This window comes from Salvelinus namaycush, chromosome 3, assembly GCF_016432855.1.
Source record: "Salvelinus namaycush isolate Seneca chromosome 3, SaNama_1.0, whole genome shotgun sequence".
Classification (NCBI taxonomy): Eukaryota; Metazoa; Chordata; class Actinopteri; order Salmoniformes; family Salmonidae; genus Salvelinus; species Salvelinus namaycush.
Genome location: NC_052309.1, coordinates 19,407,961 through 19,696,318, shown reverse-complemented (window position 1 = coordinate 19,696,318; position 288,358 = coordinate 19,407,961). Strand labels below are relative to the sequence as shown.

Genomic DNA, 288,358 nt, shown 5'->3' with positions numbered 1-288,358 from the left:
GGGTTCAATCTTGGAATGATTCTGCAATTTGCAACCCACGACAACAATGACCATGGGATGTCCTGGTTGTGGATCGTCATGACAGTTCCACTCTGGTGTTTCAATCTAGTAGGATTTCTGCAAACTGCAGACCACCACAAGAATGGCCATGGGATGTCCAGGTTGTGGATCGTCATTCCAGACCCGTTGTCCAGGCTGGTGGATCTAAGCAGTAACTTAGGCAGACAATAATGCACAACACTCCCGCAATACATCATTATATTTCCCCAAATGAGCGGCATTGTGGCTCTAATTGGTGGATGTATGGGGAACTTTGTCAAATATTTTTTTTTTACATTTTTAAAAAATTAAAACACACTAAAAAATGTACACTAAACATAGTTCCCACACAATCATCTAATTGGACTCTATTATAAATACTTCCACGGTCTTGGCTAAATTACTCTATCATGGCATTTTGTCTAATGTCATATCTAAGGCAATCCTACTTAGTGGTGTGTTGCTTAGGGTACTATTCTAAGTTGATAACTTAGTCCACTCTGAACATTGATGCTTTGTTTCCTGAGACGGCCGCGGTGCTTGCGGAAGTGTCTGAAGGAGATGAGAAGTTCATCTTAGCTACAGTATCGCATGACTCCAAAGAGGAATGAAGTTGCTCACTCACAGAGACTGCTGGCTAGAAATCATGAAACCAATGGTCTACCAGGTTTGAAGATTTTTCCGACCAGGTGACCAGAGTGGCATCCTCAACCATTGTGCCACTGAGCCAAATACTGCCTATCATTGGAGGGTGGTATGTATTGGCTGGAGACTCAGCCAACCCGCACCTGAAAACCTTATTTTCGTTCAACTTTTGAGTTGAACTTGCCACACTCTCATTCCCCACCAATGGCGGACGCGTGACCAAGTTCACCAGTGGTTTGTCTGTTGCTTTTGCCGTTTTGTCATCGTTGCATAATGTATTGCAGATAGCCTTTGATGAAGGGAGTGGTGTCAGTGGAGATGGCATGGTTACTTGTGACCATACTTGGTTGTTTTTCCAATCCATTAGCGGTACCAAACGGTCTATTAAATCTATCCCAAACAGCATCTGCTCATTGTCTATGCTAGTAATATACACAGGGTGGATAAGTGACATGCTCTGGTAGTTCAGATTTAGTAGGAGATGCCTGGTGAGAGGTGAGGTAGCCTGAGTGAAACCTCGTAGTTTAGTGTAGCATCGTTTCATTTTTAACTAAAGTTTTGCTGTGTCCACCGCCCTTTTGAGTTAGTCCAGCATAGTTTAACTTCTTGTCAATACAGGGGCGCTGTTTTCACTTTGGAAAAAAATCGTGCCCAAATGAAACGGCCTCGTACTCTGTTCTAGATCATACAATATGCATATTATTATTACTATTGGAGAGAAAACACTCAAGTTTCTAAAACTGTTTGAATTATATCTGTGAGTAAAACAGAACTCATTTGGCAGCAAACTTCCATACAGGAAGTGAAAAATCTGAAAACGATGCTCTGTTTCAGGGCCTGCCTATTCAACTGGCTTTTATTTATCGATATGCATGCACTTCATACGCCTTCCACTAGATGTCAACAGGCAGTGGAAGGTGGAATGGGGTGTCTAGCTTGATCTGAGGCCGAACAAGAGCTTTTGGAGTGACAGGTCCGGTATTTTCTTTGTCTTCGACGGCGCGCTGGGGAGCTCGACATTGTCTTCTGAAAAGCGTTCGGTATACACGGCGAATATCTCCGGCTCAGATTTTAATTGATACATGTGATAATAACATCATAAAGTAGGTTTTTTCAACCAAGTTTTATCAGTTTATTCAACGTTTATTGGGACTTTTGCGTTCTTTGCGCCAAGATAGGATGGGAATGTTAGCAACCTTGGCTAGCATTGTGGCGTGAATTCGACAGAAGAAATGGACATTCTAAAACCAAACAACGGTTTATTCTGGAAATAGGACTCCTTGTACAACATTCTGATGGAAGCTCAGCAAAAGTAAGAAAACATTTATGATGTTATTTCGTATTTCTGTGTAAAATGTTGACACCTATTCTCCGCCGTTTTGGTGAGCGCTGTCTCACACTAACGCTCATGTTATGGTAAAGTTATTTTTAAAAATCTAACACAGCGGTTGCATTAAGAACCAGTGTATCTTTCATTTGCCATACAACAAGTATTTTTATGTAAAGTTTATGATGAGTTCTTTGGTCAGATTAGCTGAGTGTCCAAAATATCTCCGGAGATTCTGGTGAATCGATGCTACGTATTCACAATGTATAACCAGGATTTGTAGCTATAAATTTGCACATTTTCGAACAAAACATAATTGTATTGTATAACATGATGTTATAAAACTGTCATCTGATGAATTTGTTCAAGGTTAGTGATTAATTTTATCTCTTGTCGGTTTTGTGCAAGCTATTTTTGCGGGGAGTAAATTGCGTTGTGTGTTTGGCTACTGTAGTGAGCTGATAGAAATATGTATTGTGTTTTCGCTGTAAAACACTTAAAATCGGAAATATTGGCTGGATTCACAAGATGTTTATCTTTCATTTGCTGTACACCATGTATTTTTCATAAATGTTTTATGATGAGTATTTATGTATTTCACATTGCTCTTGGTAATTATTCTGGCTGCTTTGGTGCTATTTGTGATTGGTTGCAATGTAAAACTATGACTTATACCTCAAATATGCACATTTTCGAACAAAACATAAATGTATTGTATAACATGTTATAAGACTGTCATCTGATGAAGTTGTTTCTTGGTTAGTGACTAATTTTATCTCTATTTTGTCGGTTTTGTGAAAGCTACCTATGCGGTGGAAACATGGTGAAAATATGCGGTTGTGTGTTTGGCTATTGTGGTTAGCTAATATAAATACATATTGTGTTTTCGCTGTAAAACATTTTAAAAATTGGAAATGATGGCTGGATTCACAAGATGTTTATCTTTCATTTGCTGTATTGGACTTGTGATTTCATGAAAATTATATTATATGATATCCCTGTCCCGTTAGGCTAGGCTATGCTAGTCAGCTTTTTTGATGAGGAGGATCCTGGATCCGGGAGGGTGATGAAGTAGAGGTTTTAAGATATGAGGGAAATAGTCAAGCCTGAATCGATCAGAGCATCACAGGTTAAGTTGTCCTCAAAGACTGTTTTGAGGTATGGCCTCTGAGTTGATTTTCCTTGTCATATCACCAACAAAGTGGTGTGTTATCTGTGTCAATTGTCAAGATAGACTGACGTACTTCGTGATCAAGTGGGTCATTATCAGAGTTTGAGTGGAATCTGCTATTGCGATGTTGCTTACCTTGTGTGTCGCAACATTTGTATCTGAGTCTATAATCAAACCCTGTGGGCTTGTTTCTTGATCGAGCGGGCACTGAACTAGGTTTCGAGTGAGAGCGGGGGTCATTTTATTGTATAAGTCCTTGCTTATGGAGTTCATTTTGGCGGTCCCTTTCTCCAGTAATTCCACGCCTAGTCATATTGACTTATTTTTTTCCTCTTTCTCATATTTTTGGCACTTCTGTACTTCTCTTAGCAGAACTTTTAGAGAGTATCGGCCTACGATTTGATAGTCATTGAACCATTTGTTGCCCTTGACACTTCGTTTGGGTTGCGTGCAGGAACGTAGAAATCAGGTTGAATGTAGCATTACTAGTTCGGTTGGCAACGTTCTCGTTATTTTTACCGCAGTGGTTATTGGTGTTGTGGTTTTGAGGTAGATAGCGTTTTTGTGCGTCATCGCTCACCGCTCCTATCCCTGATGACGCACCCTATAACTGGAGTGAGTGGTCCTGTTCAGTATTGAAAACCGAGACATCAGGGCTCTTAGGGCGACTCACTTTTGATGCCTCAAAAGCTGTGCTTGCAAGCTGTCTGAGTTCTGAGATTGGCAAACATACGTGGGCTGTAAGGACCAAGCAGTTAATGAAGCTGGGATACATGTTCGACAGAAACATTTCTTTGAATGGTAATAGCTCTTCCATTCCTGTTTCAGTGAGTTGGCCAAAGTAAGCTGAAAGAAGCCTCTGATAGTATACTTGTGGGTGTTCATTCTGATCTTGTTGGACAGTGTTAGCCAGCGAGCTGTCATGTTTGCGATTTGCAGAACCACTGAATTCTATTTTCAAAGCCGTGACAAGTTTTGCGTAGTCGTGTTGCTGTTGTGGACGGATAAACCTTGTCACGTGTCTATTTGACGTTCGCTTCAACAGGTAAAGACTGTCAGTATCTGTAGCATTCGGGTAGCCATCCAAGGCATCCTCTATGTCTGCTAAGAACGTCTCAGTGTCGTTTGGCTTCCATCAAAGCGTTACCCTCTCCCAAATTAAACTCTATAGATGTTATAGGTATTATGGGTATTAATCATAATCTTGTATCATATCACCATTCTAAACAGTCGTAAACTCCTTGCATCTGCAAAAACCCGAACTTTACTTGTGATTCAGTACTACACAAATTGGTTTAATTATTTATTTACTAGCTAATTAAATGGGAACACAGGATAAACACACACACACACTCTGCATCGGTTATTGACTGAAGACTTAATAGGCTGAAAACAGGTCCCTCGTGGAATAACATCAACATGGATGCTTGTTTCTACCGACCCCCCCTCCCAGATCCGGGATCATCCTCATCAGAAACGCTGACTAGCATAGCCTAGCCTAGCGCCACAGGGATATCATATAATATAATTTCATGAAATCACAAGTCCAATACAGCAAATGAAAGATAAACATCTTGCCAGCCAACATGTCCGATTTTTAAAATGTTTTACAGCGAAAACACAACATATATTTATGTTAGCTCACCACAATAGCCCAACACACAACGCCATTTTTTCACCGCAAAGATAGCTTTCACAAAACCCACAAATAGAGATAAAATTAATCACTAACCTTTGAACAACTTCATCAGATGACAGTCTTATGACATCATGTTATACAATACATTTATGTTTTGTTCGAAAATGTGCATATTTATAGCTATAAATCGTGGTTTTACATTGTAGCCATGGTCACAAATGGCACCAAAACAGCCAGAATAATTAGAGAGCAACGTGAAATACAGAAATACTCATCATAAAACTTTTATGAAAAATACATGTTGTACAGCAAATGAAAGATACACATCTTGTGAATCCAGCCAACATGTCCGATTTTTAAAATGTTTTACAGCGAAAACACAACATATATTTATGTTAGCTCACCACAATAGCCCAACACACAACGCCATTTTTTCACCGCAAAGATAGCTTTCACAAAACCCACAAATAGAGATAAAATTAATCACTAACCTTTGAACAACTTCATCAGATGACAGTCTTATGACATCATGTTATACAATACATTTATGTTTTGTTCGAAAATGTGCATATTTATAGCTATAAATCGTGGTTTTACATTGTAGCCATGGTCACAAATGGCACCAAAACAGCCAGAATAATTACAGAGAGCAACGTGAAATACAGAAATACTCATCATAAAACTTTTATGAAAAATACATGTTGTACAGCAAATGAAAGATAAACATCTTGTGAATCCAGCCAACATGTCCGATTTTTAAAATGTTTTACAGCGAAAACACAACATATATTTATGTTAGCTCACCACAATAGCCCAAAACACAACGCCATTTTTTCACCGCAAAGATAGCTTTCACAAAACCCACAAAGAGATAAACTTAATCACTAACCTTTGAACAACTTCATCAGATGACAGTCTTATGACATCATGTTAAACAATACATTTATGTTTTGTTCGAAAATGTGCATATTTATAGCTATAAATCGTGGTTCTACATTGCAGCCATGGTCACAAATGCCACCAAAATGTCCGGAGAAATTTTAGACAGCCACGTAATCTAACAGACAAACTCATCATAAACTTTGCTGAAAAATATATGTTGCATATATAATTAAAGATACACTGGTTCTTAACTTCTACTTGGTACTCATCCCGGATCCGGGAGCACCCTCATCAGTAAAAAAGCTTACTAGCATAGCCTAGCATAGCGCCACAAGTAAATACTAGCATCTAAATATCATGAAATCATAAGTCCAAGACACCAGATGAAAGATACACATCTTGTGAATCCAGCCATCATTTCCGATTTTTAAAATGTTTTACAGGGATAACACAATATGTATTTCTATTAGCTAACCACGATGGCAAAAGACCCAACTGCATATTTTCACAATTTTTTTACTGCATAGGTAGCTATCACAAATTCGACTAAATAAAGATATAAATAGTCACTAACCAAGAAACAACTTCATCAGATGACAGTCTGATAACATAGTTATTGTATAGCATATGTTTTTTTTCGAAAATGTGCATATTTCAGGTATAAATCATAGTTTTGCATTGCAGCCACCATCACAAGTCTCACCAAAGCAGCTAGAATAACTACAGAAACCAACGTGAAATACTTAAATACTCATCATAAAACATTTATGAAAAATACACGGTGTACAGCAAATGAAAGACAAACATCTTGTGAATCCAGCCAATATTTCAGATTTTTTAAGTGTTTTACAGCGAAAACACAATATAGCATTATATTAGCTTACTACTATAGCCTACCACACAACCGCATTCATTCAAGGCACGTTTGCGATAGCGAATAAACCAGCAAAAGATATTAAATTTTTCACTAACCTTCTCAAACTTCATCAGATGACAGTCCTATAACATCATATTACACAATACATATATGGATATATAATGTGCATATTTAGCGGTACAATTCGTGGTTGAACAATGTGAATACTAGCCAAAATGCACAAAATAATCCGGATATATTTCTGACACTCACATCATCTAATCAAATTACTAATCATATACTTTACTAAAAAATACAGGTTGGACAGCAATTGAAAGATACACTAGTTCTTAATGCAACCGCTGTGTTAGATTTTTTAAAATAACCTTAGTACGACATACAGCTTACGTTATAGCGAGACAGCGCCCGAAATCTGGGCGGAATATAGTCTAAACATTTTCAACAGAAATACGAAATAATATCATAAATGGTTCCTACTATTTGATGAGCTTCCATCAGAATCTTGTACAAGGTGTCCTTTTTCCAGAATAATCGTTGTTCGGTTGTAGAATGTCGTCTTCATCTGTCGATTTAGCTAACAAAGCTGGCCATGCGGCATGGAAGTGCCCAACTCACCAGAACGCATAACAAACAAAATACCGAAAATCGCAATCAACTGATATAAAATGATATAACTCGGTTTAATATAACTAGTTTATGATGTTAATAACTTCTTAAGGACAGGGGGTGCTGTTTTCACTTTTGGGGAAAATCGTATCCAATTTAAACGGCCTCGTACTCAATTCTTGCTCGTACAATATGCATATTATTATTAATATTGGATAGAAAACACTCTCTAGTTTCTAAAACCGTTCTAATTATTTCTCTAAGTGAAACAGAACTCTTTTTACAGCCCATTTCCTATCCGGAAGTGAGATTTCCAAAAGCGAGGTCTCTCTTCAAGAGCTTGTCTATAAAAGGGCATGTCACTTATGACTGTAGAAACACGTCATACACCTTCCCCTGGGTGTCATGCGGAAGTGAGAGCAGAAATGACTTGATTATCTCGTTCTGGGATTGAATACAACCTCTTGGAGTGAGAGGTCCGCCATTATTTTTTTTTGGAAGGCGCGAAGTTGGACCTGGAATCGCCTCCTGGAAAACCGTCGTTATAGGTGAATATGATCTCCGGCTTCGATTTTATTTGATACATGTCACAATATCATCCTAAAGTATGTTTTTTCAATATAGTTTAATTATATTATTGAAATTTATTCGGGACTTTAGACGTGATGCGTTGGAGGAATTTGTTCAAGAAGGAGAGGTTAGCGCCGCACGGCCAGTGTGCTTGCTAATTCAAGAGGGAAATAGTTCGTTCTGGATCCAAACAAAGACGGTTCTGAACAAAGGACCCCTTGTACAACATTCTGATGGAAGATCAACAAAGATAAGGACCCAATTTGGGATGCTATTTCATATATCTGTCGAACTGTGCTATCGCTACCGTTTGCCTTGAATCAATGCTGTTGTGTGATAGCTATTGTAGTAAGCTAATATAACGATATATTGTGTTTTCGCTGTAAAACACTTCAAAAATCGGAAATATTGGCTGTATTCACAAGATCTTTGTCTTTCATTTGCTATCCACCATATATTTCTCTGAAATGTTTTATGATGAGTAATTAGGTAGTTGACGTTGGTGTCTGTATTTACTCTGGCTACTCCCGTGCTATTTCTGACTGTAGCTATGATGGTAGCAGTAATGTAAAACTGATTTATAGCTCAAATATGCACATTTTTTGAACAAAACATAGATTTATTGTGTAACATGTTATAGGACTGTCATCTGAGGGAGTTGTTTCTAGGTTAGTTAGGTTGGTTCTAGGTTAGTTAGGTTGGCTTTGTGCATGCTACCTGCATGCTACCGGTGCTGTGAAAAATGTCTGTCTGTCTTTTGTATTTGGTGGTGAGCTAACATAAATATACGTGGTGTTTTCGCTGTAAAACATTTTAAAAATCGGAAATATTGGCTATATTCACAAGATCTTTGTCTTTCATTTGCTATCCACCATATATTTTTCTGAAATGTTTTATGATGTGTAATTAGGTAGTTGACGTTGGTGTCTGTATTTACTCTGGCTACTCCCGTGCTATTTCTGACTGTAGCTATGATGGTAGCAGTAATGTAAAACTGATTTATAGCTCAAATATGCACATTTTTCGAACAAAACATAGATTTATTGTATAACATGTTATAAGACTGTCATCTGATTAAGTTGTTTCTTGGTTTCTTTGGTTTGTTCTAGGTTAGTTTGGTTGATTTTGATTTTGCTACCTGTGCTGTGAAAAATGTCTGTGCTTTTTTCTATTTGTTGGTGAGCTAACACAAATATATATTGTGTTTTCCCTGTAAAACATTTAAAAAAAATCGGACATGTTGGCTGGATTCACAAGATGTGTATCTTTCATTAGCTGTATTGGACTTGTTAATGTGTGAAAGTTAAATATTTCTAAAAAAATATTTTTTGAATTTCGCGCTCTGCCTTTTCAGTGGAATGTGGGAGGAGTTCTGCTAGCGGAACAGGGGGGCGAGACAGGTTAACACATATATCAAATAAAATCAGAGCCGGAGATATCTAACGTCGATAACGACAGCTTTTCAGAACGCAATCCAGGTGACCCTTTCGCGCCATGGTGAAGAAAGGAAAGAGTGGTCGCGTCATTTCAACAGGTCATATTCGGCCTCAGATAGAGCTATACACCCCATTCCAATTCTCACTACCTACTGACATCTAGGGGAAGGCGTATGCAGTGCATGGAGACCCATAGATTCCATGCAAATTAATAAACTGACCCTGGAACAGAGCCCTCGATTTCAGATTTCTCACTTCCTGACAGGAAGTTTGCTGCAAAATGAGTTCTGTTTTACTCACAGATATAATTCAAACGGTTTTAGAAACTAGAGAGTGTTTTCTATCCAATAGTAATAATAATATGCATATTGAACGAGCAAGAATTGAGTACGAGGCAGTTTAATTTGGGAACGATTTTTTACAAAGTGGAAATAGCGCCCCCCCCTATTGTTAATGCAACCGCTGTGTTAGATTTAAAAAAATAACTTTAGTACAAAGCACAGCATGCAATAATCTGAGACAGCGCTCAGCCATTCTCCGCCATGTTGGAGTCCAAAGAGTCCACAAAAATACGAAATAACATCATAAATATTCCCTTACCTTTGATGATCTTTCATCAGAATGCAGTGCCAGGAATCCTAGTTCCACAATAAATCGTTGTTTTGTTTTAGAATGTCCATTTCTTCTGTCAAATTAGCAAGTTTGGCTAGCATGGTGTTGCTCACGTGTCCATGAAGATTTTACGCATGAACGAAAAATTCAAAAAGTCATAATAATAGTCGAATAAACTGGTCAAACTCAGTTGATAATCCATCTTTAGGATGTTTTTCACAAATATATCCAATAACGTCCCAGATGGAGCATTTCTTCATGTCTACCTAACGCATTGCAGAAAACGATATGACAAACCCAAGTGCGTAGCCAGGTACTACCAATATGGCTGACCTCTCACTCCAACGAGTCCCATCTGGTCCCAGAAAAGGCTAGAGACTTCATTCCACGTTCTACTGCCTGTTGACATCTAGTGGAAGGCATATGAAGTGCATACAGATCCATAAATAAAAGACAATTGAATAGGCAATACCTTTCACAGAGACCCATTTCAGAATTTTCACTTCCTGTTTGGAAGTTTGCCTGCCAAATGAGTTCTGTTTTACTCACAGATATAAGTCAAACAGTTTTAGAAACGTCAGAGTGTTTTCTATCCAATATTAATAATAATATGCATATCATATGATCTAGGACAGAGTACGAGGCCGTTTAAATTGGGCACGATTTTATCCAGAAGTGAAAATGGCGCCCCCTATTTCCAAGAGGTTAAAGAAAGGAGAGAGAAGGACAGAGACACTTCACTTTAAGGCTAGGGGGCAGTCTTCGGAAGTTTGGATGACTGAGATGCCCAAAGTAAACTGCCTGTTAGTCAAGCCCAGAAGCAAGGATATGTATATGCATGGTAGTATTGGATAGAGAACACTCTAAAGTTTCTAAAACTGTTAAAATTATGTCTTTGAGTATAACAGAACTGATTTAGCAGGCGAAACCCTGAGGACAATCCATCCAGGATACATTTTTTTTGGAGGTCATTGGACTTTTCAATGCTTTTCTATGGGAAAGTCTAATAATTAGGACCCAGATTGCAGTTCCTATGGCTTCCACTAGAGTTAACAGGCTTTAGAAATTGTGTCATGCTTGTTTTTTGAAAAATAAAGAAGTATTCGTATTCTTTCGAAGTATCCCTCAGAAGGACTCAAGTCTTTTGGCGCGCGTGAATGAGTGTGCGCTCCTCGTTCTTTTTCTCTGGTATTGGTCACAGTATATTCCTTCTTAAATTGTATCGATTATTTACATATTAGGGTACCTGAGGTTGGATTAGAAACGTTGTTTGAAATGTTTGGACGAAGTTTACAGGTAAGGTTTAGATTCCTTTGTAGGCATGTTGGGCGAGTTGGAACAGGTGGATTTCTGAATCAAATGCTCCAAATAAACGGACATTTTTGGGATATAAAGAAGGACTTTATAGAACAGAATGAACATTCATTGTGTAACTGGGACCCTTTGGATTGCAAAAAGATGAAGATATTCAAAGGTAAGTTATTTATTTTATCGCTATTTTTGACTTTTGTGACACCTGTGCAGGTTATGAATTCATGTTAATGCAGGAAGTGGGTGAGGCGCTTTCCTCAGACGCTATGCTTTCGCCGTAAAGCCTATTTTGAATTGAACAGAGCGGTTCGATTACCAAGATTCTAAGCTAAAGAATGCTGTATAAAACTTGTATTTTTATGAATGTTTAATATTACTACTTTTGTGTTTTGAATCTCGCGCTCTGCAATTTCACCAGGTGTTGTCGAGGTGGGACGCTAGCGTCCAAATGATCCGAAAGAAGTTAACATTGCCACATTCAGAAACTACTCTCACAACAACCATATACTTTGCATATGAACCGCTGCCCACTTTGAGCAATAAAACATTAATGTATTGACGTAAAATACGTGGTTTTGCCTGGGATCTCTCGGCAGCCTTGGGAAGGGGGTTGGGTTGGGCCTTGTCACGACACGCTGGTAAAGCCCTGATTGTCCGAAATGGTTCAAACAACTCTTCTCCTGTTGTCCTTGGTAGTGGTCCGGTATCTGGTGATTTGTCGTGTGGTCCTGAATAGAACTACAGAGTTGATTTTCCTTCCATTCGCTCTTGAAGATGCTTCTTTGAAGATAGGCTAGCCATCCGTATCGATGGTTCCCCAGTGGGGTGATGAGAGTAGCGCAATACGATGGTTTGAGCAGAGCAACAGGATGATCCTACTTAAATTAACTTCCGAACCGGTTATTGTCCGGGAGGTGAGTTTATTGTCTCCACCTCGTGTTGAGATTCAAAGTTCAAACCATTTTTAGTGCGCAGTTTCAGCTTCACGCTTTTCTGGTCTAATGTGTAAATTCGTAAGCCATCATTTATACCTTTCCTCGAAAGGTGTGGTTCTGGCAGGCTGGCACGCTCCCTGACCTCACTTCTGGGTGGTGATTACTCACTGTGCAAGTTATGGTAAACAATTATCTCTTATAGCTTAACTTCTTGAGAATACAGGGGGTGCTATTTTCCCATTAGCATAATTTGCTCAACAGATTAAACTGCCTCTTATTCAATTATTGCTCTTACTACATGCATATAAATAATACCATTGGAAAGAAAACAATCTCTAGTTTCTAAAACCGTTTCAATTTTGTCTCTGAGTGATACAGAAGTCATTTCACAGCACTTTCCATGACCAAGAACATAAAATCAAGATGTGTTATGCTGGCTTCAAAGCTCTGCCTATATATGGTCGTGCCCCCTATGACCCGAAACACACCTCATTCGCCTTCCTCTGGGTGTCAAGAGGACGTCAGAGGAGAAATTCTTTGTTTATCTGGTACTGACGTGAAATAAGACCTATTTCTTTGGCGTGACCGACAACTTCCGGTTTGCTGATTCGCACGAGTTGGAGCTGCGATTGTGTACTGTTTTGCTGGCGTTATGGATGAAAACTATCTCCGTGTCGAATTTTGTTTGATACATGTGACCATATCATCGTAATGTATGTTTTTTCAATATAGTTTAATCAGATTATTTGAATTTTTTTGGGAGTTTTGCGGTGTTCCGTTGTCACAATTTATTTACATTTGAGAGATCTGTGCCACTCGACCGGTACCTGTGCTAAATGGAGTGGGAAAGGAAGATTTCTGAACGGAACCAACGACTCATCTTGACAAAGGACACTTTGATCAACATTCTGATGAAAGATCAGCCATAGTAAGACCCAATTTACGATGTTATATCATATCTGTTGTGCATGTGAACTGACCGTGGGCGCCTAGCCGAATCTGCCTTGTATAGCTATGCTAATTTAGCGCTACATTTTGTTTTCGTTATAAAACATTTAATAAATCTGAAATATTGTTTGGATTCACCAGATGTTGGGCTTTCAATATCTGTACGCTGTGTATTTTTCTGAAATGTTTTAAGATGAGTAATTCGTTATATGACGTTGGTCTCTGTAATTGTTCTGGCTGGGTCAGCACTATTTCAGATTGCAGCTGCAATGTAGAACTGTGATTTATACCTGAAAAATGCACATTTTTCCCAAAAAAAACTATGCTATACCATAAATATGTTATCAGACTGTCATATTATGAAGTTGTTTCTTGGTTAGTGGCTATATATATTTTTATCTAGTCGAATTAGTGATAGCTACTGACGCAGGAAAAAGCTGTTGGGAGTAAAAAAATCGTGTCCTTTGCTAACGTGGTTAGCTAATAGATTTACATATTGTGTCTTCCCTGTAAAACATTTTAAAAATCTGAAATGGTGGCTTTATTCACAAGATCTGTATCTTTCATTAGGTGGCTTGGACTTGTGATTTAATGATATTTAGATGCTACTATTTAATTGTGACGCTATGCTAGCGATGCTAATCAGTGTGGGGGGGGTGGGGGGTGATCCCGGATCCGGGGTTGAGGCTCGTTAGAGGTTAACAAAAAACACTTTAATAATTTTTCAAATTACATGCACAACCCATGCAAGGAAACTTCAGCTATGTAGTGTGTGTACTTTCCAAGTTACAAGACATCACAAAATAACAAACAATGTCTCAGCCTCCAGTATTTATGCTAAAATAGTTTGTGTCAGGGGGCTAGGGTCAGTCTGTTATATCTGGAGTATTTCTCCTGTCTTATCCGGTGTCCTGTGTGACTTTAAGTATTCTTTCTTTCTTTCTTTCTTTCTTTCTTTCTTTCTTTCTTTCTTTCTCTCGGAGGACCTGAGCCCTAGGACCATGGCTCAGGACTACCTGGCCTGATGACTCCTTGCTGTCCCCAGTCCACCTGGCCGTGCTGCTGCTCCAGTTTCAACTGTTCTGCCTGCGGCTATGGAACCCTGACCTGTTCACTGGACGTGCTACCTGTCCCAGACCTGCTGTTTTCAACTCTCTAGAGACAGCAGGAGCGGTAGAGATACTCTGAATGATCGGCTATGAAAAGCCAACTGACATTTACTCCTGAGGTGCTGACCTGTTGCACCTATTATTATTTCACCCTGCTGGTCATCTTTGAACAACTTGGCCATGTTCTGTTATAATCTCCACCTGGCACTGCCAGAAGAGGAATGGCCACCCCTTATAGCCTGGTTCCTCTCTAGGTTTCCTCCTAGGTTCCGGCCTTTCTAGGGAGTGTTTCCTAGCCACCGTGCTTCTACACCTGCATTGCTTGCTGTTGGGGTTTTAGGCTGAGTTTCTATACAGCACTTTGAGATATCAGCTGATGTAAGAAGGGCTTTATAAATACAGTTGATTTGATTTGACATCGGCTGATGTTAACTTCTTCTGGCTGCAAGCCCGAAGCCGGGCACAATATGACAACAGCCAGCTCAAGTGCAGGGCGCGAAATTCAAAATATCTTTTTTAGAAATATTTAACTTTCACACATTAACAAGTCCAATACAGCATTTGAAAGATAAACATCTTGTGAATCCAGCCAACATGTCCGATTTTTTAAATGTTTTACAGCGAAAACACCACGTATATTTATGTTAGCTCACCACCAAATACAAAAAAGGACAGACATTTTTCACAGCACAGGTAGCATGCACAAAGCCAACCTAACTAACCAAGAACCAACCAAACTAACCAAGAAACAACTTCATCAGATGACAGTCTTATAACATGTTATTCAATAAATCTATGTTTTGTTCTAAAAATGTGCATATTTGAGGTATAAATCAGTTTTACATTGCAGCTACCATCACAGCTACCGTCAGAAATGGCACCGAAGCAGCCAGAGTAATTACAGACACCAACGTCAAATACCTAAATACTCATCATAAAACATTTCTGAAAAATACATGGTGTACAGCAAATGAAAGACAGGCATCTTGTGATTCCAGCCAATATTTCCGATTTCTTAAGTGTTTTACAGCGAAAACACAATATAGCATTATATTAGCTTAACACAATAGCCAGAAACACAAGCCATTCCCCAGCAGCAAAAGTTAGCGATCGTAACAAACCAGCAAAAGATATATAATTTTTGACTAACCTTGATAAGCTTCATCAGATGACAGTCCTATAACATCAGGTTATACATACACTTATGTTTTGTTCGAAAATGTGCATATTTAGAGCTGAAATCAGTGGTTATACATTGTGCTAACGTAGCATCTTTTTCCCACAACGTCCGGATATTTTTCTGACACCCACATAATCTGACCAAATAACTATTCATAAACATAACTAAAAAATACATGTTGTATAGGAAATGATAGAAACACTAGTTCTTAATGCAATCGCCGTGTTAGAATTCTAAAAATAACTTCATTACGATATGCAGTTTACGTTATGGCGAGAGCGTGCCCAAAACCTGGCCGCAAACTACTAGTTCATATGTACGACAGATATATGAAATAACATCATAAAATGGGTCCTACTTTTGCTGATCTTCCATCAGAATGTTGTACAAGGGGTCCTTTGTCCAGAACAATCGTTGTTTGGATTTAGAATGTCCTCTTCTCCAGTCAATTAGCACGGAAAGCTAGCAAAGTGGCGCAAAGCTCTCCTTCCTGAACATATGCAGACAACGCAACACGCCTAACGTCCCGAAAAAATTTCAATAATCTAATAAAACTATATTGAAAAAACATACTTTACGATGATATTGTCACATGTATCAAATAAAATCAAAGCCGGAGATATTAGTCGTCTATAACGACAGCTGTACAGAAGGCAAAACCAGGTCCCTTCACGCGCTCTCCAGAAAACAGGAAACTGGTGACACGTCATACAAAGAGCTTTTATTCGACCCCAGATCAAGTTATACACTCCATTTCTTCTCTCACTGCCTGTCGACATCTAGTGGAAGACGTATGAAGTGCATGTATACTGATATATATCAAGGACATTTATAGGCAGGCCCTAGAACAGAGCATCGATTTCAGATTTTCCACTTCCTGTCAGGAAGTTTGCTGCAAAATGAGTTCTGTTTTACTCACAGATATAATTCAAACGGTTTTAGAAACTAGAGAGTGTTTTCTATCCAATAGTAATAATAATATGCATATTGTACGAGCAAGAATTGAGTACGAGGCCGTTTGAAATGGGCACCTTTTATCCGGCTACTCAATACTGCCCCTGCAGCCCAAACAGGTTAAAAGGGCTTTATAAATACATTTGAATGATTAGTGTTCTATAGATTGCCTCTGACCATTCCCCATGTTCTACGTTCCAAATATTGATCCAGTATTCACTTTTGTAAGTTTAGTTAGTTTCAGCGGCCAAGGTCTATTTAGACAAAGCACATTCCTTTTGTGAATTTAGAGAGCACGGGGCTGGATTTTCTCCATTGATTTCCAACAGGGAGTGTCAATCCCCACTAGTTATTTCCTCCTCCTCTACGGGTGAAAGGGGGTCTGATTGAAGTTTTTCATTCCAAACCTGATCAGACCTATTTGGATTCTCGTGGTCAGTCATGACCGTCCCCCTCTGATGGGTTCAATCTTCGAAATATTTGCAACGTAGACGCTGGGAGTCAAGAAGCAGGTGGTAAGTTTAATATAACAAATAACATGGAACGATACAACTTGGAGTAGTGTCCGCGCAAAACTGAAAGTGCGAACCACTGCTTTTAATAATGGCAAGGCGACCGGAAACATGACCGAATACAAACAGTGTAGCTATTCCCTCAACAAGGCAATCAAACAAGCTAAGCGTCAGTATAGAGACAAAGTAGAGTCGCAATTCAACGGCTCAGATACAAGACGTATGTGGCATGGTCTACAGTCAATCACGAACTACAAAAAGAAAACCAGCCACGTCGCGGACACCGATGTCTTCCTCCCAGACAAACTAAACAACTTCTTTGCTCGCTTTGAGGACATACAGTGCCACTGACACGGTTCGCTACCGAAACCTCTCCTTCACCGCAGCCAACGTGAGTAAAACATTGAAACGTGCTAACCCTCGCAAGGCTGCCGGCCCAGACGGCATCCCTAGCCACGTCCTCAGAGCATGTGCAGACCAGCTGGCTGGTGTGTTTACGGACATATTCATTCAATCCCTATACCAGTCTGCTGTTCCCACATGCTTCAAGAGGGCCACCATTGTTCCTGTTCCCAAGAAAGCTAACTGAGCTAAACAACTATCGTCCCGTAACACTCACTTCCGTCATCATGAAGTGCTTTGAGAGACTAGTCAAGAACCATATCACCTCCACCCTACCTGACACCCTAGACCGACTCCAATTTGCTTACCGCCCCAATAGGTCCACAGACGACGCAATCACAACCACACTGCACACTGCCCTAACCCATCTGAACATGTGGAATACCTATGTAAGAATGCTGTTCATCGATTACAACTCAGCATTTAACACCATAGTACCCTCCAAACTTGTCATTAAGCTCGAGACCCTGGGTCTCGACCCCGCCCTGTGCAACTGGGTCCTGGACTTTCTGAGGGGCCGCTCCCAGGTGGTGAGGGTAGGAAAGTACATCTCCACCCCGCTGATCCTCAACACTGGGGCCCCACAAGGGTGTGTTCTCAGCCCTCTCCTGTACTCCCTGTTCACCCATGACTGCATGGCATGCACGCCTCCAACTCAATCATCAAGTTTGCAGACGACACTACAGTGGTAGGCTTGATTACCAACAACGACGAGACAGCCTACAGGGAGGAGGTGAGGGCCCTCGGAGTGTGGTGTCAGGAAAATAACCTCACACTCAACGTCAACAAAACAAAGGAGATGATCGTGGACTTCAGGAAACAGCAAAGTGAGCACCCCCCTATCCACATCGACAGGACAGTAGTGGAGAAGGTGGAAAGTTTTAAGTTCCTCGGCGTACACATCACGGACAAACCAAATTGGTCCACCCACACAGACAGCGTGGTGAAGAAGGCGCAACAGCGCCTCATAACCTCAGGAGGCTGAAGATATTTGTCTTGTTACCAAAAACACACAAATTTTACAGATGCACAATTGAGAGCATCCTGTCGGGCTGTATGGCAACTGCTCTGCCCACAACTGTAAGGCTCTCCAGAGGGTAGTGAGGTCTGCACAATGCATCACTTGGGGCAAACTACCTGCCCTCCAGGACATCTACACCACCTGATGCCCAAAACACCATCAAGGACAGCAACCAACTGAGCCACTGCCTGTTCACCCCACTATCATCCAGAAGGCGAGGTCAGTACAGGTGCATCAAAGCTGGGACCGAGAGACTGAAAAACAGCTTCTATCTCAAGGCCATCATACTGTTAAACAGCCATCACTAACATTGAGTGGCTGCTGCCAACATACAGACTCAATCTCTAGCCACTTCAATAATGAATAATTGGATGTAATAAATGTATCACTAGTCTCATATGTATATACTGTACTCTATACCATCTACTGCATCTTGCCTATGCCGTTCGGCCATTGCTCATCCATATATTTATATGTACATATTCTTAATCATTCCTTTACACTTGTGTGTATAAGGTAGTTGTTGTGAAATTGTTAGATTACTTGTTAGATATTACTGCACAGTCAGAACTAGAAGCACAAGCAATTCGCTACACTCGCATTAACATCTGCTAACCATGTGTATGTGACCAAGAAAATTTGATTTGATTTGGGCCGTACCCATCCCAGTCCACCAGGTTCTGGAGCCAACCCCCCTGACGGCATAGGCGGGAGCTCCCTCGACTTCCAGGTGGGGTGAAAGGGTGTCGTGGAGGACAGCATCAGCAAGCATGGAACATGGAAGTCTCACTGCGGTGGCGGTCTGCCTGCTCCTTCTGACTGTGGACGGCACGCTGGAGTTTCACGTGAACCTCACTCCACACTTCTTTTGCTCGCCTGAACCACTCATCAACAGCAGAAGCTTCAGTCTGGCCCGGGATCTACGGAGCTGAAAACACAGAACACACTGGAAGGGAGTCAGCCCAGTGGAGTACTTAACGAATTCTGGATGTACTCCGCCCATGGAAGGAATCAGGCCCACTTTCCCTGCCGGCCCTGACTGCTCAGGAACCTCCCCAGCTTGTGGTTCATCCTCTCCACCTGCCTGTTGGACTGAGGCCTATGCCTTGAAGTGAGGCTGACTGTGATCCTGAGCTTCTTCATGCCTGTGATGTAAATTGGGGCCCACGATCGGAGACAATGTCCTCTGGAAGGCCATAATGCTTGAAGACCTACTCGAATAGTCCCTCAGCGACCTGGAAAGCAGTAGGGAGACCAGAGAGAGAAATGAAATGACAGGATTTAGAAAATATATCCAGACCTACCAAAATGGTGGTGAAACCGTCAGAGGGAAGATCAGTGACAAGTCAATGGATAGATGAGAACGGGGATTATGAGACACGGGAAGGGGAATGAGTTTCCCTGCTGGAACATGCCGGGGGTACTTGGTTTGAGCACCTACGGAACAGGAGTTGACGTAGCGACTAACGTCATGAGCCATGGTAGGCCACCAATACTTCTTGGAAATAGATTGGGTAGGTTGAGAAATACCTGGATGTCCAACGATGACAGCTTTGTTCGCCCAGGTCAGCAGCCGATCCCTTATCTCTGTGGGAACGTAGATGCGCTCAGGGGGACAGGTAGTGGGTGCGGCTCCCTCTCCAGAGCCTGGCAGATGTCCACATCTAGGTCCCAGACTAAAAGGGCTATAACTCGAGAGGAAGGGATTATGGGTGCATTCTGGACAGGGCCCTCTCCCAAATTGTAGAGACGGGACAGGGCATCGGCTTTGGTGTTCTTTGAACCTGTGCGATAGGTCAGCGTGAAGTCAAGTCTTGTAAAGAAAAGTGCCCACCTTGCTTGGCGCGGATTCAGCCTCCTCGCTGTCCGTATGTTCTCTAGGTCCCGATGGCCGGTGAGGATAACGAACGGGTCCTTGGCGCCCTCCAGCCAGTGTCTCCACTCCTCTAATGCCAACTCACTGCCAGGAGCTCTCGTTCACTGATGTTGTAATTCCTATATGCAGGGGACAGTTTCTTAGAGTAATACGCACACAGTAATTCTGTGGATTACCTTGTTGTTGAGACAGAACTGCCCCCACTCCCACCTCTGAGGCATCCACCTCCACCACAAAGTATATTGTGGGATCTGGGTGTTTGAGCAATGGGGGGGAGGTGAAACGTCCCTTCAGTAGGCTGAAGGCCTCGTCAGCTGTTGGACTCCACACCAACCTACGGGGACCACTCTTGAGGAGAGAGGTGAGAGGAGTGACGATGGAGCTGAATTTCCTGATGAAATGGCGGTAGAAGTTGGATAACCCTTTTTTGGTGGTTGGGACTGGCCATGGCCTGACCGCATCTACCTTCTTGACGTCCATCTTAACTCCTTGCGGGCTGATTTGGTAGCGGAGGAAGGAGACAGCCTTCTCATGAAACTGGTACTTCTCAGCCTTGACAAACAGTTGGTTAGAGAGGAGGCGTTCCAGGACTACTCAAATGTGAGCGATGTGATCCTGTTAGCCGAGTAGATCAGGATGTCATTGATATACACGACCACCTGGTGTCCGAGCATGTCTCGGAACAACTCGTTAACGAATGCCTGAAACACTGACGGAACATTGGTTAAGCCAAATGGCATCACCAAGTACTTGTAGTGACCAGACATCGTGCTAAAAGCTGTCTTCCATCAGATGCGGATGAGATTGTATGCATTCTGCAGGTCCAACCTGGTAAAAAACTGGGCCACGTGGAGCTGTTTGATGGCTGCCGGCACCAACGGAAGAGGTTAGCGGTACTTGGTGGTGATTTCATTGAGTCTTTTGTACATAATACATGGGTGTAACCCTCCATCCTTCTTGGCCATGAAGAAGAACCCTGCCGACATAGGAAAAGTGGATGTGCGGATGAAACCTTGTTGGAGCACCTCATGGATGTATTCCTCCATGGCCTGGGTTTCAGCCACCGACAGAGGGTAGATGCGTCTGCGTGGGGGCACAGAACCTGCAAGTCGGTCAATGGCACAGTCCCAGGGGCGATGAGTAGGGAGACAGGTGACACAGGTTTTGGAAAATACCTCCCGCAGGTCCTGGTACACATCCAGGATGTGGGGCTGAAATGCAACCACAGGACCCTCAACCAACTGGAACCACAGGCGACAGGGAAGCAGATCCTCCGGCATTCGGGTGCCCAGTCTTGATTTTGATCCTCGACCATGAGATGGTGGGGTTGTGGCATTGAAACCAAGGGAGGGGGAGGATGATCTTGTGAGCTGGTGCACTGTTAATGAAGAAGGGGATGTTCTCCTGACTCCAAGGTGAGGGTGAGTGGTTTGGTGATGTGTGTGATGGTCCCGGAACCTAATGGCCAATTATCGAGGGCTTGAACCGGACAAGGAGAGGAGAGCAGATATGAGGTGATGTTGAGAGAGGAGGCAAGGGTCTGGTCAATAAAGTTCCCAGCGGCACCTTGATCCACTTAAGCTGTTGAAACAGTACATGATGGACAGTCAACTAGTTCAATCGACACCAAAAAGGGTTTGGCAGAAAGTGATGAATAGGGGATACCCACACCTGCCCCAGGAGGTGGAAGATCACGTGACCGTCCCTCTGCTCTCGTGGATCCCGAGTTGGAACGTACCAGACACCGCTGGAGCTGGTGCCCTCCTTGACCACAATAGAGACAGAGCCTCAGCTGTCTCCATCTGCATCGCTCCGGCGCAGGGAGGTGGGTGACCCCTACCTCCATGGTTTCAGGCTCCGATCCAAAGTGTTCACTGAGGGAGGGAGAGAAGCGATGAGAGTGCCTATGCTCCAGAAGAAGATTATCCAGACAGATGGCCATCACGATGAGTGTGACCAAGGAGAGGTTGTCGCCTCGACAGGCCAGTTCTGTCTGAACCTCCTCGCGCAGTCGTCTTCTGAATAACGTACCAAGCGCCAGCTCATTCCATCCTCTGGATGCTGCTACTGTCCGGAAGGTGAGTGCGTACTCGGGAGCCGTCTGGTCCTCCAGCCGTAGTTAGAGTTGGCGCTCATCCCCCTCTCTGCCCTCCAGTGGATGATTGAAGATACCTCTGAACTGAGCTATAAACCCCTCATACGAATACAGCTCATCCTCTCCTCTCTCCCAGACAGCCATGGGCAATTCCATTGCCTGCCGCGTCTAGACATGACCAACAGAAACAATACTGCCGGTGGAAGGAACCTAAGGAAATGCCAGATAAAGGGGAGGTAATGACTGAGGTAATGGAGTCCAGGTGTGCTTAATGATGAAGTGCAGGTGCGCGTAATGATGAAAGCCATGTGTGTATAATGATGGACAGGACCTGTGGGTAGTAAAACGTAGACATAGAATTCTGGAAAGGAGGAGCGGGAGTAGACGTAAAAAGATTTTGCAAGTTGTAACCCACCACAAGAATGATCACCGGATGTCCTGGTTGTGGATCATCGTCACAAAAGTGTTCATGTTAGAAAAAGACTGCAACCAAAAAAGTGTTTAACAAATCAAAATATATTTTATATTTGATATGCTTCAAAGTAGACACCCTATCCCTTGATGACAGCTTTACACACTCTTGGCATTCTCTCAACCAGCATCATGAGGAATGCTTTTCCAATAGTCTTGAAGGAGTTCCCACATATACTGCACACTTGTTGGCTGCTATTCCATCACTCTGCGGTCCAACTAATCCCAAATCATTATTTGGGCTGCAATTTCTGAGGCTGGAAATTCTAATGAATTTACCCTCTACAGCAGAGTTAACTCTGGGTCTTCCTTTCCTGTGCCGGTCCTCATGAGAGCCAGTTTCATCATAGCACTTGATGATTGTTGCGACTGCACTTCCCTTTGCTTTTTTGAGTTGTTCTTGCCATAATATGGACTTGGTGTTTTACCAAGTAGGGCTATCTTCTGTATACCACCCCTACCTTGTCACAACACAACTGATTGGCTCAAACACATTACGAAGGAAAGAAATTCCACAAATGTACTTTTAACAAGGTACAACTGTTAATGGAAATGCATTCCAGGTGACTACCTTATTAAGCTGTTTGAGAGAATGCCAAGAGTGTGCAAAGCTGTCATCAAGGCTACTTTGAAGAATCTCAAGTATAAAATATATTTTGATTTGTTAAATTGCTGCAAACCCGTTAACGGGATGATATGACAACAGCCAGTGAAAGTGCAGGGCGCCAAATTCAAAAACAGAAATCTCATAATTAAAATTCCTCAAACATACATGTATCTTATACCATTTTAAAGGTAATCTTATTGTTAATCCCACCAAAGTGTCCGATTTCAAATAAGCTTTACAGCGAAAGCACACCAAACGATTATGTTAGGTCACCGCAAAATCACAGAAAAACACAGCAATTTTTCAGCCAAAGACAGGAGTCACAAAAAGCAGAAATAGAGATAAAATGAATCACTAACCTTTGATGATCTTCATCAGATGACACTCATAGGACTTCATGTTACACAATACATATATGTTTTGTTCGATAAAGTTAATATTTATATCCAAAAACCTGTTTACATTGGCGCCATGTTCAGAAATGCCTCCAAAATATCCGGAGAAATTGCAGAGAGCCACGTCAAATAACATAAATACTCATCATAAACTTTGATGAAAGATACATGTTTTACATATAATTAAAGATACAATTGTTCTTAATGCAACCCCTGTGTCAGATTTCAAAAAAACTTTACGGAAAAAGCAAACCATGCAATAATCTGAGACGGCGATCAGAAAATAAAATAAAATGATCCGCCATGTTGGAGTCAACAGAAATCAGAAATAGCATTATAAATATTCCCTTACCTTTGATGATCTTCATCAGAATGCACTCCCAGGAATCCTAGTTCCACAATAACTGTTTGTTTTGTTCGATAATGTCCATTATTTATGTCCAAGTAGCTACTTTTGTTTACGCGTTTAGTACAAAAATCCAAACGCTCGTGCAGGGCAAGACGAACGTCAGACGAAAACTTCAAAAAGTTATATTACAGGTCGAAGAAACTTGTCAAACTAAGTATAGAATCAATCTTTAGGATGTTGTTATCATAAATATTCAATAACGTTCCAACCGGAGAATTCCTTTGTCTGTAGAGAAACAATGGAACGCAGGTCGCTATCATGTGAAATGCGCATGACCAGGACCTGGCTCTCTGCCAGACCACTGACTCAAACAGCTCCCATCCGGCTCCACATCACAGTAGAAGCCTCATTCAAGGTTCTACAGATTGTTGACATATAGTGGAAGCCGTAGGAAGTATCCATATCCCACTGTGTACTCAATAGGGACTGGGTTGAAAATCGACCAACCTCAGATTTCCCACTTTCTGTTTGGATTTCTTGTCAGGTTTTTTGCCTGCCATATGAGTTCTGTTATACTCACAGACACGATTCAAACAGTTTTAGAAACTTCAGTGGTTTCTATCCAATACTAATAATAATATGCATATATTAGCAACTGGGACTGAGGAGCAGGCCGTTTACTCTGGGCACCTCTGGGCACCTTTCGTCCAAGCTACTCAATACTGCCCCTGCAGCCATAAGAAGTTAAACACTTTTTTGGTTACAGCTTTATTCTAAAATGTTAAATTTGTTACCCCAACTCAATCTACACACAATGCCCCATAATGACACAGCAACTACAAGTTTTGAGAAATTATAAGAAATCAAAAACAGAAATATCTTATTTACATAAGTATTCAGACCCTTTGCTATGAGAATCAAAATTGATTGGATATGATTTGGAAAGGCACACACCTGTCTATATAAGGTCCTACAGTTGACAGTGCATTTCAGAGCAAAAACCAAACAATGAGATCGAAGGAATTGTCCATATAGCTCTGAGACAGGATTGTGTCAAGGCACAGATCTGGGCAAGTGTACCAAAATATGTTGGCACCATTGAAGGTCTCGAAGAACACATTGGCCTCCATCATTCTTAAATGGAAGAAGTTTGGAATCACCAAGACTCTTCCTAGAGCTGGTCGCCTGGCCAAACTGAGCAATCGGGGGAGAAGGGCCTTGGTCAGGGAGGTGACCAAGAACCAGATGGAGCTCCAGAGTTTCTCTGCGGAGATGAGAGAACCTTCCAGAAGGACAACCATCTCTGCAGCACTCGACCAATCAGATCTTTATGGTGGAGTGGCCAGACAGAAGACACTCCTCAGTAAAAGGCACATGACAGCCCGCTTGGAGTTTGCCAAAAGGCTCCAAAAGATTCTCTGGTCTGATGAAACCAAGACTAAACTCTTTGGTCTGAATGCCAAGCGTCACATCTAGATGAAACCTGGCACCATCCCTACGATGAAGTATGCTGTGGGGATGTTTTTCAGCGGCAGGGACTGAGAGACTAGTCAGGATCGAGGGAAAGAGGAATCAGAACAATGTATAGGGAGTTCCTGGATGAACACCAGCTCCAGAGCACTCGGAACCTCAGACTGGGGTGAAGGTTCACCTTCCAACAGGACAACAACCCTAAGCACAAAGCCAAGACAATGCAGGAGTGGCTTTGGGATAAGTCTCTGAGTGTCCTTGAGTTGCTCAGCCAGAGCCTGGACTTGAACCCAATCTAACATTGCTGGAGAGACCTGAAAATAGCTGTGCAGCATCGCTCCCCATCCAACCTGACAGAAGTTGAGAGTATCTGCTCAGACAATGGGAGAAACTCCCCAAATACAAGCGTGCCAAGCGTCATACCCAAGAAGACTCGAGACTGTAATCGCTGCTAAAGGTGCTTCAACAAAGTACTTAGTAAAGGGTGTGAATACCTATGTAAATGTGATATTTCAGTTGTTTTATTTTTAATACATTTGTAAAAATGTCTAAACTTGTTTTGATTTGTCATTATGGGTATTATGTGGGGATTGATGAGGAACATGTTTCATTTAATACATTTTAAAATAAGGCTGTACACTAACAACGTGGAAAAAGTCAAGGGGTCTGAGGACTTTCCGAATGTTCTGTATATTAGGATAATTTAGGATTTAGGTTGTACACCTTCATAAGCAGGACACAGTCTACACATTGCTTTGGGGAAAAACTATTTAATATGTAGCACATGATTGCAATTCGCCAGAGAAGCCTGTTCCACCTCTGGAAAGCCAAATGTTTTAACTACAAATAACATACAATTGTTACAGTGCCTTCAGAAATTATTCACACACATTTTTCCACATTTTGTTTTGTTACAGCCTGAATTGATTGTTGAAATCTTTACAAATTAATTACATATTAAAAGCTGAAATGTGTTGAGTCAATAAGTAGTCAACCCCTTCGTTACAGTATGGCAAGCCTAAATATGTTCCGGAGAAGAAATGTGCATAGTAAGTTGCATGGACTCACCCTGTGTGCTATAATAGTGCTTAACATTATTTTTGAATGACTACCTCATCTCTGTACCACCCTCATACAATTAACTGTAAGGTCCCTCTGTCGAGCATTAAATTCCAACCAAATAGACCAGGGAGGTTTTCCAATGACTCGCAAAGAAGGGCACCTATTGGTAGATGGGTAAAAAGCAGATTTAATACCTATTTGAGCATGGTGAATATATTAATTACACTTTGGATGGTGTATCAATACACCCAGGCATCCTGCCTAACTCAGTTGCCAGAGAAGAAGTAGTCCGCTCAGGGATTTCACCTGTTTGCAACTAGGCACTAAAGTAATATTGCAAAAAATGTGGCAAAGCAATTAACTCTTTGTCCTGATTATAAAGTGTTATGTCTGGGGCAAATCCAATACAACACATTACTGAGTACCACTCCATATTTTCAAGCATAGTGGTGGCTACATCATGTTATCGGCATGCTTGAAACTGTTAAGGATTGGGGAGTTTTTCCGGATGAAAAAAACATGTACAGAATGGAGCTAAGCACAGGCAAAATCCTATAGGAAAACATGGCACTGGGAGATGAATTCACCTTTCAGCAGGACAATAACCTAAAACACTACAATCACCAACTTCCGGCGCCGACCGAGATGGCCGCCTCGCTTCGCGTTCCTAGGGAACTATGCAGTATTTTGTTTTTGTCCTGGTCAGGCTTCGGAGACGGGTACATCGCGCTCCACTCCCTAGCATACTACTCGCCAATGTCCAGTCTCTTGACAATAAGGTTGATGAAATCCGAGCAAGGGTAACATTCCAGAGAGACATCAGGGATTGTAACGTTCTTTGCTTCATGGAAACATGGCTCACTCAAGAGACGCTAACGGAGTCGGTGCAGCCAGCTGGTTTCTTCATGCATCGCGCCGACAGAAACAAACATCTTTCTGGTAAGAAGAGGGGCGGGGGTGTATGCCTTATGATCAACGAGACGTGGTGTGATCATAACAACATACAGGAACTCAATTCATTCTGTTCACCAGATTTAGAATTCCTCACAATCAAATGTCGACCGCATTATCTACCAAGGGAATTCTCTTCGATTATAATCACAGCCGTATATATCCCCCCCCCCCCCCCCCCCCCCAAGCGAACTTTATCTGACTCTTTGTAAACTGGAAACCACACACCCTGAGGCTGCATTCATCGTAGCTGGGGATTTTAACAAGGCTAATCTGAAAACAAAACACCCTAAATTCTATCAGCATATCGATTGTGCTACCAGGGCTGGTAAAACCTTGGATCATTGTTATACTAACTTCCGCGACGCATATAAGGCCCTCCGCCGCCCTCCTTTCGGAAAAGCTGACCACGACTCCATTTTGTTGCTTCCAACCTACAAACAGAAACTAAAACAGCAAGCTCCCGCGATCAGATCTGTTCAACGCTGGTCCGACCAATCTGATTCCACGCTTCAAGACTGCTTCGATCACGTGGATTGGGATATGTTCCGCATTGCGTCCAACAACAACATTGACGAATACGCTGATTCGGTGAGCGAGTTCATTAGAAAGTGCATTGACGATGTCGTACCCACAGCAACGATTAAAACATTCCCAAACCAGAAACCGTGGATTGATGGCAGCATTCGCGTGAAACTGAAAGCGCGAACCACTGCTTTTAACCAGGGCAAGGTGACCGGAAACATGACCGAATACAAACAGTGTAGCTCTTCCCTCCGCAAGGCAATCAAACAAGCTAAGACCCAGTATAGAGACAAAGTAGAGTCGCAATTCAACAGCTCAGACACAAGAGGTATGTGGCAGGGTCTACAGTCAATCACGGATTACAAAAAGAAAACCAGCCCCGTCGCGGACCAGGATGTCTTGCTCCCAGACAGACTAAATAACTTTTTTGCTCGCTTTGAGGACAATACAGCGCCACTGACACGGCCCGCTAACAAAACCTGCGGGCTCTCCTTCACTGCAGCCGAGGTGAGTAAAACATTTAAACGTGTTAACCCTCGCAAGGCTGCAGGCCCAGACGGCATTCCCAGCCGCGTCCTCAGAGCATGCGCAGACCAGCTGGTTGGTGTGTTTAAGGACATATTCAATCAATCCTTATCCCAGTCTGCTGTTCCCACATGCTTCAAGAGGGCCACCATTGTTCCTGTTCCCAAGAAAGCTAAGGTAACTGAGCTAAACGACTACCGCCCCGTAGCACTCACTTCCGTCATCATGAAGTGCTTTGAGAGACTAGTCAAGGACCATATCACCTCCACCCTACCTGACACCCTAGACCCACTCCAATTTGCTTACCGACTCAATAGGTTCACAGACGACGCAATCGCAACCACACTGCACACTGCCCTAACCCATCTGGACAAGAGGAATACCTATGTGAGAATGCTGTTCATCGACTACAGCTCAACATTTAACACCATAGTACCCTCCAAACTCTTCATCAAGCTCGAGACCCTGGGTCTCGACCCCGCCCTGTGCAACTGGGTCCTGGACTTCCTGACGGGCTGCCCCCAGGTGGTGAGGGTAGGTAACAACATCTCCACCCCGCTGATCCTCAACACTGGGGCCCCACAAGGGTGCGTTCTGAGCCCTCTCCTGTACTCCCTGTTCACCCACGACTGCGTGGCCATGCACGCCTCCAACTCAATCATCAAGTTTGCGGACGACACTACAGTGGTAGGCTTGATTACCAACAACGACGAGACGGCCTACAGGGAGGAGGTGAGGGCCCTCGGAGTGTGGTGTCAGGAAAATAATCTCACACTCAACGTCAACAAAACAAAGGAGATGATTGTGGACTTCAGGAAACAGCAGAGGGAGCACCCCCCTATCCACATCGACGGGACAGTAGTGGAGAAGGTGGAAAGTTTTAAGTTCCTCGGTGTACACATCACGGACAAACTGAATTGATCCATCCACACAGACAGCGTTGTGAAGAAGGCGCAGCAGCGCCTCTTCAACCTCAGGAGGCTGAAGAAATTCGGCTTGTCACCAAAAGCACTCACAAACTTCTACAGATGCACAATCGAGAGCATCCTGTCGGGCTGTATCACCGCCTGGTACGGCAACTGCTCAGCCCACAACCGTAAGGCTCTCCAGAGGGTAGTGAGGTCTGCACAACGCATCACCGGGGGCAAACTACCTGCCCTCCAGGACACCTACACCACCCGATGTCACAGGAAGGCCATAAAGATCATCAAGGACAACAACCACCCGAGCCACTGCCTGTTCACCCCGCTATCATCCAGAAGGCGAGGTCAGTACAGGTGCATCAAAGCAGGGACCGAGCGACTGAAAAACAGCTTCTATCTCAAGGCCATCAGACTGTTAACCTTTACTGCTCCAGCGTTCCGCCAGCGGAACTCCTCCAACATTCCACTGAAAAGGCAGAGCGTGAAATTCAAAATATATTTTTTAGAAATATTTAACTTTCACACATTAACAAGTCCAATACAGCAAATGAAAGGTACACATCTTGTGAATCCAGCCAACATGTCTGATTTTTAAAATGTTTTACAGCGAAAACAGCACGTATATTTATGTTAGCTCACCACCAAATACAAAAAAAGGACAGACATTTTTCACAGCACAGGTAGCATGCACAAAGCCAACCTAACTAACCAAGAACCAACCAAACTAACCAAGAAACAACTTCATCAGATGACAGTCTTATAACATGTTACACAATAAATCTATGTTTTGTTCGAAAAATGTGCATATGAGGTATAAATCAGTTTTCATCACTCATCATAAAACATTTCTGAAAAATACATGATGTACAGCAAATGAAAGACAAGCATCTTGTGAATCCAGCCAATATTTCAGATTTTTTAAGTGTTTTACAGCGAAAACACAATATAGCATTATATTAGCTTACTACAATAGCCTACCACACTAACGCATTCATTCATCAAGGCACGTTAGCGATAGCAATAGGCACGTTAGCGTTAGCGAATAAACCAGCAAAAGATATTAATTTTCACTAACCTTCATAAACCTTCCTCAGATGACAGTCCTATAACATCAGGTTATACATACACTTATGTTTTGTTCGAAAATGTGCATATTTAGAGCTGAAATCAGTGGTTATCCATTATGCTAACGTAGCTTATTTTTCCCAGAATGTGTGGATATTTCTATTAGACTCTCACCTATTCTGACCAAATAGCTATTCATAAACATTACAAAAAAATACATGTTGTATAGGAAATGATAGATACACTAGTTCTTAATGCAATCGCAGTGTTAGAATTCTAAAAATATCTTCATTACGACATAAGGCTTATGTTATAGTGAGAGAGTGGCCAAAACCTGGGCGCAAAACTACTAGTACACAGTTCGACAGATATATGAAATAGCATCACAAAATGGGTCCTACTTTTGGTGATCTTCCATCAGAATGTTGGACAAGGGGTCCTTTGTCCAGAACAGTCGTTGTTTGGATTTAGAACATCGTTTTTCCCTCTTGAATTAGCAAGCACACTGGCCAAGTGGCGCGAAGCTCTCCTTTCTTAACAAAGGCACACAACGCAACACGCCTAACGTCCCGAATAAATTTCAAAAATCTAATAAAACTATATTGAAAAAACATACTTTACGATGATATTGTCACATGTATCAAATAAAATCAAAGCCGGAGATAGTAGTCGATAGTATAACGACAGCTATTCAGAAGGCAAATCCAGGTCCAACTTCGCTCCTTCCTGAAAACATGAAATGGGTGACACGTCATTCCAAGAGGACGTATTCCATCTCAGACCAAGATAATCACTCCATTTCTTCTCTCACTGCATCTTGACATCCAGGGGAAGGTGTATGACGTGCATGTATACTAATAGGTATCATGCCCATTTATAGGCAGGACCCAGAAGAGAGCATCGATTTCAGATTTTCCACTTCCTGGTCAGGAAGTTTGTGCCAAATGAGTTCTGTTTCACTCACAGATATAATTCAAACGGTTTTAGAAACTAGAGAGTGTTTTCTATCCAATAGTAATAATAATATGCATATTGTACGAGCAAGAATTGAGTACGAGGCCGTTGAAATTGGGCACGTTTTTCCCCCAAAGTGACAACAGCGCCCTCTGTCCTTAAACAGCCACCACTAACATTTAGTGGCCGCTGCCAACATACTGACTCAACTCCAGCCACTTTAATAATTGGAATTGATGGAAATTATGTAAAAATGTATCACTGGCCACTTTAAACAATGCCACTTAATATAATGTTTACATACCCTACATTACTCATCTCATATGTATAGACTGTACACTATACCATCTACTGCATCTTGCCTATGCCGTTCCGTACCATCACTCATTCATATATCTTTATGTACATATTCTTTATTCCTTTACACTTGTGTGTATAAGGTAGTAGTTGTGGAATTGTTAGGTTAGATTACTTGTTGGTTATTACTGCATTGTCGGAACTAGAAGCACAAGCATTTCGCTACACTCGCATTAACTTCTTTGGGCTGCAAGCCCGAGGTCGGTACACTTATGACAACAGCCAGCTCAAGTGCAGGGCGCGAAATTAAAAATATATATTTTTGAAATATTTAACTTTCACACATTAACAAGTCCAATACAGCAAATGAAAGATAAACATCTTGTGAATCCAGCCAACATGTCCGATTTTTAAAATGTTTTACAGCGAAAACACCACGTATATTTATGTTAGCTCACCACCAAATACAAAAAAGGACAGACATTTTTCACAGCACAGGTAGCATGCACAAAACCAACCTAACTAACCAAGAACCAACCAAACTAACCAAGAAACAACTTCATCAGATGACAGTCTTATAACATGTTATACAATAAATCTATGTTTTGTTCGAAAAATGTGCATATTTGAGGTATAAATCAGTTTTACATTGCAGCTACCATCACAGCTACCGTCAGAAATAGCACCGAAGCAGCCAGAGTAATTACAGACACCAACGTGAAATACCTAAATACTCATCATAAAACATTTCTGAAAAATACATGATGTACAGCAAATGAAAGACAAGCATCTTGTGAATCCAGCCAATATTTCCGATTTCTTAAGTGTTTTACAGCGAAAACACAATATAGCATTATATTAGCTTACCACAATAGCCAGAAACACAAGCAATTTACCAGCAGCAAAGGTTAGCGATCGTAACAAACCAGCAAAAGATATATAATTTTTGACTAACCTTGATAAGCTTCATCAGATGACAGTCCTATAACATCAGGTTATACATACACTTATGTTTTGTTCGAAAATGTGCATATTTAGAGCTGAAATCAGTGGTTATACATTGTGCTAACGTAGCAGCTTTTTCCCACAACGTCCGGATATTTTTATGACACTCACATATTCTGACCAAATAACTATTCATAAACATTACTAAAAAATACATGTTGTATAGGAAATGATAGATACACTAGTTCTTAATGCAATCGCCGTGTTAGAATTCTAAAAATAACTTCATTACGACATGCAGTTTACATTATGGCGAGAGCGTGCCCAAAATCTGGGCGCAAACTACTAGTTCACATGTTCGACAGATATATGAAATAGCATCATAAAATGGGTCCTACTTTTGATGATCTTCCATCAGAATGTTGTACAAGGGGTCCTTTGTCGGGAACAATCGTTGTTTGGTTTCAGAATGTCCTCTTCTCCAGTCAATTAGCACGGAAAGGTAGCAAAGTGGCGCGAAGCTCTCCTTCCTGAACAAACGCAGACAAAGCAACACGCCTAACGTCCCGAAAAAATTTCAATAATCTAATAAAACTATATTGAAAAAACATACTTTACGATGATATTGTCACATGTATCAAATAAAATCAAAGCCGGAGATATTAGTCGTCTATAACGACAGCTTTACAGAAGGCAATACCAGGTCCCTTCTTGCGCTCTCCAGAAAACAGGAAATTGGGGTCACGTCATGCCAAGAGCTTTTATTCGACCTCAGATCATGTTATACACTCCATTTCTTCTCTCTCTGCCTGTTGACATCTAGTGGAAGGCATATGAAGTGCATGTATACTAATAAATATCAAGCACATTTATAGGCAGGCCCTAGAACAGAGCATCGATTTCAGATTTTCCACTTCCTATCAGGAAGTTTGCTGCAAAATGAGTTCTGTTTTACTCACAGATATAATTCAAACAGTTTTAGAAACTAGAGAGTGTTTTCTATCCAATAGTAATAATAATATGCATATTGTACGAGCAAGAATTGAGTACGAGGCCGTTTGAAATGGGCACCTTTTATCCAGGCTACTCAATACTGCCCCTGCAGCCCAAAGAGGTTAACATCTGCTAACCATGTGTATGTGACAAATAAAATTTGATTTGATTTGAGTTGCATAGCAAGAAGACATTTTTGTCTTAAATTTACTTGAAATTATATGGCAGACCTGATATGGCAGACCATTGGTTATCTAGCAATGATCAACCACTAATTTGACAGTTTCAATTATTTTTTAAAGAATAATTGGAAAATATAGCACAATCGAGGTGTGGAAAACTCTTAAAGACTTACTCAGAAAGACTCAAAGCTGTAATCGCTGCCAAAGATGATTTTAACATGATGATTTTATTCTAGAAAGAAGGTTTGGTTGTTTAGCTATCAGGAAGAGGCGTCCGGAGAATTTGCGATGTAGCCACTCTGTATTTTGAATGCCTTTGAGTTAAAGGGATTGACTGACAGATGCTTCATAAACAATCAATCAACCACAGGCTGTCACCATCCACACCATTCATTTTCATTGGCCTTTGATTTTTTGGGGACACCCATACAAATGTTGAAATAAATTATGTCTTTTGCCATTGCCTTTTGTTATTTTTGTAGTTGATTTGACTACTTAGCTTGTTGAAAGGATAAATAAATTATTATATTATATTGCCATGCTCAAAATGTGTTAATATTGTAGAAAGCTTTAACTGTACCAAATGGTTGAGGGTAATTGTGGGTTTATTGTGTTCATGTGGCACTAGTTTATTGTTCTTATGTTTTAGCACAGATGATTAAAACATAACTATCTGCACGTTGTTTTGGTGTGAAGGTTGTTAAATGTTCTTTATTTGGTTCCTCTGTTCTCTGTGGATGGTCCACCAACCAGTTGTAATTAGAATAGAGTTTACTCCCATCTGCTCTAAATGTAGTTGACATGAAAGTCATACTGTATTGTCTGATATGTAGTGACAGAAAAAAATCTGCTATTACTCTGTTTTTAGCCCAAGGTTTTGACATGAGTACTATACATTATGCAAATTGATAACAGATTAACATTTTGTGAAATATTCATACAAAGGATGTTTACTTTAGTAAACCTTTTATTCCAAACGTACACATTCAAACCTATTTACAGTAATTGACATGCCAATGATTCATTCATCCTGTTCTGAGTGTCACATAATAAAGGGGACATTTGTGTTGAGCAAAATCAAAGTTTGTACTACTTACCATGCAAATATGGCGTGTTTAGCCCATCAAAGGCAAACAATTTCCTTTTTTTCATTGCTCAAATATGTTTAGAATAGGAATACTTATAACTGTTAGCAAAATAAACAGAATAGCGATTGGAAAAATCATTTATCATTACCATACATATACAATGTTTTGAATATGAAATTACTTTACCCACTTAATGCATACTAAGTTAAAAAAAGTTTCTTATTAAAAATATTCCGTAAACTGCAGAAACAATTTTGATTATTAGATAGCTACTGTTGTCAGGTTGTCAATCATTTCAATGTATGGGTTCATTCTATGTCTGGTTATTTTAAAATGAAGGTCCTACAAAAATTAGATTTAGAATCTCTCAAAGATGTGCTTCTAAAACTCCAGAATGTAAAAAGTATTAACAAATATTCTCCTACTACCACTAAACCATTGAAAAAAAGCCTTTGAAAAAACTGTGAGAAACGGAAATTCTTAATAGAAAAAAACGTCTGACAGGGCATAAAAAAGGATGTTTCAAAAGGGTAAATGAAGTTATGCTTACCCACAAAGCAAATTGCTCTTGAGTTCATTGAAAGCCATTATGTGAAGAAAGCCTTGTTTTTGTGGTCTGACAGTTTTCTGAGTTATCAGGGAAGGCAGAAGCTCATCCATCTGAGTTTGTATGCAAGGATTAATCCACAATCACATCCCTTTACAGAGGTCTGCTCCCAGTGCATCTCTGCCATCAATTACCCTATATCTCTAGCACAAACACACACACATACACGGCACGCACTCACACACACACACACACACACACACACACACACACACACACACACAAGCACGTACGCACACACAAATTAACGCAAACACACACACACTTACACAGTTATGAGCAGTCCTTGATTTTAATGGGAGGAGTGTTCTCTTCCTTATAGTAAGGAAGCACAGTGGTTTGCTTGTCTTGTCTCTCATTTTCGCTTGTCATTTTGAATGTGGTCAGACACACTGACATCTGATTGAGTGCCTTTTTGCAGTGGCAACAGCATGTTTACAAATACACACATCTATGTACCTTAAATAGTAAACAAAGCTCCCAAAGACTTCCATTTGGCCTCAGGGAAGTAAAATGTACCTGCTGATAGTGTGGATGTGAAAAATAAAGAAGATGAGATAACAACATGTCAATACCACTGAGAAAAGGAAAGGACAAGATGTCTTCTCTGAGCCGTACAGAGAGTAAACACAAATTGGACATGTTTCAATGGCCACCCTCATCAGCAATAATTTGCCTCTAGTTTTTATAAGACAAAATATTGCACACAGCATGCTGTTCCTTTTTTATCTCGTTTGCACTTGATAATTTCTATAACAACATGAGCATATCATATTATAGCATAATTTACAGTAAATGAACACACCTACTCATTCAAGGGTTTTTCTTTATTTTTACTATGTTCTATTTTGTAGAATAATAGTGAAGACATCAAAACTATGAAATAACACATATGTAATCAAAAAAAAGTGTTATACCAATCAAAATATATTTTATATTTGAGATTCTTCAAATAGCCACTCTTTGCATTGATGACAGCTTTGCAAACTCTTGGCATTCTCTCAACCAGCTTCATGAGGTAGTCACATGGAATGCATTTCAATTAACAGGTGCGCCATGTTAAAACTTCTACAGGATCAGTGTCCCAACCTCGGGACGGTTGAGCTAACGTAGGCTAATGTGATTAGCATGAGGTTATAAGAAACAACAAAAAATCCCAGGACATAAACACATCTGATATGGGCAGAAAGCTTACATTATTGTAAATCTAAATGCACTGTCCAATTTACAGTGAAAGAATACCATGCTATTGTTTGAGGAGGGTGCGCAATTATGAACTTGAATGAATAAACCAATTAAGCACATTTGGGCAGTCTTGATACAATATTTTGAATATATATGCAATAGTTCATTGGATCGGTCTAAAACGTTGCACATATACTGCTGCCATCTTGTGGCCAAAGTCTAAATTGCCTGGGCCAGAATTATTCATTATGGCCTTTCTCTTGCATTTCAAAAAAGTTTTTTTCTTTGTATTACCTTTTACCAGATCTAACGTGTTATATTCTCCTACATAAATTTCAGTCACAAAAACCATCAAGCGCTATGATAACACTGTATCTCAAGAAGACGGCCACAGGAAAGAAATACCCAAAGTTACCTCTGCTGCAGAGGATAAGTTCATTAGAGTTAACAGCCTCAGAAATTGCAGCCCAAATAAAAGTTCCACAGAGTTCAAGTAACAGACACATCTCAACATCAACTATCCAGAGGAAACTGCCTGAATCAGGCCTTCATGGTTGAATTGCTGCAAAGAAACCACTACTAAAGGACACCAATAATAAGAAAATACTTGCTTGGGCCAAGAAACATGAGCAATGGACATTAGCCTAGTGGAAATCTACCCTTTGGTCTGATGAGTTCAAATGAGAGATTTTTGGTTCCAACCGCCGAGTCTTTGTGAGACGCCGAGTAGATGAACGGATGATCTGCGCATGTGTGGTTCCCCCCATGAAGCATGGAGGAGGAGGTGTGATGTGTGGGGCTGCTTTGCTGGTGACACTGTCAGTGATTTATGTAGAATTCAAGGCACACTTAACCAGCATGGCTACCACAGCATTCTGCAGCAATACACCATCTTTTTGCGCTTAGTGGGACTATCATTTATTTTTCAACAGTACAATGACCTGAAACACAACTCCAGGCTGTGTAAGGGCTATTTGACCAAGAAGGAGAGTGATGGAGTGCTGAGTCCTCCACAATCACCCGACCTCAACCCAATTGAGATGGTTTGGGATGAGTTGGACTGCAGAGTGAAGGAAAAGCAGCCAACAAGTGCTCAGCATATGTGGGAACTTCTTATTTACAATGACGGCCTAGGAACAGTGGGTTAACTGCCTTGCTCAGGGGCAGATCTACCGATTTTTACCTTGTCAGCTCAGGGATTCGATCTAGCAACCTTTCAGTTACTGGCCCATCATCCTAAAGGATACCTGCCACCCAATGGTTCCATATATGTTATTTAATAGTTTTGATGTCTTCACTATTATTCTACAGTATAGAAAATAGTAGAAATAAAGCAAAACCCTTGAATGAGTAGGTGTGTCCAAACTTTTGACTGGAATTGTATATATATGGTACTGTATACCATAATTTAAATATAAATATATATATAATGTATATATATATACAAATTATGTTCTATATATTGATTCATGACATATACTGTAAGATCAAGAAGATATGGTCTCCTGAGGCATTGTGACTTCAGGTCTCTTTCCTAAGCAAAATGATATTCTGAAACAAAGCAATACCCTCACACCAATAACCAATATTGTGTTTTAATGACATTTCACTGCATTACAGATATTCACCCACACATTTTCAGTTGTATCGACATTTTGGAATGTTTATCATGATGACCAATGGACACAGATCCAAAAACAGCAACAATGGTATACCATCAACTCTTCAATATTATCCACTTTACTTGGTTGTACGTGATTTGTAGGAAGAGGTTGTTGTACAGTATGAAAGTTGTGAAGTGGTGATGTGGAGCTAGTTTTAGTTATTTATGCAGGATTAGCTCAGAGGAGTATTATGAGTGGTTGAGTGATCCTCTTCAGGTTATAGTAGTGTAATTATAGTGTACCTCTAATGGATTACTGCTCCTATTAGAGGCCTGAAAACTATGGTTACAAACTAATCGGCCATGCTGATGTCACAGCTCTGGCTTAGAAACTTCTACAACCCACACCAGGAAAATATGAGCTGGCATCCTTGTGATACTGTATGTACTGCACTCTAGTTGAGTATTGATGAGCTGCATGAATAGCCAAAGTAGTCATTTTATTTTGCTGTAGTCCGAAACTTTAAATATATTTAGCAGAGTCTTTGCATTATATGATTTGAACGAATTTCATATTTGCTGTGTGTTTTTTCCATGAAAGTACAGAGTGAATTTACATTGCGACAGTGACTGTGGAGTTTTGCAAACTACAATTTTTATACTACCGTAATTTTGCAGTGTAACTGCAGTTATTCTGCAATTACTGAGTCCAAAATACCACAGTTTCAAAACTACAATCTTTTTTGTAAGTGTTCACTGGAGTTCACTAAACTTTGCAAAAATGATAAACAGATTAAATATTTGTGGAATAAAACAGAAAAAAATAGAAACATAAAAAGTACATTCTTTGAAAATATTAATATGTGGTTTTCCAGCGTTGAAGCCAGATGAATATTTTAAGCAGAAATGCTTTGGTTGCGCTGCGCTACAGAGAGCACTTTTTAAACATGTTGTGTTTCTGTCCAGCGGGGCCGTGGGCTCAGTGCTCAGAGCACTTTGGCTGCAGCTTGGCGGTGGGAGAATGGCTCCCGTCCAGCTGAGATAATGGAATTGGTGTGTTCTCCCTGGGATGCGCTCCTGACTGGAGTTAGTTCTGTTAATAGCAGGAGCTTCAACTCGCAGACCCCTACTCTGGCTTGGGCGGCACATGGGGAGGAAAGAGGAGAGCAGTACATGAGGCAGTGTGAGTAGCACAGGCAGGGCAATGGATGTATAATGAAGGAACCAGGGGCTGGAACAAACAGACAGAGATCTGTATGTAATGGCGAGATGCTCATGCTTCCACCCTAACAATGGAAGCCGTTGTCCCAAAGGCAGAAAGGCAGGCTACATACTTAGGTCCAAAATAAGCCCATAGAAACGCATTGGGCTGATTTTGGACAGATTTTGGAGAGAGTGAAACCTCTTGCTTCGCCTCTTCCTCTCTGCTATAGCTCATAATTCTTCTTGGAGCTGCTAATATGTAATCATAAAAGAGCCAGGCCGACCAAACTTCACTCCAAATTACTCACAATACAAAGACATCAGAAAAGCCAAGAGCACATTCTGTATTAAATACCTTTGGTGGAAATATCCTACTGTCCAGACCCTTTTGAAGCACAATCGCAACTGCTCTGCATAGCTTTTCACCCCTTGTACTAAACCAATCAAACCGTTCTGCAGTAGTAAGTGGTTGTAAGGCCGGGAAATTTGCTATGGGAAGGTACAGGAATATATAGCAGTTGTGTTGTGGCATCTGTTTTCACACACAGATCTATGTAACGCCTGTCGTCGGAAGGAGTGGACCAAAGCGCAGCGTGAAAAGTGTTCATGATTTTATTTATTATCAAAAAGCACTCTAACAAAGTAACAAAACGAAAGTGAACAGTTCTGTTAGGTAACAGAGACTAAACAGAAAATAACTACCCACCAACACAGGTGGGAAAAAGGCTGCCTAGGTATGATTCCCAATCAGAGACAACGATAGACAGCTGCTTCTGATTGGGAACCACACTCGGCTAAAAATTTAAGAAATAGACCACATAGAATGCCCACCCTAATCACACCCTGGCCTAACCAAAATAGAGAATAAAAACCTCTCTATGGCCAGGGCGTGACAATCTATCTTTGGGTAAGTGTGAATCAGAATGATCACTTACAGCACAGAAGTGTGAATGTGAAGAGAGGCGGTAAGATGCTTTAATACCTGATGATGAAATAAATAAGAAGTTATGGATTATCACAGTATCATCATGGATATTACCTTTCTGTTTTGAGAATAATCTATTGCAATGTGAGCATGGTTGGGATCCAGTACCTTAACAACCTGTAACAGTGCCTTGCACCCCCAGAAAGGAGAGACTGTCTGGTCCCTCCCATCAACATGTTGCTAGTATTCAGATTGGAAATCTCTTCGCTCCATCTCATGCCTCCAGATATAATTGTCAAGCCGATGGTGGCTGTGTGGTAAATATTGATGGCAAATGCCAGCTGGATAGATTAGTGTGCGTTTTTGATTGTGGTCAATCCTATTCCGCATCAGCGTGGGCAGATGATATAAATGAGGCGCATTGTATTCCAGCTCAGCTCAGTGTATGAATTCAGCATGATGTATTGCACACACTCTGGAGGAGGAATCAGGCTTATTCTTCACCTCCAGTTAATTACTGGAGACAAACAGAATGGATCGCCAGAGACTCTTTCTGCTGGCTGCCTCAAACCAGAAGAGATTTCCCCCCACCAGCTGATTTGGTTTAAACTCACAGTAATCTTTGCTGCAAAACAATCTGTTTGCCCTATTATCAAATGCATCCCTCTTTTTCACATGAGCTGATCAGATAGAGAAGGCTGTGTCTGTTCTCACTAATTACAGCGATTATTACTCAGTGATGATATAATAGGCACTCAAACAATTACTCTCTCCCCCTCACACACACACACACACTTTCACACTCACCACACACTTTGCTGCTACTGTCTATTATCTATCTTGTTCCCTAGTCACTTTACCCATATGATATGTACTACATATCTACCTCAATTACCTCTTACCCCTAAACAACAACTCGGTACTGGTACTGCCTATATACAGTGCATTCGGAAAGTATTCAGACCCCTTGACTTTTTCCACATTTTGTTACTTTACAGCCGTATTCTAAAATGTATTAAATAAAATAACAAATAAAACAGAAATACCTGAATACTTATTTACATAAGCTCTCCCTCACTCTGCAGTTATTTTTCATTTTTCACACTCAAGTGTACGCTCGTCTATGACTGTTAACACACAGGCGAGACACATACAGTTCACACCTTGTACTGAACGCCAACTCCCTGAAACTCCAACATGTGCAGCTTCACCGGGAGCCAAGTCCTTCCCCACTGAGCATAACATGTTAGGATGATGACACTCTTTATAGGCCAAATTACAAGACTGATGATTAAACACATGGCTGTTCACTCACACAAAAACAAGAGTCCTGCTGCCTGCAGTCCACATAACTATTGTATGCCAGAGATTCATTGGACTATATCCCATGACATACATTACACAATACAAGCAAAATGTTTTCTTCATTTGTTTTTTGGTGTCAGAATATGTGCAACAAATCATTTCTATATGCATACATGTACAGTATAGTATATTCTCCTTTTAGACTTTGTAATAGAGAGTGAGATAATATTTAATCACCAAATCCCGAGGTCTAGGATAAATTAGAATGGAATATACTGGAAGGTTCTATCTTGATTGTCATTGGCTCTTCTCTAGGAGAGATTTGGAAGCTGATCTGAGGATGTTCTCTGATGTCTCAAGCTAGGAATCTCCGGGTGCCATATGGCAACATTGAGAGGCACGGCTGTGTATGGAATAGAGAGTGTGTGGTGAACGGGCCACATTAAACCGAGCTATGTGTGACACTTCACAGCCAGAGTCATCCTCCTCTTTGTAGTCATTATTGTATGAAAGTGCTGACCAAAGCGATTGCACCGCAGCCTGTGATCTCAAACACTAGGACACTTTTACCTGTCTTTTGTGGATGAAAACGGTGACATCTGCAAAAACAAAACCATAAGTAAAAAGTAGGCTGTATACGCAAGAAGGGGAACAGAGATTATTAGTAGTTATGTTCGTGTTATGTTATGTAGTTATATGCTCAGTCATACATTTTTCATTTAAATAATACACATCCCAGGAATATATTATTGCACATGAAGAACAATACATCATTATTTGAATGTTTATTTTGCATGTGACCTTCTGTGAATAATGGATAATGTTTATGGAGCAAAATAATCCAACATTGTTTCCACATTATAATGACAATAACTTTCAGAAAATACTCATATATACTTTCATGGACAGTGCATCTCAGTTCACAAAGTGTACATTGCTGCTGGCTCTGTACTGAAACTGAAGTGTACCACTTGAGAGTACTAATCGCCTCCTAAGCATGTCTGGTGAGTGTTTCTCTGTGCATCAATGTGCCTGTTGATGGTCTGTCTAATGTGAGTGCTGTGGCTATGCCTGTGAGTCCCTCCTCAGTACGCTCATCTGGTCGCTTCATTGCACCCTAGGAAATATTTCATGATCTCTAAGTGACTAAAACACACTGTGAGCATTTTTGATCAGATCTTTACATTTTAATCTTCATAAGATGTTTAAAAAGTTTGAAGTTCTGTGCCCCATGATTCATTATGCACACTCTGGCATTCCATTTTGAGAAGTCGTATAATTTCTGCAGGCCACCATTATTATTTTAGTATTATTAAACTCAGCAGAGACCTTGTCTTGTCATCCTCTCCAGTGTCACTCCGTAATGGTCCTGCACAAAAAGTCTCCTGACTTTACAGTTCAGTAAATGTTTTGAGACAACAATTTTATTGGCAAGACCTTAAGAGGGACCCTGTGCACATTGTCAGTGTGACAGCCCATAAACGCCAATGGCTGTCCTATGATGGACCACTCGGATTTGATCTTGTGATCAATCTTCAATCAGCCCAGCTGTCACAAATTTCACCAGAGACTTCTGGTGAATGGGACTCATTGATTTCTGACCCAGATGGATATGCCTTTTGCTGATTCCACTGGCACTTCCACCATAAAAAACACACACAAAAACATAGATTTTGGGGTCTGAGACGGGACACTGCGGTGGAAGGATACAGTGAATCAGGAGACTAAGGGTGTGCAAACAATGAAACATGATGTTTTGACAATAAATAATGCATTCTGAGTATATCTTACAGCCAATGATGGTAGTGACTCACTCTCTCCAATCAGATGACTCCCTAACTAACAGCACTAGTCATCATAATGTCAGTATATCAAAGGTCAGTATATCAAAGGCTGTGTGAATCTCTACTAGCAGCAATACAATCCAGAGAACCTACATCCTTAACAATCAAAAGGTTGAAAATTGGCATACAAATTGTTGTGTGTCCATCCAGTGGCCTGTTATCCCCTGATGTCTCAAGTTGCAAGTGAGGCTTACATGAGAAGAAACTTGTGAGATGAGAAGGAACTGGCTGACAGGACTGGCCATGATGAGATGATTGGACTCAACAGGGTAGAGCAGCAGAGACGTTGGACTTTCATCAGTGGTGCTTGCTCACACGTTGCCTGGCGTGTAAGTAGAAAGGGATAGTAGCAATAGGATTAGTGGCGGACTGCCGGCAGATGCATTTCCCCCCTCTGACGATCACACAGCCACTGATCCTGCAGGGAAAAGCGATGGTCGCCGGGATTTCCATGTTCACCAATTAGCATGCTCTCCTGCCTGTCCGTCATGAATCATAAGGGATCTTGATCTCCTAATGGGGATATTGAGAGACTGTCATATTTAACGTGGGCTATATCCTGTTAATGTAACTTACTCAGTGATGTAAGAAATAGACTGAGCTGATCGGCACTGAGTGATCTCATCATATGATCTGTGGAGGGAAATGGAACATTCCTGCATTATGTTATGATAGAAGTTGATTAGCTGAGCAAGAGGGATGATTGAGGAAATGTGGTTGTGAATTTTATCTGAACAAAAGCTGTACTGCATTTCCATAGTGACACATAACATGGGTCATGGGTCATGGGTCATGGGTCTGCAACTTGTTAAACAATCATGTCAGAATCTGTGATCTGTTTTACATTGTACAGTAGGTCAAGTTAAAAGATAGAAACATCACTGTTGCCTATGAATATGATATAGTTCCTTCAGAAAGTATTCATAACACTTGACTCCTGAATTCAAATTGTATTAAATGTGTTTATTTTCTCACCAATCTACACACAATACCCTATAATGACAAAGTGAAAACATAAATTTTTCTAATGTTTGCAAATGTATTGAAAATGAAATGCAGAAACATCTAATTTACATAAATATTCAAACCACTGAGTCAATACATGTTAGAATCACCTTTGGCAGCGATTACAGCTATTCTTCTTAAAATGCTTCGTGCTATGTCAAATTGGTTGTTGATCATTGCTAGACAACCATTTTCAAGTTTTGCCATAGGTTTTCAAGCAGATTTAAGTCGAAACTGTAACTCGGCCACTAAGGAACGTTCACTTTCCTTTTGTTAAGCAACGCCAGTGTAGATTTGGCCTTGTGTTTAAGGTTATTGTCCAGCTGAAAGGTGAATTTATCTCAGTGTGTCATGGAAAGCAGAATGAACCAGTTTATCCTCTAAGATTTTGCATGTGCTTAGCCTCCCCAGTCCTAAATGATTTCAAGCACACCCAGAACATGATACAGCCACCACCATGCTTGAAAACATGGAGAGTGGTACTCAGTAATGTGTTGTATTGGATTTGCCCCAAACATAACACTTTGTATTCAGGACAAGTGAATTGCTTTGCCATATTTTTTAGGTTCTTGTTACAAACAGGATGCATGTTTAGGAATATTTTTTATTCTGTAAGAGCTTCCTTCTTTTCACTCCGTTAATTAGGTTAGTATTGTGGAGTAACTACAATGTTGTTGATCCATCCTCAGTTTTCCTTAAAGGGATATTCAATGTCTGCTTTTAAAATGTTTACCCATCTACCAATAGGTGCCCTTCTTTGCGAGGCATTGGAAAACCTCCATGGTCTTTGTGGTTGAATATCTTCTTGAAATTCAGTGCTCGACTAAGGAACCTTACACATAATTGTATGTGTGGGATACAGAGATTAGGTAGTCATTCAAAAATCATATTAATAAACACTATTATTGCACACAGAGTGAGTCCATGCAACTTATTGTTGAGCAAATTTTTACTCCTGAACTTATTTAGCCTGGTCGTTCTTTAAAAGTAATTTCCTCACCATCTTAAATAAGCATACCCCTTTCAAAAAATGTAGAACTAAGAACAGATATAGCCCTTGTTTCACTCCAGACCTGACTGCCCTCGACCAGGACAAAAACATCCTGTGGAGAACTGCAATAGCATCGAATAGTCCTCGCGATATGCAACTGTTCAGCGAAGTCAGGAAAACAATACACGCAGTCAGTCAGGAAAGCAAAAGCTAGCTTTTTCAAACAGAAATTTGCATCTTGTAGCTCTTTCTTCAAAACGTTTTGGGACACTGTAAAGTCCATGGAGAACAAGAGCACCTCCTCCCAGCTGCCCACTGCACTGAGACTAGGTAACACGGTCACCACCGATAAATCCATGATAATCGAAAATTTCAATAAGCATTTCTCTACGGCTGGCCATGCTTTCCTCCTGGCTACCCCAACCCAGGCCAACAGCTCCGCATCCCCCTCAGCTACTTGCCCAAGCCTCCCCAGCTTCTCCTTCACCCAAATCCAGATAGCAGATGTTCTGAAAGAGCTGAAAAACCTGGACCCGTACATATCAGCTGGGCTAGACAATCTGGACCCTCTCTTTCTAAAATTATCCACCGCTGTTGTTGCATCCCCTATTACCAGTCTGTTCAATCTCTCTTTCGTATCGTCCGACATTCCTAAAGATTGGAAAGCTGCCGCGGTCATCCCCCTCTTCAAAGGGGGTGACACTCTAGACCCAAACTGTAAAATACCTATATCCATCCTGTCCTGCCCATCCTGCCCACTATTTTCACCTCCGGATGAAAAGCATGCCCAAAGTAAACTGCTTGTTACTCAGGCCCAGAAGCTAGGATATGCATAGAACTGGTAGATTTGGATAGAAAACACTCTAACGTTTCTAAAACTGTTAAAATAATGTCTGTGAGTATAGCAGAACTGATTTGGCAGGCAAAAACCTTGGAAGAATCCATCCAGGAAGTGGTATTTTTTTATGTTTGTAGTTTTCCATTGACTGCCTTTACAGTATCCAATGACTTAGGACTCAGATTGCACTTCCTATGGCTTCCACTAGATGTCAACAGTTTTAAGAAATTGTTTCAGGCTTGTATTCTGAAAAATTAGAGAGTAAGACCACTTTGAATGAGTGGACCCTACAGTGTCCCAGAGCTGTTTACTATGCGCGACCGAGAACGCGCCTTTCTTGTTTTTCTTTTTGTATTGACGAAGCTATTGTCCGGTTGAAATATTATTGATTATTATGACTAAAAACAACCTGAGGATTGATTATAAACATCGTTTGACATGTTTCTACGAACTTTACTGATACTTTTGGGATTTTTTGTCTGCCTGTTGTGACCACCTTGGAGCCATTGGATTACTGAACAAAATGTGCCAACAAAACTGAGGTTTTTTGGATATAAAGAGAGACTTTATTGAACAAAACTAACATTTATTGGGTAACTGGGAGTCTTGTGAGTGCAACCATATGAAGATCATCAAAGGTAAGTGATTCATGTTATCGCTATTTTTGACTTTTGTTACTCCTCAACTTGGCTGGTAACTGTTTTGTAATGTTTTGTGTGCTGGGCGCTGTCATCAGATAATCGCATAGTATGCTTTCGCCGTAAAGTCTTTTTGAAATCTGACAGAACGGTTGGATTAATAAGAACTTAATCTTTAAGCCACACTTGTATGTTTTTTGAATTTTTATTTTTAGTATTTCTGTTTCTGAATTTGGCGCTCTGCAATTTCACCGGATGTTGGCCAGGTAGGACGCTAGCGTCCCAAACCCCCTAGAGAAGTTAACTTCTCCTTAATAGGGGGGCGCTGTTTTCACTTTGGAAAAAATCGTGCCCAAATTAAACGGCCTCGTACTCTGTTCTAGATCATACAATATGCATATTATTATTACTATTGGATAGAAAACACTCTGAAGTTTATAAAACTGTTTGAATTATGTCTGTGAGTAAAACAGAACTCATTTGGCAGCAAACTTCCTAAGAGGAAGTGAAAATTCTGAAAATGAGGCTCTGTGTCAGAGCCTGCCTATTCAACTGGCTTTTATTTATGGATCTGTATGCACTTCATACGCCTTCCACTGGATGTCAACAGGCAGTAGAAGGTTGAATGGGGTGTCTAGCTTGATGTGAGGCCGAATAAGAGCTTTTGGAGTGACAGGTCTGCTCTTTTGTCAGTTTTCATCTTTGCGCAGGGGAACCTCACATTGTCTTCTGAAAAGCGTTCGGTATACACTACGAATTGCTCCGGCTCTGATTTTATTGTATACATATGAGAAGAACATCATAGAGTAGGACTTTCAACCGAGTTTGACCAGTTTATTCAACGTTTATTGGGAATTTTGGAATTTTTCGTTCCATGCGCCAAGATTTCTTGAACACGTGAGCTCCGCATGGCTAGCCAAAGTTGCTAATTCGACAGAAGAAATGGACATTCTAAAACCAAACAACGATTTATTCTGGACCTAGGACTCCTTGCACAACATTCTGATGGAAGATCAGCAAAAGTAAGAGAATATTTATGATGTTATTTCGTATTTTTGTGTAATATGTTGGCTCCAACACGGCGGAGAATAGGTGAGAGCTGTCTCACAATAATGCATGCTGTATGTTGTAGTAAAGTTATTTTAAAAAATCTAACACAGCGGTTGCATTAAGAACCAGTGTATCTTTCATTTGCCATACAACAAGTATTTTTATGTAAAGTTTATGATGAGTTCTTTGGTTAGATTAGGTGACTGTCCAAAATATCTCCGGACATTTTGGTGAATTGTTGCTATGTATTCACAATGTATAACCACGATTTGCAGCTCTAAATATGCACATTTTCGAACAAAACATAAATGTATTGTATAACATGATGTTATAAGACTGTCATCTGATGAAGTTGTCCAAAGGTTAGTGATTCATTTTATCTCTTTTGCTGGTTTTTGTGAAAGCTATGTTGGCGGTGAATAAATGGCTTTGTGTGTTTGGCTATTGTAGTAAGCTAATATAATTCTATATTGTGTTTTCGCTGTAAAACACTTAAAAAATCTGAAATATTGGCTGGATTCACAAGATGTGTATCTTTCATCTGGTGTCTTGGACTTGTGATTTAATGATATTTAGATGCTAGTATTTACTTGTGACGCTATGCTAGGCTATGCTAGTCAGCTTTTTTACTGACGGGGGTGCTCCCGGATCCGGGTTTGGGAGGAACTAGAAGTTAACTAACCTCCAAACAAACTTCAATGCCATACAACACTCCTTCCGTGGCCTCCAACTGCTCTTAAACGTTAGTAAAACCAAATGCATGCTTTTCAACCATTCGCTGCCCTCACCCGCCCACCCGACTAGCATCACTACTCTGGACGGTTCTGACTTAGAATATGTGGAGAGCTACAAATAATTAGGTGTCTGGCTAGACTGTAAACTCTCCTTCCAGACTCAAATTAAACATCTCCAATCCAAAATCAAATCTAGAATCGGCTTTCTATTTCGCATTAACTTGACGCTAGGGGTCAGATTTTATTTTATTTTTTAAATAACGTTCCCAAGGTAAATGGACTATTTCTCAGGTCCAGATTGTAGAATATGTATAGAATTTACAGCTTAGGATAGAAAATACTCCAAAGTTACCAGAACTGTCAAAATTTTATCTGTGAGTATAACAAAACTGATTTTGCAGGCTAAAACCTGAGGAAATCTAACCCGGAAGGGATTTTTTTTTTTTTTTTTTTATCTGTGTTTCATTTCCCGTATTTCTTCCAATTAAAGGGGTATCAACCAGATTCCCTTTCCAATGGCTTCCTCAGGGTGTGACCAGGCTTTAGACATAGTTTCAGGCTTTAATTTGGAAAAATGAGCGAGATTTTTCAAAACTAGTCAGGTGTCCTTTGATTAGTTCCTGCGCACGAGATGGGTAGCCCACCATTTTCTTTCTCTTCTGTTATTGGATATGTTACGGCCCGGTTGAAATATTATCGATTATGTATGTTAAAAACAACCTGAGGATTGATTATAAAAAACATTTGACATGTTTCTACTAACATTACGGATACTTTTTGGAATTTTCGTCGAACGGAACGAGGCTGTAGTTTTCTGAACATAACGCGCAACCCAAGTGGCGTTTTTTTTTCATAAAAGTAATATTTATCGATCAAAGAGAACATTTGTTGTGTAACTGGGAGTCTCGTGAGTGCAAACATCCGAAGATTATCAAAGGTAAGCGATTAATTTTATTGCTTTTCTGACTTTCGTGACCATGCTAATTTGAGGCTAGCTGTTCTAGCATTGATTGATACACTCACAAAAGCTTGGATTGCTTTCGCTGTAAAGCATATTTTCAAAATCTGACACGATAGGTGGATTAACCTCTAACGAGTCACAAACCGGGATCCGGGATCCCCCCCATCAAAAAAGCTGACTAGCATAGCCTAGCCTAAAGCCACAGGGATATCATATAATAAAATGTTCATGAAATCACAAGTCCAAGACACCAAATGAAAGATACAGATCTTGTGAATAAAGCCATCATTTCTGATTTTTAAAATGTTTTACAGGGAAGACACAATATGTAAATCTATTAGCTAACCACGTTAGCAAAAGACAACTTTTTTTTACTCCACCATTTTCTTACTGCATCAGTAGCTATCACAAATTCGGCCAAATAAAGATATAAATAGCCACTAACCAAGAAACAACCTCATCAGATGACAGTCTGATAACATATTTATTGTATAGCATATGTTTTGTTAGAAAAATGTGCATATTTCAGGTATAAATCCTAGTTTACCATTGCAGCCACCATCACAAATCTCCCCAAAGCGACTAGAATTACTACAGAGAGCAACGTGAATTACCTAAATACTCATCATAAAACATTTATGAAAAATACACAGCGTACAGCAAATGAAAGACAAAGTTCTTGTGAATCCAGCCAATATTTCAGATTCTTTAAGTGTTTTACAGCGAAAACACAATTTAGCATTATATTAGCTTACTACAATAGCCAACCACACAGCAGCATTGATTCATTCACGTTAGCGATAGCGAATAAACCAGCAAAAGATATTACATTTTTCACTAACCTTCTCAAAACTTAATCAGATGACAGTCCTATAACATCATATTACACAATACATATATTGTTTGTTCGAAAATGTGCATATTTAGTGGCACAAATCGTGGTTATACAATGAGAATAGTAGTCAAGCTGCAAAGAAAATGTCAGGAGAAATCTTGGGAGAGGCACCTAATCTAATCAATAACTAATCATAAACTTGACAAAAAAATACAGGTTGGACAGCAAATGAAAGATACATTAGTTCTTAATGCAACCGCTGTGTTAGATTTTTAAAATTAACGTTACTACGACATACAGCGTGCGTTAACTTTTTATGGCTGCAGGGGCAGTATTGAGTAGCTCTGATAAAAGGTGCCCATTTCAAACGGCCTCGTACTCAATTCTTGCTCGTACAATATGCATATTATTATTACTATTGGATAGAAAACACTCTCTAGTTTCTAAAACCGTTTGAATTATATCTGTGAGTCAAACAGAACTCATTTGGCACAAACTTCCTGACCAGGAAGTGGAAAGTCTGAAATCGAGACTCTGTTCTACTTCCTGCCTATACATGGGCATGATACGTATTAGTATACGTGCACTTCATACACCTTCCCCTGGATGTCAAGAGGCGGTGAGAGAAGAAATTTAGTGTTTATCTTGGTCTGAAGTGGAATACAAGCTCTTTGTATGACGTGTCCGCCCATTTCCTGTTTTCTGGAGAGCGCAAAGGGGTACTTGGATTTGCCTTCTGTTTAGCTGCCGTTATAGGCGACTAATATCTCCGGCTTTGATTTTATTTGATACATGTGACCATATCATCGTAAAGTATGTTTTTTCAATATAGTTTCATCAGATTATTGAACATTTTTCGGGAGTTTTGCCATGTTCCGTTCTCTTCCGTTTGTTGACATGGAGAGCTTCGAGCCACTTGGCTAGTGCGCTTGCTAAATCGAGAGGGAAAATGAACGTTCTAAATCCAAACAACGATTGTTCTTGACAAAGGACACCTTGTCCAACATTCTGATGGAAGATCACCAAAAGTAAGAAACATTTTATGATGCTATTTCATATATCTGTCGTGCATGTGAACTAGTCGCCGGCGCCCAACTTTGGGGTACTCAGCTATACCGAAGCTGGATGTCGTAATGAAGTTATTTTTTAGAATTCTAACACTGCGATTTCATTAAGAACTAATGGATCTATCATTTCCTATACAACATGTATTTTTTAGTTATGTTTATGAATAGCTATTTGGTCAGAATATGTGTGTCAGAAAAAGTGTCAGAAAAATATCGTTGCTGTTTAGACGTTGTGGAAAAAGTAGCTAAGATAGCAACATGTATAACCACTGATTTCAGCTCTAAATATGCACATTTTCGAACAAAACATAAGTGTATGTATAACCTGATGTTATAGGACTGTCATCTGATAAAGAATATCAAGGTTAGTCAAAAATTATATATCTTTTACTGGTTTGTTACGATCGCTAACTTTTACTGCTGGGAAATGGCTTGTCTTTCTGGCTATTGTGGTAAGCTAATATAACGCTATATTGTGTTTTCGCTGTAAAACACTTAATAAATCGGAAATATTGGCTGGAATCACAAGATGCCTGTCTTTCATTTGCTGTACACTATGTATTTTTCAGAAATGTTTTATGATGAGTAATTAGGTATTTGACATTGGTGTCTGTAATTATTCTGTCTGCTTTCGGTGCAATTTCTGATTGTAGCTGCAATGTAAACTATGATTTATACCTGAAATATGCAAATTTTTCGAACAAAACATAGATTTATTGTATAACATGTTATAAGACTGTCATCTGATGAAGTTGTTTGTTGGTTAGTTTGGTTGGTTCTTGGTTAGTTAGGTTGGCTTTGTGCATGCTACCTGTGCTGTGAAAAATGTCTGTCCTTTTTTTGTATTTGGTGGTGAGCTAACATAAATATACGTGCTGTTTTCGCTGTAAAACATTTTAAAAATCGGACATTTTGGCTGGATTCACAAGATGTGTACCTTTCATTTGCTGTATTGGACTTGTTAATGTGTGAAAGTTAAATATTTAAAAAATATATATTTTGAATTTCGCGCCCTGCACTTGAGCTGGCTGTTGTCATAAGTGTACCGACGTCGGGCTTGCAGCCATAAGAAGTTAAAGCGAGACCGCACCGAAATTAATGGCGGAATAGTAGTTTTACATTTTTCAACAGAACAACGAATTAACATCATAAATAGTTCTTACTTTTTGATGAGCTTCCATCAGAATCTTGGGCAAGTTGTACTTTGTCCAGAATAATCGTTGCTCCGGCTGTAGAATGTAGTCTTCCGCTTAGGAATTAGCAGCAAACATTAGCTATGTGGCCCAGACGTGTCCAACTCTTCATTACGCAGCACAAAGAAAATTCCGAAAATCGCAATATACTGATATAAAATGATATAACTCGGTTTAAAATAACTACATTATGACGTTTTTAACACCTATATCGAATAAAATCAGAGCCGGATATATCTAAGGCCTATAACGAGAGCTTTCCAGAATGCCATCTTGAGGTCTGTCTCGCGTCATGGCGAACGTTGAAAAGAGTGCACCCCACGTTCCAAGACCCTTTATATGGCCTCAGATCTGCCTAGCAACTCCATTCCAATTCTCACTGCTTGCTGACATCTAGGGGAAGGCGTATGCAGTGCATGTCGACCAATAGAATACATGCAAATTAATAAACTGACCCTGGAACAGAGTGCCTGATTTCAGATTTCTCACTTCCTGACAGGAAGTTTGCTCCAACTTGAGTTCTGTTTTACTCACAGATATAGTTCAAACGGTTTTAGAAACTAGAGAGTGTTTTCTATCCAATAGTAATAATAATATGCATATTGTACGAGCAAGAATTGAGTATGAGGCAGTTTAATTTGGGAACGAATTTTTACAAAGTGAAAACAGCGCCCCCATTTTGACAAGAAGTTAACAACAAGCTAAGCTGTGTTTTGGTATATTTCACTTGTGATTGCATGATTATAAATATTTTTAGTAATATTTTGCGCCCTGCAATTCAGCGGTTGTTTCGGAAAATGATCCCGCTAAAGGGATCCGTAGCGCAGAGAGGTTAAAGCCTCCTTCACTCACGTCGCCAAACTTACCCTAGTAAAACTGACTATCCTACCGATCCTCGACTTCGGCGATGTCATCTACAAAATAGCTTCCAATACTCTACTTAGCAAACTGAATGCAGTCTATCACAGTGCCATCCGTTTTGTTACCAAAGCAGCTTATATCACCCTTATATTTCCCTCACTAACTTTAAACATCAGCTATCTGAGCAGCTAACCGATCGCTGTAGCTGTACATAGTCCATCTCTAAATAGCCCACCCAATCTACCTACCTCATCCCCATATTGTTTAAATTTACTTTTCTGCTCTTTTGCACACCAATATCTCTACTTGCACATCATCATCTGCTCATTTATCACTCCAGTGTTAATCTTCTAAATTGTAATTACTTCGCTACTATCGCCTATTTATCGCCTACCTCCTCACGCCATTTGCACACACTGCATATAGACTTTCTTTTTTTGTATTGTGTTATTGACTGTACACTTGTTTATTCCATGTGTAACTCTGTGTTGTTGTATGTGTCGAATTGCTATGCTTTATCTTGGCCAGGTCGCAGTTGTAAATGAGAACTTGTTCTCAACTAGCTTACCTGGTTAAATGAAGGTGAAATAAAAAAATAAAAAAATAAAATACTTCCCATAACAAAGGGTGGAATACTTATTGACTTAGACATTTTAGCTTTTCAATTTAATTATTTGTAAACAAATGTAAAAACATCATTCCACTTTGACATTATGGGGTTCTGTGTGTAGGCCAGTAACAAAAAATGTCCATTTAATATTTTTTTTATTCAGACTGCAATGCAACACAATGTCAAAAAAGTCAAGGGGTGTTTCTGAAGGCACTATATATACACAAACGTTCAACAGTTTGGGGTCACTTAGAAATGTCCTTGTTTTGAAAGAAAAGCACATTTTTAAGTCCATTAAAATATCATCACATTGATCAGAACTACAGTGTAGACATTGTTCATGTTGTAAATGACTATTGTAACTGGAAATGGCAGATTTTTTAAATGGAATATCTACATATATCTACAGGCGTACAGAGACCCATTATCAGCAACCATCACTCCTGTGATCCAATGGCATGTTGTACTAGCTAATCCAAGTGTATCATTTTAAAAGGCTAATTGATCATTAGAAAACCCTTTTGCAATGATGTTAGCACAGCTGAAAACTGTTGTCCTGATTAAAGAAGCAATAAAACTGGCCTTTAGAATAGTTGAGTATCTGGAGCATCAGAATTTGTGGGTTCGATTACAGGCTCAAAATGGCCAGACACAAATACCTTTCTTCTGAAACTCATCAGTCTATTCTTCTTCTGAGAAATAAAGGCTATCCCATGTGAGAATTTGCCAAGAAACGTTAGATCTCGTACAACGCTGTGTACTACTCCCTTCACAGAACAGCGCAAACTGGCTCTAACCAGAATAGAAAGAGGAATGGGAGGCCCCGGTGCACAACTGAGCAAGTTGTGTCCAAATTTGAGTCCAATTTGAGATTTTTGGTTCCAACCGCCGTGTCTTTGTGAGACACAGAGTATTTGAACGGATGATCTCTGCATGTGTGGTTCCCACCATGAAGCATGGAGGAGGAGGTGTGATGGTGTGGGGGTGCTTTGATGGTGATGCTGTCATTGAATTATTTAGAATTCAAGGCACACTTAAACAGCATGGCTACCACAGCATTCTGCAGCGATATGCCATCCCGTCTGGTTTGCACTTTGTGGAACTTTTATTTGTTTTTCAATAAGACAATGACCCAACACACCTCCAGGCTGTGTAAGGGTTCTTTGACCAAGAAAGAGATTGATGGAGTGCTGCATCAGATGACCTGGCCTCCACAATCACCCGAAGGAAAAGCAGCAAACAAGTTCTCAGCATATGTGTGAACTCCTTCAAGACTGTTGGAAAAGCATTCCAGGTGAAGCTCGTTGAGACAATGCCAAGAGTGTGCAAAGCTGTCATCAAAGCAAAGGGTGGCTACTTCGAAGAATCTAAAATATATTTTGATTTGTTTAACACTTTTTTGGTTACTACATGATTCCATACATTATGTGTTATTTCATAGTTTTGATGTCTACACCATTATTCTACAACGTAGAAAATAGTTGAAATAAAGAAAACCCTTGAATGAGTAGGTTGGTCCAAACTTTTGACTGATACTGTGTTTATATATATATTTATATCAGCACAGTACTGTTCATGTGACCTTTCATAATGTATGGAGCAAACAGGTAAACACAACTGATGGGACCTATCCAGCATACTACATCTCTGCACATCTTTCTTCTCCATGCATTGAATATTTGTATTCTTAATGTTAACTTTCTATATCATGTGCTTTGTTCTTCAAAATAGTTTTAATATATTTCCCCCAAAATGTATTATGTTTGAGATATAAGATTGCATCAATCACGGCAGGCATTTTGTCATGAAGTGGTTGTGTTCCTCAACTCCGGATGTGACTGAACGTACTAGGTGGCATGCAGACATGCTGCAGTACACACAGATCAGGGGGAGTGATTGTGTTGTGTTTGTGTTGTGCCTGGAGTGTTCCCCAGCCCTGTGCATTGTGTGGGGAGCAGATCAGCCTGGAGCTGCCTTGACAAGCACATCCATCAGTGCGGCATGCTCAAGTCCCCGTCAGAGTGGCTGTGCTGCCTCGTACAACGGGGGAGGAGAGGTGTCACTCTTAAACAGGATATATGGCCTCGCACTGAGACACAAATGACAGAGTAAATACATTACAGTGGTGCAAGTCTCCTCCATGGCTACATCTCTGTACTCCTGCCTCTGTGGTGGAATCAACGCAGCATACCAAGTTACTTTAGGAGAGCCTGCCAACAACATCTCATACACAATCACATTAGATTAGCCTGCACCCCATTCACGATCACATTACAATAGAGCTATAAAAATGCTCAAATACATTAGAATAGGTGTTCCGTTACAATAGCCTATGACTCTAATGCAGTCACATACGTTCAGCCAACACCTTACACACAATTACATCCACATATACAATAATGTTATGTACATGTCACATTTGAAAATGCATCGACATCCTGATCCTAGTAACACCCTGACAAATCCATTCAAATTCAAATACATGTCATTTGATACATACCTGTTTCACACCATGATCAGGCTATGCTCAATTAAACAAATACTTTAAATAGGGTCCACCCCCATTCACCCAAATACTGTATATGTCACCAACTTGAAAAAAAGTGTTTTTAACAGTCCAGGCGTCTCCCACGTCTTAACAGCCGCCAAAGAGCTTCCTTCCTCCAAAAATAAGCACAAGCAACATCCATACAGGAATGACATTGACCACACCCTTACTGCATTCACAGAACTTACACCCCTCCAACAAAGATGCCATCAGTGGACGCTCCTCAGAGGAGAATGGGGAGGACCATCCTCCTCACTGAAATTTCCTAAAAATAAAAATATTGAAACAAATTTTGTTCATTATTTTCATACAAATCAACACTAAATATATTCATATGTCACCAAATAATTTATTAAAACACCCTGTTTTGCAATGAAGGTATATGGTATCTTCAACAGCACACAACCGTTTTCCTCTTGCTTGTAGGCCTCACCCCCTTCTATAAGTCTACATGGTAATTATGACCACTTCCGGAGGACAACCTCCAACCAATCAAAGCTTTTGCAGTATGAACTGACATGTTGTCCATCCAATTGTAGGATTAGGATCAGATAATTATTGGGGTATTGGGGTTGTGCTGCAAAGCATTATGGGGGGGGTTCTATGTGTTGAGCTTGGTGAGTTGTGACCTTATTGGATAGAAATTAAGAGTGAAAAGTGATAGTTGAGCATTTTTAGGATACTATTCAATTCAAAGTATTCAATTCAAATTAGTTTCTTCAAATTACAGGAGACAGAGATGATAGATTTTATACTTGTGTCCAGTTAGTGCAAATGTATTTCAATTTGCCTTCCAAATGTAAGTAGCAGTAGCTAGCTAGCTACCAGCGTAAGTGCGCCGTTTACGCAGACAGAATGGCCAACACTGCCAAAAATGTTGTGGAGTTTTTGTTGAAGAACCCCTTTCATTCTCTGGGGTAAGTGTAAAAGGTGCAAATTAAAACAGAGGGATGACCTCTGCCCAGTTTCATGAGCTCTGCCTCAGTTTCATGAAGGAAGATGAAAGGTTGTTCATATTGATTGGTATCGAAAGTTAGCTGCTTAATTAATAGGGAGCCATTCATCAAGCCGCCTGTATTGCTGGCCTTGCCTGCTTTTTGGAAAGTCTGAGCCTTGGGCGAAAGGGGGTACAGTGACCTGAAGAACATCAATTGTTCAGCTAAATGGCATAACAAAGCAGGGAGCATATAAATGCCCACATCAGATTCAAGCTTCTGGGGAAAAGCCACATCGATCATGTGGACCGGAGGTCTGCGTATTCAAACTGCAACACCACGAGAAAGTAAGAAGAAGCAGGGATGTTGTCATGCGGTTTTTCGACACCAATGCATTTTTGGGCATGAAAGAATTGGCTTTTAGAGGACATGACAAGAGGGAAAGTTCCGCTAGCAAGGGCAACTACAAGGAACGTGCAGAGGTAATTGCATGTTACTATGCTTTACTTGCTGAACATGGAACTTTTGGCTGTATTTTCTGGGATGTCGAAATCAATAAAGAATGATTTGATAGCATCCATCGCATCATCCATTGAAAGTGAGATTAAATAGAAAGGTTGACACAGCACATTTTTTCGTGCGCGCTCAAGTAGACTTTCCACCTTCTGTATTTATTTAGCAAAGGTGATAACACATAATCACTCCAGACAGACACAAGCAAAAACAAATTACATAAATGCTGCAGCAGCCTAGGCTACCCCTAAACAGAGATCTTAGTGATGACATTATAGTGATGAAAGATGTGAGTTAATGTTTTATTAACTTCTTGACGCTAGGGTTCAGATTATTAATTATTTTTTTAAATAACGTTCCCAAGGTAAACGGACTATTTCTCAGGTCCAGATCGTAGAATATGCATATAATTTACAGATTAGGATAGAAAACACGCCAAAGTTTCCAAAACTGTCAAAATATTGTCTGTGAGCATAACAAAACTGATTCTGCAGGCGAAAACCTGAGAAAATCTAACCCGGGAGTGACCTTACATTTTTTTTATCTGTTTCCTGGCCAGTCTTTCTTCCATTTAAAGGGGTATCAACCAGATTCCTTTTCAAATGGCTTCCGCAGGCTGTGACCAGGCTTTAGACATAGTTTCAGGCTTTTATTTTGAAAAATGAACGAGATTTTTCAAAAGTAGTCAGGTGTCCTCTGAATAGTTCCTGCACGTGAGAGGGGAGCTCTCCATTTTCCTTTTCTCTCTTATTGAATAGGTTACGGTCTGGTCGAAATATTATCGATTATGTTTGTTAAAAACAACCTGAGGATTGATTATAAAAAAGATTTGACATGTTTCTACGACCATTACGGATACTTTTTGGAATGTTCATCGAACGAAATGAGGCTGTAGTTTTCTGAACATAACGCGCAACCCAAATGGCGTTTTTTTGTTATAAAAGTAATATTTATCGAACAAAAATAACATTTGTTGTGTAACTGGGAGTCTCGTGAGTGCAAACATCCGAAGATTATCAAAGGTAAGTGATTAATTTTATTGCTTTTCTGACTTTCGTGACCAAGCTAACCAAGCTAATATAAGGCTAACTGTTCTAGCATTGATTGATGCACTCACAAAAGCTTGGATTTCTTTCTCTGTAAAGCATATTTTCAAAATCTGACACGATAGGTGGATTAACAACAAGCTAAGCTGTGTTTTGGTATATTTCACTTGTGATTGCATGATTATAAATATTTTTAGTAATATTTTTGAATTTGGCGCCCTGCAATTCAGTGGTTGTTTAGGGAAATAATCCCGCTAAAGGGATCTGTGCGCAGAGAGGTTAAGCTGAGAGTTGCTTAGGCCTGCATGAAGCAAGCTCAGCCCTGTGAGTTTTGTTGTTGTCTCCTTGTCTGGTTAGAGGAAATTCCCCTCTTAATCTAGTCTAAATATAATTCATATGAACAAGTATAAGGTTGCTGCAGTTTGACAGGGTTTTCATCCCCCCGGGGCCAGGAGGTTTTTTCAGGAGTATTTTAAAACCATGTGATCTGATTAGGAAAAACTGGTCATATCAGAGCCCATATAAAACCTTTTTACAACTGATTAACCTGTTGAGGACAGAGGGCGCTGTTTTTACTTTGGGGGAAAATCGTGCCCAATTTAAACGGCCTCGTACTCAATTCTTGCTCGTACAATATGCATATTATTATTACTATTGGATAGAAAACACTCTCTAGTTTCTAAAACCGTTTTAATTATATCTGTGAGTAAAACAGAACTCATTTTGCAGCAAACTTCCTGACAGGAAGTGGAAAATCTGAAATCGATGCTCTGTTCTAGGGCCTGCCTATAAATGTCCTTGATATTTATTAGTATAGATGCACTTCATACGTCTTCCACTAGATGTCGACAGGCAGTGAGAGAAGAAATGGAGTGTATAACTTGATCTGGGGTCGAATAAAAGCTCTTTGTATGACGTGTCACCAGTTTCCTGTTTTCTGGAGCGTGCGCGAAGGGACCTGGTATTGCCTTCTGAAAGGCTGTCGTTATGGACGACTAATATCTCCGGCTTTGATTTTATTTGATAAATGTGACAATATCATCGTAAAGTATGTTTTTTCAATATAGTTTTATTAGATTATTGAAATTTATTCGGGACGTTAGGCGTGTTGCGTTGTGTGCCTTTGTTCAGGAAGGAGAGCTTCGCGCTACTTTGCTAGCTTTCCGTGCTAATTGACTGGAGAAGAGGACATTCTAAAACCAAACAACGATTGTTCCCGACAAAGGACCCCTTGTACAACATTCTGATGGAAGATCATCAAAAGTAGGACCCATTTTATGATGCTATTTCATATATCTGTCGAACATGTTGTACTAGTAGTTTGCGCCCAGATTTTGGGCACGCTCTCGCTATAACTAAGCTGGATGTCGTAATTAAGTTATTTTTAGAATTCTAACACGGCGATTGCATTAAGAACTAGTGTATCTATCATTTCCTATACAACATGTATTTTCTAGTAACGTTTATGAATAGTTATTTGGTCAGAATAGTTGAGTGTCATAAAAATATCTGCACATTCTGGGAAAAAGATGCTACGTTAGCACAATGTATAACCACTGATTTCAGCTCTAAATATGCACATTTTCGAACAAAACATAAGTGTATGTATAACCTGATGTTATAGGACTGTCATCTGATGAAGGTTTATGAAGGTTAGTGAAAATTAATATCTTTTGCTGGTTTATTCCCTATCGCTAACGTGCCTATTGCTATCGCTAACGTGCCTTGATGAATGAATGCGGTAGTGTGGTAGGCTATTGTAGTAAGCTAATATAATGCTATATTGTGTTTTCGCTGTAAAACACTTAAAAAAATCGGAAATATTGGCTGGATTCACAAGATGTTTGTCTTTAATTTGCTGTACACCATCGATTTTTCAGAAATGTTTTATGATGAGTATTTAGGTATTTGACGTTGGTGTCTGTACATACTCTGGCTGCTTCAGTGCTATTTCTGACGGTAGCTGTGATGGTAGCTGCAATGTAATACTGATTTATACCTCAAATATGCACATTTTTCAAACAAAACATAGATTTATTGTATAACATGTTATAAGACTGTCATCTGATGAAGTTGTTTCTTGGTTAGTTTGGTTGGTTCTTGGTTAGTTAGGTTGGCTTTGTGCATGCTACCTGTGCTGTGAAAAATGTCCTTTTTTTGTATTTGGTGGTGAGCTAACATAAATATATGTGGTGTTTTCGCTGTAAAACATTTTAAAAATCGGACATGTTGACTGGATTCACAAGATGTGTATCTTTCATTTGCTGTATTGGACTTGTTAATGTGTGAAAGTCAAATATTTCTAAAAAATATCTTTTGAATTTCGCGCTCTGCCTTTTCAGTGGAATGTGGGAGGAGTTCGGCTAGCGGAACCCCGGTGCCAGACAGGTTAACTTCTCTAGGATAGGGGGCATTTTCACTTTTGGATAAATAGCGTGCCCATTTTCAAATTCCTTCTACTCATCCCCAGAATATAAGATATGCATATTATTAGTAGATTTGGATAGAAAACACTCTGAAGTGTCTGAAACTGTTTGAATCATGCCTGTGAGTATAACAGAACGTATGTAGCAGGCAAAACCCTGAGGACTAACCATTTAGATTTTTTTTATTTTTAGGTCACTGTCTGTTCAATGAGATTTCATTGGGATACTAGATTTCTAATCAACGTGTTTTTGCAGTTCCTACCGCTTCCACTGGATGTCACCAGTCTTTGGAAATTGGTTGAGGTTATTCCTTTGTGCAATGAAGAAGTACGGCCATCTGGAATCAGTGTAACGTTATGTGTACTGTTTGAGAGTTGCGCAAGACTAGAAAAGTAGCGTTAGTTTGTTGTCCTCCTGTATTGAAAACAGATAGACCCGTCTTCAATTTGATCGATTATTAACGTTTAAAAATACCTAAAGTTGTATTACAAAAGTAGTTTGAAATGTTTTGGCAAGTTTAGAGGTAATTTTTGAGATATTTTGTAGTGACGTTGCGCAAATTGGAAGCTGTTTTTTCTGGATCAAACGCGCCAAATAAATGGATAATTTGGATATATATGGACGGAATTAATCGAACAAAAGGACCATTTGTGATGTTTATGGGACATATTGGAGTGCCAACAAAAGAAGCTCGTCAAAGGTAAGGCATGATTTATATTTTATTTCTGCGTTTTGTGTTGCGCCTGCAGGGTTGAAATATGCTACACTCTCTTTGTTTACTGTTGTGCTATCATCAGATAATAGCATCTTATGCTTTCGCCGAAAAGCCTTTTTGAAATCTGACATGTTGGCTGCATTCACAACGAGTGTAGCTTTAATTTGGTATCTGACATGTGTGATTTAATGAAAGTTTGATTTTGTATAATTTTTTTAAATTTGGCGCTCTACATTTTCCCTGGCTATTGGCCAAGTGGGACGCAAGCGTAGTGTTTGTCACACTACGAGCAGCCTCTCTCCTGAACAACGGAGAATCGAACACTTTTCATACATCCGGCACAAACTCCTCCAGACTGAGGCAAACGGTGGGCTGGGTGAGAAAAGGGAGCACTGGGAGAGAAAAGCCCAACAGGTTCCCGAATCTCCAGCGTAGCGCTCCGGAGGAGGTAAGCGAGGTTCTCGGGCTACCGTGGTAGGCTGGAAAGAAGCGTCGCTGGCGGCGGGGTTGCTGAGAGTCTTGGGGATTACTGTAGTGGCTTGGTACCTAGTAGGGAATCTGCGGAATTGCTTCAACAATGTATTGAAAGTATGGTCATAGCGTTCTGCAAGGGTATGGATTCCCTCCATAAGGATTTGCAGTAGCACCTCATGTCTTCCAATGGTGTCTCCTTGGGAGGAGACAGCGTTGCGGAGCTGGTCCAAGTCTGCTGTTTCAGTCATGGCCAGTTCGTACTATTAGGGCTCATGCTAAGACCCAGATGAAGACACAGGAGGCGGATAGTATGAGTCTCAGAGTTTATTATAGAACAAGGGGCAGGCAAAAGGTAAATCAAGGCAGGCAAAGAGTCATTATCCAAATCAGAGTCAGGCAGGTACAGGACAGGCAGTCAGGATCAGGGACAGGATAGGCAGAAAAGTAAAAACTGGGAAGATTAGGAAAAACTAAAACTAGAGCACAGGAAACACGGGAACATGCTGGTAGGACTTGATGGGACAAGATGAAGTGGCAACAGACAAACAGAAAAAGCAGGTATAAATACACTGGGGATAATGGGGGTAGATGGAAGACACCTGGTGGGGGGTGGAAATAAGCACAAAGACAGGTGAAACAGATCAGTGTGTGACACACATCTAACAAAGGTAATTTACAATCACATTTGCACTACACTCTCCGCAGGTGACATTGCACACGTATCATCCTCAAAAATCAGTACACAATTTCCCCATCCATAAAATATAATGATTTAACTTTGGAGCACTTTGACATGATTAATGGAGCGTTTGTTTGAAGCACAGCTGTAATTTTCATAACTACTCCCACAGATAATAAAGCGGCATGAGAGACTGTCTGTCAGTGTGCTGGAGGACACAGACATATGACATCTAGCCTTGCTCTACTTCCTTCCTCATTCCCCCACTCAGCATGCCTCCTGGCTCATCCAAACATTATCAGATACGAATAAACCACCCAAATATAGTTGTCGCTCTCCTCATTCACATTGCAATTAGAAATAGTGTCAAAAGCCATCTGGTGGTGTATTTCATAAACATGGTGGTCTTATAATGTTGTCATGTACAATAATGCTAGCAGATACAGTGCATTCGGAAAGTATTCGGATCCCTTGACTTTTTCCACATCCTGTTAATGTTAAAGTCTTACTCTAAAATGGATGAAATAAAAAACGTTCCTCATCAATCTACACACAATACCCCATGATGAAAACGTGTAAACAGGTTCATTGATTTTTTGCAAATGTATTAAAAGAAAAAACAAAATATTACATTTACATAAGTATTCAGACCCTTTTCTCAGAAAGCATATAGCCATTTTCCAAACAAACAGAGGAGTCACAAAAAGCAGAAATAGAGATAAAATGAATCACTAACCTTTGATGATCTTCATCAGATGACACTCCCGGGACAACATGTTACACAATACATGTATGTTTTGTTTGATCAAGTTCATATTTATATCCAAAAACCTCAGTTTACATTTGGCTTTGCCTCCAAAACATCCCGTGAATTTGCACAGAGCCACATCAATTTACAGAAATACTCATAATAAACTTTGATAAAAGATACAAGTATTATGCACAGAATTCTAGATATACTTCTCCTTAACTTCTCTAGGGTAGGGGGCAGTATTTTCACGTCCGGATGAAAAGCGTGCCCAGAGTAAACTGCCTGCTACTCAGGCCAAGATGCTAGGATATGCATATTATTAGTAGATTTTGATAGAAAACACTCCCTGAAGTTTCTTAAACTGTTGATGTCTGTGAGTATAGCAGAACTCATATGGCAGGCAAAAACCTGAGAAAAAATCCAACCAGGAAGTGGGAAATCTGAGGTTTGTAGTTTTTCAACTCTTTGCCCATCGAATATACAGTGTCTATGGGGTCATATTGCACTTCCTAAGGCTTCCACTAGATGTCAACATTTAAATATGGTCACACCGACACATCTTAATCAAATTTATTTATAAAGCCCTTCTTACATCAGCTGATGTCACAAAGTGCTGTACAGAAACCGAGCCTAAAACCCCAAACAACAAGCAATGCAGGTGTAGAAGCACGGTGGCTAGAAAAAAACTCCCTTGAAAGGCCAGAACCTAGGAAGAAACCTAGAGAGGAACCAGGCTATGAGGGGTGGCCAGTCCTCCTCTGGCTGTGCCAGGTGGAGATTTTAACAGAACATGGCAAAGATGTTAAAATGTTCATAGGTGACCAGCAGGGTCAAATAATAATAATCACAGTGGTTGTAGAGGGTGCAACAGGTCAGCACCTCAGGAGTAAATGTCAGTTGGCTTTTCATAGCCGACCATTCAGAGTATCTCTACCACTCCTGCTGTCTCTAGAGAGTTGAAAACAGCAGGTCTGGGACAGGTAGCACATCCAGTGAACAGGTCAGGGTTCCATAGCCGCAGGCAGAACAGTTGAAACTGGAGCAACACCACGACCAGGTGGACTGGGGACAGCAAGGAGTCATCAGGCCAGGTAGTCCTGAGGCATGGTCCGGACAGGAAGATCACGTCAGTGACTCAACCCACTCAAGTGACGCACCCCTGCTAGGGACGGCATGGAAGAGCACCAGTAAGCCAGTGACTCAGGCCCTATAATAGGGTTTTAGGCAGAGAATCCCAGTGGAGAGAGGGGAACTGGTCAGGCAGAGACAGCATGGGCGGTTCGTTGGTCCAGTGCCTTTCCGTTCACCTTCACACTCTTGGGCCAGACTACACTCAATCATAGGACCTACTGAAGAGATGAGTCTTCAATAAAGACTTAAAGGTTGAGACCAAGTCTGCATCTCTCACATGGATAGGCAGACCATTCCATAAAAATGGAGCTCTGTATGAGAAGCCCTGCCTCCAGCTGTTTGCTTAGAAATTCCAGGGACAATAAGGAGGCCTGCGTTTTGTGACCGTAGCGTACGTGTAGTTATGTATGGCAGGACCAAATCGGAAAGATATGTAATGCTTTGTAGCTTAGCAGTAAAACCTTGAAATCAGCCCTTGCCTTAACAGGAAGCCAGTGTAGAGAGGCTAGCACTTGAGTAATATGATCAAATGTTTGGATTCTAGTCAAGATTCTAGCAGCCGTGTTTAGCACTAACTGAAGTTTATTTATTGCTTTATCTGGATAGCTGGAAAGTAGATCATTGCTGTAGTCAAACCTAGAAGTGACAAAAGCATGGATACATTTTTCTGCATCATTTTTGGACAGAAAGTTTCTGATTTTTGCAATGTTACGTAGATGGAAAAAAGCTGTACTTGAAACAGTCTTGATATGTTTGTCAAAAGAGAGATCAGGGTCCAGAGTAACGCCAAGGTCCTTCACAGTTTTATTTGAGACGACTTTACAACCATCAAGATTAATTGTCAGATTCAACAGAAGATCACTTTGTTTCTTGGGATCTAGAACTAGCATCTCTGTTTTGTCCGAGTTTAAAAGTAGAACATTTGCCGCCATCCACTTCCTTATGTCTAAAACACAGGCTTTCAGGTAGGGCAATTTTGGGGCTTCACCATGTTTCATCGAAATGTGTCGTCCGCATAGCAGTGAAAGTTAACATTATGTTTCCGAACGACATCACAAAGAGGTAAAATATATAGTGAAAACAATAGTGGTCCTAAAACGGAGCCTTGAGGAACACCGAAATTTACAGTTCATTTGTCATAGGACAAACTGATATCTTTCCGTCACATAAGATCTAAACCAGGCCAGAACTTGACCGTGTAGACCAATTTGGGTTTCCAATCTCTACAAAAGAATGTGGCGATGGTTGGTATCAAAAGCAGCACTAAGGTCTAGGTGCATGAGGACAGATGCCTCGGTCTGATGCCATTAAAAGGTAATTTACCACCTTCACAAGTGCAGTCTCAGTGCTATGATGGGGTCTAAAACCAGACCGAAGCGTTTCGTATACATTGTTTGTCTTCTGGAAGGCAGTGAATTGCTGCTCAACAGCTTTTTTTTTTTTTTATTGAGAGGAATGGGAGATTTGATATAGGGCGATAGTTTTTAATATTTTTTGGGTCAAGGTTTGGCTTTTTCAAGAGAGGCTTTATTACTGCCACTTTTAGTGAGTTTGGTACACATCCGGTGGATAAAGAGCCGTTTATTATGTTCAACACAGAAGGTTCAAGCACAGGAAGCAGCTCTTTCAGGAGTTAAGTTAGAATAGGGTCCAGTATGCAGCTTGAAGGTTTAGAGGCCATGATTATTTTCATCAATGTGTCAACAGATATAGTATTAAAAACTTGAGTGTCTCCCTTGATCCTAGGTCCTGGCAGAGTTGTGCAGACTCAGGACAACTGAGCTTTGGAGGAATATGCAGACTTGAAGAGGAGTCTGTCATTTGCTTTCTATTGATCATGATCTTTTCCTCAAAGAAGTTCATGAATTTATCACTGCTGAAGTGAACGCCATCCTCTCTTGGGGAATGCTGCTTTTAGCTAGCTTTGCGACAGTACCAAAAATACATTTTGAATTGTTTTTATTTTCCTCAATTAAGTTGGAAAAATAGGATGATCGAGGAGCAGTGAGGTCTCTTCGATACTGCACGGTACTGTCTTTCCAAGCTAGTCGGATGACTTCCAGTTTGGTGTAACGCCATTTCCGTTCCAATTTTCTGGAAGTTTGCTTCAGAGCTCGTTTCTTATGAGAAATGTTTTTGTTTTTAGAGGTGCGACTGCATCTAGGCTATTGCGCAAGGTTAAATTCAGTTCCTCAGTTAGGTGGTTAACTGATTTTTGTACTCTGACGTCCTTGGGTAGGTGGAGGGAGTCTGGAAGGGCATCTAGGAATATTTGGGTTGTTCGAGAATTTATAGCACGGCTTTTGATGATCCTTGGTTGGGGTCTGAGCAGATTATTTGTTGCGATTGCAAACATAATAAAATGGTGGACCGATATTCCAGGATTATGAGGAAAAACATTAAGATCCACAACATTTATTCCATAGGACAAAACTAGATCCAGAGTATGACTGTGGCAGGGAGTAGGTCCAGAGACATGTTGGACAAACCCACTGAGTCGATGATGGCTCTGAAAGCCTTTTGGAGTGGGTCTGTGGACTTTTCCATGTGAATATTAAAGTCACCAAAAATGTGAATATTATCTGCCGTGACTACAAGGTCCCATCAGAATTCAGGGAACTCAGTGAGGAACACTGTATATGGCCCATGAGGCCTGTAAACAGTAGCTATAAAAGTGATTGAGTGGGCTGCATAGATTTCATGACTAGAAGCTCAAAAGACGAAAACGTTTTTTTTTTTTTTTTGTTTTTTTGTAGATTGAAATTTGCTATCGTAAATGTTAGCGACACCTCTGCCTTTGCAGGATGTGCGGGGGATCTATAGTGTTACTTTTTTCCCTCTAAAAATGACCTCCCTCAACTGGTTTTGAGTGGATGTTTTGATGCTGTGCAGATTTTCTCCTTCTTTCAGGAAAACGTGTAAGCTCATGATATGAATCTCACTTTGGCAGGACTGAAACACTGCTTTGCATGAGCGGCTGTAATGCTCTGCTCTCCTATCGCCCCAAGGCATGCAGTTGATTTGTCACCAGCATCAAGTGACTCATCGAAATACTGCAAAGACCCTCTGAGTTAACGTGCCCTATCTGCATGCTTCGTCACCATGGGAACAGGCTAAGGCACAACAGGGCATTAAAGTTACCTCACCATGACTGGAGATTAAAGCACACACATTTTTTGGAAGACAACTATTCAAATGGAAACGGACTGGCCATTGCATCACCACTGTCTGATAACAACACACACTGTCACCACATCCGCTTAAATTCCTCCTGAAAGGAGAAGCAAAGTAAACAGGCAACATTTAAGTAATTGGCTTTAGAAGCTGTAGCTTTATTCATTTCATTTCCAGGCTGAATCAAAGGAACTTGACCTCGCCTGTCAGATCGTCTTCACTCTCGCTGTGATGAGAGATGGAGAGAGCTAAAATGATCTCACAAGAGCTGGGAGAAAATACAAGTTTAGTCAAGTGTGAAGGAACAACTCATTATAAAAATGAAACATCAGTTCAGCTGATTTTTTTTACATTTAAAAATGAATTTTGGCTTCACATATTCTCCAATAAAAGAGCACTTTGTGGATAAATGATTAGTGTTACAGAAAAAAGGATCTCTTCCTCGCACTTCTCAATTCTTTATGCAGACAACTTACTGTATATTCCCATGAGGGTACTTTTCCTTTCCTACAGGAAACTGTGAAGAGGAAGTCAGAAGGTTATCAAGTGCTTTTCTCTTTCACTTCCATAACATTTAGCAATTCTTCTCCCGTGGATAAACCCAGAAAAAATAAAGCCCTGAACAAAATGTAATACATCCACACTGTGAAGCTAAAGCAGTTGAGAGCCGGTTGTAAACCACCTCCCCAATTCCCAGGCCTACTAAAAACACATTTCCATCAAACGTGTAATATAATGGTACTGAGAGAAACATGCCTAATACCCTATTGGATTTGGATTGTACTGCACTGCTTTATGGAACCTACAACAGAGAGATGATGGTGTGGGTAGGTAAGTAACTATGATGTTTGAATCTCCCTTGTCGAACAGACTGTTTGTGTCTCCCTAGATTAACAGAATGCTAGGCAAGTCCCAAACCGAAACCACAAAGAGAAGCCTCCCAAAGGGGATCCAAAACTACCAGCAGTGGTGCAGCAAACAGATGAGATACACGGAGAGTGAGAGAGAAACCGAGCAAGTATCTATGAAAAGAAAAAGTCAAATTCCAAAAGGCTTTGTGGAGTTCGAGGATAACGCCAAAAGCAAACAAGCTGGGTTTAGATTGTGAGGAGGCGTATTGTTAGACCATTGAGACTTCTCACAGCCCAAGGAGGGAGACAATGATCTTCAATTACCAACATCTCTGTCTAATTTAGTGAAGACATGGAGAGGAGAGAAAGAGAGGGTTTTATTCTGTTAAGAGCTGCAGGGAGATGGAAAGAGTGGTTGGACCTTTACTTAGAGGGAGAAGGAGATGGACACAGGGAGAGAGGAAGAATGAGAGACTTTTAATTAGTCAAGATCGACAGGGAGAAAATGTGTGAGGTCTAATTAGATCTGATAGACAGCAAGAAAGTGGGTTTCATTTTGAGTGAAATAGCTCACCAGAGAGAGAGTTATGTCACTGTAAAAGGAAGTTATAGTTTTTATATCGTTGACAGCTGACATTTGCGGGGTAAACCTGTCATAATATGAGAACGTGATCATGCTTCGTTTTGTGTGTCAGCTTTATAAATGTAGGCATGTGTTGGGATTGGAATTACCATAAAAGACAAAGAGTCATGTTCCAGAAAGATCCTTTCTCTGAAAGAAATAATTTCTCCCTGAAAGATCATGGCACTGTTTCTCACATGAATTGAGAAATGTCACCTTATGATTCATAACAGAGAAATACAGTAGACTGAAATGCATTAATTAATAAATCAATAATAGGAATGCCTGCATCATATACTTTAAATGAAGTCAAAGAGTCTAACTTTGAACAACTTTCACAACTTCAATCAAATCAAGTATGGGTGTGCACCTGCCATTTCAGAATGAATACATATAGACCAGTGGCGATCGGTAAAGTTCAAGATTAGGGTTAGTAGGTAGTCTGTAGAGCATCTACAGATGGTCTATCCAAATAAAGTTTCACTGACAATTTTTTGAATGAGCTTGATTTTTATTACTGTCATTCATATTCCATTCACCCAGCTCAATGTATTTGTATTTATTATGGATCAGTAGCTGCCAAAGCAGCAGCAGTCCCTTCACAGTCCCCGCTGATCCAAAAGGTGTTTTTTAAACTGTTTTTTAAATCTAATTTTACTGCTGGCATGAGTTACTTGATGTGGAATAGAGTTCCATGTAGTCATGGCTCTATGTAGTACTGTGTGCCTCCCATAGTCTGTTATGGACGTGAAGAGACCTCTTGTGGCATGTCTTGTGGGGTATGCATGGGTGTCCGAGCTGTGTGCCAGTAGTTTAGACAGACAGCTCGGTGCATTCAACATGTCAATACCTCTCATAAATTAAAGTAGTGATGAAGTCAATCTCTCCTCCACTTTCAGCCAGGAGAGATTGACATGCATATTATTAGTATTAGCTCTCTGTGTACATCCAAGGGCCAGCCGTGCTGCCCTGTTCTGAGACAATTGCAATTTTAACAAGTCCTTTTTTGTGGCACCTGACCACACGACTGAACAGTAGCTAAGGTGCAACAAATCTAGGGCCTGTAGGACTTGCCTTGTTGATAGTGTTGTTAAGAAGGCAGAGCATAACTTTATTATAGACAGACTTCTCCCCATCTTAGCTATTACTGCATCAATATGTTTTGACCATGACAGTTTACCATCTAGGGTTACTCCAAGCAGTTTAGTCATCTCAACTTGCTCAATTTCCACATTATTTATTACACGATTTAGTTGAGGTTTAGTGAGTGTTTTGTTCCAAATACAATGCTTTTAGTTTTAGAAATATTTAGGGCTAACTTATTCCTTGCCACCCACTCTGAAACTAACTGCAGCTCTATGTTGAGTGTTACAGTTACTTCAGTCGCTGTAGTAGCTGACGTGTATTGTGTTGAGTCATCTGCATACATAGACACTCTGGCTTTACTCAAAGTTAATGGCATGTCGTTACTGAAAATTGAAAAAAGCAAGGAGCCTAAACAGCTACCATGAATTCCTGATTCTAACTGGATTATATTAGAGAGTCTTCCATTAAAGAACACCCTCTGGGTTCTGTTAGACAAGTACTCTTTATCCACATTCTTGCAGGGGGTGTAAAGCCATAACACATAAGTTTTTCCAGCAGCAGACCGTGATCGATAATGTCAAAATCCGCACTGAAGTCTAACAAGACAAAATGTAGAACTAAGAACAGATATAGCCCTTGGTTCACTCCAGAACTTACTGCCCTCGACCAGCACAAAAACATCCTGTGGCGGAAGGCACTAGCATCGAATAGTCACCGCGATATGCAACTTTTCAGGGAAGTCAGGAACCAACACACGCAGTCAGTCAGGAAAGCAAAGGCTAGCTTTTTCAAACAGAAATTTGCATCCAGTAGCTCTAAGTCCAAAAAGTTTTGGGACACTGTAAAATCCATGGAGAATAAGAGCACCTCCTCCCAGCTGCCCACTGCACTGAGGCTAGGTAACACTCTCACAACCGATAAATCCATGATAATCGAGAATTTCAACAAGCATTTCTCTACGGCTGGCCATGATTTCCTCCTGGCTACCCCAACCCCGGCCAACAGCTCCGCATCCCCCGCAGCTACATGCCCAAGCCTCCCCAGCTTCTCCTTCATCCAAATCCAGATAGCAGATGTTCTGAAAGAGCTGTAAAACCTGGACCCGTACAAATCTGCTGGGCTAGACAATCTGGACCCTCTCTTTCTAAAATTATCCGCCGCCATTGTTGCAACCCCTATTACCAGTCTGTTCAACCTCTCTTTCGTATCGTCCGAGATCCCTAAAGATTGGAATTCTGCCGCGGTCATCCCCCTCTTCAAAGGGGGTGACACTCTAGACCCAAACTGTTATAGACCTATATCCATCCTGCCTGCCTATCTAAAGTCTTCAAAAGCCAATTTAACAAACAGATCACTGACCATTTCAAATCCCACCGTGCCTTCTACGCTGTGCAATCCGGTTTTCGAGCTGGTCACGGGTGCACCTCAGCCACGCTCAAGGTCCTAAACGATATCATAACCGCCATCAATAAAAGACAGTACTGCGCAGCCATCTTTATCGACCTGGCCAAGGCTTTAGACTCAGTCAATCACCGTAGTCTTATCGGCAGACTCAACAGCCTTGGTTTCTCTAATGACTGCCTCGCCTGGTTCACCAACTACTTCTCAGACAGAGTTCAGTGTGTCAAATCGGTGGGCCTGTTGTCCGGACCTCTGGCAGTCTCTATGGGGGTGCCACAGGGTTCAATTCTCGGGCCGACTCTCTTCTCTGTATATATCAATGATGTTGCTCTTGCTGCGGGTGATTACCTGATCCACATCTACGCAGACGACACCATTCTGGATACATCTGGCCCTTCTTTGGACACTGTGTTAACTAACCTCCAAACGAGCTTCAATGCCATACAACACTCCTTCTGTGGCCTCCAACTGCTCTTAAACATTAGTAAAACCAAATGCATGCTTTTCAACCGTTTGCTGCCCGCACCCGCCCACCCGACTAGCATCACTACTCTGGACGGTTCTGACTTAGATTATGTGGACAACTATAAATACCTATGTGTCTGGCTAGACTGTAAACTCTCCTTCCAGACTCATATTAAACATCTCCAATCCAAAATTAAATCTAGAATCGGCTTCCTATTTCGCAAAAAAGCCTCCTTCACTCACGTCGCCAAACATACCCTCGTAAAACTGACTATCCTACCGATCCTCGACTTTGGCGATGTCAGCTTCCAATACTCTACTCAGCAAACTGGATGCAGTCTATCACAGTGCCATCCGTTTTGTCACCAAAGCTCCTTATACCACCCACCACTGCGACCTGCATGCTCTAGTCGGCTGTCCCTTGCTACATACTCATTGCCAGAACCACTGGCTCCAGGTCATCTATAAGTCTATGCTAGTGTAAAGGATGTGAAATGGCTATCTAGTTAGCGGTGGTGCGCGCTAATAGCCTTTCAGTCGGTGACGTCACTTGCTCTGAGACCTTGAAGTGCTCTGCAAGGGCCGCAGCTTTTGTGGAGCGATGGGTAACGATGCTTCGTGGGTGACTGTGGTCGATGTGTGCAGAGGGTCCCTTGTTCGCGCCCGGGTCGGGGCGAGGGGACGGACTAAAGTTATACTGTTACATTGATGCTGTTGACCCGGATCACTGGTTGCTGCGGAAAAGGAGGAGGTCGAAAGGGGGGTGAGTGTAACGGATGTGAAATGGCTATCTAGTTAACGGTGGTGCGCGCTAATATCCTTTCAATCGGTGACGTCACTTGCTCTGAGACCTTGAAGTAGTGGTTCCCCTTGCTCTGCAAGGGTTTGCGGTTTTTGTGGAGCGATGGGTAACGATGCTTCGTGGGTGACTGTTGTTGATGTGTGCAGAGGGTCCCTGGTTCGAGCCCGGGTATGGGCGAGGGGACGGACGAACGTTAAACTGTTACACTAGGTAAAGCTTCGCCTTATCTCAGCTCACTGGTCACGATAACAACACCCACCCATAGCACGCGCTCCAGCAGGTATATCTCACAGGTCATCCCCAAAGCCAACACCTCCTTTGGCAGCCTTTCCTTCCAGTTCTCTGCTGCCAATGACTGTAACGAATTGCAAAAATCGCTGAAGCTGGAGACTTATATTTTCCTCACTAACTTTAAACATCAGCTATCTGAGCAGCTAACCGATCGCTGCAGCTGTACATAGCCCATCTGTCAATTGCCCACTCAATCTACCTACCTCATCCCCATATTGTTTTAATTTGCTCTTTTGCACACCAGTATTTCTACTTGCACATCACCATCTGCTCATCTATCACCAGTGTTAATTTGCTAAATTGTAATTACTTCGCTACTCTTGCCTATTTATTGCCTTACCTCCTCACACCATTTGCACACACTGTATATAGACTTCTTTTTTTTATATTGTGTTATTGACTGTACGCTTGTTTATTCCATGTGTAAATCTGTGTTGTTGTCTGTGTCGCACTGCTTTGCTTTATCTTGGCCAGGTCGCAGTTGTAAATGAGAACTTGTTCTCAACTGGCCTACCTGGTTAAATAAAGTTGAAATAAATAAAATAGGATGCCTTCTTTGACTTTGTCGGCGAGTTGCTAAGAGTAGTTACTTCTCTCCTGTCATCCTCCGCAAGCAGTTGCTACATTGAAAGTCAGCGCGGTCCACATTGTCCTGGGACAAAGCAAAGTAAACACAACTCCAGCAACTCTGAAAACATTCAATAGCGGCCTCCATTTGAGACCGCCGAGCCAGCTAGTCTAGCTGGGCTTTCACGTCTCTCCCTCTATAAGGAATCTGTCAGGATCCAGGGACAGATAGCAGTGCTCACAGCAATTTAGCTCAACAAAATAAAATAAAAGTATATAAAAACACTGTCATAGAAAAACACTGTCAGCTTTTAAACGAGGTCTTTATTTCAGGTTTCGGCGTTCAACAGCCTTCAACAACAACAAACATACGTCGTGCTCTGATGACGTACCTGTCTTTAACTGCCATTTCCTGAACGTATGAAACTTCCCACATGCCAACTGATTTTTGTATCATCGATAGTTTTAGACTACTAAATTGTACTCAAATTTGCCGTATATATACTATGCATTCGGAAAGTATTCAGACCGCTTGACTTATTCCACACTTTTTGATATGTTACATGTTCCTCAAAAATACCCCATAATGACAAAGCAAAAAATGTTTTAGAGAAAGTTTTGAAAATGTCTTCAAATAAAAACTGAAATATCACATTTACAAATGTATTCAGACCCTTTACTCAGTACTTTGTTGAAGCACCTGTATTTAAGGAGTTTCTTCCATTCTTCTCTGCAGATCCTCTCTGCTCTGTCTGGTTTGATGGGGAGTGTCACTGCACAGCTACTTTCAGTTCTCTCCAGAAATGTTTGATCGGGTTCATGTCCGGGCTCTGGCTGGGCAACTCAAGGACATTCAGAGACTTGTCCTGAAGCCACTCCTGCATTGTTTTGGCTGTGTGCTTAGGGTCGTTGTCGTGTTGGAATGTGAAACTTTGTCCCACTCTGAGGTCCTGAGCAGGTTTTCATCAAGGATCTCTCTGCTCCATTCATCTTTCCCTTGATCCTGACTAGTCTCAAATCAAATCAAAGTGTATTATGCGCCGATTTCAACAGGTGTAGAACTTACAGTGAAATGCTTACTTACAAGCTATAACCAATAGTGCAAAAAAGGTATTAGGTGAACAATAGGTAAGTAAAGAAATAAAAACAACTGTAAAAAACAGTGAAAAATAACAGCAGCGAGGCTATATACAGTAGCAAGGCTACATACAGACACCGGTTAGTCGGGTTGATTGAGGTAGTATGTACATGTAGATATGGTTAATGTGACTATGCATATATGAACAGAGAGTAGCAGTAGCGTAAAAGAGGGGTTGGTGGGTGGTGGGTGGTGGGTGGTGGGTGGCGGGACACAAAGCAGATAGCCCGGTTAGCCAATGTGCGGGAGCACTGGTTGGTCGGGCCAATTGAGGTAGTATGTACATGAATGTATAGTTAAAGTGACTATGCATAGTATATGATAAACAGAGCGTAGCAGCAGCATAAAAGAGGGGTTGGGGGGGGGGGCACACAATGCAGATTAGTCTGGGTAGCCAGTTGATTACCTGTTCAGGAGTCTTATGGCTTGGGGGTAAAAACTGTTGAGAAGCATTTTTGTCCTAGACTTGGCACTCCGGTACCGCTTGCCATGCAGAAGTAGAGAGAACAGTCTATGACTGGGGTGGCTGGGGTCTTTGACAATTTTCAGGGCCTTCCTCTGACACCGCCTGGTGTAGAGGTCCTGGATGGCAGGCAGCTTAGCCCCAGTGATGTACTGGGCCGTACGCACTACCCTCTGTAGTGCCTTGCGGTCAGAGGCCGAGCAATTGCCATACCAGGCAATGATGCAACCAGTCAGGATGCTCTCGATGTTGCAGCTGTAGAACCTTTTGAGAATCTCAGGACCCACGCCAAATCTTTTTAGTTTCATGAGGGGGAATAGGCTTGTCGTGCCCTCTTCACAGCTGTCTTGGTGTGTTTGGACCATTCTAGTTTGTTGGTGATGTGGACACCTAGGAACTTGAAGCTCTCAACCTGCTCCACGACAGCCCCGTCGATGAGAATGGGTCCTCCTTTTCCTGTAGTCCACAATCATCTCCATCGTCTTGGTTACGTTCAGGGATAGGTTGTTATTCTGGTACCACACTGCCAGGTTTCTGACCTCCTCCCTATAGGCTGTCTCGTCATTGTCGGTGATCAGGCCTATCACTGTTGTGTAGTCTGCAAACTTAATGATGGTGTTGGAGTTGTGCCTGGCCATGCAGTCGTGGGTACTATGGTGTTCAACGCTGAGCTGTAGTCAATGAATAGCATTCTCACATAAGTGTTCCTTTTGTCCAGGTGGGAAAGGGCAGTGTGGAGTGCAATAGAGATTGCATCATCTGTGGATCTGCTTGGGCGGTATGCAAATTGGAGTGGGTCTAGGGTTTCTGGGATAATGGTGTTGATGTGAGCCATTACCAGCCTTTCAAAGCACTTCATGGCTACGGACGTGTGTGCTACGGGTCTGTAGTCAATTAGGTAGTCCCTGCCACTGAAAAACAGACGTGACACTTGGCATTCAGGCCAAAGAGTTCAATCTTGGTTTCATCAGACCAGAGAATCTTGTTTCTCATGGTCTTAGAGTCTTTAGGTGCCTTTTGGCAAACTACAAGTGGGCTGTCATGTGTCTTTTACTGAGGAGTGGCTTCCGTAAAGGCCTGATTGGTGCTGCAGAGTGCTGCAGAGATGGTTGTCCTTCTGGAAGGTTCTCTCATGGGTTCTTGGTCACCTTCCTGACCAAGGCCCTTCTCCCCCGATTGCTCAGTTTGGCTGGGCGGACAGCTCTAGGAAGAGTCTTGGTGATTTCAAACCTCTTCCATTTAAGAAGGATGGAGGCCACTTTGTTCTTTGGGACCTTCAATGGAACCTTCTTGTGCCTCAACACAATCCTGTCTCGGAGCTCTACAGACAATTCCTTTGATCTCATGTCTTGGTTTTTTCTCTGACATGCACTGTCAGCTGTGGAACCTTATATAGACAGGTGTGTGCCTTTCCAAATCATGTCCAATCATTTGAATTTACCACAGGTGGACTCGATTCAAGTTGTAGAAACATCTCAAGGATGATCAGAGGATGATCAAACAGACGCACCTGAGCACAATTTCAAGTCTCATAGCAAAGGGCATGAATGTTTTTTTTTTTTTGCAAACATTTCTAAAAGCCAGTTTTTGCTTTGTTATTATGGGGTGTTGTGTGTAGATTGATGAGTATTTAAATAAAAACAATAGATTTAAAATAAGGCTGTAACATAACAAAATGTGGAAAAAGTGAAGCGATCTGAATACTTTCACAAATGCACTGTATCTGAACTTGAGACAACCTAGCCTACACAAAGGAATTATAATCATAACATTCAGTAGGTGCACAGGTCGAGTGAATGTTTCTATTGGACAAATTATGTAGGTTCCTCCCCGTTTCATTACATTTAGGAAATGTTTTGCAATTTAATCGACAGAATGAATACACCCCTGATCAACCACACACACAGTCCACTTTCATAGAAGCCAAAGCATCATCACTATGCTTGTGGTGTAATTCCTTCTCGCTTCTCCTCCTCTCACCCTTTCTCTTCTCTTGTGGACTTCAGTGCACAACACAACAGCTGTCTGTGAGCAGGCGCAAAAACATTTCCAAGCCAAACCTTCTTACCATAACCGTTACACAGCCTACATCGTTGTCACCATATTGTCACCATATTGTTATAGTCAACAAACTACAACCAACGCATTAGTAAACCCACAATCCAATGTCTACAATCACGCAGTACAATGTACAGCAAGTAGATTAGCAGTTGCACTGGCAGGCCCCGGTGGCAATAAATTAACAAAACCGAAAGCTTACTTTGACTTGGAAGAGTTGCAGTATTGGATAGCCTTAGTCAGCTACCGAACATAAATAGCATTCCTCTCTGTTTTAGTAAGGTTGTTTAGTAGGTTAAATTAGCTTGCATTAGCTAAGTAAGTGAAAGGTAAATTAATACAGGTAAAAAAAAAAATACAATGAAACATAGCTTGTTCTCCCTCTCTTTCTCTGCTGCTTGTCGTTAATTTTTAAAGTAATTAATTTGTTCAAAATTGTTCGACTATTGTCTTTCTCTTTGAGTCAACTACTCACCACACTTTATGCACTACAGTACTAGCTAGTTAGCTGTAGTTTATGCTTACAGTACTAGATTCATTATCTCATCCTTTGATTGGATGGACTGAACATATCAGTTCATACTGCAAGAGCTCTGATAGGTTGGAGAACGTCCTCCGGAAGTCGACAAAATTACTGTGTAGGTCTATGGAAGGGATGAGAACCAGTGGTGTTAAATATGTTAACAGGACAGGAAAATGGTCCAATTCACACACTTAACAGGAGAACATCCCTGGTCAACCCTACTGCCTCTGACCTGGCGGACTCACTAAACGCACATGCTTCATTTGTAAATTATGTCTGAGTGTTGGAGTGTGCCCCTGGCTATCCGGAAATTTAAAAAACAAGAAAATTATGCCATCTGGTTTTCTTTTTATAGGGAATTAGAAATTATTATACGTTTACTTTTCATCATGAAGTATATTTTAGCAATTACATGTACTTTTGATATTTAATTAAGTATATTTAAAACCAAATACTTTTAGACTTTTCTCAAGTAGTATTTTACTGGGTGACATTCACTTTTACTTTTTATGAAGGTATCTTTACTTTTACTCAAGTATGACTATTGGGTACTTGTTCCACCACTGATGAGAACCATTAGCCTCCTAGTATTTCTGTTGAAGTCAATGTACCCAGAGAAGGACAGAAACTAGCTGTACTCCTGCTAAACCATGGTGCTACCCGAGAGGGTGCTGATGAGGCTACTGTAGATCTTCATTCAAAACAGTGTGTTTTAAACAGTTATTTGGTGATGTGAATATATTTAGTTTAGTTTTATCTAAAAATGATAAGTAGGATGGTCCTCCACTTCCTCCTCTGATGAGCTTCTATGATACAGACACACCTGTATAAATAGTTTAATCTAACGCTGCTTAACAGCCCAGGTATGTAGTTAATCAGAAGCGCCTCTCCTTTTGATTTCCGTTTGGACAGAAGGACCAGGTCCTCTGGGAAACTCCCTGTCAGCATTCATCTTTTAAATGAGAATCCCTTCTCCCCTCCATCATGTAGGTTGTCTGTCCTTTTTGCAGGAGCTGTCAATTCTGCTTTCTCTGGCAGTTACAGCATCCCCAACCTAACGCAGTACTCTCCATCTGTATCCCCCACAAACATCTTTACAAACCCATCAGCCAGACATCAACCAATCACAGCTTTGCTGCTTGAACTCCCCACCTGTCTCCAGAAACACAAAGCTAAGAGCTAACACGTTGCTCTTCCTCTTGTCTGAACAAACACTTCAACAGACAAGGCTGCTGCTGTCCAATTGTTCATGTATCCACTTCCAGAGACCTAAGCTTATATACACCACTTAGCGGACACACTCCTACACTATCTATCCGTACATATCCATCAACAATTTTTTTTACATTTATTTTATTTTTTCACCTTTATTTAACCAGGTACGCCAGTTGAGAACAAGTTCTCATTTACAACTGCGACCTGGCCAAGATAAAGTAAAGCAGTGTGACAAAAACAATAACACAGAGTTACACATGGGATAAACAAACGCACAGTCAATAACACAATAGAAAAATCTCTATACAGTGTGTGCAAATGAAGTCAGGAGGTAAGTCAATAAATAGGCCAATAGTGGCGAAGTAATTACAATTTAGCAACTTACACTGGAGTGATAGATGTGCAGATGAGGATGTGCAAGTAGAAATACTGGTGTGAAAAAGAGCAGAAAAACAAAAACAAATATGGGGATGAGGTAGGTAGTTGGTTGGATGGGCTATTAACAGATGGGCTGTGTACAGCTGCAGCGATCGGTAAGCTGCTCTGACAGCTGACGCTTAAAGTTAGTGAGTGAGATTTAAGTCTCCAACTTCAGTGATTTTTGCAATTCGTTCCAGTCATTGGCAGCAGAGAACTGGAAGGAAAGGCGGCCAAAGAGGTGGTGGCTTTGAAGATGACCAGTGAAAAATATCTGCTGGAGCCCGTTCTACGGGTGGGTGTTGCTATGGTGACCAGTGAGCTGAGATAAGACAGGGCTTTACCAAGCAAAGACTTATAGATGACCTGGAGCCAGTGGGCTTGGCAACGAATATGTAGCGAGGGCCAGCCAACGAGAGCATACAGGTCGCAGTGGTGGGTAGTATATGGGGCTTTGGTGACAAAACAGATGGCACTATGATAGACTGCATCCAATTTGCTGAGTAGAGTGTTGGAGGCTAATTTGTAAATGACATCACCGAAGTCAAGGATCGGTAGGATAGTCAGATTTACGAGGGTATGTTTGGCAGCATGAGTGAAGGAGGCTTTGTTTTGCAAAATAGGAACCCAATTCTAGATTTAACTTTGGATTGGAGATGCATAATGTGAGTCTGGATGGAGAGTTTACACTCTAGCCAGACACCTAGGTTTTTATAGTTGTTCACATATTCTAAGTCAGAATCGTCCAGAGTAGTGATGCTAGTCGGGCAGCGATCGGTTGAATAGCATGCATTTAGTTTTACTAGCATTTAAGAGCAGTTGGCGGCCACCCACAGAAGGAGTGTTGTATGGCGTTGAAGCTCGTTTGGAGGTTTGTTAACTTCTTGTCAATAGGGGGTGCTATTTGCACTTTGTAATAATTTCGTTCCCAAATTAAACTGCCTCGTACTCAATTCTTGCTCGTACAATATGCATATTATTATTACTATTGGATAGAAAACACTCTCTAGTTTCTAAAACCGTTTTAATTATATCTGTGAGTGAAACAGAACTCGAGTTAGAGCATTTTTCCTATGAGGATGTGAGAATGCAGAAATCTGCTTGCTGTTCTGAGATCTGTTTATAGTGAGAGTTGAAATGGGGTTGCTAGGCAGAAATGGGGTTGCTAGGCAGAAATGAGAGGTTATAAAAGACCTCGGAACAAAGTGTCCGGCCTTTTTTCACTTCGCTCTGACGCAGGGAGGACATCTGGCTGTGGCTCTAGAACGCTCCGGTTATAGGCCTTAGATATATCCGGTCATGTTTTTATTCGTTATAGGTGTTAAAGACATCATAAGGTAGTTAATTTAAACCGACTTATATCAGTTTATATCAGTTTATTGCGATTTTCTGGAATTTCTTTGTCACGCGCTATCACGAGTTGGACACCTCTCCTGCACATAGCTAGCGTTAGCTGCTATTTCTACAGGAGAAGAGGACATCTTTCAACCAAAAGACGATTGTTCTGGAGAAAGGACACCTTGCCCAAGATTCTGATGGAAGCTCGTCAAATAGTAAGAAGTCTTTATGCTGTTAATTCGTATTTATGTTGACAAATGTTAAACAATAATTCCGCCATGAATTTCGGTGCGGTCTCGCTTTAGCGCACGCTGTATGCGCAGTAACGTTAATTTTAAAAATCTAACACAGCGGTTGCATTAAGAACTAATGTATCTTTCATTTGCTGTCCAACCTGTATTTTTTAGTCAAGTTTATGAATAGTTAATCGATTAGATTAGGTGCCTCTCCAAGATGGCGCCGGACAGATTGCTTGAAGTTTGGCCACTACTCACATTGTATAACCACGATTTGTGCCGCTACATATGCACATTTTCGAACAAACCCTATATGCATTGTGTAATATGATGTTACAGGACTGTCATCTGAAGAAGTTTATGAAGGTTAGTCAAAAATTATATATCTTTTGCTTGCTTGTTACGATCGCTAACCTTTGCTGCTGGTAAATGGTGTTGTGTTTCTGGCTATTGTGGTAAGCTAATATAATGCTATATTGTGTTTTCACTGTAAAACACTTAAAAAAATCTGAAATATTGGCTGGATTCACAAGATGTTTGTCTTTCATTTGCTGTTCGCTGTGTATTTTTCAGAAATGTTTTATGATGAGTATTTAGGTAATTCACGTTGCTCTCTGTAGTTATTCTAGTCGCTTTGGTGAGAGTTGTGATGGTGGCTGCAATGGTAAACTATGATTTATACCTGAAATATGCACATTTTTCTAACAAAACATATGCTATACAATAAATATGTTATCAGACTGTCATCTGATGAAGTTGTTTCTTGGTTAGTGGCTATTTATATCTTTATTTGGTCGAATTTGTGATAGCTACTGATGCAGTAAAAAAATGGTGGAGTAAAAAAAGTGGTGTCTTTTGCTAACGTGGTTAGCTAATAGATTTACATATTGTGTCTTCCCTGTAAAACATTTTAAAAATCAGAAATGATGGCTGGATTCACAAGATGTGTATCTTTCATCTGGTGTCTTGGACTTGTGATTTAATGATATTTAGATGCTAGTATTTACTTGTGACGCTATGCTAGGCTATGCTAGTCAGCTTTTTTACTGATGGGGGTGCTCCCAGATCCGGGTTTGGGAGGAATTAGAGGTTAACACATTGTCCAAAGAAAGGCCAGATGTATACAGAATGGTGTCGTCTGCGTAGAGTTGGATCAAGGAATCACCCGCAGCAAGAGCGACGTCATTGATATATACAGAGGAAAGAGTCGGCCCGAGAATTGAACCCTGTGGCACCCCCATAGAGACTGCCAGAGGTCCGGATAACAGGCCCTCCGATTTGACACACTGAACTCTATCTGAGAAGTAGTTGGTGAACCAGGCGATGCAGTCATTGGAAAACCCAAGGCTGTTGAGTCTGCCGATAAGAATGCAGTGATTGACTGAGCCGAAAGCCTTGGCCAGGTCGATGAAGACGGCTGCACAGTACTGTCTTTTATCGATGGCGGTTATGATATCGTTTAGGACCTTGAGCGTGGCTGAGGTGCACCCGTGACCAGCTCGGAAACCAGATTGCACAGCGGAGAAGGTACGGTGGGATTCGAAATGGTCGGTTATCTGTTCGTTCACTTGGCTTTCGAAAATTTTAGAAAGGCAGGGAAGGATGGATATACAGTTGAAGTCGGATATTTACATACACGTAGGTTGGAGTCATTAAAACTCGATTTTCAACCACTCCACACATTTCTTGTCGGTTAGGACATCTACTTAGTGCATGACACAAGTAATTTTTCCTAAAATTGTTTACAGACAGATTATTTCACTTATAATTCATTGTATCACAATTCCAGTGGGTCAGAAGTTTACATACACTAAGTTGACTGTGGCTTTAAACAGCTTTGAAAATTCCAGAAAATGATGTCATAGCTTTTGAATCTTCTGATAGAGTAATTGACATCATGTGAGTCAATTGGAGGTGTACCTGTGGATGTATTTTAAGGCCGACCTTCAAACTCAGTGCCTCGTTGCTGACATCATGGGAAAATCAACAGAAATCAACCAAGACCTCAGAAAAATGAATTGTAGACCTCCACAAGTCTGGTATATCCCTGGGAGCAATTTCCAAATGCCTGAAGGTACCACGTTCATCTGTACAAACGATAGTACGCAAGTATAAACACCATGGGACCACGCAGCCACCATGCCGCTCAGGAAGTAGACGCATTCTGTCTCCTAGAGATGAATGTACTTTGGTGCGAAAAGTGCAAATCAATCCCAGAACAACAGCAAAGGACCTTGTGAAGATGCTGGAGGACACAGGTACAAAAGTATCTATATCCACAGTAAAACGAGTCCTATATCGACATAACCTGAGATACCGCTCAGCAAGAAAGAAGCCACTGCTCCAAAACCAACATATAAAAGCCAGACTATGGTTTGCAACTGCACATGGGGACAAATATCGTACTTTTTGGAGAAATGTCCTCTGGTCTGAAAAAAATAGACCTGTTTGGCCATAATGACCATTTTTATGTTTGGAAGAAAAGGGGGGAGGCTTGCAAGCCGAAGAACACCATCCCAACCGTGAAGCACGGGTTCTGGGGTGCTTTGCTGCAGGAGGGATAGGTGCACTTCACAAAATAGATGGCATCATGAGGGATGAAAATAATGTGGATATATTGAATCAACATCTCAAGACATCAGTCAGGAAGTTAAAACTTGGTCGCAAATGGGTCTTCCGAATGAACAATGACCCCAAGCATACTTCCAAAGTTGTGGCAAAATGGCTTAATTAAGGACAACAAAGTCAAGGTATTGGAGTGTCCATCACAAAGCCCTGACCTCAATCCTATTGAAAATTTGTGGGCAGAACTGAAAAAGTGTGTGCAAGCAAGGAGGCATACAAACCTGACTCAGTTACACCAGCTCTGTCAGGAGGAATAGGCCAACATTCACCCAACTTATTGTGGGAAGCTTGTGGAAGGCTACCCGAAACATTTGACCCAAGTTAAACAATTTAAAGGCTAATGCTACCAATAACTAATTGAGTGTATGTAAACTTCTGACCCACTGGGAATGTGATGAAATAAATAAAAGCTGGAATAAATCACTCTCTACTATTATACTGGCATTTCCATTCTTAAAATAAAGTGGTGATCCTAACTGACCTAAGACAGGGAATTTTTACTAGGATTAAATGTCAGGAATTGTGAAATACTGAGTTTAAATGTATTTGGCTAAGGTGTATGTAAACTTCCGACTTCAACTGTAGGTCTGTAACAGTTTGGGTCTAGAGTTTCTCCACCTTCGAAGATGGGGATGACCGTGGCCGCTTTCCAAACTTTAGGAATCTCAGACGATACGAAAGAGAGGTTGAACAGTATAGTAATAGGGGTTGCAACAATGGCGGTGGACAGTTTTAGGAAGAGAGGGTCCAGATTGTCTAGCCCAGCTGATTTGTAGGGATCCAGATTTTGCAGCTCTTTCAGAATATCAGCTGTCTGGATTTGGGTGAAGGAGTAGCGGGGGGGGGGGCGCGGGTTGGGCAAGTTGCTGTGGGGGGGGTGCAGAGCTGTTGGCCGGGGTTGGGGTAGCTAAGTGGAAAACATGGCCAGCCATAGAGAAATGTTTATTTAAATTCTCGATTATCGTGGATTTATCAGTGGTGACAGTGTTTCCTAGTCTCAGTGCAGTGGGCAGCTGGGAGGAGGTATTCATATTCTCCATGGACTTTACAGTGTCCCAAAACATTTTGGAATTAGTGCTGCAGGATGCACATTTCTGATTGAAAAAGCTAGCCTTTCCTTTCCTCACTGACTGTGTGCATTGGTTCCTGACTTCCCTGAAAAGTTGCATATCGCGGGGACTATTCGATGCTCGTGCATTATGCCACAACGTGTTTTTGTGCTGCTCAAGGTCAGTCAAGTCTGGAGTGAACCAAGGACTATATCTGTTCTTAGTTTTTTTTTATTGAAAGGGGCATGCTTATTTAAGATGGTTAGGAAAGCACTTTTGAAGAACAACCAGGCGTCCTCTACTGACGGGATGAGGTTAATATCCTTTCAGGATACCCCGGCCAGTTCGATTAGAAAGGCCTGCTCGCATAAGTATTTTAGGGAGCATTTGACAGTGATGAGGGGTGGTTGTTTGACCGCGGACCCATTACAGACGCAGGCAATGAGGCAGTGATCGCTGAGATCCTGTTTGAAAACAGCAGAGGTGTATTTAGAGGGCAAGTTGGTCAGGATGAGATCTATGAGGGTGCCCGTGTTTACGGATTTGGGGTTGTACTTTATAGGTTCCTTGATAATTTGTGTGAGATTGAGGGCATCTAGCTTAGATTGTAGGTCGGCCGGGGTGTTAATAACCTCTACTTCCACACAATCCCGGATCCGGGAGCACCCCCATCAGTAAAAAAGCTGACTAGCATAGCCTAGCATAGCGTCACAAGTAAATACTAGCATCTAAATATCATTAAATCACAAGTCCAAGACACCAGATGAAAGATACACATCTTGTGAATCCAGCCATAATTTCTGATTTTTAAAATGTTTTACAGGGAAGACACAATATGTAAATCTATTAGCTAACCACGATAGCAAAAGACACAACTTTTTTTGTCCACCATTTTTTTCCTGCATAGGTAGCTATCACAATTTCGACCAAATAAAGATATAAATAGCCACTAACCAAGAAACAACTTCATCAGATGACAGTCTGATAACATATTTATTGTATAGCATATGTTTTGTTAGAAAAATGTGCATATTTCAGGTATAAATCATAGTTTACCATTGCAGCCACCATCACAACTCTCACCAAAGCGACTAGAATAACTACAGAGACCATCGTGTATTACCTAAATACTCATCATAAAACATTTCTGAAAAATACACAGCGTACAGCAAATGAAAGACAAAGATCTTGTGAATCCAGCCAATATTTCAGATTTTTTAAGTGTTTTACAGCAAAAACACAATATAGCATTATATTAGCTTACTACAATAGCCAACCACACAGCAGGATTGATTCATGCACGTTAGCGATAGCGAATAAACCAGCAAAAGATATTACATTTTTGACTAACCTTCTCAAAACTTAATCAGATGACAGTCCTATAACATCATATTACACAATACATATAGAGTTTGTTCGAAAATGTGCATATTTAGCGGCACAAATCGTGGTTATACAATGAGAAAAGTAGCCAGGCTGCCAACAATATGTCGGGAGAAATCTTGGGAGAGGCACCTAATCTAATCGATAACTAATCATAAACTTGACAAAAAAATACAGGTTGGACAGCAAATGAAAGATACGTTAGTTCTTAATGCAATCGCTGTGTTAGATTTTTAAAATTAACGTTACTACAACATACAGCGTGCGTTAAAGCGAGACCGCACCTAGATTATTGGCAGAATATCTGTTCTACATTTTTCATCAGAATCTTGGGCAAGGTGTCCTTTGTCCAAAAGAATCGTTGCTTGGTTGTAGATTGTCCTCTTCAACGTTCGAATTAGCAGTAAACATTAGCCATGTGGCAAAGACGTGTCCGACTCACTAAAACGCAGGACAAATAAATATCCGAAAATCGCAATATACCGATATAAACTGATATAACTCGGTTTAATATAACAACATTATGAGGTCTTTAACACCTATAACGAATAAAAACAGAGCCGGATATATCTAAGGCCTATAACCGGAGCGTTCTAGAGCCACAGCCAGAGGTCCTTCCTGCGTCAGAGCGAAGTGAACAAAGACCGGACCCTACGTTCCCAGGCCATTTATAACCTCTCAGTTCTGCCTAGCAACTCCATTTCAATTCTCACTATTCGCTGACACCCAGGGGAAGACGTATGCAGTGCATCTCAACCAATAGAAGACAGGCAGATTTATTAACAGATCTCAGAACAGCAAGCAGATTTCAGCATTCTCACATCCTCATAGGAAAATTGCTCTAAGTCCAGTTCTGTTTTACTCACAGATATAATTCAAACGGTTTTAGAAACTAGAGAGTGTTTTCTATCCAATAGTAATAATAATATGCATATTGTACGAGCAAGAATTGAGTACGAGGCAGTTTAATTTGGGAACGAAATTATTACAAAGTGCAAACAGCACCCCCTATTGAGAAGAAGTTTTAAGCATATCCCAATTTAGGTCACCTAGCAGCACAAACTCTGAGGATAGAAATCAATTCACCTATGGTGTCCAGGGCACAGCTGGGAGCTGAGGAGGGTCTATAACAAGCGCTCAACAGTGAGGGACTTGTTTCTGGAGAGATGGATCTTTAAAAGTAGAAGTTCGAACTGTTTGGGCATAGACCTGGATAGTATGACAGAACTCTGCAGGCTATCTCTACAGTAGATTGCAATTCCGCCCCCTTTAGCAGTTCAGTCTGAAAGGAAAATGTTGTAATTGAGGATGTAAATTTCAGACTTTTTGGTGGCCTTCCTAAGCCAGGATTCAGACATGGCTAGGACATCAGGGTTGGCAGAGTGTGCTAAAGCAGTGAATAAAGCAAACCTTAGGGAGGAGGCTTCTGATGTTATTAACATGCATAAACCCAAGGCTTGTACAGTTGCAGAAGTCAACAAATGAGACTACCTGGGGACACACAGGGCCTGGGTTAACCTCTACATCACCAGAGGAACAGAGGAGGAGTAGGATGAGGGTACGGCTAAAGGCTATAAGAACTGGTTGTCCAGTGCTTTGGGAACAGAGAATAAAAGGAGCAGATTTCTGGCCGTGTTAGGATAGATTCAGGGCATAGTGTACAGACAAGGGTATGGTAGGGTGCGAGTACAGTGGGGGTAAACCTAGGCATTGCGTGACGATGAGAGAGGTTGCATCTCTGGAGGCACCAGTTAACCAGTGCAGTTTCCGCATGTGTGGGGGGTGGGACAAGGGGGCTATCTGAGGCATGTTGAGCAGGACTAGGGGCTCCACAGTAAAATAAAACAATGAGAGCTGCCTAAACAACAGTATACAAGGAATATTGACGTTAGAGAGATGCATAAAGCAATCACTTCTCACAGAAACACCACTGGATTAAAAAAATTCCCTTCACGATTAATAAAAGCTAGCAGGAAAATGGTTTCCATAGATACATAGAACACCACAATGTATTGCAGCACAAGGTTTCATCATGGTCCACAAAACCAAAAATATGTAACTGACAACAATACTGGAAATAAATAGAGTAAACGACTGACCACAGTACCGGAAATAAATGGCTGACCATGAGACTAGAAGTAAATGATTGGCCACAGAGCTGGAACTAAACCGTTGACCACAGGAGGAGAAATAGATGACTGACCATCAAGTGAGGCGCGGGCTTAGCTCAGAGGGCTTGACAGCCGTGGGCAGCTCTTGAACTCAGTGGCTTTACTGTGAGTACATGCTCAGTCTCATCTCCTAGTCCAAGCTGGCTGTCCCTGAAGATATGGGTCAGCCACTCCTAAAGGTTAGAGTCTGCCACTCCAGAGGAGCCAGGTCAGCTGTTGGAAGAGATTAATATCAATCGGCTGCTGATATTAAGAGTCTGTGGAGTGCCACTGACAGAGCCTGTAGCTGATACAAGAGGGTAGAGTAGGTAGCTCTTCAGATGTCACTGTGGTGACTGTGAATTTATAAGATGGAACTGTGAATACATTATATGAGGCTTGGGACAGCATGATGAGGTGAGTCCAAATGGCCATGAGAGGATGCAAGACTATGGAGGTAGAACATAATGAACTGTGATGGTAGATTATGAACCTCTATGAACCTATGGGTATGCATTATGAAGATGTGTAATATAGAATTCCCCATCAACTGGTGAGTCATCATTGATAGTTTGCTGGAAATTATCCAACCATTATGTAGGTTTGTGGGGTCTCCATTATGTAGATGTGTAAAAAATGATGTTGAATAATAATAAACTATTCATCAATCTGACTCAATTATTATGTGAATGCTATAGGCCCATAATCGTATCCAGTGGGTATAGCCAAGGTTGCGAGCCTTGTGTCAACATTTGGAATACACATGTCTAGGTTTACCGTTATGCAATTAGAGGCTGAGGAACAAGTAGCTAATATCTTGCAATCATTATCCTAGCCTTAAATGATTGAGGTAACCTTAGCTCAGAGCTGCTCAGTTAGAGACTAAGCATACATGCTAAATTGTGAATAACATTTACCATTAGACATTTCACCAAATAATAATTCAAGGAATATTATTCAGAAATGTGAGGACTTTCCATTTAAAAGTAATCCGATTTTTTACAGTTACACAATAAGACTACAATTAACAAATGGTACATACCAGAAATCTTCACGATAAAAGGAATACAAAATATCCTGTCTTAATGGCTTAGATAATTCACCACTATGACATGCATCAGGAGATCGGTTTACCAATGACTCCGTGATCTAAGTTTAAACCCATATTTTATTCTTCCAAGTGTGCCAAATCCCAGTATCTCCCATCTTCTAATTAACATCCCTTTGCATGGCCCAAAACATTCAAACAAAGGCATGAAAACAACACACACATTCTTGGATCTAATCATCATACCTGAACACTGTATGTCGCTCCTCTTTGAACTATCTGCCATCCAACGAACAGAATAACACAGTTTCTCTGTAATAATAAATCCATAGCACTTGAAGCATATCAAAATGCATAACTCTTTATGAACTCTTGAAACAATCCAAACATGACTATGTAATTCACACAGTAACATTCATTTAGTCAATTCAAGGTTTCGTCAGTCATCGCACCTCTCCTGGCGTTAGTGACCCCAGGACCTCCGTGGGAACGTCTCTTCATTGAAATTGACACATATATGGTGTTTTTGACCTCTGTGATAGCACACAGACCTTTTCTCATTCTTCCACTACATGAGAATATTATGCCCTGAAAAGTATGTTAGTAAAGACCAGATGATGAGAGTCAGAACCGTATATCCTGAGCCTGTCTGTGTTATTGCATACATTGTGACTGCAAAGTACGACATCTTTGCAAAAGGCAAACAGCACTAATTCCATTTGGATTTATAGTTGTGGCTAATTAGATTACTGCCTAAGTGTCATGTTTCTCAGGTTTAGAGATGTAAATGGGGAGCAGTTTAAGTGTATCCTGCGAGGCAGGCCACAGGCAGGGAAGTGGTAAGCGAGCTCTCCCAGCTGACACAGAGATCCTGTAGGGTTCAACATGCCTTTATACAGGCTATAGTACTGCACGTTGATCCCTAACGTATGGCTGATAACCCTGTATGACTTACAGCATATAATGCTAAACCTTGTGCAGAGGGCGATAAAAAAACATGATTTAAACATCTTACATAGACCCCATAATGAGATTTAAATTATCCCATTGGTCTGTCTGAATCACAGGACATTGAATGGTATTCATTAAAGGTGGTCTGTAGTGATGTTAGAGCTGTACTGTTTCACTTTGTTCTTTACAAACAGTACAATGGAGGAGAACTGCCTGCAAAACACACTTTTTTGTTACTTTACTGTACAATCAGCTGATGTTGCCTTTTGCTGCCTGTTGAAAACTGTTGGCCCTGATATGTTTTAAGTGTTAATGTCACATGCACAAGTACAGTGAAATGCCTTTCTTGCAAACTCAAAACTCAGCAATGCAGTAATCAATAATATTGTACTACTAGAAAAAAGCACACGAGAAATAAGAAATATGAAATTCACAATAAAGTAATTAATTAAGCATACTATGCTAATCAAATCCAGGACAGAATAACTTTTTTTGTGCTTTAATGTGTTTTTTTGTGTGACAATATCCTATTGGAGGCACAGGAGGCTGGCCAGGGGAGCACGGCTATTAATATTGGCTGGAATGGAGTGAATGGAATGAAAACCATGTGTTTGATGTGCTTGATACCATTCCATTGATTCCATTCCAGCCATCACTATGATTTACTATTACTATCATTACTATGATTACTATTACTATCATTACTAGGATTACTATTACTATCATTACTATGATTACTATTACTATCATTACTATGATTTACTATTACTATCATTACTATGATTACTATTAATATCATTACTATGATTTACTATTACTATCATTACTATGATTTACTATTACTATCATTACTATGATTTAAGGTGCCACCAGCCGCCAGTGATTGGAGGCTACAGGAGTGGAAATTGAGGCTAACAGTCACTTTGTAATACTTAATCAACTTTAATGTGATGTCAAATTTGAATGGATGTTTTCTGAATCGGTAAGTACTGTGAAAACAAATTATTTCAGTAATGGTTTTTGTTGCAACAAAAATGTATTGTGTTTTTTTGTGTAAGGTGATTTCGTCGTCTTTTGATTACTGCAGCAAGACACAGAATTACAATGGCCTAACATTAGCTGTTTGCAAGTAAATTGGGGATTGCATCCATACCTCCTTCATGCACCATGTATTCAGATCCTACAACAATTAAGCAATACAGACAGGGCTAACCTGTGGGGGAACGGAGTGGAACGGATAGGAGACAGCACACAGTGGGAATAGTCAGTAGCAGTGAGTGGGTAAAATCACCGGGGAAGCTAAGCCAGAAGAAAAAGCCATATTACAATCCATGTGTTGTGAAAATTGCATTGTTTGCTCTATAACATGTTAGTTCAAATGCCTTGACACTGTGATATACAGTCCCAGTCAAAGGTTTGCACACACCTAATCATTCAAGGGGTTTTCTGTATTGTTGTACTATTTTCCACAATGTAGAATAATAGTGGAGACATCAAAATGATGAAATAACACATGGATTCATGTAGTAACCAAACAAGTGTTACTTATATTTTATATTTGAGATTCTTCAAAGTAGCCACCCTTTGCCTTGATGACAGCTTTGCATACTCTTGGCATTCTCTCAACCAGCTTCATGAGATAGTCACCTGGAATGCATTTCAATTAACAGGTGTGCCTTTGTGGAATTTCTTTCCTTCTAATGTGTTTGAGCCAATCAGTTGTGACAAGGTAGAGGTGGTATACAGAAGATAGCCCTATTTGGTAAAAGACCAAGTCCATATTATGGCAAGAACAGCTCAAATACCAAAGAGAAATGACAGTCCATCATTACTTCAAGACATGAAGGTCAGTCAATACGGAACATTTCCAGAACTTTTTTCTCTCGTTGTCGCGAAAACCATGGAGAACTATGACTAAACTGGCTCTCATGAGGACCACCACAGGAAAGGAAGACTCAGAGTTACCTCTGCTTTAGCGGAAAGTTATTTTGAGTTACCAGCCTCCTAAATTGCAGCCCAAATAAATGTTCACAGAGTTCAAGTAACAGACACTTCACAACATCAACTATTCAGAAGAGACTTCGTGAATCAGACCTTCATGGTCGAATATCTCTAAAGACCTATACTAAAGGACACCAATAAGAAAAAGAGAGTTGATTGGGCCAAGAAACACGAGCAATGAACATTAGACTGGTGGAAATCTGTCCTTTGGTCTGATGAGTCCAAATTTGAGATTTTTGGTTCCAACCACCGTGTCTCTGTGAGACGCTGAGTAGGTGAATGGATGATCTGCGCATGTGTGGTGGTGGAGTTCTGCATCAGATGACCTGGCCTCTATAATCACTCGACCTCAACCCAGTTGAGATGGTTTGAGATGAGTTGGACTGCAGAGTGAAGGAAAAGCAGCCCACAAGTGCTCAGCATATGTGGGAACTCCTTCAAGACTGTTGGAAAAACATTCCAGGTGAAGCTGGTTGAGAGAATGGCAAGAGTGTGCAAAGCTGTCATCAAGAAAAAAGGTGGCTACTTTGAAGAATCATTTCATAGTTGATGTCTGCAATGTAGAAAATAGTCAAAATAAAGAAAAACCCTTGAATGAGTAGGTGTGTCCAAACATTTGACTGGTACTGTATAGCTCTAAGGCAGAGACAATAAGAAGACACAGTGGCAGAATAAATTCAACCACACCTTTGTTTCATCACGGCACGTGGTTAGAGCGTTGGGCCAGTAACCGAAAGGTTGCTAACAAGGTAAAAATCTGTCGTTCTGCCCCTGAACAAGGCAGTTAACCCATTGTTCCTAGGTCTTCATTGTAAATAAGAATTTGTTCTTTAACTGACTTGCCTAGTTAAATACAGGTTAAATATATATATATATACAGTATATTAATTTTTTAAATCACAAAACCAGAGTGCAAATTCTGCCCTGTGAAGTCTACAAAACATATTGCATGTAACAAACAGTTAAATGACCTACAGCATAGTCAAGCAAGTTAATGTCTGACATTTTCGGACTAATAAACAACTATTGATTTGGAACCACAGAGTCGCAAGGAAAACAGGTGCTGTCTCCACTGTTCCAGCACCATTTCAACATAATCTAATCACATGTGCTTAGTCTAATACAATGACAACTAAAAGATACCAAAAAAACTATTTAGTCCATTCAACATAAGCTAGATATGATGTGGCTGTCCATGGAACTGATTTCTGTCAGTGTGCGTTTGTGTGCGTTTGTGTGCGTTTGTGTGTGTGTGTGTGTGTGTATGTGTGTGTGTGTGTGTGTGTGCGTGCATGCATACAAGTAGAAAAACATGTTGACTCACCCTACTTGTAGAGAAATGCCAATGCCATCTCCTCGTTCATGTTGCCAAAACGGTCTATGAGTCTGTCATACACAATTTTAGTTTTCCTAGGCTACCTGGCTAAAATGCTTGCTCGCTAGCCTAACTGTGATTCATGGGTAACGTTGCGCAAGGCCAGCTAGTTAACAAGCCAAATCCAAACTCGCTTCCCTTGATACTTTTTTTTGGTGTGCCAGTACCATTCACAGCTGAGCTCACTCAGTTTAGCTCAACGCTAGTTGGGTATTATTTTATACTTGTTTTATCAAGGAGGCAAAATGCTTGCTGGCTTCCCTTGCATTCATTGTGACGGGCAGCAACAATGTCATACTCTTTTTAACCATAAGGCATAGATGGGCTATAGAGCTTTTTCAGGTGAGATAAATTCCGCCTCCTGCAAATTGAAGAACATTTCTGGAACACAGAGAAACAAAAGATACATATTTAGTATGTTTTTTTTTCTCATAACTTTTTTTTACATTTTTGGGGGTGAAGTTCGGCTTACATGATGTAATGAAAAAAAAACATACGCCACTGGGAATAGGATATAATACAGTTTAAAATCATCATGGAAAAGCAATAGGCCTACATGTTGTGGACTGCTAACACAATTCCAATGCAGTTCCTTAGTGCAGATTCAGCTGTGAACCATCAATCTAACAATCCAATGTCATAAGAGATTTATCGCTTTGTGCATTTTCACTGGTGAATATTTCAGTTGTACAATTTAACAACTTTGAGTGTGTGGGCCTGGCTGAGGGCCTCGGAGACTGAACCTGAGTCTGGGTGATCCCATTGGATCCCATCTGTACACACAATGTTGAAAGTGGTCAATTGGATATGTGATTGATTCCTGATGTTCTTGGGTCTAGTGGTGATGGTTGTATATAAGTCAGGGAACAGTGTTGGGTGTGAGCTGGGACTTCTCTCCAAGTGGTCTGTGGCTGTAATATGGGAGCTGTGTCACAGCCAATAGAAGGCTCACAGGTATTTCAGGAATCACAGATAATTGGGAGATTGTAGATCAGGTGGGCGCGAATAGACTTACACGAGTAGGAGAGAGCGTTCATAGACACAACAAAGTAGAGGTTGAACTTCATGCGTTTTAGAAAAGGCCTGATAAATGTGTTTTTTTCCTCACAGAACCAATTTCCTACTCGGCAAAAACGGATTAAATCAACGTTGTTTCCAATTTCAACCAAAACAATCATTGTGATGATGTTGAATCATCGTGGAAAACTGATTGCATTTGCAAAAAGTAATTCACTTCAGGACATTTAGGCTTTTTTCACCCAACGTTTAACCTAAATCCAATGACATGGTGAAATGTTTGTTGATTTCACGTTGAATTCACGTTAGTTGAAAACTCAACCAAATGTATATCAGGCTGTGCTCAGTGGGTTTTGTGTGTGCTGTTGTGTTTCTCTATGTGTGTGCACATGTGTGTGTATATGTGTTTTAAATAATGAAGTTGGTTTATGCAGGACATGCTGTGCGGAATGTTCTCAAGTGTAGTTATCGACTTTACACAAAAACTCCTGTAATGATGGTCCACTTTAAATGGCTCCATTGATTTTAATGCAGCAATTACATCTTTAGTGTATGGAAGTCAATACATAAGACAGTAATACAAATGGCTGGCTACGACTATACACCAGGGTTTACGAACCACAAACCTTTACTGAAATATATGCTCTGTTAGTATAAAGGACAGTCATGCATGATTAAATATATGTAATTGAAGGTACATCTGAATGAATGTTTATCTGCATGTGGTATGTACTGTAACTACTGTATAAATCCCCAAGGGGGAAAAAAGTTAAACAAAATGTTTACATGTGCATTACCAGGACACACATCTGGATCAATCAACCAGAAGTTGTTTTTTCCCAAAATAAATGTAGATGTTGTTACATGGTGTTAGAATGTCACTGCCTAAAAGAGCATGGTTCGCCCTTCTGATAACATGGCATTTGGAACAATAACATGCTAAACTTGGAACTTGATCCATTTCATAAACGCGGCCATCGAGAGCATCCTGACTGGTTGCATCACTGCCTGGTATGGCAACTGCTTGGCCTCCAACCGCAAGGCACTACAGAGGATAATGCGAACGGCCCAGTACATCACTGGGGCCAAGCTTCCTGCCATCCAGGACCTCTATACCAGGCGGTGTCAGAGGAAGGCACTAAAAATTGTCAAAGACTCCAGCCACCCCAGTCATAGACTGTTCTCTCTGCTACCACACGGCAAGTGGTACCAGAGCGCCAAGTCTAGGTCCAAGAGGCATCTTACTAGCTTCTACCCCCACGTCATAAGACTCCTGAACATCTAGTCAAATGGCTACCCAGACTATTTACAGTGCCCACCCCTCACCCCCCCACCCCCTCTCTACTCCTGCTTCTCTCTGTTGTCATCTATGCATAGTCACTTTAATAACTCTACCTACATGTACATACTACCTCAAATAACCTGTACCCTGCACATTGACTTTGTATCGGTACCCCCTGTATATAGTCTCGCTATTGTTATTTCACTGCTGCTCTTTAATTACTTGTTACTTTTATATCTTATTCTTATCTATATTAATTTTGAAACTGAATTGTTGGTTAGGGGCTTGTAAGTAAGCATTTCACTGTAAGGTCTACACCTGTTGTATTCGGAGCCTGTAACTAATAAAATGTGATTTGATTTGATTTGTTTTAGTATATTTGTAAGAAAGATGTCTTTTGGACACATTCATCTTCAAAAGCAAGCAGCACACAGTTCAGGCTTTAGAAACATGGCTGTGGGGCACATTATATATAGAGAGGATGTAGCTCTGAGAAACATTTCTATTCGACAGTGTTTAATTGGAGAGTATGTTTCAAAGCAGCCAGCCCTGCCGCTGGTGTTATTTCTAATTGCCAGCAGCAAAGCACTTAACGAAGCGAGGGGAGAAGAGCGTGGGTGAAAGAGAGATATAGCGGCCAGGTTTCCATAGCAACGGCAGATCAACAGCGGCAGTAGCCAAGGGGTAGTTTAATCTTGAGGAAAAGGCTACAGGATCACAGTGTTTTCCCTGCTAGAACTCCTGCAACACAATATGTAACACAACATTGTATCACCAACAGTAGTCATCTAATAGCATTCATGAACTCTATCTTCACGTTGAGAAACCTAATGAATAGGGATGTGAAGAGAAATAAATGCAATATATAACTGTCTGGGAGTCCCAAGTTTGGATGACTGTATCTTTCCTCCATATCCTCTCTGATTGTCTCATTATTTGTGTCCTAAAGCTCACATTGCAGTTTCTTTAGCATCCAGAAGGGGTCAGTTTGGTCTGCCTCAACTTCCATGGTCCGCTTTGAGGTCGCACTGTGCTTTTCTGACCAATGTTTAAAAAAATCTCTGACCAGTTTGAGTTTATTCTCTCCTACCTATGACTATGAGTTGGTGTAAATAGCTCTAGTAGTATACATCATAAGACTGGGTAGTCATTGTTTACATACTAAAAAGTATCGGAAACCACTGCATGTAGTATGGATGAAGATATACATTTTTTACAGTGCAATCTTCATAGTCTTATCTTTATTGTATGGTCGATTATTGTGAGGTCTTAGGTCTTTCTCTCTATGGTTATCTAACAAAACACATAGTGACTTCTCTGAATAACAATGTGGACACTTTCATGAGTCCTAAAATCTGATAATATCCTTAACACTGAGCCAGCACATCCCTCAACTGAGAGAGTCTCCTTCATATCTGCAGAGCGCACATGAATAATTGATTGATAGACAGTCAGCACTACAGTGTCATTCTGAAATCCAATGGCTTGTCCTTATACAGGAGCCATTTGCAGCCCCAGATAGGTCCTGGAGTTGTCAGGTAAGTCGTCGTTCAACACAATGCTGAAATGTAATACCTACCTAGTCCAAAAAGCTATAGATAATAGCAGAGAGAGAGAACATGCTTTTCAGACAACATTTTAAAGACAATTAAAAATTGCAAACTGCAGGAGTGGAGGGTATGAGTCATGACCTATCGATGCTATATGAATACAAAACACTACCAAGCTACATATGATGGGATTTCTAGTTAATTTACACAATTAACGTAGTTGACAAATGTACCAGTGGAAAGAATTACTCCTGTATTCTATCAATAACCATACTCAACGCATTGTTTTTCCTGGACTCATTTTATTAAAAAGTTCTTGAGGACTTACTACAAGGGAATTTTCTCAACATGCCAAAAACAGAACGAAATGGAACACATTGGAATTGAACAAATAGGTAGGATCCGACAATCCACTGTTCACGATCAACATAAAGTCTGATAAAATCCTCGGGAGCAGGGAGCCAGTGAAGTACTACGGTGCAGGCATAGAACGGCCACATTCACACCGACTCAGCAAAGATCAATCCAACCAAGGCAAAATGTGCACATCTCAAGAAACACATTACAATTTTTATATGCCATCGGCTTTTGTAATACGTTTTAAAAAGCTTCACTTGCATGTACATAAAACTGTACCAAAACATGGCATCACAAGCATTTTGTTCTATATAAATATAACCAACAATTAGGATAACAACTTGGTACTCTCTTGCAACGACACACTTTCAAGGCAGCTTGTCTTTATTTTACTGTGAAGAACTGTCTCTGATGGTGATGAAATGTGCAGTGAATGTCAGCTCCTTGGGGAGAGGGTTCTTGAACCAAAACCAGCACTAAAATCTCATCAAAAACACTACTAATTATCTTTGGAATTCATGCTAAACTCATAGCCTGCTTGACAGCACACATGGGGATGTGTAGATCTATGTACAGTACACTTTCAAGAGAGATTTGTCATAGCTCACTTTGATTTTCTATGTAAGGAGGCTTAAGGCTCTATTCAATCCATAGCGCTGAAGACCCACTTTATAGCACGATTGACAATTAAAGGCAATGTTCCAGAGACTGCATTCACGGTAAACGCTGCATATGTCGGCATTACCTTTACATTTTAACGGGGATCTTCCGCGATACTTCGGCGATATGGATTGAATCCTGCCGTTAGTCTTAGAGAAAACTCCTTTGCCTATTCTCCAGTATCTCATCATGTCCATCAGTCCACAGCCACAATCACCTTACAAGATCACTACAGAGAGGCAGAGGATACTCAGGTGAACATGACATTATATAAAACATAAAAAATACAAACTACACGTGATTGGACATACTGTGGAGTGTATCAAGGGTTTTCATGCTATTAATCCTTTGATCCAGGACGGGACAACCATCCTGCTTTCTAGAGAGCAGTCAACACAAATAATAAATTAAGCATGAGTTCAAAAGACAGGTAAAACCATGTGACTCAGGATATTCAAACATACTAATTGATATAGGCTGGAGAGAAAAAGGTATAACAGTTATTCTGGCTGAAAAAAGAAAGTGTATGCAAAGACTGGTGTTGGTAAGCACTCAAACCCAGTGGTTTGATTTGAATAAGGGCTTCAGTCAAAATCAGTGATTCAGACATGCCAGAGAGAAGCAACACCAAGTTATTCAGCCAGACCAAGTGATTAGTAAAGAGATAAACCTGTTGATTTATGCCAGATTCAGGCTGGAGTCAGACGAATCAGCGAATCTGAAAGGAGTCAGACAGAGCATAGGAGACAAAGCCAGTGTTGAGGCTGTATGACGTTGGCTTTATCACTCATCGCAATCTTTCACACATATTAATAATTCCAGGTCAGTGAACTCACCCGCTGCTCTAGCTCAGTGAAGCTGCTTTGAGAGGGGGTTGGGTGGGGGGGCTGCGACGGGGACCAAAAGGCTTCATCATCGTGTATTATGACTCTTGCTGGATTTTATTTCAGTGGCTAAATGGCTTTGAAAACAGCATAATGTGCTTTTTTCCCCTCAAGGCTAGGATAATCACCTGCCTTATTTATTCATGGCCATGTCCAGTAATTTCCATATGTTTTGAGTTGAATTATTCTACATGTGCTGCCAACGGCGGTGCGATGAGGTAAGTCCAGATAAAAATACCGCTTTTTAAATTATTGTAGTTTTGCAGATGGATTTGGAATATGTGGTTGTTGTGTTGTCTTCAGGCTGTGTGCTCACATATGCCCTGGCTATGGACTCATTACACAAAGTAATTATGGGAGCCCAGCATCCATTCCCTTCCAGGCCCTTCCACCCCTTGCTCAGACCAGACCCACTGTCTCTCTCTCCATAGAAATACACTGTGGTCAAAACAGGGGCTAAGATACAAATCGAATCGAATCAGTGTACAAATCAAAAGCTATGAGTAATGCTACTGTGCTGTGAGGCGGGCTGGTGGCGTTATCATCATCCAATTACATACTACTGTTCCTGTGTCCTCCAGATGTCTGCTTTTAAATGACTTTGAAAATAAGTATTTGTCAAAGACAGCTGCTGTAGCCTACAGGAATGTCCTCTATCTAATTGTCAATTGAAAAATGAGGAACAACAGCTAACAGCTTAACAACGTAACATAACCTGGACTCTATGAATGTCAACTGGACTGAAAATATATGACTCCTGCAACCAATATTTAACTTTATTTGAAATGGCAACATTTCATCATTGTTTATAACATGCACCAATGGATGCAACAGGTAAATTATTTTTAAACAAAATGGTGACCTGAGTGACCACTTTTCTTCTTCGCCAAAACAAAAGGTCTCCCGAGTGGCGCAGCGGTCTAAGGCACTGCATGTCAGTGCAAGAGGCATCACGACAGTCCCTGGTTCAAATCCAGGCTGTATCATATCTGGCCATGATTGGGAGTCCCATAGGGCGGTGCACAATTGGCCCAGCGTCACCTGAGTAGGACGTCACCGTAAATAAGAATTTGTTCTTAACTGACTTGCCTAGTTAAATAAAGGTAAAATAAATTTGTCCCAGATGATTACTGTAGCCTTCCTTTAAAGACGTGAGACCAACAGAAGGAAACCTCTCAGGTGTCAGCCTGTGAATGTAAAAAGCTTAGTTTCTGTGAGACAGGGGAATTCAGTCACAGCACTCTCAGTCACCTTAGTGGCTCTCAGGACTGAAAAGTGCTGCCCTGAAACTCGTGTGAATAACTCCTTATGCATTCATCAGAACTATTGAAATTCACGCGGATCGTGAGGAGAAAACCTAACGAGGCTAGAGACACAGGGTTGAATGTAATGGTGACCTCTATGTGGAGAGCAACTGATTAGCTCAGTGTTATTCAGGCATAGGGAGGCAATGAAGAGAGCTTTTCACACAGAACAGAGAGTATATATATTCTCATCTACAGTGTAGGTGGGGAACCAGAGGCTCTACTCTGAGAGGGGCAAACACTATCAGAATGTGTGCTAGAGGTTTGGGAAAGATCAGTGTGACCAGGAGTGATGACCTCTAAGTGTACTGTTTCCAGGAAAAGAGACGGGGCACAGTGCTGAGGCTCAGAGAAACACACATTCACATTAAATGCTGCCACACAGCTCTTCTCACTGGCTTAATAGCTATCCAGGGATCATGAGGTAAAATGCTATGGTTCTATCATGATTGGGCGTCACAGATGTGTGTGTGTGCGTGTGTGAGAGATTGTGAGTAGTTGATTAATTCATTCAAGTGCCTTTCCACACTCTCCGTCCAAGTTTTTGGAAAACATTTCAATCAAGTGTTAAACAGCAGCAGCAAAGAAAAGCTCAAATGCAAAAATTCTGAGGCTATTGTTATCAGCTTGAGCCAGACAGAAATATATACAAGATACAGTGTACACCATTCACATGTATTTACAGCACTGTACATTAAGAAAGACCATTCCATTTGATTGTTAATCAAAATGTTAAGTCTACCCTTAGGGCTTCATTGCCTGTCAGATGAATGTTATCTGGTTATGGCACTAATCTCACATTGGATGTTCCAGAGAACATATCACAACAGGTTAGGGCTTAGCTAAGAAAATCACTAGTGTTTTAGGGATTGATTGCATGTTGATTTAGTGTGATATTACCACAAGTGTTTTCAAAGAAACTGCATCGATAAATAAATCCATTAACTAATTAATACATTAATAAACCAATAAATATGTAAATAAATAAAATGAAAAACTCCTATTGCACATACCAATGATTCCACAAATCACATCCCATATTTCCTACAGAATGGGTATTTATTTCAAGAAATGGACATTTCAGATCCTAAGAGCATGTTTCTTTTTCTAAAGTGGGTGTGTCTCTGTGGCTCCTCCTCTATCTGTGCACCAATCAGATGTGGGAGGTGAGGCTTTCTCACAGGTAGATCTCTTGTTTGGGGGTGTGGCTAGGAGGGGAGGTGGGCAGGAACTCAGAGGCCACGCTCAGGGGCACCTCCTCCTTGGGGCAGTCCTGCCTAGGGGCATGGCCGCTGTTGGAATAGGCACTACGGGAGGGCGGAAGGCTGGCTCGGTGCTCCTCGCCACCCAGCCTGGCGCTCCCGTTGGCCAGGCGACCCAGGCTTCCTCTCTCCTGGTAAGGCACGAAGGTGGAGAGTTTGGGGGGATTCCTGGTCTTGCGCACTGGGGAGGGCTGCCCAGGCATCCAGCAGGCGTCTGAGTGACCCAGCTCACTGCACTCCTGAGTACAGTTACCAGTCATGGCCACATCAGGAATGGAACGCATATCTACAGGGAGAGGAGAGATAAACACCCATGTTCAGAGAGGTTCAAATGTTAACAGAAAAAGACAACAGAGGGAGTTTAACTGCAGATATAGCCCCTCACTGTTGACTGAGAATAAACAACAAGGTTACAGTGACTTCTAATCAGGAGTAGAAAACATGAGTAGAAAACAGAAAGTTATTCTCATAACCCCGTGTTTGCTAATTAACTTGCAGTTGTTACTATGCACAGTATAACTGTTGCTATGTAGCTGTTGCTATGTACTGTGACATGGATGCCACAGCATGTGCAGTCCGGTGGTTGATATTAGAGGAGCAGAGATGTAGTTAGTGTGTTCTATGAAGTCCTTCACTGCATTGAGCAATCATTGCTATAAGTATTGAGCAATGATTACAACTGTGTGTCTAGTGGTGATTGATACAGATGTAGAATCTTCAATTGATCACTATTTTGTTGCTGAGAATTTTCCTGCACCGCATAAAACACACAATAGCCTACTTTTGGCCAGCTAATAGCCTAACCACCGATCAAGCAACATTATGGACTAAACGTTAACATCCTGTTGCTGCAGGATTCTTTTGCCGTTACAAAACAGGTCAAATTAAGATCCTATTTTTGTATGTCTTGTGTGCCTGTTTCCATGTTCTGTGCTGCCCCGTGGCTGTATTGTGCTGTATGTAGGTTGCCATCTAGTATGTACTGGGTAAAAATGGTGCCCCCAATGTGTTTCCAAGGATAAAATAGAAGTTTAACACACAATCACGAGTAATGATCAGACAACACACAATACTACATGTGGCTCCAGAGAGATCCCTGCAGGGCCCCAGGGTAAACCCATTGTGGTATGGCTGTTATTGACTGGCAGGTCTGAAATGAGTCCATGTCCCTGATTCTGATCCATTTTTCATTCTACCGTTCCTAATTAATTAAATAGGTCCACGACATACTGACCTCCTTCCAAACAGCATTGATTTAAATCAATAGCTGGATATAGCTGTACTGTATACCTACACCATTTTTGGGCAGTCACAGAAAATACAAGGTATGGTGACTGGGTCAAAGGGAACAACCCCTCAGTCAATTTGTACTGTAACTTGAAAGTACCTAGCTATGAACCCCCAAAACAGAAATAACATTATTTTGTCAGTTCAGATTCATGTGCAATTCACATAGAAACAAGCAGAGCTAGCATAGCAACACTTAGATGTGTTTGCCTTGAATCTGCAGATGGAAGTGTGTATGCCTGCAGAAAAGCCCCAGGGGGACCAGTTCACCACCAGTCTCTCTATGTCTATACCCACAGCTAGCCCTAATGCAGGCATTAGGCAGGACTTCTGGGCTGTTCCACCTGTACAACACAGGGAACAGGAGCGTCCCAGTTCCCTTTAACACAAAGCCACAGTATTAACCCTTTTACCTACCGTGCACATCAACTCAGCCCAGCTCACTCTGCTGAAATAAACAGACCCCAAACACACAGTGGACATGGAAGATACATCAAAGGAGTTGCACAGTAGATTAAAGGAGCAGCCAAAGACAGGCAAGGGAAAAAGGGGATTTTTGGAAGCTTGTTTTCTCCTGGAGTGGAGCCTGAAGTAAATCGAGGTCTATGTCTGGAACAAACCCTTTAGAGTTTACAGTCTGGATAGTGCAGCTCCAATAGGCCGGGAGTAGGAGGAGAGTGGGCAGCCCAGAGAGAGCGGATGGGCGAGCCACAGCACTGGCAGGGCACTGGGTTTAACAGGGAGGTGATTGGATTTAGAGAGCAGGTGATTTGGTTTTGAAGAGAGGTGACTCAATGCTATTTTTCTCCCTGCACATCAAATCCTGGACTCTCCGGATGTGGAGACAGCACAGTATCAGCCAATGCAGCTCTCACTCTCGCTCATTCACTTAGTCTCTTTAATTTTTAAATTTCATATATTCCTTTTATTACATCAGACACACTTAGCCTTGAACAACAGGAAACCCTGCTGAGCCACATTCACTATCACATCCACCTCTCGTTCTTTGATTCCCAGTGAACTTCATCATTGATTCCAAATGCACTTCCTTCACACTGGTGTAACATGCACTCTACCATGCAGGACCATGGAGGAGAGAAGAGGGAGGGGGCTGCGTGCAGAGCTTAACCCCCTCAGCTGATAGACACATGGGAGGGGTGGGTTTGCATGCTGCTTCCATCAGGGTGCCAGTGGGAGGTGTTGGGTGTCTGAGGCAGGCTTTCTCTCGTCGACTGATCCCCTGCCCACGGGCATGGGGGGAAGCTGCTCTTCCAGAGATTTCACACTGCTCCTCACTGTCTGATTGCAAATGCTCCCTCTCCCCACCGGCTGCTTTGCAGTGTGTGCCACAGCGCTTGTGATCGATAGGGAATAGTCATTAGAGACCCACAATTCAGAGAGAGATGGAAGAAAACAAAATAAAGACATTATGGCTTGGGAATGACTGTGTGGTCTTCCAATTGCATACAGTGGGGCAAAAAAGTATTTAGTCAGCCACCAATTGTGCAAGTTCTCCCACTTAAAAAGATGAGAGAGGCCTGTAATTTTTATCATAGGTACACTTCAACTATGACAGACAAAACGAGAAAAAAAAATCCAGAAAATCACATTGTAGGATTTTTAATGAATTTATTTGCAAATTATGGTGGAAAATAAGTATTTGGTCAATAACAAAAGTTTCTCAATACTTTGTTATATATTCTTTGTTGGCAATGACAGAGGTTAAACGTTTTCTGTAAGTCTTCACAAGGTTTTCACACACTGTTGCTGGCATTTTGGCCCATTCCTCCATGCAGATCTCCTCTAGAGCAGTGATATTTTGGGGCTGTTGCTGGGCAACACGGACTTTCAACTCCCTCCAAAGATTTTCTATGGGGTTGAGATCTGGAGACTGGCTAGGCCACTCCAGGACCTTGAAATGCTTCTTACGAAGCCACTCCTCCATTGCCCGGGCGGTGTGTTTGGGATCATTGTCATGCTGAAAGACCCAGCCACGTTTCATCTTCAATGCCCTTGCTGATGGAAGGAGGTTTTCACTCAAAATCTCACGATACATGGCCCCATTCATTCTTTCCTTTACACGGATCAGTCGTCCTGGTCCCTTTGCAGAAAAACAGCCCCAAAGCATGATGTTTCCACCCCCATGCTTCACAGTAGGTAGGGTGTTCTTTGGATGCAACTCAGCATTCTTTGTCCTCCAAACACGACGAGTTGAGTTTTTACCAAAAAGTTATATTTTGGTTTCATCTGACCATATGACATTCTCCCAATCTTCTTCTGGATCATCCAAATGCTCTCTAGCAAACTTCAGACGGGCCTGGACATGTACTGGCTTAAGCAAGGGGACACGTCTGGCACTGCAGGATTTGAGTCCCTGGCGGCGTAGTGTGTTACTGATGGTAGGCTTTGTTACTTTGGTCCCAGCTCTCTGCAGGTCATTCACTAGGTCCCCCCGTGTGGTTCTGGGATTTTTGCTCACCGTTCTTGTGATCATTTTGACCCCACGGGGTGAGATCTTGCGTGGAGCCCCAAATCGAGGGAGATTATCAGTGGTCTTGTATGTCTTCCATTTCCTAATAATTGCTCCCACAGTTGATTTCTTCGAACCAAGCTGCTTACCTATTGCAGATTCAGTCTTCCCAGCCTGGTGCAGGTCTACAATTTTGTTTCTGGTGTCCTTTGACAGCTCTTTGGTCTTGGCCATAGTGGAGTTTGGAGTGTGACTGTTTGAGGTTGTGGACAGGTGTCTTTTATACTGATAACAAGTTCAAACAGGTGCCATTAATACAGGTAACGAGTGGAGGACAGAGGAGCCTCTTAAAGAAGAAGTTACAGGTCTGTGAGAGACAGAAATCTTGCTTGTTTGTAGGTGACCAAATACTTATTTTCCACCATAATTTGCAAATAAATTCATTAAAAATCCTACAACGTGATTTTCTGGATTTTTTTTTCTCATTTTGTCTGTCATAGTTGAAGTGTACCTATGATGAAAATTACAGGCCTCTCTCATCTTTTTAAGTGGGAGAACTTGCACAATTGGTGGCTGACTAAATACTTTTTTGCCCCACTGTATGTACAGTACCAGTCAAAAGTTTCTAAAAACCTACTCATTCAAGGGTTTTTATCTATTTATTATTTTCTATGATTGTAAAAAAGTGTTTAACAAATCTAAATATATTTTATATTTGAGATAATTCAAAGTAGCCACCCTTTGCCTTAATGACAGCTTTGGACACTCTTGGCATTCTCTCAACCAGCTTCACCTACAATTATTTTATAACAGTCTTGAAGGAGGTCCCACATATGCTGAGCACTTGTTGGCTGCTTTTCCTTCACTCTGCAATTCAACAATCTCAATTGGTTTGAAGTCAGGGGATTGTGGAGGCCAGGTCATCTGATACAGCACTCCATCACTCTCCTTCTTGGTAAAATAGCCATTACACAGCCTGGAGGTGTGTTGGGTCATTGTCCTGTAGAAAAACAAATGATAGTCCCACTAAGCGCAAACCAGACGGGATGGTGTATCGCTGCAGAATGCTGTAGTAGCCATACTGGTTGTGTGCCTTGAATTCAAAATAAATCACAGACAGTGTCACCAGCAAAGCACCCCCACACCTCCTCCTCCGTGCTTCCCGGCGGGAACCACACATGCAGAGAACATCCGTTCACCTGCTCTGTGTCTGACAAAGACATGGCAGTTGGAACCAAAAATCTCAAATTTGAACTCAGACCAAACAACAGATTTCCATCGGTCTAATGTCCATTGCTTGTTCAAAGCAAGTCTCTTCCTCTTATTGGTGACCTTTAGCAGTAGTTTCTTTGAAGCAATTCAACCATGAAGGCCTGATTCACCCAGTCTCCTCTGAACAGCTGATGTTGAGATGTTTCTGTTACTTGAACTCTGTGAAATATTTATTTGGGCTGCAATCTGAGGTGCAGTTAGGTGAGAATGGTAACTCTAATGACCTCTGCAGCAGAGGTAACTCTGAGTCTTCCTTTCCTGTGACGGTCATCATGAGAACCAGTTTCATGATAGCACTTGATGGTTTTTGCGACTGCAAATTAAGAAACTTTCAAAGTTCTTGAAATGTTCCGCATTGACTGACCTTCATGTCTTAAAACTTCTTATGGCTGCAGGGGCAGTATTGAGTAGCTTGGATGAAAGGTGCACAGAGGTGCCCAGAGTAAACAGCCTACTCCTCAGTCATAGTTGCTAATATATGCATATTATTATTAGTATTGGATAGAAAACACTCTGAAGTTCCTAAAACTGTTTGAATTATGTATGTGAGTATAACAGAACTCATATGGCAGGCAAAAACCTGAAAAGAAATCCAAACAGGAAGTGGAAATTCTGAGGCTGGTCGATTTTCAACCAAGATCCCATTGAAATCACAGCGAGATATGGATGAGTTTGCACTTCCTACGGCTTCCACTAGATGTCAACAGTCTGTAGAACCTTGTCTGATGCCTCTACTGTGAAGGGGGGCCGAATGAGAGGGGAATTAGTCAGGTCTGCCATGACCTGACCCATTCTTTGACCATGCGCGTTCACATGAGAGGGAGCTCTGTTCCATCGCTCATCTGAAGTCAATGTAATTCTCCGGTTGAAACGTTATTCAAGATTTATGTTAAAAACATTCTAAAGATTGATTCAATACATCGTTTGACATGTTTCTACGGACTGTTATGGAACTTTTGGACATTGTCAGGTTTTAGTGAACGCGCTTCCCTGAAGTTGGATTTGTTTATCAAACACGCTACAAAAATAGCTATTTGGACAGAAATGATGGACATTATCGAAAAAAAATTACATTTCTTGTGGAAGTGGGAGTCCTGGGAGTGCATTCCGACGAAGATCAGCAAAGGTAAGTGAAGATTTATAATGCTTTTTATGAGTTTTGTTGACTGCACAATTTGGCGGGTATCTGTATGGCTTGCTTTTGTGGCTGAACGCTGTTTTCAGATGATTGAATATTGTGTTTTTGCCGTAAAGCTTTTTGAAATCTGACACAGTGGTTGCATTAAGAACAAGTGTATCTTTAATTCTATGTAAAACATGTATCTTTCATCAAAGTTTATGATGAGTATTTCTGTTATTTGACGTGGCTCTCTACAATTTCTCCGGATATTTTGGAGGCATTTCTGAACATGGCGCCAATGTAAACGGAGGTTTTTGGATATAAATATGAACTTAATCGAACAAGACATATATGTATTGTGTAACATGAAGTCCTATGAGTGTCATCTGATGAAGATTATCAAAGGTTAGTGATTAATTTTATCTCTATTTGTGCTTTTTGTGGCTCCTCTCTTTGGCTGGAAAAATGGCTGAATTTTTCTGTGAGTTGGTGGTGACCTAACAATCGTTTGTGGTGCTTTCGCTGAAAAGCCTATTTGAAATCGGACACTTTGGTGGGATTAACAACAAGATTACCCTTAAAATGGTATAAGAGACATGTATATTTGAGGAATTTTAATTATGAGATTTCTGTTGTTTGAATTTGGCGCCCTGCACTTTCACTGGCTGTTGTCATATCGATCCCGTTAACGGGATTGGAGCCATAAGAAGTGTAACGATGGACTGTCATTTGTCTTAGCTTATTTGACCTGTTCTTGCCATAATATGGACTTGGTCTTTTACCAAATAGGGCTGTCTTCTGTATACCGCCAGTGGCAGCCAGTGTCGTTGATGATGAGGCAGGACAATTTTTTTGTTCATGAGTATGGCCTTATTTCTATTACAGCATGTTGAATAACTGTCATTCATATTCCGTTCACCCAGTTCAATGTAACATTGATAGGTTTAGCCTACTGCATGACACTCACATTTTCCCTATACCCATCATGAGGTTGCTACAACCTAGCCTATGAACGAAAGTTTACAACGTAGGTGCACACAGGTCGAGATACATTTTTTAGATGACAGACAGTGGCACTGCACATTCAATTGCATCTAGCATATCTAGTGTGTAATCATTAGCCCAACAGTTGCAAACAAGAGTTTTTATTGGACAAATTAATGTATTTTTATCCCTGTTTTGTTTGATTCCGTTTAAGAAATATTTTTCAACAGAATCGGCAGAATGAATACACCCCTGATTACACATAAACACAGTTCACTTTCATACGTAGCAGCCACGTTGTATTCATTCTAGCCTCTATGCTCTCCTCCTATCACCTTTTCCCTTTGTTTGTGGACTTCAATGAACAACACATCAGCTGTATATGACCAGGCAATTATTTTTTACAAACCATGTCATAACTGCTACACACAGCCTACATTGTTGTCCCCATATTAGCTAAAGTAATGCCCTAGTCAACATAGCTAATAGAACTAATGCGTTAGTAAACCCGCTTCAATCATGCAGTAATGCTACAGTGTATAGTCAGTTAGCAGTTAAATAGGCGGGCCCAGTGGCAATAAATTAATATAAACAAAAGCTTACCTTGACTTGATAGAGTTCCAGTGTTGTGTTAGCTAGATGGCTATGACTATCGAACATAGCATTCCTCTGTTTGAGCCTGGTGTTTGACTAACTAAACTAGCTGCATTTGCTAGCTAAGTAACTGAAACAAAATGGCACTCTCACTTCTCTATTTTTTAAGAAATGAATTTGTTGAAAACTGTTGTCTTTCTCTCTCTTTGAGTCAACTACTCACCACATGTTATGCACTGCAGTGCTAGCTAGCTTTAGATTATGCTTTCAGTAATAGATTCATTTTATGATCCTTTCATTGGGTGGACAACATTTCAGTTCATTCTGCAAGAGCTCTGATAGGTTGACGTCCTAGTCTAGGGAAAGGGGGTTGAACCAAGAGCTTCCTGGGTTTTGTATTGTCCTGCACCATGGTGCTACCCTACAGAATGCTGTTGAGGCTACTGTAGACATTTTTGCAAAACAGTGTGTTTTAATCAATTATTTGGTGACGTGAATATACACTGCTCAAAACAATAAAGGGAACACTAAAATAACACATCCTAGATCTGAATGAATGAAATATTCTTATTAAATACTTTTTTCTTTACATAGTTGAATGTGCTGACAACAAAATCACACAAAAATTATCAATGGAAATCAAATTTATCAACCCATGGAGGTCTGGATTTGGAGTCACACAAAATTAAAGTGGAAAACCACACTACAGGCTGATCCAACTTTGATGTAATGTCCTTAAAACAAGTCAAAATGAGGCTCAGTAGTGTGTGTGGCCTCCACGTGCCTGTATGACCTCCCTACAACGCCTGGGCATGCTCCTGATGAGGTGGCGGATGGTCTCCTGAGGGATCTCCTCCCAGACCTGGACTAAAGCATCCGCCAACTCCTGGACAGTCTGTGGTGCAACGTGGCTTTGGTGGATGGAGCGAGACATGATGTCCCAGATGTGCTCAATTGGATTCAGGTCTGGGGAACGGGCAGGCCAGTCCATAGCATCAATGCCTTCCTCTTGCAGGAACTGCTGACACACTCCAGCCACATGAGGTCTAGCATTGTCTTGCATTAGGAGGAACCCAGGGCCAACCGCACCAGCATATGGTCTCACAAGGGGTCTGAGGATCTCATCTCGGTACCTAATGGCAGTCAGGCTACCTCTGGCGAGCACATGGAGGGCTGTGCGGCCCCCCAAAGAAATGCCACCCCACACCATGACTGACCCACCGCCAAACCGGTCATGCTAGAGGATGTTGCAGGCAGCAACTCTGTCACGTCTGTCACATGTGCTCAGTGTGAACCTGCTTTCATCTGTGAAGAGCACAGGGCGCCAGTGGCGAATTTTCCAATCTTGGTGTTCTCTGGCAAATGCCAAACGTCCTGCACGGTGTTGGGCTGTAAGCACAACCCCCACCTGTGGACGTCGGGCCCTCATACCACCCTCATGGAGTCTGTTTCTGACCGTTTGAGCAGACACATGCACATTTGTGGCCTGCTGGAGGTCATTTTGCAGGGCTCTGGCAGTGCTCCTCCTGATCCTCCTTGCACAAAGGCGGAGGTAGCGGTCCTGCTGCTGGGTTGTTGCCCTCCTACGGCCTCCTCCACGTCTCCTGATGTACTGGCCTGTCTCCTGGTAGCGCCTCCATGCTCTGGACACTACGCTGACAGACACAGCAAACCTTCTTGCCACAGCTCGCATTGATGTGCCATCCTGGATGAGCTGCACTACCTGAGCCACTTGTGTGGGTTGTAGACTCCGTCTCATGCTACCACTAGAGTGAAGCACCGCCAGCATTCAAAAGTGACCAAAACATCAGCCAGGAAGCATAGGAACTGAGAAGTGGTATTTGGTCACCACCTGCAGAACCACTCCTTTATTGGGGGTGTCTCGCTAATTGCCTATAATTTCCACCTGTTGTCTATTCCATTTGCACAACAGCATGTGAAATTTATTGTCAATCAGTGTTGCTTCCTAAGTGGACAGTTTTATTTCACAGAAGTGTGATTGACTTGGAATTACATTGTGTTGTTTAAGTGTTCCCTTTACTTTTTTGAGCAGTGTATTTACTATAGTTTAATCTAAAAAGGATAACTTTTCCAATGTTTTACAATCTTTATTTTTGTGAAATTCACTGAGAAGGATGGTCTTCCTCTTCCTCTGAGGAGGAGGACCTTCTGTATACCACCCCTACCTTGTCACAACACAACTGATTAACACAACACATTAACAAAGAAAGAAATTCCACAAATTAACTTTTAACAAGGCACACCTGATAATTGAAATGCATTCCAGGTGACTACCTCATGAAGCTGGTTGAGAGAATGCAAAGCTATCATCAAGGCAAAGGGTGGCTACTTTGAAGAATCTCAAATATAAAATATATTTTGATTTGTTTAACGCATTTTTGGTTACTACATGAATCCATGTGTTATTTCATAGTTTTGATGTCTTCACTAATATTATACAATGTAGAAAATAGTAAAAAGAAAGAAAGAAAAACCCTTGAATGAGTAGGTGTACTGAAACTTTTGACTTGTACTGTATATACAATTGTGGTTAATGCAAAATGTTTAATTTGTGAATGAAACATGTATTCAAGCCAACCCACAGACAGTGGAAACAAGCCCCCGTTTATGCAGATATTTTTACTCTAGGTATTCTAAATATAGAGATGGAGTGTCATATCAAAATAGTCTGTAAATAGATAGTGATTTGTTCATGCGTAGTGGGAAAAATAACATTCCTGGGTCTTGTGTTTGTTTGTTTTTCAGTGACATTGAGTGTGTTTACTAAAGCATTCACAACAGTTCCCTTTGTTAGGCAGAGATAACTGACATTTTGTAACCCTCAAAATGAGGGAGAGAGGAAAAATAGATACCTGACACTTTTTCTCCCTCAAAAAGATGGAGAGATGAAAAAAGAGGGGAATAAAATTTGTGGCTAAACACATATGTACAGGTAACTGCCAAAATAAAGGAATCACCTAAGTAAATAAGGGATACAAAGTATATTGAAAGCAGATGCTTCCACACAGGTGTGGCTCCTGAGTTAATTAATTAATCAATTAATTAATATCCCATCATGCTTAGATTCATGTATAAAAATGCCCAGCTAACCATTATTTTGGCTACCATGGCTAGAGTAAGAGATCTCAATGACTTTGAAAGAGGGGTCTCAAAGGAGCATAAAGGGGGCTTGTGGTGGCCCAACGCCCTATTAAGAAACCTTATGTTGGTGTTTCCTTTATTTTGGTAGTTATCTGTACATAACAACACACAAATAACCACAAATGCACAAGAAATATACACATTTTTCACTAATCAAATTCATACAAGAAATTCCTTGTTTTCAATAAATATAATTCTGATGTGCTTGGGTGGATTTAGGACAGCATATAAATTCTGCATACGCTCTCATTAAATATCAGTCCAAATTGCCATGGGAATTTTGGGGATGCTCTTTGAAATCCTGAGACACTGAGTGAGAGGAGAGGCAAAGCAACATATCCTCCCAGTGATCATTCCTGCCCGTCCTCCAGTCTTTAGCTGCTCTGTACAGCCTTTCTTCAGGCTAAGGAAGCAAAACTCAGCATGTTAATTTTTCACACAAAAAATGAGAAGTGAGTAACTTTCAAGAGAATATCTGATTAATTGTTGAACCTGTATCTGGTCTACTTTCTCACCCATAACAATCTTCTAGAAGTGAGAAATGCAGCAGCAACTCTGAGATTTAGCCTCAGTAGAGCTCCTCTGAAGTCCAGTCATCCCCTGCCAACCCGCCCCTCCCACCCTCCCTTGTTGTTCCCACCTGTGGACTAATCCCTTTCATTCAGCTTCCTGTGTTTCTGACCGACTTTAAGCTATGAGGAAGAGAGGTCAGCGCAGAAGTCCTTTGGAGAAAGCCTCGGAATCCTGGGACAGAAATAATCATAAAGTACAAAAACCACTGCACATCTAAGTGTGCCTCAGATGTGGCAGAATTGAGAGACACAATGGCTCAGGTGTTTCTGTGAGGCCAAATGTTTTGTTAAAATGACCTTTAAAGCCATAACAGAGCTCCCACCTGCCCTTCACTGGTGGTTTTGTGGGATCAGCTGTCTACTGCTACAAGAAATCACGCACTATACACTGAGTGTACAAAACATTAAGAACACCTTCCTCATATTGAGTTGCAAAAAGTATGTTTTTATGACGTTCATAGCATTTTCGGGGAGTGTGGGAGTGTTTAACATAATATTCCTTTGATGTTCATGCAATATACATTGTACCTTGTATTGGTGGTCCTCAGAACATTTCAAGAATGTTTAGAAAAAGTTATATTTAAGTTGTATGTTGTCCTTATGTTAGGTCCTGATCTGGCTATGCCAAATGGCTGTGGGCTACACTAGTTCATTTAGCAGACAATATTTGCTTAGAATTACATGGCATTATTTTATAGTATGAAGAATACAATTGAACAAAACTAAATAAAATAGGTAGGATATTTTCTCCAAACGATTTGAGGGTGTGCGCACATGCGGCTATTCTGTGTTGAGCTGTTAACAAAGAAATAGGTATTCCTATATGCTTAATTTAGAGTTATTAATGTAACTTTAGTTGTTCTACAAACGTTGGACTATATGTTTAGATTTTTAATACATTGACTGCATGATGCAACTCTAATGATGATTTGAAAAAAGTGGCTTGAAAGGCATGAGCTCTGCTTTGTTTTTTTTGCGCAGGCTGTACACACTTCATCAGTCACTCATTCACAATTTGACAAGCACATGATAATGCCTCAAATTTCACGGCGGCGTCCCATTTGTGTGGCCATAATGCACCCTAAAAAATCCATGCCTTTGTGCCCTTCTCCCTAAGTGCTGTGCACTCCGAAGCACCTCTCACTCACATGGCTCTCCATCACGTGATCGGGTCTTTCTCACAGGCTACAAGTGAAGACAGACACATCGGAGACGCAACTGCGTGCGTGCTTATCCAATTCCGAGGTGCATATTGAAGATATTGGAAGAACTGTCCACATTTACTTTTCGTCAACCAACAAGATGAGTTGGCCTAACGAACAGCAAAAGCATTAGCCTATGTCAATCTACTATCCCCCATAGTACAAAAGTTAACCTATTCTGTAATAAATATTACAAACATAGTCTGGGACAGTTGTTGGATTCGATAGATCCCAAATTAATACAACCACTAGCATCAAAACCACTTTTTTACGCAATGTGGCTGACACAACAGATCAGAACGTTTAGCTTAAAATGTTGATAAAGGCTATTTCTTCACATTATAAGCGCAGCAGTGCACACTCGACAGTAGGCTATAATTGCGAATGTTCAATTAGGGGAAAACACCATTATCAAAAGTCACCACAAATACAATTATGCACGCAATGCTTTTATTATAAAGCTGCATTTTTATGGTGAAAATAATCTTCCCCAAACTTGAAACTCATTCGCTGCTTATGTATGCCAGTTAGGCTCTACACCCCTTGTAAAGCGGATTAAGTTATTTGGCCACTTTAGTTGTGATACAAACCTTATCAAAACATATAGGTCTGTGGGCTAGGCTATGAACAGAAAAAGTCGCTAAAAAAAGCCATTGTTTCTTGCCTTAAGCTGGGCATCATTCACAAGTGATATTATTGTAACTCATCAGACTATTCTTGATTTAATATTGTCTTTACGTATATTAAATAATATACAGTATTTGTAAAATTTGTTTTGAATTGGAATGGACCGAAAAAATGCAAAAAAATTGGCGGACGCTTTTCCCGTGATTCATTTTCATACCAGCCTGGTAGGTGATGGTGCTGTTGTAAAGATAAGCAATGTGCTTAATTTTAGGAAAGTTATAGTAGGCCTAGCCTACAGAAAGCTAAAGGGATCCTCCTCTATTTAAAAGAGGCCGTCACTCTGTTTTCTCGCGCCTATAGAAATATTGGGCAACGTGAGCTCATGGGCTCTCATGAAGTGTTTGATTAGATTTTCGATAACATTTTCATTGTTGTCAGAATGATTAGGAGGATAATAGAGTGCCCGAGTACCAGGCAGTTACCGAGTTTGGTAGCCTACTAATGACCATCAGCAGCATCAGAACTTGGAGAAGCCTAATTACCGTGACTAAACGGTCACATGGAATTTGACTGCCTTCATGAGTTGTGACCGCCGGTGTGGCAGTAATACGATGACCGCAACAGCCCTAGTTGTGGGTTTGATTCCCATGGGGGACCATTATGGGAAAAATGCATGCACTCAGTGCTGTAAGTCACTTTGGATAAGAAAAAAATGATAAAATACAATGTTACAAGTACACATTACACGAGGAAGATGGAAACATTTTAAGAAATTGTTCTGTGTCCTAACTGACCATATTAGACTGCGAAAACCCTGTAAGGGCACAGCTATTATTTCATATTTTTTTACTAGGCAAGTAAGTTAAGAACAAATTCCTATTTACAATGACAGCCTAACCCGGCCAAACCTGGACAAAGCTGGGCCAATTGTGCCCCGCCCTATGGGACTCCCAATCGCGGCCGGATGTTGTACAGCCTCGATTCGAACCAGGAAATGTAGTGACACCTCTTGCACTAAGATGCAGCACCTTAGACCGCTGCACTATCCCCTGGTGAGCAGAGGGTTAATGACCTGGTTGCAGATCCATGTTTCTTTTGAAAAAATATAGTGAAACTGAGACGCAGAAACACTCTACTAAAAGAGAATTTCATTATTTCATCCAGATTTATAAATCCAGTCAGAAATGCAGAATTTGGATTAACTGTAAAAAATATGACACCCAATATAATTCCTTCTTTGAGACGCTTGAACATGGTCCCCGCACAACTAGAGAGTTTTTTGTGTTTTGGAAACATTTGCAGGGGTCATGAACCACAGTGAATTGTGAGACACCCTCCACTGGCTGTGAGAAATTCTTAAAGGCCAGAGCGTCTCCATTCCTCTGTGACTCGCTGGAAATAAGGAAGTACATGTCAGTCCCACACAGTTCCAGTCCCTCAAGTGCCATCCATCATGGCATGGCAGTGCACTAGTTAGAGAGCGATTGAGCAGCTTTCAGTCCTCGTCGCACTGTGATGGAGAGATGACCCCTGGGCCCTCTCTCTGATCCCCGTTTGAGCAGCCCAACTGGGGCAGCAGACGCTCTATGATCCCAGGGATGGGTGAGACTGGGCTGGGAAAGTCAGCGCCAATAAGACTCAGAGCTCCACAGAGCTCCATCCCCACCACTCTCTATTTCTGATCCTCTAATTACCCCCTCCCTGGTTCTGCACCCCTGTTGCTACGGTGGGACCCCAAGCCGAATAGGCCCTCTCCAGTGGCTGAGAGCAGAGTTAGGCTAATGGAGACATTATTCTCCCCTTTTCATTATAACCACATACTCTCAGGACCCAGCTCGCACACATCTCATCACTTCCAAAATTGCAGCTTCAGCTCACCAATCCCTACTGATATGGTGTGAGCAGGCGCAAACCTATCCAAGCTTTCAATGGACAGAGAGAATGATCCCATTCCTCTTAAAATAATATATGCACACAGACTGTACAGTATATAGAGCTTAGAGATACTGGCATACTCGTCCACTTTACAAGCTTAGCCGTAAAGCCGGACATTTACAGTGAGTGTGTGGTATTAAGTGTTATGCTGATGAATGAGGACCCAAAAGCGACGTAATAGTAACAGAGTCTTTATTCCAGTAATAAACAAATAATGATTCTCCTGGATATTATCAATGGTCAAATCCTCTCGTCAATAGAGAGGAACGACTGGAGACGCGACCACAGACTGCAGGTCGCTTCAGGAAGGCACTGGCCGTAGCTGACATAGACACCTGCTCACACGCAGCATCTGAAGAAGGCAAAGAACACGACAGGGCGGAACAAGGACACAGGAACAGCAAACATCAAACAAGAATCCGACCAGGCAGAAGCGGAAAACAGAGGGAGAAATAGGGACTCTAATCAGAGGGCAAAATAGGGGACAGGTGTGAAAGAGTAAAAGAGGTCGTTAGGAGAATGAGAAACAGCTGGGAGCAGGAACGGAACGATAGAGAGAGAAAGAGGGAAAGAACCTAATAAGACCAGCAGAGGGAAGCACAGGGACAAGACATGAAGATCAAAGACAAAACATGACAGTACCCCCCCACTCACCGAGCGCCTCCTGGCGCACTCGAGGAGGAACCCTGGCGGCAACGAAGGAAATCATCAATCAACGAACGGTCCAGCACGTCCCGAGATGGAACCCAACTCCTCTCCTCAGGACCGTAACCCTCCCAATCCACTAAGTACTGGTGACCACGTCCCCGAGAACGCATGTCCATGATCTTTCGTACCTTGTAAATAGGAGCGCCCTCGACAAGGACGGGGGGGGGGGAGGGAAGACGAACGGGGGCGCGAAGAAAAGGCTTGACACAAGAGACATGGAAGACAGGGTGGACGCGACGAAGATGTCGCGGAAGAAGCAGTCGCACAGCGACAGGATTGACAACCTGAGAGACACGGAACGGACCAATGAACCGCGGAGTCAACTTGCGAGAAGCTGTCGTAAGGGGAAGGTTACGAGTGGAAAGCCACACTCTCTGACCGCGACAATACCTAGGACTCCTAATCCTACGTCTATTGGCGGCTCTCACAGTCTGCGCCCTGTAACGGCAAAGTGCAGACCTGACCCTCCTCCAGGTGCGCTCACAACGTTGGACAAAAGCCTGAGCGGAGGGAACGCTGGACTCGGCGAGCTGGGACGAGAACAGAGGAGGCTGGTACCCAAGACTACTCTGAAACGGAGATAGCCCAGTAGCAGACGAAGGAAGCGAGTTGTGAGCGTACTCAGCCCAGGGGAGCTGTTCTGCCCAAGACGCAGGGTTTCGAAACGAAAGGCTGCGTAATATGCGACCAATCGACTGATTGGCCCTTTCTGCTTGACCGTTAGACTGGGGATGAAACCCGGAAGAGAGACTGACAGAAGCACCAATCAAACGACAGAACTCCCTCCAAAACTGTGACGTGAATTGCGGACCTCTGTCTGAAACGGCGTCTAACGGGAGGCCATGAATTCTGAACACATTCTCAATGATGATTTGTGCCGTCTCCTTAGCGGAAGGAAGCTTAGCGAGGGGAATGAAATGTGCCGCCTTAGAGAACCTATCGATAACCGTAAGAATCACAGTCTTCCCCGCAGACGAAGGCAGACCGGTAATAAAGTCTAAGGCGATGTGAGACCATGGTCGAGAAGGAATGGGAAGCGGTCTGAGACGACCGGCAGGAGGAGAGTTACCTGACTTAGTCTGCGCGCAGTCCGAACAAGCAGCCACGAAACGGCGCGTGTCCCGCTCCTGAGTAGGCCACCAAAACCGCTGGCGAATAGAAGCAAGCGTACCCCGAATGCCGGGATGGCCAGCTAACTTGGCAGAGTGAGCCCACTGAAGAACAGCCAGACGAGTAGAGACAGGAACGAACAGAAGGTTACTAGGACAAGCGCGCGGCGACGCAGTGTGAGTGAGTGCTTGCTTTACCTGTCTCTCAATTCCCCAGACAGTCAACCCGACAACACGCCCTTCAGGGAGAATCCCCTCGGGGTCGGTAGAAGCCACAGAAGAACTAAAGAGACGGGATAAGGCATCAGGCTTGGTGTTCTTATTTCCCGGACGATAGGAAATCACGAACTCGAAACGAGCGGAAAAACAACGCCCAACGAGCCTGACGTGCATTAAGTCGTTTGGCAGAACGGATGTACTCAAGGTTCTTATGGTCAGTCCAAACGACAAAAGGAACGGTCGCCCCCTCCAACCACTGTCGCCATTCGCCTATGGCTAAGCGGATGGCGAGCAGTTCGCGGTTACCCACATCATAGTTGCGTTCCGATGGCGACAGGCGATGAGAAAAGTAAGCGCAAGGATGGACCTTATCGTCAGACTGGAAGCGCTGAGACAGAATGGCTCCCACGCCCACCTCTGAAGCGTCAACCTCGACAATGAATTGTTTAGTGACGTCAGGAGTAACAAGGATAGGGGCGGATGTAAAACGCTTCTTGAGGAGATCAAAAGCTCCCTGGGCGGAACCGGACCACTTAAAGCAAGTCTTGACAGAAGTCAGAGCTGTGAGAGGGGCAGCCACTTGACCGAAATTACGAATGAAACGCCGATAGAAATTAGCGAAACCAAGAAAGCGCTGCAACTCGACACGTGACTTAGGAACGGGCCAATCGCTGACTGCCTGGACCTTAGCGGGATCCATCTGAATGCCTTCAGCGGAAATAACAGAACCGAGAAATGTGACAGAGGAGACATGAAAGGCGCACTTCTCAGCCTTCACGTAGAGACAATTCTCTAAAAGGCGCTGGAGTACACGTCGAACGTGCTGAACATGAATCTCGAGTGACGGTGAAAAAATCAGGATATCGTCAAGGTAAACGAAAACAAAAATGTTCAGCATGTCTCTCAGTACATCATTAACTAATGCCTGAAAGACAGCTGGAGCATTAGCGAGACCGAACGGCAGAACCCGGTATTCAAAATGCCCTAACGGAGTGTTAAACGCCGTTTTCCACTCGTCCCCCTCTCTGATGCGTACGAGATGGTAAGCGTTACGAAGGTCCAACTTAGTAAAGAACCTGGCTCCCTGCAAAATCTCGAAGGCTGACGACATAAGGGGAAGCGGATAACGATTCTTAACCGTTATGTCATTCAGCCCTCGATAATCCACGCAGGGGCGCAGAGTACCGTCCTTCTTCTTAACAAAGAAAAATCCCGCTCCGGCGGGAGAGGAAGAAGGCACCACGGTACCGGCGTTGAGAGAAACAGACAGATAATCCTCGAGAGCCTTACGTTCGGGAGCCGACAGAGAGTATAGTCTACCCCGAGGGGGAGTGGTCCCCGGAAGGAGATCAATACAACAATCATACGACCGGTGAGGAGGAAGGGAGCTGGCTCTGGACCGACTGAAGACCGTGCGCAGATCATGATATTCCTCCGGCACTCCTGTCAAATCACCAGGTTCCTCCTGAGTAGAGGGGACAGAAGACACAGGAGGAATAGCAGACATTAAACACTTCACATGACAAGAAACGTTCCAGGATAGGATAGAATTACTAGACCAATCAATAGAAGGATTATGACATACTAGCCAGGGATGACCCAAAACAACAGGTGTAAAAGGTGAACGAAAAATCAAAAAGGAAATGGTCTCACTGTGGTTACCAGATACTGTGAGGGTTAAAGGTAGTGTCTCACATCTGATACTGGGGAGAAGACTACCATCTAAGGCGAACATGGGTGTGGGCTTCCCTAACTGTCTGAGAGGAATGTCATGTTTCCGAGCCCATGCTTCGTCCATAAAACAACCCTCAGCCCCAGAGTCTATCAAGGCACTGCAGGAAGCAGCTGAACCGGTCCAGCGTAGATGGACCGACAAGGTAGTACAGGATCTTGATGGAGAGACAAGAGTAGTAGCGCTCACCAGTAGCCCTCCGCTTACTGATGAGCTCTGGCTTTTACTGGACATGACATGACAAAATGTCCCGCAGAACCGCAATAGAGGCAAAGGCGGTTGGTGATTCTCCGTTCCCTCTCCTTAGTCGAGATGCGAATACCTCCCAGCTGCATGGGCTCAGTCTCTGAGCCGGTGGGAGGAGATGGTTGAGATGCGGAGAGGGGAAACACCGTTAACGCGAGCTCTCTTCCACGAGCTCGGTGACGAAGATCTACCCGTCGTTCTATGCGGATGGCGAGTGCAATCAAAGAGTCCACGCTGGAAGGAACCTCCCGGGAGAGAATCTCATCCTTAACCTCAGCGTGAAGTCCCTCCAGAAAACGAGCGAGCAACGCCGGCTCGTTCCAGTCACTGGAGGCAGCAAGAGTGCGAAACTCTATAGAGTAATCCGTTATGGATCGATCACCTTGACATAGGGAAGCCAGGGCCCTGGAAGCCTCCTTCCCAAAAACTGAACGATCAAAAACCCGTATCATCTCCTCTTTAAAGTTCTGATAATCGTTAGAACACTCAGCCCTTGCCTCCCAGATAGCTGTGCCCCACTCCCGAGCCCGACCAGTAAGGAGTGATATGACGTAAGCGATCCGAGCTCTCTCTCTTGAGTACGTGTTGGGCTGGAGAGAGAACACAATATCACACTGGGTGAGAAAGGAGCGACACTCAGTGGGCTGCCCAGAGTAACATGGTGGGTTATTAACCCTAGGTTCCGGAGACTCGGAAGACCAGGAAGTAGCTGGTGGCACGAGATGAAGACTCTGAAACTGTCCAGAGAGATCGGAGACCTGAGCGGCCAGGGTCTCAACGGCATGACGAGCAGCAAACAATTCCTGCTCGTGTCTGCCGAGCATTGCTCCCTGGAACTCGACGGCAGTGTTGAGAGAATCCATAGTCGCTGGGTCCATCTTGGTCGGATTCTTCTGTTATGCTGATGAATGAGGACCCAAAAGCGACGTAATAGTAACAGAGTCTTTATTCCAGTAATAAACAAATAATGATTCTCCTGGATATTATCAATGGTCAAATCCTCTCGTCAATAGAGAGGAACGACTGGAGACGCGACCACAGACTGCAGGTCGCTTCAGGAAGGCACTGGCCGTAGCTGACATAGACACCTGCTCACACGCAGCATCTGAAGAAGGCAAAGAACACGACAGGGCGGAACAAGGACACAGGAACAGCAAACATCAAACAAGAATCCGACCAGGCAGAAGCGGAAAACAGAGGGAGAAATAGGGACTCTAATCAGAGGGCAAAATAGGGGACAGGTGTGAAAGAGTAAAAGAGGTCGTTAGGAGAATGAGAAACAGCTGGGAGCAGGAACGGAACGATAGAGAGAGAAAGAGGGAAAGAACCTAATAAGACCAGCAGAGGGAAGCACAGGGACAAGACATGAAGATCAAAGACAAAACATGACATTAAGAGCAGTCATTTAATACTTGGAGACTGTAGTTAGAAAGATTATTTAGGGGAGCTAATGTGTATTCATATTCGCGTGCTCTGACAAATAGCTACATCAATTCATAGTGATCATCTATGTTTTACAGCACTGGCATGGCTTTAAAGAAGCTTATTTTTTCACCCAAGAGTTAAATTCAAACAGAGTGGATTGGGATCAATAGAAACAGAAAGAATGTCAAGAAGTAAAACATGAGAATGTTAATAAGCCCTGTTTGAGTCAATCTTGTCCCTCATGACTTGTGTTCTTCTTGTAATACTGTAGATGAAAACCAAAACGTGTCTTTGATGAACACAACAGTGAAGAAATGGAAACACAGAGCAATCTTCCTGACATCCATTTCAAATGCGACATGGAATGCAGCCAAAATGAATTCAAGGTTCTGTCAAAATATTGCTATTATAAACCGTGTTATTATAGTCTTACAGCAAACTGGACTGGCCTCACTGAATTATGAAACTTTGGGGAAATCTTTTTAAGTGGAAGACAAAATAGTGTCAATTGCTGGCAATGGGTATAACTTGGGTACTAGAATAATAAGGCATCCTAATGTAGTTGTTACTGCAATCTGTGTCATGTGCTTTCATGCCAATCCACCATGAAGGACAATGAGCCATATGATTTCCTATATGATACGGTAGATCCTAATGGTCTCTCTTCTCTTCAGGGGGTATAGTTTTACAGCCATTTCAGTGAGTGGGTCGATGCATTGTCTGAGTGTGTGGGTTAGGGTCATGTTGCCAGTGACCACAGACAGATAAGAGTTATCCAGACCCATAGAGGGGCCTCTAGAGACATCTATAAATATGACACATCACAACGTTTTAATCATTTAGCAGATGCTCTTATCCAGAGCAATATGGTTAAGTCCCTTGCTCAAAGGCACTCTGACAGATTTTTCAACTAGTTGGCTCAGAGATTCGAACTAGCAACCTTTCGGATACTGGCACAGTGCTCTTAAGCGCTAGGCTACCTGCTGCCCCTACGTGAGTCTTTTGTATTCAGATTTATTGTCCCATAAACTCACCAAAAAAGGATATGGTGAATCATTGTCAGCAGTGTCAAAGCGCTTGCCAGGTTAGAGAATGTAATTCTGCTACAGTAAGGCACTTTTCTACCACCGACCTGCTGGCTCTGCAGTAAAGATACAAAAAAAAACAGGGGCAACAAACAGCAGCAGCTGATTGGAGCTGAACAGAATGGCTGTGCTAGAATGTGCTCTGTATTAAGACCAGATTGCCCATGACAACATGCCTCGGGGGACCCATTGTTCAAACATTTTCACCCAGCCCCCCAAAAAGCTCTGAGTCACATGACCTGTCTCCTCTAGGGTGGTGGTAGTCCCAGGATATGCTGGCATAGGCCACGGTCCTAAGAGAGACTGGCAGAGGCCCCTACAATCAATTCTACTAACAGGCCGGGACTCTGACAAGGCCCAGTGCCATCTGCCTGAGCAAAACCATTCCCCCGGATCGCCACGTCACTCTGGCACCCAGGCAGCAGCCCAAACTGGCATCCGCAAGACAAACAAGCCCCCTCAGACTCACACTCTGTCTCTCAGTCTGTCTCATTCTCTTTCTCAATGTCCCCCTCTTCTCCCTCTTTTTCTCGCCTTCTGTCCATTTCCATATCACACTCACTGTTCTACTATACTCACACACAACACAAAGCAGTGCAGTACATACACAGGGAAACACACATACACACACAGACAGAAAAACATGAATACACCCACACTCACGCACGCAGAGACACATCATCCAGGAATGGCACCACAGTGTTACATTAAAGTGGCAGTACTGTCAAAAAATGTGATTTTCTTATTTGTTTTTAAGATATTAACACACTATGATGCCAAGAAATAACACTCTGTAATTGTGAAAATGACAATGCCCTTTCAGTGTAAGAGCCTTGGAGAAAAATAAATTGGCCAACAGCATGTCACAATCTGATCTGTTTATTCTGACCAATAACCAGTCATCTTTTATTTGCATATGGATCCTCCTACTTTGAATGGGTAAGCTGTAGAGCAGGGTTCCCCAACTGGCGGCCCGTTGGCTGAATTTGGCCTGAGGGTGGTTTTATTTGGCTCCAATCCAATCCGGCCCAAGGGTGGTTTGAGCAAAAAAAATAAGTCAATACACTTAAAAATTACTAAAGACAAATTGAAACTGTGTAGAAATGATAATGGGTCTACATTCATACAGTTTCTTGACTGTCCAGCTCGAGACCGAGACGAAGAGGTGAAGCGAGATGCTCCACTCCCGTAAAAATCTGTCCACGCGAGAATACAGCGATAAGCAAACCAAGTGGAGATTTTTTTGTTTGAAATATAACACATTTTCAGTGAGGCCCCCGGCACAAAATTTGTTTGACACCCCTGGTCCAGATGATCATATCCGCCAATCAGGGCTCTATATGTAAATACCTAAACATTAATATCAACATGCCCACACAATCAGACTGAGCATTTCAATAGCAAAATGAAGCTGAAGAAAATAAATGATACAAATATATTTGGAGTTATTTTCATGAAATAAACACACACAGTGTGTTATTAGACATACTGTGGTGATTTTAAAATAACATTAAAAGACTGCATGGGGCGATTAATGAGTTACTGTACATCTATGCTGTTGGGCAGAAGGGAGGTTCAGTGCTTTAAAACAACCACAGGTAAAAATCTCTGACAGGAGTAAAAAAAAACAGAAATATTAGGCTACATACATCATCTGAGACATTTGCGGGAGAAAAATCACACAGCATTGCTAAAGACCCTCTTTATTATGCAAATTCCATTTTATTCCATTTTATCTCTCCCTCTCACTGGCCCATATGTGCAGTGAGTCCGCACAGAGGCAGACATAGCACAGTGAGGCCCCATGCTGGGCACCTAGCCACATGGAAATGCCTCCATCTGGGGCGCCCAGAGTGACTGTGTGTGTGTGTGTGTGTGTGTGTGTGTGTGTGTGTGTGTGTGTGTGTGTGTGTGTGTGTGTGTGTGTGTGTGTACACCAGGGGTCCTATCAGTGCCCATGCCACCACAGCCAGGAGGCTGAGCAATGATCCCAGTGGATGTCATCATCAACCCGGGGGAGAAGAGAACATGACTGGAATACTGGGAGAACTGTTGTCACTGACCCAGAGTATATGAGTGTACTAAGTATACTGCTGGTCACCACTGACACAGAGTATACTGTTGCAGTCGCTGACCCAGACTGTATCATATATGAGTGGGGGCAGTGGGCACACTCAGGCTGTTGGGCAGTGGGCACACTCAGTGACCCAGACAGAGAGGATGTAATTGGGACAGTGTAGTGTCAAAGACTTGAGGTCATTAGTAATGTGAGGCAATGGCTGCGCTGGGGCTCGTTACTGGTCTGGGTTACTGCTTCATTGGTTTAGAGATGATGGAAATTAGCAAATAAAAGCTGTGATGATCAAGTCTTCTAATAATCATGACATAAAAAGACTGGAGGCACTTCACAAATTGTATGAAACAAAATCACAACAACTCAATTAAGTGTTGAAGGAAGTGGAAATGGAATGCTGTCACTAGCTGAATGCCATTTCTTTACTTTCATCGCTGATTTTGTTTTGACAGGTCTAAGCTGTCTAATATGCCTAATGATTTTCTGAGAAAACTCACATTCAGACAATGGTAGATGAGTTATGATATTCTCTAAAGTCTGGCTTTGAAAACTGCTCAGGATTAGGAACAGTGTCAGAATATTCAGAAATCAAATTATGCACTTGCACACGCACACTCAACCAATCACTCCCACTGTTTTAGATGTGCTATAGCAGTGTTTCCCCTATATTCTGATGTTGGTCAGACAATCTGATGTTGTAATGTGTCACTCTGATCTTAAAGGTGCGTCTCCATAGAAAAACATAAAAAAATATATTTTGTTTTTGACGTGACGCACTTTTAAGATCAGAGTGACACATTACAACATCAGATCGTCAGGGAAAGCTCCAAGGTAGCTTGTAATCCTGGAAGTGTAGCCAACCCTATTAATAGATGTATAAATGTATGCCCCAGGAAGACCCCCCTCCCCAAGGGAAACACTGGCTATAGTGTGAAGAGGGTGAGAATAAGGAATATGAATAAAGCAGTGTTTATGCACACGCACATAGGAGAAAGAAACTTAATGTAGGGCACTCCAACACAGACCGGAGTCAAGAATGGAAATACAGAGGCCTACTGCTAAGGCCAACTAGAGAAATCAATAGCTGCAGATTATGTAGCATAAATCAAATATCACAGATCTTATGAACTCTGTCTGAACCTGCTCTCTGAAGACAAGAGTCTTAGCGCCAGGAGAGTGGATGCTTCCATCTCTATCAGTGACCCAGAGCCCGAGTCAAGGACCGCACACTCCCACCCACACCACACTACACAGGCCTATTCCATTGGAGTAAGAGAACACATTCCATTACACAGTATCAACCCCAATGCTTTCACATAACCAGCACGGATATAGTGACCAATTAAAAAGCTACAAAAAACTAGCGCACATAGTTCCTTAGGTCATTTAGATTAGACAAGACAGGGCAAACTAGGAGAAAAATGTTTCACATATGGAGAGCATGTTTTGTATTAGGATAGATATTATTTGTAAGAAAGCTTTATGATATTGAAAGGTGTTTTAGAGCTCTACCACAGTAGTTTGGGATGGACGTTGGCACTCAAAAAGATTTGTGATTTGTACGGTAGCAAAGTTAATTGAAGGTCTATTTTCAGCTTCTTTTCAGAAAGACTAACTTCATCCAACCTTCACAGTATCATAACAACATGAACAAAGGGGAACATGTTACGAAAGACCACAAAATTAGGAATTAGAATACTAAGAAACAATTTCAAAGTAATTTAATATGATCTCCATGTGAAAGACAATGGTGAATCATATCATTACTGAGTCATCCTAACTTCAAGCTGCTTATGCAGACTGAATATCAGTTCACCCAGCAAAAGTCAAAGTGGGACATAAACTACTACCCCCTATCCAAAAACAGATACAGAAAACCCAGAGTTCATAGAGCATACATTTTTTGCTCAGAAAACTTGGGGGGCCAAATAAAACCAACCGCAGGCCGCCAGTTGGGGACCCTGATCTAGGGCTTTGATGGTAATGGAATTTTGGATGGCGGTTATTGGTCAGCCAAATGACCACGGTCACCGTTTTAATCATTTGAATAGCAAAAAAATATAGAAATATATACAGTACCAGTCAAAAGTTTGGATACACATGCTCATTCTTTATTTAACTATTTTCTACATTGTAGAATAATAGTGAAGACATCAAAACGATGAAATATCACATATGGAATCATTTAGTAACTGAAAAAGTGTTAAACAAATCAAAATATATTTTAGATTCTTCAAAGTAGTCAACCTTTGCCTTAATGACAGCTTTGCACACTCTTGGCATTCTCTCAACCAGCTTCATGAGGTATTCACCTGGAATACATTTCAATTAACTTCACTAGGGTAGGGGGCAGCATTGGGAATTTTGGATGAAAAGCATGCCCAAATTAAACTGCCTGCTACTCAACCATAAAAGCTAGAATATGCATATATTGGAATTGGGTAGAAAACACTCTGAAGTTTCTAAAACTGTTTGAATGATGTCTGTGAGTATAACAGAACTCATATGGCAGGCAAAAACATGACAAAGAAATCCAACCAGAAAGTGGGGAAATCTGAGGTTTGTAGTTTTTCAACTCTTTGCCAATCGAATACACAGTGTCTATGGGGTCATATTGCACTTCCTAAGGCTTCCACTAGATGTCAGCAGTCTTTAGAACCTTGTTTGAGGCTTCTACTGTGAAGTGGGGGTGAATGAGAGGGGATTGAGTCAGAGGTCTGCCAGAGAGCCACGAGCTGGCCACGCGTCTTCACGTGATAGTTAGCTTGCGTTCCATTGCAATTCTACAGACAAAGGAATTCTCCGGTTGGAACATTATTGAAGATTTATGTCAAAAACATCCTAAAGATTGATTCTATACATCGTTTGACATGTTTCTACAGCTGTAACGGAACTTTTTGAGTTTGTCTGCAACTAGTGATCGCGCCTCATGAATTTTGATTACTGAGCTAAACGCGTAAACAAAAAGGAGGTATTTGGACATAAATGATGGACTTCATCGAACAAAACAAACATTTATTGTGGAACTGGGATTCCTGGGAGTGCATTCTGATGAAGATCATCAAAGGTAAGTGAATATTTATAATGCTATTTCTGACTTCTGTTGATTACACAACATGGCGGATATCTGTTTGGGTTGTGTTGGTCTCTGAGCGCTGTACTCAGATTATTGCATGGTGTGCTTTTTCTGTAAAGTTTTTTTGAAATCTGACACAGCAGTTGCATTAAGGAGAAGTGGATCTAAATTCCATGCATAACAGTTGTATCTTTTAGCAATGTTTATTGTGAGTATTTCTGTAAATTGATGTGGCTTTCTGCAAAATCACCGGATGTTTTGGAACTACTGAACATAACGCGCCAATGTAAACTCAGATTTTGGGATATAAATGTGAACTTTACCGAACCAAACATACAAAACCTAACATAATCGTTTGGTGTGCTTTCGTCATAAAGCCTTTTTGAAATCGGACACTGTGGCTTGATTTACAACAAGTGTATCTTTAAAATGGTGTAAAATACTTGTATGTTTGAGGAATTTTAATTATGGGATTTCTGTTGTTTTGAATTTGGCGCCCTGCAGTTTCACTGGCTGTTGACGAGGTTGGACGCTAGCGTCCCACATACCCTAGTGAGGTTAACAGGTGTACCTTGTTAAAAGTACATTTGTGGAATTTCTTTCCTTCTTAATACATTCGAGACAATCAGTTGTGTTGTGACAAGGTAGGGGTGGTATACTGAAAAAAACTATATTTGGTAAAAGACCAAGTCCATGGTCCAAGCATTTTCACGTTTGGATGAAAAGCATTTTCACGTTTGGATGAAAAGCATACCCAAATTCAACTGCCAGCTACTCATCCCCCCCAAAAAAGATACGCATATTGTTCATATACATTTGGATAGGAAACACTCTGAAGTTTCTAAAACTGTTTGAATCATGTCTGTGAGTATAACAGAACTTATTTAGCAGGCGAAACCCCGAGGACAAACCATTCAGATTTTTTTTTTGAGGTCACTCTCTTTTCAATGAGGTTTCATTGGGAAACCAGATTTATTTTTTATTTTTGAATTTTTTAATTTTTAATTTTTATCCCATTTTCTCCCCAATTTTCGTGGTATCCAATCGCTAGTAATTACTATCTTGTCTCATCGCTACAACTCCCGTACGGGCTCGGGAGAGACGAAGGTCGAAAGCCATGCGTCCTCCGAAGCACAACCCAACCAAGCCGCACTGCTTCTTAACACAGCGCGCCTCCAACCCGAAAGCCAGCCGCACCAATGTGTCGGAGGAAACACCGTGTACCTGGCCCCCTTGGTTAGCGCGCACTGCGCCCGGCCCGCCACAGGAGTCGCTGGAGCGCGATGAGACAAGGATATCCCTACCGGCCAAACCCTCCCTAACCCGGACGACGCTATGCCAATTGTGCGTCGCCCCACGGACCTCCCGGTCGCGGCCGGCTGCGACAGAGCCTGGGCGCGAACCCAGAGACTCTGGTGGCGCAGTTAGCACCGCGATGCAGTGCCCTAGACCACTGCGCCACCCGGGAGGCCCCTGGGAAACCAGATTTCTAAGGGACCTGCTTGCAGTTCCTACCGCTTCCACTGGATGTCAACAGTCTTGAGAAATTGGTTGAGGTTATTCCTTTGTGTAATGAAGAAGTACGGCCATCTTGAATGAGAGTCACATTAAGTGTCCTGTTAGATAGAAGCGTGTAACCAGAAAGCTGGCTATAGTTGGTTTTAATCCTGTATTGAACACAGATCATCCCATCTTCAATTTTATCGATTATTAACGTTAAAAAATACCTAAAGTTGTATTGCAAAAGTAGTTTGAAATTTTTTGGCAAAGTTTACAGGTAACCTTTGAGATATTTTGTAGTCACGTTTGAGCAATTTGGAAGCGGTGTTTTTCTGGATCAAACGCGCCAAATAAATTGACATTTTGGATATATATCGACGGAATTAATCGAACAAAAGGACCATTTGTGATGTTTATGGGACATATTGGAGTGCCAACAACAGAAGCTCGTCAAAGGTAAGGCATGAATTATATTTTTATTTCTGCGTTTTGTGCCGCTCCTGCAGGGTTGAAATATGCTTATCTCTCTTGTTTACAATGGTGCTAACTCAGATAATAGCATCGTTTGCTTTCGCCGAAAAGCCTATTTGAATTCTGACATGTTGGCTGGATTCACAACCAGTGTAGCTTTAATTTGGTATCTTTCATGTGTGATTTAATGAAAGTTTGATTTTTATAGTAATTTTTATAGTAATTAATTTGAATTTGGCGCTCTGCATTTTCTCTGGCTTTTTGCCAAGTGAGACAGTAGCGTCCCGCCTAAACTCAGATTTTTGGATATAAATATGAACTTTACCGAACAAAACATACATGTATTGTGTAACATGAAGTCCTATGAGTGTCATCTGATGAAGATCATCAAAGGTTAGTGATTCATTTTATCTCTATTTCAGCTTTTTGTTACTCCTCTCTTTGGCTGGAAAAATGGCTGTGTTTTTCTGTGGCTATGTACTGACCTAACATAATCGTTTGGTGTGCTTTCGCCGTAAATCCTTTTTGAAATCAGACATGTTGGCTGGATTCACAACAAGTGTAGCTTTAATTTGGTGTCTTTCATGTGTGATTTCATGAAAGTTTGATTTTATAGTAATATATTTGAATTTGGCGCTCTGCATTTTTACTGGCTTTTGGCCAAGTGGGACGTTAGCGTCCCACATATCCTAGAGAAGTTAAGACATGGTCCGTCAATCCGGAAAATTTCATAACTTTTGAAGAACGGATGATCTCTGCATGTGTGCTTCCCACCGTGAAGCATGGAGGAGGAGGTGTAATGGTGTGGGGGTGCTTTGCTGGTAAGACTGTCAGTGATTTATTTATAATTCAAGGCACGCTTAACCTGCATGGCTACCACACCATTCTGCAGCAATATGCCATCCCATCTGGTTTACTGTTCGTGGTACTATCATTTGTTTTTCAACGGGACAATGGCCCGAAACACACCCCCAGGCTGTGTAAAGGCTATTTGACCAAGAAGGAAAGTGACAGAGTGCTGCATCAGATGACCTGGCCTCCACAATCACCAGTCTTCAACCCAATTGAGATGGTTTGGGATGAGTTGGTTCATCCAACAAGTGTTCAACATATGTGGGGAACTCCTTCAAGACTGTTGGAAAAGTTACTTTGTGTGGCTACTTTGAAGAATCTAAAATCTAAAATATGATTTGTTTGTTTAACATTTTTTGGGTTACTACATGACTCAATATGTGTTATTTCATAGTTTTGATGTCTTCACTATTATTCTACAATGTAGAAAATACACAAAAAAAGAACAACCCTTGAATGAGTAAGTGTGTCCAAACGTTTGACTGGTACTGTATGTATGCACAGTATATACAGTACCAGTCAAAAGTTTGGACACACCTACTCATTCCACGATTTTTCTTTATTTTTACTATTTTCTACATTGACTGACCTTCATATCTTAAAGTAATGATGGACTGTCATTTCTCTTTGCTGTCATTTCTCTTTGCTTTTTTGAGCTGATCTTGCCATTAATAATGATTTGGTCTTTTACCAAATACTGTAGGGCTATCTGCTGTATACCACCTCTACCTTGACACAACACAACTGATTGGCTCAAACACATTAGAAGGAAAGAAATTCCACAAATGTACTTTTAACAAGGCACACCTGTTAATTGAAATGCATTCCATGTGAATACCCCATGAAGCTAGTTGAGAGAATGCGAAAAGAGTGTGCAAAGCTGTCATCAAGGCAAAGGGTGGCTACTTTGAATATAAAATATGTTTTGATTTGTTTAACACTTTTTTGGTCACTATATGATTCCATATGTGTTGTTTCCTAGTTTTGATGTATTCACTATTATTCTATAATGTAGAAAATAGTAAAAATAAAGAAAACCCTGGAATGAGTAGGTGTGTCCAAACTATTGACTGGTACTGTATATATATCATTTTTAAAATGCACATTTTCTCCTCTCATTTGCTCCTGACTGCATGTGCTGATGCTGCAGGGAGGGGGTGTTGTCTAGGCCACCAAATACTCATTTCTACAACACTTTGCTTGTTTAAGCAAGGAAAAACTAAGTTTAATCATGTTGTACATTGTCCGTGTTACCGTGGATACGGACTCCACTGCACTAATGCCTGGCTGTCCTGTCTTCAGTCAGCTGCACAGGTTCATTTCATTTCCATGACAGTCTTCATCTATAATAATCGTTTACATGATTATACGTAATTGTGCCAGCCCTAAGTCGATCATAAACAACAGTTTTCTTCTGCTGTTCCACAGATTTCCCATAACAAAAGGCCACCCATCATAGTAAACGACATTCACGTCAGTCGTCTGCAGGCCAACGACGCTCAAGGTGGATGTCTCGAATTCACATATTGCTTTTCATCCATTTTAAATGCAATGACACATAGTGTGCTCACCTCCTTGCTTTCCACCTGTCAATCATCTTGTGAGCCACGAATGATCCCAGGCATCAGTGCACCCTGTCACCCTGTCACTCAACTTCATTCTAACAGAACAGAAAACAGACACGACTTCCCACCACCATTCAGGTGGAGCTTGCGAGGGAGGAATCCCTCTGTCTCTTTTCATTCATTTCTCATCCATCATTTTTCTGTGGGCCTTCTCTGTAATCTCCCTGAAGTGAGAATCACATTTTAATTAGGTCTATCTATGGTTAGTGGTTCATCTTCCAGTCTCCCAGTCCCTACGTGCTGCTACGTGCTCACCCTGTGGGCTTTGCATCCTTATCAAAGATGACTCAGTCCCAGCTCCCTGTCAGGATCCAACATCTCCCTCATCTCTCTGACTTTTCATTCTTTAACCGCTCAAGCTCCGATCACAATCGTGTCTTCCTGCAACCGACAACAAAGCAAACCTGCCTAACAAAGTCCTATTTTCTTAAAGGGAGTTTTGTTTTAATGCTCAGCCAATAAGCTGCCTGAGAAAGAATAAAACACAACAACAGAACCAGAAACTAAAGCATGTTTAATATATAATGTGTGAGGGCAGTGGCTGTGAATTCACAAACCGAACAGGAGACTGACTCCACCTGTTAGCGTATCACTCATCCTCTCCCCTAACACATATGCATTCCCAGGTGGAGCTGACATTTCTCTCCCTAACATTTCCTTTCTCTCCTCTGTCTGCTGCTGGGCGGATGACAGCCACTCCCCACTTGGGGAGACTGAAGCTCTGGGAGAAGGCCACAGGAAGCCATGTTTTTCCCAGAAGAATAGGAAACAGAAAGACTGCTTTGGAGATAAAACCAGTGGAATGGGTAAAAAGGCTAAATATTGGAGATGAAACCAATGAGAACATGTTGTGGAACAGTAAACTATTGGCATGCAAATATAACTGAACCAGTGCTCTGCTGTCTGGGGCTTGCATCCAGTGGATGGTTTAGTGTATTGTGGTACAGGACTAACAATGCATTACGCTGAGTTACTTAAAACCCATTCATGTACTTGTACTACAGGGGTGTCAAATTCATTCCATGGAGGGCTTAGAGTCTGCAGGTTTTTGATTTTCCTTTCAATTAAGACCTAGACAACAAGGTGAGGTGATGAGTTCCTTACTCATTAGTGACCTTAATTCATCAATCAAGCACAAGGGAGGAGTGAAAACCCAGCAGACACTCGGCCCTCCATGGAATGAGTTTCACATGTGCTGTACTATATTTAGTACAAGATCAAAACGAGCCACAGAACAAATTCTGTTTGGTGTAAAAGCATTACATTTGGAGTCAACATAGTTAGTACAAGTGTCTAAACAGGCCACATTGACATTTTAAGTTTGTCATTATTTATAATAATATTATATATTTAAAAAATCTTAAAAATGACTTTTAAAATACATTTCTGAATTAAATAGTTTAAAAGCCTATAGTTTTGTTATTTAAACTGTTCAAAGCCCAAATATGACAAATGTATTATTCAATTGTCAGTAGTTTCTGTATAGTGCTGTATTTAGTCTTTCGACACATACGGTTACAGATTTTCTTTTCAAGAATCAAGTCAAAATGATCTGATCTTAAGAATTTTTGGTATATTGATTGCCTGGACACTGAACCAGTATATATGAACCAAAATATAAACGCAACATGCAACGATTTCAAAGATTTTACTGAGTTACAGTTCATATAAGGAAATTGGTCAATTTAAATGAATTAATTAGGCCCTAATCTATGGACTGGGAATAAAGATATGGTATATATAAAAAGTGAAGGGCTTGGATCAGAAAACTAGTCAGTATCTGGTGTGACCCCCATCTGGGATATGTTCAGCTTCCAGGAATTGTGTACAGATCCTTGCGGCATGGTGCCGTGCATTATCATGCTGAAACATGAGGTGAATGCTGCGGATGAATGGCATGACAATGGGCCTCCGGATCTCGTCACGATATCTCTGTGCAATCAAATTGCATTCGAAAAAAAAATGCAATTGTATTCGTTGTCTCTTGCTTATGCCTGCCCATACCATAACCCCAGAGCCACTATGGGGCACTCTGCTCACAACGTTGACATCAACAAACCGCTCACCCACGTTTCTCCCACATGACGCCATACACGCCATATGACATCTGCTCAGTACAGTTGAAACCTGGGACTCATCCATGAAGAGCACACTTCTCCAGCATGCCAGTGGCCATCGAAGGTGAGCATTTGCCAACTGAAGTCGGTTACGACACCGAACTGCCGGCAGGTCAAGGCCCTGGATAGGACAATGAGCATGAGCTGCCCTGAGGCGGTTTCTGACAGTTTGTGCATACATTTTTCGGTTGTTGTAACATTCCTCAGTTTCTGTGTTGTTGTGGGTTTGTGTTTGTGTATATGTGTATTTCAGGAAATGGCTTTCTGGATTCCAAAGCAGCTGATTGGTCGGCCCATCACTAATTGGAGCTCTCACCCCACCCTCTCGTCAGGGGATACAGCTGTCTGCAATTACCGACTCCTTCTGCAGCTTGAAAAGCCAGTGTTCCTTTGTTAGGAGAGGGAGCTTCTTTGTATGTCCTGTGTTGGTTGTTGGTCTGGTAAATTTGTTGAAAGGGTTTTTTTTTTTGTAGCCGCTCCTGTAGAGGTATGTGTATACCATAGTACCTGGTGTTTTTGGTTTATTTAAATTGTTCACTAAGTTTGAATTATTCTCTTTCATTTGTTCCCAGGGGGGAAGGGGAAGGCACCTTGTGTGTGTGTGTGTGTGTGTGTGTGCCTTCCCCCCTGTATTTAGGCATTAGCCCTGCGGGCATACATATACCCGTAGTATTTACTATGTCTATGCACACTAGGTATGACTGGGCGGACCACCCCCTGTATTTTGGTTAGCGCGCCAGGTGGCGCTAAGAAAAGGTAACCAATGGGTAGGCAGGTAAGGTAGGAGAAGGGAAACTTTAACCCTTGCTTTGGTTCCGTCCAGCCCCTTCACCTCATCCCGCAGGTGAAGAAGCCAGATGTGGAGCTCCTGGGCTGGCGTGGTTACACGTGGTCTGAGGATTGTGAGGCCGGTTGGACGTACTGCCAAATTATCTAAAACAATGTTGGAGCGTCTTTATGGTAGAGAAATTAACATATAATTACCTGACAACAGCTCTGGTGGACGTGCCTGCAGTCAGCATGCCAATTGCACGCTCCCTCAACTTGAGACATCGGTGGCATTGTTGTGACAAAAATTAAAATTTTAGAGAGCCATTTTATTGTCCCCTGCACAAGGTGCACCTGTGTAATGATCATGCTGTTTATTCAGCTTCTTTATATGCCACACCAGTCAGGTGGATGGATTATCTTGGCAAAGGAGAACATGCTCACTAACTGCACAAAATTTGAGAGAAATACATTTTTTTGTGTGTATGGAAAAATTCTGGGATCTTTTATTTCAGCTCATGAAACATTGGACCAATATTTCAAATGTTGCGTTTTATGTTTTTGTTCAGTGTATATATATCTAAAGAAGTCCACACACTCTCACATCCCTAGATTATATGCAGTATAAGCAAATTCAATGGAGACTGGAGAATGAGTGATTTTACAGCATTATCTCTCTTTCTCAGATCTTAAACATGTTCCAATCTTAACTGTCTGGACCAATATAAAAAACAATCTAAAGAAATTCACACACGGACACACTCCTAAAGTATATTATAGAGTACAAGCAAATCCAATGCAAGGCAATAGAGAATGAGGCATGCTACAGCAGTGCTAAACATGTTGCATACCCCACCAAGAGACATGCACAAACGTGTGTATGTTTGTGGTATGCGTGTACACGTGTGCTTTTGAGAAAGGGAGAGAAAGAGGGAGAATGCTTCAGAATGCCTCACTCTCCATTGACTTGCATTGGATTTGTTAAAACTGTATAATATACTCTAGGAGTGTGTGTGATTGGATTTCCTTAGATATTGCTTTTATGTACAGTCAATAAATAGTACCCTTAAAACACCAGTCTCAAAGTCAACAGTGAAGAGGTGACTCTGGGATGCTGGCCTTCTAGGCAGAGTTGCAAAGACAAAGCCATATCTCAGACTGGTCAATAAAAAGAAAAGATTAAGATGGGCAAAATAACACAGACACTGGACAGAGGAACTCTGCCTAGAAGGCCAGCATCCTGGAGTTGCCTCTTCACTGTTGGCAAAGAGACTGGTGTTTTGCAGGTACTATTTAATGAAGCTGCCAGTTGAGGACTTGTGAGGCATCTGTTTCTCAAACTAGACACTCTAATGTACTTGTCCTCTTACTCAGTTGTGCACCGTGGCCTCCCACTCTTTATATTCTGGTTAGAGCCAGATTGGGCTGTTCTGTGAAGGGAGTAGTACACGGCGTTGTACGAGATCTTCAGGTTCTTGGCACTTTCTCGCATGGAATAGCCTTCATCTCGCAGAACAAGTATGGTGTTAAGACTGGTGTTTTGCGGATGCTATTTAATGACGCTGCCAAGTGAGGACTTGTGAGGCGTCTGTTTCTCAAACAATACGCCTATGTAGATATTACATAAAAAAATCTGCCGTTTCCATGGAAATATACCAAAAAGTTATTCAGATCTAAACATTGACTTGCATTGGGTTTTCTTATACTGCATATACTTTAGGGGTGTGTGTGTGAGAGAGTGTGTGTGTAGATGTATTTAGATTTTGTTTTTACACTGCTCAAAAAAATTAAGGGAACACTAAAATAACACATCCTAGATCTGAATGAATGAAATATTGTTATTAAATACTTTTTTCTTTACATAGTTGAATGTGCTGACAACAAAATCACACAAAAATTATCAATGGAAATCAAATTTATCAACCCATGGAGGTCTGGATTTGGAGTCACACTCAAAATTAAAGTGGAAAACCACACTACAGGCTGATCCAACTTTGATGTAATGTCCTTAAAACAAGTCAAAATGAGGCTCAGTAGTGTGTGTGGCCTCCACGTGCCTGTATGACCTCCCTACAACGCCTGGGCATGCTCCTGATGAGGTGGCGGATGGTCTCCTGAGGGATCTCCTCCCAGACCTGGACTAAAGCATCCTCCAACTCCTGGACAGTCTGTGGTGCAACGTGGCGTTGGTGGATGGAGCGAGACATGATGTCCCAGATGTGCTCAATTGGATTCAGGTCTGGAGAACGGGCGGGCCAGTCCATAGCATCAATGCCTTCCTCTTGCAGGAACTGCTGACACACTCCAGCCACATGAGGTCTAGCATTGTCTTGCATTAGGAGGAACCCAGGGCCAACCGCACCAGCATATGGTCTCACAAGGGGTCTGAGGATCTCATCTCGGTACCTAATGGCAGTCAGGCTACCTCTGGCAAGCACATGGAGGGCTGTGCGGCCCCCCAAAGAAATGCCACCCCACACCATGACTGACCCACCGCCAAACCGGTCATGCTGGAGGATGTTGCAGGCAGCAGAACATTCTCCACGGCGTCTCCAGACTCTGTCACGTCTGTCACATGTTCTCAGTGTGAACCTGCTTTCATCTGTGAAGAGCACAGGGCGCCAGTGGCGAATTTGCCAATCTTGGTGTTCTCTGGCAAATGCCAAACGTCCTGCACGGTGTTGGGCTGTAAGCACAACCCCCACCTGTGGACGTCGGGCCCTCATACCACCCTCATGGAGTCTGTTTCTGACCGTTTGAACAGACACATGCACATTTGTGGCCTGCTGGAGGTCATTTTGCAGGGCTCTGGCAGTGCTCCTCCTGCTCCTCCTTGCACAAAGGCGGAGTTAGGGGTCCTGCTGCTGGGTTGTTGCCCTCCTACGGCCTCCTCCACGTCTCCTGATGTACTGGCCTGTCTCCTGGTAGCGCCTCCATGCTCTGGACACTACGCTGACAGACACAGCAAACCTTCTTGCCACAGCTCGCATTGATGTGCCATCCTGGATGAGCTGCACTACCTGAGCCACTTGTATGGGTTGTAGACTCCGTCTCATGCTACCACTAGAGTGAAAGCACCGCCAGCATTCAAAAGTGACCAAAACATCAACCAGGAAGCATAGGAACTGAGAAGTGGTCTGTGGTCACCACCTGCAGAACCACTCCTTTATTGGGGGTGTCTTGCTAATTGCCTATAATTTCCACCTGTTGTCTATTCCATTTGCACAACAGCATGTGAAATGTATTGTCAATCAGTGTTGCTTCCTAAGTGGACAGTTTGATTTCACAGAAGTGTGATTGACTTGGAGTTACATTGTGTTGTTTAAGTGTTCCCTTTATTTTTTTGAGCAGTGTATATATTTGTCCAGACAATTATTCAGAACATGTTTGAGATCTGAGAATAAGAGAAAACGCTGTAATATATACAGTATATTGGTCTAGGCCATTGGTTCACAAACTTTTTATAGTCCCGTACCCCTTCAAACATTAAACCTCCAGCTGCGTACCCCCTCTAGCACCAGGGCCAGCGCACTCTCAAATGTTGTTTTTTGCCATCATTGTAAGCCTGCCATTGTAAGCCTACACACTCTACAATACATTTATTGAACATAAGAATGAGTGTGAGTTTTTGTCACAACCCAGCTTGTGGGAAGTGACAAAGAACTCTTATAGGACCAGGGCACAAATAATAATATAATAATCAATAATTTTGCTCTTCATTGAACCATCTTACATATAAAATTGTGAATAACTCACCACAGATTAATGAAAAGGGTATGCATGGAAGGATGCACATAACTCTGCAATGTTGGGTTGTATTGGAGAGAGTCTCAGTCTTAAATAATTTTCTACACACAGTCTGTGCCTGTATTCAGTTTTCATGCTAGTGGGGGCCGAGAATCCACTCTCACATAGGTACGTGGTTGCAAAGGGCAGGATACTCTGGAAGTGGCTTCTGATTAATTTACATTTTCACAGGACCGCTTGTTGCAATTTCGATGAGGCTGTCTTGTTCAGTAAGTGGACTGGAGGCTGGGCATGAATGTGATAATGAATCCAGTTGTTTGTGTCATCTGTTTCTGGAAAGTACCTGCGTAATTGCGCACCCAACTCACTCAGGTGCTTCGTTATATCACATTTGACATTGTCCGTAAACTTGAGTTCAGTTGCACACAAAAACTCATACAATGATGGAAAGACCTGTGTGTTGTCCTTGTTAATGCAGACAGAGAAGAGCTACAACTTCTTAATCATAACCTAAATTTTGTCCCGCACATTGAATATACACTGCTCAAAAAAATAAAGGGAACACTTAAACAACACAATGTAACTCCAAGTCAATCACACTTCTGTGAAATCAAACTGTCCACTTAGGAAGCAACACTGATTGACAATAAATTTCACATGCTGTTGTGCAAATGGAATAGACAAAATGTGGAAATTATAGGCAATTAGCAAGACACCCCCAATAAAGGAGTGGTTCTGCAGGTGGTGACCACAGACCAATTCTCAGTTCCTATGCTTCCTGGCTGATGTTTTGGTCACTTTTGAATACTGGCGGTGCTTTCACTCTAGTGGTAGCATGAGACGGAGTCTACAACCCACACAAGTGGCTCAGGTAGTGCAGCTCATCCAGGATGGCACATCAATGCGAGCTGTGGCAAGAAGGTTTGCTGTGTCTGTCAGCGTAGTGTCCAGAGCATGGAGGCGCTACCAGGAGACAGGCCAGTACATCAGGAGACGTGGAGGAGGCCGTAGGAGGTCAACAACCCAGCAGCAGGACCGCTACCTCCGCCTTTGTGCAAGGAGGGGCACTGCCAGAGCCCTGCAAAATGACCTCCAGCAGGCCACAAATGTGCATGCGTCTGCTCAAACGGTCAGAAACAGACTCCATGAGGGTGGTATGAGGGCCCGACGTCCACAGGTGGGGGTTGTGCTTACAGCCCAACACCGTGCAGGACGTTTGGCATTTGCCAGAGAACACCAAGATTGGCAAATTCGCCACTGTGCTCTTCACAGATGAAAGCAGGTTCACACTGAGCACATGAGCACATGTGACAGACGTGACAGAGTCTGGAGACGCCGTGGAGAACGTTCTGCTGCCTGCAACATCCTCCAGCATGACCGGTTTGGCGGTGGGTCAGTCATGGTGTGGGGTGGCATTTCTTTGTGGGGCCGCACAGCCCTCCATGTGCTCGCCAGAGGTAGCCTGACTGCCATTAGGTACCGAGATGAGGTCCTCAGACCCCTTGTGAGACCATATGCTGACACATGCACATTGGTGGCCTGCTGGAGGTAATTTTGCAGGGCTCTGGCAGTGCTCCTCCTTGCACAAAGGCGGAGGTAGCGGTCCTGCTGCTGGGTTGTTGCCCTCCTACGGCCTCCTCCACGTCTCCTGGTGTACTGGCCTGTCTCCTGGTAGCGCCTCCATGCTCTGGACACTACGCTGACAGACACAGCAAACCTTCTTGCCACAGCTCGCATTGATGTGCCATCCTGGCTGAGCTGCACTACCTGAGCCACTTGTGTGGGTTGTAGACTCCGTCTCATGCTACCACTAGAGTGAAAGCACCGCCAGTATTCAAAAGTGACCAAAACATCAGCCAGGAAGCATAGGAACTGAGAATTGGTCTGTGGTCACCACCTGCAGAACCACTCCTTTATTGGGGGTGTCTTGCTAATTGCCTATAATTTCCACATTTTGTCTATTCCATTTGCACAACAGCATGTGAAATTTATTGTCAATCAGTGTTGCTTCCTAAGTGGACAGTTTGATTTCACAGAAGTGTGATTGACTTGGAGTTACATTGTGTTGTTTAAGTGTTCCCTTTATTTTTTTGAGCAGTGTAGTTGCAGAGTCCCTGTAATCCTAGATTCAGATCATTCAGGAGAGAAAAAATATCACCCAGATAGGCCAGTCGTGTGAGAAACTTGTCATCATGCAAGCGGTCAGACAAGTGAAAATTATGGTAAATAAAAACATCTTTAAGCTTGTGTCAATACTTTGCCCCTTGATAACCAGCGCACTTCTGTATGTTGTAAAAGCGTTACATGGTCACTGTACATATCATTGCATAGTGCAGAAAATACATGAGTTCAGGGGCCTTGCTTTAACCATTTTCACTGTGGTGTCCAAAACATCTTTCAAGCTGTCAGGCATTCCCTTGGCAGCAAGAACCTCTTTGTGGATGCTACAGTGTACCCAAGTGGCGTCGGAAGCAATTGCTTGCACGCGCATTACCACTCCACAGTCTCCCTGTCATGACTTTTGCGCCATCAGTACAGATACCAACACATCTTGACCACCAAAGTCCATTTGATGTCACTAAGCTGTCCAGTGCTTTAAACATATCCTCTGCTGTTGTCCAGGTTTCCAGAAGAGGATGTCTTCCTTAATTGACCCCCCATAAACGTAACGGACATATACCAGGAGCTGTGTCAGGCCCGCCACGTCTGTTGACTCATCCAGCAGTAACGCATATAATTCACTGGCTTATATGCGAAGCAGTAATTGTTTTAAAATATCTACTGCTATGTCACTGATGAGTCGTGAAATAGTGTTGTTTGATGAAGGCATTGTCTGTATAGTTTTTTTTTTGTTGCCTTTTCCCCCAACATTGTCACAACCATATCTGCGGTAGCAAGAAGAATTAGGTCTTCCACAATAATATAGGGCTTGCCTGTATAAATATTATTAAGATCTGATCATGTGAACATGTACTCACATGACTTGATTCATGAAATGTGTAATGTGTAAAACAGTAACCCCATTCGTCCAAATAGACTAAATATAGTACAATATCAAAACACCCACATTGTAGACAAACGCTTTGGCCAACTTAAAACAGTCAGATTTGTCAATCAGTATGCTCAGAGAACAAGTGTAACAAAGGACATTTTTTATTTCCGTTATGGACATGTTTGGGTTAAGGGCCTATGGTTCTTATTACGGGTGCATGGATGATCTTGATAGGGTTATCACTCTTTACTCTGGGTAAAGGTTTTTCCATGGACCTAGACATCTGTGTGTATTATGCATAGTGCACAGCTTATATGGATTTAGTATTGTTGTTTGAGCGCTGTATACGGTAAAGAGCATAGGGAATGCATATCTCTAGATCTGGAACACCTAGCTACATTTGCAGAGAGAAAGCTTGGCGCAAGGAGGGGGAAATGTTTATGACAAACACACTGTTGTCTACCCAGATACTCCATTCGTCTGTTTTTTAAATTAGCAAGCTTGTGTGAGAGGGTCATTAGGAATGACTTAGAGCTCTGAGAGAGGAGAGCAGAGGGGCTGCTGAGGTTAAAGACAGAGACACTGAATGCTGACTCCACAACACATAGATCTATGAATCTATCTATCTGCCCCAGCAGCCAAAACAACAGCTAACATATCAATACAACACTCTGCAAACACAACACACATCACTGTCACTAACACTGTCTGCACATCACCACCCTTTAACAAACAATCAAACAAACACACACACACACACACAGCACAAACAAACACATCCCCACCTCAGGTCACAACCCTGAACCGAAACACGAAACACTTTACAAACACCAGACTACCAACTACTATTACATACAACACACTGAAACTCACAGAGAATACAGGATCGTACCATTTTCAGGGTGCTCCATTTCCCCAATGCTGCCGTCTGGGGTGGTCCTCTCGTAGTGATCCTCAGGCAGGGTCAGGGGCCCGATACGGGGGCCAGACGATGACTTACTGCTGGTCGTCTCTGACTCCTCCAGGCCGCTGTCATAGTAACTGTGCTGAGATGCATCCTGCAGATCCTGCACCGGATTGGTTGTGGAGAATGTCACTCTGCGATGGGGGAGCTGAAATCAGAAAATATCTCCATCAACATAAAAGTCTAACATAAACCTTCTTAATAGAGGAATTTCCCCCTTGCAAAGATCAGTTTACTAAATGGCCAGTCGCCATATTCAACAATGGAAAGATGACGCCCACACACAGTACACTCCCCCACCCACGCACACAAACACCCCTCGTAAAACTGAGAAAACCACTGGTATAGCAGAAAAGGCCTTATTGCCTATTCTGTGCTGCTGAGAGTTTGTGGTAGAGATCAATAACCCAGGTCTGTACTCCACTCTCCCCTTCTCCATCTTCCCCTGTTCTCTTAGGCAGAACAGATCCATTTTAGCAGGGATTGGAAGCAATATGCCAGTCCTTTTAGCACATATACAGGAACCATTCAGGACTGCTTTTAGAGTGTTCATAGAGCTATCAATACTGGGTTGTTAATCAAGCCTACCTGACCACTAATGCTCTCAGGATGCTTTTATTAGTATCAATCATTTTTTATCTCTCAACCCTTAATTTGCTCTTCCTCTCTGTTTCATTCATTCTTTCTTTCACTCACAATCAGTACTTCCTATTTGTATTGTGGCCCCACATGTGGCCCCACATACACTGCATGTACACTTCCTCTTCCCACATGGCCCAGTGCAAATGGTCATGGCCATACAAAAAGCCCACGGATAACATTTGCCCGGGACAATTAAGTGAACCTTAGCCATCAATTTAAACCTAACTGAACGATATGCTTTCTACCTATGCAGACACTTTATAAAAACTCTCTATGTATGTGTGTGTATATGTACAGTATGTGTTTGTGAGTGTGTGTTTGAATGTGTACGTGTGTGTCTTAGGGCATAACATGTGTTTCCTCCCTTAATTACGTTATTTAGGGGGGGGGGGGGGGTGAGGTAGCCTAGTGGTTAGAGTATTTGGCCAGTAAGCAAACGGTTGCTATTCCAAATCCCAGAGCTGACAAGGTAAAAATCTGTCATTCTGCCCCTGAACAAGGCAGTTAACACACTGTTCTTAGGCCGTCATTGTAACTAAGAATTTGTTCTTAACTGACTTGCCTAGTTAAATAAAGGTTAAATATATATATATTTTTTATCTGTAATAAAAACATGCACGCCGCACTTCTGGTGCAACGTAAATGTAAGTGACATTATTTTATCTACTGTGAAAAATGTGCACATCAGCCTTTGTGGAGAATTGCAAATGGAATTGCTTGATCTACTGTATGAAAGAATACCATGCCTCATGAAGAATGCAAATTGCATTGTTTGATCTGTGTTAAGGCCTACATGTACCTTGCAACTTGGATATAATGTACTTAGTATACAGACTTTTATTGGGACGTGGGTTAGCATTGTTATTGTGATATTTCAATCAAGCCGGTTATTGCTTTACTAGAACGGACTGAGGTAATGTTATTCTCAAGGAGAACTCGCAAACTGTGATTAAGGGTATCCTAAGCAGACACATTACTATTTAAATATAAGGGTGCATTTAGTTGTTTAAATATGGATTCTTGCTTAAACTGCTCCTGTAGGCATTGCTCCAGAGTCAGCATTTCCCTGGGTAGGCTATGTATTGTAGACTGGGAGGCTAGGGCTACGCAGATGGGAAATAAGATAAATTTTTAGTCAGAACACAGCTACTTCACCAGGGCTGGAGCGGGTACAGAGAGGAGACAGAGGGGGCATTGCGCTGGCAGTCGGGGTCAATGCTGAGGGCTAGAGGCGACTTGGAGGAGATTGTATAGGACTAGAGGCTGGAAACTCAAAGAATTGGATCTGGGGATGGGGCTTAAGCAAAATCAAAAAGCACTGTATGTGGTGCAGAAGAAGATGGCTGACGTCTCCCATGCTTCTAACCAATTGTGCTATTTTGTTCGGTTTTTTTGCGTTGTTTGTAAAAATTGCTACTAGAAATTTGCTCCGGGTCGTCCCTGAGGCCGGTGTCGGCGCGCTGCTCGAGCCGCGCGTCAGGGAGGGGCTACTGTCACGACTCCCGCCGAAGTCGGTTCCTTTCCTTGTTCGGGCGGTGCTCGGCGGTCGACGTCACCGGTCTTCTAGCCATCGCCACTCCACCTTTCATTTTCCATTTGTTTTGTCTTGTTTTTCCACACACCTGTTTTACATTCCCTCATCACTCTACGTGTATATATTCCTCTGTTCCCCCCCATGTCTGTGTGTGTAATTGTTCGTTACGTGTCATGTGTGACGCTTCATGCTGTTTTTTTTTCGCCGGGTCTTGTTTGGAACCCGTGGTATTGTATGCTTGTCACGTAGAGTAGACCAGAAGGCTAAACTGGAAAACCTAACCTCTATCAAAATAAAAAGATGGCGGAACCGCAAAAGTTCTTCTGTGCAAGGGTGTTTATTTACAAAGTGATTCCGGAACAAAAACAACAGTACTGCCATCAAACATATACCTTATGGGCCAGCTAAAAACAATGCTACCCCATCCACAGCTCAATCCAAAATGCTTCCCCATGAACTGAAAGAGAGGCTCCTTTTGTAGGGCTAGCCCCTCCCCTCAGAACAATTAACACTAATTAATTAAGCAATTACCTAGTCAAACCTACATTTTCCATTAACTAAACATACTAAAGGATATACATTGCAACACGTTTTTTAAACAATATCACAACATAACATTTACAACATTACATCACTACTGACAGTGTCTTCAAATATGCCCATTTACATTAATGAGCCATTTGGGACAGGCACTATAAAGTCAGCCCAATTCCCTTAGCTCGGGTCCTTTTCCAGCATACCGGAAGCTACAGAGTACATTATTTGTGTGACGAGTGTGCTATTCGCTTTTGCCTTTGGCGGGAGTGTCGTTACGCAGTTGCGTCAGACTGTTTTCCTTCTGCAAAATAAAATGTGCCTGTTCACTCATCTCTGCTCTCCTGCACCTGACTTCAGTTAACCAGTTGCGCACACTGTTGACACCTCCTGGTTCCTTCTTACAAGCAAAAACTAAATCAGGAAGTACCAGTGACTCGCTCAATACGGAAGTGTCAGATGACGCAGATGCTACACTACTGTTTTGCTAGCACAGAATGGAATATTTTCCGGGATTCATCCAATGGCATTTAGGAGTATACCACCTCAGTCATAGGCATCATCAATGACGTCGTCTCCACAGTGACCGTACGTACATATCCCAACCAGAAGCCATGGATAACAGGCAACATCCGCATCGAGCTAAAGGCTAGTGCTGCCGCTTTCAAGGAGCAGGACACTAATCCGGACGCAATATATGAAATCCCGCTATGCCCTCAGACGAACCATCATTGGAGCGGGTTGGAGCGAGTAGTCGCATTTCGCTTCGCTCCACAGGTAGTATTACATTTCATTTCATTTCATTACAGTACAACGGTTTGATTTGTCTGATCTTAGCTAGCTACATAGCCGTCTTTGTATCAAAGATAATTGTGTAGTTTAGAGTAATTATCGAGGTTAGCTAGCCAGCTATTTTCGCACTTCTAACGTAGTCAACACTGCTAGCTAGCCAGCTAGCCAACTTCTACCGAAGTTGCTATTCTACTGAATAGCAGCACTGTAGAAACTATTACATTACAACGGAACGACTTGATTAGTGTAGTGTTAGCTAGCTACATAGTTGTCTTTGCTGTCTTTGTATCTAAGATAATTGTGTAGTTTAGAGTAACTATCGAGGTTAGCTAGCCAGCTATTTTCGTCCGCCGCGCCACCGTTCTCCTACCTAGTCAACACTGCTAGCTAGCCAGCTAGCCAACTTCTACCGAATAGCAGCACTGTAGAAACTATTACATTACAACGGAACGACTTGATTAGTGTAGTGTTAGCTAGCTACATAGTTGTCTTTGCTGTCTTTGTATCTAAGATAATTGTGTAGTTTAGAGTAACTATCGAGGTTAGCTAGCCAGCTATTTTCGTCCGCCGCGCCACCGTTCTCCTACCTAGTCAACACTGCTAGCTAGCCAGCTAGCCAACTTCTACCGAATAGCAGCACTGTAGAAACTATTACATTACAACGGAACGACTTGACTAGTGTAGTGTTAGCTAGCTACATAGTTGTCTTTGCTGTCTTTGTATCTAAGATAATTGTGTAGTTTAGAGTAATTATCGAGGTTACCTAGCCAGTTATCGAGGTTACCTAGCCAGCTACACTTTCAAACAAAGTCAACAACGCAGCCACTGCTAGCTAGCCTACTTCACCAGTCAGCAGTACTGTATCATTTTAATCATTTTAGTCAATAAGATTTTTGCAACGTAAGCTTAACTTTCTGAACATTCGAGACGTGTAGTCCACTTGTCATTCCAATCTCCTTTGCATTAGCGTAGCCTCTTCTGTAGCCTGTCAACTATGTGTCTGTCTATCCCTGTTCTCTCCTCTCTGCACAGACCATACAAACGCTTCACACCGCGTGGCCGCGGCCACCCTAACCTGGTGGTCCCAGCGCGCACGACCCACGTGGAGTTCCAGGTCTCCGGCAGCCTCTGGAACTGCCGATCTGCGGCCAACAAGGCAGAGTTCATCTCAGCCTATGCTTCCCTCCAGTCCCTCGACTTCTTGGCACTGACGGAAACATGGATTACCACAGATAACACTGCTACTCCTACTGCTCTCTCCTCGTCTGCCCACGTGTTCTCGCACACCCCGAGAGCTTCTGGTCAGCGGGGTGGTGGCACTGGGATCCTCATCTCTCCCAAGTGGTCATTCTCTCTTTCTCCCCTTACCCATCTGTCTATCGCCTCCTTTGAATTCCATGCTGTCACAGTTACCAGCCCTTTCAAGCTTAACATCCTTATCATTTATCGCCCTCCAGGTTCCCTTGGAGAGTTCATCAATGAGCTTGATGCCTTGATAAGCTCCTTTCCTGAGGACGGCTCACCTCTCACAGTTCTGGGTGACTTTAACCTCCCCACGTCTACCTTTGACTCATTCCTCTCTGCCTCCTTCTTTCCACTCCTCTCCTCTTTTGACCTCACCCTCTCACCTTCCCCCCCTACTCACAAGGCAGGCAATACGCTTGACCTCATCTTTACTAGATGCTGTTCTTCCACTAACCTCATTGCAACTCCCCTCCTAGTCTCCGACCACTACCTTGTATCCTTTTCCCTCTCGCTCTCATCCAACACTTCCCACACTGCCCCTACTCGGATGGTATCGCGCCGTCCCAACCTTCGCTCTCTCTCCCCCGCTACTCTCTCCTCTTCCATCCTATCATCTCTTCCCTCTGCTCAAACCTTCTGCAACCTATCTCCTGATTCTGCCTCCTCAACCCTCCTCTCCTCCCTTTCTGCATCCTTTGACTCTCTATGTCCCCTATCCTCCAGGCCGGCTCGGTCCTCCCCTCCTGCTCCGTGGCTCGACGACTCATTGCGAGCTCACAGAACAGGGCTCCGGGCAGCCGAGCGGAAATGGAGGAAAACTCGCCTCCCTGCGGACCTGGCATCCTTTCACTCCCTCCTCTCTACATTTTCCTCTTCTGTCTCTGCTGCTAAAGCCACTTTCTACCACTCTAAATTCCAAGCATCTGCCTCTAACTCTAGGAAGCTCTTTGCCACCTTCTCCTCCCTCCTGAATCCTCCTCCCCCCCCCCCCCCTCCTCCCTCTCTGCAGATGACTTCGTCAACCATTTTGAAAAGAAGGTCGACGACATCCGATCCTCGTTTGCTAAGTCAAACGACACCGCTGGTTCTGCTCACACTGCCCTACCCTGTGCTCTGACCTCTTTCTCCCCTCTCTCTCCAGATGAAATCTTGCGTCTTGTGACGGCCGGCCGCCCAACAACCTGCCCGCTTGACCCCATCCCCTCCTCTCTTCTCCAGACCATTTCCGGAGACCTTCTCCCTTACCTCACCTCGCTCATCAACTCATCCTTGACCGCTGGCTACGTCCCTTCCGTCTTCAAGAGAGCGAGAGTTGCACCCCTTCTGAAAAAACCTACACTCGATCCCTCCGATGTCAACAACTACAGACCAGTATCCCTTCTTTCTTTTCTCTCCAAAACTCTTGAACGTGCCGTCCTTGGCCAGCTCTCCTGCTATCTCTCTCAGAATGACCTTCTTGATCCAAATCAGTCAGGTTTCAAGACTAGTCATTCAACTGAGACTGCTCTTCTCTGTGTCACGGAGGCGCTCCGCACTGCTAAAGCTAACTCTCTCTCCTCTGCTCTCATCCTTCTAGACCTATCGGCTGCCTTTGATACTGTGAACCATCAGATCCTCCTCTCCACCCTCTCCGAGTTGGGCATCTCCGGCGCGGCCCACGCTTGGATTGCGTCCTACCTGACAGGTCGCTCCTACCAGGTGGCGTGGCGAGAATCTGTCTCCGCACCACGTGCTCTCACCACTGGTGTCCCCCAGGGCTCTGTTCTAGGCCCTCTCCTATTCTCGCTATACACCAAGTCACTTGGCTCTGTCATATCCTCACATGGTCTCTCCTATCATTGCTATGCAGACGACACACAATTAATCTTCTCCTTTCCCCCTTCTGATAACCAGGTGGCGAATCGCATCTCTGCATGTCTGGCAGACATATCAGTGTGGATGACGGATCACCACCTCAAGCTGAACCTCGGCAAGACGGAGCTGCTCTTCCTCCCGGGGAAGGACTGCCCGTTCCATGATCTCGCCATCATGGTTGACAACTCCATTGTGTCCTCCTCCCAGAGCGCTAAGAACCTTGGCGTGATCCTGGACAACACCCTGTCGTTCTCAACTAACATCAAGGCGGTGACCCGTTCCTGTAGGTTCATGCTCTACAACATTCGCAGAGTACGACCCTGCCTCACACAGGAAGCGGCGCAGGTCCTAATCCAGGCACTTGTCATCTCCCGTCTGGATTACTGCAACTCGCTGTTGGCTGGGCTCCCTGCCTGTGCCATTAAACCCCTACAACTCATCCAGAACGCCGCAGCCCGTCTGGTGTTCAACCTTCCCAAGTTCTCTCACGTCACCCCGCTCCTCCGCTCTCTCCACTGGCTTCCAGTTGAAGCTCGCATCCGCTACAAGACCATGGTGCTTGCCTACGGAGCTGTGAGGGGAACGGCACCTCCGTACCTTCAGGCTCTGATCAGGCCCTACACCCAAACAAGGGCACTGCGTTCATCCACCTCTGGCCTGCTCGCCTCCCTACCTCTGAGGAAGTACAGTTCCCGCTCAGCCCAGTCAAAACTGTTCGCTGCTCTGGCACCCCAATGGTGGAACAAACTCCCTCACGACGCCAGGTCAACGGAGTCAATCACCACCTTCCGGAGACACCTGAAACCCCACCTCTTTAAGGAATACCTAGGATAGGATAAAGTAATCCTTCTAATCCCCCCCCCCCTTAAAAGAGTTAGATGCACTATTGTAAAGTGGTTGTTCCACTGGATATCATAAGGTGAATGCACCAATTTGTAAGTCGCTCTGGATAAGAGCGTCTGCTAAATGACTTAAATGTAATGTAAATGTAAATCATACAAGCAAAGCCTCAATACAGAACTAAGATTGAATCCTACTATACCGGCTCTGACACTCATCAGATGTGGCAGGGCTTGAAAACTATTACGGACTACAAAGGGAAACCCAGATGCAAGCTGCCCAGTGACGTGAGCCTAACAGACGAGCTAAATGCTTTTTTATGCTCGATTCGAGGCAAGCAACACTGAATCATGCACAAGAGCACCAGCTGTTCTGGATGTCTGTGTGATAATGCTCTCGGTAGCTGATGTGAGCAAAACATTTTAACAGGTCAACATTCACAAAGCCGCGGGGCCAGATGGATTACCAGGACGTGTACTCAAAGCATGTGCGGACCAACTGGTCAGTGTCTTCACTGACATTTTCAACCTCTCCCTGACTGAGTCTGTAATACCTACATGTTTCAATTAGACCACCTAAATGATTATTGCTCCATAGCACTCACATCGGTAGCCATGAAGTGCTTTGAAAGGCTGGTCATGTCTCACATCAACAACATCCTCCCAGATACCCTAGACCCACTCCAATTCGCATACCGCCCCAACAGATCCACAGATGACGCAATCTCAATTGCACTCCACACTGCCCTTTCCCACATGGACAAAAGGAACACCTATGTGAGAATGCTGTTCATTGACTACAGCTCAGCGTTCAACACCATAGTTCCCACGAAGCTCATCACTAAGCTAAACACCTCCCTTTGCAACAGGGTCCTGGACTTCCTGACGGGCCGCCCCCAGGTGGTAAGGGTAGGCAACAGCACGTCTGCCACGCTGATCCTCAACACTGGGGCCCCTCAGTGGGGTGTACTTAGTCCCCTCCTGTATTCCCTGTTCACCCACGACTGTGTGGCCAAACACGACTCTAACACCATCATTAAGTATGCAGACGACACAACAGTGGTAGGCCTGATTCGCGACAACGATGAGACAGCCTATAGGGAGGAGGTCAGGGCACTGGTAGTGTGGTGCCAGGACAACAACCTCTCCCTCAATGCGAGCAAGATATAGGAGCTGATCGTGGACTACAGGAAAAGGCGGGCCAAACAGGCCCCCATTAACATCAACTGGGCTGTAGTGGAGCTGGTCGAGAGTTTCAAGTTCCTTGGTGTCCACTTCAAACACACCTGCAAGACAAACAATCTTCTGCTCTGGCCAGCAAAAAGCCCGGATCTCATTCCCATTGAGCACATCTGGGACCCGTTGGATCGGAGGGTGAGGGCTAGGGCCATTCCCCCCAGAAATGTCCAGGAAATTGCAGGTGCCTTGGTGGAAGAGTGGGGTAACATCTCACAGCAAGAATTGGTAAATCTGGTGCAGTCCATGAGGAGGAGATGCACTGCAGTCCTTAATGCAGCTGATGGCCACACCAGATACTGACTGTTGCTTTTGATTTTGATTCCCCCTTTTTTCAGGGACACATTATTCAATTTCTGTGAAACTTGTTCAGTTTATGTCTCAGTTGTTGAATCTTGTTTTGTTCATACAAATATTTACGCATGTTAAGTTTGCTGAAAATAAACGCAGTTGACCGTGAGAGGACGTTTCTTTTTTGCTGAGTTTATATGTTTTTTAAATTAATTTAGCTTATTTGGTAAATATTTTCTTAACTCTTATTAACTTCTACCGCCTCAGAAACCCGGATCCGGGAGCACCCCCCACCACCCCCACCAGTAAAAAAAGCTGACTAGCATAGCTAGCATAGCGTCACAAGTAAATACTAGCATCTAAATATCATTCAATCACAAGTCCAAGACACCAGATGAAAGATACACTTCTTGTGAATCCAGCAATCATTTCTGATTTTTAAAATGTTTTACAGGGAAGACACAATATGTAAATCTATTAGCTAACCACGTTAGCAAAAGACACCATTTTTCTTACTGCACAATTTTTTCACTCCATCACCAGCTATCACCAATTCGACCAAATAAAGATATAAATAGCCACTAACCAAGAAAAAACTTCATCAGATGACAGTCTGATAACATATTTATTGTATAGCATAGGTTTTGTTAGAAAAATGTGCATATTTCAGGTATAAATCATAGTTTGCCATTGCAGCCACCATCACAAATCTCACCAAAGCGACTAGAATTACTACAGAGAGCAACGTGTATTACCAATTTACTCATCATAAAACATTTCTTAAAAATACACAGCGCACAGCAATGGAAAGACACAGATCTTGTGAATTCAGACAATATTTCAGATTTTCTAAGTGTTTTACAGCGAAAACACAATAAATCGTTATATTAGCATACCACATGTGCAAACGTTACCCGAGCATTGATTCAAGGCAAAGAGAGCGATAACGTTATCATCACCAAAATATATTAATTTTTTCACTAACCTTCTCAGAATTCTTCCGATGACACTCCTGTAACATCATATTACACAATCCATATAGAGTTTGATCGAAAATGTGCATATTTAGCGGCACAAATCGTGCTTACACAATGGAAATACTGTCCAACTACTCAAGCAATCTGCCCGGCGCCATCTTGGAAAGACACCTATTTTTATCGAAAACTATTCATAAACTTGACTAAAAAAATACAAGTTGGACAGCAATTGAAAGACAAATTAGTTCTTAATGCAATCGCTGAATTACATTTCTAAAATTATCCTTACTGTGCAATACAGGGTGCGCCAAAGCGAAGCTACACAAAAAAAAATGGCGATATATGCGTTTAACATTTTTCAACAGAACAACGATTTATCATCATAAATAGTTCTTACTATGAGCTGAGCTTCCATCAGAATCTTGGGCAATGTATCCTTTCTCCGGTCTAATCGTCTTTTGGTCGAAAGATGTCCTCTTGTCCTGTCGAAATGGCCACTAACGTTCGGCATCTACAGGAAAAGTGTCCAACTCTTCAAAGTGCGTCACAAAGAAATGCCTCAAAATCGCACTAAACGGATATAAATTGCTATAAAACGGTTTAAATTAACTACCTTATGATGTCTTTAACACCTATAACGAATAGAAATATGACCGGGGATATAGAAGTGCCTAAACCAAAGCTTGGAAGGAGGCCAGTCCGACGACCACTCTGCGTCGAGCGCACCGTTGAAAAGAAAGGTACTTCCGCTCCAGGATCTTATATAAGGTCCCAGATTGCGCAATCGACTCCATTCAAATTGTCACCACTTACTGACATCTAGAGGAAGGCGTAGGCAGTGTTTGTAGCCCCATAGCATTCACAGGGACTTATAAACTGACCTGGGAGCAGGGGCCAAGATTTCTGAAATCTCACTCCCTGGCAGGAAAAGTGCTGTAGAATGAGTTCTGTTTCACTCAGAGACATAATTCCAACGGTTTTAGAAACTAGAGAGTGTTTTCTATCCAATAATAACAATAATATGCATATTGTACGAGCAAGAATTGAGTACTAGGCAGTTTAATTTGGCAACGTCAAGAAAAAAAAGCTAACAGCTCCCCCTATTGACAAAAGGTTAAACTGCACTGTTGGTTAAGCATTTCACGGTAAGGTCTACACTTGTTGTATTTGGCACATGTGACAAATAAACTTTGATTTGATGTAAATGTGAGTATCTGATAATCTGATCGTTGTCATATAGAATGATCAGGATTTGATCAATGTCACATGGAATGATCATGATAGGAGTGCAAAAGAACATACAGATGGGATGAGTCCCAGACTGAGGAGTTGCTTGACCTGGCACAGCAGAGTGTAAATGATGCCCTGTAGCCAGTAGCTGGCTGATGGAACAGACTGGGATCAGTATGTTCCTCACACTTTAGGTGTGGTCTGATAAGAAGTGCTGCTCTAATGGGAGGAGAGACATTCTCAGCTCAGCATGAGCCAGGGAGGTGGGTGGGAGAGCTTTTTTGTATGAAAGTTCATTCACACCATTACTCCTGCATCCTGTCATATGAAACGGTGTGAACAGTGAGATTCATCATTAGATGTGCCAGCTTCATTCACACTCGCTGAGGCTGGCTGCAGTAATGCATGGTAGCACTGTGACAACATTATGGCATTTCAAGGCTGGTGCACTAGTTAAGTGCATTTCCTCAGCATAGAAAGGGTTTCTCATGGAGAGTAAGGTATTCTCAGGGACAGTGAAGAGCACGAATACAATACAATACCTCACTGAATGGCAAGATGTAGCGGTTTGTTAATCTAGCCATCTACTTGCTCCTTCTCTCCTCTCTTTCCATATAATGGGGCCCCTCCATATCCCCTTACATAAACAAATGTTTTCTCTTTCTTTGTCCTAACACGTGTCATGACGTGGCCCTTTCTTGGTGTAGATTGTGGCTTCCCCCCCTCTCTCACACTCTCTCCTAAACCCAGGTTTTGTTATCTAAGGTCATAAATTCCTGGCAGAGACTATCTACCCCTGGTCATGCAGAAAGAGAGGGAGAGAGCACAGAGAGAGAACAAAGGACTTCACTTGGCCAAACTCCTAAATCCACAAAAATGGGATAATTAAACATTCTTTCTACTTTTGAGAATGTGGGAATGATCCGTGGACACTTAAGGGACAGTTATGTTGAGTGTGTTTCATTTGGTGACCTCATGAAGGACAAGAAACATACATAACTATCAGGGATCAAGGTACGACCCAGATGCAGACTGTCGAAGTAACAATGTTTATTGTAGCAACAGGGGCAGGCAAAGATAGGTCAAGGTAGGCAGGGGGCAAAAATCCAAGGTATGGCAAAGGTACAGGATGGCAGGCAGATTCAGGGTCAGGCAGAGTTCAGTAATCCAGAGGTGGAGCAAAGGTACAGGACGGCAGGCATACTCAGGGTCAGGCAGAGAGGTCAGGCGGGCAGGTACAGGGTCAGGACAGGCAAAGGTCAAAAACCAGGAGGACAAGGAAAGAGAGACTGGGAAAATGATAGGCTCTGACAGGAAAAAACGCTGGTAAGCTTGAATGAACAAGATGAACTGGCAACAAACAGACAGAGAACACAGGTATGAATACACAGGGGATAATTGGGAAGACGGGCAACATCTGGAGGGGGTGGAGACAAGCACAAGGACAGGGGAAACAGATCAGGGTGTGACAATAACGGTATCTCTTAAAGTGTACATTTCCCAGCTGTCAGGTTTACATCTAAATATTGTGAAACGTATGTGGTTAAACATGAAACTATTTGTGAAAAGATGTAATGTGATGTTAACCTTCTAAATTAGAGTATGGATTTTCATAAAGATTAATGAGTCAGTGGCCACTCCTACATGACCATGCTGGTCATTTATGAACATTTGAACATCTTGGCCATGTTCTGTTATAATCTGCACCCGGCACAGCCAGAAGAGGACTGGCCACCGCTCATAGCCTGGTTCCTCTCTAGGTTTCTTCCTAGGTTCTGGCCTTTCTAGGGAGTTTTTCCTAGCCACCGTGCTTCTACACCTGCATTGCTTGCTGTTTGGGGTTTTAGGCTGGGTTTCTGTACAGCACTTTGAGATATCAGCTGATGTAAGAAGGGCTATATAAATACATTTGATTTGATGAGCATAGACATTACGTCGGCATCATGGAACTGCCCTTTCCTACTGCAACGTATTAAACCTACTCTTGATGAAATTCACACCAGACCATGCAAACCCCGGTGTTTGCTAAGGTTGCAAATGGTTGAATTTCTAAGACCAAAACATGCCGGGTGACGCTGGTGTGTGAAGTGGCTTAAACTACAACTCTACCAAAGGACAAGACTTGAACACGTGTAGCATTGGCTACACGGCTGGAAATGTTTCAACTCTGAGACTATCGATTCACTACAGAATAAGTGAGAAATTCTAGATGACACGAATTACTAGACTGCAGCTAGAAATTACGTAAACTTAGGGTGAGAATACCGACAACCGCCGAAGCATCTATTCTATGAGAACATTCTGAATGGTACACTGAAGTATCCATTCTAACCACCTACAACTACGAAAGACTGTGACTTCGATGAAATTTTACCAGAGACTCTGATGAACCCTACAGGATGATCGAGGATTCCAACAGAGAAGACAACAACGACATACGGACGTAAATATATATACATTGCAATTATTCTCGAATGAGCGTCCGTTCATGGGCAAAGGATTAGCGTTTCAATTAATATAAATATAGACTGTGTAATGAATCCATTTGTCTTTCCCGCTCTTTCTCAGTCCCACCCCTTTCCTTTTGTCTACCAAGCTGTCATATCTGCTTATCCCACTAGGGAATGTCCTGTCATTGTTAGTAACCAATATCTACTGTTTGTTTGTTTCTGTGATTATTTAGTGAGTTAGTAATGTGTCAAGTAATTATCTTTAGTAAAGTTAGTAAATAAATAATTAAATTACAAAAGGGAAAATAAATAAACATAAATATGGGTTCTATTTACAATGGTGTTTGTTCTTCACTGGTTGCCCTTTTCTTGTGGCAACAGGTCACACATCTTGCTGCTGCGATGGCACACTGTGGTATTTCACCCAGTAGATATGGAAGTTTATCAAAATTGGGTTTGTTTTCTAATTCTTTGTGGATCTGTATAATCTGAGGGAAATCTGTGTCTCTATGGTCATACATTGGAAACTCAGTGTCCACCTCATTTTGTGGGCAGTGTGCACATAGCCTGTCTTCTCTTGAGACCCAGGTCTGCCTACGGCGGCCTTTCTTAATAGCAAGGCTATGCTCACTGAGTCTGGTCAGTCACAATGGTCAGGTATTCCGCCACTGTGTACTCTCTGATTAAGACCAAATAATATTCTAGTTTTCTCTGTTTTTTTGTTAATTCTTTCAAAATGTGTCAAGTAATTATATTTTTGTTGCTGTCTTTGGGCTCTGTGGGGTCTGTGGGGTTTGTGAACAGAGCCCCAGGACCAGCTTGTTTAGGGGACACTTTATCAGGTTCATCTTTCTGTATGTGATGGCTTTGTTATGGAAGGTTTGGGAATCGCTTCCTTTTAAGTGGATGTGGAATTTAACGGCTCTTTTCTGGATTTTGATCATTAGCAGGTATCGGCCTAATTCTGCACGGCATAAATTATTTAATGTTTTATGGAGGATATTTTTGCAGAATTCTGCATGCAGAGTCTCAATTTGGTGTTTGTCCCATTTTGTGAATTCCTGGTTGGTGAGCAGACTCCATACCTCACAACTATGAAGGGCAATGGGTTCTATAACTGACTAAAGTATTTGTAGCCAGATCCTAATTGGTATGTCAAATTTATGTTCGTTTTGATGGCATAGAAGGCCCTTCTTGCCTTGTCTCTCAGCTCGTTCAAAGCTTTGTGGAAGTTACCTGCGGCGCTGATGTTTAGGCCGAGGTATGAATAGTTTTTTGTGAGCTCTAGGGCAACGGCTTCTAGATGGAATTTCTATTTGTGGTCCTGGCAACTGAGATTTACTGTCAGGACCCAGGTCTGGCAGAATCTGTGCAGAAGATCTAGATGCTGCTGTAGGCCCTCCTTGGTTGGTAACAGAAGCACCAGATCATCAGCAAACCATAGACATTTCATTTCAGATTCTAGTAGGCCGGGTGCTGCATACTGGTCGTGCCCTCGCCAATTTGTTAAAATAGATGTTGAAGAGAGTGGTGCTTAAGCTGCGTCCCTGTCTCACCCCACGGCCCTGTGGAAAGAAAGGTGTCTGTTTTTTGCCAATTTTAAGTGCACACTTGTTTGTGTACATGGATTTTATAATGTCATATGTTTTTCCCCCCAAGACCACTTTCCATCAATTTGTATTGCAGACCCTCATGCCAAATTGAGTCAAATGCTTTTTTGAAATCAACAAAGCATGAGAAGACTTTGCCTTTGTTTTGGCATGTTTGTTTGTCAATTAGGGTGTGCAGGGTGAATATTTACACTGTCGTACGGTAATTTGGTAAAAAGCCAGTTTCACATTTGCTCAGTACATTGTTTTCACTGAGGAAATGTCCAAGTCTCCTGTTAATGATAATGCAGAGATTTTCCCAAGGTTGCTGTTGACACATATCCCACGGTAGAAATTGGGATCAAATTTGTTTCCACTTTTGTGGATTGGGGTGATCAGTCCTTGGTTCCAAATATTGGGGAAGATGCCAGAGCTAAGGATGATGTTAAAGAGTTTAAGTATAGCCAATTGGAATTTGTTGTCTGTATATTTTATCATTTCATTGACGATACCATCAACACAACAGACGTTGGGTTGGAGGGTTTGTATTTTGTCCATTCAATATAATCAAATGTTATTGGTCGCATACACATGGTTAGCAGATGGTAATGCGAGTGTATCGAAATACTTGTGCTTCTAGTTCCGACAGTGCAGTAATATCTAACAAGTAATCTAACAAATTCACACTGACTACCTTATACACACAAATGTAAAGGGATGAATAACAATATGTACATATAAATATATGGATGAGCAATGGCCGTGCGGCATAGGCAAGATGCAGTAGATGGTATGAGATGAATGATGTAGGATATGTAGACATTATTAAAGTGCAGTTATTTAAAGTGACTAGTGATACCTTTATTAAATCCATTTATTACATTTATGAAAGTGACCAGAGATTTGAGTCTGTATGTTGGCAGCAGCCACTCTATGTTAGTGATGGCTGTTTACCAGTCTGATGGCCTTGAGATAGAAGCTGTTTTTCAGTCTCTTGGTCCCAGCTTTGATGCACCTGCTCTGACCTCGCCTTATGGATGATAGCTGGGTAAACAGGCAGTGGCTCGGGTAGTTGTTGTCCTTGATGATCTTTTTGGCCTTCCTGTGACATCGGGTGTGTAGGTGTCCTGGAGGGATGTCTCTCTGGAAGGCAACTCGTGCCCTAATTTCGTCCACCTTGTTGTCTAGAGATTGGACATTGGCGAGTAATATGCTCGGAAGCGGTTGATGGTGTGCTCGCCTTCTAAGTCTGACCTGTAGGCCACTCCGTCTGCCTCTCCTGCGGCGACAGCGTTATTTTGGGTCGACCTCTGGGATAAGATCTGAACAAAGGATCCGCTTCGGGAAAGTCGTAATTGGAAAATCCAGCGGGTTCTGGTAGTCTTTAATAGTTGATTCTAAGATTTGTATTTGATCATGTATATGTTTTTGCTGTTTGTTCTTTATTATAGGACCAAAAAGATTGGAGAAGTGGTTTACACATACATCTCCATTTTTGCCAGAAGTGGTAAGCGTCTATGGATTCTTCAATTACATTGAGCTGATTTCTGACGTGCTGTTCCTTCTTTTTCCGTTGTGTAGTTCTGCATTGTTTTAGTAATTCACCATAGTGAAGGCGTAGACTCAGGTTTTCTGGGTCGCTATGTTTTTGGTTGGATAGGTTTCTCAATTTCTTTCTTAGGTTTTTGCATTCTTCATCCAACCATATGTCATTGTTGTTCATTTTCTTCGGATTTCTGTTAGAATTTTTATGATTTGATAGGGAAGCTGAGAGGTAAAATATACTGTTTAGGTTTTCTACTGCCCCTTTCCCCCTTCCTCCCCCCTCTGCTTGTTGTCCCAGCCTCCTGCCCCCCTCCCTGCCCCCTCTGCTTGTTGGCCCAGCCTCCTGTCCCTGTCCACCCCCCCCCCCCCCCCCTCTGCTTGTTATCCCAGCCTCCTGCCCCTGTCCTCCCCTATCTGCTTCTTGTCCCTGCCTCCTGACTCTGCCCCCCCCCCTCCCCCCTCTGCCTCTTGTCCTCTAGTTTTCTGGTAGCTGTGTCTCATTGATAAGCCTGGATTATTTGAAGACTCCAGTTTCACACTGCTTGCCTCCAAGCTATTGCACCTACAGTACAAACACAACTATATGATAGAGAAAGAGAGAGGGAGCAAGAGAGAAAACGAGAGGGGTTTGTGGTGGTAACAGAGGAGACAGGAGTGAAATCGAAAATAAAAACAGAGCCGTATGCAATTCTTTCGCTTCTGCTTCACTTTCTATGATTTTATGCTTGCTGCATCTCTTCAGAGGTGCACTCCTTCATTGTCATATTTGTTCGTGTAGCTCATTTTTCCTGTGCTCTCCTCCATGAATTCAGAGGAAGCGGCTCATTGATCCCCGCGTACACGCCCAGAGTGCCAGAGCCACAACACTCTACAACTAACTGGTAATGCTGCTAAGATTTACATGCAGCGCCACTAACAAACTGATAGAGTTAACAATACATACAGGGTCTCTCAAACGAATGCCTGAGTTTGAATTGAACAAGGTACTGTATATACTGCTATAAACCTATATAACAGTATTATATAAGAGACAGGTTTTGCTTTACAGAACTCCTCAAAGGTTTGGAGAGTTAGACACAGGTGTTAAATATTGTTATAATATGATTTAATTGATCTAGGCAAATCTATGTCAAATTAGTATAATTAATCTCCAGATTAACTTTCAAGAAAAATCCTTGACCTTCTAACACACATACTGTGAACCAAAATAGATCCCAAGCGGCATCCCCAATACTAGAACTGGCTCTGCAGTGAATCATCTGACTTTGATCATCAGTTAGAAAAAGGGTAAATTGGTAAACCACCTGTCTCCAAAAAAAGCTCTGCTTACATTACTTGATAGACCATTTACTACCACTTCACTATAAAATGTGTACTTTTGCTATGATTGCCCTAGTTAAACCATTACCCCTATCAACCCCTCTCTCTTTCTCTCCCTCTCTGCTGTCTTTTCCATGCTCCATGCCATTCTCTCTACTTCTCTGCAAAAATCCTCCCCTCCCTCCATTTCTATGTGCCTCTCTCCCTCTCTCTCCTTTGTCTCAATCTCTTTCCACACTGCTCTCTCACGCCATCTTCCTCTGTATCCCTCCCTTTTTATTTCTGTCTCTGTCACTATTGCTCTCTTTGGCAGAGTAGCTTGCTATTGGGATTTAGAGGAAATTGAATTTAATTATGAAGGAATTTCTCTACAGTACGATTGGCATCATTTCCCCCTCACAATAGAACATCATTCTCATATCTCTTGGTGTGGGGGAATGAAAATAGGCCGTGCCCCATTCTTTCTCTCATCCTTTTAAATTGAATTTTTCATATCACAAGTCCACTGAGACATCTGCCGTTTTCTTTAAGATGAGCAGAAAACCCATTTCATAACATCCGAAAGGCACAAACTGTGATTCAATGGGAAAAGTCAGACTTCCATCAGCACCGTATGTATTCCTCAACACTGAATGATAAAAGAGGGCAGCATTGGACTCCGCAACTTGAAAAGGTGAAAACATACTAGTACTATGCACTGTATATGTTTGCTTTCACAATCCATTTGGAACACTCCATTCCAACCTTAGTGGAACTGAGTGTCTTATTCCTGACCTCACTCCTCTCTCTCTCCCACTCCTGTTCTCTCTGCCTCTCCCTGGGGCATATGAGGCACTCCGTGTCTTTGTTTTAAACTTTAAAGAGGCAATGGGTCTCATTCAATCTCCAATCCTTTTGTTTTAAGAGACTTAGGGCTGAAATGACAAACAAGGGAGGCTTTTACAGAAGAAGAGAAAATGCTGCATAAATCTACAAAATGAGAAAATTACAGTAATTGTCATCATTGACAATACCTTAGCCATTATGTAGAAAAACGCTCTGTACAACATGAACCCCCCCCCCCATGTTGAAATGCTGAGTGACAGATTAGGGGAGGCAGCCTAAATATCATGCCAGATAGGGAACGAGCAAGATGGTGAGGAGGAGAGGGGAGAGAGAGTTGGAGAGGGAGAAAGAGCGAGGGAGAGAGAAAGAAAGAGAGGGCAGGGAATGAGAGAGATAAATGAATCCTCAATATTCACTCTCTAGTGGGTACCTTATTCCCTCTCAAAGTTCCGTCTTTCAGAGTGAATATCTCTATTCCTGCAGCATCTGGCTGGGAGGCATGCACATAGACTCCAATTGCTTAAAAGTGGAACATAATGGGATTGCGAAGTGAAATGACAAAGCCTTCAAGCACGCTTAAGACTTTTCTTCTAGGCTTCCTCGGGTATTGTCTTTTTTTTCTTCATCTTTTTTTCCCCCAGTAACTCTATTAATAGATTCTCATAGCCTTGGCACCCTTCTTCATTTGTTAGCCTGCATAGGAGATGTGAAGTTCTGATTGACAAGTCATTTAAAAAGACAGGGAATCTTGGAAATGCTTCTGCAACTCATTCCTGCGCTCTAAGTAATCTGTTAGAAACAATTGACGGGCATTCTGTGTGTCCCTTCATCTTATCAAATCAAGGAACTGATGACAAAAAAAATCATGCTTAATTAGTTCCGGAGCGGCCTTTTTCATCTCTGGCTACAAGCACCCTGCCACTGCCAAAGCAGTGGGACATGTTCCCTCACTTGATCTATCTCAGCAGACCAGGGGATTCAGCGGGGCCCTAAATGACATACCAAAACTCATCAGATCAAGAGATTATTCTATATGAGCTAGCGAGATGTGCTGTGTCTCTCTATGGCCAATCAATCACATGACTGGGCAGGCTAGATAGAATCTAGTTGTGAAAAAGCAAAGGTATCAAAGCCTGAGAAGTATCAACGCCTAGAAAACAAACAGACCAGATGATCCAGTGGTACATACAGTATATTGTAGCAGTGTTTATCCAGCATGCTGCACAGAGGCCAGGCTCAGATAGATGCCAGGCTGATGAATCTGTAACTTTCTCTACTTAAAGGGATACTGTAAGATTCTGGAATTGACTTACCCAGAGTCAGATGACCTCATGGATTTAAATAAACATGTCTCTGCATCCACTATGAAGGAAGTTAGCGGTACTGTAGATTTGCGAGCCAATGCTAACTAGCATTAGCACAATGAATGGAAGTCTACTGGTATGGTAGCATAGCCAGAATGTCGCAGTATCCCTTTGATGAATTAAAAGCTGATTAATGATCGATAGGGACAGGGCTGGCTGTGGGGGGTAGGAGGTGACGAGGTTCAGCGAGGAAAAACACAGGTTAAGGCTGAAAAGCACTGTCGTAAGCGAGAAACAAACTATCCAGTGAAGCCTTGTAATCAGAATGCATTGATTCAGTATTTCCAATTAAGTGTGAATGCATGTAGGGCTGAAAAGTTTGGACAAGTGCTCACTCATGTGCATGCGTTTGCAGGGTGCAGTAAATCTCTGAGGGCTTTGCAATTAAGAAAGGATTTTTACTATCTCTCTAAAACATAAGTTGCGTAATTTAGCGACGTGCCCAGAGTAGGTTAAATAAACCCACACAAACATGTCAACTATAGGCCTAGACTATCGTCTGGCCATGAATTCACAAAAGCAAACTGAACGGACAGACATGTAGTAATAGCCTATATTCTCGTTTTAAAAAGATTGCTGGGAGCATTGCTATGGTTTTAAAAATGAAACTTATGTCTTCAGGTGAGTAGTTTTGAGTTGGTCACAATAACTTATAAGAGTGTGCAGGCTTGGCTGTAGGATAAAAATGTAATAGTGTTGAAATAGATGCAGCATGAGATTGATGACAGATCTGATTAAATGATGCCTGAACTAATGACACTGGGCCATGGTGGAATTCCCTAAGCACAATATCTGGCATACATATTATATCCCAATGTCCCTTCAAAGCTCATTTGAGTCATATCTGACATATTCATGGCTCATCATGTCAAATGCTGGTCATCAGAGGACAAGAACGATGAACCCTATAAGTACTGTGGGCCATTCTGTCATCTCCTGTTAGAAAAATACTGCTGATGCTTCAGAAATGACTTGAGTCTTTGATGTTCAGATTGATGCATGCTTGAGAAGTTAGTTTCATCACTCTGTGGATTTAGTGAGTGGTTAAGTATGGTCAAGTAGGACAGGGTGTGGAATGAGTCAGTGGTTCTGAGGTTAACACATGTTATACTGTCTATGGTGTATAAGGTAGGGTACAGGAGTCATCATATGGCAAAGCATACTGTTTCATATGGTGGAAAGATTGTGATCCACTTAAGTTCAATGCATATACAGTATCACGTTGCAGTTGATATAACCAGCATGTCAAGTTTTTCTTTAACTTTTAATGAACACAGTTGGATGCATTAGGGACTCTAGAGGTACAAGTTATCACTGCACTCATAAACAGAATTCCTTTAACGTGAATTAAAATGTCAAACTATTAACACATCCCTGTTACCCACAGGCTACAACATGGATGTACTGTTACACAGTGGGAGTGCCTTACACTGAAGCCTTTAAACTATTTTTTAAGGTGGGGAAAGACTTGAAGAAAGACCATCCTCTATGTTCTGTATGGTAATTACAATGGCAGCAAAGCAACATTGCCTACTGGTGTAGGTGGTAAAGAAACATCACAAGTAATTCGCTGTCCATAGCTGACTGTAATTGAAGAGTATAATTCTAAAACGCTATATATCCATTTTCTGAAATGTTGGTAATTTAGCTTTATTTCTTTAAAGAACTTATTAAAGAGATTGTGTTTTTTCACCATCCAATCATGTCATGGGGTTGCTAAATGACAGAAGTATTTGTTTGTCTCTCTGAAATTAAACTATCACATCTTGTTGCAAAAAAAATACATTTCCACCTCACTCTCTAATAGAAAAATGTGCACTGCAGGCAGAGTTTTACACAGTCAAATGTGCCAAATAATTGAATTTTTCTAAAGAATTGTACAAATTATATATTTGTGAAATCAGTATTTAAAAATAAATACATTAAAGCATTCATCAATACTGTGTCGTGTCTTTGACTATGCCAGATTAACTGTATAGTAAAATGAAATCGGGGCTCTGGTCAAAAGTAGTGCATTATATAAGTAATAGCATGCCATTTGGGACTGGGCCTTACTCTAACTAAACACCATAGCATGAGAATAGATTTTAATTTAAATGTTAAATTCATGATACGAACATTCCATTCCGGCTAAACAATGGATTTATAGCGTTTTGCATCAAAAGCCATTTTAATACACATCGAAAATCTATTAAGTAAAAATCTGAGAACAGTCATATTTTTCACACAAGCATTCCTTTCTAATGAAAAAAAATTGTGGATATACATGTAGAGTTTTGATTTTTTTTAAAATATATATTGCTACTGCTGTGCACCAGCTGCAGGGTTACACTTTGTCATTTCTTTTTATATATATACTTTAACATTTTAACAACAGAGGTCACATTGAGATTTACATCTCTTTTACAAGTGAGCACAGGCCAAGAAAGCAGCACACAAATAGTAAAACACACGAGATACAACACAAGTTAAAACAAGTGCAAAGTGCATAAAGATCTCCAAAGACCTGGCATAAAAACATGTGCAATTCGTGTTCAGCAGCCCTCCAACCTGGGATTTAAAATCATCAGGTCCTTCAGAAAAGTGTTCAAAGATGGGGCAGCAAAGCTAAAAGTACTCTTAGCAGACTCAGTTCTTGTGCTGGGGACATTACAGTGCCTACAGGTTCAAGTTTTAATGTCATTTGCACAAGTTCAGTGAAGTGCCTTTCTTGCAAGATCTAACACAAAAAATGCAGTAATCGAAAAACAATGTAATACTAAAAATAACAAGGTAGAACAAAAAAGCACAAGATATAAAAATAAGATCACGATAAAGTAAGTAAGCATACTATACACACATACTATATACATACACTATGTTCCAATACCATATTTACAATGTGCAGCGAAACTGGATCAATAGAGGTAGATATGTATAGTGGTAAGGTGACTAGGCATCAGGATATACACTATATGACCAAAAGTATGTGGACACCTGCTCGTCGAACATCTCATTCCAAAATCATGGGCATTAATATGGAGTTGGTCCCCCATTTGGTGCTATAACAGCCTCCACTCTTCTGGGAAGGCTTTCCACTAGAAGTTGGAAGATTGCTGCGGAGACTTGCTTCCATTCAGCCACAAGAGATTTAGTGAGGTCGGGCACTGATTTTGGGCGATTAGGCCTGGCTCGCAGTCCATTCCAATTCCGTTCCAATTCATCCCAAAGGTGTTCGATGGAGATGAGGTCAGTGCTCTGTGCAGGCCAGTCAAGTTATTCCACATCGATCTAGACAAACCATTTCTGTATGCTTTGTGCACGGGCCATTGCCATGCTGAAACAGTAAAGGGCCTTCCCCAAACTATTGCCACAAAGTTGCAAGTACAGAATCATCTAGAATGTCATTGTATGCTGTAGGGTTAAGATTTCCCTTCACTACTAATGGGAACTAATGGGCCTAGCCCGAACCATGAAAAACAGCCCCAGACCATTATTCCTCTTCCACCAAACTTTACAGTTGGAACTATGCATTCGGGCAGGTTGCGTTCTCCTGGCATCAACCTAATCCAGATTCATCCGTAGGACTGCCAGGTGATGAAGCGTGATTCATGAAGCGTGATTCATCACTGCAGAGAACTTGTTTCCACTGCTCCAGAGTCCAATTGGGGTAAGCTTTACACCACTCCAGCCGAAGCTTGGCATTGCACATGGTGATCTTAGGCTTATGTACGGCTGTTCGGCCATGGAAACCCATTTCATGAAGCTCTCAATGAACAGTTATTGTGCTGACATTGCCAAGGACAGGCGATTTGTAAACGCTACGCGCTTCAACACTCAGCGATCCCTTTCTGTGAGCTTGTGTGGCCTACCACTTCACATCTGAGCCGTTGTTAATACTAGACGTTTCCACTTCACAATAACAGCACTTACAGTTGACTGGGGTAGATCTAGCAGGGCAGAAATTTGACAAACTGACTTGTTGGAAAGGTGGCATCCTATGACGGTGCCACGTTGAAAGTCAAGGAGCTCTTCAATAAGGCCATTCCATTGCCAATGTGTCTGTCTATGGAGATTGCATGACTGTGTGCTTGATTTTACACACCAGTCAGCTGAAATAGCCAAATTCACAAATTTGAAGGGGTGTCAACAAACTTTTGTGTATATATAGTGTATGATAAAAAGAGTAGCAGTAGCATACTTGATGATTGTATGTACGTGGGTGTTTGTAGTCAGTATAAATGTACAGTGCATTCGGAAAGTATTCAGACCCCTTCCCTTTTTCAACATTGTTACATTACAGCCTTATTTTAAAAATCCTCATCAATCTGCACACAATTCCCCATGATGACAAAGCGAAAACAGGTTTTTAGAAATGTTTGCAAATTTAAAAAAATAAAAAACAGAAATATCTTATTTACATAAGTATTCAGACCCTTTGCTATGAGACTCAAAATTTATCTCAGGTTCATCCTGTTTCCATTGATGATCCTTGATGTTTCAACAACTTGATTGGAGTCCACCTGTGGGGCCAGCATCCGGAAGTCGCCTCTTCACTGTTGACTTTGAGACTGGTGTTTTGCGGGAACTATTTAATGATGCTGCCAGTTGAGGAATTGTGAGGCGTATGTTTCTGAAACTAGACACTCTAATGTACTTGTCCTCTTGCTCAGTTGTGCACCGGGGCCTCCCACTCTTTAAATTCTAGTTAGAGCCCGTTTGCATTGTTCTGTGAAGGGAGTAGTGCACAGCGTTGTACGAGATCAAAAGTTTCTTGGCAATTTCTCGCATGGAAAATCCTTCATTTCTCAGAACAAGAATAGACTGACGAGTTTCAGAAGAAAGCACTTTGTTTCTGGCCATCTTGAGCCTGTAATCGAACCCACAAATGCTGATGCTCCAGATGCTAGTCAACTAGTCTAAAGAATGCCAGTTTTATTGCTTCTTTAATCAGAACAACAGTTTCAGCTGTGCTAACATAATTGCAAAAGGGTTTTCTAATGATAAACTTGGATTAGCTAACACAACGTGCCATTGGAACACAGGAGTGATGGTTGCTGATAATGGGCCTCTGTACGCCTATGTAGATATTCCATAAAAAAATCTGCCGTTTCCAGCTACAATAGTCATTTACAACATTAACAATGTCTACACTTTATTTCTGATCCATTTGATGTTATTTTAAAACAACTTCCAAAAACATTTCTAAGTGACCCCAAACTTTTGAACGGAAGTGCATGTATTTTACTGCTCTAAGGATATAATTATTGTTTGGATAACCTTATTTACTGTTATGTATAGATTTTTGAAGCTCATTTCTTGAGGCTCTCGACCTGCTCCCGTCGATGTGGATGGGTGTGTGCTTCCCCCCTTTTTCCTATAGTCAACGATCAGCTCCTTGGTCTTACTGACGTTGAGGGAGAGGTTGTTGTTCCAGCCCCACACTGCCAGGTCCTTGACCTCCTCCCTGTAGGTCAGGCTTACCACCGTCGTGTCTTGATGATGGTGTTGGAGTCGTGCATGGCCACGTAGTCGTTGGTGAACATGGAGTATAGGAGGGGACAAAGCAGACACTCCTATGAGGCCCCCCATGCAAAACGTCTGTATAGAGGCAAAGTGGAGTCGCAATTCAACGGTTCAGACACGAGACATATGTGTCAGGGTCTACAGACAATCACGGGCTACAAAGTGAAATCCAGCCACGTCTCAGACACCGACGTCTTTCTTTTGGACAAGCTTAACTTTTTGACGCTAGGGGTCAGATTATTATAATTTTTTTTTTTTTAATAAATTTCCCAAGGTAAACAGACTATTTCTCAGGTCCAGATCATAGAATATGCATATAATTTACAGATTAGGATAGAAAACACTCCAAAGTTTCCAAAACTGTCAAAATATTGTCTGTGAGTATAACAAAACTGATTCTGCAGGCGAAAACCTGAGAAAATATAACCCGGAAGTGATATATATATATTTTTTTAAATCTGTGTTTCCTGGCCAGTCTTTCTTCCATTTAAAGGGGTATCAACCAGATTCCTTTTCCAATGGCTTCCTCAGGCTGTGACCAGGCTTTAGACATAGTTTCAGGCTTTTATTTTGAAAAATGAACGAGATTTTTCAAAAGTAGTCAGGTGTCCTCTGAATAGAGGGGAGCTCTCCATTTTCCCTTTCTCTCTTATTGAATAGGTTACGGTCCGGTTGAAATATTATCGATTATGTTTGTTAAAAACAACCTGAGGATTGATTATAAAAAACATTTGACATGTCTCTACGACCATTACGGATACTTTTTGGAATTTTCGTCGAACGGAACGAGGCTGTAGTTTTCTCAACATAACAAAAAAAAAATGTTATAAAAGTAATATTTATCGAACAAAAAGAGCATTTGTTGTGTAACTGGGAGTCTCGTGAATGCAAACATCCGAAGATTATCAAAGGTAAGCGATTAATTGTATTGCTTTTCTGACTTTCGTGACCAAGCTAACCAAGCTAATATAAGGCTAACTGTTCTAGCATTGATTGATACACTCACAAAAGCTTAGATTGCTTTCGTTGCAAAGTATATTTTCAAAATCTGACACGATAGGTGGATTAACAACAAACTAAGCTGTGTTTTGGTATATTTCACTTGTGATTGCATGATTATAAATAAGTTTAGTAATATTTTTGTATCTGATATGTTTGGGAATTTTCTTCTGCCTTTCAGCACCGGAATGAGGCTGTAGTTTTCTCAACATAACGCGCAACCCAAATGGCGTTTTTTTGTTATAAAAGTAAAGTAATTTATCGAACAAAAATAACATTTGTTGTGTAACTGGGAGTCTCGTGAATGCAAACATCCGAAGATTATCAAAGGTAAGCGATTCATTTTATTGCTTTTCTGACTTTCGTGACCATGCTAATTTGGGGCTAGCTGTTGTAGCATTGATTGATACACTCACAAAAGCTTGTATTTCTTTCTCTGTAAAGCATATTTTCAAAATCTGACACGATAGGTGGATTAACAACAAGCTAAGTTGTGTTTTGGTATATTTCACTTGTGATTGCATGATTATACATATTTTTAGTAATATTTTTGAATTTGGCGCCCTGCAATTCAGCTGTGAATTCGGGATCTGTGCGCAGAAAGGTTAACACCTTCGCCCGCATTGAGGATAACACCGTTTCACCGACGCAGCCTGCTACCAAGAACTTTGGGCTCTCCTTCTCCGTTGCCCAGACGGCATCCCTAGCCGCGTCCTCAGAGCATGTGCAGACCAGCTGACTGGAGTGATTATGGAAATATTCAGTCTCTCCCTATCCCATACTGCCGTCCCCAGTGGCTTCTTGATGTCCACCATTGTACCTGTATCCAAGAAAGCAAAGGTACCTGAATTAAATGACTATCTCCCCGTAGCACTCACTTCTGTCATCTTGAAGTGCTTTGAGAGGCTAGTTAAGGATCATATCACCTCTACCTTACCTGACACCCTAGACCCACCTCAATTTGCTTACCGCCCCAATAGATCCATAGACGATGCAATTGCCATCGCACGGCACACTGCCCTATCCCATCTGGTGAAGTTTTTTTTAACCAGGTAGGCTAGTTGAGAACAAGTTCTCATTTGCAACTGCGACCTGGCCAAGATAAAGCATAGCAATTCGACACATACAACAACATAGAGTTACACATGGAATAAACAAAAGATACAGTCAATAATACAGTGGAAAAAAAGAAAACAAAAAGTCTATATACAGTGAGTGCAAATGAGGTAAGATAAGGGAGTTAAGGCAATAAATAGGCCATGGTGGCGAAGTAATTACAATATAGCAATTAAACACTGGAATGGTAGAAGTGCAGAAGATGAATGTGCAAGTAGAGATACTGGGGTGCAAAGGAGCAAGCTAAATAAGTTAATACAGTATGGAGATGAGGTAAATAGATGGGCTGTTTACAGATTGGCTATGTACAGGTGTAGTGATCGGTGAGCTGCTCTGACAGCTGGTGCTTAAAGCTAGTGAGGGAGATATGAGTCTCCAGCTTCAGGGATTTTTGCAGCAGAGAACTGGAAGGAAAGACGACCAAAGGAGGAATTGGCTTTGGGGGTGACCAGTGAGATACTGTATACCTGCTGGAGTGCGTGCTATGAGTTGGTGCTGCTATGGTGACCAGTGAGCTGAGATAAGGCTGGGCTTTACCTAGCAGAGACTTGTAGATAACCTGTAGCCAGTGGGTTCGGCGACGAGTATGAAGCGAGGGCCAACCAACGAGAGCTTACAGGTCGCAGTGGTGGGTAGTGTATGTGGCATTGGTGACAAAACGGATGGCACTGTGATAGACTGCATCCAATTTGTTGAGTAGAGTGTTGGAGGCTATTTTATAGATGACATCGCCGAAGTCGAGGATCGGTAGGATGGTCAGTTTTACAAGGGTATGTTTGGCAGCATGAGTGAAGGATGCTTTGTTGCGATATAGGAAGCCAATTCTAGATTTCATTTTGGATTGGAGATGCTTAATGTGAGTCTGGAAGGAGAGTTTACAGTCAAACCAGACACCTAGGTATTTGTAGTTGTCCACGTATTCTAAGTCAGAGACGTCCAGAGTAGTGATGCTGGACGGGCGGGAAGGTGCGGGCAGTGATCAATTGAATAGCATGCATTTAGTTTTACTTGCATTTAAGACCAGTTGGAGGCCACGGAAGGAGAGTTGTATGGCATTGAAGCTCGTCTGGAGGTTAGTTAACCTGTTTGGGCTGCAGGGGCAGTATTGAGTAGCCAGATAAAAGGTGCCCATTTCAAACGGCCTCGTACTCAATTCTTGCTCGTACAATATGCATATTATTATTACTATTGGATAGAAAACACTCTCTAGTTTCTAAAACCGTTTGAATTATATCTGTGAGTAAAACAGAACTCATTTGGCACAAACTTCCTGACCAGGAAGTGGAAAGTCTGAAAACTATGCTCTCTTCTAGGTCCTGCCTATAAATGGGCATGATACGTATTAGTATACATGCACGTCATACACCTTCCCCTGGATGTCAAGAGGCGGTGAGAGAAGAAATGGGGTGTTTATCTTGGTCTGAAGTGGAACAAAAGCTCTTGGAATGACGTGTCATCCATTTCCTGTTTTCAGGAAGGCGCGAGGAGGGACCTGGATTTGCCTTATGAAAAGCTTTCGTTATAGGCGACTACTATCTCCGGCTTTGATTTTATTTGATACATGTGACCATATCATCGTAAAGTATGTTTTTTCAATATAGTTTAATCAGATTATTGAAATTTTTTCGGGAGTTTTGCCGTGTTCCGTTCTCTTCCGTTTGTTGACATGGAGAGATTCGTGCCACTTGGCTAGTGTGCTTGCTAAATCGAGAGGGAAAGAGGCCATTCTAAATCCAAACAACGATTGTTCTTGACAAAGGACCCCTTGTACAACATTCTGATGGAAGATCAGCAAAAGTAGGAAACATTTTATGATGCTATTTCATATATCTGTCGTACATGTGAACTAGTCGTCGGCGCCCAGCTTTTGGGTACTCTCTAGCTATACCGAAGCTGTATGTCGTAATGAAGTTATTTTTAGAATTCTAACACGGCGATTTCATTAAGAACTAATGGATCTATCATTTCCTATACAACATGTATTTTTTAGTTATGTTTATGAATAGCTATTTGGTCAGAATATGTGTGTCAGAAAAAGTGTCAGAAAAATATCCGGACGTTGTGGGAAAAAGTAGCTACGTTAGCACAATGTATAACCACTGATTTCAGCTCTAAATATGCACATTTTCGAACAAAACATAACTGTATGTATAACCTGATGTTATAGGACTGTCATCTGATGAAGCATATCAAGGTGAGTCAAAAATTATATATATTTTGCTTGTTTGTTACGATCGCTAACTTTTGCTACTGGGAAATGGCTTGTGTTTCTGGCTATTGTGGTAAGCTAATATAACGCTATATTGTGTTTTCGCTGTAAAACACTTAATAAATCGGAAATATTGGCTGGAATCACAAGATGCCTGTCTTTCATTTGCTGTACACTATGTATTTTTCAGAAATGTTTTATGATGAGTAATTAGGTATTTGACGTTGGTGTCTGTAATTATTATGGCTGCTTTCGGTGCAATTTCTGATTGTAGCTGCAATGTAAACTATGATTTATACCTGAAATATGCAAATTTTTCGAACAAAACATAGATTTATTGAATAACATATAAGACTGTCATCTGATGAAGTTGTTTGTTGGTTAGTTTGGTTGGTTCTTGGTTAGTTTGGTTGGTTTTGTGCATGCTACCTGTGCTGTGAAAAATGTCTGTCCTTTTTTGTATTTGGTGGTGAGCTAACATAAATATACGTGCTGTTTTCGCTGTAAAAAATTTAAAAAAATCGGACATGTTGGCTGGATTCACAAGATGTGTACCTTTCATTTGCTGTATTGGACTTGTTAATGTGTGAAAGTTAAATATTTCTAAAAAATATATTTTGAATTTCGCGCCCTGCACTTGAAGTGGCTGTTGTCATATTGTGGGCGGCCTCGGGCTTGCAGCCAGAAGAAGTTAACACAGTGTCCAAAGAGGGGCCAGAAGTATACAGAATGGTGTCGTCTGCGTAGAGGTGTATCAGAGAATCACCAGCAGCAAGAGCAACATCATTGATGTATACAGTGAAGAGAGTCGGCCCGAGAATTGAACCCTGTGGCACCCCCATAGAGACTGCCAGAGGTCCGGACAACAGGCCCTCCGATTTGACACACTGAACTCTATCAGAGATGTAGTTGGTAAACCAGGCAAGGCAATAATTTGAAAAACCAAGGCTGTCGAGTCTGCCAATAAGAATGTGGTGATTGACTGAGTCAAAAGCCTTGGCAAGGTCGATGAATACGGCTGCACAGTAATGTCTCTTATCGATGGCGGTTATGATGTCATTTAGGACCTTGAGCGTGGCTGAGGTGCACCCATGACCAGCTTTGAAACCAGATTGCATAGCGGAGAAGGTACGGTGTGATTCGAAATAGTTGGTAATCTGTTTGTTAACTTGGCTTTCGAAGACCTTAGAAAGACATGGTAGGATAGATATAGGTCTGTAGCAGTTTGGGTCTATAGTGATGACCGCGGCAGCTTTCAATCTTTGGGAATCTCAGACGATACAAAAGAGAGGTTGAACAGGCTAGTAATAGGGGTTGCAACAATTTCGGCAGATCATTTTAGAAAGAGAGGGTCCAGATTGTGTAGCCCGGCTGATTTGTAGGGGTCCAGATTTTGCAGCTCTTTCAGAATATCAGCTATCTGGATTTGGGTGAAGGAGAAATTGTGGGGGCTTGTGCCGGTTGTTGTGGAGGGTGCCCGGCAGTTGACCGGGGTACGGGTAGCCAGGTGGAAAGCATGGACAGACGTAGAGAAATGCCTTTTGAAATTCTCAATTATAGTGGATTTATCGGTGGTGACAGTGTTTCCTAGCCTCAGAGAAGTGGGCAGCTGGGAGGAGGTGCTCTTATTCTCCAAGGACTTTACAGTGTCCCAGAACTGTTTTGAGTTTGTACAACAGGATGCAAATTTCTGTTTGAAAAATCTAGCCTTAGATTTCCTAACTTCCCTGAAAAGTTGCATATCACGGGGGCTGTTCGATGCTAATGCAGAACGCCACAGGATGTTTTTGTGCTGGTCAAGGGCAGACAGGTCTGGAGTGAACCAAGGACTATATCTATTCCTAGTTCTACATTTTTTGAATGGGGCATGCTTATTTAAGATGGTGAGGAATGCACTTTTAAAGAATAACCAGGCATCCTCTACTGACGGGATGAGGTCAATGCCATTCCAGGATACACCGACCAGGTCAATTAGAAAGGCCTGCTCTCAGAAGTGTTTTAGGGTGCGTTTGACAGTGATGAGAGGCAGACCCATTACGGATGCAGGCAATGAGGCAGTGACCGATCTTGATTGAAAATAGCAGAGGTGTATTTGGAGGGCAAGTTAATTAGGATGATATCTATGAGGGTGCCCGTGTTTACGGATTTGGAGTTGTACCTGGTAGGTATGAAACAACACCTCCACGTTGCTGATCCTCAACACAGAGGCCCCACAAGGGTACGTGCTCAGCCCTCTCCTGTACTACCTGTTCAACCATGACTGCATGGCCACGCACGCCTCCAACTCAATCATCAAGTTTGCAGATGACACAACAGTAGTAGGCCTGATTACCAACAATGACAAGACAACATACAGAGAGGAGGTGAGGGCCCAATGTCGACAAAACCAAGGAGCTGATCGTGGACTTCAGGAAAAAGCAGAGGGAGCAGGCCCCTATCCATATCGACGGGACTGCAGTAGAGCAGGTGGAAAGCTTTGAGTTCCTCTGAGTATAGATCACTGACAATCTGAAATGGTCTACCCACACAGATAGTGTGGTGAAGAAGGCGCAACAGTGCCTCTTCAATCTCAGGAGACGAATGACATTTGGCTTGGCACCTAAATCCCTCACAAACTTTTTAGAGAATCATAATTGAGAGCATCCTGGCTGTATCACCGCCTCGTACGGCAACTGCAGGGTTGTCCAGAGGGTGGTGCGGTCTGCCGAACACATCACCGGGGGTAAACTACCTGCCCTCCAGGACACCTACAGCACCCGATGTCACAGGAAGGCCAAAAAGATCATCAAGTACAATAAGCACCCTAGCCACTCCCTGTTCTCCCCGCTATCATCTAGAAGGCGAGGTCAGTACAGTTGCATCAAAGCTGGGACCGAGAGACTGAAAAACAGCTTCTATCTCAAGGCCATCAGACTGTTAACCTGTTTGGGCTGCAGGGGGCGTATTGAGTAGCCAGATAAAATGTGCCCATTTCAAACGGCCTCGTACTCAATTCTTGCTCGTACAATATGCATATTATTATTACTATTGGATAGAAAACACTCTCTAGTTTCAAAAACCGTTTGAATTATTTCTCTGAGTGAAACAGAACTCATTCTGCAGCACATTTCCTGACCAGGAAGTGGAATGTCAGAAATCGATGCTCTGTTCAACTTCCTGCCTATACATGGGCATGATACGTAAGAGTCTACGTACACTTCATACACCTTCCCCTGGTTGTCAAGAGGCGGTGAGAGAAGAAATTTTGTGTTTATCTTGGTCTGAGGTGGAATAACAGCTCTTTGTATGACGTGACCGTCCATTTCCTGTTTCTGGAGCGCGCGAAAGGGGACATGGATTTGCCTTCTGTTTAGCTGTCGTTATGGACGACTAACATCTCCGGTTTAGATTTTATTTGATACATGTGACCATATCATCGTAAAGTATGTTTTTTCAATATAGTTTAATCAGATTATTGAAATTTTTTTGGGAGTTTTGCCGTGTTCCGTTCTCTGACTTTGTTGACGTTGGAGAGATCCGTGCCACTTGGCAAGTGCCCATGCTAAATGATGAGGGAAATTTGCCGTTCCAGATCCAAACAACGACTGTTCTGGACAAAGGACACCTTGTCCAACATTCTGACGGAAGATCACCAAAAGTAAGAAACATTTTATGATGCTATTTCTAATATCTGTCGTGCATGTGAACTGGTCGTCGGCGCCCAAGTGTTTCTGGCTATTGTGGCTACGCTAATATAACGCTACATTTTGTTTTCGCTGTAAAACATTTAATAAATCGGAAATATTGTCTGGAATCACAAGATGCCTGTCTTTCAATTGCTGTACACTATGTATTTTTCAGAAATGTTTTATGATGAGTAATTAGGTATTTGACGTTGGTGTCTGTAAATATTATGGCTGCTTTCGGTGCAATTTCTGATTGTAGCTGAAATGTAAACTATGATTTATACCTGAAATATGCAAATTTTTCGAACAAAACATATGCTATACAATAAATATGTTATCAGACTCATCTGATGAAGTTGTTTCTTGGTTAGTGGCTATTTATATCTTTATTTGGACGAATTTGTGATAGCTACTGATGGAGTAAAAACTGGTGGAGTAAAAAAAAGTGGTGTCTTTTGCTAACGTGGTTAGCTAATAGATTTACATATTGTGTCTTCCCTGTAAAACATTTTAAAAATCGGACATGTTGGCTGGATTCACAAGATGTGTACCTTTCATATGCTGTATTGGACTTGTTAATGTGTGAAAGTTAAATATTTAAAAAAAATATCTTTTGAATTTCGCGCCCTGCACTTGAGCTGGATGTTGTCATAAGTGTACCGGTGTCGGGCTGCAGCCCAAACAGGTTAAATAGCCATCAGTAGGCGTCTTCCACCTGGTTAAGTAACCCTGCACCTTAGAGGCTGCTGCCCCATGTACATAGAATTGAAATCACTGGCCACTTTAATAATGGAACACTAGTCACTTTTTTTTAAATTACATATTTTTGCTTTACTCATCTCATACGTACAGTTGAAGTCGGAAGTTTACATACACCATAGCCAAATACATTTAAACTCAGTTTTAAATAATTCCTGACATCTAATCCAAGTAAAAATGCCCAGTATTAGGTCACTTAGGATCACCACTTTATTTTAAGAATGTGAAATGTCAGAATAAGAGTAGAGAGAATGATTGATTTCAGCTTTTATTTCTTTCATCACATTCCCAGTGGGTCAGAAGTTTACATACACTCAATTAGTATTTGGTAGCATTGCCTTTAAATTGTTTAACTTGGGTCAAACGTTTTGGATAGCCTTCCCACAAATTATCAACAGGATTGAGGTCAGGGCTTTGTTATGGCCACTCCAATACATTGACTTTGTTGTCCTTAAGTCATTTTGCCACAACTTTGGAAGTATGCTTGGGGTCATTGTCCATTTGGAAGATCCATTAGCGACCAAGTTTTAACATCCTGACTGATGTCTTGAGATATTGCTTCATATATCCACATACTTTTCCTTCCACATCATGCCATCTATTTTGTGAAGTGCGCCAGTCTCTCCTGCAGCAAAGCACCCCCACAACATGATGCTGCCACCCCCGTGCTTCACGGTTGGGATGGTGTTCTTCGGCTTGCAAGCCTCCCCCTTTTTCCTCCAAACATAACGATGGTCATTATGGCCAAACAGTTCTATTTTTGTTTCATCAGACCAGAGGACATTTCTCCAAAAAGTACGATCTTTGTCCCCATGTGCAGTTGCAAACCGTAGTCTGGCTATTTTTATGGTGGTTTTGGAGCAGTGGTTTCTTCCTTGCTGAGCGGCCTTTCAGGTTATGTCGATATAGGACTCGTTTTAATGTGAATATAGATACTTCTGTACCGGTTTCCTCCAGCATGTTCACAAGGTCCTTTGCTGTTGTTTCAGGATTGATTTGCACTTTTCACACCAAAGTTGCTGTCTCAGGGCCTGGACAGCTTGCTATCAAGTTTGTCAAGACATTTTGCAGGAGAATGTAAGGCTATCTGTCCACCAATTGAAGCTCAACAGAAGTTGGGTGATGCAACAGGACAACGACGCAAAACATAGAAGTAAATCAACAACAGAATGGCTTGAGCAGAAGAAAACACACCTTCTGGAGTGGCTCAGTCAGAGTCCTGACCTCAACCCGATTGAGATGCTGTGGCATGACCTCAAGAGAGCAGTTCACACCAGACATCCCAAGAACATTGTTGAACTGAAACAGTTTTGTAAAGAGGAATGGTCCAAAATTACTCCTGGCCGTTGTGCAGGTCTGATCCGCAAATACAGAAAACATTTGGTTGAGGTTATTGCTGCCAAAGGAGGGTAAAACAGTTATTAAATCCAAGGGTTCACATACTTTTCCCACCCTGCACTATGAATGTTTACACGGTGTGTTCAATAAAGACATGAAAACATATAATTGTTTGTGTGTTATTAGTTTAAGCAGACTGTGTTTGTCTTGTTGTGACTTAGATGAAGATCAGATCAAATTGTATGACCAATTATCCAGAAATCCAGGTATTTCCAAAGGGTTACATACTTTTTCTTGCCAATGTGTGACAAATACAATTTGATTTGAGGGACAGCGTTGTGAAGGTGATGTTGCCTACCCCCAGCACCTGGGGTCAGCCCATCAGGAAGTCCAGGATCCAGTTGCAGAGGGAGGTGTTCAGTCCCAGGGTCCTAAGCTTGGTGAGAAGCTTGGAGGAGACAATGATGTTTAACGCTGAGCTGTAGTTAATGAACAGCATTCTCACATAGGTATTCTTCTTATGTAAGTGGGTGAGGGCAGTGTGGAGTGCAATTGAGATTGCATCGTCTATGGATCTATTGGGGCAGAATGCAAATTGGAGTGGTTCTAGTGTGACTGTGATGATGGAGTTGATGTGTGCCATAACCAGCCTCTCAAAGCACTTCATGATTACAGATGTAAGTGCTACAGGGCTGTAGTCATTGTGGCATGAGTTCTTGGAGAGTTCTTGGGAACAGGAATGATGGAGGTCATCTTAAAACGGGGATAGAAAGTCTACACACCCTTGAACCTTTTTCACATTTTGTTGAGTTACAAAGTGGGATTGAAATAGATTTAATTGTAACTTTGTGTCATTGATCTACACAATATACTGCATAATTTCAAAGAGAAAAGTAAATTCTACACATTTTTACAATTCGTAAAATTTGGCTTAACAAATGACTACTGTGATAGAAATATGACATATTTGTTTGATATTAAGGGATGGCCTATGGACCTCTGTGGAGAAACTGGTGAGTACAGTATCTGTAGAGTCAATAAGGCCTTAGAGTAAATTTTCAACTTTACTAAGGCTGGTATTTTGTTAAGGGTCTTATGGATCTGAGCATGTATCCTCATTACATTTCCATTGTACGTGTGCGTTTATGCTTACATAAGTGCACATTCCAAGGTAAAGAGCCAAGTATCCTGGTAGGTTACAACTTGTTCAGAATGAGTCTGACGTCATCAGGTAAAAATAACAAATCAGACATTGAATATATATTTAAGCATGGTTAGGTGTATAGGTACGCTGTGGATGATCTATTAAACCACCCAGACACATCAAAGATTAAGTCCTCCTGAACTGAGCTGTAGGACTGGAAGGAAAGTGCTTAGGGATGTCACCATGAAGCCATTGGTTATTTTAAAACCAGCTACAGAGTTCAATGGCTGTGAAGAGATAAAATTGAGGATGGATCAACCATAATGACCTAAACGACAGAGTGAAAAGAAGAATACAAATATACAGAATAAAAATATTCCAAAACATGCATATGTATGCAACAAGGCACCAAAGTAATACTCCAAAAAAACACGGCAAAGGAATACATTTTTTGGCCTAAATACAAAGCCTTATGTTTGGGGAAAATCCATCACATCACAGAGTAACTTCCTCCATATTTTCAAGCATGTAGGTGGCTGCATCATGCTGTGGGTTTGCTTGACATCGGCAAAGACTGTGGAATATTTCAGGATGAAAAGAAACAAAATCCTAGAGTAAAACCTGCTTAAGTCTTTCTTTACACCAGACACTGGTAAAGGAATTCCCCGTTCATCAGGACAATAACTTACAACACAAAGCCAAATCTACATGGAGGTGTGAAGGTTCCTGAGTTTTGACTTAAATCTGAAAACTTCTGTCTAGCCATGATCCCAAACACCTTGACAGAGCTTGAATTTTTTTTCAAAAGAATAATGGCCAAATATTGCACTATACAGCTGTGCAAAGCTCTTATGAGACTTACCCAAGAAGACTCACAGCTGTAATCACAACCAAAGGTGTTTCTAACATGTATTGACTCAGGGGGGTGAATACTTATCTAATGAAGGTATATTAGTGTTTTATTTTTCCTAAATCTTTTTTTAATTTTTTAATTTGTCTTCCACTTTGACAGAGTTTTTGTGTAGATCGTTGTCAAAAAACTGTACCTTCCCTTAAATTTGTTCTGGACCTGGGGACTGTGAAATGACCCCTGTGGCATATCTGTGTGTAAGTGTGTGTGTCAGTGCTGTGTGTAAGTTGACTATACAAACAATTTGGAATTTCCAACACATTCATGCTTCTTATAAAAACAAGAAGTGATGCAGTCAGTCTTTCCTTAAATCTCAGCCGAGAGACTGGCATGCATAGTATTAATACTTGCCCTCAGATTACAATTAAAGCATTGTTGGTTAAGGGCTTGTAAGTAAACATTTCACTGTAAGGTCTACATCTGTTGTATTCAGCGCATGTGACAAATACAATTTGAATTGAAATGGTTTTGTGATAAGTCATCTGATTTGATGAAAGATGGAGTTGAATTTGTCTTTCCGCCCATAACTTAATTTAAAGTATTCCAAAGTTTTTTTCTATCATTCTTTATTCATTGATCTTGGCTTTATAATTCAGTTTCTTCTCTTCTTTTTGTTGAATTTACTCACATAATTTCACAATTTGCAGTCGGATGTGCAGCCAGACTTATTAGCCACTGCTTTCTCTTTCAACCATACAGTTTTCAATTCCTCATCGATCTATGAAGCCTTTACAGTTAAGTGCATGTTATTAAATGATCCATCAAGTGCAGCATCTGGATGCTCCTTATTAATCACATCAGACCAACACATATTTGTAATATCATCCACATAAGAGTCAGGGGAAATCTTTTGTAAGATCTCTTATACAGTATTGTAGTGTCTTTACTGTGATTAAATGAGATGACATGCTATTTTCAAATCGATTACCTCACGTTTAATTATTTGATTAAATTAAATCAGGCAATAACTAACTCATTAGGAATCCGGGGCACCACGGAAGCATCCGTTTATATAGAGCGGCTCTCTCCCGAATCCACTCTTGAAGGTCTTTTATATCAATAGCAGTCAATCATTAATTATTCTTTACCTTATATCAGTCTCATTTGAACGTGGTAAAATTCTTGGTTATCTGCACGAACCCTAGCATAAATCATGAATCAGCGATATACAAATTGGTTTAATTATTTATTTACTAACTAATCAAACCACAGAAATACATAACAAACAAACAGATATCATACATTGGGTTGCTAACAATGATAAAAAAATAAAAAGTCCCTAGCGGGCAAAGCCGATATGACGCCTTGGTAGACAAAAGAAAAGGGGTGTGCAGTTCAAGAGAGGATTACTACACTCATATAAATTGCTAGTACATTACCTGAACGACCTCTCACTTGAAAAGAAATTCAAATTTACATTTACGCCCGTCTGTCGTTGTTGTAAAGAAATTGCAATTTATATTTACGCCTGTATGTCGTTGTTGTCTTCTCTGTTGAATTCCGGTCCATCTGCTGGAGAGAGTTGACAGAGTCTCTCTGGTTGTGTTTCCCAGAAGATCAAAGTATTTTGTGGTTGTTAGAATGGATAGTTCAGAGTACCATTCATAAATGTTTTCATAGAACAAATGCTTCGGTTTGTTGTCTGTATTCTCGTCCAAGGTTTACGTAATTTCTTGCTGCAGACTAGTAATTATACGTCTCAGATTCGTTCTTATTCTGTAAGGATCACGTGGGCATGGCCACTCACTAGTTAATTTTCATATGAAAATCCATAAAAAATCATCTCATTTAGAAGGTTAACATCACATTAATCTTTTCACAAACAGTTTCATGTTTAACCTGTTTTGGCTGCAGGGGCAGTATTGAGTAGCCGGATAAAAGGTGCCCATTTCAAACGGCCTCGTACTCAATTCTTGCTCGTACAATATGCATATTATTATTACTATTGGATAGAAAACACTCTCTAGTTTCTAAAACCGTTTGAATTATATCTGTGAGTAAAACAGAACTCATTTTGCAGCAAACTTCCTGACAGGAAGTGGAAAGTCTGAAATTGAGGCTCTGTTCTAGGGGCTGCCTATTAAAGTCCTTGTTATTTATTAGTTTAGATGCACTTCATACGTCTTCCACTAGATGTCGACAAGGAGTGAGAGAAGAAATAGAGTGTGTAACTTGATCTGGACTCGAATTACAGCTCTGGGAATGACGTGCCCCCCATTTCCTGTTTTCAGGAAGGTGAGAAGAGGGACCTGGATTTGCCTTTTGAAAAGCTGTCGTTATAGGCGACTACTATCTCCGGCTTTGATTTTATTTGATACATGTGACCATATCATCGTAAAGTATGTTTTTTCAATATAGTTTAATCAGATTATTGAAATTTTTTCGGGAGTTTTGCCGTGTTCCGTTCTCTTCCGTTTGTTGACATGGAGAGATTCGTGCCACTTGGCTAGTGTGCTTGCTAAATCGAGAGAGAAAGAGGCCGTTCTAAATCCAAACAACGATTGTTCTTGACAAAGGACACCTTGTACAACATTCTGATGGAAGATCAGCAAAAGTAGGAAACATTTTATGATGCTATTTCATATATCTGTCGTACATGTGAACTAGTCGTCGGCGCCCAGCTTTTGGGTACTCTAGCTATACCGAAGCTGTATGTCGAAATGAAGTTATTTTTAGAATTCTAACACGGCGATTGCATTAAGAACTAGTGGATCTATCATTTCCTATACAACATGTATTTTTTAGTTATGTTTATGAATAGCTATTTGGTCAGAATATGTGTGTCAGAAAAAGTGTCAGAAAAAAATCCGGACGTTGTGGGAAAAAGTAGCTAAGTTAGCACAATGTATAACCATTGATTTCAGCTCTAAATATGCACATTTTCGAACAAAACATAAGTGTATGTATAACCTGATGTTATAGGACTGTCATCTGATGAAGAATATCAAGGTTAGTCAAAAATTATATATCTTTTACTGGTTTGTTACGATCGCTAACTTTTGCTACTGGGGAAGGGCTTGTGTTTTTGGCTATTGTGGTAAGCTAATATAACGCTATATTGTGTTTTCGCTGTAAAACACTTAATAAATCGGAAATATTGTCTGGAATCACAAGATGCCTGTCTTTAATTTGCTGTACACTATGTATTTTTCAGAAATGTTTTATGATGAGTATTTAGGTATTTGACGTTGGTGTCTGTAATTATTCTGGCTGCTTTCGGTGCAATTTCTGATTGTAGCTGCAATGTAAACTATGATTTATACCTGAAATATGCACATTTTTCGAACAAAACATAGATTTATTGAATAACATGTTATAAGACTGTCATCTGATGAAGTTGTTTCTTGGTTAGTTTGGTTGGTTCTTGGTTAGTTAGGTTGGCTTTGTGCATGCTACCTGTGCTGTGAAAAATGTCTGTCCTTTTTTGTATTTGGTGGTGAGCTAACATAAATATACGTGCTGTTTTCGCTGTAAAACATTTTAAAAAATCGGACATGTTGGCTGGATTCACAAGATGTGTACCTTTCATTTGCTGTATTGGACTTGTTAATGTGTGAAAGTTAAATATTTAAAAAAAATATCTTTTGAATTTCGCGCCCTGCACTTGAAGTGGCTGTTGTCATATTGTGGGCGGCCTCGGGCTTGCAGCCAGAAGAAGTTAATCACATACATTTCACAATATTTAGATTTCTCTTTCTCTCTTTCTGCATGACCAGGGGGAGAGAGTCTCTGCCAGGAATTTATGACCTGAGATAACAAAACCTGGGTTTAGGAGAGAGAGGGAGCCACAATCCACACACGGAAAGGGCCACGTCATGACATTCCCCATCTGGTTGTTTAAATCTTGTAATTATCCTGCAAATTGGAAACCAACATAAAATAATGACCAAGTGATGTCCTGGTTGTAGATCATCATTGCAGTCCCTCTCTGGTGGTTGAACTTGGTAGGCTCTCTAAAAGCAAAGTAGTCCACCACTAGGATGGGCTGTGGATGTCCGGTTGGTGATTGCCATTGCGGTCCCCCTCTAGTGGTTTACCTTGGTAGGTTTCCTGGAAGCTGCAAAGTGCTACACGAATGGCCAGGGGATGTCCAGGGGATGTCCTGATTGGTGATCGTCGTTACGGTCCTCCTCTGGTCGTTTATCTTGGTAGGCTCTCTGAAAGTGGAGCAGTCAAACACAAGGATGGGCAGCGGAGGTCCGGATTGGGATCGCCATTCCGGACCCGTCGTCCAGACTGGAAGATCTGGGCAGTAACTTAGGCAGATGTTAACAACGCACAAACACTCACAAAATATATCATTACATTTCGTTCCAAATGAGTGGTTTATGGCTCTATCACTTCCTAAGTGTCAAAGGAACTGAACCGAACAGGAATGAAAGCATATAGTTATCACACCAAAATCATCTAATTGGACTGTATTCTATATTCAAAATGACCCTATCATGGCATTGTCTAATGTCATATCTAGGGTGTTCCTAATTTGCGGTGTGTTGCTTAGGGCACTATCTTAAGTTGATAACTACATGATAAGTCTACAGCTGCAAGGCACCAGCTTCGGGTAGTCTACAGGGATGACCTATGGACCTCTGTGGAGAAACTGGTGAGTACAGTATCTGTAGAGTCAATAAGGCCTTAGAGTAAATTTTCAACTTTACTAAGGCTGGTATTTTGTTAAGGGTCTTATGGATCTGAGCATGTATCCTCATTACATTTCCATTGTACGTGTGCATTTATGCTTACATAAGTGCACATGCCAAGGTAAAGAGCCAAGTATCCTGGTAGGTTACAACTTGTTCAGAATGAGTCTGACGTCATCAGATATTTTCCAGGTCGATACCTGGAGGTCAGTAAGAATTGTTGTTGACCTCGAGACGTGTTAAGGGGACCTGTAGTAGTTTTACACCATTGTAGCGGTGATAGGTATGAGCTAACCTCAGGACGGAAGTACTCTCTACGCACTGAACCAGTCGTAAGTGGTGTGATCATGCTTCATGACTTTCCTCCTGAATGGATGGTTCTATTTATTAGTGGCATGTGTGTTGACCATCAGAAGAGTGTTCTGGAGATTCCCTTACACGTGTTGCAATCTGTCGCTATTATAAATAGCAATTTGACTTGTGAGGTCTCTAATCCTCTTACTGATTGTTGCTGGACTGACTGTGCTGGCAATTTATTCTGAAATACGATCCTACTGGAACACATGATTAAAGCACTTTACTAGTTGTATTGTAGTTGAAACTACACATGGCAAGGCATGACTATTTGAGGTGTAAGTCCCCTGGACTTATTTTACGACAAGTGTGGTACACCTCAGTAATATTTTCCCCGTCTAGGGGCCTGTCTGCTCCTCACTGTTCTCATAGGGGAGTTTACAACTAGATTTGTTTTCTGCTCTGGTGGCCTTCCACAGTGTTGCACGTAGTCTCGACCCCAAGAGAAGTTCATCTCAACTTCAGTATTGCAAGACTTCGAGGAGGGAAGTTGCTCATTCACAGAGACTGCTGGCTCGAAATAATGAAAAGAATGGTCAATCAGGTTTGTTGATTGAATGTATCGCGATATCATAATATCTCCTTGGATCAGATTCTGCACCAAGAGGTTTCGAAACGTCTTATTCCCAAGTGGTGGTTTTGACAGATACCCCTCGTGAATGACTGTGTTGCAGCTAGCGTTATGGGAAGACAGTGTGGTCAGTGGAGTAGGCACTGTGGCATGTGACCATACATGGTTGGTTTTCCAATCCATCAGTGAGATTAACCGATCCACCAAGTCTGCTCCAAGTAGCAGGGGTTCAGATTCGAGGCTGGTAACATACACAGGGTGAACGAGCGATACGTCCTGGAAGTGTAGTTTCAGCATGACTCTCAATGTGAGAGGTGAGGTAGTCTGAGTGAAACCTTGAAGTGTTGTGTTGCATTGTTCCACTTTTAACTAACATTTAGTTGGTTTCAAAGCCCTTTTCAGACCATTGAACAATGTTTGAGAGATGAGCAATATTGTTGCGCCCGAATCAATTAGTGCATGACAAGTTAAGCAGCCCTCCGGGACTGTTTCCAGGTAGATTTACGTTTAGTGGACATATTCCCCACAAAGTGGAGTAGTCGTTCGTAACGACGTGATGTGCCATTTCTGTTCAAGGTGAAAGCAGATCGACTTCTCGGATTTTGAGTGGGCTTTGACCTTTTTCTTCGCAATCTTTGTATCAGAGTCTATAGACAAAGCCTGTGGGACGTTTCTTGATCAAGCGGGCCCTGGATAGGGTCTCGAGTGAGAGCGGGAGAAATTTCAAATTTTAACGTCCTTGCTAAGGGTGTTGATTCCTGCGGACCTGGTGTCAAGTAATTCCCCGTCTAGTCCTTGTGAATCACCTTTTACCCTTTTCTCAATTTTTTCTCGCTTTAGTAATTCACATAGTGGAACTTGTAGAGAACATTGGTGTACATTTTGATTGTCCTTTACTACTTTGTTACCCTTGGGCTCTGACACTTTTTGTGGGTTGGGTGTAGGAACGTAGCGAACAGATCGATTGTAGCGGTAGTCGTTTTGATGGCGACGTACTTTACAGTTATTTTGACCCGAGAGGTAATTGGATTCGTGGTAGAAACCGTTGTTGTGCGTCATCTCTCATCGCGCCAATACCTGATAATGCACCCTCTAACTAGAGTGAGTGCTCCTGGTCAAACTTCAATACCGATTGGTCAGGGCTATTAGCATTGCAGGCTTTTGATGCTTCAAAAGCTGTGTTTGCAACCTCTCTGAGTTGTAAGATAGGCAAGCCAATGTGGGCTGTAGGGCCCAAGTAGGTAATGAAGGTGGGATACATGTTAGACGGTAACAGCTCTTCCATTCCTGTTTCAGTGAGTAGGCCAAAGTAAGCTGAACGAAGCCTATGATAATGAGCTTGTGGGTTTTCATTCCGAGCTTGTTCGACAGTGTTAGGCAGTGAGCTATCGTGTTTGCGAGTCGCAGAACCACTGAATTCTAATTTCAAAGCTGTGGCAAGTTTAGCATAGTCGTTAAGCACGTGTTGCTGTTGTAGACGAATTAACCTTGTCACGTGACTATTCGACATTCGCCTTAACAGGTAAACCCTGTCAGAACCCGTAGCATTCGGGTAGCCATCCAATGCATCCTTTATGTCAGCTAGGAACGTCTCAGTATCGTTTGGCTGATCTGGAACGGGGGTCAAAGGTGGGGAAATTCTTGACGAGTTTGTCAAGGTGTTCCGCGCCAAGCGAGCTGAGAGGGTTAACTTCATCCTGTGGGGAAATTGGGGCCGAAAGGCCAAGAGGAGAAGCCAAGCTTTGGCTTTGTTGGCGAAAAGGCGCCATATTACTCAGTGCCGAATGGCCAAGAGGAGAAGACCTTTGAGTACCGGACTCCGGTTGCTTGGTTGGGTAGTCACGCTGTAGCGCGTGACCGTACTTGATTTCCACCAGATTGTGCCCAAGGGTGGTATTCTGCTGCATTGCAGAGTCCACTTGAGCGCTTAGAGTACTGATTTTGGACACGTGAGTGTCGCGCTTACTCCTTTCGGCCTCAAACTTATCTGTAATGGTTTGCAGATAGAGGTCTTGAGTACGGAGCGAGAGATTCAGTGATGTGATTTCCTCTGCTTGCTTAGAAATCAATATTTCCATCTTCATCACCTGAGTTCTCTCATCATTCATTTGGTCAGTGACAAGAGTTCTGCTGACCTGTCATCCAACTTAGTCATTGTGTTCATTAAAAACTTCTTAGGGATCAAATCCCTTTAGCGGGATCGATTTGACAACATCCGGTGAAATGGCAGAGCGTCAAATTCAAAATTAAATTACTATAAATATTAAACTTTCATGAAATCACACATGCAATACACCAAATTAAAGCTACACTTGTTGTTAACCTCTTCTGGCTGCAGGGTGAATATTGAAAAAACTGGAAAATATGCGCACATTTTCAAACGGCCTCTTAAGAAATTTTTGATCTTACAATATGCATATATTTACTACTATTGGATAGAAAACAGTCTATAGTTTCTAAAAACGTTTGAATTATTTCTCTAAGTTGAACAGAACTATTTTTACAGCCCATTTCCTATCCAGAATTGAGATTTCCAAATGCGATGTCTCTCTTTAAGACCTTGTCTATAAAAGGTCATGTCACTTAGGACCGTAGAAACACGTCACACGCCTTCATCTGGGTGTAATGCGGAAGTGAGAGAAAAAAGCAGTTGAATATCTCTTCCAGGGGCTGAACACAACATCTTCTAGTGAGACCTGCGCAGTTTAATTTTTTTTCTGGGCGCGAGGTAGAACCTGGACTCGGCTCCTGGAATACGCTCGTTAAAGGTGAATATGACCTCTGGCTACGATATTATTTGATACATGTCACAAAATCATCCTAAAGTATGTTTTTTCAATATACTTTAATTATATTATTGCAATTTATTCTGGACTTTAGACGTGATGCTTTGGAAGAATTTTTTGAAGAAAGAGAGATTAGCGCCGCACGGCCATTGTGCTTGCTAACCCAAGAGGGAAATAGTTCGTTCTGGAACCCAACTAAAGACTGTACTGGACAATGGACCCCTTTACAACATTCTGATGGAATATCAACAAAGATAAGGACCCAATTTGGGATGCTTTTTCATATATCTGTCGAACTGTGCTATGCTAGCGTTTGACTAGAATCAATGCTGCCGTATGCTAGCTAATGTTGTAAGCTAATATAACGATATATTGTGTTTTCGCTGTAAAACACTTCAAAAATCGGAAATATTGGCTCTATTCACACGATCTTTGTCTTTCATTAGCTATCCACCATATGTTTTTCTGAAATGTTTTATGAGGTGTAATTAGTAGTTGACGTTGGTGTCTGTATTTTCTCTGGCTACTCCCGTGCGATTTCAGACTGTAGCTATGATGTAGCTATGATGGGAGCAGTAATGTAAAACTGATTTATAGCTAAAATATGCACATTTTATGAACAAAACATAGATTTATTGTGTAACATGTTATAGGACTGTCATCTGAGGTAGTTTTTTCTAGGTTGTTTAGGTTGGTTCTAGGTTAGTTAGGTTGGCTTGTGCATGCTACTTGAATCATACTTGTGCTGCTGCTACATGTCTGTCCACTTTTTTATTTGGTGGTGAGCTAACATAAATATATGTGGTGTTTTCTCTGTAAAACATTTAAAAAATCGGACATGTTGGCTGGATTGACAAGATGTTTATCTTTCAAATGCTGTATTGGACTTGTTAATGTGTGAAAGTTAAATATTTTTAAAAAATAGATTTTGAATTTCGCGCCCTGCAATAGAGCTGGATGTTGTCATAAGTGTACCGATATCGGGACAGCCCGCCTAACAGGTTAATCCAGCCAATGTGTCAGATTTCAAAAAGTCTTTACGGCGAAAGCAAAGCATGCTATTATCTGAGGACAGCACCCCATCAAACAAAGACAGATAATCAAAATTCAACCCGCCAGGCGCGACACGAAACTCAGAAATAAAGATATAATTCATGCCTTACTTTTGACGAGTTTCTTCTGTTGGCACTCCAATATGTCCCATAAACATCACAAAGGGTCCTTTTGTTCGATTAATTCCGTCGTTATATATGCAAAATGTCCATTTATTTGGTGCGTTTGATCCAGAAAAACACTGGTTCCAACTCGCGCAACATGACTACAAAATATCTCATAAGTTACCTGTAATCTTTGTTCAAACATTTCAAACAACTTTCCTAATACAACTTTAGGTATTTTTTAACGTAAATAATCGATACAATTTAAGATGGAATAAACTGTGTTCAATACCGGAGGAAAACAAAGTGGAGCGTGCTTTTCAGGTCATGCGCCTCTATCAAACAGTACACTTCACTCGACCCTCGTTCTGAACAGGGCTACTTCTTCATTTCTCAAAGGAAAAACATCAACCAATTTCGAAAGACTGTTGACATCTAGTGGAAGCGATAGGAACTGCAAGCAACTGCCATAGAATTCTAGATTCACATTGAAATCCCATTGAAAAGAGTGACCGCAACAAACAAAAAAATTCTGGATGGTTTGTCCTCGGGTTTTCGCCTGTCAAATAAGTTCTGTTATACTCACAGACATAATTCAAACAGTTTTAGAAACATCAGAGCGTTTTCTATCCAAATTATTTGTCACTAGTTTCCCGGTTCTCTCCACCTGTCCCTTTGTCTACCGTTACCTGCTCATGCTTCAGCAGTGCACTGCAGTATTGGACCGGTGCCAGTCTTGGGTGTCAAGACATCAGGGCTAGACTGGAGAGAACCTTTACAAGGCCTGGGCCTGATGGTTGATTTTGGGGAGCGTTGTTCGCAATGTTACGTGAATGGCATAATTAGGGTTGGTATTGCTGCTGAAGTCAGAGATCAATCCAATTTGTGAGGTTTCACAAACTAGTGTGGGAGTGGGAACCACTCCCTCTGATAGCTTGCATATTATTAGAACATTTGAGAGGAGAGAACCACTTTTTATTCAAAGTTTGGTTTTGGAATATGTTGGAAGCTGCAAAGACGATTTTAATCTATTTATAGATGTTTATGAACCATCGCGGGAGGTAGAAATAGCACTACGTTTGGCCAAACGCTCTATTTCTCAAATTTCTGTAAGTAGCTGGATCGTGTCCAACTCATAAGCCACCTGGACGTTATCAGATACACGACAACGGGACTTCTATGGCAACACACACACAACCACTAATTCCTGTCTACAACTCCCTTGCTGTATAATATACTCTGGGTGTATAATGCAATCTGCTTTTCAATTTTATAAAGGCTGAATCAAAGTAATTGCCTCATCCTATTTTAGATTCCTCGCACGGGGTGCCATTATGTTGTGTCTTTACTGTGATTAAATGAGATGACATGCTATTTTCAAATCAATTACATTAATCAGGCAATAACTAACTCATTAGGAATCCGGGGCACCACGGAAGCATTCGTTTATATAGAGCGGCTATCTTCTGAATCCACTCAAAGATCTGAAGATCTTTTATATCAATAGCAGTCAATCATTAGTTATTCTTTACCTTCTATCAGTCTCATCTGAAAGTCGTAAAATTCTTGGTTATCTGCACTAACCCTAGCATACATTATGAATCAGCGATATACAAATCGAAATTCCTGGATATAGTCACTATATTGTGGTCACTTGCAGCCAACAGCTACAGATACAAAGTTCTACGGTATTAGTTAAAATATGATTTTGCACACCAGTATCACTACTTGCACATCATCATCTGCTCATCTATCACTCCAGTGTTAATCTGTTAAATTGAAATTCTGGAGCAACGAACCGCCCTTGCTGTCTCTGCCTGGCCGGTTCCCCTCTCTCCACTGGGATTCTCTGCCTCTAACCCTATTACAGGGGCTGAGTCACTGGCTTACTGGTGCTCTTCCATGCCGTCCCTAGGAGGGGTGCATCACTTGAGTGGGTTGAGTCACTGACGTGGTCTTCCTGTCTGGGTTGGCGCCCCCCCCATTGGTTGTGCCGTGGCGGAGATCTTTGTGGGCTATACTCGGCCTTGTCTCAGGATGATAAGTTGGTGGTTGAAGTGATCCCTCTAGTGGTGTGGGGGCTGTGCTTCGGCAAATTGGGTGGGGTTATATCCTGCCTGTTTGGCCCTGTCCGGGGGTATCATCGGATGGGGCCACAGTGTCTCCTGACCCCTCCTGTCTCAGCCTCCAGTATTTATGCTGCAGTAGTTGTGTCGGGGGGCTAGGGTCAGTAGGTTATATCTGGAGTACTTTTCCTGTCTTATCCGGTGTCCTGTGTGAATTTAAGTATGCTTTTTTTAAATTTTATGTTCTTTCTCTCTCTTGCTGTCTTTCTTTCTTTCTCTCTCTTGGAGGACCTGAGCCCTAGGACCATGCCTCAGGACTACCTGGCATGATGACTCCTTGCTGTCCCCAGTCCACCTGGCTGTGCTGCTGCTCCAGTTTCAACTGTTTCAACTGCGGCTATGGAACCCTGACCTGTTCACCGGACGTGCTACCTGTCCCAGACCTGCTGTTTTCAACTCTAGAGACAGCAGGAGCGGTAGAGATACTCTTAATGATCGGCTATGAAAAGCCAACTACATTTACTCCTGAGGTGCTGACTTGTTGCACCCTCGACAACTACTGTGATTATTATTATTTGACCATGCTGGTCATTTATGAACATTTGAACATCTTTGCCATGTTCTGTTATAATCTACACCCGGCACAGCCAGAAGAGGCCACCCCTCATAGCCTGGTTCCTCTCTAGGTTTCTTCCTAGGTTTTGGCCTTTCTAGGGAGTTTTTCCTAGCCACCGTGCTTCTACACCTGCATTGCTTGCTGTTTGGGGTTTTAGGCTGGGTTTCTGTAGAGCACTTTGAGATATCAGCTGATGTAAGAAGGGCTATATAAATACATTTGATTTGATTTGATTTAATTACTTCTATTGCCTATTTATTGCCTTACCTCCTCACGCCATTTGCACACACTGTATATAGACTTTCTTTTTTTGTGTTATTGACTGTGCACTTGTTATTCCATGTGTAACTCTGTGTTGTTGTTTGTGTCGCACTGCTTTGCTTTATCTTGGCCAGGTCTCAGTTGTAAATGAGAACTTGTTCTCAACTAGCTTACCTGGTTAAATAAAGGTGAAATAAATTAAATTAAATAAAATTGCATGCTCCCTCAAAACTTGATACATCTGTGGCATTGTGTTGTGTGACAAAACTGCACATTTTAGAGTGGCCTTTTATCATCCCCAGCACAAGGTGCCCCTGTGTAATTATCATGCTGTTTGAGAGAAATACACTTTTTGTTGCGTATGGAACATTTCTGGGATCTTTTATTACAGTTCATGAAACATGGTACCAACACTTTACATGGTACGACTTTACATGTTGTAGTTATATTTTTCTTCAGTATTCATTTAAAAAAGTATAATAAATCAATTTAATATACACCATCACAATAGGTCCATTATTTATTTTAGGCAGGTCTAAAGAAACATTATGATATGAAGAAAATGTATTTCAGAAGAACAGAATATGAGTTGGCCTACTGTATATTATCTGGCTATGCGTCATGCCATAGGCTGTAGAATTGTTAATTTAGCAGACAATATATGCTTATAAGCCCCATGCCATTATTTATTATTATATGGTTTTATAGTAAGAAGAATATATTTTTCCCATTCTGGAGTGAGGGCGCATATGAAGTGGCTATGTTGCGCTTAAAAGGGATCATTTGAAACAGGTGCTATACGGTAGATTTAGAGAAATCTGGCAATTTATTTGTGAATGATACAAACTTTAGAATGCCTTCGAAATCAAACATAAACTCAGCAAAAAAAGAAACTTCCTCTCACTGTCAACTGCGTTTATTTTCAGCAAAATTAATCCCTTTACAATGAAGATCTGTAAAGTTATTTAGATTTTTATGAATTATCTTTGAAAGACAGGGTCCTGAAAAGGGACGTTTCTTTGGGTTGCTGTCACGCCCTGACCATTGAGAGCTTTTTTTCTCTATGTCGGTTAGGTCGGGGTGTGATTAAGGGTGGGTTATCTAGGTGAATTCTAATTCTATATTGGCCTAGTATGGTTCCCAATCAGAGGCAGCTGTTTATCGTTGTCTCTGATTGGGGATCATATTTAGGTTGCCATTTCCCCATTGTGCTTTGTGGGATCTTGTCTATGTATAGCTGCCTGTGAGCATTATTATAGCTTCACGTTTAGTTTGTTCGTTTTGTTGTTTTGTTCTTTGAAGTTTTCTATTCCAAAATAAAGGATGGAAACATACCACGCTGCATCTTGGTCTACTCCTTATGACGAACGTGACAGAAGATCCCACCACAAACGGACCAAGCAGCGTGGCTAGGAGGAGAAGACATCCTGGACTTGGGAGGAGATAATGGCAGGAGACGAAAGCCTTCCATGGAAGCAGACGCAGGAGGATCAACGGCGACTCCGGAGTTCACGACCACGACGGAAGCCCAAGAGGCACACGGGTTGGTCGGCGAAGCCGAGGGGCGAGTCTGAAAGCGAAGAGGAATATTGGGATAGACTAAGCGAGGAGTATTGTGAGATAGTTGAGGGGAGTGATGAGGTAGAGTGGATGTTTTGGTGTCTGGAGAAAGACAGTCGCCGTGAGAAGCGTGGGACCAGTCAGGCACCATGTTTTGCGGAGATACGCAATGTGTTTCCAGTGCGCATCCACAGCCCGGTGCGTTCTGTGCCAGATCCTCGCACTTGCTGTGCGAAAGTGAGCATCCAGCCAGGACAGGTTGTGCTGGCTCAGCGCTCCTGGTCTCCAGTACACCTCCTCGGTTCAGGATATCCTGCACCGGCTCTACGCACTGTGTCGCCAGTGCGCCTTCACAGCCCAGTGCGTCCTGTGCCAGCTCCCCGCACTTGCCAGGCTAAAGTGAGCATCCAGCCAGGACGCGTTGTGCCAGCTATACGCTTCAGATTTCCAGTACGCCTCCACGGCCCAGTATATCCTGCGCCGGCCATACGTACTGTGTCTCCAGTGCGCCTTCACAGCCCAGTGTGTCCTGTGCCTCCTCCCCGCACTCGCCCTGAGGTGCGTGTCATTATCCCGGTGCCACCTGTACCGGTCCCACGCATCAGGCCTTCAGTGCGCCTCCACAGTCCAGTACGTCCTGTGCCTCCTCCCCACACTCGCCCTGAGGTGCGTGTCATCAGCCCGGTGCCACCTGTACCGGTCCCACGCATCAGGCCTCCAGTGCGCCTCCACAGTCCAGAGCTTCCGACGACAGTTCCCAGTCCAGAGCTTCCGGCGACAGTTCCCAGTCCAGAGCTTCCGGCGACAGTTCCCAGTCCAGAGCTTCCGGCGACAGTTCCCAGTCCAGAGCTTCCGGCGACAGTTCCCAGTCCAGAGCTTCCGGCAACAGTTCCCAGTCCGGAACCTCCAACGACGGTCCACGGTCCGGAACCTCCTACGACGGTCCGCGGTCCGGAACCTCCTACGACGGTCCGCGGTCCGGAACCTCCTACGACGGTCCGCGGTCCGGAACCTTCTGAGACGGACCGCGGTCCGGAGCCTCCAGCGACGGTCTGCGGTCCAGAGCCTCCAGCGGGGGTTCTCAGTCCAGAGCCTCCAGCGGGGGTTCTCAGTCCAGAGCCTCCTGCAGGGGTTCCCAGTCCGGAGTCTCCGGCGACGAACCACGGTCCGGAGTCCCCGGCGACGATCTACGGTCCGGTTCCTCTGGCGATGACCCATGGTCCGGTTCTTCAGGCAACAAGCCACGGTCCGGTTCCTCCGATGACGTGTCCACGAGCGGAGTGGGTACTTCGCCCCGCACCGGAGCCGCCCCCGACGGTAGATGCCCACCCGGACCCTCCCCTATTGAGTCAGGTTTTGCGGCCGGAGTCCGCACCTTTTGGGGGGGGGTACTGTCACGCCCTGACCATAGAGAGCTTTTATTCTCTGTTGGTTAGGTCGGGGTGTGATTAAGGGTGGGTTATCTATGTGAATTCTATTTCTATGTTGGCCTAGTATGGTTCCCAATCAGAGGCAGCTGTTTATCATTGTTTTTGATTGAGGATCATATTTAAGTAGCCATTTCCCCATTGTGCTTTGTGGGATCTTGTCTATGTATAGTTGCCTGTGAGCATTAGTATAGCTTCACATTTCGTTTGTTCGTTTTGTTGTTTTGTTCTTTGAAGTTTTCTATTCCAAAATAAAGGATGGAAGCATACCACGCTGCATCTTGGTCTACTCCTTATGACGAACGTGACAGTTGCATGATGCGAATATAGGCTGTTGATTGATTTAAGGAACATCGCAAAAAGAAGTGTGTGCTCTGTGCCTCTGCTGCAAACATTGTATTTTCATCCATCAGACTATTCTGAATTTAATATTGTCTTTACTAATACCTGAATTTTGTTTTTGATTTAGAATGGCCGCCAGAGGCAGGGGGAAAAAATACGTAATCTGCATGCACTTGTATAGCCACTGTTTGAGGGGCATGCAGACTCTCGTTTCATGACAGGCGATATTCTGCCCAAACTCTGTATGCCATGGCCTCTCCAACCCTGTTCCTGCAGCTACTCAGTGGTTAATGTGGGAAACCAATTAAAATCTGTTTGTGAACATCAATAGTAACAGGTTTGATCGAATCCCTGAGCTGACAAGGTAAAACTCTGTTGTTCTGCCCCTGAGCAAGGCAGTTAACCCACTGTTCCCCGGGCGCCGATGATGTGAATGTCAATTAAGGCAGCCCCTCTCTCTGTGCACTTGAGAATGGCATTAAGGAGAGAGAGGAGAAGTTGGAAACGCACAGCGGTGAGATATGTTGCTAAAAGTAATGTCAGCCTATTAATTATGAAAATATAAAAAATGCCCTATTACTAGACTATTCAAAATCAAATACAAATTCACTGTAATTGTAGGCTAACTCTGTAAGCCGCACTGCACAATCAATGAACCAACAGCATCGCCTAGGCCCATACTTCTCTCCCAGACTCATGGATGGTATAAGTTTGGAGCATGGCATAAGATAACCAGTCCATCCAGTATGCATAATAACACAGTCCACACTCAAAGGTGAATACTACAATTTGTTGAATTTTGGAGTATACTAGACCAATTATGTACCAAAGACATCTTACATTTTTGTTTAAAAAAAATGTATGCCATGCGTAATATGCGATTGTGCTATTATACAATACATAGCCTATCATTATTATTTTTTTTTATTTTTTTCGGGCTTTGGCTCATATATAAGCCTATGTGTATGCATACGCTCTAATATGTGTATTGGTGTTTTGAATTAATCATCACCTTAGAAAGTGCTGTCCATTTCATTGTGTAAGGCTTTGAAACAACATCCCCAATGACCATGCTTTCCACTCAGTTTCAACCTGTTGTTGAACTTCTTTCTTCAACTTTATCAATTACAGTGAGGTCAGCTTTAAAAGCACAATACTGTTTTGATAATAAGTGTTTGATGTGATTTTCGATCTCATTTTGTATTGATGTCAGAGGGGTTAGAGGGACAAGAGCCCCGTGTACCAGGCCATTAGCCATTTGATGGTCATTAGTGAGTTGGGTACTACCAACGCATGTCCAGAGTGCATAAGAGGAGATTACCATGACTCAACCATAAAATTAATACATAACTGACGAGCTGACAAACGATGGACACACGTGCACATCCCACTCACCCACACACCTCTCATTCTATGCTGCTCACAAATAAGCCCTGTTTATTTCACACTGAACAATGAACTGATCAAACAGTGTTTACTCAGAGACCCTAATGAGATATTGATTGAAGGTGGATTCAGTGCTCAACCAACCCAACACTGAGCCTCTCAATCACACAAATTCATGATTAATACATCATTATTACAAAAAGTATCAGTTCCCCTCCCTCTTACCTGTGTGGACACATACACACACTTCCCCCTCCCTCATGGTTAATACATCAAACAGCATTAGCTTCCTGGATTCCGGAAGCTTAGACAGACATGGTTCTGACAGCCCATGATTCCTCAGTCGCTGCTGCCTCCCCCTCCAGCCTCTCCAGCTTCTTTATTATCTATGAAGTATGTATGGGAGGGGGTGACAGAACACGCTGACAAACTAGATTCATTTCTGTATTACCTTTGCTTTTGTAAGCTTGTATAATGTCATGTTAGAAAAGCAAACCTTACAACATAACAGTGGTGAAGGGCTTTGTAGACTCCAGAGACATAACAATCAATAAACACATGCATTGATAAACACCTCCTTATTGTAGTAATACTACATCCTATCTGCATGGTGGATATGTATAGCTATGTCCTTTATGAATAGCCTACCTTGTGCTAGTGGTATATATATGCAATCAGTTCCCAGGAAAGGGAATTTCCCCATCCATCAAAACGGCCACCTATACATATGTTCAATTATGCCCTGAGCAATTAGGCTGCTTTCTTTTAACCATTTGTAGTAAATAAGGCCTCTTCTGACAACAGGCCAGTGAATGGAGAGAGCAGGTGGCCCATGGGATCAAAGCCTAATAAAATGAATAGTCATTAGTATATCAACAGCATTGAAATGCTTTATAATTACCATGGGTACTCCACAGCCTGTTTTTCCTATAAATACTGGGCCTGTTCTCTTCCATTCAAATTTACAATGCTTTCATTATGCTATTGAATTTTGAACAGGGTGCTGTATGCTTGCTGTCGCCGCATGAATTAGGAAACAAAAAGACTGTCTTTAGCCTTCATTTCAATATCAACAACAACTATAATCTTGGCCCTGCCTCACACCATCCAAAGATCATCAGTGTCTATGATCTGTTTTCCACATTATAATGTGGGCAGGTGTCGCCCATGTTCCCCACTTATCCTCTGGGTAAGTGGTTTCTGTCTGTCTGTGCCAGTTTGTCTTGTTTGTTCTAGCCTACTCTGCATTATCGACCCCTGCCTGCCTTGACCTGTCATTGGCCTGCCCCTGTTACAATAAACATTGTTACTTCACACAGTCTGCACTTGGGTCTTACCTTGATCTGTGACGAACTGGCCATGACTGACCCAGCAGACTTGGACCAGCTCCGCAACACCATCTCCTCCCAAGGAGCCACCATTGTTAGGCACGAGGATTTGCTTCGCGGTCTGATGGAAGGGTTCCAGGACGTGGCTGAACATCACGACCTAGCCTTGGACGCATTGTGGGAGCAATTCTGTGGGTTGCCTACTAGGCAGCCTAACATGACGGTAACCTCTCAGCCCCTCTGTAACCCGGCTGGTAGCAGCGTCGTCACCCCGGTTTCCCAGGAACCCCGCTTACCTCCCCCAGAGTGCTACGATGGAAATCCCAGAACCTTCCGGGCCTTTCTCTCCCAGTGTTCCCTCATTTTCAAGCTGCAGCCTTCTTCGTTCCCCTCGTACCAATCGAAGATAGCGTACATTATTACGCTGATGTCCAGGAGGGCACTCGCCTGAGCCACGGCAGTGTGGGAGCAACAATCCGCCGTCTGCCTCAGTCTGGAGGTATTCGTGGCGGAGGTGAGAAAAGTTTGAGGCTCCGGTGTCTGGGAGAGAGGCTGCCCGGAAGTAGCTTCGGCAGGACACCAGGTGTGGCAGACTATGCGGTGGAGTTCCGCACGCTAGCGGTGGAGTTCCGCACGCTAGCGGTGGAGTTCCGCACGCTAGCAGCGGAGGCTACCTGGAACCCGGAAGCGCTGTTCGACACGTTCCTGCACGGATTATCGTAGGAGGTAAAGGATGAGCTTGCAGCCCAAGAACTACCAATGGATCTCGACTCAATCATCGCTTTAACCATCTGGATCAATGGTCGTCTACGGGAACATAGGAGGGAGAAGAGGTCCCAATCGCTCACTCAGGGATCCCACCTTGCAGCTGATGAACTCCAGAAGTCCCCGGCGTCTATGTCCCCGAGAGGATCCGAGCTTACCCTAGTCCCTCCATGAGCCTCCGGAGACTGCCGATTCACCTCTTCCTGAGCCGATGCAGCTCGGCAGGGTTTAGTCTGTCTCCAGCCGAACGCGTACGCAGACTTGAGACCCAGAGTTGTCTGTATTGCGGTACTGCCGGTCATTTTTTGTCTACCTGTTCCTTCAAGAGTGAGTACACTGGTGGGTCTTAAATATAATTGTTCTTCTCCCCTTACTCGCCCCCCTCTCCATATCACCCTACTGTGGGGCGACTAGGCCAAGTCTCTTCAGGTACTCATTAAGCCGATGTGAGTCTCATGGACGTTACCCTGGCATCCAAGCTGGGCATCCCCACTCAACCCCTCTCCATTCCCATGGGTGTTATGGGCGCTCTATAGACCGGGTCACCCACGTCAACCTACGAGTGTCAGGGAACCACTGCAAGACGATCCAATTCCTGCTGGTTGAGTCTCCGCAGGTTCCCGTGGTATTGGGATTCTCTTGGCTCCAGCGACACAATCCCTCCATTGACTGGGCTACTGGTGCCATCGTAGGCTGAAGCCCGTCCTGCCACACTCATTGCCTTAAGTCAGCTCTGCATGTTACAAATATGTAACATTCGGTAGCGCTAGTTGGCTGCACCTTCACCAAAACTCCAATATTTTCCATCCTATAGTTTGTTCTCCATTTTCTTTTTAAATAGCGAGCCAATGTGTTTTCAGCTATTTTTTTCAAAGACTAATCAAAACTCATGCTCTCTTGTGTCTCTGCAGCAGACATATAGCGAACAATATGTTTGTAATATCGAATCACAGTATCGAATCGCAATACATTTAGAATTGTGAGAATCGCAATACATTTCGCATCGGCACCTAAGTATTGTGAAAATATAGTGTTGGGATGATACCGTACCGTGACATCCCTGGTAATTCCCAACACAGCAGGGTGAAGACATCCACACACACGCATGCACAACGTGCAACTGAGGTTTCACTAGGGGAAGGTTGGTTGTTTACTGACTAGCTTCTCCTGTTTTCATTAAATCTACAAAACTTTTTCATAGACCACAATCTTCTCCTCAAAGCATCCTACTTAAGGATTAAACCAGTCAGTGTGCCATTTCTAGAAGTGTTTTCTGTGTATCAGCCTGACATATGCCTTCACCATTAACGCACAGAAAGACAAACGAGAAGACACACTGCAAGAGTTCATTTCAAAAGACCCGACATTAACTTGTCAGGATGGAAATAAATTATGAAAAAACATAGAGGAACTCTTCGGACCCCAGGAAAAGTAGCTGCTGCCTTGGCGGATCCATAATAAATACAAATAGTGCTTTGATCCACTTCATCAAATATAAAGCACGTTTTGAAATAAAGTTGCAGCTCCAACTCCATTATATGGATGACAATGCTAGTAAAAAACAACACAGACAATCGGCTTGTTTTAAATAATTTAGATTTAATCTAAATTTGATTTGATGCTATTGCAATGCTAACTTGCGTTCCTAATCAGATCTACTGATGTGGCTCAGCAGAGAATGATGAGATTTGCTGGAGATAATGAAGAACCACTCGAGGAATCCTGCCAATTATTTTTTTCAAACGTTAGTAGAGTCTAGGAAAAAATGCCTCTATTTCGCTGCTGGCATTTTGATGTGAGGGTGTCTGGAGTATCCCAAGAGGGTGTGCTAAAATCCAATATAGACATTATAAATAACGATTTCCCTGCACCAGCTAATCATCCCATCCCTAACATCTCTGATCAATACCTAAACCCAAATCCAGGTGACCATCTCAAATCAATAGGAAGAAATTAAATGTATGTACTTTAACATTGCATTATACTAACTCCCCCATCCTTTCATAAATAAAGGGAGCATTTCTTCTCATGGAGCAGCATTTGGCGGACATAAAGCAGGTAACTGGGAGACGGAGTAGTGCTGGGTGACTCAGTGGCAGAAACTAGCAGCTTCCTGCTTAATGTAAGTTGGTGGTTTTCTCCTGCGCCTTCGTCCTCACCCATGTGATTCATGAATGGACTGGACAGCCCCGGCCTGCATTAGAAGTGTAATGGGAGCGTCTTCAATAAGGGTCCAACAACAACTCTTTCCTATTCCCTTTTAACTCTGCATGTGACTCCAATCAACAGCCTTGCCAAATTGCTGAGTGGTTGAACTTAACATGCTCTAAAAGGGTCAGTGTTTCCCCTAGGTTTTTTTTCAGTGGCAACAGGTTATTTTTTATTTAAAAAAATGTGGGCGGCCACAATATAGCAGTGGCGGTGCACTGCTGCTACAGTAAATGCATATAGACAGTGCTTGACTTGGGCTGGAGCTGAGTACCGGAACCTCAGAATTTCTACTGCTTGAGGTCCTGCACCTAAATATAAACAGTACCAGAACCCAGATATTAGTATCTGCACCTATTTCAGTCCACGTAAAGCACTGCAGTGTAGCTATGCTATAACATTTTCTTTAAGACACTAGCCAGCTGCTTGGTTTATCTTGAAAGCAATTTTTTGTTAAGGAAATTCACTGCACCCACCTACTGTTATTACATGACTGCTCGGGTGAGGCAGGCACGCATGCACAGTTACACTGATGAGCCAGAATAGAAGATGGGAGAATGCATGAATTAATATACCTAATAGTGCTGCTGTAAAAGTCTATGGGGTTAAGATCAGAGCAGAAAAGCAAATAATACTCTGGGCTGCTCTGGAGCTTTTAACAGCGGGTTTATCCTTCAGATGAATATTGAAGAAAGGGAGTGGAATAAACCACAGTAGCTAAACAGCAGAGCAACATTACCCAGCTCTTGGTCATCACGACATCTTCAGCTACACAGACCTTTTAGTCATTTAGCAGACACTCTTATCCAGAGCGACTTACAGGAGCAATTAAGTGCCTTGCACATTCGACAGATGTTTTACCTAGTTGGCTCAGGGATTTGAACCAGCACCCTTTCGGTTACTGGCCTAACCCTGTTAACCGCTAGGCTACCTGCCGCCCAGACAAGAGGATAATAAGAGTGCATTTTCTTTATTATCCTTTCTCTCTCCACTGTTTCTCTCTCCGCCCTCTCCTCACAGCCTTTCCCCCCCTCTCTTCCTCTCTCCCTAGCTCTCTGTCACTCACTGCCCGCTGGGTGGAAGACCATGTCTGACACACTTCCATTAGAGAGGAGACTGTTCTATTAGCTCAGCTCAAGATATTTAAACCCTGCCAATTACTGATACCATCTTCCCTTTAAATGATGCATACACAGAGCTTCTAAGGTTGTGTGTAATGATCGTTTCCTTCTGACACCATCCCAGTGTGTTCTACTGTGTCCAGTTCAGTTCACCTGTGAGAGAGGGAAAGGCTCCTGGATACCTGCTGTCTGCTTCAGTTCCCATGATGAAACAGTACTAGGCTATATACCCCAACCACCCCTTGCTTTACTCTGGGCATATTTACCATTCAATCCTAGGCTGAAGTACTCTACAATAAGTTGCCCTGGTCTGCATGACATTACATTCACACAGTCTCTCTGTAATGCACTGAGAAAGCACCCCCTCTCTTTTCCCCAGTATCCTAGCAACCCCCTCCATTTCAGACGTGAGGGATACACCGCTGCACCTTCCAACTCACAACGCGTTCTCGCCTCCGCTCCTTGTTCTCTGACTTCCATCCTTCTACCTTTATCTGACCCCAATCCTCAGGTGAAAAGCTACAGTACTGTAGTTCCACATGGCCATGTCTGTGCTTGTCTCTCTTCACCCTCCTCCCACTCTCCATGGTGTTTTTTTATCAATCCTTTCAAACACACATACCCTTAAACAAAATATAAACTCTCCTTTTCAACATACTGTACATGCCCGTCTGTCTCTCTATTGATCAAGTAATGCCACACATTCCCCTCTCTGTCTCTCTGAGTGCTCTATGCTATCCCCGCCCCAGGTGAGCTAGAGATGAAGTTCCCCTTTAAAAAGGGAAAGGTTGTAGCATTCACTGGGGCTCTCTGGAGGTATCTTTCCAAGCAGATATAACCACACTATTTTCTGGTAAGCATTATTACCAGTGAAATCAAGGAGAAGGAATTGAGTTATGTTCAAGTCATCAGGGTCCCCCATAGGTAATTGTTTCTGAGCCAGTGACTGTGGCCAACAGCAGAGCACAAAGGCTGAGAGACACAAACAAGCCCTCAGCTGGAAAAATAAATAGCACATAGTCACAGAACCATAGTCAAATATGCAGGCTGTATCAAACGCGCACAGAGCCCTAGACACACACTGAACTGTTATCAGATTGTATCAAAAACACACAGCTAATGAAATAAACCAAAAGTCATTAGCAGATTCACTGGTCGTGTGTGCTTACGCAGGCAGTCGGAAATTGGGCTTTGTCAAAAACACACAAAGACCCGAAACAAATTAACAGGCTGACCCAAAACGTACGCATACAGTGCCATGATAACAGACACACTATAGGCAGAGATGGGACGGCAAGTAGCCTAGCGGGAGCATTGGTCCAGTAAGCGAAAGGTTGCTGGTTGTAATCCCTGAGCCGACATGGTAAAACACATGTTGATGTGCCCTTGAGCAAGACTCCTGTAAGTCACTCTGGATAAGGATGTCTGCTAAATGACTCAAATGTAATGTGGCCTATACATAGGCTTTAAGATGTGAGGATTAAATAAACAAAGTGAGGATTAAATAAACAAATTCACAGAGAACCTTGATCAAAGACACCTGGCTTTATGAAGAGTAATAATCAAGGACAGTGGCTTATTACACTCATACATATAACAGAAACTGTGTGTCGAAACTCAAATCTGACATATTAGCATTGCGCGCACAGATTTGGGTGTGTTTGAGGGAGTTTATGTATTTGACAGGGTGGGTCCCAGAGTGTAGTTGACAGCGTGTTCATTTGATGAGGTTTCTGTGTGTGTTTGAATTCACAGCCCAAACATTGCTTTGCATCTTTCTATTAACTCTACTTCTCTGTGCCAAATGAGTGTGTTAAAGATCTCTACACAAACATTTGATTAAGCTGATTGATTGATATCAGGGGGACAATGTTTTCTAGACAGCCCGATAACACACAGATAACAACATTCTCCCTGCTCTACTGATTTCTGGTTTAATCAGAGTAGCTGTTGGGCTTTATTGACAGAATCGACTGAATGTTGGCCACCACTGATACAATAGGTTGAAGCTAATTGAAGCTGTATCCATTATCTGGTGTTTAGTAGGAGACGTTTTCTCATAATGCTGCCTTGTTTCTGGAAATAAGTTTCTGTTTGTTTGTTCACACATCCTTCCCGGAACGTTCTGGGTCAGTGGGCCAGGTGTATGGCAAGTGTATCTAGTTATAGCTTCAGATACACATGGATGAGGAACAGAACCCAGACTGAATATATGGACAGACAGTACCTTTACGAGATGGTTTTTAAAATGTCTCATACTTGACAATGATGCCGTTGTATGATTAGATTAGATGAGTTTATTAGTCACATGAACAGAGTCGCGGATGTAATCGCAGGGTACAGTGAAATTCTTATGCTCCGAGCTCCAACAGTGCAGGTAAAAGAAAATGTGAATGAGACAATACAAATAATAATAATAAACAATCCCTGTATATAAATGTTCATTGATAACCCAACTGTGCTGAGACACCAAGACTACTCCATGGCTATTATAAATAATAATGGAACACCCAATACTATCCATGGTAGGACTTGTACAAAAAAAACAGGAAAACAAAATACAACAATGAATAAAGAAATAAACTGCAAATACACTATGCCATTCAAGATAGGGAGTGTTGTAAAATAATTAGTATTCAACTTTATTTATAGTGTTTATAAAAATAGAAAAGATAGCATTAGAATAAAGGACAATTATTGAAATAATACATCTTCAAATATAAGTAACTAGAACACAAAAGCCCTCAGAAAAAGGAAATTAGGTAAGAATCAACATGGTAGTGATAAAAACCCAGCAAACAGAGGACATAGAAGGCACAGTATGTGGGTATGTGTGGGTGTATTGTGATGGAAGATGGGGTGTGTGTTTTTGTGATTGGAAAAGTGTGGTGAATTAAGTGAGTGAAAAAGGAAAATGGCTGCAAATGCCAGAACCCATGACCAAGAGAGTTTTCGATTTTGTGCAGATATGGGACATACATTCTAAAATAAATTACAAATAGTCTATTTATTTATTGTCCTATCATGATGGAACGGTCCCCAATCCAATACCCTAGACAACCATCTGAGCGACCTTATGTGTTAAAGGCATACTGCAAGTAGCCTATATGCAGCCAAGACAAAAAGATAAACACGGTCAGAGACCCACCAAATCCGCACAGCCCCTTCAAGAGTCTGAGCCTGCCTGGCAGGGTTGGTCCAACAAAGCCAAAGCCCCCGGGTGGATTAGCATAATATACAAGGAATTTCTCAAAGCTTGACAACCTTGTACCTAGCCTGTGTGTATTCTGGTGGAGATCCCCACCCAGGTAGCGGCAGTGCTGGCAACACTAGCTGCAGTAACCCATGGGGAAGGGGTCACACTCGAACAATCAGAGAGGGGGCAAATTATTGTGGCCCTGGTGGCACAAAATAATCAAAAGGTCTGACTGCCCAGAGATGCTTGGGAAAATGGTCACAACGGGGTAATGCATGTCTGTCTTTCAGGGGAAATGGGTGTATTTGAGCTCCATCAGCTAGGACTTTACATTGGTTAAGCAAATCTCCCCATTCTTGCTAAAAATACATACAGCTACAACTGTATGCACTTGCACATCAACTCTTCTCGAGATGGGCTCGGGGATGGAAAACTATTGAACATCTGAGCTTGTGGTTGTTTGTGGGGAAAGGGTGGGGAGAGTGTGTGTGTATGTATCCCACATCTGTTGCTAAGGGGTAATGGTGTTAGGGACAGTATAGGATGAATCACAATAATTGCTTGCCAACAACAACAAAATGGAATGCCAGTCCTGGTTATGGGTAACATTCCTTCGTATGACTTGCCTACATTATTACACATATTATTAGTTCATTGTGGAAATAAATAAAGATATGCAAGTCTGAAGTTTACATACATCTTAGCCAAATACATTTAAACTCCGTTTTTCACAATGCCCTGTCTTAGGTCAGTTAGGATCACCTCTTTATTTATGAATGTGAAATGTCAGAATAAAAAGTAGAGATTTAATTATTTCCGCTTCAATTTCTTTCATAACATTCCCAGTGGGTCAGAAGTTTACATACACTCAATTCGCATTTGGTAGCATTGCCTTTAAATTGTTTAACTTGGGTCAAACGTTTCGGGTAACCTTCCACAAGCTTCCCACAATAAGTTGGGTGAATTTTATCCCACTCCTCCTGACAGAGCTAGTGTAACTAAGTCAGGTTTGTAGGCCTCCTTGCTCGCACATGCTTTTTCAGTTCTGCCCACACATTTTCTATAGGATTGAGGTTGGGGCTTTGTGATGGACACTCCAATACCTTGACTTTGTTGTCCTTAAGACATTTTGCCACAACTTTGGAAGTATGCTTGGGGTAATTGTCCATTTGGAAGACCCATTTGCGACCAAGCTTTAACTTCCTGACTGATGTCTTGAGATGTTGCTTCAAAATATCCACATAATTTTCCTACCTCATGATGCCATCTATTTTGGGAAGTGCACCAGTCCCTCCTGCAGCAAAGCACCCCCACAACATGATGCTGCCACACCCGTGCTTCATGGTTGGGATGGTGTTCTTTGGCTTGCAAGCCTCCCCATTTTTCCTCCAAACATAACGATGGTCATTATGGCCAAACAGTTCTATTTTTGTTTCGTCAGACCAGGGGACATTTCTCCAAAAAGTACGATCTTTGTCCCCATGTGCAGTTGCAAACTGTAATCTGTCTTTTTTATGTCGGTTTTGGAGCAGTGGCTTCTTCCTTGCTGAGCGGCCTTTCAGGTTATGTCGATATAGGACTCGTTTTACTGTGGATATAGATACTTCTGTACCTGTTTCCTCCAGCATCTTCACAAGATCCATTGCTGTTGTTCTGGGATTGATTTGCACTTTTCGCACCAAAGTACTTTCATCTCTAGGAGATAGAACGCGTCTCCTTCCTGATTGGTATAATGGCTGTGTGGTCCCATGGTGTTTATACTTGCGTACTATTGTTTGTACAGATGAACATGGTACCTTCAGGTGTTTGGAAATTGTTCCCAAGGATGAAAAAGACTTGTGGAGGTCTACATTTTTTTTTCTGAGGTCTTGGCTGAATTCTTTTGATTTTCCCATGATGTCAAGGCACTGAGTTTGAAGGTAGGACTTTGAAATGCATCCACATGTACACCTCCAATTGACTGAAGTGATGTCAATTAGCCTATCAGAAGCTTCTAAAGTCATGACATAATCTTCTGGAATTTTCAAAGCTGTTTAACCTCTTTGGGCTGCAGGGGCAGTATTGAGTAGCCTGGATAAAAGGTGCCCATTTCAAATGGCCTCGTACTCAATTCTTGCTCGTACAATATGCATATTATTATTACTATTGGATAGAAAACACTCTCTAGTTTCTAAAACCGTTTGAATTATATCTGTGAGTAAAACAGAACTCATTTTGCAGCAAACTTCCTGACAGGAAGTGGAAAATCTGAAATCGATGCTCTGTTCTAGGGCCTGCCTATAAATGTCCTTGATATTTATTAGAATACATGCACTTCATACGTCTTCCACTAGATGTCGACAGGCAGTGAGAGAAGAAATTGAGTGTATAACTTGATCTGGGGTCGAATAAAAGCTCTTTGTATGACGTGTCACCAGTTTCCTGTTTTCTGGAGAGCGCGAGAAGGGACCTGGTATTGCCTTCTGATAAGCTGTCGTTATAGACGACTAATATCTCCGGCTTTGATTTTATTTGATACATGTGACAATATCATCGTAAAGTATGTTTTTTCAATATAGTTTTATTAGATTATTGAAATTTCTTCTGGACGTTAGGCGTGTTGCTTTGTCTGCGTATGTTCAGGAAGGAGAGCTTCGCACCACTTTGCTAGCTTTCCGTGCTAATTGACTGGAGAAGAGGACATTCTAAATCCAAACAACGATTGTTCTGGACAAAGGACCCCTTGTACAACATTCTGATGGAAGATCGTCAAAAGTAGGACCCATTTTATGATGCTATTTCATATATCTGTCGAACATGTTGTACTAGTAGTTTGCGCCCAGATTTTGGGCACTCTCTCGCTATAACTAAGCTGGATGTCGTAATGAAGTTATTTTTAGAATTCTAACACAGCGATTGCATTAAGAACTAGTGTATCTATCATTTCCTATACAACATGTATTTTTTAGTAACGTTTATGTATAGTTATTTGGTCAGAATATGTGTGTCAGAAAAATATCTGCACATTCTGGGAAAAAGATGCTACGTTAGCACAATGTATAACCACTGATTTCAGCTCTAAATATGCACATTTTCGAACAAAACATAAGTGTATGTATAACCTGATGTTATAGGACTGTCATCTGATGAAGCTTATCAAGGTTAGTCAAAAATTATATATCTTTTGCTGGTTTGTTACGATCGCTAACATTTGCTGCTGGTAAATGGCTTGTGTTTCTGGCTATTGTGGTAAGCTAATATAATGCTATATTGTGTTTTCGCTGTAAAACACTTAAGAAATCGGAAATATTGGCTGGAATCACAAGATGCCTGTCTTTCATTTGCTGTACACCATGTATTTTTCAGAAATGTTTTATGATGAGTATTTAGGTATTTGACATTGGTGTCTGTAATTACTCTGGCTGCTTCGGTGCTATTTCTGACGGTAGCTGTGATGGTAGCTGCAATGTAAAACTGATTTATAGCTCAAATATGCACATTTTTCGAACAAAACATAGATTTATTGAATAACATGTTATAAGACTGTCATCTGATGAAGTTGTTTGTTGGTTATTTTGGTTGGTTCTTGGTTAGTTTGGTTGGTTTTGTGCATGCTACCTGTGCTGTGAAAAATGTCTGTCCTTTTTTGTATTTGGTGGTGAGCTAACATAAATATACGTGGTGTTTTCGCTGTAAAACATTTTAAAAATCGGACATGTTGGCTGGATTCACAAGATGTTTATCTTTCATATGCTGTATTGGACTTGTTAATGTGTGAAAGTTAAATATTTCTAAAAAATATATTTTGAATTTCGCGCCCTGCACTTGAAGTGGCTGTTGTCATATTGTGCCCGGCTTCGGGCTTGCAGCCCAAAGAAGTTAAAGGCAGTCAACTTAGTGTATGTAAACTTCTGACCCACTGGAATTGTGATACAGTGAATTAATCTGTCTGTAAACAATTGCTGGAAAAAATACTTGTGTCATGCACAAAGTAGATGTCCTAACCGACTTGCCAAAACTGTAGTTTGTTAACAAGAAATTTGTGGAGTGGTTGAAAAACAAGTTAATGACTAAACCTAAGTGTAGGTAAACTTCCGACATCAAATGTATATATATATATATATATTTAAATGACAGTATATAATACAATATAGGTGAGGGCATTGGAAATGCTTTTGGCTGTTAATCTGCTTCAGTTTTGTAGGTGGCACTGTGTGCACTCTTTTTGAAGGATGGGTCCCAATGTCTCAAAGGCCCTAGGATCCAGGTGGACAGGGGTGGTCTGCCAGTCACTGGATCGACAAGCTAACTTGGGATGGGGGGGGGGGGGGGGGGGGGGTTAGCGTGTGGAACAGTGGAGAACAACTGGAGGTTTTCTCAGTAGCAGTGAAAATATAATGGTTTTGCTACTGTACATGGACACTCAATCATTATGGAAATATTAATGGTAAGTTTACAAACATATTTTATGATAAATAGTATTGAAACATGTATCTAATTTTGGTAAATGGTGAAATTAGTATAGCCAATTATAATTGTAATGGCTAAGCAGATAATAAGAAAAGACGATCAGTATATACCTGGCTAAAAGAGAAGGGGGGAGGGGGAATATACTTCTCCCATGGGCAAAGAAAGTCAAACAGGTAATGATATTAATTAACAATAATTTTGATCCGAATGTGTAAACTGTCCAAAAACAGATCCTCAAGGTAGATGGATTGTTAATGGACCATAAACAGATTTTGTTCATTAATTTATATGGTCCAAATAATCACGATCCACACTTCTTTGAAAATATATACAGTATACAATCATTTATCAAGCCTACAAGCAATACAATACTTTATTATTATGGTGGGAGATTATAATACGGTTTTAAATACCTCAATGGATCGTAAAGGAAATCACATTCCAAACTATCACCCTCATGCACTTAAGGATTTGTTTAATATTAATAGTTTACTATTTTTAAGGATATTAATTGTTAAGACATTTCTTTAGTGCCAATGCTGTGCTTCTGAGAAAGGATGGTCCATCTCTTCCATGTTCACTCCCCGCAGCTGGTCTAGGTATGCAGTCAAGTTCATGAGATAGAGATAAACTTGAGGAAGAGAGAGACCTGTATTGTTTCCAATCATCTTTGCCTCTGAGTAACCTGGTCACACGGCATAAGACAAAGAGCCTCTGAGATTGACCACAGTTCTTCAGTCCATCCTGTTCTTTTACTATCTTCCAAGGGCACAGCTGTGGGGAGAAATAAATGAATGGAGGCTAGCTTGGTAGAGAAAGGAGTAACGGAACTGCCGTTCTTGCTTTTTGTGCGCTATGACCTCACACACCAGATACACCTGGCCGCAAGAAGAAAACAAGGTAGCTTATGATGCCCTGATCTGCGGAGAGGGGTGGAACCAACTATGACTAAGCAGTTTTGAGGTTTCTATATCAACCCCTTGCGTTTCTGTATTATTCGAGCACTCAATCGATTCACCCTATATATGTGTGTGTTGGTCCCTTGTTAACAATAATTAAATAAAGTGTTTGATTGCTTGAAGAATTATCCAAGTCTCTCCTGATTCTTTATAACTTCCACGACAGTATTCATATCCCGAAAGAAATGATCTGAAAATGAATATAAAGTTAGCTAAAGTAGATAAGATCGGGCATCCGAGTGGCGCAGCGGTCTAAGGCATTGCATCGCAGTGCTAGCTCCGTCACTACAGATCTTGGTTCGATCCCAGGCTGTGTCGCAGCAGGCCGCGACGGGGAGACTCATGAGGCGGCGCACAATTAGCCCAGCGTCATCCGAGTTAGGGGAGGGTTTGGCCAGCTGGGTTGTCCTTGTCCCATCGTGCTCTAGCGACTCCTGTGGCGGGCCCAGTACACACTGACACTGTCGCCAGGTGTACAGTGTTTTCTCAGACACATTGGTGTGGCTGGCTTCCGGGTTAAGCGAGCATTGTTTCAAGAAGCAGTGTGGCTTGGTGGGGTCGTGTTTCGGAGGACGCCTCTCCCGAGTCCATATGGGAATTGTAGGGATGGGACAAGACTGTAACTACCAATTGGACATCATGAAATTGTGGAGAAAAAGGTGTAAAAAATGAAATAAATTGAAAAGTAGATAAGATCTTGCTCCTATGGAAAGGAAATACCTGTCTATTTGAAGGGGAAAAAAATCACCCTGATTAACTCTTTAGTCATATCGCAGTTTACCTATTTACTTATGGCCCTACACCTATTGACTTGTTTAAAAAAAATATTCATTCTTATTTGGAATGGCAAGGCAAACAAAATTAAATAGGGCTTTCATATAACGGACATGAACTCAGAGGGAAGAAATGATTAAATATGAAAGCATTAGACCTCTAACTAAAGGCTTCAGTCATACAAAAGCTATACTTAAATCCAAACTGGTTGTCTAGCAGATTAGTAGGAATGGCTCACCACGTGTTCAAGAATGGCCTTTTTTCCCTTTATTCATATTACATCCTCTCACTTTCAGCTATTTGAAAATGAAATCTCCAAAATATTTTTTTTAACAAGTCATAGAAAATTGGTGGCAATTTCAATTTATTCCACCAGAAATGACAGAACAAATATTATGGTTAAACTCAAATACACTAATTGATAGAAAAAAAACATGTTTATAAACGGTATAATCTTTGTCAATTATATGATAAATAGGACTGGTGGAGTTGTCACACACGCAGCTGACAAAAATATATGTGGAAATGTCTGCCCAGAATTACCGCAAAAATGTAAGAGGCAAGTGGAAGGGGAAGCAAGTAAACTTGTCTGTCAGCCCTGCATTACATACCAAAATTGGTTAAAGAAAATTGTGATAAGTAAAAAAGTATACTAGTTTAATTTAAGGACAAAAAAATGGTTGGGAAGAGATTTTTTATGTACCGATTCCATGGCACATGATTTATGAAATGCAATTTTTTTTTAAATCTAGGGTCATATTGTGTAAGTGTTTTTCCACTTAAATTATTATACAAAAGTATTGCACCCAGTAGAATGTTATATACAACCATCCTAACTTTTGCTACGAAGATACAGAATCATTAGATAATTTGTTTTGGTACACTCCATATGTAGCTTGTTTTTTGTCGCAGGTTCAGGAGTTAACTCTGCAAATAGCACTGCTGTGTCCTAGTCAATCCATCAATAATATAAACATAATCTTTGCAAAAAAAAAATGTAAATTTACAATCTGTAGAAACTATGAGAATAGAAAGTTTCAGAACTTTTGTGAAACATCACAGCACAGTTTAAAAATATTTGGCAACTGGATGGTGTTCAGAGATAGATGGGAGGGTTGAGGGGAGCTGAAGGGTGCGAACAAAAATAACAAGATAACTAATGTAAAATATACTGTGTCCGTAAAATGTATATAGGTTCAGAACTTTTGTGAAACATCACATCACAGTTGAAAAATATATGGCAAATATCAATCAAAACTGAATTGTCTTCAGAAATAGATGGGAAGGGTTGAGGATAGCTAAAGGATGGGACTAAAAACAAACAAAATATAACTAATGTAAAATATACTGTGTCCGTAAAATATATATAGTATGTATAAACTGGAAGTAGAAGCCTAAGTGTTGTTGTCGATTAGTTTTCTCCAATTAGGGGAGGGTTTGTAGGGTTAGGGTAAAATAATAAAGTAAAATGTATTATAAAAAATAAAAAAACTATATATATTGAGTACCTGTCAAAAGTTTGGACACACCTACTCATTCAAGTTTTTTTTTTACATTGTAGAATAAAAGTGAAGACATCAAACTGTGAAATAACACATGAAATCATGTAGTAACCAACAAAGTGTTAAACAATTTTAAATATATTTTAGATTCTTCAAAATAGCCTTGATGACAGCTTTGTACACTCTTGGCATTCTCTCATCCAGCTTCATCTGTAATGCTTTTCCCGGCAGCCTTGAAGGAGTTCCCACATATGTTGAACACTTGGTGGCTGCTTTTCCTTCACTCTGCGATTCAACTCATCCCGAACCATCTCAATTAGGTTGAGGTCGGGGGATTGTGGATGCCAGGTCATCTGATGTAGCACTCCATCACTCTACTTCTTTGTCAAATAGTCCTTACACAGCCTGGAGGTGTGTTGGGTCATTGTCCTGTTGAAAAACAGCATATCACTGCAAAATGCTTTGGTAGCCATGCTGGTTAAGTGTGCCTTGAATTCTAAATAAATCACTGATAGTGTCATCAGCAAAGCACCCCCACACCTTCTCCTCCATGCTTCACCGTGGGAACGACACATGCGGAGATCATCCATTCACCTACTCTTCATCTCACAAATACACGGCAGTCATTTGGACTAATCAGACCAAAGGACAGATTTCCACCGGTCTAATGTCCATTGCTCATGTTTCTTGGCCCAAGCAAGTCTCTTCTTCTTGTTGGTGTCCTTTAGTAGTGGTTTATTTGCAGCAATTCGACCATGAAGGCCTGATTCACGCATTCTCCTCTTAACAGTTGATGTTGAGATGAATTTGTTACTTGAACTCTATGAAGCATTTATTTGGGCTGAAATTTCTGAGTCTGGTAAATCTAGTGAACTTATCCTCTGCAGCAGAGGTAACTCTGGGTCTTCCTTTCCTGTGGCGGTCCTCATGAGAGACAGTTTAATCATAGTGCTTGGTGGTTTTTGCAACTGCACTTGAAGAAACCATAAAAGTTCTTGAAATTTTCCAGATTGAATGACCTTCATGTCTTAAAGTAATGGACTGTCGTTTCTCTTTGCTTATTTGAGCTGATCTTGCCATAATATCGAGTTGGTGTTTTACCAAATAGGTATATCTTTGTGTATACCACCCCTACCTTGTCACAACACAACTGATTGGCTCAAAGGCATTAAAAGTTATTTTGTGGAATTTCTTTCCAAGGCACACCTGTTAATTGAAATTCATTCCAGGTGACTACTTCGTGAAGCTGGTTGAGGAGAATGCCAAGAGTGTTCAAAGCTGTCATCAAGGCAAAGATCTCCAAAATAGCTGGCACGTCACCGATTTACACAAACCACTGCCTCCATGATCCAGAATCTGTTGGATGCCGGATTGGGGCGGTACTGTTTTTGGACAGTTTACACATTCGGATCAAAATTATTGTTAATTAATATCATTACCCGTTTGACTTTCTTTGCCCATGGGAGAAGTATATTCCCACTCCCCCCTTCTCTTTTAGCCAGGTATATACTGATCGTCTTTTCTTATTATCTGCTTAGCCATTACAATTATAATTGGCTGTACTTATTTCAACATTTACCAAAATTAGATACATGTTTCAATACTATTTATCATAAAATATGTTTGTAAACATACCATTAACAATTCCATAATGATTGAGTGTCCATGGACAGTAGCTATACCATTATATTTTCACTGCTACTGAGAAAACCTCCAATTGTTCTCCACTGTTTCACCCGCTAACCCCCCCCCCCCCCCCATCCCAAGTTAGCTTGTCGATCCAGTGACCGGCAGACCACCCCTGTCCACCTGGATCCTAGGGCCTTTGAGAGATTGGGACCCATCCTTCACAAAGAGCGCACACAGTGCCACCTACAAAACTGAAGCAGATTAACAGCCAAAAGCATTTCCAATGCCCTCACCTATATTGTATTATATATACACTGCTCAAAAAAATAAAGGGAACACTTAAACAACACAATGTAACTCCAAGTCAATCACACTTCTGTGAAATCAAACTGTCCACTTAGGAAGCAACACTGATTGACAATAACTTTCACATGCTGTTGTGCAAATGGAATAGACAAAAGGTGGAAATTATAGGCAATTAGCAAGACACCCCCAATAAAGGAGTGGTTCTGCAGGTGGTGACCACAGACCACTTCTCAGTTCCTATGCTTCCTGGCTGATGTTTTGGTCACTTTTGAATGCTGGCGGTGCTTTCACTCTAGTGGTAGCATGAGATGGAGTCTACAACCCAGCAGCAGGACCGCTACCTCCGCCTTTGTGCAAGGAGGAGCACTGCCAGAGCCCTGCAAAATGACCTCCAGCAGGCCACAAATGTGCATGTGTATATATATATATATATATATATACAGTTGAAGTCGGAAGTTTACAAACACTTAGGTTGGAGTCATTAAAACTTGTTTTTCAACCACTCCACAAATTTCTTGTTAACAAACTACAGTTTTGGCAAGTCGGTTAGGACATCTACTTTGTGCATGACACAAGTAATTTTTTCAACAATTGTTTACAGAGATTATTTCCCTTATAATTGTCACGCCCTGACCTTAGATATCCTTTTTATGTCTCTATTTTGTTTTGGTTAGGGTGTGATTTGGGTGGGCATTCTATGTTCTGTATTTCTAGGTTTTGTATTTCTTTGTTTCTGGCCGAGTGTGGTTCCCAATCAGAGGCAGCTGTCTATGTTGTCTCTGATTGGGGATCATACTTAGGCTGCCCTTTTCCCTCTTTCTGTGTGGGATCTTGTTCTTTGTTTGTGTGCAGGGAGTTTGCACATCGAAGCTGTTTGGTCGTTGTATTCGTTATTGTTTTGTCCTGTTTTAATTTCACTTCGTGATTAAATTATGTGGAACTCTAAGAGCGCTTCGCCTTGGTCTCTTCCTTCCGACGACACCCATTACAATAATTCACTGTATCACAATTCCAGTGGGTCAGAAGATTACATACACTAAATTGACTGCCTTTAAACAGCTTGGATAATTCCAGAAGATTATGTCATGGCTTTAGAAGCTTCTGATAGTCTAATTGACAACATTTGAGTCAATTGGAGGTGTACCTGTGGATGTATTTCAAGGCCTACCTTCAAACTCAGTGCCTCTTTGCTTGACATCATGGGAAAATCAAAAGAAACCAGCCAAGACCTCAGAAAAAAATTGTAGACGTCTACAAGTCTGTTTCATCCTTGGGAGCAATTTCCAAACACCTGAAGGTACCATGTTCATCTGTACAAACAATAGTACGCAAGTATAAACACCATGGGACCACACAGCCATCATACCAATCAGGAAGGAGACGCGTTCTCTCCCCTAGAGATGAATGTACGTTGGTGCGAAAAGTGCAAATCAATCCTGAAACAACAGCATTGGACCTTGTGAAGATGCTAGAGGAAACAGGTACAAAAGTATCTATATCCACAGTAAAACAAGTCCTATATCGACATAACCTGAAAGGCCGCTCAGCAAGGAAGAAGCCACTGCTCCAAAACCGCCATAAAAAAGCCAGACTACGGTTTGCAACTGCACATGGGGACAAAGATTGTACTTTTTGGTCTGGTCTGATGAAACAAAAATAGAACTGTTTGGCCATAATGACCATCGTTATGTTTGGAGGAAAAAGGGGGATGCTTGCAAGATGAAGAACACCATCCCAACCGTGACGCACGGGGGTGGCAGCATCATGTTGTGGGGGTGCTTTGCTGCAGGAGGGACTGGTGCACTTCATGAAGTCATGCGGAAGGAAAATGATGTAGATATATTGAAGCAACATCTCAAGACATCAGTCAGGAAGTTTAAGCTTGGTCGCAAATGGGTCTTCCAAATGGACAATGACCCCAAGCATACTTCCAAAGTTGTGGCAAAATGTCTTAAGGACAACAAAGGTATTGAGTGGCCATCACAAAGCCCTGACCTCAATCCTACAGAAAATGTGTGGGCAGACCTGAAAAAGCATGTGTGTGCAAGGAGGCCTACAAACCTGACTCAGTTACACCAGCTCTGTCATGAGGAATTGGCCAAAATTCACCCAACTTATTGTGGGAAGCTTGTGGAAGGTTACCCGAAACGTTTGACCCAAGTTAAACAATTTAAAGGCCATGCTACCAAATACTAATTGAGTGTATGTAAACTTCTGACCCACTGGGAATGTGATGAAAGAAATTTAAGCTGAAATAAATCAATCTCTTCTATTATTCTGATATTTCACATTCTTAAAATAAAGTGGTGATCCTGACTGACCTAAGACAGGGAATTTTTACGAGGATTAAATGTCAGGAATTGTGAAAAACTGTGTTTAAATGTATTTGACTAAGGTGTATGTAAACTTCTGACTTCAACTGTTTATATATATATATATATATATATATATATAGATATATATATATAGAGAGAGAGAGAGAGTGCGTTCGGAAAGTATTCAGACCCCTTTACTTTTTTCAAATGTGTTAAGTTACGGCTTTATCCTCATCAATCTACACATAATACCCCATAATGACAAAGCAAAAACATTTTTAATTTTTTTTTTTTTTACATCTTTGCAAATGAATACAAATAACTTATAAAATACCAGTCAAAAGTTTGGACACCTATTAATTGCAGGGTTTTTCTTTATTTTTACTATTTTATACATTGTAGAATAATAGTGAAGACATTAAAACTATGAAATAACACATATGGAATCACGTAGTAATCAAAAGTGTTAAACAAATCAAAATATATTTTAAATTTGAGATTCTTTAAAGTAGCCACCCTTTGCCTTGATGACAACTTTGCACACAATTGAACCGTTCCGTGATCTGTAATGAATGATTTGTATGAATGAGATATATGAACCCTGTCAACATGTTCCATAGCTTTCTGCCAACAGTTAAACAGCATAATGAGGCCTTCAGTCATGTATCAATAGAGGGTGACAATCATCTCCAGGGATAATAATGAGCTTTATCACACAATGACACACAGAAAGGCACAATTCTATCAGCAGAACAATAGCAGACACTATGTTGTGGCTCAGTGGAAATCTCCAAAGGGGACTGGCTGCTTCATATAATACTTATCAAATCTCAGGTGACATTTCATATGGCTGCAGATCAGAGACAATCGGTCCCAGGGAGATTTCCTGCAGTTTCTGATAATCATTTTGTTGAGAGAGCAAAAAATCCTGTGGTGCACCATCTCAGTCTTCGCTGGGAGTGCTTTGTTTACACTGACATGAATAAAAGAAGGCGAGGCGAAAGATAAAATCTGATTTCTAAATCGGTAGGCATGGCAAGATAATGTTGGCTTACATGGAAACGTTTGCCTATAGCAAATACAAAAAACACTGAGTTCAACAAATGAGTAAATTGAGAGCTGCATAATATTGACTGTGCAATGTAAAAACTAGGAAGCAAATACGGTTTATTTTCTACTTCCTAGGTATGAATAAAAAAATGATCAGCCTTGCTAAATTGCACTAGAATCGATAAACAATATTTGCGTGATATTTGTCATGCCTTCCATTGCCCACAACGGACCCTTCTCTAAATGAAAGTCCATACTGGGCCGGTGAACCTACATATTTTCCCGGATCCATCTGTATAATCTTTGCAGTTTTGACCATATGTTGATTGATACATACACTTTGTTACTACAATTTCATTATACTGTATATGCAATTTTTTCTCTGTCAATTATGATAGATTTGCATTCATCTTGTATGCACTGCACTGCACTGTATACTATTGCAGTACAGGCCCTACAATTTGCATTATAATAAACTATCAGTTGCCTGCTCGCTGTATTCCATTTATGAACAAGAATGCGTAGGCTTTGTACAGGCTGTACTGTAACTGCTCTACTCTATTGTGTTGATCATATTGAGTATTGGATTTTATAGTCCTCTTACTATTGCCTAACAATGGGTAGTCTTCAGCAGACTGGAGCTGCTGTATTAGCATGGGCATGGTGGATCTGAGAAGATTAAGACAGACAGCTCCACAGCATATCACGGTGGCCCTGCTGCTCTCTCCCTTATCAGGCTTCAGCCCAATACACAGAACAACAGGGCTGAAAGAACAACAGCTAAGGAAGCCAAGCAATTAATTGCCTTCTCTGCCTGGCATCCCATTTCAACACTCAAGCAAAGAAAGTCTATTAGAGAAGCAGGACGATGATTAAAGCTCAACAATAATCACATATGAAATATACCTTTTATCCTGCCTTTAGTTAAATAGCACTAGACTGTAACAATACTATTGAAATGCAATACAAGTTGTAATACAGCCCTAGGCAATCTATGGGATTTAAATGTTGTATTAGTAGCTCGAATATTAGGCTAGTCACACGGGAATAATATATATATATATATATATCATGTACAAAGACCCTTTCCATGGCAAAAGCTTCCTGTGCTTATACAACAAGGAAGGAGAAGGGAGAATGAGAGCAAGTTAGAGGAGAGAGGGAGGCTAAAAGCAAAATAGAGAGTAAGAGCAGAAGCAGGAGCGAGAGAGTAAAAGCAAGAGAGAAGTGGAAAGAAAGGAGTATATGTAGGACAGGTGGATATAAGAGTCGGGGAGGGATGAAAGAAAGAAAGATTATAAGGGTGATGGAGGAGGTTGAGAGGGATGAGGCTGGCAGTTTGAGGAGAGGAGATGGTTCATTTGTCACTGTCAGATTGGTTTGCTTCTCCTTCATAAAAGCGAGGACAGGCCCTGCCCCACAACCCCCCCCCCACACTCCATCCAACCATCCTCCCGTCCATCCATCCACCTCCCTTCCACCCTACACTTGCCCCTCATTCCAGAACTGAAGACGAGGATCCACCCTGAGCTACAGTTCATTTTGCACACACAGTATTCTTTCTGCTTGCATGGACACAGTATTGTAACGACACTCAGTACAGTATATAGGCATATATCCAGAATGGAAAGTCCTAGTATGTTTAGCCTCGTTCCACGTAAAAAAAATACTTTACCGCTAAGCAATGCTATTGAAATATAATTTAGAACACAAATATAAAAACGTAATTGACAGAATTATCATATTGGAGTCTGTTTGTTAAGTGTTTGATAATAAAGTACGTCCATATAATCTCATTAATTCCTACAAAGCCTGAACGCCCTAATGAAAAAAAGACGGAGGTTGGAGAGGATAAATGGACGTTTTGCTTTAGTGAAGCAGTAGCTAATATGCTGGAAAAACAACAGTTACGTTTGCCCAGTGCACCCATGGCCCCCCTTCCCTCCTCCCTGTATGTATCCCTGGTCCAGGAGCAGAGTGGATGCTGACATAGCACTCCTGATGCATCGCAGGCAGAATTGGACAAACTCATTTATTGGCTGAGAGTCGCCTGCGACCACCTCCATGTAATGAATGGTGTAGTCTACGTCCTCAGTGAAAACCTCTCTGTCGAAGCAGAAAAAAACCTATTTGGCATGGCATATGTGGCAACCAGACTTAAGAGCTGGAGGCTGCAGGTTCAATCCTCAGATGGGGACACCACTGTGTATCCTTGAACGACGGTAATTAACCTGAATTGTCTGTGGTGTGCACTCAACTGTGTAATATGTAAAACCCAGAGATATATTATTCAGCTATGCTGGATAATGATGTCTCCTGAGCAATTAAACAACTAGGGTAATATTTTTATTATGATTTATAGTATGTGTATTATTAGAGGTTATGTGTTTGTGTTGGGTCCTCTACAGTGGTCTCCTCCAGCCAAGAGCTGGTCCAACAGTGGGAGAGTGGGAGAGCTGGTCCTACGGTGAGAGAGCGGAAGAGGAAGAGTATTTTACCACCAATAGACAGAGACACTGAGGCAAATTACCCATCTCATGCCTCTCTCTCCCATTCAATCCTATCTCCTTATCGCCTCACATACTACAGTATTTATCCAATTTTCTTGCTTGATTTAAAGCACTTTAATTGGATTTCATCATCCAGACAAGTGTTTTTAAACAGATAATTAACACTGGTGCTTCGTCCATCTCTCTCTCACACACACACAAACCCACTCATCTCTGATCTTCTCCCTCTCCATTTGCCCTGTGTGGAGATAACAGTGTAAAACCACCATGAAAATAATATCTCTCAGTAGGCCTAAAGCACAAATATCTGAGTAGGTAATGGTTTGGTAATGTCAATAGAGTGAAAGGAGCTCCATTTGGTAGAGAGAAGAAATGCATTAATAACATAAAAAAAGTACTTCATACTGTATTAAAAGGATTTCCAAACATGATATTGAGATGAAACCATAACATTGAGAAATGTTAAAGACTTCAGGCACTAGCTATCCATCATACCTACAGTAAATCAGTATTCCCCAATATAATCATGATTCTGCTGCATACCAATTAAGCAACGGACAGATATCTTCAAAAGGTTAATCAAGACTGAGTTGGAGCACCCTGATAACACCTGCATGCCCTACAGGCCCTAGCCTGAGGAATATTAGCCTACACCTTTAATTAAAATACATGAGCTGATCATTACTTTTCACCGTAGACTAAACAAATACATTCAGAGCCACACTCATGCATTGTAAGCCGAAAGAGATTGAAGCACATTAACATGTCTCAGAGAAGCATGCACAATAAACTGTCCTTTTGACTAAGAAACACAATTAAAAGCTTGGTCGCATAGGCCATTAAAACTGAGCATGGAAGGTTTTGTCTTCATCTATTCGAAGGCTTCTTTTCATCTGTCATGCTGGAACATATTGAGTTCAACAAAGTTGTATGACTCTGATACAGGCAGGCCTAGCCATCAGAACAATTCGCATTGTCATAGATGCTAAGTTCTTCCCTATCATCCCATTTTCAAAGATTTATGCAATTAAGTCATGTTCTTCAGGGCCAACATGAAACAGCAGAGAACATCTTTTTGCAGCAACCCAAGAGCCAGCAGGGTTCAATATTTATGAAATGTTTTAGTATCTTTGGTCCCTAGTGGGGCAAAGACACAGAAAGAAATAATGATCACTTCTCATGTCAGCCAGCATTGGTCAGCAAGGGAAATGAAATTATGCAATTACTTATTGAAGAGTGGTTTTTTTCAGGGCTTTTGGGTGATTTTGAAAAGTGGATCATTATCCACAGCCATGCACCAGGAAACAATCATTTACGGCCAAGTCAGGGAATCAGCTATTTTGGATTTAGAAATTCCCAATCGCTGTCTTAAACACGTCTGCCTTTCAAAGATTTGGGTCAAACTCATCAAACGTAATTAGCATTGCACTAATCACTCGAGAGGCAGTGTGCAGAGCCCTCACAGCTGCATACAGTGTTCCCCCAGAAATGAGTACAGAGAGGAGGTGCTAGAGGAGTTGCTAGTGAAGGTGCTGTATGTTGGAGTGCAGTTTAGTGGGGTAAACTTCAAGACAAACACACAATACACTATTTCTGATGCATTCTGTTCTGCTTTTAAGTCAGAGTATATTACATTATTCATGACATTCATCTTTAATGTTGGGCATATTTTTCTTGGTTACATGACGTTTTACTACGGGCACCTTATATAACCGAAGTTGCTGCCAAGCCCAGACCTCATGAAAGCAAATCAGCCTTAATGAAGAATATGTAATCAACTTCAGAGATAAAAACACTGTAAACACATGAGAAAACTAATCAGTCATGTGCATAACGGTTACCAATAAAATCTACATCACAACAATTACTGCCAACAATCCATGTCCTGGCAAACTTATTGAAACACTGTATAAATGTATATTATCATATTAATAAAGATGTATTAAAATGAGCCTCATGTAATCAGATACCACAGCATAACGAATAAAAATCCATTTGGGTGTAAAGATTTCCAGTGAAATATAACCTTATGCTGACTTGGGTATTATGCAAAATATGACATTTAAATCTACAATTAAATAAATAAGCTTGATTGAATCTGTGTAACTGGGCACCTCTGTGGCTGAGTGGCCTTCAAGGTGTATGTGTGACTGTATACTTTCCTAATGGGTCTTAATGGATTTTATGGTGCTCTATACAGGACCTCTAATGGGGTTACATGTCGGACGGGTCTGTTGTTCTCCTCCCCACTTGTCTGTCTCTGTCTGGGTTCCTAATATGACCTGTAGACAAATACACACCCTTCCCTCTTCCTTCATTTTTTCACCTCTCACTCATTCACCCCTCATCTCATCCCATACCCCCCTCTCTCTATATCTCTCCCTCTCCATCACTCTCTCTGTGTACAAGGGATAGAACACCTCTGCAATGTTAAACATTCTGGAGGTTCTGTATGTTTCCATTGGTATGCACCATCCTGATGCTTGGTTAGACAGTCTAGTCTGGGTTTTTATCTTTTTCAATTCCCTCACTGCAGAGATGGGAGCGCGTTCACTGACTAAGTAAAGACGATAGCTATCTGGTCTTATGAAAACAGTTCTCTTGAAAATTAGCTTAGTTACACAATACACAGATTTCATACTGCTCCAAGTTACAGACGAGAGGAGAATGAACAATATTCAGAGTTAGAAAAAGTGAGGAATAGAGAGAAGAAAGAGTGCAAGAGAAAGAGAGGAAGATATAGGGAGATGGGGAAGAGAGAGGAGTCTAGAAGTTAAACCAGCAGGAGAGAAAATACCGTGGCACATTATTGTGGGACGCTTTGGCGTTAAGCTGCTTATTGATAAAAGCACTAATCCGCCTGGCAGAAGGTAAGGAGGCTGGGATGTGTGGTGATAAAATATCTGAGCTAAAGGCAATGCCATCAGGGACCTGAGCCTTCACAGAGTTTTACCTAAAGGAGCTTCTCTTTGTATTTTTACATAAAAGTGGGAATCTGACCATGGGCAGCCCACAGAAAGCATCTGTCTGCAGAGAAATGAGAATGGAACATAGGTAACCAAAGGCTTAGCTTTACATTAGTTTCAGATAGATGCTGGGAGAGTGTCACTTTCTAATATTATTCCGAATGCATCAACAAGCAAGTCAGCATTGCCAGGTAATTTGATCAAATTGACATGGAGAAAAGGGAGTCATGTTATAAGGGAGCACATTGGGCTTGAAGATCATTATCATCGTCATTTTTCCTGTGTACAGGTGCCACATATTAGTTACCATGACAACCTGTCTGTACATTTGCTCTGGCTAGGCTGTGGGTTTGAATGTGCCCTGGAGCCTCACTTGGTCATCAAAGGAAAGTTAGTTGTAAATTGCCCACTTCAACACAGCGGCAGTGCAGAGTGCACTGTCATTTCACTTTACATTCTCACCATTCACACCCAATATAGGGTCTCCGAGACCAACCATCCCCGGCAAGTCAATCTCTGTGGTCATCCACATTTGCCAATCCCTTAATGCAAGGCCAGGCCAGCCAATCTCAGATGGCAAGCCTCGACTATTCTGTCTAAGAATGCTATGTCAATTAAATCAATCCCTGTGTCCCGGTTCGAAGACCCTCAATTTCATTTGAGTCAGTGTGCTAATTGAAGTCGTTTGCTTCTCTGCTTTCTTCCTTGTCCTCACTGTGTTGACTCGATCACCCCAGTGGGAGGCTTGCTGTTGCTCCAGGTGTATTAGAATTACTCATTACCTGGTGAATTTCCCTCACTGGGATATCTCTCTCCAGTATCTACTAACAAAATATTTGCTGACAATTGATCGGTCTTTCCCCTCAAGGTAAATTAGGGTCTTGGTCTGCTATGAAATACTTCCTCCTAATTCTACATTGTTTCCTGCTACAGAGGATGTTGGTGGGAAATGTCTGGTAGTGTTTTGAATCAGATAGTAGAAGATGTCTCTGCACTGTGTGTGTCTTTGTCTGATAAGGGTGCTATCCAGATGGATGGATCGAGAGAGAGGGTGGGGGGTGGAAACAGAGAGAGAGAGAGCAGAAGAGAGAGAAAGTCTGCATCATGGATGGCATGGATTTGCTCTGAACTGAGGGTTTATGTGGTCTCAGAAAGAGAGAAAGTGAGAAACAGAGTATTAGGCGTGACGGCATTGTAAAACATCTGAGGAGATGGAGAGGAGATTCTGCTTCTGGCCTCGCCCCTTGAAATGCATCTATGCACCTCTCAGATAGTGAACTCAAACTGGGGTAATCCTAGCTCACAGGGATGCCTAGAGTTCACCCAGTGCATGGCCAGTTTAATAATAAAGTAGGGGTAATTAAGGCTAGCCCTGAATCCTCTGAGAATCCTTCAGGTTGGCTGGAGATGGAGTTAGCTAGCTGCCCACTGCAGTGCTGAGATGAAGGCGGAGCCCCACAGGGGGACAACATTTAGCTATCTCTGACTAATAAGGCATTTTAATTGCGTGGATTTAATTTAAGTACAGATTTACGGCTTCACAAGCGCTCCTCACGCCCACTTACAAATGAACTGGGAAGGCCTTTCCCTTGATCTTTCTCTGTGTGCTAATATCTCTCACACTGGTTATTTCTCTCCTAAGGAGGAGGGACACATCATTAAAATGCTATTTGAAAAAAAAAAAGGTGTCAGATCTTTGGCCCAACCGGGCTAATTATCAACACTCTGGGCTCAATGTGAGCTAGTGGTCTCCCCGTTAACCACCACGTAATTTCACACATTCGGAACGAGGGAGAGCGTGTTGGGAAAACCCATAGATACATATCCCTCAACCCAACCGTAAGTTCCCACCTCGCCGTAACATCTCACTCACTCAAATAGGCTACACTCACACAGCTCTGTCCAGGCTTCAGATCATGTCACTGGAAAATGAAGTGGTTGTTTACTCTTAGATATCATCCTCCATGTCAAACATGCTTGCCCTACATCCAGTTATAGGAGTTAAAGAGAGAAGAGGTGAAACCACCAGAGATATAAATATGTGCTGACAGAGAATGGCAGCACCAGTGTGTTTACATTCAACACTGCCAAAATCTTTGAGAGGCTCAGACACCTGAGCACATCTCCACTGAAAATGTGAGTCATTGTTGAGAGCAGCCTGGTTGACTAGAGTAAGCTTTCCACTCCACATCTGTCACTCCGCTAGGCAGCGACTTTATTATTTATTTGGGTAAATCTGTTCTTCCTGATGTAAATGGGGATGCCATACATGGAGGTAACATCTGCTAAGGTATGTCACATGAGTTTTAACATCTGTCCGTGTTTTTGCGCCACCTGTCAATCAAATCACACACATCTCAAAACACTATACACAGTCATGCAGAGAAACACAAACACAGAGATGGAGAGGCTAGCGTGATGCACAGGTGCACACAACACAGTAGCAGTAGCGTGTAGCTGGAATAGACATTTATATCCTCAGATATACCCAAAACCTACCTCGACACAGACATACTCACATAGACCCAAACAAACAACCCACTGCTGGGCTACATTCCATTGTCACTTTGCTCACAAATGCTGTCCATCACTGACACAGTGGTGACAGTGGGTGGCTGTTCTCTCTTCTAACTCTCTTCGCCCACAGGGGCTTGCAATCGGCCAAACTGTCAGACAACATCTGCTGAAACTACCAACCAGCCACTAGCCAACCAGTGGTAACTGACTGGGCTAGAGTGTCACACACATATAAAGAGCCCAGTCACCCATTTCCCCTTAACAATAGGATCAATTCTTGAACATACTGTACCACGCAGGTTAAGCTAATAGACTTGCAGAGACGCACACAATCAGTACATACAGTATGCACAAGGACAGACATACTGTCCCTAATTTCTTTTTGCAATTTAATCCTCTCTGAGCCAATTAATATTTATGTTTCCATGGCAATGGTAGAAGGGTCAGAGCCTAGCCAGGCGGAGTGGAGTGCAGTGTGAAGATAAGAACATGTGACCTGTATGGTCTGCAGGACACGAGGTCAGGCAGAAGTGGAAGTAAGTCACTCAGACATGGACCTCGCCCTCTTCCTCACCTCTGTTCACCAGCTAGCTTAATGAACCCGGGGGAAGAGGGGAGAGAAGAGGCAGGAGAGGCAGACTCCTCTCCACCTCCCTAAAAGAGACCAAAAGCTATTTCTTGTGCCCTTTCTCCCTGAAAGTGAATGTACATTATCCTAATTGCTAAAGCCTTTTTGAAGTACTGATTGTGTGTGTAAATCAAGCGGTAAAAAGCAGGCAGCCAAGAGCATTCTGAAACTACTGCTTGATAATTTTTCTGGTGGAATTTCCAAGCTTAAGACCCCCATCAATAGCCTTAAATATCACAGCCGTTCAACTAGCAACACACCACCTCCTACCACTGTCAGAGACAATAATAAATAAACTGACTCTTACCTGTTTGCTGTTGTACTTTGGCTGGCTGGCCTTGTAGCTATAATCCGAGTACTGGTCTGAACCTGTTGAGTTGTCATCTCCTCCAATCCCTACGAAGGTGTTAGTGGCAGGGAGGTCCTGGACCACGTGATGCTTCTGGGAGGCCGAGGGCGACTGGGCCTGCAGCTGGATGGAGGGCAGGGGAGAGTTGGACCGGTAGTGTCTGCCCAGGTCAGGGCTACCTGGGGGATATGTCAGGGGCAGGTGGATCCTGGGGCTGTTGTTGACCCCATCCAGGTTGAACTTGAGACTCTTCTGGAGGCTGACCTCTTCCTCCTCTCCCAAGGGCTTAGGGGACTTGGAGGGCTTTCCTTTCCTGCCCTTCTTGCCTTTGCCGTTCTTGGGCCCCTGCTTGGGGGTGTAAAGGTCCTTGGTCTCCTTCTTGCCAGCCTGGTAGCCACTCTTCTTCTCCCTCTGAATGCGGTGGCGGATAAACACCACCACCACAATCACCATGACAACGCCTGCCACTCCAGCCAGGCTGCCGTACAGGATGTTACTGCGCTGGGCGGCCAGGCCGTAGTCAGGGTCACCAGCGATGTCTGTCTCCAGAGGCGTGTAGAGACTGTGTCCCACCAGCGCCTCCACCAGGCTGACGTTAGAGATGGTCTCATTGACGAAGATGTGCACCAGGGCAGTAGTGTGGCGTGCAGGCTTGCCTCTGTCACTCACCCTAACCACCAGGCGATGGAGCCCACCATGTTTCTGGGTAAGCTCCTTGGCCAGGGTGATCTCCCCAGTAGTGGAGGAGATGCTGAAGAGTTCATAAGGGTTTCCTCCAGTGATGCTGAAGAACAGCTCTGCATTGGGCCCAGTGTCCAGGTCTTCAGCTTCCACTAGCTCCACACGGCTGTCTGGGGAACCTAGAGGGGACAGGTGTCTGAAGGATGAGTTGGAGGGCTTGGTGACCACAGGATCATTGTCGTTTTCATCCAGGACATTGATGGTAACGCCTACATAGGAGGACCTGGGAGGCTCTCCCCCATCCACGGCCTTCAGACGGAAGCTGAAACTGCTCTCCTTTTCCCGGTCAAAGGAGATGCTGGACAGGATGGTTCCTGTTCCGTTCTGAACCACAAACCTTCCTCCGTCTGGCTCCACAGAGAGCTGCACTCTTGCGTTCTCTCCCTGATCTATGTCCAGCACCGTCACCATACCAACAGCGCTGAGTGGGGGCATGTTCTCCAGAACAGAGAAACTGTAGCCACTCAGCATGAACTTAGGGTCGTTGTCATTGCGGTCCAGGACATTGACCACGACCGTGGCTGTTCCTCTGTGACTGGGGGAGCCTTTATCGGCCGCGGTGACCCTGAACTCATAATGTGCTCTATGTTCTCTGTCCAGAGGGCTTTGTGCCCTCACCTCCCCTGAGTCAGGGTCAATCTCAAACAGGCCTCTAGTAGATGTGTCTGCTACGATGCTATAGACAAGCTCTGCATTAGTGCCACTGTCAGGGTCTGTGGCAACCACGTCCACAACCTTGTCCCCTGGCTGGTTCTCCTCTGCAAAATTAACCTCGAATAGGGTCAGGGAAAACACTGGAGAGTTGTCATTAACATCAGTCACCTGCACCTTTAATGAGTTAGTACTGGAGAGTGCTGGATTGCCAGAATCAACAGCCACAATCTCCACACGGTATTCCCTTACCTTCTCATAGTCCAGTGGGGTGGTGGTCTGCAGGAAATATTTTCTTTTGTTGTCAGTGGACGAGTCACTGGCTGGGCGCAGCTGGAAAGGCACGTCCCCTGCCACCACACAGGTGACCACTGCATTCTCCCCCTCGTCCCTGTCAGACACCTGGACCAAGGCCACCGCCGTGCCCACGGGCATGTCCTCTGATATGTTGGCCACACCGTCACTGTGGCTCACCAGGCCAATCCCACGGATCTCCACAGCAGGGGAATTGTCGTTCTGGTCAGTCACCTCGATGGTAACAAAGGTCTTGGAACTTTTGGGTTGGGGACCTTTGTCTCTGGCCACTACGTAAAATGTCAAATCGCTGATTTCTTCCCGATCCAAAGGCCCTTTGACATAGATGATGCCAGTGGAGTGATCAATGCGCAGGAGTTTTGGCACTGGATCTAATGCCTGGTGTAGCGTATATTCTATCTCTCCATTGGGGCCCATGTCAGAGTCATTGGCTTTCACCTGCAATCAGAGACAAGGGATTATGTAAAACGTTGAAATAAGGGTAAGAATTCAGGGATTATGTTAGCAAATGGAGGTATGGGTAAGGGGTTTAGGTTTGTCATTGAAGTTAGCTTACAGCAGGTGGGAGATAAGCAAGGGCCTCTAAATGTGCATATTAAAAATATTTTGCCATAATATGAAAACACACCATCTCAGCTTCAGAGACACATGCTTGTAAAGAATGCAAATGTCAACTGAGGTTTTTTTTCAGCTCAAAAACTGTAAACCAAAACACCCACTCAGGAAGAACATTTCCTGAGTGGACTAATTGTTCAAAAAACTTTCAAGAAATTGGCTCTGCTGCTTTTGGCAACAGTTCAATAAGATGCCATTCTGAGAACTTGTAAATTCAGGCATTTCATCATGGTAAAGCTTAGAAACCCAGCACTACATGCCAGATCCTAATGAGTTGTGGATATACAAACCACTATGTCTTCTCATAGTAAGAGTTGTATAAATCTATACAGTAGCGTACACAACACACTGATCACTCTGCAAGATTTAAATGTTATACCTGCAACACAGAGTGTCCCACAGGGCTGTTTTCTGACACCTCAGCATCATACGTGGCCTTGTCAAACTTTGGCGCATTGTCGTTTGCGTCTGCAACCACCACTCTCAGCAAGGCACTACTGTAGCGCTGGGGGTTACCTCCGTCCACAGCCTTAATGTTCAGGTCGTAACTGTCCTTGAGCTCCCGATCCAGACTTCCCAGGACGATGAGTTGGGGCAGCTTCTCTCCCCTGTCCTCTGCCACTTGCAGGCCGAAGAGAGTTGCTGCATCTGGCCCCGCGGTTAGGGCGTAGTCGGCCACCCTGTTCCTCTCCGAGTCCCTGTCTGTGGCCAGGGGGATGGAGAACAGCGCCCCCATGTGGGTGTTTTCTGGGACAGAGATGGTGAGCACGGGGGAGGGGAACTGCGGAGTGTTGTCGTTGATGTCCTGGACCTCGATGCGACCCTCGATGAGCCTGGGGCTCTGGTTGTGGATCAGGTCTGTGACAGACACTTCAAACTCCAGGAAGCAGGGCTTGCCCCTGACCATGCTGCGGCAGGCTCTCAGTGTCTCCCTGTCTATGGGAATTTCTGTGGTAAAGATGTCCCCTGTCTTCCCATCTACACGCAGGTATGGAGCGCCCACCTCTAGCTTGTAAAGGTGACCAGAGTCTGGCAGGCCCTGGTCTGATGCCAGGCTGCCTATCAGCGTGCTGGGCGGCTGCTCCTCCTGGACACGGTACAGGATACCAGCCTCAGCCCAACCACAGAAATCCAACACTAGGACCCACAACAAAACCGCTCCCAAGTGCAGTTCCATGAAGTCCATCACCAGATTACTTGCCTGCAAAGAAAGAGAAAAAAAATGACTTACATTTTTTACTTGGGCTTAAGGTTTATCAGATATATTTAATGTGCTCTGAAAACAACAGTTATTCAACAGCCAAAGTTATACATGCAGTACAACATGTTGTTTTCTCCCAAGCGCACCATTGTCACTGTAAAAATGTTTGACTCTCAAATGTTTATATATAACAGAGCCTTTTCCAAAATGCCAATTTTTGCAGTTATTGAAACACAATGGTTCAGATGTTGGAGCTTTTCTCCTCGTCTTAGTGCTGTACAGGGAACATACAGAGAGCAATGAGCACTCAAGCTTATATTTTGAAATCAACAATTTAACCATTAGGGATGATAATGTCAGCAGCTCTGAATTTCAGATGATTTCCCCTCCGTAATTTTTGCCACATTAATTAAACCCATTGAAAATGTAGCTCTTTCAGCAGTTTGATACTGTTTTCAATCACTAACACAGATCTTCAGCACAGTGCTGAGGATATAAAAAATGACAAAAGCCATTATTGAAAACGTATGTAATACATATTTGATTTCCAGAGCTTACACAGAAGTGAAAGTAAGTAAAGTGAAAGAGGCCCAGTGTACATTACAGCAGCTGTACAATACAATGCAGATCCAATGCACAAGCCTTAAAGAGCTAGTAGAGTGCGATGGTTCAAGGTTAGAGAGCCTCCTAGACATCATTAAATGTGTACAGAAGCAGCTTGTGGACCCAACACCACAGAAAAGATCCAACACCGTTGAAAAAAAACACATTATGTTTCTTAACCTCGAAGACATGATGTAACGACGAGACTGAAAGCTTCAGAATCTGACTAATCGAATACTAGAGCGATACTAGAGAGGTCTGTTCCACCCAAGGCTCCAGGTGCAGCACCCAGAGTCTCCCAGAGGCAGCCACACACCATTGTTTGGCTTCATGTGGAACATGTTGCAGATTAGGCCTGGCCTACGCCTTATCACAAAATACAGCTTTACTTTAGAGCTGATGAGATATCCATCCTACTCTGCTGTTATGGCCTAATTTACACATTGTAATGTTCATGTTTTATTTCTAACCTGCTATGCCTCCTCATTAATCACTACCCGCTAGTTTAACTTCTGCTTTGATCCATATTCTCCAAGCAAAAGAATTCACTATTTTGGGGGGCTGCAAATAATTTCAGACTTTAATTATTTGCTGCGTGAGAGTTCTAGCAGTATGTATCAGAATTCTACACCTCCTTGCATGTAACATTGTTCCAAAGCAGAGCAAAGCAAATACGTGTTCAAACTAAACAGCAAAACACAAGCATGTATAGAAATCCAATTAGAAATCCAATTCTTCTGAATCCAATAAGATTGGAAGTGCAGGTTATTGATGCGCTAATTGCTTAGTTATTGATGTGTCCCTTTTTACATTTGCAGGGCAGCCTCCAATCAATGTGGATTGAATGATAGCTTGTGAGGTAAAAGCATGATTATAAAGTACAATGTAAAGCACCATTTTTGAAACCATAGACTACAACTACACACAAACTAAATATGTTGCAATCTATTGAGATGTAACATATAAATGACATCGGAGGAGATCAGAGAAGATATTACTTTTCTAGCCTGATATAGACCATGCGGTGACAATGTGGAGACAGATTTAAAGGCAAAGAGAGCTAGGTAATCTAAAGTGCATTATCATCCTGCATATCCACCCTCGCTGATAAAGACAGTCATCAAGTTCAAAAGTTATGATCCAATACAATGTCTCCTTAAAAATTGTTGTCCCCCACGATGAAATCGGGGAGGGGACTGTGGATCGGTCTCCGTTCGTCCCACCGTCCGTTTACTTTACTAAGGGGCATGATGAGAGCTGCAGTGAACTGAGCTACTACTAGAAAGATCTAAACGAGATGGCCTCTATGCCTTTTGTAGATAGACCTAATAGTAATCATAAACAAGCCTCATCCTCCTCCAAGTCAGCCATCCATTTGCAAACAATAGACCTAATATCCAGAACGACAGTACTGTATTAACTAACGTGATAATAATTCAAAAGCTTCTTGGATGACTTGTCTAAAACAGATCCAAAGAGATCCCAGATACTAGAAGCTAAAATAAATCCTAATAAATAAATACTACCCTCTAAATTAAGCTAAATCCTATAATACCCCAATAAGTGTCAGGAGTCTCCATACAGTGAATGAATGTCTCTAAGAGGTCATTTAAAGTCTCCTTAATAAAGCACCAACCACACTTCCCTTTAGATAAGAGACTCTCCAAACACTCATTACAAGTGATCACATCATCACTTACAAGGAGATAATTACAACAATAGTCTTTCAACAGTCTCTTCTCCAGATCAGGTACACAAACATTGTATTCTGTATGAGCGTGTGGACTGTAGCAACTCAGATTATAGTCACACATCCATTGTCAGGAAGTCTATGGAACCCTCAATTCCAGATTAGAGGCTATAGGCTACACCAAGTAACAAATGTAGTTTACTCATACCTATGAGTGGACTCTACTCCACTGAAGAGTCTAAGCCTAGTTTCCATTTCAGATAAGAGTCTATACGCTTTCGTATAACAGATAAGAGCAGAAACACAATTACAACTCAACCTGGACTGCAATGAAGCGTGCTTTTGAGGGCCGCAGCACTGCAAATTGGGAGCATCCCCTCAACAAGGGTGAGTTCAACAGCACTGGAATTTTGGAAAAGCCAGAGCGGGTAATGAGGGAAATGGCTTGTGCGATATTCAGCAAAGAAAATAAATGAAAAAAATCTCCTGCAATTGTGATATTAAATTACTCATGCGGTTCCAGCTGTTTTACAAGTTAACATTAATAAAACATAATCCCAGAGTTCAGAATCTGTATAAAAGTGGATTTCTATCATATTGAGTGAGACAAAATATTTGAAGAAGAATATCAGCTACTCAGACCATAGCAATAGCCATTACTTGGTCAGAAAAGCAACCCAGGGATTCTGTGTGTTGAGTTGTGCTCTGAAATCATGTCTTTCCATTCATCAAAATGCCATAGAGATTATAACCTTTGGCATGCAGTGAAAAATTATAGACATGAAAATGATCTTATCCTGATGTTTGTCAGCTATTTTCATTATCAGCTGCAGCACGAGCAGCTTTTATCAACAGCTTGTACAAGCCATTCTGGTGACATCTGTCTTCCGTGTGGCAGTGACCTTTTCTCTTCCCCCACAGCCTATTCACTGAAAGATCATGATCATCAACAGGTTATGGGATGAGCCTCACCAGCTATGCATTATTAACTGACTCATCATTCCTCTGCTTCACAATGATTGCATTCCAAATATACAGTACAGTAGGCCTATATTGCTATGGAACTAACGGTTTTCATTCCTTGGCTTTATGCCACATGGCAACACATTTCTCTTTAAATCACCCTGTTACTGTCACGATCGTCGTAAGCATACTCGGACCAACGTGCAGCGTGATCTGCGTTCCACATATTTATTGGAGTGAAACGCACACAAAAAACAATAAAGAATAAACGATAGGTGAAGCTCATGCAGTGCTCACAGGCAACTACACAGAAACAAGATCCCACAAAACACAGTGGGGAAATGGCTGCCTAAATATGATCCCCAATCAGAGACAACGATAAACAGCTGCCTCTGATTGGGAACCATACCAGGCCAACATAGAAATAACCACACTAGATTACCCACCCTAGTCACACCCCGACCTAACCAAAATAGAGAATAAAAGGCTCTCTATGGTCAGGGCGTGACAGTACCCCCCCCCCCCCCCCCAAGGTGCGGACATCTGATGCAACACACCATCACTCTCCTTCTTGGTCAAATAGCCCTGGAGACATTGTCCTGTTGAAAAACAATTGATAGTCCCACTAAGCCCAAACCAGATGCGATGGCATATCACTGCAGAATGCTGTGGTTGCCATGCTGGTTAAGTGTGCCTTGAATTCTAAATAAATCACAGACAGTGTCACCAGCAAAGCATCACACCTCCTCCTCCATGCTTCATGGTGGGAAACACACATGGTTAGGGCTAGGCCCCTTAGTTTCAGTGAAGGGAAATCTTAACGCTTCAGCATACAATGACATTCTATATGATTCTGTGCTTCCAACTTTGTGGCAACAGTTTGGGGAAGGCCCTTTCCTGTTTCAGCATGATAATGCCCCCTGTGCACAAAGCGAGGTCCATACAGAAATGATTTGTCGAAATCGGTGTGGAAGAACTAGGCTGGGCTGCACAGAGCCTTTACTTCAAAGCCAACAGCGAGCCAGGCCTAATCCCCCACCATCAGCGCCAAACGCCACTATTGCTCGTGTGGCTGAATGGAAGCAAGTCCCGGTAGCAATGTAATGGAAAGCCTTCCCAGAAGAGTGGAGGCTGTTGTAGCAGCAAAGTGGGGACCAACTCCATATTAATGCCAATGACTTTGGAATGAGATGTTCGACAAGCAGGTGTCCACATACTTTGTCAAAAAATATATATACAGCATACATATATAAACTCAGCAAAAAAAGAAACGTCCTCTCACTGTCAACTGCGTTTATTTTCAGCAAATTTAAATATGTGTATGAACATAAGATTAAACAACTGAGACATAAACTGAACAAAGGGGGGGTCAAAATCCAAAGTAACAGTCAGTATCTGGTGTGGCCAACAGCTGCATTAAGTACTGCAGTGCATCTCCTCTTCATGGACTGCACCAGATTTGCCAGTTCTTGCTGTGAGATGTTACTCCACTCTTCCACCATGGCACCTGCAAGTTCCCAGACATTTCTGGGGGGAAATGGCCCAAGCCCTCACCCTCCGATCCAACAGGTCCCAGACGTGCTCAATGGGAATGAGATCCGGGCTCTTCACTGGCCATGGCAGAACACTGACATTCCTGTCTTGCAGGAAATCACACACAGAACGAGCAGTATGGCTGGTGGCATTGTCATGCTGGAGGGTCATGTCAGGATGAGTGTGCAGGAAGGGTACCACATGAGGGAGGAAGATGTCTTCCCTGTAACGCACAGCGTTGAGATTGCCTGCAATGACAACAAGCTCAGTCCGATGATGCTGTGACACATCGTCCCAGACTACGACGGACCCTCCACCTCCAGATCGATCCGGCTCCAGAGTACAGGCCTCGGTGTAACGCTCATTCCTTTGACGATAAACACAAATTAGACCATCACCTCTGGTGAGACAAAAGCGTGACTCATCAGTGAAGAGCAGTTTTTGCCAGTCCTGTCTGGTCCATCGACTGTGGGTTTGTGCCCATAGGCGACATTGTTGTCGGTGATGTCTGGTGAGGATCTGCCTTACAACATTACAACAGGCCTACAAGCCCTCAGTCCAGCCTCTCTCAGCCTACTGCGGACAGTCTGAACACTGATGGAGGTATTGTGCGTTCCTGGTGTAACTCGGGCAGTTGTTGTTGCCATCCTGTACCTGTCCCGCAGGTGTGATGTTCGGATGTACCGATCCTGTGCAGGTGTTGTCATACGTGGTCTACCACTGCGAGGATGATCAGCTGTCCGTCCTGTCTCCCTGTAGCACTGTGTTAGTCATCTCACAGTACGGTCATTGCAATTTATTGCCCTGGCCACATCAGCAGTCCTCATGCCTCCTTGTAGCATGCCTAAGGCACGTTCAAGCAGATTAGCAGGGATCCTGGGCATCTTTCTTTTGGTTTTCAGACTCAGTAGAAAGGCCTCTTTAGTGTCTTAAGTTTTCATAACTGTGACCTTAATTGCCTACTTTCTGTAAGATGTTTGTGTCTTAACGACCGTTTCACAGGTGCATGTTCATTAATTGTTTATGGTTTATTGAACAAGCATGGGAAACCGTGTTTAAACCCTTTACAATGAAGATCTGTGAAGTTATTTGGATTTTTACAAATTATCTTTGAAAGACAGGGTCCTGAAAAAGGGACGTTTCTTTGTTTACTAATATATATATATATATATATATATGTGTGTGTAAGGTATGCGTAACTGGCTGCAGGGAAGTCAGGCGCAGGAGAGCAAAATTGGGTAGCAAACGGAGCCCTTAATTACGGCGAACAGACACACGGCACTAAGAACAATAAACAAATACGGGTTGACATAACCCGGCGCAAACCAGTCTGACGTACACATACACGTAACAACAAACAATTCCACACACAGACATGGGGGGAACAGAGGGTTAAATAAACGTCAAATAATGAGGGAATGTAAACCAGGTGTGCGGGAAAACAAGAAAATCGAAAATTAAAAGTGGATCGGCGATGGCTAGAAGACCGGTGAAGTCGACCGCCGAACGTCGCCTGAACAAGGAGAGGAACCGACATCGGCGGAAGTTGTGACAATATATATACACTGCTCAAAAAAATTAAGGGAACACTTAAACAACACAATGTAACTCCAAGTCAATCACACTTCTGTGAAATCAAACTGTCCACTTAGGAAGCAACACTGATTGACAATACATTTCACATGCTGTTGTGCAAATGGAATAGACAAAAGGTGGAAATTATAGGCAATTAGCAAGACACCCCCAATAAAGGAGTGGTTCTGCAGGTGGTGACCACAGACCATTTCTCAGTTCCTATGCTTCCTGGCTGATGTTTTGGTTACTTTTGAATGCTGGCGGTGCTTTCACTCTAGTGGTAGCATGAGACGGAGTCTACAACCCACACAAGTGGCTCAGGTAGTGCAGCTCATCCAGGATGGCACATCAATGCGAGCTGTGGCAAGAAGGTTTGCTGTGTCTGTCAGCGTAGTGTCCAGAGCATGGAGGCGCTACCAGGAGACAGGCCAGTACATCAGGAGACGTGGAGGAGGCCGTAGGAGGGCAACAACCCAGCAGCAGGACCGCTACCTCCGCCTTTGTGCAAGGAGGAGCACTGCCAGAGCCCTGCAAAATGACCTCCAGCAGGCCACAAATGTGCATTCCCTGATCACGCCCTGATCTGTTTCACCTGTCTTTGCGATTGTCTCCACCCCCCTCCAGGTGTCGCCCATCTTCCACATTATCCCCTGTGTATTTACACCTGTGTTATCGGTTTGTCTGTTGCCAGTTTGTCTTGTTTGTCAAGTTTACCAGCGTTTGTCCTGTCAGCACCTGTCTTTTCCCAACCTCTTTTTCTCGCCCTCCTGGTTATTGACCCTTGCCTGTCCTGACCCTGAACCCGCACGCCTGACCATTCTGCCTGCCCCTGACCCTACCTGCCGTCCTGTACCTTTTCCCTTATCTGGATTTCCGATCTCTGCCTGACCTGACCCTGAGCCTGCCTGCCGTTCTGTACATTTGCCTCTGTTGCTGTAACAAATATTGTTACTTCGACACGGTCTGCATCTGGCTCTTACCTTATCCTGATAAGCACAGCTGAAAACTGTTGTCCTGATTAAAGAAGCAATAAAACTGGCCTTCTTTAGACTAGTTGAGTATCTGGAGCATCAGCATTTGTGGGTTCGATTACAGACTCAAAATGGCCAGAAACAAAGACTTTTCTTCTGAAACTTGTCAGTCTATTCTTGTTCTGAGAAAGGAAGGCTATTATATGCGAGAAATTGCCAAGAGACGGAAGATCTCGAACAACTCCCTTCACAGAACAGCGCAAACTGGCTCTAACCAGAGTAGAAAGAGGAGTGGGAGGCCCCTGTGCACAACTGAGCAAGAGGACAAGTACATTAGAGTGTCTAGATTGAGAAACAGACGCCACACAAGTCCTCACCTGGCAGCTTCATTAAATAGTACCCGCAAAACACCAGTCTCAACATCAACAGTGAAGAGGCGACTCCGGGATGCCGGACTCAGATTTGTATATTGTATATATATACATTTTTTGCATTATGTGTGTATTGTTCTGTATTGCTCGGTATTACTGCACTGTTGGAGCTAGAAACACAAGCATTTCACGCCACCTACGATAACATCTGCGAATCTGTGTACAGGACCAATATTGACATTTTTCAGAGCTGATCAGATTGGTCAAATGACCAATTAGTTAAAACAAATATCTTAAATTGGGCTGCCTGTCTAAATGCAGCCGACAGGCAGCCCAATTCTGATTCCCCCCCCCCCCCCTTCACTAACTGTTTTTTTGACCAATCAGATCAGCCCTGAAAAATATATTGTTAAAAAATCTAAGACCAATTAGCGGAAGATCAGATTTGGGCTGCCTGTGAAAACACAGCCTTAGATTCTCAGACTAAACTAATTCCTGTAGAGCTAGTTTATAGACTTCATATCGATTTGAGTAGCCAGCCTATAGACTGTATATGCCTATTGCAAAGACAACAATAATGTATTAGCTAATCACCAAGAGAATAAATCCTTACCCATACTCTGCCCATGTGTATTGTTGGTCAATATATGTGGGAGGTGTAGCCCCTATGAAGGTACAGTATGGACAGAACATAGGTGTGAATCACTAATGAAATGCTTCCAGTCTCTGTAAAATAAAATGATGCACTGAAGAGCTGCGTCTTGAGTCATGTATAACAAATCATTCATTGTTAAAATTAGTTTTAATATATTTGGGCTGGTAATCTTGATAGGCGATGCCAAACGAATATGGTCTGTATGTCTGGTCAGTATCTCCGATAGGAGATCTCTTGCCCTCACTGCGGGAAGTGGGTGGGGGGGTAGAGTGATGACTCCATACCTTTAAGGGCTTTTAGTCACACAAGTGTCTGATTCAAGCTCTTGCACCTGCTTAATCAGATTCTCGGGAAACGAACTAATGGGCAGTGGTTTGCATTATCAATATTTTAATGTGTAAACATGTACACTAGGCTATTTAGTGACTGACTGTATGTAGCCTTATCTGTATAGAACTAGGTGGATTACCAGCATTTGGTTATTTGTTTTTTGGATATAACACAGATGCTGACCTAAAAACAAATGTATTAGCAATTATGCCTACAGCAATTAATGATCTTAACATCAGGCATAATAACCCATTTAGAAATAGAGAAAGAACGGCAGATTTTTAGCTTAAACATGACATACTGCAGAAGCATTTCTCTTGGATGGCATTATTCTGGTTTTATGCAAATATATTTACCTTTGCCAAAGACTTAGGATCCTCTTCCCCGGTGGTCTTCCGCGTAACACAAATCTCGCCTGGGTTTAGTGTTGTTTTTCCTTCTGTCGTCCCAGAGGCAGGTATCTAACCCTCAAACCTCAGTCTCAATGAATGATTTCAAATACTGTATCACGAAGACGAAAAAATCCCCAGTTGAGAGAAAATCCATTAGGACCATAGATAACTTGTCATTTAAATTCGAGGAATTCATTCCCATGTGATTATGCAGCCATCAACGTTACCACTGGCAAAAAAACGCTATTTTTATGACCGAGAAAAATACCACAAATCAAGCTATCAAGATATTTTTTTCGTTTTTATAGATAGTCAATAGTAATGAACTCTTTAGGATTCTGGTCGTGACGTTCTATTGCTTTTCTCTACTCTAAAATAATGTTGCAACTGCACCTTAACGAAGATATGCGCTCATCTTTGACGTATGGTACAAGTTTCTCAACCATTGCGAAATACAGATTCAACGAAAACGCTTTTAAAATGTCACTAATTTGTCTTCATCACAGAACAGAATATGTCGCCGAGAGGAGTAGCCTAAACGAAGCACGTTTGCTATGAGAAAGCCAGTTGGGATCATTTTTCAACACTTGCTCGCTCTGCTCTCTAGACCGCGCATCAGAGCGTAGGAGGAGGTGGAGCTCCAGCCACGGAACCGCTCTCAGTCTCAACAACTTCTCATCCACATCACTTTATGCCACAGGCTGAACACTGGACAATGACTTGAGACTTACACTGGGATTTTATCAACTACCGAAATCATAATGTTGGAACTTCCACACTAGGCTATATGTTAAAAGAAAGGGTGGCTGAAATGAATTATTATTTTAGGCTACTTAACCTCATACATTATTTGTTATATATTCCATCTACAGAAGGGTGTTTCTAGATGGATAGGTTCCAGGTGTGATGTTATGCATCAATAACCTCATGATAAATGTTTTTCACAAACTTCTAAAAACCTCTACTCACATATGTGATTATTTACTTGTTGATATATTCAATTTATCAGCTTTTGGCATTAGTTTGAGTATAATGGAATCCAATTCAACAGAGAAAAGCACAAGGGGTGCTTTTTGCTCTTTTGGCGCCACCCTGAGGTGACTAGTTTATAGGGAGAAACATAATTAATATACCATTCTGCCATCTTGTCTAAAATAATAAAAATAGGCAGGCTACTGTATACATGGAATCTTTATTTGATTTGATGATTCGTTGGGGCAGTGTATCTATAGCCCAGTCATGCGTCTCCTAGTCCCCATTTGATGAAAGGGTAGCACATCAGTGGTCTCTGTGAACAAACAATTTGCAACAGGTTCTTAACCAAGGCATTGCATTGCTGAACCTCACAAACTCCTAATACTGTGAGTTATCAATTAAAAGATGCAGGTGGGTTTAGTTACATAACATTGCTTTGGGCTATAAATCATCATTACTCAATGGGGAACACCATGTCTCTCTCAACAGCCCAGCCTCTCAGTCCTCCCCCCACACTCCTTCCTTGCCACTGACACCAGTGATCATAGCTGCTGAGCATAAGCAGTGGCCCAGGAACAATGAGTCAAACACAATGCTCTGACACAAAGGAGAGTCCTGAACGTCTTACTCTGGAGGAAACATTATTTCCCCTCTTTCCACCCCTGGTAAAAGCAGCCTTTATCAGAGTTCACATCTCTGATCGACACTCCTCCTCCAGTCTCTCATTAGCTGCAAACAAACCGCTGTTGGGTTACCTCTCCAGGGTACTCATTAGGGGCTGCCACTCAAATGCACACCGGCCCGCAGCCAATCGCGGCAAAGCTTCCACCCACACACACCGGAGGGGTCAGAAGTGACATGTTACCAAAATTCAGGTCTTAAACTATGTCTGACTCTCACACTGTTATTCTTAAAACATTTGCATGTCTGACTCCAAGCCCCCAAACATTGGCTGGTGGTGATGACCTCTGGAGAAGGACAGACACGTATAGGTTACGTTAATGAGCAGAAACACCTGTGGGTGGACATGATAGGTCCTGCCTGGTGATCTCTCACTTTCTCAATGTAAAATAGTTGCCATCCAGTCATGTGTGTCCACCTGTTGATGAGGGTGTTTTGTATTCCTAATGAAGGTGTTAATTATGACCACTGTTTTGTCCAGTCAGTCAATCATTTCATTTAGAAAATACAACAACCCACCTCTTCTGCGCATCTGAGTTTAAGTTTGCTCTTGAGAACCCAAGGGGGGTATACCCTTGCTTGGCTACCCAGACTCTTTACTCCGGCCAAATGCTACGCCATACCCACGGACGTCAGTTTCTTCTCCGCACTGACTCTGGATCTGAGTATCTCAAAGAGAGGGAAAACATTGTAATATTTTGTGAATCACAAACAAAGCTGTTTGATTATGCCTTTGTTCAGAGAGGAGATGGGTTTGACATTTCAGCACACAATATACCTTTGCACTCGAACAGGAGAATACATTTCTTCATGAAAAATGTTTGATTGTCTCTTGCAATGTGTCTTTATCACAAAGGGCTATTTCATGCAAGAGCTTTGTCGATTTGTTTAAAATGTATAATTCACTAACAATTTGAAGGGAATTCAAGAGTTTGTGTTAGTGCTTCATTGTACAGTTTGCTACACCTTCCTGCTAATGATTCAGACATTACACTGTAAAATGGTAACTACACCCCCATCATCATCGACGGGGCTGCAGTGGAGAGGATCAAGAGCGTGAAGTTCCTCAGTGTTCACATCACTGAGGACTTAACATGGTCCTCTTACACCAACACAGCTGTGAATAAGGTACGACAGTGCCTCTTCTCCCTCAGGACACTGAAACGATTTAGCATGGCCCCTCAAAGAGGTTAAGAACATTTACAGTTGCACCATCGAGACCATCCTGACTGATTGTATTACCGTCTGGTATGGCAACTGCACCGCCCTTGACCGGAAGGCCCTACAGAGGGTGGTGCGAACAGCCCAGCACATCACTGGGGGTGAGCTCCCAACCATCCAGGACGTCCAGGCGGTATCTAAGAAAGGCCAGAAAAACTGCCAAAGACGCCAACCACCCGAGAGATGGACTGTTCTCCATGCTCCCATCCAGAAGGTGGTACCAGTGAATCAAGGCTCAGACCAACAGAGTCCTAAAAAGTTTCTATCTCTGGCCATAATATTGTTAAATGGCTAACAACTACTGCTCCCCCACACCTATGCTGCTGCTAAAATTATTATTGATTAGATTTAGTACTACCACTACGCTGCTGTTCATTAAATATTGATTGCCATTACCATTAGTGGATATATATTTATGCTGCTACTTTTCACTATTGCTCCTGTTTACATGTATATATTATTGCAAGTATTTAGATATTCCTGCTACAAGTCACTTTTCAGCCCTGTTTACATGTACTGTATATCTGCCTATCACACACACACTCACCACCACGCAAACACCCACCCACCACTTATGCTACTGCCATGCTGTGTACTATTAGTATTATTATCTATCCTGTTACCTATCACTTTCTTCCTAATCCCTGCCTATACCGCATGTACATGTCTAGCTCACTACTCCAGTATCTCTGCACATTGTACATTTGGTACTGGCACTGACCCTGTATATAGCTTCCTCTCTTTTTTTGTTGTTGTTTTTTATTATTAGTTGATATTGAATACTGCACTGTTGGGTAGGGCTTGCATGTCACTGTACTTGTGCATGTGACAAATAATACCTGAACATCATAGTTACCTAATAATGTGTATTTGTTTCCTCTCAAACCTAGACTGTGGGACAGGGTACCATTGAAAGTGCACTTTTTGCTCATTCTAGTCAGTCAACATCAATTTGCGCAATCTCTTGGCATTAGTGATCACAACTGAAATTAAGATATTGTTTTGGACTGGCAAAAGGAGAGGGAGAGAGATGAGTGCAGAAGTGGAAACCATAGCTGACGGTTCAGGCAGAATTGGGTCTGACAGGACAAGGGATGAGACAGTGGCTGGTTTGATCTCTTGATTAGCCACTTGAAATACTACAGTGCTGTTTGATTCTCCACACAGCTCTCCTGATGTCCCCATATCTGCATATTATGAGAGGAGGCCCAAAGGAAGGGAAGAGAGCAACACATTAGAACAGAAACAGAGAGCATGTGTTGCTCTCCCTTGTTTTTCTCCCAATTGGAGACCCGGTTTCCCGAGAGCGATTAAATTTAGGCTCACAAGTGTTTTAAGTGCAACTTCCCTACAACGGCAGAAGATGTAACAGCTTTCTCCATTCAAATCTTACCTAACATTACAATTATTTCACAATACTGACGACGATTCAGCTCCTAGAGAGATGTTGCCACCTACGTCTGCAAATATTGAGGCAGCTTATTCTAATGCTTACCCAATAAAAATGCACTAAATAAACAATTTATCACATCATTGCGCACGTTAGACTACACATCATTAAATATATTGAGACACCTTACAGACAGTAGCTTACAAATAGAACTCAATTGATTAAACATAAATGTATTTCAGTGTGATTGAAATTGCTAGGCCTATAGCCTACTGTTTATGTTTAATGCAGTTATTTCGGTTTTCATTTGAACATATTTTTATACGTTACTTGTTTGTATCAATTGCAAAGAAATTGGCAACTTTGTATTATAATCAACTTTTTTCTGAAGTTATGGCATCAGAGAAATGGATAAACCATGTGATTCTATGTTTATCGGAGATCTTCTGTGTAGAAAGTGACGTGGGAGTTCAAAAAAGCATCTAACAACGCACTTAGCTGTTCTACAAGTGGTCTGAGGCAGGCGTTAGATTAAGAGTGTTTAAGTGCAACATTAATAACAGTGGTTTTGGGAAACAGCTTGGAGATTTAACGATGCTCCCACGAAGGTTCTAACGATGAACTTAGCCTTAAGATACTTTTGGGAAACCGGTACCGTCACCGGGACTATGTCCCACTCAACCGCCAATGACTTTGCAACCAGAGGGGGACCATACTTGTGAGTCTGGTTGAATACGTCTGTTCAGCATGTCTCCCTGCTCATGCATGTTTTCCTCTCCCCTCTCTATCATCTGCATTGGACCGGACCATGGGTTGGGTTCCACAGACTCTTGATGACAACGGAACGACTATATCTCTGGGACTGAACATATGGTTGGTGTGAATGCGTGTGTGAATGGTGTGAACCCAAGATAGTTGTTTGATTAAAAATATTTTTAAATATTCATAACCTTGTCTGTGTGGTGGCCTGGGACCTAAGAAATCTGTTTTTGACATCCCTTGAAGGTCTCAACGCACTTAAATGACACATGGTGATTCTCCAAATGAGTTTGCCTTCAGCATTCCACCAGCCCACTCTATGTGAGCCAATGAATAGCCTTCACAGATCTGTGCTTTAATGCCTGTTCAGTTCAAATGTGAAGAAAGACTATCCTTGATTCATGCTAAATGGTTATAGGGAACTAATCTATACAGGTTCTGCAGATGGCATGCGGGGGTTGTGTTGTGTCAAGGTACAGTATGTATTGTAGGAACCAGTAGAGGCGGGTGTTATTCTGTTTATCTCGGGGCTAGTGTCATAAGGTTGTGTCATGTCCAAACAGGCATGTAGTTATGCGCCAAGCAGTGTGTCGAACAGCTTGAGTAAGCAAACAAGGTTGAAAAGGAAGAGGGAGAGGGCATGAGTGAATTATCACTGAAAATGACACTATCACACAAAACACACACACCAGTCTAATGCTCATTTATTTCGGCAGAGACAGACATCCGACAAACTATATTTCAATATGCTTCCGTTGTGTTTGGATTACTACAAACTTTATTGTGCATAGTGTATTTTAGCACTCTATCAAATAGGCAGAGCAATTAGAAAAAATTTCTCATTGTCATCCAACCAAATAAGAATAGGCAGCAAAAACAGTGGAAGTTTCTTAGAATGACTATAAAACGGTAAGTTTGGATCCTGGACGTTGATTGGTTGATAGCCGTTATTTATTTATGATAATTAACGCATGACACCATAATGCCATAATTACATTTCAAGTCTCAATGAGCATCCACAGCCCAGCCAGACATTTATTAACTTAATCTCCCCCGAAAAAAAGTGTGTAGACAATATTTCCCCATGCTTCTTGCCTAGCATTTGGTTTGGTACAGTGGGGTTAATATATGTCACGCCCTGATCTTAATTCCTTTTTTATGCCTCTATTTTGGTTTGGTCAGGGCGTGAGTTGGGGTGGGCATTCTATGTTTTTTTAAATGTTTTCTATTTCTATGTGTTTGACCTGGTTAGGTTCCCAAACAGAGGCAGCTGTCTATCGTTGTCTCTGATTGAGAACCATACTTAGGTAGCCTGTTCCCACATGTGTTTGTGGGTAGTTGTTTTCTGTTTTGTGTGTCTTCACCTTACAGAACTGTTTCGTTTTTTGTTCTTGCTCTTTGTTATTTTTGTTCAGTGTTCAGGTTATTTATTCTATTAAAATATGAACACTTACCACGCTGCACCTTGGTCTCCTCCATTAGATGATCGTTACAGAACTACCCACCAGCAAAGGACCAAGCAGCGTGGTGGAATGGACTCCTGGACATGGGAGGAAATCTTGGATGGCAAGGGACCCTGGGCACAACCGGGAGTATCACCGTCCTAAAGAGGAGCTGGAGGCAGCTAAAGCGGAGCGGCGACGCTACGAGGAGTTGGCTAGAGGAAACGTGCACGAGAGGCAGCCCCAGAATTTCTTTTGGGGGGGGGGGTGGCACACGGGGAGATTGGCGGAGTCAGGTAGGAGACCTGAGCCAACTCCCTGTGCTTACCGTGGCGAGAGAGTGACCGGGCAGGCACCGTGTAATGCGGTGAAGCGCACGGTGTCCCCAGTGCGCACGCATAGCCCGGTGCGCTACATCGCAGCTCCTCGCATCGGCCGGGCTAGAGTGGGCATCGAGCCAGGACGGATGATGCCGGCTCAGCGCATCTGGTCTCCAGTGCGTCTCCTCGGCCCGGGTTATACTGCACCAGCCCTACGCACGGTGTCCCCGGTTCGCCAGCACAGCCCAGTGCGGCCTGTTCCAACTCCCCGCACTTGCCGGGCTACAGGGGGTATCCAGCCAGGACGAGTTGTGCTAGCTCTGCGCTCGAGACCGCCAGTGCGCCTCCACGGCCCAGTGTATCCGGTGCCTCGGCTAAGGAAGAGGCCTCCTGCATGTCTCCCCAGCCTGGTGAGTCCTGTGCCTGCTGCCAGAGCCAGGCCTCCTGTGTGTCTCTCCACTCCAGTGATGATCCCTGGCACGAAGCCTCCAGTGATGATCCATGGCAAAAAGCATCCAGTGGTGATCCATGGCACGAAGCCTCCAGTGGTGATCCATGGCACGAAGCCTCCAGTGATGATCCATGGCACGAAGCCTCCAGTGATGATCCATGGCACGAAGCCTCCAGTGATGATCCATGGCACGAAGCCTCCAGTGATGATCCATGGCACGAAGCCTCCAGTGATGATCCATGGCAAGAAGCCTCCAGTGGTGATCCATGGCACGAAGCCTCCAGTGGTGATCCATGGCACGAAGCCTCCAGTGATGATCCATGGCACGAAGCCTCCAGTGATGATCCATGGCACGAAGCCTCCAGTGATGATCCATGGCAAGAAGCCTCCAGTGAGGATCCATGGCACGAAACCTCCAGTGAGGAGTTATGGCACGAGGCCTCCAACGAAGGCCGTCAGTCCGGAGCCTCGAGCAACGCCCCCCAGTCCGGAGCCGCCAGAGTCTCCCTCCTGTCCGGAGCCGCCAGAGTCTCCCTCCTGTCCGGAGCTGCCAGAGTCTCCCTCCTGTCCGGAGCCGCCAGAGTCTCCCTCCTGTCCGGAGCCGCCAGAGTCTCCCTCCTGTCCGGAGCCGCCAGAGGCTCCCTCCTGTCCGGAGCCGCCAGAGTCTCCCTCCTGTCCGGAGCCGCCAGAGGCTCCCTCCTGTCCGGAGCCGCCAGAGTCTCCCTCCTGTCCGGAGCCGCCAGAGTCTCCCTCCTGTCCGGAGCCGCCAGAGTCTCCCTCCTGTCCGGAGCCGCCAGAGTCTCCCTCCTGTCCGGAGCCGCCAGAGTCTCCCTCCTGTCCGCAGCCGCCAGAGTCTCCCTCCTGTCCGCAGCCGCCAGAGTCTCCCTCCTGTCCGGGGCCCACTGCAAGGGTCCCTAGTCCGGGGTCTACGTCCCGCACCAGAGCCGCCACCGCGGTGAAATGCCCACCCAGACCCTCCCCTATAGGTTCAGGTTTTGCGGCCGGAGTCTGCATCTTTTGGGGGGATATTAAAATATTAAAATATGAACACTTACCACGCTGCACCTTGGTCTCCTCCATTTGACGATCGTTACAATATAAGCCTTGCTATCCGACGTGCCTATCCGACCTGTGTAACATGTTGCTTTTTTTTGTTTCCCCACCCCCTATGCTTGCGTTGTATATTTATTTATTGCAGTTTTACAGCAAATTACCTGCAATTCTACACATTTTTCCATGACTTATGTCATGTTAATATGATATGTGAGTGACTAACAAAATCAATCGTGAACCCCTGAAGGTCAGGGCTCCTGGGCACATGCCCTGCGTTCCCAGTTGGTAATTTGGCGATAATTACTACAAGTTCAGATAGCTGGCTAGACTAATTTAAAAATCTAAAACATTTTAACTGACATTTGATAATTGAATGACTGTCAGTAAGTGACATATAAAAAGAGGAAAACTGCTGATGCACAACCAAATTTCGAAATTACACCTTGTGTATTCTACTATTCTAACTCTCAACAGTAAGATGAGACACCGACTGAGTTCCTAACATTTTTTACATTCGGTGACCTCATTTGTAGCTACGGTCCTGCTTTGTGCTGACAACTTCTCTGATCCAGGCAAATTAATTTATCAGGATCATTGTAATGAATACAGTGCATTCGGAAAGTATTCAGACCTCTTGACTTCTTCCACATTTTTTTACTTTACAGCCTTATTCGCAAATATACTAAATCTAAAAAAAAACATACCTTATTTACATAATTATTCAGATCCTTTGCTAAGACACGTGAAATTGAGCTCAGCTGCATTCTGTTTCTATTGATCATCCTTGAGATGCTTCTACAACTTGATTGGAGTCCACCTGTGGTAAATTCAATTGATTGGACATGATTTGGAAAGGCACACACAGTTGACAGTGCATGTCAAAGCAAAAACCAAGCCATGAGGTCAAAGGAATTGTCCAGAGAGCTCCGAAACAGGATTGTGTCGAGGCACAGATCTGGCGAAGAGTACCAAATAATGTATGCAGCATTGAAGGTCCCCAAGAACACAGTGGCCTCAATCATTCTTAAATGGAAGAAGTTTGGAACCACCAAGAGTCTTCCTAGAACTGGCCACCCAGTAAAACTGAGCAATCGGGGAAGAAGGGCTTTGGTCAGGGAGGAGCTCTAGAGTTCCTCTGTGGAGATGGGAGAACCTTCCAGAAGGACAACCATCTCTGCAGCACTCCACCAATCAGGCCTTTATGGTAGAGTGGCCAGACGGAAGCCACTCCTCAGGAAAAGGCACATGGCATCCTGCTTGGAGTTTGCCAAAAGGCACCCAAAGACTCTCAGACCATGAGAAAAAATATTCTCTGGACTGATGAAATCAAGAATGAAATCTTTGGGAAGAATACCAAGCGTCATGTACGGAGGAAACCTGGCACCATCCCTACGGTGAAGCATGGTGGTGGCAGCACCATTCCGTGGGGATTTTTATCAGCGGCAGGGACTGGGAGACTAGTCAGGATCGAGGCAATGGATCAGGGCTCCCGAGTGGCGCAGCAGTCTAAGACACTGCATCTCAGTGCTTGAGGCATCACTACAGACACCCAGGCTGTATCACAATCGGCTATGATTGGGAGTCCCATATGTCAGCGCACAATTGGCCCAGAGCCGTCCGCGTTTGGCCGGTGTAGGCTGCCATTGTAAATAACAATATGCTCGTAACTGACTTGCCTTGTTAAATAAAGGTTAAATAAATAAAAAAGTATAATTTAAAGATGAATGGAGCAAAGTACAGAGAGATCCTTGATGAGCACTCAGGACCTCAGACTGGGGCAAAGGTTCACCTTCCAACACGACAACGACCCCAAGCACACAGCCAAGACAACACAGGAATGGCTTTGCGACAAGTCACTTAATGTCCTTGAGTGGCCCAGCCAGAGCCCGAACTTGAACCCGACCGAACATCCCTGGAGAGACCTGAAAATAACTGCAGTAACTTTCCCCATCCAACCTGACATAGCTTGTGAGGATCTGCAGAGAAGAATGGGAGAAACTCATACCCAAGAACACTCGAAGCTGTAATCGCTGTCAAAAGTGCTTCAACAAAGTACTGAGTAAAGGGTCTGAATACTTATGTAAATGTCATAGTTTTTTATTGATTTATAAATCATCAAAAATGTCAAAAAATATGTTTCCGCTTTGTCATTATGGGGTATTTTGTGTACATATATTTTTTAAATTAATTTTAGAATAAGGCTGTAACGTAACAAAATGTGGAAAAAGTCAAGGGATCTGAGTACTTTCCGAAGGCACTGCATATCCAAAGAATTGGCAATAGAAACAAAGGTCAAACAAATGAAAATGCACATAGTTTGCTGTCATTTCAGCTACTTGAAGTGATTGTGTGTTAGGCAAACAAGATGTGACATTATCCTAGCTATCCTCCATAACTATCTTATTGGCTCGACAATCAGCGATATGTTGCCTATATATGAATGATGTATTAAATCATTATTTATTGAAGTTCTTGTCTTTCCTTTTTGTGCAATTCTACAAGATGATTTACAAGAGATGTCGTTAGATCTGAAGCAAAGCAAAGCAAATCTAATTTTATTGGTCACATACACATACTTAGCAGATGTTATTGCGGGTGTAGCGAAATGCTTGTGTTCCTAGCTCCAACAGTGCAGTAGTATCTAACAATTCACACACAATACACATATCTAGAAGTAAATAATGGAATTAAGAAATATAAATATTAGGTTGAGCAGCCTAATATGGATTATATTATGACAAGCAGCCAACCACAGGTCTGCCAAAATCAATACCATTATTACATGAGTATGCTGTCAGCACCAAGCACACTGATTAAATGTATTGCATGCCAATCATGCTCATGGATCATGCAAGACAATCAGGTTAAATATCAATGTAAGAGTTACTCCTAGTAATCATACTCCCGTGTTGTCGTGAAAAAAACAAATGGAATGTGTGAATGTTCTATTGATTTCCTTTCCTCATATGACACATTCATTATCAGTTTAGTAGTGGGGGGGGGGGGGGGGGGGGGCTTGGCAGGGAAATCCCTGATTGACAGCTTCAAAGGTTGAATGATTTACCCACTAATCTGTTCAGCAGCTGTCGATCATTAATTACCTTGCCTCACATGCTCTTGGGCACATACACACACATGCCTCCCTTTTCTAAAGACAACCACAGAGCCTTGGTGGGAGAAGCTTGGCAGTGAATAAAAGACCGTGGGATGAAGAATGGCGGAAGGATGGGAGAAGACAGAACTAGACGAGGAGGCACCAAAAGACTCAATGAGAGTGTGTTAGTCTAGCAGGGAGACAGATGTGTATGGTCTTTTTCCTGTAATATCTGAAACAGAACTTCCCTAGACTGGGGTGATTGCTTTACCAGCCGACAGCAGCCCCTGACCATTACTCTTGCTGAGAAACGTCATGTCAGGGCAGCCAGATGAGTTTTTAAATGACCATCACTTCTCCTATTTCAAATGGTCTCATGTTATGGCATCCTATAGGAATTCATTTTATTTACTAGCTGCTTTCCTATATGGGGCCCAAATATAAACTTGATCAAAGCAGGGGGAGGCAGGTTTGGCCTTGTCATGGTGGGACCAGTGTGGTGTAGGGCTATAGTACAAACACTAAATAGCCACTACAAAAGTGGAAAGGGTAAAACCATGTGCTGCTCCTCTACCCCACCTCTGATTAATTCAAATTGTAATACGTATCAGGTATCAAGGTAAGACCCAAGTGCAGACTGTGACGTAACAATGTTTATTGTAAAAACAGGGGCAGGCAAACGACAGGTCAAGGCAGGCAGGGGTTGATAATCCAAAGTAGGAGCAAAGGTACAGGACGGCAAGCTCAGGGTCAAGGACAGGCAGAGTGGTCAGGCAGGCTGGTCCAGGGTCAGGACAGGCAAGGCAAGGGTCAAAAACCAGGAGGATGAGGAAAAAGAGAGGCTGGGAAAAGACAGGAGCTGACAGGACAACCGCTGATAAGCTTGACAAACAAGACAAACTGGCACAGACAGACAGAAAACACAGGTATAAACACCCAGAGGATAAGTGGGGAAGTTGGGGAACACCTGGAGGGGGTGGAGACAAGCACAAGGACAGGTGAAACAGATCAGGGCATGACAATAAGCTTTAATGAGCACGGGGCATTTCCTCAGCCAAGAACAGGACAATGTGGATGAAGAATAGCCTAGTTAAGATGGAATTGTTGTTGGAAGGAGTTTGAACATGAAGGGGGGGCTTTTTAATAGGACCATTTTGAGAGTAGGAGGAGAACTTAGATCAGTTGAAGAAACCTAGAAAGACTGAGTGGAATGCCACTTTCGATAATCAGATAAGTGGCCCATGAAAAGGGTATGCGAGGGGCATTAGACCACGTATTATTAAACCATAGTTAAATGTTTAGAGAGAGCGCGAGATCCTGAGGCTTCTGGGAAGGAGTGGTCTCTGAAGCCTTTTGGATCAAAAAGAATGGTCTAAAAATAAACATGTACATGACATAAGGTAATGAGACAAAATGCTACAGCCACATTGTGATCAGTGGGTTTTCAGAGACCCTACCTTAATTAAACAGAACCCCTTTACAGAGGATAAATAAACATGCACTTTCAGTGATCTGAAAGTTATTCTTTTAACAGGAGGAATGGGAGATGTTAGGGCGGCACTTTACAGACCCTGAAACCTTTGTGTGATGTCTCCCCTCTCCCCCTCTCATCTCAGGTCTGACCAACTTTCATTACGTCTGTAGTTCTTAGTAATATAGGTAGCCTCCGTGTTGCACACAATAGCCTACATAATGCATGCATAACTCTCTCTTAGGGTTAGTGTTGAGCAATAATGTATTGTAATTGTGTGAACATGCCGCAAGCTAGTTCTCCCGTTCCATTTTTTGCTCTTTGTTTACTCGTCTCACATACGTTTGTTTTTTAGCTCTCAGGCTATATGCCACTGGGCTATTAAGTGGGATTAGATCTCTATGATCCCCACAGCAACAGATGTGCAGCAGAAAGAGGAACATGACAGATAGTAAACAAGTGGGGCTGTATTGTCTGCACTAATTTACTCTCATATACCAAACACTGAACAAACACAGAAAAAAAAACAGCAAATTATGTTTTTAAAATGGTTTTCCAGCAGCAGTCTTAAATCAATAGCACAGATTTGAATGGATTAGTAAATACAGTATATTTAATTATAGTGTTCTAGTTCTAGATGTCATTAGTCTTACTAAGCTTATTTTTTGCCTTGGATTGATCCTTACCGTTGGAAACCCCATTAATTTATGCAGTATGTATCATCCTCAGGTGCTGGTTGGTAATTATATATTTAAGCAATAATGCCTGAGGAGGTGTGGTATGTGGCCAATATACCATGGATAAAGGCTATTATTAACCACGACGCAGTGCAGAGTGCCTGGATGCAGCCTTTAGCCGTGGTATACTGACCATATACCACAAACTCCTGAGGTGCCTTATTTCTATTTTAAACTAGTTACCAACGTAATTAGAACAGTAAAAAGTCATGTTTTGTCATACCCATGGTATATGGTCTGATATACCACGGCTTTCAGCCAATCGGTTCAGGGCTCAAACTACCCGGTTTATAATGATAAATAACAGGCTAACTGCATTATTTCATCTTGTTGTGTTTTACAAGTAAACAAAAATTATTTGAACAACTATTAGCCTCCATGCAGTACAATTTTGGCATAATATCCCATACACTAGGCACAGATTAAACTCTAACAATGAATATCTTATTTCAGTATCTGTAACGGGCCTCCTCCTTCTCTTCATCCGAAGAGGAGTAGCAAGGATTGGACCAACGTGCAGCGGGTTGTGAATACATAATGAACTTTATTAACAAGACGAAACTAAACACACGAAGAACACTTGATAATTTTACAAAACAACAAAACGAAGTAGACAGACCTGAACGAGAGAACTTACATAAAACATGAAGAACGCACGAACAGGAACAGACTACATATACTAACTACAACGAAACAGTCCTGTGTGGTGCGAACATACACTGACACGGAAGACAATCACCCACAAACAAACAGTGAGAACAACCTACCTTAATATGACTCTCAGAGGAAACGTCAAACACCTGCCTCTAATTGAGAGCCATACCAGGCAACCCAAAACCAACATAGAAACAGAAAACATAGACTGCCCACCCAAAACTCACGCCCTGACCAATAAACACATACCAAACAACAGAAAACAGGTCAGGAACGTGACAGTATCAGCATGGGTCTATCATTTTCACACACGTCCCTGTCTCTGACACATCCCACAACTTATCACTGACAGATTCCAAAGTAGCATAATGTCAGCCTGCTCCTGTATTATCACCCCTAGACCGGCAGAAAGCTTTACAACTACCACATACTACTATGAATTGCTATGTTTCACTTTTAAACTCCTGAATGTAGCGACTCAGTAGGGAGAACTTTGTTAAACTATAAACGTTTCTTCCCTAAGGGGTCTTTGTGGTACATAATCAAAGCCAAAATCCAAATGCCATATTACTGCAACAAAAAACACAATAACATGCCTGGATTAGTTTAAATTATTATGTAGGTGAAAATCCCAGTGTGTTCATACTGTAGTTTATACACCGGTATGTGTGTTGATTTTACCTATGAGGATAAAAAAATTACGCATTTCAGACAGATAACCTTACCCTTACATTACACTCATTGTGTTGGAAAGATTGGGATGGCAGACCAAGATATTTGTGTGTGAAATAGAGGTGGTAAACACAGAAAAGAGGGGTAATGCATGATTGGCGATCGCAGGGGTAAAGTACATGGAAGCTACTGCTTTGATGTTTGCTCTGTGTTGTTTATATGAGCAATACCCCTTTGATCTCATAATGTGAACAGTCTGGAGCGGGGTTTCAGTGTATTACCTACTGCTAAAGTCTGTACCCCATACACCCACCTTTCACCAACTGGGAGGAGAGGGGTGGGGGTTTTAGTAACAATCTGAACAAGACCACTCCTATTTTAAAATGACTATTTAACTCACAAATCACCTGTCAGAAAGAAATTAAGTCATCCTTACACTTACAGGTCAATGCCAGAGCACATACCAAAAAAACAGTTTGACTTATTTCCACTGTATAGCATCAAAGGCATGCTATGAAATCCCATCAGTAGTTCTGATGAATGTAGTCACATCATATGAGATAATGTTCTTATTCTCACCTTCCATAAACATGGCAGCTGATGGAGGCCAGATGTGCTAGGCCTTCCCTACCTCCAGTCCAGACACACATTGCTTCCCTCCCTATCTCCAGTCCAGGCACACGTGGTTTGGGGATGGAGGTGGGGAAAGAGGGGTGCGCGTCTGCGTAGCCGCAAGGGTTCGCGCTGAAGAAATGATGCAACTCCAGCTGCTCACAGGAGGATCTCTGCCCGAAGCACTATCCTCACAGATCTGCACCTGGCTACTGGCTTTCTAAAAACAACTAAAACAAGTTTTACGCCAATCACAGTTTGGCTAAATGCAAATGTCCATAAAAGCATTATAAAGTAAAAACGCTTCCTTGACGAAGATGTCACATCCACTAAGAGACATCCACAAGACAGCCAAAAAGCTTTTGGAAGTACTCATATCTTAACTGCCAGGTCGCAGTTGTAAATGAGAACTTGTTCTCAACTTGCCTACCTTGTTAAATAAAGGTGAAATCTTATCTATACCAGACCATAAAGACTTTACTCATATAACATTTTGGAAGAGTTGATAGAAGTAACCCTGACTAATCTTCTGCATCTGTGCCTGCTCCTTGCCCAAGCCCTGTAGACAATGGGCATTCTTATCAGGTCCTGAAAGCCATGTTTAATGCATACATATCATCTTGACTAGGAGGCACAGAGGAGCCATATGATGAACTCTAGAAAATGTTCTCATCACCATCCATATGAATACACAACTAAACATGTGACTGAATAATGCTCTGGTAGGACTTCAGAGCAATGTTAGTGAAGCTCCGTTGTGATAATGTACATTTTCCATAGTTTAGCTTAAAACACCTTTAAAAAGCATGTGGAATTGCAGCCCCCAGACCGAGTGCCATGGTTACCCATTTACAGTGCCATGCTGGGTAAGTGTTAGGTTGAGAAATAAAAGTGCAGCGGTGCTGTGAAAAGAGAGCTGAGACCTGTCATAGAAAAAAACAAGACAGGGTAGAAAATAAAGCGTCGCTTTTTTCCTGTCATCCTAATCAAACCTGAATATGAAGCTCACTTGCAGACACTTACCCAAGTGGTCATATCATGCTGTGTCTGTTGCCTAGTTACCCTTTGATTCAGATTTGATTAAAAAGATTGTCTGGAAATGGTTAACAAATCACCACTGTTCATTTGCAATATTGATTAAATGCATATCAGAAAAGGTTACAATCACTTGTAACCTTTCACTCGTATTACCACTGTTAGAGTATTGGTAAACTACATTGAATTTGTCATACATGATAGCTTGAAATTACATTATGATCAAACTAAATGTCAAGGAGCGGATATATTTCAGGGTATGTTTGCAGGCAGATATACAAGTCCATCAGTAATATAAAGATGCACTGAGTAGTTCAGCAACGGAACACCAATGTGTTACGCTGGTCCATAGGATCCTATAGTTCTAACGATGATGCTTTTGGGAAATCAAACCCATTTTTATTACTTCTTTCAGCAAATGTACATTCCATTGTACTTTATTTTGCCTACCTCTTGTTTTTCAAGCTTGCAGTTTCTCTGAGGTGAGGATTATTATTAACAAAGAAGTTGTGATGAGAAGGCTCTCATTACTTCAGTCCAATTGAAACGGGTCCTGTTGGGCAAACATTGCTGCTCTTTCATGCCTTCCTCATGTCACCATGGCAACACACCAAACCCTGCAGGCGTCTGCCAAACTGATAGTCCATGTAACAGAGATCGCACACATACACCAATTCACCCACCGACCCATCCACCCACACACAAAAACACACAAACAGATGCACGCACGCACTCAATTACGCACACACACACACTAGTACTTTGTAAAGTCCTCTTATTGACAACAGCTATGGGGTTCGTCATATATTTGTAATAAAGCCAGTATTTCCTATCTTCTTAAACCAGGGCTAATTTGCAATAATTGTGGAGAAGTAAATGGCCTCCGGCAATCAACATCTTGTGATGCAGATCTGGCTAATGGCTTTATGTTGAGATAGAATCAGCACTTGGGGGCAGGATCACAGAGTGGAAGCCGATCACAAGACCTTCCCTGCGGGGCGTAATGGCATTTTCCACAGATGAGCTGGGCTGTCGCTGCGCTTTTAGGAAACTAGAGACAACGACACTCAATGTGACAGTCTAACACCTTCTGCAGTAGGTCTACAAACAGTGAACTGCCTGCCAACCACTTCTTAGCAGATTATACAATTTTTATTACAATTTTTATTTGTCGTATGTACAGGATACACATGTTATACACCATCCAATGAAATGCTTGCTTGCAGGTTCCTTCGACAATGCAACAATAAGAAATAAAATATAATATGAATATAAAGTAAATGGCTCAGTAGAATAGAACACACATTTTAGCATAAGTATATTACATAATGATCATCACAAATTACATTTCTATAGCACTTTTCATAGAATCTCAAAGCATAAATAATAGCATTTCATAAAGGTTTTTAAAGATAAATATTCTGTACAACTGATGCTTAAAAAAGGTCAGTGAATATCAATAATCATTTCTAGGTAGATTAAGTTGCCAAAGAAAGTTTCTAATGTGTGACAATTTGCAATAATTACTGATGGCATTAGTAGCAGTTGCATCTAGACAAACTATATCAACAGTAGAGTACACTAGACAGTATTTATGCAGCGTTGGAGAACAAATGGCATAAAATGCCCTCCGGGTCATTTTTAGTAGTTATCCGATTCACTTGAGCTCAAGACAGCTTTTCTCTTATTCACACATTGAAAGAGCTCTCTGATGACCTAGCTCGCTAATGAAAATACTAATTGGAGTGTGAAACACCATCTTTTTTTAAAAAAATGCAGATGATTCCACTTGTACAAGCTTATGTGAGTAAAAAAAAAAGGCTAAGCAAATGTCTATTTATGTTGGTTGGTAAAGATCATCATACAGTATATGTTTCTATTGTTTTTGTTGACTTCATAAATAGGCTAACGTACATTGTAAACTGGTCATGCAGAGATGCAGAGAAATACTGTTAACATACATGCAAACAGGTTAGGACCCTCCGCTGTGCAGAAGATTTAAATGATCTTCACTCGTTAAAGTAACCGTCCCTAGTGCTGTCTAATTAGCATTTAATAGGACACCAAATCCTGCAAAGGAGGCTTGTTATTTAAGAATAAAGCTCCTCTCATTTTAATGCTTGGTTCATAAGCTGCACTAATTAAGATTCATTAGCATTATTAATTAAACATGAAAAGTTCCTCATTCCCCATCTATGTTGGTGTCTGCGTCAGAATGGCACTGAGTGACACCTCACTGCAGCACCATTGGAAATCACCTTCAAATTAAACATGCTGTCATGCCTCAACGACTACATGGACTCTGGAATGGATCAAACTAATTGAGTTATAACTTTGTAACACTTACGTTGGAGACAGTAACACCTGCTAAGTGTGATTACAAATGCCAGTATCACCAAAGGAACATGACCTTGGGAGCGGCCATTTGAAACTAACTGTACAGCATACACCTACAAAATATCCCAATAGGTGGACTAGGACCCCAGTAGACAAAAGGCCGTCAGTCAAAGGTTTCACATTCCCCAGCAAGAAAACCAATGTCTCTCAAACAGAAGTGGGAACTAACAAAGAGTCACTGACAACCAAAACAAAACAGGTGGGGTTTTAGGAGGGGTTCTGAAAGACACTCCACAACTGAAAGTTGACTAGCAACAACTGGGACCTAAAGACACCCACCATGAGTACCCACTAAATTTGCCCACTAAGAGGCACACGAAAGGAAAACCCACACCAAAATTAAAGACGGGAAGCAAACCAAAAGGTTCAGCAAAATTAAACAGGGAAGATCAGACAAAGGAATGTTTTTCTAGAAATCAAATAGAGAGAGCCAAGTAAAGGTGTTGACCCTCCCCTTCTCTCAAGAGAACTGGAGCAAAGGGCCAGCCACTCTTAAATAGCACCTGGGACAGCAGAGGTAAAACACCTTCCCACTAACGAGATGACAAACCAGCACAGGTGTAACACATACTGACTAACGAGGTGACACCAATCGGTGAGCCCTACATGCTAACGTGATATACGTGCTAAAAGTTCAACCACACTAAGGAGTGCTGGTTTGTTTGCAGTCCAAGTGTTTACTGAGGACAGCTCTGAAACCCAGAATTAGTGCCATCGTCCCCCCAATCTCAACAAAGCTCTTTCAAAAGCCTATTCCACTTCTCTGTCACTTGTGAAGCATATAATTACAACAGGTGTTGAACCAATTGCGCACAGTGAGGGAGAACCCTGTAGCATGGCACTTGGCAGTATATCTTGGCACTTGGATTTGATTAGTCTTTTGGAAGTTGGAAATTAGCTGACTTGGGTCCAGATGATGCCAGTGCTGATACAGACACACCAGTCCTCATCTCTTACAAGACAGGGCTAAGTGAAACAAAATCAATTGAGCCATATACTTGTTCTCAGTGCCTGGGCTATGTGTTGGTGTTTCCCAGCCCTGTCTTCTACCAAACCAGCTTGCTGTTGTGATCTTATCATCCAATGAGCCCTATGCAGCGTCCAAGAGACATTTGTTGTCTCTGAGAAAATTGAAAATGACAACTCACACCATATTGGTTGATTGAAATTGCAAAGAGGGCTTAGAATTGATCCGTAAACTACTGTCGGTGAGAAAAATGTCGACATGCTTTTTGCTGGATGGGAATCGCATTTTGCATGGTATTTCAGTATTTTAAGGCTTCATAATGATACTCTTGCAAAGATGTCAAGCAGTTTTACACAAAATATTCAAACACAGTAGCACACAATAGCTGGCACTTTAATGTATGTCAGGTGGTCCTCAAGGACAAGAAATCCCGTAGTACCTGAATGGGAGAGAAAAAAATCCCATAGGTAAGCCAGCTCGAATAAAAATGTGTTTTGCCTTCTCTGTGTCGTTTCCCAAATGCCTCCCCTTGGCAGCCTAAAGCTTCTCCGTCAGTGAGAGATGTATTTGGATGCACAATAAAGCAACATAACCTGCTTTCATTTTCAGCCAACAGATATTCTGATACGGTCTATTTGGGGAAAAAGACCATGCTTCTGCATAAGAAATGTCAAAATTTAGGCATATGCCAGCGAGACCTATTTATCCTCTCCATGCTATTTACTTCTCAGACTCCACAATAAGCACCAGCCTGTAGAGACACTGCAAACAGAATTGCTCTCATTTCATCATACAGGGCATACTTCCATTACTTGTAATTGAAGAACATTGGAAATTAAAGATTAAGTTCAAAAGCAAATGCATTTCGATGTTATGGTACTGTAGATCACATATCTGTTGCTGTGTTGAAGTCTACTCTAGACTAAGGGCGCATGCACTCTCCAGGCCTGTAATGAACTATGTGTTGTTGATGGCTTATTTTTGATTTGGTTCTGAGAGGGTGCCGTTGGGGAAATATGAGGGAGGTGAGAAGAGAGTTCTAGATTGAGCTGTCTGACTGCTGAGATGTGCTTCTCTGTCTTAATCAATGGGCTGTATCGCATCAACAACCACATTCATATTTTCCACTTGGACTCCCTGTTTATTGTCAAGCACATGGTTGATTAGTGTTGTCTTGCTCAATGACAGAATGTTCTTTGCGTGATGCACAAGAGGTAAAGACAGATGATGTATTCACAAGTGATCTGACATGCCTATGCCAGTGTCTTATCATATTACAGACCATTAAGCTCTGTCAAATTGAACCAACTTCTTCTACAAAGTAAATTGTAAACCAATTTGAGACAGATGAGTGCACTCTTCCTGCAGCATTTCTAATCTGAATAGGCAGTGCAGTGCTATTTACATCACCGTCATACAGTGCATGCATTTCCATGTTTGGTTTAGTACTGTACGATAATGAATATCCAGGCAGAAATTCAACAGCACAGTTATTTTACTCTCAAATGCACTTTTATGAAGCTTGGCTCACTAATGTGCAGGTCACACAGCTTTCAAACGTGCTCAGGTCCATGAATCCTTTCAATAAAATGATTAGCATGTGTAATTAAACAGCATTAATTATACCGTATCTCTCCATTAAGGATTAGCTACCCGTGGCTTCCAGTCAGAGCGGCTAGAAGAGGTAGCGTGCTACATGAACTGAGTCTGGTGATAGGGCCAATGTGACGATTAGGTTTGGGGTGCAGCTATACTCTCTCTTGCACACTGTCTCTCTCACGTGACTTGTCTTTCTGTCATTAGGAACAACACTCTAATTCGATTTCAATCACTTTCACTCTGTCACTTTCCACCACTTGCTCTCACACTCGCTCAATCACTTGCTCTCTAACACTCAAAGACTATTTTAATCACTGTCTTTCTCTGCTAGTGTTTCCCTCACTCGCTCAAAGACATATAAATCATCCTCTCCACCAGCCTCTCCCTAACTTACTCTCATACCCATGAAGTGTAACACAGCATTTATAATTCCCAAATTCATTGACAACAGATGTATGGCACCATCTCGGATAATGTAAAGCAGGCACACAATTACACCTCACATGCAAGTGAAGTGAGCTGTCTTTGTTGCTCAAAAATGTAAATAGTTGCGTAATAATGTATATCCCATCAAACATTGTCACAGCCAGCAGACAGTTCATGTGACAGTAATACTTTACTGCTGAAGCTGTGATCTCTTCAAAACCAGATTATTGAACAACATATAATCAGATCATGACTAAATCATTGGGGAAGAATAAGGAATTATTACCATAACATCACAGTTGGAGAAAAAAAAGATAGAGAAATGAGTTACATTAGGCCCACCTTTTAAAACAAAATACATAAAACTCTTTTAACATTTATAACCAAAGATTCTGTAACTGCATTACCTTTTAAAACAAAATATATTTGATGAAGTGTAGCACCTCAAAGCCTGTTCTCACTTGTTTACAAGGTCTAATGACCTTACCAGAAAATAATTAATTCCATCCATCACTAAATAATAGGTTCACTGTTTATCCACATTTTGAGGCAAGGAGAGTTTATCCTTTGATAATTAGCGTCTCTCAGTGAGGAGCTTAAAAATAAACAGAGGTGTTAGTTATGTGTGAATAAATAATTCCATGCTTTGATAACAACAGGACACCCTCAAGCAGAGAAACAGTAGCGAGCTACAGCTAATTAAGACAGGATTTGGCTGAAAAGCAAGGCTATTTTTCCACATTATGCATAGATTTATTTATGAATGCATGGACTACATTCGCAGTGGCCTAAAAATGATTGGGATACCAACAAATGCTTTGCATCTGATTATCACAATAGCGTGATGATATGTTGTGCCTTCGACCATCGTTTTGCCACATATTTGTGTCCATGCCAGCCTAATTGTTGAAGTTAATACACAATGTCCCCATTCTGTGTTGCTTTTGTTGTTATTTACAGGATTTCTGAGCAAATCTTCCCTGTGAAGAATACCAATAATTGGAATAGTCTCAACCAGCCACCATCTAATACCCCTTAATGACCCTTCATCAACACTTCTACACACACTAACGTCATCCGAAACCTTTACAGCACCTCCACACCCAAACATCATGAGAAAATGTCACAACCTTAAGGTCGAAACACCCATTAGATGCCACTTCCCTGACATTTCATCCACCCAGTACATACCTAACACCTCAGCTGCCCCGACATCTCTGCTTGCCCACTTCACATCCCTCACAGCAACACCAGTCCAAACAGCCCCAGTCTCCCACCGCCCAGCCGTGGTCCCACTGATATCTGCTCCACAAAGATGCAATATATCTCCGAAATAGGAAGCGAGATGAGAGATTCATTAGGCAGCTGTTTAATTCATGCAAACATTTTCCTATAACAATAAACAAGACCATCTACATTCCCCCTGTGAATCATCATCAACATGGACCCTACTTTAGAGAGAAGGGACTCATGTGTTGCTCACTCAAGAGTATTTTTTAAACTTTAATTTCACCATGACATCAATCTGCATGAAGACACAGGAACAATGAGCGACAGAGATACATAGAATTCACAGAAATTAGTTTCTGGTAACATCCTTGTTAACACCGATGACACTCAGTGTACCTCATTTCTATACATAAGCCTGCACTATGCATAATCTCATGCTTGCATTTCATAACTAGGCCTATATCTATTTAAATATCACAAGAGTTAAAGGTTGACTCAATGGCTGGTTCACATCTAACCAAGCAAGAGTAGACCAATACAGCAGCAAAGCCAAGTAATGATATTTATGATCCTTGGAATACAAGCTACTTAGAAATCTTATGTGGGTAGCACTGATCCTTCACACCCTCAAACACAGTGTTAGACAATTTTGAACGTGTATATACAGTATATATAACACCACCTCAACATATCCTTTCACCATGCTCTCACACACACTCACCCACATGCAGATACACCCCAGACCCCAAACTTCACACACAGGTAGCTCTTTCCACAGCCCCTACAGGGTGAGGCAAAGAAAATAGATTGTTGTCTGGACACATGGGCGTCCTTTTCATTCTCTCATTTACAGGATCACATTTCTTATGAATCAATCAAAAGTTGCAGGGTTTGGAATTGTATTCTGCTTTGCATTAAACTGAAATGAATTTGCATTTCAGAAGTCATGAGGTTTTTGTTTGTTAGCTGAGCACAATGAATGAAATGACCCCTTTAATTCAATTGATATTACAAATAACTGATATAAAGATTCAATCAAGTTTCCACTCCAGTCATTTCAGTTCTGTCACTGTTTTGTCAGAATAATGATAAAGTGTTATCTGTCAGAGTCGTGTGTATAGGTGGCAGGGAAGTCAGGCGCAGGAGAGTCAAACGGAGTGTAAAATGGAGTCTTTTAATGAAAGTCCAAAATAAATGCTCCATAACACTAAATAAGAAACGAACTAACAAATATGGGTACGAAGACCCGTCGCGCACCTATACACATAAAAACAATACTAACAAGAAACAATCTCTGACAAAGACATGAGGGGAAACAGAGGGTTAAATACACAAGAGGTAATGGATGGGATTGAAAACAGGTGTGTGGGAAGACAAGACAAAACCAATGGAAAATGAATCGATGATGGCTAGAAGACCGGTGACGTCGACCGCCGAACACCGCCCGAACAAGGAGAGGCAACGACTTCGGCAGAAGTCGTGACAGTACCCCCCCCCCCTAACGCGCGGCTCCAGCAGCGCGTCGACACCGGCCTCGGGGACGACCCGGAGGGCGAGGTGCAGGGCGATCCGGATGGAGGCGGTGGAATTCTTTTAACATGGAAGGATCTAAAACGTCCTCCACCGGAACCCAGCATCTCTCCTCCGGCCCGTACCCCTCCCAGTCCACGAGGTACTGAAGGCCCCTCGCTCGACGTCTCGAATCCAAAATGGATCGAATAGAGTACGCCTGGACCCCCTCGATGTCAAGAGGAGGCGGAGGAACTTCACGCACTTCAGCCTCCTGGAGCGGGCCAGCCACCACCGGCCTGAGGAGAGACACATGGAACGAGGGGTTAATACGGTAATTAGTGGGCAGTTGTAACCTATAACATACCTCGTTCACTCTCCTCAGGACTTTAAACGGCCCCACAAACCGCGGACCCAGCTTCCGGCAGAGCAGGCGGAGGGGCAGGTTTCGGGTCGAGAGCCAGACCCTGTCCCCTGGTGCGAACACCGGGGCCTCACTGCGGCGACGGTCTGCGCCAATTTTCTGGCGCCTTATGGCGCGCTGAAGGTGGACGTGGGCTGCCTCCCAGGTTTCCTCAGCACGCCGAAACCAATTGTCCACCGCAGGAGCCTCGGTCTGGCTCTGATGCCAAGGAGCCAGAACCGGCTGATACCCTAATACACATTGAAAAGGAGTGAGGTTAGTGGAGGAGTGACGTAGCGAGTTCTGGGCCATCTCTGCCCAGGGCACGAACTTCGCCCACTCCCCCGGCCGGTCCTGGCAATAGGACCGCAAAAACCTGCCCACATCCTGGTTAACTCTCTCCACCTGCCCATTACTCTCGGGGTGAAAACCTGAGGTAAGACTAACCGAGATCCCCAGACGTTCCATGAACGCCTTCCAGACCCTTGATGTGAACTGGGGACCCCGATCAGACACTATATCCTCAGGCACCCCATAGTGCCGGAAAATGTGTGTAAACAGGGCCTCTGCAGTTTGTAAGGCCGTAGGGAGACCGGGCAAAGGGAGGAGACGACAGGACTTCGAAAACCGATCCACAACGACCAGGATCGTGGTGTAACCCTGTGAAGGTGGAAGATCAGTCAAAAATTCCACCGACAGGTGCGACCACGGCCGTTGAGGAACGGGTAAAGGTTGAAGCTTACCTCTGGGCAGGTGTCTAGGAGCCTTGCACTGGGCGCACACCGAGCAGGAGGAAACATAAATCCTCACGTCCGTGGCTAAAGTGGGCAACCAGTACCTCCCATCAAGACAGCGCATCGTCCGACCTATCCCAGGATGACCAGAGGAGGGTGACGTGTGAGCCCAATAGATCAATCGGTCGCGGACAGCAGACGGAACGTACAGATGACCAGCTGGACACTCAGGAGGAGAGGGCTCTGCACGTGACGCCCGCTCAATGTCCGCGTCCAGCTCCCACACTACTGGCGCCACCAAACACGAAGCTGGGAGTATGGGAGTGGGATCCATGGACCGCTCCTCTGTGTCATACAGCCGAGACAATGTGTCTGCCTTGACGTTCTGGGAGCCTGGTCTGTAAGTAAGGGTAAACACAAAACGAGTGAAAAACATGGCCCACCTTGCCTGGCGAGGATTCAGTCTCTTCGCCTGCCGGATGTACTCCAGATTGCGGTGGTCAGTCCAGATGAGAAAAGGGTGTTTAGCCCCCTCAAGCCAATGCCTCCACGCCTTCAAGGCCTGTACGACAGCTAACAGCTCCCGGTCCCCCACATCATAGTTTCGCTCCGCCGAGCTGAGCTTCTTCGAAAAGAAAGCACAGGGGCGAAGCTTCAGTGGCACACCCGAACGCTGAGAGAGCACTGCTCCTATCCCAGCTTCGGATGCGTCCACCTCCACTATGAATGGCAAAGAGGGATCCGGATGAGCCAATACAGGCACCGAGGTAAACAGAGTCTTCAGGTGTCCAAAAGCCCTGTTCGCCTCAGCCGACCACTGCAAGCGCACCGGGCCCCCCTTTAGCAGTGAGGTAATGGGAGCAGCCACCTGACCAAAACCCCGGATAAACCTCCGGTAGTAATTGGCAAACCCTAAAAAACGCTGCACCTCCTTTACCGTGGTTGGAGTCGGCCAATTACGCACGGCTGTAATGCGGTCGCTCTCCATTTCCACTCCTGAAGTGGAAATCCGATGCCCTAGGAAGGAGATTTTCTCAGCCTTGACATATAGATCATGCTCCAACAGGCGACCAAGCACCCTGCGCACCAGGGACACATGCTCGGCGCGTGTAGCGGAGTATATCAGAATATCATCGATATACACCACTACACCCTGCCCATGCAGGTCCCTGAAGATCTCATCTACAAATGATTGGAAGACTGATGGAGCATTCATCAACCCATATGGCATGACAAGGTACTCATAATGACCTGAGGTGGTGCTAAATGCCATCTTCCACTCATCACCCTTCCGAATACGCACCAGATTATACGCACTCCTGAGATCCAATTTTGTGAAGAAGCGTGCCCCGTTCATTGACTCAATAATTGTATTTATCAGAGGTAACGGGTAACTATATTTCACCGTGATTTTATTGAGACATCGATAATCAATGCACGGGCGTAAACCGCCATCCTTCTTCTTCACAAAAAAGAAACTCGAAGAGGCTGGTGAAATGGATGGCTGAATGAACCCCTGACGCAGGGATTCAGAGATATATGTATCCATAGCCACCGTCTCCGCTTGCGACAGGGGATACACGTGACTCCTGGGATATGCAGCGTCTACCAGGAGATCTATCGCACAATCCCCCCATCGATGGGGTGGTAATTGAGTCGCCTTCTTTTTACAGAAGGCGAGAGCCAAATCGGCATATTCGGGGGGAATGCGCACGGTGGAGACCTGGTCTGGACTTTCCACCATAGTAGCACCAACGGAAACCCCTAAACACCTACCTGAGCACTCTCGCGACCACCCTGTGAGAGCCCTCTGTGGCCAAGAAACAGTGGGGTTATGACAAGTTAACCAGGGTAGGCCTAGCACCACAGAATACGCAGGAGAATCAATAAGGAAAAGACTAATCTTCTCCTTGTGACCCTCCTGCGTTATCATACACAAAGGTGCGGTGACCTCCCTGATAAACCCTGAACCTAATGGTCGACTATCTAAGGCATGAATAGGGAAAGGCATATCCACAGAAACAATAGGGATCCCTAAACTATGAGCTAAATCTTTATTAATGAAATTCCCAGCTGCGCCTGAATCTACTAGCGCCTTATACTGGGAATGCAGGGAAAAGTCCGGAAAAGTGACAGAGACAAACATAAGTGCGACAGAGGGCTCTGGATGAGAATGGTGCCTACTCACCTGGGGTGATGCCAGAGTGCCCTGCCTGCCTTCTCTATTCCCAGAGGAACCAACCCGGCACCGACCAGCAGTGTGATCTCTGCGACCATAGATGGTGCTCGAGCAGGAACCCCCTCCGGTCTCCCTGCGCACCATCCCTCCCAATTCCATAGGTTCGGGAGAGAGGGTGCGGGAGGATGGAACAACCAGACCCCGATCTAGACGTCCACGAGTAGCCAGCATGTTGTCCAGCCTGATGGACATGTCCACCAGCTGGTCGAAGTTGAGGGTGGTGTCTCTACAGGCCAGCTCCCGACGGACGTCCTCGCGTAGACTACAGCGGTACTGGTCGATCAGGGCCCTGTCGCTCCATCCAGCGCCGGCAGCCAAGGTTCTAAACTCCAAAGCAAACTCCTGTGCACTCCTCGTCTCCTGCCTCAGATGATAGAGGCGCTCACCCGCCGCTTTGCCTTCGGATGGGTGGTCGAATACTATCCGGAAATGGCGGGTGAACTCCTCAAAATGGTCCAACGCCGCATCCTCCTCTCTACACACAGCGCTGGCCCACTCCCGCGCCCGAACAAGGAGAGGCAACGACTTCGGCAGAAGTCGTGACATTATCTCAAACATAAAATCACGCAGAGCATTCAGTTGAGCAGCATCTGCATTGTATCTCAGTAGACAGGCTTTGAATAGAGTCTCACATACTTAAGTAAGTAAGCACAATACACACAAATTATACATATATACATACATACATATATACACCCAAGTACCACCCAGGTCTAGTAATCGATCCACGCTGTCAACCTCGCTGCTGATTGCCTATCTATGCTGGGGTGAAATGTGTTTGGTCAGCATAAACACAGCACCCACCAACAGCCAGCCAGCGGTTATATTAGCTAGCTTAATGTAGCCCTGACCTTGCTAAACTCCACCAGCATAAAAATATGACCCGTCTCCCTCTAGGAGCGTGTGGGTGGGTGGGTGGGTCGCTGTCTGTCTGTCTTCCTGCCCATGTGCATGTCTGTCTGTTTGTCTGCCTGTCTATTTCCTTCCCTCTCTCTTGGTCTCTCTTTCCAACCAAAATCAATGTCAATGAAATATGTAGAGACATTTATCGTCACTCACCTGACCACAGAATATGTATGAGTTTGAGGATGATCTCAATATAACCTAACACAATACCCTATATGCAGTCGCACCCCTAAAAACAAAAAGCATTTGTCATAAGAAATTAGCTGTCACGGCAGATTTCCTCCTCTTCGTCTGAAGAGGAGGTGTAGCAGGGATCGGACCAAGATGCAGCGTAGTAAGTGTCCATGGTTTTAATATAATAAACTGAACAAGACACAATACAAAATAACAAAAGTAAATCTAACCAAACCAGTCCCGTGTGGCACAAACACTGACACAGGAAACAAACACCCACAAACCAAAAGTGAAACCCAGGCTACCTAAGTATGATTCTCAATCAGGGACAACGATTGACAGCTGCCTCTGATTGAGAATCACACCAGGCCGAACACAAAAACCCCAACATAGAAAAACACACATAGACTGCCCACCCCAACTCACGCCCAGACCATACTAAATAAAGACAAAAGGAAATAAAGGTCAGAACGTGACACTAGCTCCCTGATATACATAAAATACCCGAGCTCTGAAGCAAGCTTCCAGAAAATTGGAACGGAAATGGCACTACACCAAACTGGAAGTCTTCCGACTAGTTTGGAAATAAAGTACCGTACAATATCGAAGAGCCCTCACTGCTGCTCGATCATCCTATTTTTCCAACTTAATTGAGGAAAAAAAGAACAATCCAAAATTAATTTTTGATACTGTCGCAAAGCTAACTAAAAAGCAGCATTCCTCAAGAGAGGATGGCTTTCACTTCAGCAGTGATAAATTCATGAACTTCTTTGAGGAAAAGATCATGATGGTCCTGGTCAGTCCCTGGATGGGAGACCAGATGCTGCTGGAAGTGGTGTTGGAGGGCCAGTAGGAGGCACTCTTTCCTCAGGTCTAAAAAAAAATATCCCAATGCCCCAGGGCACCCTCTGTAGGGTGCCGTCGTTCGGATGGGATGTTAAACGGGTGTCCTGACTCTCTGAGGTCATTAAAGATCCCATGGCACTTATCGTAAGAGTAGGGGTGTTAACCCCGGTGTCCTGGCTAAATTTCCAATCTGGCCCTCAAACCATCATGGTCACCTAATAATCCCCAGCTTACGATTGGCTCTTTCATCCCCATCCTCTCCCCTGTAACTATTCCCCAGGTCTTTGCTGTAAATGAGAATGTGTTCTCAGTCAACTTACCTGGTAAAAAAACGGGATTTTCTTTTTTATAATAATAATTTTTAAAAAGATCATTAGAAAGCAAATGACGGACTCCTCTTTTAATCTGCGTATTCCTCCAAAGCTCAGTTGTCCTGAGTCTGCACAACTCTGCCAGGACCTAGGATCAAGGGAGACACTCAAGTTTTTTAATACTATATCTCTTGACACAAAGATGAAAATAATCATGGCCTCTAAACCTTCAAGCTGCATACTGGACCCTATTCCAACTAAACTACTGAAAGAGTTGCTTCCTCTGCTTGGCCCTCCTATGTTGAACATAATAAATGGATCTCTATCCACCAGTTCTGTACAAAACTCACTTAAAAGTAGAAAAAGCTGCTGTGCAGAAACTCACTGCCTAGAATCAAAAAATGTAATCATTACTCCAGTGCTAGTGTCGAACTACTTTGCTTTATCTTGGCCAGGTCGCAGTTGCAAATGTGAACTTGTTCTCAACTAGCCTACCTGGTTAAATAAAAGTGAAATAAAAATCAAATTAAAAGGTTTCTTCCTAGGTTCTGGCCTTTCTATGGAGTTTTTCCTAGCCACTGTGCTTCTACACCTGCATTGCTTGCTGTTTGGGGTTTTAGGCTGGGTTTCTGTACAGCACTTTGTGACATCAGCTGATGTAAGAAGGGCTTCATAAATACATTTGATTGATTGATTTGGTTCCCAGCCATTAATCAAGTTACGTACTACTTCAACATCTACCTAGTTAGTCTTTGTTAAAATGTGAGTGGTTATACTTACAGTAATGATAACTATGTTTCTGTTCTTCTGGTGAAGCTATTAGGTGAACAGAATGTGCATAGACAAAATATATATATATATTTTCAAAGGAATATAAGATTGCATAACATGAGGGAAAATGAATATCATGTGCCATCCATCACTCTTGTCAGGCTGGTGAGGTGGTCATCCAGGGTGGAGAAATTAATTAGATTTCCAATGCAACCTAATGAGCAGCAGGAAAATGTTACACATTTTCTGTCAATATTCATAATTGCAATGTCAAGACTCCCCAATTTCCGTGATTAAAAGGTGTACCTTTCCTTATCTCTATGTTTGTGCTGCCAGTGTAAGGTTTGATGTAGGACTGCACTTTTTGGGGTTTTGCTCTTTTTAGGTTGTTGTCCAACACTCACTGTTAACCAATATGTGAAAGACTGACTGTATCCATGGGAATCAATAGTCTCACTTAGAGGGGAGGAAGGATGCAGTCTTTTGTCAAAACACTGTGGCACTCTGGAGAGCTGTAAAACACATCATTAGAGCCACACTGACCACAGAATCCATTTGAAAGTATAACCTAACAGTTTAATCTAATTTAAAGTGTGTGGGATGAGGGCCCATTAGTCGCCTATAATAAACAAGAACACATCATGAAATGAATCTCCGCTGTAAAAGAGTCATTTAATTAAATGTATGACTATGTGTCAGTGTGAGTGGGCTGTTTTATCATGTGAGCTTGTGTGTGCATGTATTTGTTAGTTTGTGTTAGTTGTGTGTGCATGCATGCATGTGCGTGAAAGAGAGAGAGAACCGCATGTATATTTCAGGAAAGAAAAAAATACAAAATTTTCTCATTAACAAACATGTTCTTATCAAACTTCAGAAGACATTTTGAAAAATGTTTTTCATGGTCCTAGAGTACATAGAGGGGAGTTACTGCTGTCAATAAATGTTAAAAAAAGAATGCAAAAACTGACTAACAAGGTTTTCATCAGATATACACAAACAAATATACACACACAAATTGACAGAGAGAGAGAAAGAGAGAGAGAGAAAGAGAGAGAGAGAGAGAGAGAGAGAGAGAGAGAGAGAGAGAGAGAGAGAGAGAGAGAGAGAGAGAGAGAGAGAGAGAGAGAGAGAGAGAATTATTCTGAGAGAGAAGTCATGCAGAAGAACGACTCCTGACTTGTTATAACTTTTTGGTTGTTATGAGCGAGATTGACATGATTAAATTAGCAAAAAATGTATAGGTAATCAAATTGTACAACTGAAGATCAGCACAGGAGGAAAGATTGACAGAGAGTGAATTAAAAGATTTAACACATTTTTGAGGACAGCGAGAAGGACCAGGTAGACAGGTTTCTGACAGTAAACATGTACCAGAACGGCACTATCATGGTCCAGGGCAGTGAGGCTGCACTCAGCTCTTTTGTGCAGGACTTCCCCACCCTAACGAAGATAGCGGAAAGTAAAAAAGGACAGCACCCCGACCTCTCCCCTCACCTCAGGCACCCCAACAGCAGGACTATCCTCCCCCCTGCCTGCCTACAACCACCAGAGCCAAGACCACACTACCATCAGCCTGCTGAGAGACAGGCTGGCTCTGTTAGAAGTATGGGTTACTGAGCTGAAGGAGTAACCCCCCAGCTACACCACCACTAGCCCAGACACAGAGCTTCTACAGGACCAGATCAACCAGTGCAGGACCCAGCTGAAGAACTCTGTCCAGGAGCTGAGAGAGAGCCTTCCCACAGCTCTTGAGGAGGTAAAGGCCACCATGAGGAGAGAGTTGGTGCAGGTAAAGGAGCAGATGGCAAAGGAGTTGTCTATCATCAAGAGGGTGCTACAGCACAGAGAGCAGACTGTAGAGACTCCAAGAGAGAAGCTGCAGCCCCTCACCACCCCTAACAACCCCACTGACCCACCTTTACCCACAATCCCCCCCATACCAACAACACTTTACCCACAACCCCAGTCAACAAGGAGGCTCACATGGGGACACCTACTACTTAGAGAAGCTCTCTGACACCCCCTGACACACCCCCACACACCCCTCCATGTACACAGGCCCTGTGTACTCCAGCCCCCGACCGTAAACGCACTAATCTGGTGAAACCCACTGAGGTGGCCATTCTCATTGACTCAAATGGTAAATTCATCCAAGAAGATAAACTCTTCCCCCAACACAAGGTGTGCAAAATATGGTGCCCAAAAACACAACACTCCACATCCTGTCCCAGCCTGACTTTGGCACACCAGGCCACATTATTATTCACACCGGCACCAACAACCTGCGAGAGGAACAGGAGAGAGTAGGCAGCCTGGTCAACAGAGTAGCAGAGAGAGGAGCAGGAGAGAGCAGGCAGCCTGGTCAGCAGAGTAGCAGAGAGAGGAGTAGGAGAGAGTAGGCAGCCTGGTCAACAGAGTAGCAGAGAGGGCCTCTGAGTGGTTCCCCAACTCCCACATCACCATCTCCACTCTGCTGCCCCGCAAAGACTTCCATCAACGTACCATTCAGAAAGTCAACGCTGACATCACCAGAGGGTGTAGCCTACTCCCGAACGTACACGTTGCTCACCACCCAACAATCACCCCAGAGCATCTGCACGACCACTCCCATCTGAGGAAGCAGACAGTTGGGATGTTTGCCAAGTCTCTAAAGGACGTGGCACTTGGTAGACAAACACCCCATGCCGCACTGGGGAAAGGACCACCCAGAGACCCCTACCAGACCACTGCACCACCAAGGAGCCCCAGGCCCCTTCAACGCCACACTAGACCCAGCGCATCCCACAGGCCCCAACCACCACCAGAGCATCACCACTTCCATCGGGTTAGCCAGACTGGACCGGGCCCAGCCTACTACCCCGCAACAGACCACCACCTCTACCAGACCAGAGAGGAAGCCCCATGGCCCAGAACTGGCCCTTCTCCACTCCACAGGGCCCAACAGCAGGACCAGCGCAGCTACGCAGAGGTCGTCAGAGGACAGGAGAACCCTGTAGGGTTGAGTAAGATTAAACAGCTCCTCCATTACATCTGCACTAAACTGCACTAAACACACACGGACGCATGCACACACACACACATACACACATATACACACACATATACACACACACACACACACACTAGAATTTACTTCAATGAATAGGAATATTTATATATTTAACAGAAAAAATGTTAGCTGTTATTCTGTTTATCTCACTCTTAACAACTTATTAGTTAGTAGTTACTGTATTTCTGACTGCTATTCTTTCTTTTTGCATCATGAAATCACTATCAGTTAGCATGTGGAACATTCAGGGCCTAAACTCATCAACCTTTGGACTGAAGAGTTTAGCACTGGAGTTCAACAATAATCTGAAAGATGTTGACGTCATCATTCTGCAGGAGAAATGGTGTAAGGCTGACATTGTCACTCACTGTCCCACAGGCTACAGAGAGGTAATTGTGCCATCACAGAAACACAGCTCTGTCAATAGAGGCAGAGACTCTGGAGGACTGATCATTTGGTACAAATCCGAACTACAAAATCTAATTGATCCCCTCAAAATCGGCAAATATCACATTTGGTTAAAACTGAGAAAAAAACTTGTACTGACAGAAAAAGATGTGTTCCTTTGCGCAATATATACCCCCCCCCCCCTCAGAATCCCCATATTACTCAGAGGAGATCTTCCCCGCCCTTGAGGAAGAGACGTGTCATTTCCAGGCCCAGGGAAATGTGCTCATCTGTGGGGACACAAATGCGCGCCCAGGAACACTACCTGATCTAACGAGCACACGAGGGGACAGCTTTATTACAGGCCATACTGTTTCTAACTGTCTTAATCTCCCCCATAGAAACAACATTGACAGCACCGTCAACAAAAACTGATCTTTTGGAAGGGATCTTTTGCAGCTCTGTAGAAGCCTGGGTCTGTACTTTGTCAATGGCAGGTTACTCTTTGGGGAGATTCACCTACTGCTCACCTCTTGGCCACAGTACAGTAGACTATATGATCACAGACATTGACCTTTTCTCTCTCAGCTCATTCACTGTCAAGCCACTTACAACTCTGTATGATCACAACCAAATTACGTTGTTCCTCAAAAGAACAGACATGGAAACAACCACACATTCACAGCCCAGTAAGCTGTACAACATCAGAAGTTCATACAGATGGGCCCAAAACAGCACAGAAAAATACCAGAAAGCAACCTGGAACCAAAATATCCAAACACTCTTAGATAACTTTCTGGATACCACATTCACTTACAGTTGTCACGTTTCTGACCTTATTTCCTTTGTTTTGTCTTTATTTAGTTGGTCAGGGCGTGAGTTGGGGTGGGCAGTCTATGTTTGTATTTCTATGTTTTCTATTTCTCTGTTTGGCCTGATATGGTTCTCAATCAGAGACAGGTGTTTTGCGTTGTCTCTGATTGGGAACCATATTTAGGTAGCCTGTTTTGTATTGTGGGTGGTGGGTTATTGTCTATGTTATGTTGCATGTTAGCACAGTGTCTATATAGCGGTCACGTTCGTCTTATTCGTTTGTTGTTTTTTGTTTAAGTGTTCTTCATTAAAATATAGAAGAATGTATTCAAACCACACTGCGCTTTGGTCCGCTTCTTACGGAGATCATGACAACAGTAAAGAAGGCATCAATCTAGCAGTACAAAACATAAACTACGTATATATTCAGGCAAACGCCAAAAGAAGCACAATTGAAATTGATTAAAAAAAATACAAAAACTAAGATCATAGATGACAACTGGTTTGATGCAGATTGTAAAATTATAAGGAAAAAAGTTGTACCCCGGCCCGAGGAGACGCACTGGAGACCAGATGCGTTGAGCCGGCTTCATGGCACCTGGCTCGATGCCCACTCTAGCCCGGCCGATACGAGGCGCTGCTATGTACCGCACCGGGCTATGCCTGCTCACCGGGGACACCATGCGCCTCACGGCATAACACGGTGCCTGCCCGGTCCCTCTCTCTCCAAGGTAAGCATGCAGAGTTGGCTCAGGTCTCCTACCTGGCTTAGCCACACTCCCCGTGTGCCACCCCCCCAATACATTTTTGGGGCTGCCTCTCTGGCTTCCAGCCGCGCTTACGTGCAGCGTCCTCATACCACCGCCTCTCCGCTTTCGCTGCCTCCAGCTCAGCTTTGGGGCAGCGATATTCACCAACCTGAGTCCAAGGTCCCTTGCCATCCAGAATCTCCTCCCAGGTCCAGGAGTCCTCCGATCGCTGCAGCTGCTGTCCGTTACCACGCTGCTTGGTCCTTTTTTTGTGGGTGATTCTGTCTTCCGTGTCAGTGTTTGTCGCCACACGGTACTGTTTTGTTTGTTTACATCATTTATTGTTTTGTTTAGTGTTCTGAGTTTAATTAAACACATCATCATGAACACTTACCACGCTGCGTTTTGTTCCTCCTCTCTTTCTCCCGAAGACGATCGTTACAGTGAGGGTGCATAGAGCCAGCTTTTAAGTTATTTAGCAGTCTTATTGCTTAGGGATAGAAGCTGTTCAGGTGCCTGTTGGTGTCAGACTGATGCACCGGTACCACTTGTCATGTGGAAGCAGAGAGAACAGTCTATGGCTTGGGTGGCTGGAGTCTTTTATGATTTTTTGTGCCATCCTTTCACACCACCTGATGTAATGTAGAGGTCCTGGACGGCAGGGAGCTCTGTCCCAGTGATGTACTGGGCTGTCTACAACACCCTCTGTTGCGCCATGCGATCGAGGGCGGTGCTATTGCCATAAATCAAATCCAAGTTTATTTGTCACGTGCGCCGAATACAACCGGTGTAGTAGACCTTACAGTGAAATGCTTAATTACAGGCTCTAACCAAGAGCGCAATAATTTTGTTTTTTTAAATGTATTAGGTGAACAATAGGTAAGTAAAGAAATAAAAACAACAGTTAAAAGACAATGAAAAATAACAGTAGCGAGGCTATAACAGTAGCGAGGCTATATACAGGCACGGGCTGATTGAGGTAGTATGTGCATGTAGATATGGTTAAAGTGACTATGCATGTATGATTAACAGAGAGTAGCGTAAAGAGTGGTTGGTGAGTGGTGGGTGGTGGGACCATACCAAGCATACCAAGCAGGGATGCAGGGATGCAGCCAGTCAAGATGCTCTCAATGGTACAGCTGTAGAACCTTTTGAGGATTTGAGTGCCCATGCCAAACCTTTTCAACCTCCTGAGGAGGAAAAGGCACTGTCACGCCTTCGTCACAATTGTGTGCGTGTGTGTGGACCATTTTAAGTTCTTAGTAACTTGGACACAAAGGAACTTGAAGCTCTCAACCCGCTCCACTGCAGCCCTGTCGATGTGGATGGGGGCATGCCCCCCCGCCCTGTTTCCTGTAGTCCACAATCAGCTCGTTGGTCTTACTGACGTTGAGGGAGAGGTTGTTGTTCCAGCACCACACTGATCTCCTCCCTGTAGGCTGTCTCATTGTTGCTGATCAGGCCTACCACCGTCGTGTTGTCAGCAAACTTGATAATGGTGTTGGAGTCGTGCATCACCACCCAGTCGTGGATGAACAGGGAGTACAAGAGGGGACTAAGCACCTACCCCTGGGGGGCCCCTGTGTTGGGGGTCAGCATTGCAGAGGTGATGTTGCCTACCCTCACCACCTGGGGTCGGCTCATCAGGAAGTCCAGGATCCAGTTGCAGAGGGAGGTGTTCAGTCCCAGGGTCATAAGCTTGGTGATGAGCTTGGAGGGGACAATGGTGTTGAATGCTGAGCTGTAGTCAGTAAACAGCATTCTCACATATGTACTCCTCTTATCTAGGTGGGTTAATAATGCAGTGTGGAGTGGAATTGTGATTGCGTTGTCTATGGATCTGTTGGGGCGGTATGCAAATTGGAGTGGGTCTAGAGTGTTCTGGATGTTGGAGTTGATGCGTGCCATAAATCTTCTTAGAGTTATGCCCCTTTTTTCTCCCCTTCCTGCCTGGATGGCATGCACAAAGTAAACAGCCTGTAGCTCAGGCCCTGAAACCAGGATATGCATATAATTGTTACCATTGGAAAGAAAACACTTTGAAGTTTGTGAAATGGTAAAATAATGTAGGAGAATATAACACAATAGATATGGTAGGAGAAAATCCAAAGAAAAACCAACTGAAATTTTATTTTGAGAGAGACCATCCTCTTAGAAATGCAAGAGAAAGGTCATATAAAACATTTGCTCCCTGGATGCAATTCCTATGGCTCCCACAGGGTGTCAGCAGTCTATGTTCAAGGTTTCAGGCTTGTAACTTCAAAAACGAATAAGAAATATCAGTTTTAGTAGAAGGACACAGTCTTGGAAATTCGTGTTTGCGCGTTTCCTATTGAACATACTTCTTTCTAAATAAATATTGTAGTTTGATTACATTTTACGGTATCTGAGGAGTAAATAGAAATGTATTTTGAAACAAAGTTTAGGGGTAGATTTTCGGATTCCTTTCTCTGCAAGTTGAACGAGTGGATTACTCAAATCGGTGGCGCCAACTAAACAGGCTTTTTGGGATATAAAGAAGGATTTTATCTAACAAAACGACACTACATGTTATAGCTGGGACCCTTTGGATGACAAATCAGAGGAAGATTTTCGAAAAGTATGTGAATATTTCATCGTTATATGTGAATGTATGAAACTTGTGCCGGTGGAAAAATATTTTGATGTGGGGCGCCATCCTCAAACAATCGCATGTCATGTTTTAGCTGTTTTCTGTAATAACTACGGTAAATCGGACAGTGTAGTTAGATTAACAATAATTTTAGCTTTCAGCAGATATAGATACTTGTATGTACCTAAATGTTTAAAATCCATAATATTTATGATTATTTATTTGAATTGAGCGCCTTCCAGTTTCACCGGAAGTTGTCCCACTAGCGGGACACCGATCCTTAAGAAGGCCATAACCAGCCGCTCAAATCACTTCATGATTACAGATGTGAGTGCTACAGGGCGGTAGTCATTGTGTCAGGAAGCCTTAGAGTTATTGGGAACAGGAATTATGGTGGTCATCTTTAAACACGTGGGGATTACAGGCTGGGACAAGGAGAGGTAAAAAAGGATGGTTAATTTGTCTGCCAGCTGTTCTGCGCATGCTCTGAGAACGCACCACGGAATACCGTTGGGCATGTTCCCGCCTTGCAGGTGTTGACCCAAAGACCTTACTCACGTCGGCCTCAGAGAGTGAGATCACCCAGTCCTCTGCTTTGGTGGCGGCCTTCACACCCAGCACGATGTTGTAATAGTCGAAGCGTGCATAAAATGCATTGAGTTCGTCTGGTAGAGAAGCATCGTTGTGCAGGTCATGGATTCCTTTGTAATCTGTAATGGACTGGAGCCTCTGCTACATGCGGTGGGTGTCGGAGCCTGTGTAATATGATTTCACCATAGTCCTATATTGTCCTTTTGCTCGTTTTATGACCCCTTGGATGTCAGAGCGGGACTTCTTGTACTTATTCCTGTTCTCAACTGTAGCCTCAGGGTTGTCTGTAATAGCCATATGTGTGGTGGTACAGCACTGCCCTTTAGTTTAGCACCAACCTAATCTGGGGAAGCAGAGAACCTTGACTGTGGGGACGACGTACTGATGCATTTCCTAATAATGCCGGTGACGGAGGTGGTTATCGGCGGAGTCTCGAAACATATTCCAATCAGCATCAGCAAAGCAGTCCTGTAGCATAATCTTTGATTCTGGTGACTATTTCTCAATGGAGTGAGTGACGGGTACTTCCTGTTTGAGCTTCTGGTTGTAAACAGGAAGCAGTATGGAGTCATGATCTGATTTGCTGAATGACGGACGAGAGAGGGCCTTGCATGCTTGCTTGTGGGTAGAATAACAGTGGTCTCTGACTTTATAGCTATGAAAGGGAAACCAAACAGTCTAATTAAAGTGTGAAGTGCCTTAGGCATGCTGCAAGGAGGCATGAGGACTGCAGATATGGTCAGGGCAATAAATTGCAATGTCCGTTCTGTGAGGCGCCTAAGACAGCGCTACAGGGAGACAGGGTGGACAGCTGATCATCCTCGCAGTGGCAGACCACGTGTAACAACACCTGCACAGGATCGGTACATCCAAACATCACACCTGCGGGACAGGTACAGAATGGCAACAACAACTGCCCGAGTTACACCAGAAACACACAATCCCTCCATCAGTGCTCAGACTGTCCGCAATAGGCTGAGAGTGGCTGGACTGAGGGCTTGTAGGCCTGTTGTAAGACCGGTCCTCACCAGACATCACCGGCAAAAATGTTGCCTATGGGCACAAACCCACCGTTGCTGAACCAGACAGGACTGGCAAAAAGTGCTCTTCACTGATGAGTCACGGTTTTGTCTCACCAGAGGTGATGGTCAGATTCGCGTTTATCGTTGGAATGAGCGTTACACCGAGGCCTGTACTCTGGAGCGGGATTGATTTGGAGGTGGAGGGTCCGTCATGGTCTGGGGCGGTGTGTCACAGCATCATCAGACTGAGCTTGTTGTCGTTGCAGGCAATCTCAACGCTGTGCGTTACAGGGAATACATCCTCCTCCCTCATGTGGTATGCTTCCTGGAGGCTCATCCTGACATGACCCTCCAGCATGACAATGCCACCAGCCATACTGCTTGTTCTGTGTGTGATTTCCTGCAAGACAGGAATGTCAGTGTTCTGCCATGGTCAGCGAAGAGCCCGGATCTCAATCCCATTGAGCATGTCTGGGACCTGTTGAATTGGAGGGTGAGGGCTAGGGCCATTCCCCCAAGAAATGTCCGGGAACTGGCAGGTGCCTTGGTGGAAGAGTGGGGTAACATCTCACAGCAAGAACTGGCAAATCTGGTGCAGTCCATGAGGAGGAGATGCACTGTAGTACTTAATGCAGCTGGTTGCCATACCAGATACTGACTGTTATGTTTGATTTTGCCCCCCCCTTTGTTCAGGGACACATTATTCCATTTATGTTAGTCACATGTCTGTGGAACTTGTTCAGTTTATGTGTCAGTTGTTGAATCTTGTTATGTTCATACAAATATTTACACATGTTAAGTTTGCTAAATATAAATGCAGTTGACAGTGAGAGGATGTTTCTTTTTTTGTTGAGTTTACCTGCTTTTTTCCCCTCAAATAATTGTATTACTGTTTTATTTTTGTTATCTGAGAGTGATAGAGAGCTCAAATGGAGAGTGTTGGGGTTCCTTTGTGAAGAGCTGATATAGGGTCCTGACTCTGGACCCCAGCACTGAGCAGTAAAAGCCTGTCTGATGTATCACTTTCGGTGTCCAGCTGGGAAAATAATGCAGTGAAATGGGGTGGAGGTAAGGGTGGGGAAAAAGGCTATGAGGAATTATGTGTGGGAGGTTAGACTCTAGCACCATAATACTGGTAATTAGCTTCTCTTTCCTTAAATCAGCTACCCTCTCTTTCCCCCCACCAAACCCAGGATTAGGTGTAAATTAGCTATTGAAATAACAACAAGGAACGTACCAGATAATTAGAACAGAAACCAATTAAACTCTTAAAGGTCCCTCTTCCTATTACCCAAGTAATAATAGCCTTTGAATGACCAAATCACCCATAATATTTTTACGCTAGTAAAATGCTCAGAATTTAAGATATTGTAGATTTTCTCTCATCTCTATCAGGATGCCTTGAAAGAACAGGCTCACCTTGACTGACAGCTCTTTAAAACACCCTTGTCGTTGTTGCCAGGTAACAAGGTAAACAATGGGCCACATTTCATTCTGAGCATAAATAGTATGCTTCACCCCATACTCTCTGCAAAATGCTCTCATGGTCAACATCATGGACTGTTGGATATCAGACAAACAGCAGCAATTCACAATTGCATTCTATTGTTTTGTAACTAATTACAGAATACAGTTCACTGATACACTTCTTCACAAGAATTAGTAAAGCCTGAGTTATATTATCAAATCCAAATCAAATCAAATGTTAATGGTCACATACAGGTATTTAGCAGATGTTATTGCGGGTGTAGTGAAATGCTTGTGTTTCTAGTTCCAACAATGCAGTAAAATCTAACAAATAATATCTAACAATTTCACAACAATACACACAATACACACACATCTAAAGTAAAGGAATGGAATTAAGAATATGTACAGTTTTGGACAAGCAATGTCGGCGCGGCATAGACTAAGATACAGTAGAATAGAATAGAACACAGTATATACATATGAGATGAGTAATGCAAAATATGTAAACATTATTAAAGTGACTAGTTTTCCATTATTAAAGTGGCTAGTGATTTCATGTCTATGTATAGGGCAGCAGCCTCTAAGGTGGTACTGATGGCTATTTAACAGTTTGATGGCGTTGAGATAGAAGCTGTTTTTCAGTCTCTCTGCCCCAGCTTTGATACACCTGTACTGACCTCGCCTTCTGGATGATAGTGAACAGGCAGTGGCTCGGGTGGTTGTTGTCCTTGATGATCTTTTTGGTCTTCCTGTGACATCGGGTGCTGTAGCCCTGCGGTTGCAGGCGGTGCAGTTGCCGTACCAGGCGGTGATACAACCCGACAGGATGCTCTCAATTGTGAATCTCTAGAAGTTTGTCAATGTGCCAAGCCACATTTCTTCAGTCTCCTGAGGTTGAAGAGGCGCTGTTGCACCTTCTTCACCACAAAGTAACAAAATGTGATATAATATCACATAAAAGTCCATTACTTGTGCTTTAGGAAATGCAACCAACTACATAGATTGATGGGGAGGGGAGCGGGAGATGAGGGGGACCCATGTACCCGGCTTCAATCAAACAGGTTGCAGTCACTCACTTGGCTTCAGTCACCCCTAAGATTGAAGTGGGAGATTAGTCCAGCTATGGCCTTCTCCTTTTCAGGGCAGACAGGAGACCTTGGAAGGACAGCATGCACAGCTTCCCCACATACGCCGCTGGATCAAGAGTGACCTCGTTGAAGAGGAGATCCAGGAGACTGTCTACGCAGCCTGTAATGTTTTTGAAAGGGGAAATGTTTGTCAAAATGGGTAGTGATTAGTGAATTCTCAATTGCTTTGAAATTAATAACTATGACTTACAATGTGTTGGACCTCAGTAGCGGTGCGTGGATAAAAGCCATATTAAAACCTATGTGTTGTGATAATTTTGTTGTTTGCTCTATAAATCCAGTTCATTCATATGCCTTACAATCGTGATATATAGGCCTAAAGGCCAAGACGATAAAAAAGACACAGTGGCAGAATAAATATTGTTTGTTAACAAATAACTTTGTTTATGACAAAACCGGATAGGAACCTCTGTCAACGATTGGGTGCAGAGATGTAGCGGAGTCAGGCGCAGGACACAGGATTTTGAGCAACTCAACGGAGTTTACTCAAAAAATCAAGCAAAATTCCAAATAGGAACATACATATACACTAGCACATAAAACAACCACTAAAGACACAAACAATCAAGGACAGAACAGAAATGTATGCCAGAGGGTTAAATAAGGAACATGATAAGGGAATTGAAACCAGGTGTGTGTAATACAGACAAAACAAAACGAAACTGAAACATGGATCGGTGGTGACTAGAAAGCCGGTGACGTCGACCGCCGAACACCACCCGAACAAGGAGAAGGGCCGACTTCGGCGGAAGTCGTGACAACCTCTGTCCAGTGAAGTCCACAAAGCATATTGCATGTACAGTAACAGACAATTACATGACAAACAGCATGGTCAAGCAAGTTAATGTTTCCGACATATTCGGACCACCACAGAGAGTTATTGATGATGATGGCGCCGAAGGAGATTGTGCTATTGCATGCGTTTTTCGTCCTTATTTGTAACTTATTTTGTAAATAATGTTTCTGCCACCATCTCTTATGAACGAAAAGAGCTTCTGGATATCAGGACAGCGATTACTCACCTCGTACTGGACAACGATTTTTTCTTTAACGAGTCAACGCGAAGCATTTACTTCAGACACCTGACAAGGCCCAAATACCCGTCATTCGTATGAAGAAGAGACGGAGATATCGGGGACATAGGTTGGGGTGCCTTGTAAGGAAACAACAGCGAGTGAGTAATCCCCCTCTATCAACAGTCCAGTTAGCCAACGTGGAATCACTGGATAACAAAATGGATGAGCTCTGACCAAGACTATCCTACCAACAGGACATTAAAAACTTGAATATCTTAGGTTTCACAGAGTCGTGGCTAAACGACAACATGGATAACATACAGCTGGTGTGGTTTTCGGTCCATCGGCAAGATAGAACTCCGGTAAGACAAGGGGTGGCGGTCTGTGTCTGTTTGTAAATAACAGCTGGTGCACGAAATCTAATATTAAAACCTCTTAAGGATCCGCCCCGTTTTTCAATTTTAATCTAAAATGACTTACCAATATCAAACTGCCTGTAGCTCAGGCCATGAAGCAAGGATATGCATGTTCTTGGTACCATTTGAAAGGGAACACTTTGCAGTTTGTGGAAATGTGAAATGAATGTAGGAGGATATAACACAATAGATCTGGTAAAAGATAATACAAAGAAAAAAACATGCGTTTCTAACCCGGACGCTTATAAGGAATCGCGCTATGCCCTCCGACGAACCATCAAACAGGCGAAGCGTCATTACAGGACTAAGATTGAATCACACTATACCGGCTCCGACCCTTGCCAGATGTGGCAGGGCTTGCAAACTACTATGGACTACAAAGGGAAGCACAGCCACGAGATGCTCAGTGACACGAGCCTACCAGACGAGCTAAATAATTACTATGCTCGCTTCGAGTCAAGCAACACTGAAGCATGCATGAGAGCATCAGCTGCTCCGGACAACTGCGTGATCAAGCACTCCGTAGCCGATGTGAGTAAGACCTTTAAACAGGTCAACATTCACAAGGCCGCAGGGCCAGACGGATTACCAGGACGTGTACTCCGAGCATGTGCTGACAAACTGGCAAGTGTCTTCACTGACATTTTCA

The 288,358-nt window shown here is 42.4% G+C and overlaps 1 protein-coding gene across 1 annotated transcript; it reads right to left on the bottom strand.

Moving 5' to 3' along the window:
* Positions 1 to 102,969: 102,969 nt before the first annotated feature.
* On the bottom strand, positions 102,970 to 234,260 carry LOC120043506 (protocadherin-1-like). The gene is made up of 4 exons (XM_038988096.1): positions 233,454 to 234,260; positions 230,711 to 232,897; positions 145,031 to 145,250; positions 102,970 to 103,453 (listed from the first exon to the last, which is right to left on the bottom strand). The coding sequence occupies exons 1-4, from the start codon at positions 234,258 to 234,260 to the stop codon at positions 103,083 to 103,085; spliced, it is 3,585 nt and encodes a 1,194-aa protein (XP_038844024.1). The 3' UTR covers positions 102,970 to 103,082.
* Between the last annotated feature and the right edge of the window lie 54,098 nt (positions 234,261 to 288,358).

Excerpts from the sequence above, each read along its gene's own strand:
- LOC120043506 (XM_038988096.1), bottom strand. The coding sequence starts at position 234,260 with ATGGACTTCATGGAACTGCACTTGGGAGCGGTTTTGTTGTGGGTCCTA. Across the intron at positions 145,251-230,710 it reads CAAAGTACAACAGCAAACAG|CTCCCCCATCGCAGAGTGAC; the intron begins GTAAGAGTCAGT and ends TTCTGATTTCAG. Across the intron at positions 103,454-145,030 it reads AATGGAGCACCCTGAAAATG|ATATGCGTTCCATTCCTGAT; the intron begins GTACGATCCTGT and ends CTCTCCCTGTAG.